The sequence below is a fragment of the Urocampus carinirostris genome, chromosome 12 (assembly GCF_059441175.1).
Source record: "Urocampus carinirostris isolate Australia breed hairy pipefish chromosome 12, RoL_Ucar_1.0, whole genome shotgun sequence".
In the NCBI taxonomy this organism is placed as follows: domain Eukaryota; kingdom Metazoa; phylum Chordata; class Actinopteri; order Syngnathiformes; family Syngnathidae; genus Urocampus; species Urocampus carinirostris.
Genome location: NC_142360.1, coordinates 1,044,194 through 1,332,551, shown reverse-complemented (window position 1 = coordinate 1,332,551; position 288,358 = coordinate 1,044,194). Strand labels below are relative to the sequence as shown.

General features: G+C 40.6%; 5 protein-coding genes and 1 pseudogene across 14 annotated transcripts in view; 2 read left to right on the top strand and 4 right to left on the bottom strand.

Moving 5' to 3' along the window:
• Positions 1 to 11,957, bottom strand: part of alkal1 (ALK and LTK ligand 1) — a 29,549-nt gene extending 17,592 nt beyond the window's left edge. The window contains exons 1-2 of the mRNA XM_088349404.1: positions 11,607 to 11,957; positions 11,219 to 11,485 (exon numbers count right to left, since the gene is read on the bottom strand). Of these exons, the coding sequence (XP_088205530.1) occupies positions 11,219 to 11,483 (265 nt within the window). The 5' untranslated portion in view covers positions 11,484 to 11,485; positions 11,607 to 11,957. The remainder of the gene's footprint in view (positions 1 to 11,218; positions 11,486 to 11,606) is intronic.
• A 3,209-nt stretch (positions 11,958 to 15,166) lies between these two features.
• On the top strand, positions 15,167 to 42,607 carry LOC148354610 (dynein regulatory complex subunit 11). 2 transcript variants are annotated; one of them, XM_088349402.1, is made up of 20 exons: positions 15,167 to 15,318; positions 17,000 to 17,066; positions 22,189 to 22,516; positions 22,576 to 22,707; positions 23,550 to 23,729; positions 23,791 to 23,862; positions 25,999 to 26,204; positions 30,539 to 30,623; positions 30,698 to 30,799; positions 35,862 to 35,937; positions 36,012 to 36,118; positions 36,180 to 36,257; positions 36,318 to 36,379; positions 37,618 to 37,700; positions 38,759 to 38,866; positions 39,338 to 39,537; positions 39,605 to 39,691; positions 39,765 to 39,942; positions 41,653 to 41,891; positions 41,965 to 42,607. In XM_088349402.1, the coding sequence occupies exons 2-20, from the start codon at positions 17,056 to 17,058 to the stop codon at positions 42,082 to 42,084; spliced, it is 2,454 nt and encodes an 817-aa protein (XP_088205528.1). In that variant the 5' UTR covers positions 15,167 to 15,318; positions 17,000 to 17,055; the 3' UTR covers positions 42,085 to 42,607. The 2 variants fall into 2 exon arrangements, with proteins under 2 accessions (XP_088205528.1, XP_088205529.1); XM_088349403.1 differs by having other exon boundaries at positions 15,168 to 15,318; positions 22,588 to 22,707.
• Positions 42,608 to 50,800: 8,193 nt separating this feature from the next.
• Positions 50,801 to 132,646, top strand: obscna (obscurin, cytoskeletal calmodulin and titin-interacting RhoGEF a). The gene is made up of 83 exons (XM_088350158.1): positions 50,801 to 50,913; positions 71,047 to 71,156; positions 71,230 to 71,496; positions 71,587 to 71,748; positions 71,841 to 71,945; positions 73,149 to 73,415; positions 73,636 to 73,905; positions 74,005 to 74,271; positions 74,335 to 74,598; positions 75,947 to 76,213; positions 76,296 to 76,565; positions 77,059 to 77,325; positions 77,413 to 77,679; positions 78,897 to 79,169; positions 79,250 to 79,513; positions 79,599 to 79,865; positions 79,941 to 80,207; positions 80,289 to 80,558; positions 80,645 to 80,911; positions 81,070 to 81,345; positions 81,438 to 81,704; positions 81,769 to 82,035; positions 86,945 to 87,211; positions 87,318 to 87,584; positions 88,136 to 88,402; positions 88,476 to 88,742; positions 88,813 to 89,079; positions 89,575 to 89,844; positions 89,927 to 90,205; positions 90,265 to 90,522; positions 90,613 to 90,879; positions 91,234 to 91,500; positions 91,569 to 91,835; positions 91,910 to 92,173; positions 92,372 to 92,638; positions 92,717 to 92,983; positions 93,671 to 93,937; positions 94,037 to 94,303; positions 94,414 to 94,680; positions 94,828 to 95,094; positions 95,185 to 96,474; positions 96,550 to 97,124; positions 97,347 to 98,280; positions 98,342 to 98,414; positions 98,744 to 98,835; positions 98,914 to 99,026; positions 99,162 to 99,362; positions 99,429 to 99,511; positions 102,562 to 102,735; positions 102,798 to 102,957; positions 103,043 to 103,144; positions 104,207 to 104,371; positions 104,452 to 104,610; positions 104,680 to 104,857; positions 104,934 to 105,047; positions 105,165 to 105,332; positions 105,413 to 105,515; positions 106,298 to 106,427; positions 106,495 to 106,591; positions 111,106 to 111,211; positions 111,854 to 111,987; positions 112,059 to 112,171; positions 112,253 to 112,421; positions 112,494 to 112,581; positions 112,658 to 112,858; positions 113,857 to 113,917; positions 113,981 to 114,058; positions 114,130 to 114,302; positions 114,387 to 114,413; positions 114,480 to 114,632; positions 114,932 to 114,977; positions 115,055 to 115,132; positions 115,218 to 116,916; positions 119,092 to 119,208; positions 119,276 to 119,398; positions 120,203 to 120,370; positions 120,434 to 120,539; positions 120,619 to 120,858; positions 123,632 to 123,855; positions 125,368 to 125,382; positions 129,369 to 129,465; positions 129,552 to 129,701; positions 130,655 to 132,646. The coding sequence occupies exons 2-83, from the start codon at positions 71,114 to 71,116 to the stop codon at positions 130,821 to 130,823; spliced, it is 19,389 nt and encodes a 6,462-aa protein (XP_088206284.1). The 5' UTR covers positions 50,801 to 50,913; positions 71,047 to 71,113; the 3' UTR covers positions 130,824 to 132,646.
• On the bottom strand, positions 130,375 to 150,815 carry guk1b (guanylate kinase 1b). 2 transcript variants are annotated; one of them, XM_088348890.1, is made up of 9 exons: positions 150,709 to 150,815; positions 148,211 to 148,325; positions 144,514 to 144,555; positions 144,201 to 144,320; positions 141,826 to 141,922; positions 136,412 to 136,550; positions 134,093 to 134,177; positions 133,934 to 134,019; positions 130,375 to 132,751 (listed from the first exon to the last, which is right to left on the bottom strand). In XM_088348890.1, exons 1-9 carry the CDS (start codon positions 150,808 to 150,810, stop codon positions 132,719 to 132,721), a joined length of 819 nt encoding a protein of 272 aa, XP_088205016.1. In that variant the 5' UTR covers positions 150,811 to 150,815; the 3' UTR covers positions 130,375 to 132,718. The 2 variants fall into 2 exon arrangements, with proteins under 2 accessions (XP_088205016.1, XP_088205017.1); XM_088348891.1 differs by lacking the exon at positions 144,201 to 144,320 and having other exon boundaries at positions 150,709 to 150,814.
• A 5,840-nt stretch (positions 150,816 to 156,655) lies between these two features.
• rnf220b (ring finger protein 220b) lies at positions 156,656 to 264,955 on the bottom strand. 8 transcript variants are annotated; one of them, XM_088349184.1, is made up of 16 exons: positions 264,811 to 264,955; positions 262,311 to 262,901; positions 211,816 to 211,945; positions 193,994 to 194,036; positions 193,823 to 193,915; positions 187,998 to 188,040; positions 181,331 to 181,420; positions 168,551 to 168,594; positions 168,240 to 168,324; positions 165,511 to 165,607; positions 165,377 to 165,436; positions 165,240 to 165,289; positions 165,063 to 165,138; positions 161,611 to 161,719; positions 159,311 to 159,385; positions 156,656 to 159,222 (listed from the first exon to the last, which is right to left on the bottom strand). In XM_088349184.1, the coding sequence occupies exons 2-16, from the start codon at positions 262,879 to 262,881 to the stop codon at positions 159,151 to 159,153; spliced, it is 1,638 nt and encodes a 545-aa protein (XP_088205310.1). In that variant the 5' UTR covers positions 262,882 to 262,901; positions 264,811 to 264,955; the 3' UTR covers positions 156,656 to 159,150. The 8 variants fall into 8 exon arrangements, with proteins under 8 accessions (XP_088205310.1, XP_088205311.1, XP_088205312.1 ...); XM_088349185.1 differs by having other exon boundaries at positions 165,240 to 165,286; XM_088349186.1 differs by having other exon boundaries at positions 181,331 to 181,417.
• Positions 228,489 to 228,634, bottom strand: LOC148354607 (5.8S ribosomal RNA; annotated as a pseudogene).
• Positions 264,956 to 288,358: the final 23,403 nt, after the last annotated feature.

The window sequence follows — 288,358 nt, the reverse complement described above, 5'->3', positions numbered from 1 at the left end:
GATAGCCAGTCCCCCTCCTTTGCGCTTCCCACTGACTTTTGTCTCTCTGTCAGCCCGAACAGCGCAGAAGCCGTTTAGCGCGATGTTAGCGTCCGTGATGCTAGACGTAAGCCACGTTTCCGTAAAGCAAAGCAAGCTGCACTCCCTGTATGCTTTGATGTCTTTCACAAGCACAGCCAGTTCGTCGATCTTATTCGGTAGGGAGTTGACATTCCCCATGATTATGGACGGTACCGTGGGCTTATATCGCCACTTCGCCGCTAGCCGCTTAGCCTTTACCTTAGCACCGGCTCTGCAACCCCGGTAGGGTCGCCTCACCTCGTTAGGTAAAAGGGGGACCGTGCCGGCTCGAGAATTCTTGAGGTCGAGGAGTAGGTTTCTTGAATATACGTATTTTTGCGAGTTGAAACCCATATCCATAGGATAGAAAGTAATCCAAGTGTTGCAAGGCACTGATAAAGTAAGCAAAAATAAATAAATAAATCACAAAAGTAGCAAAAATAACACGGGAGCTGCTGGAGTGGAGGAGGCGATCAAACTCCTAACTAAGCACAGACTCAAAGATGCCTGTTACATTTCTGAAATATCAAACATTGTTCCTGTAGTTGTAAGTGCTCACATAGGCACAATTCTTGTTTCTTACTCAAGCTTTGTTACTCAAACTGAAAGTGCATCTCTACTGAACTTAAACTAGGAACTAGCAGATATTGCGGACAGAGAATTGTCACCTACCAACTGGTCATTCATCTGACAAATAAGACGACTAGGAGGCCTGATAGACTGGCGGACCCTAAGACCATAACGATTAGGTTGAGCACAAATAACCTGAGCTTGAAGGTCTGGGACAGTCAAGTCTAAACAGTCAGTATCAGGGGAGTCTGTGTCCGGATGGTCAGTGTTCAATGGGGTCTCGTCTGGGAGGACAGTGTGTGGTGGGCCCATACCCAAAGGGATCATGTTTTCAGAGCACTGTGATGGGCTTTCCGTATTGTCACTTGAAGTATGGTCAACATCTTGTTCGGGGATGTGCTGACTTCCTCGACTGGATGTATCAACTGTGAGAGAGTCAGACTGGGCATCAGATCTGCTGTCTAGTGAGTTATCCTCCACCTCTGGATGAACTTGCTCTTCACCTGCCTGTATCACCCAGTTTACTGTACGGACATCACTGTCTTCAACCGCGTCAGGTAAATCAGGGCATACATCACTTCCATGCATAGCAGCGTCACACCCTGAGTGTTCAGATTCGCTGGCCAGATCATCCTCACAGGGCAAGAAGCTAACAGAGAGCAGCAAATTCCTGTGAACTACCTTCTCTTTGCCCATCAGGCAATCCTTGACTCTATAGACATTGAGATCAGGCTAGACTGATATGACTTCATACGGGGTCGACTCCCACTTATCTGCAACTTTGCGTTTCCCCGGGACACCTCTGTTGGCGATCAACACCCGGTCTCCCACGACGAGGGGTGATCCTTTGGCCCTACGGTTGTACAGCTTGGCATGGCGAGTCCGTTCTCTGAGAGTATTCCTCTGTACAATCTGAGCAGCTTCATGTAGATCTTTCTTCAGATGGCTTACAAAGTCAGAGTAGCTGACAACAGCATCATTGGTATTAGCATGTTGAAACATGACATCGACAGGGAGACGAGGGATCCTACCAAACACTAGGTAAAACGGTGCAAACCCTGTTGTCTCATGCTCTGTGCAGTTATAGCAGAATGTGAGCTGCTGCAGCATTTGTGGCCACTTTGCTTTGGGCTGAGGGGGAAGGGTTCTGATCATATCTCCCAATGTTCGGTTAAATCGTTCTGCGATACCATTTCCCATGGGGTGGTACGGAGTCGTATGGGATTTCTGCACCCCTGCCATCTCTAGAAGCTCTTTGATCAGTTTGCTCTCAAAATTGGCTCCCTGATCAGAGTGGATACGCCGAGGGAAACCATAGACAAGGAAGAAATCCTGCCACAGACGGCGAGCAACTTGTTTGGCGGTTTGATTCCTGCAAGGGAAGGCGTGCGCCATCTTGGAGAAATGATCAGTTACGACCAGGATTTACAGACTTGTTCTCTTGCTCAGCAGTCCAAAAGTCTATACAGACCAACTCCATAGGCTCAGAGGTGACTATGTTCTTGAGTGGTGCATGGTTGTGTGGTTCCGGTGTTTTCCCTACTACACAACGCTGACAGGATTTTGACTTATTTACATCTTTGAAACATGTTTAATCAGAGCACAAGTGACGTTTCTGAGGGTGTAGCTGATCAGATGACAAATATTATTCAGGAGATAGGACATAAATTGGCTGATAGCATTTTCTCACGTATACAGTCACACAATATAGTAGCTCCTAGCGCTGCTGCCACACAAGATGTAGCAAAAACGTTGAGTAAGCCTGGTCATGTGTCAGATGAATCACAGGTTCAGGTGGTTACACAGAGAAAGCTCAAAGAACCACCATCATTTACTGGGGAAGGCTCAGACTCCATAAAAGTACATGAGTGGGAAGATCTAATGAGGACATATATATATATATATATATATATATATATACAGTGCATCCGGAAAGTATTCAGAGCGCTTCACTTTTTCCACATTTTGTTATGTTACAGCCTCATTCCAAGTTGTATTCATTTAATCTCTTATCTCAAAATTTTACACAAAATACTCCATTATGACAATTTGAAAAAGGTTTTTTTTTTACTTTTTGGGAATTTATTAAAAATAGAAAACTAAGAAATCACATTTACATAAGTATTCACAGCCTTTGCTTAATACTTTGTTGATCCACCTTTGGCAGCAAATACAGCCTCAAGTCTTTTTTAATATGATCCCACAAGTTTGGCACACCTATCTTTAGGCAGTTTTGCCCATTCTTCTTTGCAATAAGTCTCAAGCTCAATCAGTTTGGATGGGAGACGTTTGTGCACAGCCATTTTCAGATCTCTCCAGAGATGTTCGATCGGATTCAAGTCTGGACTCTGGCTGGGCCACTCCAGGACATTCACGGAGTGGTTCTGAAGCTAATCTTTTGAGATCTTGGCTGTGTGCTTTGGGTCGTTGTCCTGCTGAAAAATGAACCTTCGCCCCAGCCTGAGGTCAAGAGCGCTCTGGAGCAGGTTTTCATCCAGGATATCTCTAGATATTGCTGCATTCATTTTTCTTTCTATCCTGACTAGTCTGCCAGTTCCTGCTGCTAAAAAACATCCCCACAGCATGATGCTGCCACCACCATGATTTGCTGTAGGGATGGTATTGGCCTGGTGATGAGCGGTGCCTGGTTTCCTCCAAACATGACGCCTGGCATTCACACCAAAGAGTTCAATCTTTGTCTCAACAGACCAGAGAATTTTGTTTCTCATGGTCTGAGAGTCATTCAGGTGCTTTTTGGAAAATTCCAGATGGGCTTCCATGTTCCTTTTACTAAGGAGTGGCTTTCGTCTGGCCACTCTACCATACAGGCCTGGTTGGTGGATTGCTGCAGAGATGGTTGTCCTTCTGGAAGGCTCTCCTCTCTCCACAGAGGAACGCTGGAGCTCTGACAGAGTGACCATCGGGTTCTTGGTCACCTCCCTGACTAAGGCCCTTCTAACCCGATCGCTCAGTTTGTCTTCCATTTACGAATAATGGAGGCCACTGTGCTCATTGGGACCTTCAAAGCAGCAGAAATTTTTCTGTATCCTTCCCCAGATTTGTGCCTCAAGACAATCCTGTCTCGCAGGTCTACAGACAGTTCTTTTGACTTCATGCTTGGTGTTTGTGCTCTGACATGCACACTCAACTGTGACACCTTATATAGACAGTTGTGTGCCTTTCCAAATCATGTCCAATCAACTGAATTTACTGCAGGTGGACTCCAATTAAGCTGTAGAAAGATTTCAAGGATGATCAGTGGAAAAAAGATGCACCTGAGCTCAATTTTGAGCTTCATGGCAAAGGCTGTGAATATTTATGTAAATGTGATTTCTTAGTTTTCTATTTTTAATAAATTAAAAAAAAGTTAAAAAAAAAAAACGTTTTCACATTGTCATAATGGAGTATTCTGTGTAGAATTTTGAGATAAGAGATTAAACTAATACAATTTGGAATGAGGCTGTAACATAACAAAATGTGGAAAATGTGAAGCGCTGTGAATACTTTCCGGATGCACTGTATATCCAGCAGTGGCAACTGACTTATTATTATGAAATGTGTACATACAATGGGGTTACGAATGTTATCAAAAATAAATATCAATATTTTCAAAATTCAAGAACCTTGTACTATTCATTATAATGTCTGTTCATTTATGATGTGTTTTTACTGCTGTCAATCAGATTTAGTGGGTGGGGCATGGGCTTGATTCCAAAGATTGATTGTTTTTTCTGGAAACTGGTCATGTCTTTCCTGTAGCTCCAAATTATAACATACACAAAATAGTGCTACTCTTAATAGTCACCCAAAAAAGTGACTGGCTTTCAACCAGGAGAAGGTGTCATCAGGTGGTCTCCAACCGTCACTGGGTGTTTCGACCTTGAACCACAACGCCCTCAAGTTGGCGGGCCGGCAGTGATGGCCAGTCACTGCCCATCTTCTCCTGATCCCCAGCTAAATTTCTCCCCCCTAATCCAGAGCCGGTTTACCCCACCAGGGTTGTGTAACATGGGATTCTGTGGTCGAGGGATGCGGCAGATGCGGAGAGGTCTCCTGTCTCCACTTCCTGTGGTTGGATTGACAACTGGAATCATTCTTTGAAAAAAATGGCAGTTGGTAGTTAAAAGAAAGTCATTTTTGTTTTGTTTTTTTGGGTTGTATGGGATGTCAGATTTGTTTTTCTGTTACAGGTTTGGATACTTTGCAAGTTGTTTAAAGACCTGGTTTGTTTGTGTTGCTTTCTGTTTTTTTTGTTTATATAGATACAATCCTTTGTAGAGCTCTCCTGCTTCCATTCCGGCTTCCCTGCATTTAGGTCCATCTCCGCAGACATGCCATCATTTCAATACTTTAATCACACCAAAAAAAAACTATTAAGTACTGACTGTTGGAGTGCATGTGAGCTACTTAAAAATTAACCAAGTCGAAATGATCCACCCGCCACAGAAAAATGTATCACAGCTTTTTGTTTTAATACTTTTATCACATCAAAAACCTATTAAACTAAAGACAATTCAAGTGCATGCAAGCTACTTAAAAATCCCAAGCAAAATTGTCTACCCACCACAAAAAAGTAATTGAGTATGAAATAGAGCTAAGATCTTAGGCGCACCTGAATTCAGCTCGGATCGAGTTGGGCTTAAAATACCTGCGGGCCTAACTCAGGTAGGGTTGGATTTTTTTAGGCTCGATCCTACTACTAGTGTGGAGTGCCAAAGTATCCACATGTCGAGGTCTTAGCTATGCTTCAAGCATCTAGCTAGCAACTAGTTTCATTGTGTTAACACCCCGATAAACCCATTGCGCTTGGTTATGTCAGTACCTCACCTTCATGGCTCCTAGTGAAATAATCTTCAGATAATTTTTGAATCACTAAGACGAAAAAAAAGGTAATGAGTGGGAGACATAATGGAAAAGAGAAGCTAACTGCTAAACTAAATCAATGCTGATGTAAAAATCTGAATATTAAGTAGTCTTTTTCTAAGGAAATTGCTCACATTTGATATCAAACTGATGCTGAAAGATCCAGGGACATTAGCAGTTTATGTAGCACTGTTCCCAGTAGTATTTCTAATTTGAAACTGGCCTTTTTAATTCAACTTCTAAAAATTATTGGAGGTAAAATAGTAATGGGACATTGTGTATTATTTAATACAGCAACATTATTTTGTCAAAATATGATTAAAAAAAAAATACAGTCAATTTAAAGCAGAGGTTTCAAACTCACAGCACAGGGTGTCAGAACCAGAACAGATACAAGACCCAATCGCGTGACGTTCTCACACACGCTCTTTATTTTATGGGAAATGGGGAGTCATGCACGTTGGGAAGCCGGTCTGGCGTGGAAGGACAGGACGCCAGAGACCGACAACGGAAATAAACAGGAGAAACTAGACGGGAACCAAAACTGGAGAAACTAACTAACAGGACAAGAATAGACGGAAAACAAAACTGGAAGCCAAAATTAAACAGTAAAAAAATAAACGGGAACAATACCGGACTGCAGATATCTCAGGAAAAACAGGACAGGACCCACGTCTTGTGGAGCAGACGGTGACGTCACTTTACAGCTCTCCCCGATCCGCGCTTGTGTGAGCGTTCGCTGGGTCCATTTTGTGGTCAGCCCGTACTGTCAGAACCAGAACAGGTACAGGACGCCAGAGACCGACGAGATCGATAACGAAAATAAACAGTAGAAACTAGACGGGAACCTAAACTGGAGAAACTAACCAACAGGACAAGAATAGACTGAAAACAAAACTGGAACCCGAAATTAAACAGTACAAAAATAAACGGGAACAATACCAGACTGCAGATATCACAGGAAAAAAAGGACAGAACACACGTCTTGTAGGGAAGAAGTTTGTTGAGGGGCTGACACTGAAGCAAGAGAGCGCTGAGCTTTTTTATACAGAGAAAGTCAATCTCTAAACCAGCCGCAGCTGCACCACACGGGCAGGGCCAATTAGGCACCATGGCAACCGTGACACACACACACACACACACACACACTCACTCACTCACTCACACCCTCACTCACTCACTCACTCACTCACTCACTCACTCACTGAGCGAGCCAATTGAGCGCCATGGCAACAATGACGCAGGGGCCCTTGGGGGTATAGTTTGAGGCCCCTGCCTTAATATAAAAGTTTAAGAGACATTATGTATTATTTAACCACTAGGTGTTTCTTTATTCTGTTGGCAACAGACAATGAGTGCTAAAAACCACAAGGAATAATTCGAACTCCAACTTTCAATTATTCAATGCTCATAACATTCACAAGTTTAAGTATCGGATTTGGATCACTAACGATCGATACTACCATGTATTTACTTGGATCAGATCAATATCAAATTTCCCAGTATTGCTTAAACCTTACCTTTTATCCCTGAAACATTATTTTCTTTTTATAAGTTGGATTGTTTTTAAATGAGAGCTCAATGGATTTTTGTTGAACCTGTTCTTGGACAATTAGGAAGTTACTATTTTGAAGTTTCTTAGACCTCATCTACTAAAGCTAGAGACGAGAATCACGGGAGGAAAAACAATAAATCATTTCATTTGACGCACTTTTTGAGATTCCCCTTGACACGCCAGCGAGTCTGCTCCCGACCGAGACAAGGTCCTCTCTCGCATACGGCTCAAAGCACCTCTCTCAGACCAGTGGCTGGATGGAATCTCTCTTTTTGAGGATACAAAATTAAGCATATTAGCAAATGATGCATGAGAAGCTACTGGAGTTCACGCAAGTTTGAAAAACGTAAAGTTGTCTTGCTAAGATGGAAAGTAGAGGGAACCATCTCGAGGGTTTAGAGAAAACCCATCAACTAGTAAGTTACAAGAAGTTTTGTTCCCGAGATGGAAGGCAGAAGGAACCTGTTGCGGAGGTTGTGTTCCAAATTAAACCCATCAAATAGAGAACTTTATTTTTTGAAATGATTTTCAAGTAGACACCTTGGGTTATGCAAAGTTGTGTTGGCAAGATGGAAAGTTGAGGGAATCATCCTTTAGTGCGAGGTTACGTTTTAAAAAGAAAATGAGCTTGAAAATGACTTCATTCAGAACGCTGGGTTAAGTTAAGTTGTATTGCCGTGATGAAAAGGCAACCATTATTTATCATGGGGGGTTACGTTTCGAAGGAGTCCGGACATTTTCCATCCATCCATCCATTATCTGCGCCGCTTAACCTCAGTAGGGTCGCGGGGGTACTGGAGCCCATCCCAGCAATCTTCGGGCAGTGGTTGCCAGCCAGTCGCAGGGCACACAGGGACAGACAATTAGCTCGCTCATTCAAACCTAGGGACAATTTGGACTGGCCAAATAACTTGATATGCATGTTTTTGGAATGTGGGAGGAAACCGGAGTGCCCGGAGGAAACCTACTCTAGCACACGGAGAACATGCAAACCCCACACAGGAGGTTCGATCTCACGACCTCAGAACTGTGCCGCACACGTGCTAACCACTGCGCCACCGTGCTGCCCCCCGCCATTTTCGTCAAGTAGAAAACATTCATTTTTTTGCAATTATATTGCAGTGGACACCTGGGTTACAGTGACTTCGCCTTACGATGGTTTTACTTTAGGGTATGCAATAAGAAGTTTTTCTGTCAGAAACCAGAACAGTATCAGGACCTAATCGCGTGACGTTCTCACACAAGCTGTATTTTACGGGAAATGGGGAGTCATGCATGTTAGGCAGCCGGTCTGGCGAGGAAAGAAGGGAAGCCAGAGACCGAAGAGATAACGAATCAGGATAACGAAAATAAACAGGAGAAACTAGATGGGAACAAAAACTGGAGAAATTAACAAACAGGACACAATCAGACGGAAACAAAACTGGAACCCGAAATTAAACAGGACAAAAATAAACGGGAACAATGCCGGACTTGAAATACCAACAGCCAAAGAGGACAGAGTCAGAACCCACGTCTTGTGGGGCAGAGGTTCGTTTGACGGACTGACAACCAAAGCAAGAGAGCGCTGAGCTTTTTATAGACAGAAATCCAATCCCTCAACGAGCCGCAGCTGGCACCCCACGGGCGGGGCCAATTGGGCACCATGGCAACTGTTACACACACACGGGCGCGGCCAATTGGGCGCCATGGCAACCATGACATTTTCGGCCCATTGTTACGGAATTTTACCTACTATTGCACATGAGAACATATTATTTTGTGGGGGGGGCGCTAGTAGATAAAGGAGAAAGAAAAAAAAAAAGAGAAAGAAATAACGGAAAAATGGGAGGGGAAAAGAGAGAGTGTGGGACAAGGAAAGAGAGAAAGTGAGAAAGAGTGAGAGAGGGAGAGAAAAAAAGAGAGTGAGAAGGAACATGAGAAACAAAAGAGATAAAAAAGAGAAATAGTGAAAGGGTGGAAAAGGAGAAAGAAATAAATCCAAAGATAAATTGAGAGAAGGAGAGAAAAGAGGAGAGAAAGAGAGAAGGGGAAAGCAAGAAAGAGAGAGAAAAGAGAGAGCAAAAGACAATAAAAAGACACACAGAGAGAAAGAGACAAAGAGGAACAAAGACAGAGAAAAAGAGAGACGGAGAGAGTGAGAAAGAGAGATAGTGTGAGAGGCAAAGGGAGGACGAAAGAGAGAGAGAGAGAGAGAGAGAGAGAGAGAGAGAGAGAGAGAGAGAGAGAGAGAGAGAGAGAGAGAGAGACAGAGAGAGACAGAGAGAGATACAGAAAGAAATACAAATACAGCGTCTTTGTGAGAGGCACCTGGCTTTCGCAACATCAAGTGGAAATATTTCAACCTGCAGCTCGTTTTTCTCATGCGCTTCCCTCAGCGTTGTCTCTCGGGCCGGATTCAATCCCATAGCTGGCCGGATCCCGCCCGCGGGCCGCCTTATTGACACCCCTGTTTTAGACCAATACCTACTCTCTTAAAACACAAGGCATGATGCAAATCTATAAAGCAGCGAGACGGTGAAAGGTGAAATCTTGCTTTGTTTTCTGTCCATCTAGCCTTGTTTTTCCGCCTGAGTGGGCTTGATATCCGAGCCACCTCAGCTGGTTTCTCTTTGGGTTACTGATCTTCTTACCCTAATTTAAGGGAAGGGTCCTCCAGTTTCTAGTTTTCTGTATTTAATGTATCCCTCCTCCTACACGCATGACTAGATTGTTATCAGATAGCTACAGAGTTGGTTGATGAGCTTCAACTTTGATTGAGAAATGAGACATACTATACAGGTTCTTGAGGTTCCCTGTTAGTGATGTACCTCAAAGGGAAAGTATGGACACCAAGCACCAGAGACTTATTTCAAGTATTACTTTCTCAGATCTTGTAGTTTTGGTCACAATTGGTGAGAAAATCCAGGTACAAAGAAACATAAAATTACAGATTTTCCGCACTATAGGGCACACCGGATTAAAGGGTGCGCCCCCCAAAATAAGTACTTTTTCATATATTTTTTATATAGAAGGCGCACCAGGTCTATAAGGTCAATGAAGTTGAAATTACAGAAAGGGCTACTGAATTTAGTCGTGTATGACTGTTGCACATATTGTGTACTTACGGTATATATTAGTGCAATTATTGATCAGATGAAAAATGTTGCTGAACACAATCGCAAAACATTGTATGCAACAAGAATCGAACCTGGGTCGCGGTGGTGAGTGCTGGGGATTTTGTAAGGTTTTTTGTTCTATACTCTTCATCAATTATCCATTATCGGTCAAATCATAATACGCTTCAAAGCCAAGGGGCCGAGACACTTGCTCTCAAACAAGAGGCTAAGTCAAGGTCCTAGCCACAGAGCCAAGCAGCGATCAGTGCGAATGCACCGTTCCCGGTGCGTGGAGAGGACAGAGCAAGCTCTTAATCCATCTTCCGATTGCAAAAATCAAACTTACAGCATTGCTGTATTTTGGGGTTTCTTATCATGGCTGTACTATCTGGCAGAGCATAGATAGTACATAAATCCTTATCCACAGTTGTAGACCAATGTTTGTACAGATAACTTATAAAAAGGCACTTGATGTTATATCAGGGCAGCACGGCGGCGCAGTGGAAAGCGCTTGTGCGGCACAGTTCATGTCATGGGAACCTGTCGTGGGTTCAAATCCAGCTCCAGACTTCCTGTGCGGAGTTTGTATGTTCTCCCCGTGCTTGCGTGGGTTTCCTCCGACCACTCCGGTTTCCTCCCACGTTCCAAAAACATGCATTTCAGGTGAATTGACCGGTCTAGGTGTGAATGAGCGAGTGAGTTGTCTGTCCCTGTGTGCCCTGCGATTGGCTGGCAACCAGTTCAGGGTGTCCCCTGCCCACTGCCTGGAGATGGCTGGGATGGGCTCCAGCCCCACCCCCGCGATCCTAATGAGGATAAGCGGTACGGCTAATGAGAGATGAGATGTTATATCATTATCACACTATTTTTACTCACTGTGCCAGAAAGAAATGTTGACGAATGGAGACAATAAAAAGTCATTCTGAAAGATAGGTTAGGTTTTTAACATAAATGAATGAAAAAATATTCCGTGTTATTATCCATATTTGAAAGCTCAAGATTTTATTGACAGCTGTCTCCCCACGCATTAGCTGTGATGATCACATGCTAAAAATAAATCTTATCAGCTTACCTATGAGTTTATTGTTATCCAGTCTGGGAAGGTACAGGGGATTTCCGTGGAACTTCAAGTCTTGAAGGGAAGGAAGGAGACCCCTGCCACAACGATTCGAAATGTCTTTTTCCCATTCCTGGCTGTCTATGATCACCTGCAAGATTAAATCCAAGAGAGTTCTTCTCTCCCTTTGACCGACCTCCTTGCTGTCCATACTTTGGTTGGAGGTGATGAGCAAAAGGAGGAAAGTCAGGAGAATGTGACATTTTCTCCCCACCTGCATGACTTGGAAAAAAGCAGAAAGCATTGAGGTAACTGTGTGATTGCTATGTAATTACAGAACAATTGACTTCAGAAGATTTACAATCAAAACAATAAAATAGAACAAAAGAAGCACTTCACTCACTATTGTCGAGAAGGTTTAAGTCCCGGTCCAGGTCCTGGGCTTGGTGTCAGCGAGTCCTCTTCGTTTCAAGAGCGTCTCCGGAGCAATATTTCCCCGTTATTTGTATGCAGGTTCTTGGGGGGGGGGGGGGTGTCAGGGGGGCAGGAGGGAGGGGGTGTAGGAGTAATAAGATCGATTTGGTGTGGGTGGCAAAGAGAGGATTGACATCTTTGGTGCCGTTTTCATCCCACGGCATTTGCACTGCGAGCCCCTCCTTCCTTCGCTTTGCGCGAATGACAATTTCCAACACTTGTGTGCAATTTTAAAAAAAAGGCATCACTGAATGTTATTGTCCAATAACAACACTACATTTTTATCATAATTTTAATGATTAACAGAATCCAACAAACTGAAAAATAAAAAGTTTCAGTTCTGTTCGTCATCAAAAGTTGGATGCGTAATGAAGTCTGTGTGGGCTTCATGGAACTTGGGATTTTTGATCATCCTACACTTGTGCACAATATTTTCAAGAGCACACACACACACACACACACACACACACACACACACACACACACACACACACACACACACACACACACACATATAAATATAATAAAAATAAATCCAAACAGCTTGCCAACATCATTTTTGCCATTCCATGTATTCCGTTACTCCCCAAACCTGCACAAAATTTAGTAATTTTATTCATATTTAGTTTCTTTTGTCTTTTATCAGCATATTTGATATTGGAGTAATCCAAAAGTAATTGAAAGTAATCCAGTTAAAGTAACCCTACCCACCCCTGTATATATATATATCTCATCTCATCTCATCTCATCAGCCGTACCCCTTATCCTTATTAGGGTCGCGGGGGGGCTGGCGCCCATCCCAGCCACCTCTGGGCAGTGGGCAGGGGACACCCTGAACTGGTTGCCAGCCAATCGCAGGGCACACGGGGACAGACAACTCACTCGCTCAGTCACACCTAGGGACATTTTGGACCGGCCAATTCACCTGAAATGCATGTCTTTAAGGTGTGGGATATATATATATATATATATATATATATATATATATATATATATATATATATATATATATATATATATATATATATATATATATATATATATATATATATATATATATATATATATATATATATATATATATATATATATATATATATATATATATATATATATATATATATATATATATATATATATATATATATATATATATATATGTGTGTGTGTGTGTGTGTGTGTGTGTAACAAGTGTAATAATAACTTGTTTTATTGAAATTCCTGCTGAAATATGTGTATATTTTTTTTGGTGAGTGTCCTGCAATGATGAGTCCAACACTGCCACCTGCTGGCGTAGGGTTTGGTTTTGGCTTCTGACATGTGACCGGGAGGCGGGGTTTGTTGGCAGTCTACAGAGAGAGCTGGCAACGATAAGACACATCTTTTGGTGCTCCTCAAAAAAAGTTAATTTTAAAAATTATAACCACAGCTGACAAATCTGTCAACATGCACAGTAATGTGATTGATGTTTTCAAGCTGTTTGGATTTATTTTTGTTTTGTTTCTGTTGTGCTAAAATGTTAATTCCCCTTAGATCAAAGAGATCAAAGCCAGCAGAGAAGCTAATGTTGTGACTCATTTCATCTGCAGGTAAATTGTTGGTTTTTATACTCATTAGTGTTCTTATTTCTATTTTCTCATATATATAAAAAGGATGATGTTGGTTAAAAAATTCAGACGAAAGAAAAATATGTTGAATTCATTGTAAACTATAAAAAAAACACTATACAATCTCTTGTTAAAAGTATCTTGTTAATATGGATGTAAACATGTATTGTGATATTCTAAAATGTAATATAATGTAAATTGAAAATAAAGCTCTTTGATATGCTTTGGGCAGTCTACAGAGCCAGCTGCCAACGAGATCAAAGAGATCAAAGCCAGCAGACAAGCTATTGTTGTGACTCATTTCATCTGCAGAAACTGTAATAAAAACCTCATCATCCAGTCCAGCGTGAATGTGGATATTTGGTGGGACAGGTACACCGCGGTTATATATATATATATATATATATATATATATATATATATATATACACATCCATTATCTGCACCGCTTATCCTCATTAGGTCGCAGGGGGGCTGGAACCCATCCCAGCTATCTTCGGGCAGTGGGCAGGGAATGGAGTGCGAGGTATTGCACAGAGTGATTCAAGGAAGCATGGTTTTGGGTGCTCTGAGGAGAGTGATGAGCAACAAGAGTATGAGTATGGATGTCAAAAGGGGACTGTATGAGTGTCTGATTGTGCCGACTGTGTTGTCTGGTGCAGAGACTTGGAGCCTGAACACAAATTTGAGAAGGAAATTAAATGTTTTTGAGATGAAGTGTTTGAGGAGTATGTTAGGAGTGACAAGATTGGATGGATTGAGAAATGAAATTGTGAGGGACAGAACTGGAGTAGTAGTGGTACTGAGCAAGCGTGTGAATAAGAGAGTACTCGGTTGGTTTGGACACATGGAGAGGATGGATGAGGAGCGAACGTTGAAGAGGATCTACAGAGCAGAATGGAATGGAAGGAGACCAAGAGAAGGCCGCGATTGAAGTGGATTGATAGTGTTATGAGTGCTCTGCAGGAAAGAGGTCCAAATATAATGGAAGCTAGTGCTCTTGTTGGTGATAGGAATTAGTGGAGAGGTGTTGTGAAAAGATTGTGGGATGTTTGGACGCGTTCTAAGGGATGGGCAGGGCACCCGTATGATGCGGCAGGGGTAAACCAGTGAAAGCTGTCGTACTCTGCTGTTGAAAAGAAGAGTGTGTTGTGTCACCCTGACCCGACTCTGTGACATGGTCGCTTTCTTGTGTCCTGTTTCATCTGGAGGGACGAAAGAATGACCAACTTGGTTGCCGAGGTGCTTAACTTGTTTGGGTGTTTGGGCGTTTCGGTTGGCCATGGTCCAAAAAATTTTGTGCGTGTTTTTTTTCTTTTTTTTTTGCTAGTTTTTCCCTCGTTTATATTTTTTATTTTCTTTTATTTTCTTAATTTTTGTATGTGTTGTCTTGCTGTCGGTCACCCCTCTTGAGGGATATGACTAGGGCATATATATATATATATATATATATATATATATATATATATATATATATATACATATATATATATACATATATATAAAATATTATATTTCGTATATTTGGAGTATTAGTTTCACCAGAGCCTTGTTCTATTGACATATCAATTGTAATCTTTTATTTTTGTTTATTATTAAACACCCGCATACATTGTTTTCATTGCACCGCCGTACACTAGATGACAGTGTTTCACATTTACTCGATTTACTCAACGCCTTTCCGATGCTGTTGTTTTCTGTCACCACGGCAACATCCCTTCGAGGTACGTGTGCAATCGAGGAGAAAAAAACTCTGATGTATTCATTGACGTTTCAAGGATGATTGTAATAAAAATTAATACGCAATATCAAGTTTTAGTAGTAATTACAAACGATATTGACGTGTGGTGACGTAATTTGAATGAAGTAATATTGAGGATGTAAAGAGCATTAAATATACGTCATGGGTTAAAACGTAAACATTAACTCATGCTAGTCTAATTCGTTAAAGAAAGGGGTTGCAAAACTTTTTTTTTTGCGAACGATTAAATACATCAATTACTTTAATATGAATTGTGATGCATGCAGTATAAGGTGAGTTACTCATTATTTATTTGCTTCAAATTCGTTGTCTTTCGTGATCACTTTTAGAACAAAATTGAACGTCTTCTTTTTTGATTGAGCAAAACTACGATTATTTTATAGTTTTTTACTGTCGTTTGACTTATTAAGGAACACTGTAATGTGAAGAAAATGTAGCTCAATAATTTGTGCAATTACGGAATATGTATATGTATATATGCATATAATATTTTTGTATTTGTGAAAAAAAATCATCTTTCCAATAATTTGTGATATATATATATATATATATGTCATGATTGTTAACTCTGGTCACCTGGAGCAATCATGTGGGCGCCTTCTGATTGGCTGACGCTTCGTTCTTTAGCGGGCTGCGCCCAGACTTCTTCGTCAGAGTATTACGATTGTAACTCTGTCTGACTCTCCTGATTGCCCATTTCGTCTAAAAGTCTGTTTACCTGTTTCTGCCTGCCTCCGACCCGACCTGCTTCCGGTAAACTCGACCTGCTTGACTTCCGCCCTCCGATTGGCCACCCGATTCGAAGCCTTCTTTCCAGCTCCGCTGTTGACGGCTGACAGCCATCTCGTCCCCCGCAACCCCTGATCGCTTCTCTAAATAAATAACTGAAACGAATGCTCTGGTCCCCTGCCCACTGCCCGATGATTGCTGGGATGGGCTCCAGCACCCCCGCGACCCTACTCAGGATAAGTGGTGCAGCAAATGATATATATTTTTTTTTTTTTTTTTGAAGTAGTAATTGATTTGTGTTCAGGTTTGAAAGTTAATTGTTTCTTGAGATTTTTTATAATATGTAATTTTTATATATTAGAAAAGGCAAAACTATAATTCTTTTTTTACTTATTGGCATGTATATCATTGTTTTTTTCCTTTTGTTTCATTTCCAAAAATCAGCAGTAATTTAAGTAGTTTTTGACTTTAGATTTTAAATTAATTGATTGTTTATTCATTTGTGTATTTTTTATAATAAGTTTACCAAAAATATTTTTATATAATGATGTACATATTTGTACATTATTTATATTTTTGATGAATTATATCTAAAAAAGCAGCACGGTGGAGCAGTGGTTAGCGCATGTGGTCTGAGGTCATGTGTTCAAATCCAGCTACCAACCTTCCTGTGCGGAGTTTGCATGTTCTCCCCGTGCTTGCGTGGGTTTCCTCCGGGCACTCCGGTTTCCTCCCACATTCCAAAAACATGCATGTCAGGTTAATTGGCCGGTCAAACTTGTCCCTAGGTGTGAATGAGCGTGCGAATAGTCTGTCCCTGTGTTCCCTGCGACTGGCTGGCAACCAGTTCAGGGTGTCCCCTGCCCACTGCCCGAAGATGGCTGGGATGGGCTCCAGCACCCCCGCGACCCTACTGAGGATAAGCGGTGCAGATAATGCATAATGGATGGAAAAATCTAAAATTAAAAATATTTTGTTTGATAATATCTTTGACTTCAAAGGTTTAAACTTTTCATTGTGTATTCCATTTTTGATTTCAACCGTAACTACACCCTTTGACAGCCTACATCTAAATGAAGCCTACGTAATTGTCAAATCCTCAAATATATTGCTATACATTATTCATATACCTTAAAAGGAGTGTAAATTGAATTTCCTCTCCCGGGAACAATTAAATGTTGTTTTTCTCCCTCCGATCACAGTTTTTAATTGTGTTTTTTGCAGCCCCCACCCACTGGAGGCTTGACTAAGAATCATCCAAGCTTGGGTTCTGAAAGAAAATGTCACAAAGGTAAACTTCAATTAAAAATAAGAACAGTGTTGCTTTAAATAATAAATAAGGGTACATAAAACATCCATTTTAAAAAAAATACTCGTAGGCCCTTTGTTGCTTTATGCCCCTATAAGTATATGACTGTCAATATTAACCTCAATCATTTTTTTCAAGTTGTTATTTTGGGCTAAATGTCAAGAACATATTTTAAACCTACAATAAATGTGGCAGCAGAGTCATCAGTTCAATTCTCGTGTGCCTGCAAATTTACGGGTACAGGGTTAGCTAACCTTTTAGAAGCGACATTTTTTTAAACTGATTAGCAAGAAACACCACCAGTTTATGCAAACTGTTTATTACTAGTTTGTTAATTTATTATCAATACGTTATTACCACATTGTACTAAAGTAGGGTGAAAATAGGCTCTGTCATTCACTCATACTTCCCAGTTACAAATCAAATTCCAATGACCCATCAGTGGTGAGCTATTTTCAAAACCGGTCCGCAGGTTATACAGATGTTTGAAATGCAAAATAGTATTACTTTATTATTAGCTCTTGAAATGACACACTGTGGTCTTCGTAATTCACATTATCTCATTACAAGGTGCTAATACTATTCATCTACAGTAGCTCTCGTTCATTGCTTCTAAATTATTTTCTGTCATGCCCTCCCCATAAAGAAGAAAACCTCTCGCGCCCCATCAAGTGAGATTTTCACAGCCCCCCAGTGTAGTGGAGATGCAGTTGATCTATATTCTAGGACAGTTATAAAATTCGAAAAGAGGGCAAATGTGAAATGTGTGCTTGTGGGTGTGATCCATTAACCTTGTTCGACTATTGCAGAGTGCAGGGTGCAGCAAAGAGCATACTCTTTTTTTGTTCGGGTCGGGTCCGTAGAGAGCTGGGCAGCAGCCAAAGGAGGGGTCCTTGGCACGCCGATCCCCGGCTACAGAAACTGCCTTTTGGGACATTGAATGTTACCTCTCTGGCAGGAAAAGACCCCGGATTGATGTGTGAGTTAGAGAAATGCCGACTATATATAGTCGGACTCACCTCCACACACAGCTTGGGCTCTGGTACCAGTCCTCTCGAGACGGATTGGACTCTCTTCCACTCTGGAGTTGCCCGTGGTGAGAGGCGCAGAGCATATTAGTTGCGCCTCATCTCAGCGCCTGTATGTTGGGGTTCACCCCAATATATGAGAGGGTAGCCTCCCTCCAACTTCGAGTGGGGGGACAATCCTGACTCTTGTTTGTGCTTATGCACTAAATAGCAGTTCAAAGTACCCAACCTTCTTAGTTCCTTGGAGCGTGTGCTTTAAAGCTAGGAGACTTCAACGCTCACTTGGGCAATGACAGAGAAACAAACCCCGAACCAAACCGAAGTGGTTTATCGTTATTGAACTTCTGTGCCCGTCATGGTTTGTCCATAAGAAACACCATGTTCAGACATAAGCGTGTCCATATGTGCACTTGGCACCAGAACATCCTAGGCCGTAGTTCGATGATTGACTTAGTAGTCGTTTCATCGGACCTGCGGCCGCATGTTTTGGACACTCATTTGAAGAGAGGGGCCGAGCTGTCAACTGATCACCACCTGGTAGTGAGTTGGCTCCGATGGTGGGGGAAGATGCCGGTCTGACCCTGCAGGCCCAGGCGTATTGTGAGGGTTTGTCGGGAATGGCTAGCACAATCCTCTGTCAGAAGGAGTTTCAATTCACACCTCCGGCACTACTTTGCTCATGTCCCGAGGGTGGCGGGGGACATTGAGTCCGAGTGGACCATGTTCCGTGCCTCCATCGTCAAGGCGGCTGATCGAAGCCATGGCCGCAAGGTAGTCGGTGCCTGACGTGGCAGCAACTCCGGCTGTGAGGGATGCAGTCAAGCTATAGAAGTAGTCTTATCTGGCCCTCCTGGCCGTTGGGACTCTGGAAGCAGCTGGCAAGTATCGGCTGGCCAAGCAGAATGCAGCTTTTGCGATTGCCAGGGCAAAAACTCGGACATGGGAGGAGTAAGGCGACTTTTTGCTTCGAGAAAATTCTGGTCCACCATTCAGCGTCTTAGCGGGGGAAGCAGTGTGCCATCAACACTGTGTATAGTGGCGATGGGGCGCTGCTGACCTAGACCCAGGACGTTGTGAATCGGTGGGCAGAGTACTTCGAAGACCTCTTCAATCCCACCGACACGTCTTCCTCTTAGGAAGCAGAAGTAGGGGAGTCGGAGGTGGGCTCTCATATCGCTGCGGTTTAAGTCAGTGATGTGGTCAAAAAGCTCCTCGGTGGCAAGGCCCCAGGGGTTGATAAAATCCGCCCGGAGTTTATTAAGACTCTGGATGTTGTGGGCGTGTCATGGTTGACACGTCTCTGCAACATCGCATGGACATCGTTGACAGTGCCTTTGGATTGGCAGACTGGGGTGGTGGTTCCCTTTTTCAAGAAGGGGGGCCGGAGAGTCTGTTCAAACTACAGGGAAATAACACTTCTCAGCCTCCCTGGTAGGGTCTATTCAGGGGTACTGGAGAGGAGGGTACGCCAGGAAGTCAAATCTCAGATTCAAAAGGATCAGTGTGGTTTTCGTTCCGGCCATGGAACAGTGTTCCAGCTCTACACACTCTGCAGGGTTCTTGAGAGTGCATGGGAGTTTGCCTATCCGTTGTACATGTGTTTTGTGGACTTGGAGAATGCATTCGACCTTGTTCCTTGTGCGTTCCCTGTATGCCCGTTCTGGTCAGAGTCTGGTCCGCATTGCCGGCATTAAGTTTGATTAATTTCCAGTGGGAGTTCGACTCCGCCAGGGCTGCCCTTTGTCACTAATTCTGTTCATAACTTTTATGGACAGAATTTCTAGGCGCAACCTTGGCAGGGAAGGTGTCGGGTTTGGGGGCCTCAGCATTGCATCTCTGCTATTTGCAGATGATGTGGGGCTGTTGGCTTCCTCAGGCTCTGATCTTCATCTCTCACTGGAGCGATTCGCAGCTGAGTGTTAAGCGGCCAGGATGACGATCAGCACCTATACTGTAAGTCCGAGACCACGGTACTCAACCGGAAAAGCGTGGCATGCTCCTTCCGGGTTGGGGATTAGATTTTGCCTCAAGTGGAGGATGGATAGATAGATAGATAGATAGATAGATAGATAGATACTTTATTCATCCCCGGAGGGAAATTCACATTTCCAGCAGCATCCCTGAGCTGAGAACAGTACAATAATAAAGCAAAAATAATACAATATACAAATACCCAGTGTGACGTACAAATGCCCACTGTAGCGTGTTATGTAGAATATCTAAATAGTGCTACACAGAATACATATTGCAATAAAATTCGGTAATATGCAATGTAGGTGGTGTGTTTTAATGTGGGCTTTTACTCTGCCGGGTAGAGTTAAAGAGCCTCATGGCATGAGGAATCCAAAGTGCTACAAGTATTGCAAGGCAGCCACTGAAGATGTAAGCAAAAAAACAAAAACAATAAATCACAAAAGTAGCGAAAATGACACAGGAGCTGCTGGAATGGCTGCCATTCGTGACGGCGCCAGAAGCAGAATTAACACATCAACCTTCCTTCTTGTCATCATCTTTCCGATCTCCTCTTTCTTTCACTCAGACACTTTACTTCCATTGAGATTATAAATGAGATTATTGATAAATGAGCCGTAATCATACTTAATCAGAGTGACGGATGATGAGAATTATGCCGATTTTGTGCTTAAAACATGTTTAAGATGCCCTCGACAGTCTTCTACATTTATTATAATATTTTGAATAATGTCGTTGATTCACATCCTGGAAAATGTTTTTAATAAATGAGCCGAGATAACACAGTCAAATGAAAAAGTTTGGGCACCCTGTAGGCGCCTTGCATGGCTGACTCCCTATTGGTATGTGAGTGAATGGGTAAGTGTGAAGCACATTGTAAAGCGCTTTGGGAGGTCTTCATTGACTTGAAAAGCACTATATAAATGCAAACCATGTACCATTTTCCTTTCTTACATTAATGATTGTTCAGATCAGTAATTTCAGTGCAATCTATCAAATAGCAGACAAACGCGGCAATATCTGACAAGTGAAATAAAGTTGACATATTAATAAAGGTTATTTAAAGGGACAGTTTGTATTTTTTTACCACTACATGTCACTGTATTGTGTAGTCACTACACAACTACACAACTGAAAATCAGTTCTACTCCTGGAAGATTGCAAAACACAAAGAGACAAAACACACCATTTACTTCTCTTTTTTTTGCCTAGCCTACGGGGATGAATAAAGTATCTATCCATCTATCTATCTATCGATCGATACTGACCCTGTCTGTCATGGTGATGAGGGAGCTGAGTCAAAGGGGAGGTGTTCCGGGCATGTCCTACCGGCGGTTGCCGGGGATGACCCAGGACACACTGGAAAGCCTTTGTCTCTAGGCTGGCCTGGGAACACCTCAGTATCCGGTAAGATGAGCTCGAAGAAGTGGCTGGGGATAGAGAGGTCTGGGCTTCCTTTTTAAGGCTGCTGCCCCCGCGGAAGATAATGGATGGATTGATGAATAGGCGCATTCAACCACTGAGTGATTTACATGTTCAAGTTATAGGCTAATTTTAAAAATAATTGTAGAAGAATTGCTCATGTATTTAAAGACACTAACACTCGATCGATACTGACCCTGTCTGTCATGGTGATGAGGGAGCTGAGTCAAAGGGGAGGTGTTCCGGGCATGTCCTACCGGCGGTTGCCGGGGATGACCCAGGACACACTGGAAAGCCTTTGTCTCTAGGCTGGCCTGGGAACACCTCAGTATCCGGTAAGATGAGCTCGAAGAAGTGGCTGGGGATAGAGAGGTCTGGGCTTCCTTTTTAAGGCTGCTGCCCCCGCGGAAGATAATGGATGGATTGATGAATAGGCGCATTCAACCACTGAGTGATTTACATGTTCAAGTTATAGGCTAATTTTAAAAATAATTGTAGAAGAATTGCTCATGTATTTAAAGACACTAACACACCAATGTCAAAATGACCAATCATTGGTGAGCTGTTTTTATAACCTGTGGGATACTCAGGTGTTCTTTGGAAGCTCGCGAGCCCCACGTTGGTGACCGGTGACTTAATATCTCCAACGTATCATCTCAATAGTGATCTATATTCCACTCTAGAACCCACAATGAGCTTTGGGCAGAAGCCCAGGTGGAGTTGAGTCGTCTCCTGGTGGAGGAAATTCCTGCCCAGCCCCCCGAGCCGGAAAAAGACCGCGTGGTGTTCTTTCAGAGGCTGGCCATGCTCTATGTGCGCTACCTGCAGATCTTCCGGCAACTGGAGAAGGTTTACGACCAGGTAGTCCACCCCCAAAAGAGACGTCTTATACTGCACACCCTGGAGAGCGTGATGGGCCGAGTCCTGGAGCTAAAAAACGAGATGGTGGAGAAGGAGCTGTGCGAGTACCACTACATGGACGACGCCTTGCACGACCTGAAGCTCACGCCGGTGAGTTTTCGGTTCCTGAAAGTTGGACCCAACATAACCTGGTTCATCTGATTGTAAAGATCTCTCACCAGGCTGACCTTGAGATTCCCATCCCTCACTATTTCTTGAGTGAGCGCAGCAAGGACAATCAGGAACGGAGAGAGATGGTCGCCAATATCCTTCAAACCAACGAGGGGACTGGAACACAAAAGGTCAGTAGAATTGACATTGAACCCTTGCTTGCATTGTGCTCTCCATTTTATGCATATATGTACATATATGTGTACATATATATACAGTGCATCCGGAAAGTATTCACAGCGCTTCACTTTTTGCACATTTTGTTATGTTTTAGCAGCAGGAACTGGCAGACTAGTCAGGATAGAAGGAAAATGAATGCAGCAATATATAGAGATATTCTGGATGAAAACCTGCTCCAGAGCGCTCTTGACCTCAGGTTCATTTTTCAGCAGGACAACGACCCAAAGCACACAGCCAAGATCTCAAAAAATTGGCTTCAGAACCACTCCGTGAATGTCCTGGAGTGGCCCAGCCAGAGTCCAGACTTGAATCCGATCGAACATCTCTGAAAGATCTGAAAATGGCTGTGCACAAACGTCTCCCATCCAACCTGATTGAGCTTGAGACTTATTGCAAAGAAGAATGGGCAAAACTGCCTAAAAATAGGTGTACTAAACTTGTGGGATCATATTCAAAAAGACTTGAGGCTGTATTTGCTGCCAAAGGTGGATCAACAAAGTATTAAGCAAAGGCTGTGAATACTTATGTAAATGTGATTTCTTAGTTTTCTATTTTTAATAAATTCCAAAAAGTAAAAAAAAAACTTTTTCAAATTGTCATAATGGAGTATTTTGTGTAGAATTTTGAGATAAGAGATTAAATGAATACAACTTGGAATGAGGCTGTAACATAACAAAATGTGGAAAAAGTGAAGCGCTGTGAATACTTTACGGATGCACTGTATATATATATATATATATATATATATATATATATATATATATATATATACATACAATTCCATTTCCACTAGCGTGCGGTCAAGCCCATGAGTCAAGACGAGGCCATCCGAATCATCCAAGTGGCGGAGAGGGCACGTCAAGGTCGTTTGAGGGCAACTTTGAATGAAGCCAGCAAACGACTGAGCAAGATTTCCATCGTAGAGGCACCCAAACCGGCGGACATGGACCGAGCCGCGATCCGAATCCAGAAGGTTCTTTCCAGGAATTGTTTGATTTTCCAGATTCTTTGTTGATCAATTGGTCGATTCTCAGGTTTGGAGGGGCCACATGGAAAGAAAGAAGGCAAAAGCTGCTCGCATTGAAGATATGTTATTCCTGGGAATGGTGAGGACGATTGTGCTTCTGATTTAATCCAGATAATAACACTTTTTTCACATTTTTCTAATAAAAGAAAAATTGGGCGAGCGGGTCTTAAATTCGAATTATAGAACTATACGACAAATGAAATGAAATGATCTGCATTTATATAGCGCTTTTCAAGTCAATGACTTCCCATAGTGCTTCACATTTCCCAATAGCAGCCTTGCAGCCATGTAAGACGCTAACCTGCTTATTGGGGGTTTGTGGGGTTCAGTGTCTTACCCAAGGACACTTCAACATGTAACACGGACAAGCCGGGATTCCAACTGGGATACCTTGATCCCAAGACGAGCGCTCTACCTCCTGAGCTACTGCCGCCACAACAGATTTAGGGGTTCAAATAAGAACGATATGAAACATTTAAACCACGTATAAACCACATATAAACGGTGTGTATTGTATAGCAACCCTAAGTGGTGTAAAAATAAATCATTCACTGAAATAAGACACCAATGTTTTAAATAATAAGCAAAAGCACATGCACTAGCTCAGGGTTCGGGAACCTATGGCCCGCAAGCAAAATATGGCTCTTTTCATGAGTATTCTGAACATGCAACTTTCTTCTATAGCTTTACGCTGAGTTAGGTGCATGCATAGGCAACACACAGTTGGTGACATTATTGGTTCTTAATGTGTCTACTTAATGTGGAAGCTAATTGATCTAGGTATATTTACTGTTGAGACCCTTTATGATGAAAACCCATACAACAAACCATAAACACCAAAAACTACAGACAAACACACAGAGTAATTTGATTGGGTAAGCGGTAGGGTTAGGCGGAGCTATGCACACAGCGCCTTCTACACCGAAGGTAAATACGCCAGTATCCTCGTTTGTAGTATTTTGTGACATTTTTACAATAAAAACTTTTTTTTGAGACAATATTTTATCTAAAAAAAAAATTAAGGTAAAAATGAGCCTCAACAATCTTGAGTAACTGCAGGAGGGAGACAATTTTCAAGTGGTATATATGTTGATATGGGTCACGAGCTCCGGCCCTATTCTTATTTCATAAATTTTAACAAATCAACTAAAATCACACAGCGAAAATTCAATTTTTTCTGGAGGGCAGATTTGGCAGTTTTGTTACATTTTGTTATAGCTCTCTCCCTCCCTCCCCAAAAAAACCCCAAATAGCTCCTTTCTAAGGTTCTTTGGGTCAAAAAGATTACTAAACCCTACATATAGATTATTTGAGGTTTAGAAATTTGCGTTTAGAGCAGGGGTCAGCAACCTTTTCGGTACGGAGTACCACTTTCAAATTTCCTTGTAAATCAGTGTGCCACACCAAGATTAATGACTCGCACAACATTTTTTTAAATATTCAACAGAGCTGTCATTTTACACCAGTCCAAATTTACAACATGGATAGACATTTTAATTGTATAACTCAGTGTTTTTCAACCCTTTTTGAACCAAGGTACACTTTTATTTATAAAAAAGTTTCGTGGCACACCGTACGCCGAAAATGTTTGAAAATGCAGTTATGTCAAATATTTCACTGTACTACCTCATAAACAGATAATTAGTATATAAAAAGAAGAAAATATTACTTAATATAAAAAGGAATGATGTGCTTTATGTTATTATTTTTTTACAGTACAATCTTAAACCGCTTTGTTAAAATAATTAAGTTATTAAATGTAATGTACTCAAGAGCAGATAATTAGTATATACAAAGTATATAAAAATCTACTGCCACCTACTGATATGAATGACTATTACAGTTCCTCGTCTGAAGAGTGCAAAAATAGTGAATAATGGTCTAAATTTTGGGAAAGATAAAATTCCAGCTGCACACTGGTATAACTGACCTATTTATCTTCCACTATTCTTGTTCATCAATTAACTAAAATATGAATGTGAACAACATGTATTACATAATTTATAATAATAAAAATAATAATAATTTGTTATGAACATTATATGAAATAATATATTATGTATAATAATATAAATAATAAATAATCAAAATAATCAATTTCTTTCTCTATCCAATCGTGAAACTGTGATATAAACTCACAAACAGTGCACTAGAATGAAATTCCAGATTAAATTCAGTTTAAATGGCTCAAATTCTGTCACCGATGGTGTGCCAGACCCCACACCCTAAATACCAGGTCCCGTGCGAGTCCGTCATCGCCGCCCGCGCCAACGAAGTGGCCGTCCGAAAAAGACAGAAAGAACACGAGGATGACTATCAGAAATCGGTATTGGAAATCGCAAACCAGCTCCTGGAAGTGGAGGGCCAAGATATCGCCAACAACATAAAGGAACAAATCCGACAGTGGTTTCTCGAATGTCGGTGAGTCGGACTCTAATGTTTTTTTTATTTTTATAAAATAACATTTTATATATCACTTTATGTATATTCTATTATTACATTACTTACAGTGGCTTGCAAAACTATTTGCCCTCCTTGAACTTTGTGACCTTTTGCCACATTTCAGACTTAAAATATCAAGATATAAAACTGTAATTTCTTGTGAATCATCAACAAGAAGTGGGACACAATCATGAAGTGGAACACACTTTTTTGGATACTTTAAACTTTTTTAGCAAATAAAACATTAAAAAGTGGGCGTGCAAAATCATTCAGGTCCTCTACTTTCAGTGCAGCAAACTCTCTCCAGAAGTTCAGGGAGGATCTCTGAATGATTCGATGTTGATCTAAATGACTAACAATGATAAATGCAATCCACCTGTGTACCGTTTTCATTTAAAACCATCATTAAAGATGAGATTCAGGATAATGTCGGCATTGTGTCATGTGTTTCGTGTAATATATTACATCCTTGGCCTGAGCCATACTGGTTCTTCTGAGAGGACTGGAAAGTCCAGGGATTGAGGCTTAGGTGGAAAAATCTGTGGAACCCAAAATGCCATTTACATTTAAAACCATCTTTAAAGAGGAGATCAAGACTAATGATAGCATCGTTAATGAAGAAATGTTACGTATTAGTGAATATGTGTCTGTCAGTTGGCAAAAAAAGCAAATATTAAACTAAATAGAAAGAGGAAGTTAAAAACAAAATTAAGCTAAAAAAAAATTGAGAGCAACCTGATAAAAATATTGAAATAAATGCAATGCATTCAGTATTTATGATTTAGCTTTTGGCAAGAGCAGCAGCGACACACCAATTATCTTGGCAAACATAAAAAATATGAAGCAACCTTACCTTCTGGTGGGACAATCCGGTGGCACCATCCTGTAGCTGTCGGCAATAGCGGCAAACAAGAGGCCAGCTATTACAGGTATTCCATCAGTGTACAGAGGTGCACCTGGAAGACATAATGAACACATTTTAACAAACAGTGGCTTGCGAAACTATTTGGCCCCCTTGAACTTTGTGACCTTTTGCCACATTTCAGACTTCAAACATAAAAACATAATACTGTAATTTCTTGTAAAGTTTCAATAATAAGTGAGACACAATCACGAGTTCAGTGAGGATCTCTGAATGATTCAATGTTTATCGAAATGACTAACAATGATAAATGGAATCCACCTGTGTGTAATCAAGTCTCTGTATAAATGCACCTGCACTGTGATAGTCTCAGAGGTCTGTTTAAAGCGCAGAGAGCATCATGAAGAATGAGGAGCACACCAGGCAGGTCCGATATACTGTTGTGGAGAAGTGCAAAGCTGGATTTGGATACAAAAAGATTACCCAAGCTTTAAACATCCCAAAGAGCAACGTGCAAGCAATAATATTGAAATGGAAGGAGTATCAGACCACTGCAAATCTACCAAGATCGGGCCGTCACCCTAAACTTTCAGCTCATACAAGAAGAAAACTGATCAGAGATGCAGCCAAGGGGGCCATGATCACTCTGGATGAACTGCAGAGGTCTACAGCTGAGGTGGGAGAATCTGTCCATGGGACATCAATCAGTCGCATACTGTCAAAATCTTGCCTTTATGGAGGAGTGGCAAGAAGAAAGCCATTTCTTAAAGATATCATAAAAAGTGTCATTTAAAGTTTGCCACAAGCCACCTGGGAGACACCAAACATGTGGAAGAAGGTTCTCTGGTCAGATGAGACCAAAATCGAACTTTTTGGCAACAATGCAAGACGTTATGTTTGGCGTAAAAGCAGCACAGTTCATCACCCTCAACACACCATCCCCACAGTCAAACATGGTGGTGGCAGCATCATGGTTTGGGTTTGCTTTTCTTCAGTAGGGACACGGAAGATGGGGCGGCAGTAGCTGAGGAGGTAGAGCGCTCGTCTTGGGATCAAGGGATCCCAGTTCGAATCCCGGCTCGGCCGTGTTACATGTCCTTGGGTAAGACACTGAACCCCTAATATCCCCAATAAGCAGGTTAGCGCCTTACATGGCTGCAAGGCCGCTATTGAGGAGCACATTGTAAAGCGCTTTGGGAAGTCATTGACTTGAAAAGCACTATATAAATGCAGATCATTTCATTTCATTTCATTTCATTACAATTGATGGGAAGATGGATGGAGCCAAATACAGGACCATTCTGGAAGAAAACCTGATGGAATCCGCAAAAGACCTGAGACTTGGACAGAGATTTGTCTTCCAACAAGACAATGATCCAAAACAAAGCAAAAGGGACAATGGACTGGTTTACCAAAAAACATATCAAGTCAAAGTCCAGACCTCAATCCAATTGAGAATCTGTTGAAAGAACTGAAAACTGCTGTTCACAAACGCTTTCCAATCACTGATCTCGAGCTGTTTTGCAAGGAGGAATGGGCAAAAATATCAGTTTCTCGATGTGCAAAACTGATAGAGACATACCCCAAGCGCCTTGCAGCTGTAATCACAGCAAAAGGTGGCGCTACAAAGTATTAACTCAATGGGGCTGAATAATTTTGCACACTCACTCTTTGGTTTTTATTTCTTAAAAAAGTCAAATTTCCAATAAAGTGCGTTCCACTTCATAATACTGTCCAAACTATTGTTAATGCTTCACAAGAAATTACAGTTTTATATCTTTGTTTGAAGTCTGAAATGTGGCAAAAGGTCACAAAGTTCAAGGAGGCCAAATAGTTTCAGTATCTACTGTATATTCTATGATATTTGTATATATTTTGTAAAGTAACAGATCATTTATGATAATAACGATAAAAATAAAACAATACCATGTTTGATAAATTATGTTGAATTTATATTGTTACAATAATACAGATATTACAGTTTTACATTTCTTAAGATATATAGACATTTGTTGACTGAAATAATATATAATAATGCATTAATATAATAATATTTAACAATAAAAAAGAAATAAACTTATACTTTGAAAAGGTTCATAAAATACGGAACTGATTGCAAAAACAGCCCCGCAAGTCAAGTCAAGTCAAGTCATTTTTATTTGTATAGCCCTTAATCACAAGTAGTCACAAAGGGCTTCACAAGTTATTACATATAAGAAGTTTAGGTTATTCGTATGCTATAGAGTAGAAGTGAGTTTTAAGCTTAGACTTAAACATGTCCACTGAGGCAGCAGATCGGATCTCAGGGGGAAGAGCATTCCACAACACCGGTGCCCGGATGGAGAACGCTCTCGAACCAGCGGAACACTTCTTGGCTCTTGGGATCACCAGGAAACCGGCGCTCTCGGAACGAAGGCTTCAGGCCGGGACATAGGGGGAAATCAGATCTGAAAGATATGAGGGGGAAAGTCCATGTATGATTTTGTATAGTGATAGGAGAACCTTAAAATCGCATCTTAGGCTAACAGGGAGCCAATGCAGGTTAGCCACAATTGGGGTGATGTGATCGTACTTTTTTGTCCTAGTTAAAAGCCTCGCTGCAGCATTTTGTACCAGCTGAAGACTCTTGAGTCTGGTCATCGGAAGACCCCGCAAAATAATAACTAAAATAATATGTTTTATGAATTTGTATAAAATAAGATAAAATTTGTTAAATTTTCAAATAAAAATAATGCATTTTATAATTTCATAATAAAGAATGTAGAATAATAAAATCTAATTAATAACTAATTAAAAACAATACCTTTTTTATACTTTTAATAAAATATTATAATAATTAATAATAATTACAATATTTTTATAGAACAATACATAATTTATAATAATAATAATAATAATTTGTTATGAACATATGAAACAATATATTATGTATAATAATATAAATAATAAATAATTAGAATAATCAATTTCTTTCATTTTGTCATAGTCACAACAAAGAATAATAATGTATTTTATAGAATATAATTACTTTATAATGATAAAAATAATTGACAATAAAAATAATAATTAAAACATATAGAATAATATTGAATGTATAATAATAGAATTAAGGACTAATAAATAAGAATACAAAAGCTAAAATATTTTTATAAAATGATGTAGAATTTATAGCACCTCATGTGTGGCCCCTTCACAAGGTTTTTTTTCATTTTCCTCGTGTTGAGGTGTTTTTTCCTTGCCGTCGTGTAGGTTTTAGTTTAGGGGATCGTGTAATAATTGTCTGGTTTGCAACAATCTGTGGTCTGTGGAGCCCTTTGAGACTCTTTGTGATTAAGGACAACACAAATAAACATGACTTGACTAGAAAAAAGCAAATAATATTTTAATGACTTGTTTTGATAAAATATTGAAACACGTGTTGAAATAGATAATAATTTTTTTTGTTTTCCAGAAATCTAACAGGGGTCTTCCCAGACTTCCCGGAACTCGATGAAGGAGGCTCAGCCATCCTTTTTGCCGAAAAGGATTACCAGCAGGTACAATTATGATTTAATCCCTCCTTAAAATTAACAGCACTATTTGGATAGGTGTTTTGTTTGTTCTTTTTTAGTTGATACAAGAAATGGCTGAACTGGAAGATGAAAAAAATAACAAAAAAGGAAAGGAACCACCCAAAAAAGATGCAAAAGATGCAAAAAAGGGGAAGGAACCAGTAAGTTGCCTTCATTCAGCACCAAAAATAAACCTGGTTTCACACAGCCTTTAATTTTTTTCACATCCAAATGTGCCAGAATGAATATTCCAAAAGGTCGCAATTAGATAAAATTAAAAATGGCAAAATATAATTCTTTTGGATTTAGCATCAAAACAAAGACCTGGTTCTCATCTCATCTCATCTCATTAGCCATACCGCTTATCCTCATTAGGGTCGCGGGGGGGGGGCTGGAGCCCATCCCAGCTTGCCAGCCAATCGCAGGGCACACGGGACAGACAACTCACTCGCGCATTCACACCTAGGGACAATTTGGACCGGCCAATTCACCTGAAATGTTTTTGGAATGTGGGAGGAAACCGGAGTGCCCAGAGGAAACCCACGCAAGCACGAAGAGAACATACAAACTCCGCACAGGAAGTCTGGAGCTGGATTTGAACCCACGCAGGAGGTTCCCATGACATGAACTGTGCCGCACAAGCGCTAACCACTGCTCCGCCGTGCTGCCCAGACCTGGTTCTATACAGTCTAAAATTGTGTGCTTGTATCAAAATGTTTCAAAATGGTTATTAAATTCCCATTTTAAATTGTCTCTCTAATGGATAAAACTGAAAATATGAAAGAACAATTGAAATGGGTTCCGCACCAAAAAATAGTCCTGGTTTTCCACGGTTAATAACTCATGTTTTTCCCTTCAAAATGTGCCTATGAGATTTCCATTCCAATTCGTTTCTCACCTAGGTAAAACAGGAAATACAAAAAAAAAGATTTACTTGGATTCTGCACCAAGATGTTGACCAGGGGTCTCAGAACTTTTTCAAGCGTCCAGCTACTTTTTGTCACTAATTAGCGCAAAGGGCACCCAATTGAATATAAGTTAATAAAGAGCAAAATGGTTAGCTAGAAAGGTAAACGAGTAACAAAATAAAAAGGGCTACACAGCAAGCTAAAACAGTTAAAAGCCAACTTAGTAGCCAGATAGAAAGATAAAATAAAAAGCTAAAAACAAGCCCATCTATCTATCTATCTATCTATCTATCTATCTATCTATCTATCTATCTATCTATCTATCTATCTATCTGTCTGTCTGTCTGTCTGTCTGTCTGTCTGTCTGTCTGTCTGTCTGTCTGTCTGTCTGTCTGTCTGTCTGTCTGTCTGTCTGTCTACCCTGGTTATATCCCTCGAGATGAGTGACCGAGAGCAGGACAAACACACACAAAAACAAAGAAAATTTAAAAAGGGTAGCAAAAATCACACACAAAAATTTTAGGACCATGGCCAACCCAAATGCCCAAACACCCAAACAAGTTAAGCACCTCGGCACCCGAGTTGGTCATGCTTTCATCCCTCCAGATGGAACGGGACACATGAAAGCGGCCATGTCACTCGGGTCAGGGTGACACAACACACTCTTCTGTTCAACAGCAGGGCCCAACAGCTTTCACTGGTTTACCCCTGCATCATACAGGTGCCCTGCCCATCCCTTAGAACACCTCTAAACATCCCACTATCATTTTTACGAAACCTCTCCACTCATTCCTATCACCAACAAGAGCTCTAGCTTCCACTATGTTTAGACCTCTTTTCTGAGGTGCACTCAAAACACCATCCAAAGCCTTCCTTTTGGTCTCCTTGCATTTACTTCTGCTCTCTAGATCCTCTTCAACATTCGCTCCTCATCCATCCTCTCTCTGTGTCTAAACCAACTGAGTACTCTCTTATCCACACGCTTGCTCAATTCCACTACTACTCAAGTTCTGTCCCTCATAAATTCATTTCTCAATCTATCAAATCTTGTCACTCCTAACATACTCCTCAAACACTTCATCTCAAAAACATTTAATTTCCTTCTCAAATCTGCGTTCAGGCTCCAAGTCTCTGCACCATACAACACAGTCGGCACAATCACACTCTCATACAGTCCCGTCTTAACATCCATACTCATACTCTTGTTGCTCATCACTCTCCTCAGAGCACCCAAAACCATGCTTCCTTGATTCACTATGTGCAAAACCTCGCACTCCATTCCACCAACTGCAGCCACATCACAAACCAAGTGCCTAAAGCTTTCAACTTCTTCCAGCACCTGTCCATACAACCTTATTTCTAACGCCATGCCCACTCCATCACGTGAACACTTCATCACCTTACTTTTGCCAACATTCACCCATGACTTACACCTATCACACACTCTTCCAAACTCCAATACCAACCATCTCAAATTTTCGCCAGAATAAGCCACAAGCGCTGTGTCATCTACAAACAACAACTGACTTACCTGCCACACTGTTATCCATCATCTCTACACCTCTGCCAAATACTCCTGCATTCACCTCTCTCACCACACCATCCATGTACACATTAAACAGCCTTGGTGACATCACACACCCCTCACACCAGTCAACACAGGGAACCACTCACTTGTCTCACTCCCTACTCTTACACATGCTGTGCTGTTTACATAAAAACTCTTCAATGCTTCCAACAACTTTTCACCCTCTCCATACATTACCATCATCTGCAACAATGCCTCTCTATCAACTCCAAGTCCATGAAAGCCAAATAAACACCCTTACCTTTTGCTAATGTGTAAAACTGGAGTGTCATGCCCAATTTCGTTGTCACAATATGTTAGCCCATTTGTAACAATGACAATAAAGGTATATTCTATTCTATTCTATTCTAAATATTTCTCACACACCTGTCGTACTGCAAACACCTTATCTACATATCCTCTTCCTTTCCTGAAACCACTCTGCTCCTCAATCACCACCTCATCCGTTCTTCCGACTCATTCTTTTAATCAAAACTCTTCCATACAGCTTAGCCGGCACAGACAGCAAAGTGATACCTCTGTAATTGCTACATTCATACTTATTACCTTTACCCTTATACAATGGCACCATACATGCACCACAGCAATCAACAGGAACCACACCACTTAAAAAGCATACATTCAACAAGCGTAGTAACCAGTCGATCATAGCCATGCCACCTTTTTTTAAGCGTTCAGCAGTTCAACCATCCAACCCAGTTGCCTTGCCCCCTTTGATTTCTTTCACTCCCTCTTGCACCTCCCATGTTTCCACAGGCTTCATTTTTAAATCACCCAACACGGGCATTCTCTCCATACCACCGATCGCTTTGACTCTCACTTCTCTCCCATCCTCCACATTTAGCAACTCCTCAAAATACTCTGCCCATCTTGTCCTGACTGCACTACCGCTAACCAGCAATCTACCATCCTTATCTTTCACTTTCTCTTCCTTTCCAGACTCGCTCTTTCTTACTTTTCACTTCTATCCAGAACACTTTTCTCCTTTTCTCAAAGTTCACTCCTATTTTTCGACACCATTCATCATTTGCTTTCCTTTTAGCTGCTTGCACTACCGCTTATACCACCCTTTTCTTCACTTTATACCTTTCATACGCATCACCACTCTTGCGTCCACTCCTCAAAGGCACGTCTCTTCTCTTTCACAGAGAGACCTCATCATTCCACTATTCACTTCCTTTCCTAATACCTCGACCAACTTTTCTCATTCCACACACTTCTTTCGCACTACTCAACATTGCCTCTTTAAACCACTTCCATTTCATTTCCACACTCTCCACTTCTCTTCTACTAAACCGTTCATACTCTTCCCCTATCCTCTCTTTAAACTCTCTTTCCTTTTCTGCCTTATTCAACTCTGACATTTTCACCTCTTCCCTCACACTCTTCTTATAACTACGCCTCCACGATCCATGTATTCTCAGTTTTCCTTCCATATAAAAATGATCAGACATACCACTCATTTCACCTCTGTAAGCATGCACATCCAACAATCTACTTGACATCCCTTTCCTAACCGTATACCTATTCACGCCCCTCTTTTTAAACAATGCATTTGCAGTCACCAACTCATTCTCCACACAAAACTCAATCAATTTGTTCCCACTCTCATTTCTTCCTGGTACTCTATATTTACCAATCACATTTTCAACCGTTCCATCGCCCACTCTAGCACTCAGGTCACCTACTATTACCACTTTCCACCCTTCTTTCGTATTTGCCACACATTTGGACCAATCCTTCCAGAACTCCTCTCTCTCCTCCGCACTTCTTTCTGAACCAGGTCCATATGCACTTATAAACATCCATACTTCTACACCCCACTTTAATAGCACCCACATCAATCTGGAAGATATCTCTTTCCACTCCACCAGTTTTTCCTTTGCTTTCTCACTCACTCACAAGCACAGCCACTCCTTCTCTATCATGCCCACTCGTACTCCAGACGTTCTACCATACAAACCTTCAAGGTGTGATTCACCCTTTCCTTTCATCCTTGTTTCACTCAAGGCTACACATCAACCTTCCTTTCAGTCATCATCCTTCCAATCTCCTCTTCCTTGCACTCAGTCGCTTTACCTCCACATCCTCTCACATTTTGTGACCCTATAACTAGGGTTTCCGAGACCTTTCGGTCTCCCGCTTTCGGGAGTAGCCATAGAGAGGAGAGGATCCCTGGGCCCCTCGCCCCCTCCACTTTAGTCGCCTCTTACGACACGCAGCGGACCACGGTGGGAGAATTCTCACACCTCCCAGGGGGAGCGGGCCCCTCACCACAGGACCATACTTAAATTAAATACAATAAATCAATAAAAAGATGAACAAATATATTTGTTTAATACATCAATATATTGTCATTCTACTTTCTTAATTAATAGCTTAAAATAATTATCAATACTTGAACAGCTTTTTTTTCCATGAAGCCCAAAAACAGAAATGTAATAATTTGAATTTCTAATTGAAAAACTTATCACGTTACTACTATGTTGTTACCATGTTATTTCCAAGTTAATTATTTTAAATAGGGTTAAATAGACTCAGTCAATCACTGAAAATCTAAGTTGCCTGGAAAATCACAATAACCCTATTGTGAGCTATTTTTAGAACAGATCCGCAGGCACCTCAGCTGCCTTTGGGGGCACCCTGGTGCTCGCAGGCACAACGTTGGAAACCCCCGATGTAGACCATGTTTTCACCCTTCTTAAATCTCCCGTTTCTGTTCTTTAGGAAGAAGAGGAAGGCTTGGTGATGTTACCATCAGCTTTTTTAGCAGACTTGGAAATGTGCAACAAAACCTTTGTTGGTAAACCCCATTTTACTTTCTTTTAAAGCCTAATACTTTTTACGTAAAATGATAAAGAATTACAAACCTTTTAGATTACTGGGAAACGCGCACCGAGTCTCAAAATTTTGACCAGCGGCATGAGGTGGAACTGATCAAGGAGGAGAAGAGGGGAGACATTGAATCGGAAATTCGGGTCAAGGTAAACTCCTCGCTTTAAAAATAAACTGTTTCATTTTTACCTCTCGTTTTACCTCCCTCAGGTAGACGAGCAGATGAGACAAGAATTGGCAGACTGGAGGCTGGCGGTGGAAAAAGTGCCAGCGAAGATTTACGCCAAGGTCTGTGGTGAAGACAGAAATCCACGTGTCATCTATGCTTACCATGTTTCTGTTTTGTAGAAAAAAGCAGGCAAGGGCGATAAAAAGAAGAAAAAGGGGGAGAAAGACTTGACAGCGGATAGGTGAGACAAAACATAGCGATACTGTATACACCATGGATCTAAAAAGTCAACACACCCCTGTTTATATCATTTTTGTGAGATGGTTTTTGAAAGAAAATTTTGAGTTAGCTTATGTTGGCGAAAAAAATCCTGCGAGATCAACTACAAATATTCATTTATTAGGCTCATGGGACACCAGAAATGACGAAAATTGAATTTTCGGTTTTGTCTGATAAAAAAAAAATAAAACTGAACCATAGCTTCCAAAAAAAAATGATGTGATGATGTCATATCCATGGTGAGAAGAACCAAGTGAAGCCGGCTTTCACTAGGGGTGGAGTTGGTGCCAGCACGGTTGCCTATTTTTGTTTTGCACAAATTTTGAGAGAACTAAATGGGAGCCCTATCAAGTTGTTGACATCTTCCCAAACATTTTGTGGCCCTTTGATTCCATGTTTTTGTTAACCGCTCGACCAGGGGTATCCGAACTTTTCAGAAAGCTGGTCAGATTTGGTAAGATGAAAATGTGTGAGGGTCAATTACTCAGCCAGGCATTTTTGAACGGTCTTTAATAAATTCACCCTCTGTGAAAGGATTGCCATTACTACTGATATGATGAAAAATAAGCTAGTACACAATGATTACTGTGAAAGATTTATACACGTGTTTGACCATATTATCAAAATTACAAGAAAATATTGGTTCAACATATAAATAAGCTTAATGGGGTGGATTTGTTATTCTTTTCCTCATCAGTAAACCGTAATAAAACATTTGAAAAAAGGTTAATTAAAGAGTGGTACTTACTTTTCTTCAGTTCATACTGGGACACAACATATTTTAGAGATTTTAAACATGTAAAATGCTATAATAACTAAATAAGTGAGGAACATTGTCATTAAGGTATTACAGAATGATGAAAGACCATGAATTTATTTGATTTTTCTAACTTATATTTGTACCAAATGTTAACTCGGAACATAGCCCTTTAGTGTACTGGTACTATAACCAGAGGGGGGTTTTGTATTTAAAATAATATATCCTGCATATACTTTATGTCAGTTGGTCCCATAGTAGAGGGCAGTTAAGCATACAAGAAACTCTTTTAAAATAATAAGTACATGCCCATTCTTATACAAAATATACCATTTTATGTCACATGAACTAGAATGGCACCGTATAACAAGAATGACCCATCATGTAATTTAGAGATCTGTGGACTCTCTATAGCCACTATTAATGTCATTGATGCCTGCCAGGACTCTGGAGTCATTGTGCCAGGAAATGGTGGAACAGGGTTTGTTGAAGCAGGCAAAGAACGTGCAAATGCAGGACTACCTGGGTAAGTCGAAATCTAATATTCCACCCAAATTCTTCTTTAAAATATATGCGCTTTTTATGGTCCTTTAGTATCTTTTTGGACTGCACAAGTATAACTGGGTTGGCGGTACCATAAGACCAATTATATATAACAAAAGGTCCTACAAAATAACCAAACAAGGGCTCACAAGCCACAAAAACATAAAATTAGTTTAAAACAGTACAAACATACAAATTGAATAAAATGGTTTCGATGCCCAGTGTGTATTCTTAAGCGACCCCTAGTAGTGTAAAAATACTTCATTCATGTAGATAAAACACTATTGATTTGGATAATTGTAAAAAAAATGTTATATCTCATAACCGTTCTTTTTCTCACAGTTTCCTTCTCCAGCCACTTATATTATCTACTTGGCTGCATGCTATGGTTTAAGTACAAGCCACAAAACATGACAAGTACAGTTTAAAACAGGACGAAGATACAATTAGCATTGAAAAAAAATTACTTAAATCCCCGGTACATATTAAATAGTGACACTTAGTAATGTAAAATATTTTATTGATTTAAATCAAATGCTCTTGATTTAATTAATAAGTAAATTTATCGTCTCAGAAACATTATCTTTTTAAGCTATATAGTAGTTATACAACACAACTTGAAGGAAACAGACACGTTTGGCCAATATTTTTCGACTGATTCCTTCTCTTGCCACTCATAGGTTATTTATTTGATTAATTTTGTTTTAATAGTTATTTGCATTTTGTTAATATAATATTATTTATCGATTTATTGAAATGTTTTATTTTGAATAATTTAAAGCAACTGATCACTACCACAACAAAAAGCGTCAACTTGGGTACTTGCCTTTGAACAGAAAAAATGTAATATCTATTTTGAAATACATTTGTTCCGGGTCATATGCGTGTACCTAATAATGTGGTCATCGCGTTAAATTTGATTTAACAGCAATGTGCTGCCCTCTTTTGGTGTAAGGGTTAATAACACCACTCTGACCTATTTCTAGCATCCTTCAGGTTTTTCTGCACTGGTTAAATGTTGTCTTACTTTGTTTTTGTAAGGTGATTTCAACTATTTGGGAACAACATTAAGAAAAAACGACATTGAACCCATGCCGTCCTTGTCTGACGTCCGACAACTCATCTCTCTCTACGGAATCGTACCGTTAGGTACATGACTTGCAATTAAGCAGGCAAAACTGGTTCGAAATATGTTTTAAAAAGACGCCAGGTTTCAAACTAAAAGACATACTTTTTCAAATATTATCCAGTGTCCTGTGTGCATATGGACCTGGTTCAGAAAGACGTGCTGAAGAGAGAGAGGAGTTCTGGAAGAATTGGTCCGAATGTGTGGCAAGTGTGAAAGAGGGGTTGAAAGTGGTAATACCTGAATGCTAGAGTGGGCGATGAAATGGTTGAAAATGTGGTTGGTAGATATGGAGTACCAAGAAGAAATGAGAGTGGAAATAAATTGATTGAGTTATGTGTGGAAAATGAGTTGGTGGGGATGGTGCACATTTATGAAGAGGTAGAGAGGAGACATGACCAAACTGTATTGGAAAGTCTTAACATATTCCTATGAAGACGCTCTCGCTCCGTGCATCCCTGTGAGTGATATCAAGCAATGTTTTTTTTTCCCAGGTTCTCATGTGGTCCATGCAAAGGCTCCCCTTACAAAGGCAATTCTACTAGCAGGACCAGCAGGGGTTGGTAAGAAGATGTTGGTCCATGCAGTCTGCCGGGAAACCGGCGCTACACTTTTTGACCTTTCTCCTCTCAACGTCGCTGGCAAGTACCCAGGGAAAAGTGGCCTAGCCATGATGCTACATCTGGTCTTTAAGGTAACACCAAACATGATAACACAAACTATGGACCCAGCTTCCTAGATTATACTGTGGTTTTGTGCAGGTTGCAAGACTCATGCAGCCTTCAGTGATATGGATTGATGGTGCCGAGAAAATGTTCTACAAGAAAGTTCCAAAGGAAGAAAAAGGGGTTTGTAAACAACATCACAGACAAGACATCATTTAGCATGTATTCCCAACTAAAAAAACATACCCATATCCAGTTAGAACCCAAACGCATGAAGAAAGATCTGCCCAAATCCCTCAAACTGATCAAAGAAGATGATCGGGTTCTGATCATAGGAACAAGTCGAGATCCCATCAGCGCCGACATTAAGTCAATGTGTAAAATGTACACCAAAGTCATCCTAATCCCCAGGCCAGATTACGGTTCCAGATACGGTAAGAAGCCATTCAATGGTTGGTATTTTCTATGTTTGCATTAACACTGGACCTGAGTCAATGATTTTAGATGCAACCTAGCTAGAAAGTAATCTAAATTGAGGTGGCTAGCTTACTAACCACAGATTGCTAGATTTTTAAATGGATAAACAAAGAGACAGACAAAGGGATATTCAACCTTTTAGGAACATATCTAAACTGTGGTAACTAGCTTTATAACCACAGTTAGCTAGAGCTCTAACTGGATGGACGGACAAACAGGCAGATGGATGGAAGGAGCTAGCTAGAGAGGTATCTAAATTGAAAAAATTACTTTACCAGCTAAATCCAGCTAGCTTTCTGATTGGACAGAGAGGCGGATATTTAGGCTAGCTACAAAGTTAACTAAATTGAGGTGGCTAGCTTGCTAGCCACAGCTTCCCATGTCGCTGGATGGGTGGACAAATGGAGGGAGATTCTGATGGCTACAAAGCTAGCTAAATTTGGGTAGCTAGCTTGCTACTGTGGCTGTATTCAAATAATTTAATATCGAGGCACATCCAAGCTAATTTTTATTGCATCTAGTTAGCTTGCTACAGCTAGATAGATCTCTAATCTGATGGATTGACGGACGGATGTAGCTTCAGATAGCTCCTAGCAAGGTAAATTGAAGTAACTAGCTTGCTAACCACGGCTAGCTAGATCATTGATTAGATGGAAATTCAGGCTAGCTAGATAGCTATCTAAATTGATGTAGCTAATTTTCTAACCCCAACTATCTAGATTACTAGTAGATGAACGGAAGGAGATCAAAGATAGCTAGAAATATGTTTAAATTTAGGTAGTTAGCCCGATGTGCATAGTGCAGTGGTTAGCACATTTAGCTGAGACGTGAAAGGTCCCTGGTTCGAGACAGGGTGGAAACATATGTTGGCCTGTAGAGGACGGGTGCCACCAGGCTGTACTTGCCAAAGACACACCATAGGAAATGGTACCCCTACAGACCCGTGTGAGGAACAGATCCAACCAGCTAGATCTCTAGATTTGTTGCTGGATGGATGGACAGAGGAAGGGAGATACAAACTAGTAAAAAAGCTAGCTAAACCAAAATAGCTAGCTTGCAAACTACAGCAAGCAAGATCTCTAATTGGATGATTTGAAGGAGTGAGATTTAGGCCATCTACAAAGCTCGTGACATTGAGAAAATGAAGTGATCTAGCTAGTTAAATAATTAACCAGAGCTTGCTAAATTGCTCGATGGATGTATGGGAGAATAAATGGAGTTGCTAAAGAGCTAGCTACCTAAATTGAGTTAGCTAAAAACTGTTTGCAAAAAAAACAGCAAAATTAAAGGTTATTATTGAGGCAGCTAACTTGCCTAAAACCCCAGCTATTAAAAGTCAACTGATTATTGGGGTGGTTGCTTATCGGCACCGATATTTAAGAATTTGACGGCTATCAGTATAGGCATTTTGGTTTATTCGACGGTATGATTATTTATTTTTTATTCATTATTTAGGCTCAGATACAGCTTTAATTTAAGTCATGTTGGTTGTATTGACACTTTTTAATTTTTGGGTAAAAAAAATCAGGGAGCTATTTAAGTTTTTATGTACCTTTGTTTGAGTTTCTGCTAAGCCTATTTTATTTCCTCCACTGTTAACTTTTAGTTTAAGTGAAAGATTAGGTAGGTGGATGAATGAGCGAATTGACCCAAATCTCGATTTCCAGTTCTGTGGAAGAGTATGATCGAAAAACACGGAGGCAAAATCACTTCAGTTCTGGACCTCAGCTCTTTGACCAAAATCTCGGATGGTTTCACACAAGGCGACATAATCCAGGCCATCCAGCAAGTCATGACCAAGAGACGAATGCTCCTCCAACACAAACGACCTTTAACCGCTATTGAGTTTGTGGCCCCACTTGCAAAGTTCACCCCTGTTTTCCAGGACGAGGAAGAAGCATTGAAGGTAACTACAACATCATATTCTCTGCAACTGTTACCATGACAAGATCCTCCATTGTTTTATATTGTGTGTCCAGAAATGGTACACCAAGACTCCCTTGGGGAAGAAACGGGCTAAGGCAGCTGCAGAAAGGGAAGAAGCTCTCCAGGCGCAGCAAGCTAAAGGGAAACCGGCTCCCAAGAAAGGAAAAAAATAATGTATATTGAAAACAAAAACAAAAAAGTGTTGTTTCTTTTTCCTGTATCTTTATAAATGTTAAAAAGTGCTCCATAAAGAAGAACGAGACTGTCAGTATTGCTGACCATTGCGTCCATAGAAGGGGGCAAACCTGGGGGGAATGGCTGGAGATTGCCCACCTGTAACCAATTGACCCTGCAAATCGTAACATGGACTTCTGTTGAAGAGAGAAAAACCTGTGATAAAAGGGCAAGAAAGTAAAAAAAACTTTGACTTGAAATTAATTTAAACAAACTTTTGACACAAAATAATTTCTCTAAATAACAGAAAATTATTGAATACATCATTATATATAATACATATTCATTTTTCTTAAATAAAGGGTCATCCTTATGAAATGTTAATTTGTACTTATTAGTGTTATCTTTTATCATACATATTCTTTAATATTTTTTTTTCAAACATATACTTTTCATGATTATGTATTGTAGTTTAATCGACATGATTTTTTAAAATAAAGAAAATTATACTTTTGTATGCAATTTGCGAAGAAAGAATGAAAGAATGACTGCGGCCATTAAAGTTAGTAGGTGGCGCCTGTGCTTTGGGAAGGCAATGACTGCCAAAATACAACATATTAAAAACACCATTTTGATTAAAATAATATTTTATAAATAATGAAATTATTAAAAACGGCATACATCATTATTACAAAATATGTATCTAATATCTTTCGAAAGCTATTGATTATTTGTGTTGTTGTTTTTATTCAGGGCAGCACGACGGCACAGTGGTTAGCGCGTGTGCGGCACAGTTCTCAGGTCATGAGATTGAACCTTCCTGTGTGGAGTTTGCATGATTTCCCCGTGCTTGTGAGTTTTCTCCAGGCACTCCAGTTTCCTCCCACATTCCAAAGACTTGCATGTCAGGTTAATTGGCCGATCTAAATTGTCCCTACGTTTGAATGAGTGGGTGAGTTGTCTGTCTCTGTGTGTCCTGCGACTGGCTGTCAACCAGTTCAGCTCTGGGTAGTGGGCAACTGCGCACACACGCAGCTTAGAGGGAACATTGCGCTGGATAGATTTTTTTTGCGCTGAGAATGTGCAGGCAGTGCGCGATTGCGCACGCGCGCAGCTTAGAGGGAACATTGCTCTCAACATATCCTTATATTGCCTTTGTTAATTTTACATATATATATATATATATATATATATATATATATATATATATAGGGCAGCACGGCGGCGCAATGGTTGGCGCGTGTGCGGCACAGTTCTGAGGTCGTGGGAACCTGCTGCGTGCGTTCAAATCCAGCTCCCGGCCTTACTGTGCGGAGTTTGTATGTTCTCCCCGTGCTTGCGTGGGTTTCCTCCGGGCACTCCAGTTTCCTCCCACATTCCAAAGACATGCATTTCAGGTGAATTGGCCGGTCCAAATTGTCCCTAGGTGTGACTGAGCAAGTGAGATGTCTGTCCCCGTGTGCCCTGCGATTGGCTGGCAACCAGTTCAGGGTGTCCCCTGCCCACTGCCCGAAGACAGCTAGGATGGGCTCCAGCATCCCCGTGACCCTACTGAGGATAAGCGATGCAGAGAATGAATGAATGAATGTTTTTATTCATTGCATTTTGGCCCCCAGTGGCTTACAAACAGCTTGCTCCTTAAAATCGATTGCTTTTCCTCGACATTGGTTATGTCTGTTATGTAGCCCTGCCTCCTGTTCATTGATTGATGGCAGTAGTTTCTCTAAAAAGGCAATTCTGAAATAAAGATGCCATTGGGCAAAAATTCTAATACAAAAACGTTTTCTTATGTATTTATTTTTTGTTGACTTAATTTTGGAACTAATGGGCTTTGATAGTTCTAGAAAGATAAAAAGAAATAAAAAAGGAATACACAATTTCACAATTTTTGGATACCTTATACGCCTGGGTTGTTGTGGCACAACCGAGGATGCAACTCCGGACAGCTTTTTTCCACTGCTGACGGTTCCTGGCCTGAGTTTGGATCATGGCAAAGTTGGCAGCAGTCCATTCAATAATGTTGTCTGCCCAGTTTTCTGTCTTCCTCTTATCCTACCCCCTTGTACTGTACGCGAATGATATTTGCCAGTCCTGATCATCTTATGGAATGACCATACTACTGAATTTTGCGTCCCCCTACAGTGGACATTCGGTTTGTCACATGGGCGATTTAGCTAATGCCTAGAAGGTTCCTATAGCATCACATCTACATGGCCTGGATTTTCTTTTCCAGTTTTGCTGTGAGAGTCCATGTCTCACAAGCATAGAGTAAGATTGAAGCAACCAATGCTTGCTTGAGTCTGATCTTTGATTTCACGGCTATGTTTTTTTCCCTCCAGATGGGTTTAAGTGAATGAAATGAAATGAAATGATCTGCATTTATATAGCGCTTTTCAAGTCAATGACTTCCCAAAGCGCTTTACAATGTGCTCCACATTTCCCAATAGCGGCCTTGTATTGCAGCCATGTAAGACGCTAACCTGCTTATTGGGGGTATTAGGGGTTCAGTGTCTTACCCAAGGACACTTCGACATGTAACACAGACGAGCCGGGATTCGAACTGGGATCCCTTGATACCAAGACGAGCGCCCTACCCCCTGAGCTACTGCCGCCCCAAGTCTGGCAAGTATGGCAAGTATGGCTGTTGTTAGAGCTATCCTGGACATGATTTGACAGCTCCAATGTATTTAGATTTGGTGAGTAGTTCTGCTTTCTCTGTGATTGATGGTGATGTTTGTGGTGAACCATGGATATATTTGGTCTTTACTTTTGGTTTTTTTCTGTGCTGATTTCCATCCGATACTGGGTTGTTGCTTTGTTCAGGGGATTTACCAGATTTCTGCATTCCTGTTTTTTTCCTGCCAATCTGGCAATATCATCAGTGAAACGTAGGTTAGTAACTTCGTGTCTCCCAATGCTGACTGTACCTTTGTGTTGGTCCAGAGCTTTGGTCAAGTCGTCTCTAGGAAGATGCAGAATAGAGATGGAGAGTGTCTAGCCTTGTCTCACACAAGAGTGATTTGAAACCATGCTACCGCACTTTTGACATTAGTCTACAGCTGTTTAATGGTCTGAACAATTTTCTGGCCCATGTTGTACTTCTGCCCTGTGGCCCATACTCTGTCAAACGCCTTCTTGAAAAAAAACAAAAACGTGATAGAGGTTTCTCTGGCGTTGTTGAAACTTCTTGCACAGGATGCGCAGATTAAAAATCTGTTCTGTGGTGCTCCTTCTCTCACTGAAACCTGCCTGTTCTTTGACCAGGATGTTTTAACCCTGTGGTTTCAGTCTGTTTAGGAACTTTAGCACAACTTTACTGTTGCATGACTGATGAGAGTAATGGTTTTATATTTGTAACATTGTTGGAGGGGTCCTTTCTTTGTTAGCATTAACCAAATTACTGCTCAATAAATTTGAATGCAGTTCATTTTTCTGTCACAAAAGGGCAGCACAACGCTTGCTTATAAATACAGTACTTGCTCTTGCCAATACACAACTTCAAGTCGAATACTGTGCATTCAAATGGATTATATTTTAAAAAACGTTTTTATAAATGCTTAGGTTTTAGCTAATTTTTAGAATGTAGCTCCTGCTGTAATTGGTCACCAGAGACTGTTGACAAGGCTCAAGTCAAGGACATCTAATGTTATTCCTTCGGGTGATGCAGCTGGGATATGGCATAGAAGTATGTTATTACACACACCTACATGAAGTCACTTTCGGATCTGACTTGGTTGTGTCTTCTCTGTCTCTTCGGAATGTGTGCGAGCTTGTTAGGGTGAAATAAAAAAATTTCTTTATTGTGTTTTAGTTTGTGTTTAGTTCTAAAGCCTCTCAACCAATGTTCCCTCTAATTTTACACAGGTCTGAACGTTCACAAAAAGTCGAGAGCAATGCTTGAAACAACTGTGAGCAACAGCAATCCCAAGTGTGGCAAATAAGTCATTATCAAACATGTGCAAAACTTGACATCAAGTTACATTTTGCTGAGTTTCGGCAATGCAAAATAAAATTTCACTTTTGAATGAATTGACTAATGTATTATTGCAAAGGTTGTACGGCCTACAAACGTCATTTGTTTTTACAACAATTCTTTCACAAGATTTCCATTTCTTTTTTTTCCTGGTATCTTTTGTCGCATAATACTAACATTTTTGGAGGCTTATTTAGTCGGTTTCACGATACAGAACTGTATTTATTCACATTTTTTAGTGGAAGTACAATGTTGGCAACAAGATTGACTTGGTATGATTGGGAATTATTTGAATGCAACACAAACCTTTTCTTCTTTTTCCCTGTTTCTTTTTTTAAATTATTTCCTTTAAAAAAATCTCATTGTGTTTATTTTTCCTAGCTGTTACTTTTTTATTTTTGTTCTCTACTTACTTTTTTCCTTAGTTTCTTTCTTTTCTTTTTTTCTGGCTTTTTTCTGAATTTTTCCTTCTCTTTCCTCTTCCTTTTGTTTCCTTTTTTCTCAGCTTTTCACTACTTTTTCTTTTTCTTTTTTGTTCTATCCCCCTCCCTTTAAGTCATTTTGTGCACAATTTTACATAATATTTGGTCATGTAGGGATTAAAGAAGCAAAAACAACCCGAAGAGCCGTTTGGGACCCAAATGAGCCGGTTCTTTTTAGTGAGCCGAGCCAAAGAAGCCGGTTCTCGAAAAACTCTACTGACTTTACTCAATTTCGTTCTCCTCAACCCGTGTATTTTTACCTTCATGCACTGTAACTTTGACTTAATTTGCTTCTTAATTAGCAATTTCGAGCCCTGATTTTTGTGAGCTTGGCTATATTTTCTTGTGCGCGGAAAAGCTCTGGGTAGTGGGCAACTGCGCACACACGCAGCTTAGAGGGAACATTGCGCTGGATAGATTTTTTTTGCGCTGAGAATGTGCAGGCAGTGCGCGATTGCGCACGCGCGCAGCTTAGAGGGAACATTGCTCTCAACATATCCTTATATTGCCTTTGTTAATTTTACATATATATAATAATAATAATAATAATTTCCTTGTATTGTCATTCTGTGTAACAATGTACACAGAACGAAATGTCGATTGCACCTGACCCGATGCAGCCGCAGCCAAGAGAGGGCGCCGCCGACCACTTTTTAAGTCTTAGGAATGACTCGGCCGGGGCGCGAACCCGAACCTCCCAGTCTCAAAGCGGGCATATATATATATATATATATATATATATATATATATATAGGGCAGCACGGCGGCGCAATGGTTGGCGCGTGTGCGGCACAGTTCTGAGGTCGTGGGAACCTGCTGCGTGCGTTCAAATCCAGCTCCCGGCCTTACTGTGCGGAGTTTGTATGTTCTCCCCGTGCTTGCGTGGGTTTCCTCAGGGCACTCCAGTTTCCTCCCACATTCCAAAGACATGCATTTCAGGTGAATTGGCCGGTCCAAATTGTCCCTAGGTGTGACTGAGCAAGTGAGATGTCTGTCCCCGTGTGCCCTGCGATTGGCTGGCAACCAGTTCAGGGTGTCCCCTGCCCACTGCCCGATGATTGCTGGGATGGGCTCCAGCACCCCGCGACCCTACTGATGATAAGCGGTGCAGCTAATGAAATATATATATATATATTATATATATATATATATATATGTATATATGTGTGTGTGTGTGTGTGTATATGTGTGTGTGAAGCTTGGCTTCTCTAACCAGTTAATCGTGTCTCTTCGCCTCTCCCTAATGTGCAAGCTTATTTGGGTGAAAAATAAATATTTTAGATTGCCCTCGGTTATTATTTTTATTTTTTTGAAAATTGGGCACGATAAATGAAAAGCTTGATTTATATTATTCAAAGAGTTGGTTGGTCTACTTTCTTTCTCTCCGTAATGTGCGCTTATCAGGGTGAACATTTTTGTGGAGGGGAATGCCTGTCACAGACCAGAAATGGACACAGGGCCCAATAGCGCTCGTTTTCTCAGTTTTTATTAATAAATAGGGAGAGCAGGGCTTGCTTCCACGATCCGATGGCTGACGGACAAGAAGAGCGGCGATGCGGAAGTGGCACTTCCGTGTCTGGCGAGGAGGATAGGAGACAGGCAGGAATTGCAAGTCATTGGCCGGGACTGGAGAGCAAAGGTGGTGTCAAGTTCGGAAACGAGGTCGATAACAGGAGGCAGGCAGGTAACGGGGCAAAACAGGTCAGGTAACAGGCAGGCAGAACGGGGAGAACCTTTTAGCCATTTTATACAAAAACATGCAACTGGCAATGTTAAGTGGAGCGTTTTTCTTGTGGCCTAAATGCTTAAACATTTTGTTACCCCCATTATGTCAGGGCAATATTAACCCAACTGAGGTCTTGTAATAGTGCCTATCAGAGATCATATACCGCCAATATTATTAACAATAAAACATATCAGGTACGATAAACCACATTTTCAGCACCCAGGTGGTATTTTTTTTATTTTGTATTTTTTATCCCAGGTGTAAACCAAAAATCTCCAACCATTAGGGATAAAAAGCGTAATTTTGTAGTAAATGTTGTAGTTAAGAGACATCAACACATCACTCGAGAGTGCAATCACAATGCCTTAAGCAGCGCGTCTGTGACTTCTACTTTAAGAAAATAACATTCAAATGAGTGTTTTCTCAATGTTCTCTGGGTGATAGCTTGTAAAGGTGAAAAATTACGTGTTTTGGATTGGTTTAGTTTTAATGTCACTCAACACATCTCATATTGCCTGGGTAATTCTACAATCAGCCTTGATACAAGTGAAATCTGGGCTTTCTATAAAAAATGGTCTTCTTTATGTCTCACTAATATAAAGGAAGACCAGACCGTTTTTTAGGGATCCATTCCACCCTAGCTGACCTCAACTCGGACTGTGTGGAGATTACTACGTCGATAGAGTTTCACTGGATTAAGAAGCGCTCAGGACCACATGGACCTGTCAATCAAACCCAGCGATCACAATGCCATGTTTGTGTTCCGTCTGCTGGTCCAAACTAGGAAACTGATATTTATATCTGCTGTAAATAAAAGTTTCTAATTTGATGTCTGTACGGGGCTATTATTGTTAGCTTGAACATCAATGTGTCCATTGTTTGGATGGAATGGACAGTAATATCTGTAAAGTGTTTTTGGTTCATGATGAGTTAATGAAATATGAACTCCTTAATCTTAATCCTTTGACGACCTTTCAACTGTGACTGGAGGGGGCGGGGGATCTCGAGGGGTTGCAGGAACTTTATGCGTTCAAAGATTTTAATAAGGACAATGATATATTGCTTTATCGCAAACAAAACAGATCGTTATAAATTGGCGATGTTTTATAGAAACTGATGGCATAAACATGGGGTCAAGATTACCTTAGCTCCTTGACCAAAACCTCAAATTGCTAGGTTTTATGGACTGTAGTTTTAGTTTTAAGCACAAGGGAGACATGTTCGACCCAAATTTTATGGAGTAAGTTTGCTAGAGAGTCAGATAGATAAAGGACCCTGGTTTTATGGAGTATAAATTCGCTCAAGACTAAGAAAAAGAAGGATGAAGGCATCCAGATTTGCCTTAGGTTTTATGTAATGTTGCTTTCCTAGAGAATAGCAAGATGGATGAGGAGACCCATGATTGATCCAGGTTAAATGGACTTTATTGTTGTCAGAGAGTAGGGAGACCTATGTTTTAAAGGCTAAGAGTCCTTGAGAATAGGAAGTGAAGGCTAGGAAAAACTAGGTTTGATCAAGCTTTTATGGATTGTAAGTTTGCTAGAGGGGTTAGGAGGATAAAAATGAGGTCTGAACTATTTACAGTAGGTTTAATGAACTGTTTTTTTAAGGGTTAGGAATAGAAGGATTAGAGGATCCAGGTTTTATGGACTGGAAGCCTGCTTAGAGAGTGAGGAAAAGAAGGACTAGGGGACCCAGGTTTGACCAAGGTCTGACCCAGGTCTGACCCAGGTCTGACCCAGGTTTGACCCAGGTTCGACCTAGGTTTTGAGGACTGTAACATTGCCAAAGAATAAGGATGAGATGGATGAAGGGACACAGGTTTGACCCAGGTTCGATCTAGGTTTTGAGGACTGAACTGTAGCTAGAAAGTAGGGAGACAGAGGATGATGTGATCCAGGTTTTACAGACGGTATTGTCGCTAGAGAGTAAGGAGACAATGGTTGGGTATAAACACTAGTCGTCAAAACAAAGGCATTGATTTTATGAAATGAAAAGAAAATGATCTGCATTTTTATAGTGCTTTTCAAGTCAATGAAGACTTCCCAAAGCGCTTTACAATGTGCTTCACATTTACCAATAGCGTCCGTGCAGCCATGTAAGGCGCAAACCCTGTTTATTGGGGGCATTAGGGGTTCAGTGTCTTACCCAAGGACACTTCGACATGTAACACGGAGGAGCCGGGATTCGAACTGCGATATCTTGATCCCAGATGAGCGCTCTACCTCCTGAGCTACTGCCGCCCCCTAGGTGTGGAGAACCCAAGTCCAGAAAGAAACACCCATAAAAACCAAATTTTCAAAACGCTAATATTAAAACAAAAAATATTACTCCGTTTCGATTATATTGACCTCATTCCTATCCCACTTCATGCAATCGAAGCTATCTTTACCCTGCTATTTGGAGGTCAGTATGTGGGGAGGGATGTGTCAGCTGCTCACCGAATTGCTCCATCACAACAGCGAGAAGAAAAAACAAAACTATTGGAGCTTGTCTCCTTCTGGGACAACTGATTGTGAATGTATGCACACTGACTTATAATCTGTTTTGTTGCTTTTTTGTGGTTATAATCTGTCTCAAGAAAATATATTTTTGTTTTCCGGCCAGTATGAGGATGGATTTCTCTTGGAATACATCTCAGTTGAAGGTGCGTACATAAATGTCGGTGATTTATTTCTTGGTATGTGTCTTGAGACCTGATTCCAAACCATAAGGGAGGAAGAACTATATTTTTGATAGCTGAGATTATATGTATATGTATATATATATATATATATATATATATATATATATATATATATATATATATATACATTATCTGCACCGCTTATGAGGATAAGGGTCGCGGGGTGCTGGAGCCCATCCCAGCCATCCTCGGGCAGTGGGCAAAGGAAACACCCTGAACTGGTTGCCCGCTATTTGCATTCACATACCCACAAAACATATATATATATCTCATCTCATTAGCCGTACCGCTTATCCTCATTAGGGTCGCGGGGGGGCTGGAGCCCATCCCAGTTATCTTCGGGCAGTGGGCAGGGGACACCCTGAACTGGTTGCCAGCCAATCGCAGGGCACACAGGGACAGACAACTCATTCGCTCATTCACACCTAGGGACAATTTGGACCGTCCAATTCACCTGAAATGCATGTTTTTGGAACATGGGAGGAAACCGGAGTGTCCGGAGGAAACCCACGCAAGCACGGGGAGAACATACAAACTCCGCACAGAAAGTCTGGAGCTGGATTTGAACCCACGACAGGTTCCCATGACATGAACTGTGCCGCACAAGCGCTAACCACTGCGCCGCCGCCGTGCTGCCCTATATTCAGATTCAGATTCAGATCTACTTTATTGTCATTCTAGTACACGTGTATACAGAACGAAATGTCGATGGATCTGACTCCCACAGTTTCCCTCAGTGTCCTTCAGTGTACAGATATAAATAAAGCTGTATTGTGTTATTTACCATAGTGCCGATAGTGCAAGAAGAGACGCTAACCAGATGTGCAAGATGGGCAGTCAGGTTAACAAGTCAGGTACACAGTACCATTATATTGTAAACAATAACACTGTAAGTAATAACACTGTAAGTAACAATAGTGCAGAGATCAAATGTGCAAGGAGTGGCAAGCTATAAAAAAACTGCCACTAGTGCAAAAGTCAAATTAGCAGCCGTTTAGATTTAAGTTAACTATATGTTAGATTGACCATTTAACAGTCTAATGGCCAGGGGGACTAGACTATTGCGGAGCCTGGTGGTCCTGCACCGCACACTGCAGTACCTCTTCCCAGAGGCTAGCAGAGTGAATAGTCCATGATGGGGGTGAGAGGGGTCCCCGGTAATGTTCTTAGCATGGGATAAGCAGCGCTTCTGGCCAATGTCCTGAATGGAGGGAAGTGTAGTCCCGATTTTTCTCCGCTGTCCTCGTTACCCTCCTCACACTACCCCAGTCGGTAGCGCTGCAGCCTCCACACCACACAGAGATACAGCTGGTCAGGATACTCTCTATATATATTATATATTATATATATATATAAATTATAAATTAGAATTAGACGTGGCCCTTCAAAAAAACATGTCGTAAAAGATTCTATTCTGATAGCGTGAGACAGCAATGTCCTCCAGACCAGGTAGAAACTAGCTGATGATTTTCTGGGCTGTGTTGATGACTTAATGTAAAGTTACCCGGTCTGCTGCTGTGCTCTCAGAATACCACACCATGATGGAGTCTATCCCAGCTGTCTTTGGGCAGTGGGAATGGGACACCTTGAACTGATGGCCAGACAGTTGCAGATACTGATCCAATATCTGTAAATAAATTCTGTTCTTAACTCTTTTTTGTGTCTACGTTCATGAGATTAGCTCTTCCGGCCACGCCAAAACCGGAAAAAGTTATATTCATTTGGCCACGTGTTCTGTTTCAGCCTCCAGTTCTGAATTAAAAGGCATTTGTTGTGTTGGAGACAGCATCACAGCTGAGTCTATATCGGTGGTGATGATCTAAGTCAAGAGAGGTGACAGAGATTAAAGTGCTATTCATTACTGTGGAGCATGCCACGCGACATTTGACACTGGCTTTTGTACGGTCATCTTGCATTTTATAACATCTATGTGCCAATATCACCAAAAGGTGGCAGTGTAACTTCCTCAAATCAACCACTCCAAAAAGTAAAGACATGAATTGCATTTAGTTTTGTTTATCTCAAACGTGCAAACAAACATCAACATTCGCTAGATCTGGTCTGCAGCACACTAGTATTGGCAGTGGGGGTCCTTATTTTTTTCCAGGGTGAATTATCAGTGTTTCAGGTTTCATATGACAATGTTTAATGGTTTGGTTGTATAGTGTTCCCTCGCCATTTCACAGTTGGACTTTAACGTCCTCAGTGCATTGCAGCCTTTTTTTTTTTCAAATACTAAAGTCTGCAGATTTTTGCGAACATTACGGAATTTCCTGTCACTCTATCACATATGTGTCAAACTCTGAAGTCTGATTTGCCGGCAGAACCTGATCATGAAAGCAAAATCAAGTTCGCCGCGGAAGCCTCTATCTCACCATCGTTTTTTTTCGTTGCAAACAAAGCGAGCGGTTTGATGTAGTGAAAGGAAGTCCGTCTCTTTTAAGAGAACCGGCTTTTTCGGCTAAACTCATTAAAGAGAGCCGGCTCTCATAAGGCTTACTTGCTTTGATGCATTATATTACGAATTATTATGTTGTATAAAGAAGTTTAAAAAAAGGAAGTACAAAATGAGAAATGAAAAAAGACAGGTTTGTGGTTATCCCTTTAATCATTATGTTACCAACAATAATTTAATGCACAAAATGAATTCATAATTTGAATAAGAAAATGTATTATTCTACTGAATTATATTTATATGTATTTTTTCCTTCTACAGTGAAAGTCCAAGCTACTTAATTTTTGAACTTTTTTTAGAATAAACCTCATTCATGTCGAGCAACTCAGGATCTCACAACAAAATGTTAATTAACAATATATATGATATAACGAAACACATGTACAATATAACATGTTAAACTACATAAATAAACACGTTTGGAAAAAAAATATGGTGTAAGATTATTTTTGTATTTTGTATTTTGTAAGGGAAAATACGACAGTTTGTAATGGCATGGAGCAGTAGAGGTTGACAGGTATGTTTGGTATGCGTGGACAACGGGAAGTGACTCTGGACTGGCAGACTGGGTTGGTGGTTCCCCTCTTTCAGGAGGGGGATCGGAAAGTGTGTTCCAACAACAGGGGAATCACACTTCTGAACCTCCCTGGTAAGGTCTATTCAGGGGTACTGGAGAGAAGGGTCCGCCAGGAGGTCGAATCTTGGATTCAAGAGAAATTGTGTGGTTTTTGTCCCGGCCGTGCAGCCCTGGACCAGCTCTATACCCTCTGCAGGGTCCTTGAGGGTGCGTGGGAGTTTACCTATTCGGTCTACATGTGTTTTGTGGACTTGGAGAAAGCATTCAATCGTGTTCTTCGGGAGGCCCTGGGAGGTGCTTCTGGAGTATGGAGTACCGCGCAGTCTTATCTGGGCTGTGCGACCTGTGCATGTCCGGTGCCAGAGTCGGGTCCGCATTGCCAGCAGTAAGTCGGATTCATTCCCGGCGAGGGTTGGACTCTGCCAGGGCTGCCCTTTGTCACCGATTCTGTTCTTAACTTTTATGGTGGTGTTGGCTTCCTCAGGCTGTGATATTCAGCTCTCACTGGAGCGATTCGCAGCCAAGTGTGATTCGCAGCCAAGTGTGAAGCGGCCGGGATGAGGATAAGCACCTCTAAATCCGAGACCATGGTACTCAAAAAAAAGGGTGGCATGCCCCCTCCGGGTTGGGGATGAGATCTTGCCCCAAGTGGAGGAGTTCAAGTATCGTAGGGTCTTGTTCACGAGTGAGGTAGGATGGAATAGTGAAGAGGGAGCTGAGCCGAAATGCAAAGCTCTCGATCTACCTGTCGATCTACGTTCCTACCCTCACCTATGGTCATGAACTGTGGGTTATGACTGAAAGAGCACGACCCCGGATACAAGTGGCTGAAATCAGTTTTCAGCCGCAGGGTGTCCAGGTTCTCCCTTAGAGATAAGGTGAGAAGCTCAGTCATCCGGGAGGGACTCTGTGTAGAGCTACTGCTCCTCCGCATTCAGAGGAGCGAGTTGAAGTGGCTCGGGCAATTGATGAGGAAGGCTCCTGAACGCCTCCCTCGTTAGGTGTTCCGGGCATGTCCCTCCGCCAGGAGGCCCCGGGGGCGACCCAGGACACGCTGGAGAGACTATGTCTCTAGGCTGGCCTGGGAACGGCTCAGGATCCCGTCGCATGAGCTGGAGGAGGTGGCTGGGGAGAGGGACGTCTGGGCTTCCCTTTTACCAGACCCATATATATACATATATATATATGAAATGATCTGCATTTATATAGCGCTTTTCAAGTCAATGACTTCCCAAAGCGCTTTACAATGTGCTCCACATTTCCCCAATAGCGGCTTTGCAGTCATGTAAGGCGCTAACCTGCTTATTGTGGGTATTAAGGGTTCAGTGTCTTACCCAGGGACACTTCGACATGTAACATGGACGAGCCGGGATTCGAATTGGGATCCCATGATCCCAAAACGATCGTTCTACCTCCTGAGCTACTGCCGGCCCAATATATATATATATATATATATATATATACCTAGATTTATACATATACACATATAAGTATATAATATGATAAATGGTTATAGAATTGATTAAACGCGAAAATTGTGGAAATACTGTCGTACAATATGGCTCCTTCAATAAGTGGGTGATTCTGCTGATATCATAAAGTGTCGTGGTTTGTGTTAAAGTTAGTCATTATTAAGACTATTTCGTGGCTATATTTACACAAATAAAATACAAATATATATTTTTAAACACTAACCGTGATACAAAGAGCAGAATTTTTTGGTTTGAACAAATTTATTGACACTAAAAACAGAAAACAATCATGACAATCTCAACAGCAATTAAGCACATTCACAATATTATATTCCAATATTACGTTTTTAACAGCAAACACAAAGTGAGGTTTGAACAAACCTTCTCGAAAATCAAACATATTCACAATTTCATTATATAACATCTTTGTTAGTGTCAATAGATCCGTCCAGGCCAAAGTCGATTGTCCTCGGTCTGAACAAATCCACCGACACCAACAGCAGCAAAACACAGCCATCAAGCATATTCACATTTTTTTTATATTTAACAATATGACGTGACGATATGACGTTTTAACATTTTTTCCTGACATTTTCAACATCAATTAAACAATTTCAGAGTTATTTTCTTTTAATAGTAGTTAACCAGCGTGTAAAAGGCAATACTATTGTGCAAGGGCATAGCTCTGCCATCCCACCCTCCCAAGCAGCATTCTTCCAGTCCTCTGTGTGGGTCCTTTCCATTCTGCGTGGGTCCTCTCCCTTCTGGGTTCCACAACCCAGGCCGTTGCTGCCGGGACTCCCACAGTGTAGCTCCGGCTCCCCCCTCCGGGTGGGTACAGACGAGTCTTCTTTATGGCTGCGTCCTAGGCCCGCCGCTCGCAGATTGTATGGTATCTGCAGCCATTTGGAGCACAGCCACGGGGGGGATCTGCCTGCACCTCCATACCAGCAGGTTTCTGGAGGTCCAGATGGCGTCCTTGATGGCGGCGAGAGTGAGCCAGTCCCTGGCAAAGTCGTTCCGATGCCTCCTCGACCGACTCACCTCGTAAAGCACGTACTGTGCATCAGGGACCTCTCCTGCTGGCAAGTCCGGGAACTTTCCTAGTTGTTCGGCCATTGTCCACAAGACCTTGGCAGCGCTGCACTCACAAAAAAGGTGCCTCACCGACTCCTGGGCGCCACAGCCAGGTCGAGGGCACGTCGAAGTCGCTGACATTCCTCGGCGGTGCATTACAGCTCCGACTGGGAGAACTTCATGAGCCACCATCCATGACAAGTCTCGTAGTCTGTTTGGGAGGGCAGGATGATTGACGTTGCTCCAAACCGTTGTGGATTCGCCAAACGCAAGCCCCCGCACAGGGCTTACTGTAGCTCGCTCTTGCACAATAGCAATAAGGGCCCTGTGGTTTTGTAAAGTGTGACATTCTTGTGTTTCCAAATCAAACTTCTTCAAAAAATCCCGGATAAAGAGATGTGTTGGTGGCAAGTTAAACGAAACTGGAATCAAACGATTGTCTGGTACAAGCTTTAGCTTCCGCAAATATGAGCCCATCCAAAAACGGGTCATTGCTTGACTTTTCGGGTTGTTGGGTGGGCCCACAGCGTTTTGGAAGTGGAGAGAGACATATTTGCTTCCCAGGAAAAGCTGGAGGTCAGGCACTCCTTTCCCCCCTTTTTCCTTTTTCTTTTTCATTGTATCTCTTTTTATCCTTTCCCACTTTGAGCCCCAGACAAAGCGAAAGATGGCTCGGTCCATTTGTAACAGCACGTTTCTTTTAGGCATAAAAATTAAACTGATTGACAAAAGCATTGGGAGGATGATCGCTTTGATGATTAGGACCTTCCCCTCTATTGTCAGTTTTCTTAGTGACCAAAAAACAAGTTTTTGCTTAACTTTCCTTGTCACGTCATCCCAGTTGGTCTCGCCTCCTCCATCCGCATTGAATTTTATCCCTAGGATTTTCTGGTCTGTCTTTAACACCGTCAGCGGGAGTCCTGCCTTTTCTGTCTCTTTCCACATTCCATAAAACTTCACTTGTGATTTTTCTCTATTTAGCCTTGACCCAGACGCCCTCCCAAACAGGTCAGTCAAGTCAAGGGCTCTTTCAACAGATGCGCGGTCAGTACACAAAATATTAAAATCATCCATGTACAAAACACACTTGGTAATTTGTCCCCCACTTCCTGGGATATTGATGCCTTCGACAAATCTATCTTTTCTTAACATTTGTGCCAAAGGTTCAATGCAAAGAACATAGAGAAGGGGAGACATAGGGCAACCTTGACGTACACCGCAGTTGATCTCGATTGCTTCCGATAAATTCCCGTTAATCATGAATTTGCTGTAGATGTCTCGGTATAGCAGTCCTACCCAATTGATGTATTTTTGGGGAAAACCACATTTTTGCAATACCCTGAAGAGGTATTGGTGCGAGACTCGATCAAAGGCTTTTTCAAAGTCTAGGTTTAGGACCGCTAGTCGCATGTTTCTGTCTCTTGCATAACAAATGGTGTCACGGATCAGCATGAGACTGTCGCTGATCTTCCTTCCCACAATGGCACAGGTTTGGTCTGGATCAACCAAGTCTCCCAAGACAACAGACATTCGTGTTGCTAGAAGCTTGCTGAAAATTTTACAGTCCACGTTTAAAAGCGTTATGGGTCGCCAGTTTTTTAAGTCAATTTTGTCTCCTTTTTTGTGCAATAGAGTAACTATCCCGATTCTGAAACTGTCTGGCATATGGTCTCGACTGGAAAATTCGTTAAAAACAGTTAACAGATCTGGTGCTAAAATATCCCAAAAAGTCCGGTAAAATTCGAGGTTGAGTCCGTCCTCCCCGGGTGATTTGCCTTTTTTCATAGTCTTTATGCAATCATTCAGTTGGTCTTGGGTAAAGTCCGATGTTAAAAAGGGGTCTTGACGCACTGATCTTGAAATATGATCTAATACATGCCCCATTTCATTCTCATATGTTTCTTTCTTTTCAAATAATTTTTTGTAGTAGTCTTCGACCAATCTGGTTATTTCACTACATTCCTTTGTTATTTGCCCGTTTTCGTTTTGAAGTTTAAAAATCCCCTCATTTTTGCCCATAATGTTTTTAAAAAAGTAGCGTGTACATTTTTCCCCTTCTTCTATTTCTCTTTCTCTGCTTCTTATTATGATGCCTTTGCTCTTTATTTCCGCCAAAGCGTTTAGTTCTTGTTTGATCTCTTTGAATTAATCATTAAAGTCCATCCCCTTTTCTGTTAGGATGAAATAGCGTTGGAGTCTTCTTTGTAGTCCCGACATGCGTTTCATCTCTTTGAGTTTCTTGTTTTTCCCTGCATTTTTAAAAAAGGTCTGTGTTCGTTTCTTTGTCATTTCCCACCATTGTGCTCGTGAATCATACGAGTCTTGAAGGGTCTGCCAGTCTTTGTACAGCTCCCTGTATTGTGCGGCTAGAGCCTCATCCTCCAGCAGGGAGCAGTTTAACTTCCACAAACCCTTCCCAACAGTCATACCTGAAGGAAATGAGAAAGAGCAGGACAGTAGCAAGTGATCCGAAAAAAAAACTGGAATTAATCTTGCATCACTCTGTGCTAAACCCCTCGTAAATATGTAGTCTATTCGAGAGGCTCTGGCATTGTCACTACTGAACCAGGTGAAGCCCTCCTCTCCTGGATGTATGGATTTGAAACAGTCCACCAGTTTAAATGTCCGGCACATGTCTTGTAATAAAGTTGATGTTTTATCTACTTTAAACTCCTCATCATTCCTCTTTCTATCCTTCCTACTTAGGATGCAATTAAAATCTCCTCCCACGATTAGTGGTTGATGGCCTAGCATATGCGACTGGATGTCCTCTAAAAGTTCGTACCTGAGTTGTCTGTCGGCATGGCCGTATATGTTAATGAGGTTAAAATCATTCCCTATATAAGAAAGTCTTGCTAAGATTGCGCGTCCGTCTCTTATCACAGTACTCCCCTTTATGATGAGTTGAGGGTTGTTTATTAAAATGGCTACCCCATCGTTACGGTTTTCATTCGAGCCACTCCATAATGACGGATATGGCCAAATCTCTTCCCACTGTTTATAATTTTTTAGAAAGGGGATGCAGCATTCCTGTAGTAAAAACACATCCGTTCTGATAGTTTTTAAGAACGATAAAACACTGTGAGCCTTAACCTTTGATCTCACACTTCTCACATTGATAGTAGAGAATGTAATGTTCATAATTGTTGTTAAAGTATTTAAACTAGTTAGACAAAACCGGGGGATCTGAGTCCATTCTTTGGTGATCATCGAGATTGTCACCTGTGTCAGACACATCACTTAAGAGTAGTACCTCATTTTGAGACTCACCGTGGAAAACTCTGGGACCCTCTGACTCTCTGTCTGTGGTTCCAGGTCTTCCCCTTTTTTCTGGGTTAGGGGGTGAGCCAGAGGACCTATCAAAGGGTCTCTTACTTCCTTGCCCACTAAGGGTCAGATTTTTTCCTTCCCCGACTTCCTCCGTCTCAACTTCATACAGTTCCCTTGTGGGCTTATTCACCGGCAATCGGCTTTCTTCTAAATCTCTTATCTTTGTTTCTGGTTTTTTCACCACTCCCAATTTTGTCTTACTTTTACTCCTCTTTCCAGTGCCCGTATGGGTTTTTGGAGAGTCATTCGCCTTTTCGATTTGTTTGACTTCTCCAAATCCCGGCAATGGCGTAGCAAACAAATTTGCTAATTTGAACTCTCTTCCAGGCCCTTCCTGATTAATATGTGTTTTCGGAGTGGCAGTTGCTTTTTCTATTCGTTTGTCATGTCCAAATTCAGGTATTTTATGAGAAATCGAATCAGAATTTCCAGGTTCTTCCTGTTTCAATTTTGATTCTCTGGTCTCTGCTCCAGGGGTTTTGGTAGGTACATCTGTTTTTTCAATTTGTCTTGTCCAATTTCTTTGTGCATTTCTTGATCAATTTCATTGGGTATTTCCATAACTTTATTCATTTCCTGTTCATCTTCATTGGGTATTTCTATAACTTCATTAATTTCTTGTTCATTTTCATTTTGTATTTCCATGACTTTATTAATTTCATTGTCTTTGTTATCTTTATTCACTTCATTGTCTTTGTGACATTTATTCATTTCATTATCTATGTTGTCTGACATCATTTCATTGTCTTTGTTGTCTTTGTTAACTGCCTTCCTAGCTTTCAATTTGTTAGCAAACGAATTCGGGCAGTTTCTAAAGAGGTGATTCGTTTCTCCACAGAGATTGCATTTTCTGCTATTGCTACATTCCTCAAAGGAATGTCCAATTGTTCTGCACTTTCCACAAAAAATTCGATCACATACCTCAGCCAGATGCCCATGCTCACCACATTTGCGACAGAGTTTTCGGTTGCCCTTGATAGTGGATAAAGCCACGGTTTTCCCCCAGGAATATAGTCGACGGAATTTGTTTCATTCCCTGAAAGCCCTGAGGATCTTGCCGTAGTTGGACTGGTACCCTCCAGGCACCATTCCAATAGCCTTTCTCACACCTCACCTTCATAGCCTGGCCTTTTACTGAGTAGTATCTACTCAACCAATAACAGACGTCATCAGCACTGATCATTTCACTAAACATTCTAACAACGACAATCTTGTTAGTATTATCAGTCAGCTTCTCCACTGTAAATCCTGAAAACTGGGACCTCACTCCCTCAAAGCGAAAACTCTTGATAAAGAGCTGCCGTTTCAAAACTCACATCAAAGCCTTTGCCAGAAGTCATTTTTATGACAGCATGTACCTCCTCCTTTTTAAACTTCAGAATCTTTTCAACAAACTTGTTAATAAAATCCGTCCTTGACATTCCCTCCGAAATTGCCACAACATCTTTAAGCAAGAATCTCACGCAGTTACGTCTCCGCCCGCCGGTATAATGCCCGGCCATGGCAGGACTCGGCTGCTTTACTTCTAACTATGTTAAAATGGTTAGAATTGTAAAATTAATAATTAACAATACTCTTAAAACTGACGCCAATGACAGTATAAACGCATAGAACGAGTAGTGCTAACGTCCTCCATGATGGTTGTAAGAGAAGGGAAAGAGATCCGCCCACAACGTGGGCGTGATTTATTATACGTCAGGAAAAAACAGCACAAATGAGCACTTCACAATAAAAGAATATAAGATTGATAAACGTACAAGAGATATTAGACTGATTATTGAAACGTTGTTTTATGTGTGTGTGTGTGTGAGAAAGATTATTTTTGTATTTAGGAATATAAAAACAAGTTATTACCATAATAGAAAATTCTGAGATTTAACATCCAAAACGGCCACCTTGACATTTTCCACCCTGTTGTTAATTTCGAAGAACCTTCGGGAAGAGAACATCAGATTGGTAATTTCACGGAGACGCAAAAAACCTTCAAAAAAGGAAAAACTTCCTCTCCTCCAAGGAATGTCTTTTTCTGGGAAAACAGAGGATAAAACAAAAACAGACAAAAAACATACGAACAAATAATGGACAACTAAAACGAACAAAAAGTAGCCTTAATTTTAGTGTGGTTAATTTAAAAAAAAAAATGAAGACATATCTCTAGTTAAGCAATTGTTAACTATAAGGTCATTGATGGAGACCGCGAGTTAAACCAAACAGAATGAGAAGAACCCCAAAATTATTTTCGAAACTGTAGCATCACTAGTTAGGCACGAGGTTAGAATACGATTGCATTGTGGTAATTTAGCAAAAATTATATGCATAAACGAACCTTGAAAACCCCTTTTCATTGTGAAAAATACTGAATTTTATATCCTAGCAAATATAATTGGCATCAATAAAATATATAGAGGTCTTACAATAGAAATAAAAACCGACTCAAAAGCATTATTAGACTGTCACCTGTTACCAAGATTGATTTATCATTAAGTTTGAGACCTATATGATCTGATTCACGTGAAAAGACCTTTTTCTTCTCTTCTATTATCTCAAATGTCAAAAGTTTTTTACATAGCATTTGAACAATTTATTTGTTAAACAGAGAATAAACACAAATTGTCAATCAAAGGATCAATCAATTAATAAGTGTTATTTTTGATTAACCCTGTGACAATGTTTATAATTGTGGGGTCCGGTGTGTAAGTTTGTGAGACTTGTGGAATATCTGGCTATTATCAATGAAATAGTGTAATGTGTGAGAACTGATACCAATGTAACAAAGCAGTACGCAAAGTCCAAAGTTTTCAACAAAATAGCAGAAATTGAACCAAAACTCCTTTCTTCCCACTGTTTTTGGAGTCTTATTTTGGTACTTTTATGACCACCAGTTTTCTAGATATTGTGGAGTCCAATACCTATTCTTTCGGGAGAATAGATTAGGACATTATTGGCGGCTTTGATGCTGTTTTTCATGAGCATGGCCACCGTTCGCACCCCACGCCTCCTGGCACAGCGTGATGGTGTTGGAAATTCATGTGGCGGCGATGCTTGTAGATGAGGTGAGGCCATCCATTTGTCCACATTGGACCACACCTCTTTTCAGATCTGGCAAACTAGCTTCTTCCCTGAGATGACAAAAGCCTCCTGCCTCGAGGCGGACGTGTGTAGGAGATACAGTTGATGGCAAGAGTGCTGGCACACTCCCCAGAGTCCTGACCACTGCCCTTGTGAAGAAAAGTTAAGTTTGAAACTCCCTGGGCTGACAGAACTACGTCATCTGGTCAGCAGGGGTCACTATCTCCTGTGTGGATGAGAGAAGCATAAATGAACACCGTAGAAATGGATATTTAGGGAAAGCTATAGATGGAAAAAAGGATAGTTAGAAGTAGAGGTAAGATTTATGGCCCGAGCCCGAACCCGAACCCGAACCCGAGGCAATATCGGGCCGGGTCGGGCCCTGAAATGTCAGTCATACGGTCGGGCCGGGTCGGGTTCGGTCCTGCTTTTTTTTTTTTTTTTTTTTTTTTTTTTTTTTTTTTTATTATTAATTAATAATGTGTTAAATGTTCATTAAAAATGTATACTTAAACTATGTATGGATACTAGACCAAGGAATACTTGTTATAAAATAAATAATTTGGATAAAACGGAGAAGGAGCTGTAATTGCTTTTAACGGAGCCAGAGCTCTGTGCTCTGTGCACGTGACGTGACGTCAATGCTGTCCTCTTAATAATCTTCCCCTCCGCAAATTCGCGTGATTTTGGCCTGGTATCCCCAATATGGAGTCGGACCAACAAGAAGTTAAGGATAACTGAACTGACGACGAAAACGCACTCTGGTAAGAGTCAAATGTGGAGCACTTTCAAATTGGTAGTAGAAAATGATACAGAGACTTGCGTTGGCTTCGCTGAGTGTCAATGTGGCAATTTGCTCGTATACGATAGCAAAAAGCCTGGGACCTCGACGCTGTTCAGACATTTAAAAAGCTGTCCTGGCAAAAGTAATGTACGTCAGACATCTATTGCTCGCTTTATTGTTTTAATAAGCGTTTTATATAGAATACGATCGGGGAGGGGGGGGGGGGGGGGATTTGCATAGGAGTCGGCACAACACGTCAACATCCCCTCTCAATGTAAGTGCTGCGCTAAAATCTTAAGGACGTACTACTACTGCTGCTGTGAAATATGGCCCAATGATCAAGTCGTCAAAATGACGGACGCCTTTAAATGTTTTCGCTACCTCAAAAAAAAAACGTCAATGACAGATTGTCGCTTAATGTAACATGTGCAGTGCAGACACAGAAATATAAAAGATGTAAATGTTTAAACAGTTTTATTTAACTTAGGCCTAGATGTTGTAACAAAAGGCAGAGTTTAATTTGTTATCATAAATCACCCCTCCTTATAAATAAAATATGTAATTTCGGGCCCCCTCGGGCCGGGCCAGCAAATCCAGTTAATTAGTCGGGCCGGGTCCGGGTCGGGTTTAATACCCCTCGGGCCTGCGTCGGGTTCGGGTGCTTTTTTTGGGCCCGATCTTACCTCTAGTTAGAAGGACTTAATTTTTCTTTATTTTTTACAGTTTATGCTAACCATATTTAATTCTATTCCCGCCTGTTGAGACACTTCTTGTGGCTCAATTTAACTTAAAAAAACAACTAATTCATTTATTGATTCGTATATTTTCTTAAGTTATGTTTATATTTATTATAAGTGAAAGCAAAAACCCCACTATAAGTTGCCATATCCATTTTGAGCATTATATCCCAAAACTCCACCTCGAAGATAAACAATTTATTTTTTAAATTGGTAGTTCTAAATCTTAAATTTTGCTTTTTCACTAATTCAAGTCACTGAATCAGTTTAACCATTATTCTTGTCAATATCATTCACCCTGATTTTAGTGATTGAGTGTTTTTTTTTTTGTGGATTGATCATATTCGAAAAAAATTATGTATGCACTTTTTATTAGCATTTTCTTTTGATTTTCAATGTGTTGTCTTGCTGTTGGCCATCCCCCTCAAGGCAGATGACTTGGGTAGATTGTTAAATTATCAATTTAGCCCAATAAAACACGTTTTTATTGTTATGATTCACTCTTTGTTTTGCCTTTTGTAAAAATTATAACCTATGTATTATCTTTTCAGTAAGTAAATTTGTTCAAAATAACAGTATTTTGCAAAGAAAGCAGGTAATTCACGCTCAAAGTGAATGATTTTGCCAAAAATGAAAAATACCATCCAAAAATGTTTTCAATGTGGGCGATAAACTAATGGTGAATGGTTATTCTAATTGATTATTGTTAATCAATTTGACAAACATTTTAATTTTGTTATATTATAACATTTCTTTTGTGTAATATTTTCCTATCCGTCCAAATTTTGTAATTTGAATTTCAAAAACCAGTTATTGTCACAATCACCCGGATCGGGAACACCTGTGTTCAGGATTTGGCGCCAACAGCCAGGACAGCTGATTGGCGCACCCTGTACATTTAAATCCCCAGCTTTCGGTAACACTTTTATCCGATTGTACTCATGCTACCTGTTGCCTTCAGCTCAGTAAGCCCGTACCTCTGACTCTTTGCCTGCTCCCTGTTCTCTTCTGATTGATCTCCGTTGCCGACCCGTTTCTGTAAATCTGCCCTGCCCGTCTGACTCCTGAACTCTTTTCCGAACACTACGATTACGCCTGTGCGCGACCATTCCCGCCAAGCCTTCACCCGCCTGTCAAGTTCCGTCAATCCGCCAACCAACGGATCGAAGAATCCCACCTTGTCATTTCCCTCCTTTCAATAAAACCAAGAAACGAGCACAATTGATCACAGTCTTCCTTTCGTCCTGTCTGACAGTTATATGGAGAGCTTATTCAGAAGACAATTTTTCATCAATTGCGGACAAAACTAGGTTTTAACTTTTATTTTACTGAATGTCTCTAAATAGTAAACTTCAGTTTACTATTGATGAATACAAGTGAAATAAGATAGCATTTATAATTTTGCAAGAAATGTATCAATCTTCCTCGCGTACATATACACTTTGTATTAACAAGACTCTATATAACTTCAAGCAGACGTATTCTTGAATGTTGTTGTGTTTTAGTCTTTGATTTGCGTATTCCACATTGCATTCACCACTTGAATGTTGCTTTTGGCTCATCAAAAATACTTTTTCAAAATGTGTCCATGTCAAACACAAAATGACTTTATTGTCTTTTTTGTCAGTTCCACTCAAAACAAGTCCAGGAATCTCCTGTTAGCTGTCTGAAAAGCAGCTGGGGTGTGCTCCATCACCCCCGTGATCTCGTTGTTGATGAGCGCAGCTGGGATGTGCTCCATCACCCCCTTGGCCTTGCTGTTGATAAGCGGCGCACACAATGGATGAATAATGTCTTTGTTAATTTCTCAACTGAGTTCCCCTCACAGCAAAAAGCATTTTGTCCGTGCCCTCTTTTTGACAGGTTTATATGTCCTTTGGAAAGTGCATTGACTTTCAAAAAAAAAAAAGTCTTGAGGAATTCAGTGGCACTTAGAGTCTCATCAATTCTATCGTGCTTACGTACTGGGATGCCTTGGTAAATTGGCCGGATTATTCAATGTCTTAAATTTTTCTCAAAATTTAAGTACTAGTAGACATTATCTAAGTTTAATCAATTTCTATCCATTAATTTCCCGTGCAGTTACATTTTTAAATTATCATGACATGTCTCGAAATCAATGAATCTGTTATTTTTAATTCCTATGATCCTTTCCAGGATTGATCAATTTGTTTCTCATTGTCTTCTAAAAAATGCTTTTCCATGGACACTGTTTCCTTTAAACTTAACCAAATCATAAGTCGGTATTTGTTACACATTTATTAATCATTTGTCAATCGTAACACTCATTCTAAAAAATTCAGTGTGGAATCAATTGTCCTCCCAGAGGATCCAGTCCTTTAGGCTAAAATTCGTCAAAATTCCAAACCCTCACACTATCTAGTCATCAAAAGAAAAAAACTAAAAAAATGCCATATCGAACTCAATGTCAACAACTTTCTAATAGTATTTTCCTCTCTCTGTAATCATAATCAATGTTTTGTTATTGATTCAATATAAAGCAATGCATACTTGTCACTTATGAATTATTTTGTTGACTCGTATTTATACTATATTATTATCATGGAGTGAGGCAAGGCTGTGTGCTGGCTCCAGTTCTCTTCAACATCTTCCTTGTCTGTTACAACACTGCTACGTAGAAGGATGGAGAAGAGGCTGGAGTTACCATCAACTTCAGGGTTGATGGTAACCTGTTTAACATCAGGAGGCTACAGGCAACTACCAAGCCTACTTCAGAGACCATCATTGAGCTACAGTATGCTGATGACTGTGCCCTGGTTGCCCATACACCAGAGGCTCTGCAAAACATTCTCTCGGCAGCTATAACTGCATACACCAGAATGGGACTGACGATCCACACCCAGAAGACAGAGGTACTCTGTCAGTCCAGTGCTGACCTCTTACCAAACCCAATAATCCTCACAGCAGCAGGGCAACACCTGCTCATGGTGCCCACCTTCAAATATCTGGGGAGCATAGTGTCTGACACCTGCTCATTGGATGATGAGATCCAGAGCCGTCTCAAGCAAGCATCAGCATCTTTCGGTCGACTAAGGAGAAGGGTCTTTCAAAACAACAACCTTAGACTCCACACCAAAATGCTGGTCTACAGAGCTGTATGCATCACTACATTACTGTATGGATGTGAGGCATGGACTATCTACAGCCGCCATCTGAAGAGCCTGGAGACCTTCCATGTAAGATGTCTTCAGAAGAACCTTGGCATCAGATGGAGGGACAGCGTGCCGCACACAGAGGTGTTGGAGAGGGCAGGCAGCTGCAGCATGGAATCCATTATGGCCCAACGCCAACTCTGGTGGCTGGGGCATGTTGTTCGAATGCCCAGCCACAGACTGCCACGCCGTATCCTCTATGGTCAGTTACATCTAGGCCAACGCAGTGCTGGTGGGCAGAAGAAGCGGTTCAAAGACCAAATGAAGAACATCCTGAAGAGATGTTGGATAAACACCTCCTCACTGGAGGAACTTGCTTCCTGCCGAGACCTCTAGCGCTCCCACTGCTCACAGGGAGTGGATTACATGGAGGAACAGCGCATGCAACACCGTGCAGCAAAGCGTGCAAAGAGAGATGCTCGCCAGGCCACCCCTGCTCCCCCCAGCACCCCCTTCACATGCTCTGTCTGTAACCGCATCTGTGGATCCAGGATCGGACTGTTCAAACATCAGCAGACTCACAATTAAAAGAAGATGGTCGTCATCGAATCGATGGACAACCCCAAGCAAGAATTTGTTCTAAGCTATAGTCTTTGTTCTATGCAATAGTCTTTGTTCTATGCAATAGTCTTTGTTCTATGCAATAGTCTTTATTCTAAGCAATAGTCTTTATTCTGAGCAATAGTCTTTATTTTATGCAACCCTTCGAGATCCCTTGTGATTAAGGCTATACAAATTAACATGATCTGGCCAGACTATTAATACTCATTTTTTTTCTTTTCTTTAAAAAAAAACATTTCATTCAGTGACTGAAATAGCTTCAGCTACGTTATAAATAATTTCTAGTCTCGAATTTTCTTTTCTGTGTTAATTTGTCGTCATTTTCAAACTTCTTTCAAAATTTTGATTATTTTATTGAGAGTAATCTATTGTTGAATATGAGAAAAAACTAAGGAAATAATCTTTATACGCATTACGCCTCTTTTGAATTTGTCCATTTACAAACGAACGAGAAGATGGACACTAAAATTATGGACGGTTTCCAGTCGTCTTCTTTGCTTTACTCGTCCTTGCTTTATTAGGAGCAAAACTACACAACTTAAAAGTTATTACCCTTTTGCTATTCGCATATTCAACGAGAAATGATTTGTTTTGTTAGCTAAGTATTCTTTCTTTTTAAACTATTCTGTATAATTATCTTGTATTATACACGAATTATTTTCATTTAAATAACTCTCCTTTTACATTTCTTCCTTTTCTAATTTGTATTCTCCTTGCTCTACTTTCTTTTCCCGTTTTTACTTCCATCTACTAACTCTCATCTTTTTGTATATGTAACTTCCATACCTGCTTTGCCAACAATTCATTCTCAACCCAACATTTTTTCCTTCTGCACCCTCTAACACTGGCAATTTAGCTTACCAGTTTAATGGGAAATTGACGTATAACCATCTCACTTAATTTTAGCTTTTTTTCTTCAAACCAATGAAATCTAATATTTTAGCTTCACCTATTTAATGTAAAAATGATGTGTATTGATCTACAACTTGTCATTTTACTCATTTGTGTTCCACTCAATGAATTTTTCCTCCATATTAATTGAAAAGAAAGTATTTATTCGCTCTTTTTCAATAATTTTGTATAAAAATGCTTTTATCTCAAATAATGTATTCCAAATCGCTCAATTTGATTTTTCCTCCTCTTAACAGTCCTTCATTTTCCAGTTTTGAACTGAAAACCTGAATATTTTATCTTTTTTTGTTATTGTATCTTTGGTAAGTGTTATTCTGGCATTAACTTAATTTAACGCATCTAAAATAACTCAAACATAATTTTTCTAAACTTTTCCCTCCTGAATTTATCGTTTTCCAATTGAAAAAACAAAAAAATTTGGACCGAAAAAAATATTTTTTGCGAACCCCATAGGCCCGCGGGCATTATGTTGCGTACCTTTCGCGTGAAACGCCGATTTTCCCAAAAGCGAACGTTTTCAATTCCTCACGAGATGTGCTATCGGTTCCACCCAATACAATATATTTTAAACGGTCTTACTCTTAAAAAAAAACCCTTTTTCTCGATTCAAAGAGCACTGAATTTGCGTCTCTTTTTTTCCTCCGATATTTTCAAAATACAAAAGACAACATAAAACATTGGAATTTAAGCGTGATAGGAAAGGATGACAACATAGATGACAGACAGAGGGCCCACAAAAATTAGTTTAATTTAATTTCAGTGCACATTGAAGCCATGCGTTTTGGTTGTTTTTTTTTACACAATTTTCCTCAGGAGAAACGCCGCGAAACCACGGACCTTAACTTTTAATTTAATTAAAGAGGGCGCCGTCGCCCTTTGTCATATTTCTCCACGGCATTTTAACTGAACAGGAACGTGCATTTTTTGGGCTTGTGAGCAGACTCTTGTAAGTTATTACGCACCTACATAACGTTTGATTTACCCGTCTCATACATCCGAACCGTTTCAAACTAAAGATATGGTTTGAATAACAGAATGCGCCCTAATTCAACTGGCATTCTCTTAGATTGTAGAGTATCTTTCATTTCTCTTTGTACCTAGGAATTTAGTTGCATTACATGCTGTCTAGCGCGCTCCTAAGCTTCACAACGACCCAAACCCGGATTATTTCATTACAAAATGACTTCTTAAAATTATTCAAAATATATATTTTAATAAATGCATTTTACTTGAGCAAATACAGCACTCTGGTCCGAATGTAGCCTGCCTTTAGTCGACTCCAAAGCATTATTAGGATGCTAGTCTCGGTTGCTAACCATGTGCTCTTACATGTGCTAACAAATTCTTCATCCCAATCCTTGTGCATCGAATAAAAACGCAGTACAACCGGAAGCTTCGGCACCATTTGTTAAAGTTAGTCATTATTAAGACTATTTTGTGGCTATATTTACACAAATAAAATACATATGTATATTGTTAAACACTAACCGTGATACCAAGAGCAGAATTACTCACTTCCTCCATGATGGTTGTAAGAGAAGGGAAAGAGACCCCGCCCACAACGTGGGCGTGATTTATTATACGTCAGGGAAAAACAGCGCACATGAACACTTCACAATAAAAGAATATAAGATTGATAAACGTACAAGAGATATAATTAGACTGATTATTGAAACGTTGTTTTATGTGTGTGTGTGTGTGTGTGTGTGTGTGTGTGTGTGTGTGAGAAAGATTGTTTATGTATTTAGGAATATAAAAACAAGTTATTTCCATAATAGAAAATTCTGAGAGATTTAACATCCAAAACGGCCACCTTGACATTTTGATTACAGAATTTACTTAGCGGATTATTAAACTTGACCCCCAAATAATCTGGCCAAACTCACTTTGATACTGTTTCTTGGCAAATAACAAAAACAAAAATAACAATCACACTGTGTTTTGCAGTAATGAAACGTAGTTTTTGCTCAAACGTGTTACCAGTCCTGGACTGAAAGAAGACATTTAGAGAATTATGGTAGACAACAACATACCTGGAGGAATAGTATTAGCCAAAAGTAAGTACCTTATTTATTTTATTTGCTCGTATTTTGGACATTGATGAACAAACCTTTAATGTTCTTGGTTCAGAGAACCGTCTGCAGGTGGTGAAAGGCTTAAATGATGTGGAAGTGTTGGAGTGCGAGAGCTGCTCATTTGAAGTCACACTTAACCTGTCTTATATTGATGGAGTGTGGACCAAGAATGGTATGCGACTAAAGTCCAAGCCCAACTGTTGCATTAGTGCACATGGAAAGACGCATTCTCTTATATTGAAACGAGTGGCGCTAGCAGATGTAGGCCTGATTTCGTTCCAGGCCAATGGCATTCATACATCTGGCAGACTCTCTGTAAAAGGTAGGCCAGAGTATTCCATGGAGATCTTTTGAAGTCCATGTGCTTGAGACCAAAAAGGTCATAAAAATCGTTTTTGGGATTTCCTACCAGCCAGGGACCTCCACATTGTTCAGGAACTACATGATGTGGATTCTATTGAACGTCAATCTGTCAGCTTCTCATGTGAAGTCAACCAATTGGACGTGGACGGGCGATGGTACAGAGACGACTGCAGGATCCGATCTGGAGACAACATAAAGATCCGGCATCAAGGTATAATCAGCCCATTCTTACTTCTAATGTGAGAACATACTTCATGAGATTCTTGCAGAATGGTATTACTTCTTTTCTGACACTATTTTCAGGAAAAACCCACACTTTGTCTTTTAAGTCGGTCAGGCCGGAACATGCAGGAGAAATCCGTTTCACTGCGGAACGTGTCTCATCTTACGCAACTCTTACCGTAAAAGGTTAGACTCTTGGCAGCCCAAGCTTTTACCATAAGATCGGTGGAATGGAATTTTGTACACAAAAAGATAGGTTAACATTTATTTTTTAGGTGCAGTAAATCCCTGTGACACGACATGTATCCATTCTGAGGTGGGGAAAGAAAAGTGAAATGATGTGTAGCGGACAATGGAAAGCTAAGCTAATTAGTTAGTGCCTTTCTAATCCTTGGTAGCCCCGATAAAAGCATTTGGAAACATTTGCAAAACAGTGTATAGTAAGTACTACGTATGGGTAATATATGTTTGCATACTTGAATAATAATATTAATAAATATACATACGAATAACCTACTCCTCTTGTCGGTTGAAAATAGTTTGTGTAATATAGTGTAACAATCTGTGAAGCCCTTTGAGACTCTTCGTGATTTAGGGCTATACAAATAAAAATGACTTGACTTGACTTGACTTGACATGTAAAGGAAAAAGGAAAAATCTGATTCACATTTTGTGTGACGTGACTTGTGCTTGTTCAGTGGAATATCTGGTGGATACTGTGGGCCGGGTGTAGGGTGGTTTGGGGGTGGGGGCCTTGGGTGTAATGGCAGATTTAAAAAATAAACGAATTTCATACTTCCCTTTAAAAGGATTGTCATCCAGTTAAAATAATGCATTGCATTAATCGCCTCCTTTTTATAAGAGTCCAGATCAACGATTGGTTGCTTAGTAAGAGTAACAATTTGTGGGCCTTCTTCATATTTCTTGATATTAGCAAGATTCCTTTTTTGTTGTTATTTTTTTTTTTTTCTTCTCTCTTCAGCTTCACTGCTAGTTTTGGGATCCATAGCGAATAAATGCAGTACAAAAATTACAATACTGCCCTACCAACTCACAAAGTCTTTAAAAAGAACATTATAAAGTTGTTATGTGAGGTATTTTGGCCAATACCTTATCTGGATTTAATGATGTCCTAGTGCAAACCACCAGACCAGCATTTTCTATGACACTGACAAATATCAGATAGGGACGTTATAGACGTAACTTGCTATAAGCACAAAAAACCCAAAGTTTGAATTTTATACGCTCTGATGTCATACAGTATTAAAAATGCCAAAAGAGGGGACAAAACATGTTATTACAGACTGTAGAGGGAAAACTTCATAAGGCAAGGTTACTGTATCCTGGGAGTCTACTGTTCTGGACGAAGCTTGTTCTTCTAATCGTCAGAGCTGCCAGTCCAGATAGTGCGCCCTCTAAGGGTCAAGATCGCCATGTATCACCATAGAGGTCTGCTGGAGTGCCAAGTTTCTCGAGCCAATGCACAAGTCAAGTGGTACAAGAACAACAAGGAGCTCGTATCCAGCAAAAAGTATCAACTCGTCAGCCAAGACGTTTACAGGCAGCTCACCATCGACGACATCTGCTCTTCCGACGAAGACACCTACACCTGTGACACGGGAGATGACAAAACCTGTTGTCAGCTTTTAGTTGAGGGTGAGATATGTGCAGGAACTGCAGACACAAAAGTGTCTTCAAGGTTACAGTGGAATGAAAACATATCTGAAACCTGTCTGTAGAAATGTGAGAAATTCTAAAAGGTTCAGATATGTTTTACTTACCACTGTACGTAAACAGTATGTAGAAGTAATGAAACCGTTGGAAGTAAGTTGGCGTTTGTGTCAATGTTTTCTTCATATTATGACTGTCCATGCAGAGCAGGCTATGAGCATCGCTCAGGGAATGAGCCCAGTGGAAGTGACAGAACCAGAGTTGGCACTTTTCCAAGTGGAGACCAGCCTAAAGTCTGTAAGGCCACCTAGATGGACTCTGAAGGGGAAGGTGTTGGAACCAAGTGAGGATGTAGATATCTACAGAGAGGGTAACCTCCATAGTCTCTGCCTCACCTCCACCGACAGCTCCATGTCGGGGCCAGTAGTTTTTGTCGCTGGGAAAAGCCGTTCTTCTGCTGAGCTTACGGTAAAAGGTTGGTACATTTTCCCTCCCCCAAGGACAACCTCCGTGTGATCATTGGAAGAGTGAAAGTATCACTTTCAGCTAGTAAACTGTCTCTCTCTCCCTGTAGAGCGCCCCTTCCAAGTCGTCCGCAATTTGGAGGATGTAGAAGCAAATGAAAACAGCTCTGTCACTCTGAGCTGCGAATTTGCCCCCTCCCCAAGGGTAGTGAGATGGTTTAAAGGTCGTACAGCTCTGAAGACTTCAAACAAGTATAGCATGAGGAAAAATAGGAGACATGCAGAGCTGACAATCCACGGTTTGGTCGGGATGGATGCAGGGCAGTATCGTTGTGTTGCAGGGGGTTCACAGAGCACAGCGCATGTTAAGGTCGAAGGTATGTGGGTTACGTATGATACGTGTAAGTGCTAGTATTGGATTCATTCTTTTTTCGTCACAGTGCGAAAGCTGAAACTGGTCAAACATCTCGAACCAGAGGAACTCGAAGAGGAAAGGGATGCCACTTTTGCTTGTGAGCTCAACTATGTGGTTGCCAACGTGGAGTGGCTCCTCAACAATGTCCGCCTCTATTGCAATGCTCAGAACAGGATCCAACACATGGGGACCATGCACATACTTGTCCTTAAGAAATTGAGACCCCAACACAGCCAAGTCACTTTTAAAGCTGGTCTGCTTTCAGAGACAACAACTTTAAACGTCAAAGGTCAGATAAAATAAAATATTTTTTCTGTTATTATTACAATTTGGGTGTTCTGAAATAAGGATAGGGCAGCACAGCAGCGTAGTGGTCAGCATGTGTGCGGCACAGTTCTGAGGTCAAGAGATCGAACCTTCCTGTGTGGAGTTTGCATGTTCTCCCCGTGCTTGCATGGGTTTCCTCCGGGCACTCCGGTTTTCTCCCACATTCCAAAAACATGCATGTCAGGTTAATTGGCTGGTCCAAATTGTCCCTCGTTATGAATGAGCGAGTGAGTTGTCTGCCTCTGTATGCCCTGCAACTGACTGGCAACCAGTTCAGGGTGTCCCCTGCCCACTGCCAGAAGATAGCCGGAATGGGCTCCAGCAACCCCGCGACCCTACTGAGGATAAACGCTTTAGATACTAGATGGAGAGATGGAAAATAAAGATGGTATTTGAATAACAAAATCCAGGAACACAGTTTGAAACAAACAAAAACAAACCAGTGGATTGAAAGCAACTATCTAATTGTCCAAACCAGAAAAGAGAAACAAAATAATAAACCTGATGTAATGGTGTGTAGGTGGGCACTTTACACCCAAGTTTGGCACACTCTACAGGCAAAAGGGTGTGCCTGATCCTGATATTACACCCCTCAAGGGTATGGTTCCGGACGGCCCAAAAAAGAAAATAAATTACAGTCCCAAGCCTGAAGGCGGAAGGTAGCATGGAGGCTGTGGGTACAGTCATTACCCGCCAGAACTGGGGATGTGGGTGGCAGTAGGAAATTCACCACTGAAACAAGGGACGTGGGTGACCGAGGAACCTTTGCCGCCGGAACCACGGACGTTGATGGAAGGGAGACCTTTGCAGGCGGCACAGGGAACATAAGCTGCCAAGGGACTATCTGCGCCTGAGGAGAGAAGAGAGGTCCACCTGAACGGTAAACAGAAGTGGCTAAGGAACCTTCGCCACCAGAACAGGAATCTGCATGGACCCATAGCAGAGTTGTGGAAGCTTCCCACAAGGTCTTTTGATGGTCTGCTCATTCTGTTATGATTTGGGTGTGGACTCACGATGCAGGGAGGTAGGAAATGAGGCAGGCATGCCCAAATGAGTTTTATATTAAAAAAAAATCAGGAAAAAAGTAAGGAACAAAACCAAACCAGTGGTCTAAAACAATTAACAAAATGTCCAGAAACAAATCTGACCCAAACAATCTCTGCCTGTAGAGCCAGTCAATTTAAAAAGTTTGAATCATGAGGCCCAGGTGTAGAGGCCCAGGACAAACCGTGTGCCAGATCCCTGCTGATATGTGTTTTTTCATAGATATACTTACATAAATTCTAAGCTACAGATTCTGTTGTCTTTAGAGCGGCCTGCAGTCTTCCTAAGACCTCTGGAGGATGTAGTTGGGGAAGAACAAGGGGAGGTGTGCCTCCAGTGTGAAATTTCCAAAGAGTCTGCAATGCCAGTATGGATGAAAAATGGCATTGTCCTTAGATCTGATGAAAAGCATGAGTTGTGCCACTATGGGAGGTCCTTGGCTCTGATTATTCATTGCTTGAGAAAACAGGATTCTGGACAGTACACCTGTGATCTGGGCACCAGCCAGACCAAGGCTAAAGTTATTGTTCATGGTGGGTTGAAAAGCAGTGCAAAAAACCCAAACAAACAAAAAAAAAAAACATGACTACACATGCATATCTGCTCTATTCACAGATTTACATATCACACTCACCCAGCGCTTGAAGACAATGTCTATACTAGAGGGGGAAAGCTGCAATTTTGAATGTCAACTCTCCCACAATGTCAGCGAGGAACCTTTTTGGACCATCAACAGTCAAGCAATTGTCAGCAACAATCACTTTACAGTCATCAACAACGGTCGTAAATACAAATTGAGGATTAAAGATGCTGTTTTGTCTGACACTGGTGAGGTTATCTTCACGATTAAAGACTTGAGCTGCAGGACTATGCTTTTTGTCAGCGGTAAACAGCCATTTATAAATTACAGTTGACCCCGGGATACGACTTATATCTGCTCTGAGGTTCCCATGGTTGTTTTTGCCTTTCCCTTTGGCATCACTAAGTATTGTATTGCTAACTCACAAGAGATTATGCTGCACAAGAGATTCTGAACTGAATGAAGAAAAAGGCATTGTGGGAGATACTTCAGCCAATAGGATCATTTTCATGATGCCATGGCACAAATCAAAAGAAGACCAGCATTTTATATGACATCAACTAATAGCAAAAGGGCATTTTAAAGACTTAACTCTAAATTGTATACGTTTTTGGACACGGAAAATTAGTTGTTGATGCCTACTGTATAGTGGGGAAAATGCTGTAAAGAGGGCCCATAAAAAAACATATTCCACACCATTAAGTAAAAATGTCATAAGTCATAGTTGCCGTATCCCGTGGGTGTGTTATATTTATTTAAAATAAGTTTGTACCCTAAGGTATTGAATTTACTTTTCAGAGAGGCCAGTACACATTTTTAGAGACTTGGTAAACATTAAGACTGTGCCCGGAGAGGATGCAGAGCTGAGTTGCGAGATCACCAAACCGGAGGTCACAATCAAATGGCTAAAAGATGGCCATTTAATCAGGCCGGGTCACAAGTATGAAATGAGCTTGGACAACTACCTATCAAGACTGATAGTCAAGAATACCACCATAAGAGATTCAGGAGAGTACTGCTGTCAGGCTGATGGGGTTGCCTCTTGTGCCAAGCTAGAGGTCCGAGGTAAGACAATGGGGGAAAAAATGTTCCGGGTAATCTCATTCAGTCAAGATTACTGATATGGCAACTCCAATTGCGTTCACTTTTCAGAACTGCAGCACTCGTTTGCCAAGGAATTAAAAGACACTAAAGCAGAGGAAAAAGGTAAAGTGACCCTGGAGTGTGAAACGAGACTTCCGGCCAAGTGTGTCACCTGGCTGAAGGGCATGATGGAACTGAGATCCAGTCGAAAATATGTCATGAGGCAAAAAGGTGTGGTGCTGTCACTGACTATCACTTATCTGGAGAAGCAGGACACGGATATCTACACATGCGACGTTGGAACCATGCAAAGCCGCGCACAGCTGTCTGTTCACGGTGAGGGGGTGGGGGGTAATGGACACTTATTACCTATATTTTTAAGGCTCAGAACATAGCTTTTTTTCCCTAAAAATACCGGAGTAATATAGCCCAAAAATACTTAACTTCGACTGAGAGACTAAAAATATGGTCATTCAATATTTTTCTGGGTGCGTTCATGACTTTTTGTGAGTTTCTCCTCTCAGTTGTGGTTCTCGCAGTATACCACATTATTTTGCGCCTTCCCTACAAGTTTTTGTCGCTTTGAACCACTATGTAACAGAGCCCATTGAGACTAACCTGGACAATTGAGAACAAGTATGGTCTTTGAAAATGAACCACATTAATGCTAGCAAAAAACAATTGACAACTTAGTGCAAAATGGAGAACTAAAGCGGAACAAATGACCACAAGCAATTAAGCCAATTGTTAAGTGTTAGTGTTAGTGTCAGATGCTTAAAATAAGGACAGAAGACACCAGGAAGGTATTTTGAGCTTGTATAGGGAAGAGGACCTTTCAAACAGTCAAGATGTACATATATCTAGCCTGTTCTAAAGGCCTCCCCTGAGTCCTTCCTTTTTGTAAGAATTTCCCAGGTTACATAAAGTGGATTAACCATAAAGGGATGCTGTGAATTTCCCTTCGGGGATGAATAAAGTATCTATCTATCTATCTATCTAAAAGGTGTGGGAATCAAGGACCAGCAACATGATTGGCTTCATGGGTGGAGACCAACGAAAATGATGCTAGTATTGATAGTGATGCAAAGAGAGATCACAAATAGAACAACCATGGTATTATAAGCATTCTTTATAGAAAGCATTTAGTTATGATCAAAACAGAACCGGTGTAAAACTTTTTTTGACAAAGGTATAATAGAAAATAAAAAGGGAAATTATTAATTCAGTTTTTGGCATGGAACATTTGCATATTCAAGAGACTGAGGGCAACAACTGTTGATTTTCGTCAATTACAACAATTTAAACTTTTGCTCTTTTTTGGGTGCCTAAAAAGATTATTTAAACATTTGTATTGGAATTATTTAGGTCACTGGATTTTTTTTCCTTCATAGAGGATGTATTTGGGGCTGAGAGACGGACAAGAGATGCTTGATGTTGCTTTACTTGATCTATTCGGAGCCCAACTAGTCGCAAACCATTTCAATGGTGAAATGTTTAGATTTTGGTAACAATACAGTACTAAGATTTATAATCGATTTATTTTTCTTTGTCAGGCCAGAAAGTGGTGATCCTGGATGAACTAGAGGACATTGAATGCCTTGAAGGTGACACAGTCACATTCAAGTGTCAGCTCTGTCCCTGTGATTACACAGGTGTGAAATGGTACCTGGATGAGACTCTGCTTTACAATAATCAGCTCAATGAGATCCAGATACTGGCGGGAGGTTATCACACACTGACTTTTAGACAACTAGCCCGCAAAGACACTGGTACCATTTCCTTTTCAGCCGGGGACAAACGATCATATGCTTCTTTGTTGGTCAAAGGTGAGGCTTTATCTTTGTTTGGTTCTTATTATCTAAATTCGTTTTTTTTTTTTGTAGCTTTGACACGTTATCTTTTTCAGAGAGACGTCCAACTATCTGTAAAGCACTCGAGGATTGTGAGGCTATTGAAGGAGGGGGTCTAGTTTTGTACTGTGTGACCTCAAAGCCATGCCACATCTTATGGTACAAAGATTGCTGCTTGATGTGGAACTCGTCAAGGTACTTTGCAAGTCGTTCGGGGTGTGAGGCTCGGCTAACGATTCGAGAGGTTTGCCAAAGTGACGCTGGGGTGTATGAGTGCAGTGCTGGATCTGTAACTACAAGGGCTGTTGTCACAGTAAAGGGTATCGTTTTGTCCATTAAAATAAAAAATGATAACAAATGTGCTTTATGAATGTTCCTGATGTTATTACTCTAACCTCTTGATAGCTATCCCAGCTGAGTTTACAAAAGCTCTGGAGAATGTGGAGTCCAGAGAAGGGGAAACTGCTACCTTGACCTGTGAGTACTCTGTGCCAGGAGTCCAGTTTCATTGGATAAAAGGTGTTGAAAGTCTCAGGCCTGGAGAAAAGTACGTGATGAAACAGAAAAAGACAGTTTATTCGCTGGTAATCCAGGCTCTGAAGCCTGAGGACTCAGGGGAGTACAGCTGTCAGTGCAGAAACCACCGAACAACTGCAAAGCTCAAAGTACAAGGTTAACTAATCTCCCTGATCTTGGTCTTCTTCAACTTCCTTTTCGGTTTTGGTCATCCATTATTTTTTCTTCCAGCAATTCCTATTACATTCATAAAACAACTGAAGAACATGCATGCAGAGGAAGGGAGCAATATTATCCTGCACTGTGAACTCTCTAAATCTGGAGAACGGATAGAATGGATGAAAGGCCAAGAAACACTAAAAAATTGTGTGAAATACCAAATGAGAAGATGGGAGACAACTCTGGAGCTTTTGATTTGGAAAACCGTTCCTGAAGATAGTGGGATATACAAGTGTTTGTGTGTTGATCAAGTTACATCAGCCAATGTCAAAATCAAAGGTAGCCAAGTTATATCGCTAAAAAATATCAAATTCTTGAAAAAAAAAATTTTGTGTGGTAAATAATCGGACCCTTCCTCAGCTTTGCCGGTGACCTTTAAGCAGAAACTGCGCAATGTAACCTTTGAGGAGGGCAGCACTGCAGTATTACGCTGTGAGCTCTCCAAAGCTTCTCTTTTTGTCCAGTGGAGAAAGAGGGGGGATAAGCTAATCAAGCATGGTGAAAGATATCACATCCGCCAAAGAGACACGCTTATTGAATTAAAGATTTTAGATGTGACACCAGAAGATAGTGACATCTACACATGCATTTGTGGGAGCATAGAAACGACTGCAACCCTCACAGTGAATGGTACAGAATTTACCCAGTATTAACATTCATTTTTCAAAATACAACATTTCTGATGTTAAAAAAACACATGTTCTTATGGTTTTTAGCGCTCCCTATAACATTCAAGCAAAAGTTGCAAAACCTTCTTGTGAAGGAAGGACACAACATCATGCTGTCTTGTGAAATCTCCAAGCCTGGATTTGCTGTGGAGTGGACACGAGCTGGTGAGCTGTTAGAAGATGGAGAAAAGTGCCAGATGAAGCAGAAAGGCTCGGTTCTGGAGTTGATTATTAGAGATGCTCTGCCAGAGGACAGCGGAATCTACGCCTGTATCTGCAGAGACCAGAAAACAAAGGCCACTGTTAAAGTAATTGGTATGCTATCAGAGTTGTTGGTGTGTCAGGTATTGAGATCTTGAGACTAAAATGGTCTAATCAGGGATTTCAATCCACGGCAGCTCATACATATTATCTACATATACTCTCTTGGTTGTATGCCACAAACCTGAACATTTTTTTCCTTTTATGGAAAGCTGTTCCCGCCACGTTTAAACGAAGTTTGAAAAGCCAAGAGGCCGAAGAGGGCAGCAGTGTGATGTTGCATTGTGAAGTGTCCAAAACAGATGCCTGGGTAGAGTGGCAGAAAGATGGAAAAATAATCTCCGGGGAGATGCCATGGAGGAAGTACCAGCTAAAGCTTGAAGGGAAGATGGCTAAAATGACTATCCTTAACATTCAAGTGGAGGATGCAGGGAGGTACAGCTGTGTTATAGGGGATGCAAAAACCACAGCCGAGCTCAAAGTGAATCGTAAGTAAGATGAAAATGTCAGTAGACCAAAAAGAATGTTCTGATACTCAATGCTTATCTGCATGAAAATCTGCATGTGCTCTACCAAACAGCGCTTCTTGTCACATTCAAACATGGACTCCAGAACTTGGACGTGAAGGAAGGCAGCAGTGGGCTTTTCTGCTGTGAGATTTCGAAGCCTGGAGCTCCAGTAGAGTGGAGGAAAGGTCGCATGGTTTTGAGTAATGGCGTTAAGTACGAGATGACGCAAGAAGGTCCATACGCAAAGATGATTATTAACAATGTGCAAGATAGTGATGCCGGCAAATACATTTGCAAGACCAGGGACAGTCAATCAACAGCAGAGTTGTTGGTCCAGAGTAAGTTGAACCAACCTGTTAAAACAGTTTTTGTTTGGCAGTAAATACTTATATTATTTTTTAGGTTTACCACCACATTTCATGGTGATGCTGTCCAACAAGGATGTGACCGAAGGCAACAGCGTGTTTCTCCATTGTGAGCTTAACAAACACGCCAATTTGGTGGAGTGGAGGAGAGGAGGGATGGTGTTGAGGCAAGGAGAAAAGTACCATATCAGGAAAAAAGATTTTCTGCTGGAGATGACTATTACTGACGTCACTCTCGAAGATGCTGGTGAATACACTTGTATCTGCGGTGAAGAAAGTACTACAGCTTGGATTACAGTGAATGGTCAGTAACCAGCAGTTGTAATTGAATAATATCTTAAAGATTTTACAAATTGATTTAGACTAAATCAAACAATTACCAAATAGTGAGAGGAATTGAGTAGCAGAGGTCAGGTGACAAATATTTCTAGAACTAGGGGGAACAAAGTTAATAAAGTGTATTTTTCTCATTTTACTCGAGAGAGGGAGGTTTTGAAGTCACAGGGAAGCCAAATAAAATAAATACAGCAACCAAAAGAGGGCACCACATCAGTTTAGTTTTTTATGCGCAAAACAGATGGTAAAACTGTCTGGTAGATCAATATATATATGGGTCACTACACTTTTTTACGTTAATGCTTTATTCATCTAACAGTAGAATTAATAACTGATTGTCTTGCTGTTTGTCACACCCAATCTAGAGCATATGTGTCAAACTCAGTGTGATTATAATTGCCCGCGGGATCATCCCAAATGTGCATTAGAGCTAGCCCGCTGTATATACTGTGCTGCTGATACTACAATATCCACAATGCTTTGCTAGTATTTTGGCCTGTTTGTCTTGTGTGCGGCACTGGCGTGCCTGTAATAAAAGAGTAAAACATAAGAAGAGACACTATGAAACGAAACATTATGAAAAGTACAGGGAACAGGACCAAAAGCAGAAGCTGCAAAAGGGGGATGAGATGAAAAGTCTGGTTTGCAGGCAGACCTTGTTCACGAACGCAAAATCAAAAAGTGAAGCTGCTGTTAAAGGCCAGCTTTTTTGTGGCAGCAGAGATCGCAAAATCAGTCTGAGGGAGAGTTTGTCAAAGTGCATGGTCAAAGTTTGCGACATCGTGTGCCCAGATAACAGGCAAGAATTTTGAAACGTGAGCTTGAGCAGAAATACCATGGGCCTAAAATATGGAGAACAAAGGGAAGGACACAACAGAGCTGAAAGATGAAAAGTTTCTGTGTGAGCTGGCTTTTTTCTCCGACATTGTAAACCATCTCAATGTGCTTAACGTGCAGCTTCAGGGACGGAGCTACGTCATCACAGACATTTAAGCAGCTGTGAGGGCCTTTAAAACTAAGTTGCCTCTGTGGAAGACTCAGATGCTGCATGGAAACTTTGGTTATTTTCCATGGTGCCAAACAATGGCAGCGCAAATTTCTCCTGCCATACTACCTAGCGCACAGTTCACAGAAAAAATAAACGCTCAGCGCCAAGTTTTCCCGACTTCGAAGCTCAGGAAGGATTTGAATTGCTCAGTAAACCGTTTGCAATCGATATGGAAAGCGCACCAACCAGCCTCCAAACGGAGCTAATTGAACTCTAATGCAACATGCTCCAATCAAAATATGACTCTAATTGTGCTCCGCAGTTTCTATGTTTCCTCCCCGAAACAATGCCTCAATTACGCATCCAAGCTGGTCAGATGCTCTCAATGTTTGGCAGCACATATCTATGTGAGCAACTGTTCTCTATGATGAAGGTGAACAAAACCCCTCACAGAAGTCGACTCACTGATGAGCACCTTTACTTCGTCCTGAGGCTTTCCTCAGCTCAGAGCCTGACTCCAGACTTTGACGAACTTGCATCTAAGAAAAGATGCCAGGTATCTGGCTTAGACCAATGTGCAGAGTAAATCAGAACGTAGCAAACTGAGTTTGAATATATCTATTTCCTATGCACTTTCTCTGCTGCAAGGCATGGTCTGTCGATATTTGAAATGTTGGATTTTTATCTAATGACATTATTTTTGGTTCGGTTGTTGTTGGGTTTGAAAAAGATTTACTTGAAAAAGGAATTTGAAAGGATAAGGAGAGAGACATACTACCGTATTTTCCGCACTAAAAGGCGCACCGGATTATAGGGCGCACCCCGAAAAAATAGTTTTTGGTCCTATATTTGACATACATAAGGCGCACCGGATTATAAGGCGCTACAATGGGAACGTCGACAAAACAGTCAGATAGTTCAGTCAAACTTATTACCCCCTTAACATTCCGAAAGCTTGCAAAGAAGCAAATACGTGTCGTAGACACGTGCGGATGCGGTGTCCGTAAGATGTCACTCAAATGCATCGTTCCAAATATCATTCGGAAGCTTAAAGTCTTGGGATTCAAGAAATGCCAACCATTCCTTAGTTTCTATTTTCTTTTTCGCTCGCAACTTTACGGTGCATATGACAATAAACACTTGGAATTGAGTTTAATTTAAAAATAGACACTCCATTCCATCCATTATCTGCACCGCTTATCACAGAAACATCGAGTTCAGTCTGAAACAAGATACTGGGAAAATATATAGCCGGAGAAGCTCACCGAAGTCGTTGTGTTCAATAATAATGTGCAACCATGGTCCTCTTATATCCGTGAGTGTAGTAAATCCAGGAGAGTAAAATATTTACAAATACAGAATGGTAAAACATGTTTCCTCTATGCCGTAGACAACCACACTTGCTATTCACATTCATCTTTTTCGGCCTATTGCAGGCTTTGTTTTGCCCCTTAGCCTATGCGAGCCTGTAAATGATACAAAGGATCCGCCCCCTTTACCTCCGAATAACTTTAGCCAATAGTGATCGATTCAAATGATTGACACCTTGGTTAGCCAATGAAACGCCGGTATATAAATGCCAGCATACACTGCGGACTACTCGCGTTCGGGGGGAAATCTAGTCGCGGCTGCTTGGATTAGTTGCAAGACTTTGCGACTTACTATTGATCCATAAATAAGGCGCACTGTATTATAAGGCGCATGGTCAGCTTTTTAAAAAAATAAAGGCTTTTAGGTGCGCCTTATAGTGCGGAAAATACGGTACTTTATTTATTTAAATAAGAAATGAATACCACCATGTAGTTTATTTCAAATTTAGTTTTTGTAATATCAAGCATTGGCTGGTTCTAAATTCTGTGTTTAAGCAAAACTAAAGTTTGTGTCCGTATGAAAAGGTTAAACATTACATATCAGTTGCAGTTAATCCTTAAATAAATATTGACTTTGCCCCGTGACTTTACTTATTTGATTAATTTTGGCCCACAGTGAATTTGAGTTTGACACCCCTGATCTAAAGTCAATCAACATATTGAGTAAAGACTGTATTGTAAAAGTTATAAGGTTAAATGAAAATGGATACATTTTATCAAGAAAGAAAATTGTAATTGTTTGAACAGTGGTTGGAGTATGTGTAATTAGTTTTCCTACCAAACAGCATATTGTGTTTTTCCAAAGCTAAAAATTTACTGAAATAGTTGAGATGACACGGGAAAATCAGTTCCAAGGTCATTGACATTCTAGTCACAAAGAAACCCCCCAAAAAACTTTTGGGGGAGGCAGGATTCAAAGAGAAATTCATCAATGAGATGAAAGTTTTCATTCTACATCAGCGTTGACAACCCATGACACGCGTGCCAGCAGTGGTACACGAGGGGTTAACCAGTGGCACGCGAGCGCACGGCAAAATAATAAAAATAATGATTATTTTAAAAAATGCACATTTTTACCTAAATTTTAGCCATTTTCAGTTGCGCTTCAGTAGAGCCCCTAAATAACACGGCGTGCAAGTGCTCCGTGTGTCTGCGTGGCGCCTCGCAGAGGAGAGATCCGTGTTTAAACCCAACCACAGAAACACCGGCGTGTGATGAATGAATCATGACAGCTCCTCCAGTGAAAAACAAATCGTCCTTCTCACCCAGCGTAGACGGATGACTGGGGCTTTTTCTTTTTTTTTATGACCGTATTTGTGCATTATGCCTCGAGAGGGTTGTACCTCGCACGTCAAGTGCTAATCGTCATTACGAGACGAAACATGAACACGAATTCAAGGACGAGTCTGACAAGGCGGAGACGTTAAAACGCGCTGTGTCCAGGTACTGCAAACAAACACAGACCCTGAAAACATTTTCACTGCTAAAAACACAAGTTATCAAATTGCTCACTGCATAGCAAAGCACGGAAAGTCATTTACTCGTGGCGAATATATTAAAGAAGCGCACGTGTGTGTGTGTGTGTGTGTGTGTGTGTGTGTGTGTGTGTGTGTGTGTGTGTGTGTGTGTGTGTGTGTGTGTGTGTGTGTGTGTGTGTGTGTGTGTGTGTGTGCGGGCGGGCGGGCGTGGGTGCTGCTCTACAGTGGTTATTTCTGTTGCACACACTTTCAAGTAGTCTTCTGCCTTGCTGCTGTGATTTCAAGTTTTGATATTTTCTGCAATAATATTTCATCAATGATTGGTATGGTAGCTTGTTTTTTGATTGTAATTCATTGTAGATGAAGAATGGTTGATTCTTGTTGTAAAAAGTCGAAGTCATGGATGTCTACAGGCCTTTCTACATGTTGCTCACATTCATTTTTTTAGTTTATTGACGAACAAGAATAGTGGAAGATAAATTGGTCAGTTATGCGATTTCAATGTATATTCATCCATCCATCCATCCATACATCCATTATCCGAACCCCTTATCTAGTAGGGTCGCGGGGGTGCTGGAGCCCATCCCAGCTATCTTCCGGCAGTGGACACCCTGAACTGTTGCCAGCCAGTCGCAGGGCACACAGAGACAGACAACTCACTCGCTCATTCAGGCCAACTAACCTGACATGCATGTTTTTAGAATGTGGGAGGAAACCGGAGAGCCTGGAGGAAACCCACGCAAGCACGGGGAGAGCATACAAACTCCACACAGGAAGGTTCAATCTCATGACCTCAGAATTGTGCCGCGGACGCACTAACCACTCAGCTGCCGTGCTTTCCTCAATGTATTTTCATGTTGTATATTTGGACAGCTCTCTTAGTTATAAAAAAAATTGTGCGAGTCATTATTCTGGCACACTGATAAACATGGAAATTTGAGAGTGGCACTCCAAACCAAAAATGTTGCAGACCCCCGTTCTACATTAACGATTGTTACTAATCAATTGAACCCCTCCCATATACCCCCCCCCCCCAAATAGAACGACCAGTCAAATTCGTCCAGGAACTCAGTAATATTGAAGTGCAAGAAGGCACCGAGGTACCACTTCGCTGCCAGCTTTCCAAAGCTGGAATGGTCGTTCTCTGGTTGAAGGGAGACGTGATGTTAGCCAGTGATGAGAAGTATCAGCTCAAGGAGAGAGGTTCCACACTTGAGCTGCTCATCAGAAAGAGTCAGCCTGAAGACAGCGGTGTTTACAGCTGCGTTTGTGAAGGCGTTAAAAGTACTGCTATGATTATGATCACCGGTGAGACATTTTATTGGGAAAAAAAATGTATTTCATGCTATTGCAGACCATTTGATCTTCCTGAACCGCACAAGTGAACAATTATCACAGTAATTTCTCCAAACAGAAATTCCCGTAATCTTCAAACAAAAGTTGAAGAACCAAGAAACCGTGGAAGAGAGCAGCGTTACGCTCCACTGCGAGCTTTCCAAACCAAGAGTTCCAGTTGTGTGGAGGAAGTATGAGCAGCTCTTAACGGATGGAGCTAAATATCAAATGAAACAAGAAGGACGGGTGTGTGAGATGCTGGTGAGAGAGCTAATGCTAAATGATACAGGCGAATACAGCTGCTCTGTTGGTACAGCAATTACTTCAGCTGATATCAACGTCAGAGGTAGGCCCCTGTTAAGTCGATGAATGTTTAGCGCGGAACGTGTTACTGGCGTAAAATCTCATCAGGTTTCCAACAAAAAGCACACATACCGGTAGTCTAGTTTTAGTCCATGGCTTTTTTACAGTTTGACACATGTGTGTCTTTGCCAAAATTGCCAAAAGGAATAGAAGTTGTGGATAGCAGCCACCTCTTTATTAAAGAAAAAAGGGGGGGGAAAAGCCCTTTGGTATGTCTGGGCGTGTCCTGTAACATCCTAAGCCATTCCTGGAGTGTGGCATTTCATCCCCTTCTAATTTTGTGAAGTTCACTTTGTCCAATTAGGACCAAATTTCGTTAGTTACACCTAAACACATTAAAATGTTTTACACAGTAAGCATTGTGTAATTGAAAGAATGACAGTAATGCAAAAATACAACTATAGTACAATTGTAGTCATCAGGACTTGGATTTAAGAGGTTACCTTTCATACTCTATATTTTGTACCTAAGTTTTTGGCGAGTGTCTGAAAGCCTTAACAATGCGTTTGGTTTCAATGTGGGTTTTTTTGCCAGCCCTTCCTGTTACATTTAAGCAAGAACTTCAGGATTTGGAGATAAAGGAAGGTGATATTGCCATGTTCTGCTGCGAGTTGACCAAATCTGGAGCACTAGTGGACTGGAGGAAAGGAAGAGTTGTCCTGAAGCCTGGTTACAAATACGAAATGAAACAGGAGGGACATTTTGCCAAACTTTTTGTCAACAACATAGAAGAGAATGACGCCGGGAAGTATACTTGCAAAACGAAAGACTGCCAGTCTACTGCTGATCTCAAAGTGAAAGGTGAATGATCTCAGGTTAACTAAAATACTCTCGACTATCCTTTCACAATGTTAACCATGGCTTGTAATTTCAGCACCTCCCATCACCTTCAAAACCAAATTGAAGAACCTACAAGTGGAGGAAGAGAACAGTATTACGTTGACATGTGAATTATCCAAGCCTGGGCTTTCTGTTGAGTGGAGGAAAGGACAAGAACTGCTAAGGAATAATTTCAAGTATTGTTTAAAAAATCGAAACAGTATTCAAGAGCTGACCATAAAAAACACCCAACTGGAGGACAGTGGATACTACAGCTGTATCTATGGTGACACCAAGACCGTAGCCAACATCACAGTCACAAGTAAGACTAAAAAGCTTAATCTGAGTGTGTGTGGTGAAATACGACTAATGTTCTCATTGCACTTCCACAGCTATTCCCTTCACCTTTAAAACGGGTTTAAAGAACCAAGAAGCAGCTGAAGGAGGCAGCGTAAGCCTGAAGTGTGAACTGTCCAGGGAAGGTATAGCTGTACAATGGTGGAAAGGAGAGGACCAGATTCATCCTGGTGGGAGGTATCAGATGACTCTCAAGGACAAGATAGCTGAGATGAGCATCAGGAACGTCCTACCAGAGGACGTTGGGGAGTACAGTTGTGTCTTTGGGGAGCAGAAGACAATGGCTGAAGTCAACGTGAAAGGTATTTAATTTTCTTTATGTTTCTGGCTGCTTCATGAAATTATTTTATTGTTCCCAGGGCAAAATTTAGACATAGATAATTTCTCTTTACCATCATCAACATAGAATAGAATAAAATAGACTTCACTACATTAGACTGGAATAGAATAAGGGAGTCCTAAGTAATGTTGTCTGTGGCTTTGTTAACTACACCCTGTAAGATTCTCCTGTCTACTGTTGTGCACCCACTCGACTACACACATTTTTGGTGTTTGTTATGAGTTAACTTTCAAAACAACTTCTCCTTGCATGCTGCCTTATTCCCGTCAACTTAACAATCGGAGGTGTAGACGGTGAAAAACATAAGGTGAAAAGGATCACAAAAGTATTGGCAATCAGAATGATTGTACAAAATCAAGAGGATCAAGTAGTACAGCACATGTCTGTCAAACACAAATGTTTACATGGTGTGTTAAGTCCTCTCGATAACCATAGTACTTAATCCTCCTTATCCTAGCCGCAGCGTCAGTATTCTTTGAGAAGGAACTGGAAAGCCTAGCAGTGATGGAAGGCAAATCAGTGCTGTTCTCATGTGAAGTTTCCAGTTCCAACGTTCCAGTTACTTGGAAGAAGGACAACACTGTCATTGAACAAAAAGAACGAGTAATTATTACAAAAAAAGGAAATACGCATATGCTTGAGATCAAGCAACTGAACCTGGATGATGCTGGTGAATACTGTTGCATCACCAGGGGCAAGAAGACCACTGCCAAGTTGATTGTGAGGGGTATGTCTCAAGGCAGAAATCTTTGTCCATGCTGTAAGAATTTCCCACACCATGTATACAAGGTTGTCTTTTTCCCCTACAGAGCAAGTGAGAATTGTTACAGAACTTAAAGACTTGACGGTGACCACGGGTGAAGATGCCATGTTTGTGTGCGAGCTCAGCCATGCCAATGTGAATGAGGGTGTGTGGTGGCTGGGCTCCAGTCCACTGCAGAAGAATGATATGAATCAAATGACATGCCAGGGTCGAACACACAGACTTGTCCTCACCATGACGACACCCGAGGAGACTGGGACTGTAGCATTTGTGGTTGGGGATGAAAGGACATCAGCAAGTCTTCTTGTGGTGACAAAGCCCAAAGGTTGGACACAGTTATCAATCAATCAATTTGCTCAACTACAGAGATGTCTTACTTTTCAGTTGTATTTGAGGAGAAGCCTCGAGATGTTCTGATCATGGAAGGAGAATGTGCTACTTTCTCTTGCACAACGTCTAAATACACCACGCCTGTTACCTGGTGGCGCAACCATATCCCACTTCAAAATGGCGATAAATTTACAATACGAAAAGAGGGAAAAGTCAACATACTGCTTATCCATGATGTGGAGCCACTGGATGCTGGAGTCTACTCTTGTGATACAGGGGATACACAGGCCAGTGCCAAGCTTACAGTGACAGGTACTAACATGGGAAGCGAGCATTATGTAATTATAAATACGAAAATACAACGTAAATGTGTGTTCACAACTGTTATTTCTCTTTCTACAGACCTCCCACCATTTTTTCAGGAAGAGTTGCAAAGTGTTGAAGCTGAGGAGGGAAGCTCTGCCTTCCTGTATTGTGAGCTTTCCAAACTTGGACTGCCGGTTCAATGGGAAAAGAATGGTCTCCCAATTAGGTCTGGCAGGAAGTATGAAATAAAGCAAGATGGATGCTTCCTTCAACTTCACATCAAGGAGCTCAAACTTGAGGACAGTGGCAGCTATGTGTGTCAAGCTGGAAATGCAAAAACTACTGCAACAATTACAGTCAAAGGTAAAGTCAAGTTTAAATACCATCAAATAGTTATATCGGAAAAATGCTTCACTGAATTTATGCTAAGGCTTTGTGCTGGCAGCAGTAAATTCTTAGGGTTCTTTACAATTTCTCAATTATGATTGCTTGCTGAAAAACACAGTCAACATTGCACGACACTTCCAGAATGTTCAATCACGTTCCTTAGGAAGCTTGAGTAGCAGGCGGATAGAGAGAAAACTGAACTTTGCAGGATGTACCTGGAAAGGATGTTTTCCTATACTGTATAACTTTTCTCGACTCATCTATCACCATTTGAGAAGAAGAAATATCAAAACTGCTCTTACAGTTTTTTTTGTGTTTGTTTTTATCAAGAGCTACCATCGTTTTTCAAGAAAGATTTGCGAAATGTGCAGATGGAAGAGGGAGGCTCAGTATGTTTAAGTTGCGAGCTGTCCAAACCTGGCACGCCAGTGCAATGGAAGAAGAACAGACTGCATCTGAAGGCCAATAAGAAATATGAAATGAAGCAGGACGGCTGCCTACTTCAGCTTAGCATAATAGACCTTAAACCCGAAGACAGCGGCAGCTACTCATGCCATGTAGGAAATGTAGAATCGACTGCAACTTTAACAGTGAAAGGTAAAGACCGTTATGGGGAATATAAATTTCTGAGTGTTTCTCTCACTGTTGAATTCATTTTTTCACAGAATTTCCACCTTTTTTTAAACAAAATTTAAAAAATGTAAAGGCTGAGGAGGGTGGTATTGCCTCCTTATACTGTGAGGTATCGAAACCTGATATTGCGATACAATGGAAGAAGAACAGGTTGCCATTAAGAGACGGCAGCAAGTATACGATGAGCCAGGATGGTGGTCTTCTCCGGCTTCACATTAAGGATCTTAAACCAGAGGATAGTGGGAGTTACATGTGTCAAGCAGGAAGTACAAAAACCACTGCATATTTGTCTCTAAAAGGTACTGTTTTCAAACCAATATTATGCTCAATGATGTGGTTCATTTTATTGACGTGCTTTGATAAATTCCCACAGAGATTCCTCAGTTCTTTGTTACCAAGCTACAAAATGTTGTAGTTGAGGAGAGAGGTTTTATGTCCCTATCCTGTGAGTTCTCCAAACCTGGCCTTACAGTGCAATGGATGAAAAACAGGGTGCCTCTTAGGGGCAACAAGTATGAGATGAAACAAGATGGCTGCCTCTGTCAGCTCACAATCAGTGACCTAAAACCTGAGGATAGTGGTAGTTATGCCTGTCAAGTGGGAAACTTAGAAACCAGTGCCATCGTTTCTGTTAAAGGTATTTCCATTTGACTATCATTATTTTAATATACAGTACAGAGCGTACAGTGTTGTCATTAGCCTTCTTCGCATTTTTTACTGTATTTTCACTCATCACCATACTCCTACATGACACATCTAATCTTGTTGCGAACAATGTTCACTACATTGAAATCAATGACAATAAAGACAATTCTGTTTTAATGTATTTCTCTAGAACTTCCCGTTGTGTTTAAAGTGGACTTGCAAAACATGGAGGTAGAGGAAGGAGAAACAGCAGAAATGTCTTGTGAGCTGTCTAAACCAGGAGTGCCAGTGCAATGGAAAAAGGATAAGTTACCTCTAAGAGATAATAAGAAGTATGTAATCAAACAAGATGGCTGCTTCTTTCAGCTTAACATTGTGGACATCAAACCTGAAGATAGTGGAACCTACACATGTCAAGCAGGAAAAACAGAAAGTACTGCAACTCTGTCAGTAAAAGGTATTGTTCTTATATCTTACTGTTCGATTTTGTACTTTGTGGTCTATTTTACTGAAACGCTATGATGAATTTCCTCAGAGCTGCCGCCATTCTTTGTTACAAAGTTACAAAATGTTGAAGTGAAGGAGCAAAGTTTTATCTCTCTTTCCTGTGAGTTGTCCAAACCTGGCCTTACAGTGCAATGGAAGAAAAACAGGGTGCCCCTTAGGGGCAACAGGAAGTATGAGATGATACAAGACGGCTGCCTTTGTCAGCTCAAAATCAGAAGCTTCAAACAAGAAGATAGTGGTCATTACGCATGTGAGGCAGGGAACATAGAAACCACTGCAAACGTTTGTGTTAAAGGTATGTCCACTCATCTAGGATTGTTTTTATATACGGTACACAGTGTTGTTCAACAACAACATCTGGAGGGACGAAAGCATGACCAGGTTGGGTGCCGAGGTGCTTAACTTGCTTGGGTGCATGGTCCAAAAATGTTTGTGTGTGTTTTTTGCAACTATTTCCCTTTTTTATTTTCTTTGTTTTTGTATGTGTTTGTCTTGCTGTCGGTCACCCCTCTCGAGGGATATGACCGGGGGAGATGGATAGATGGACAGACACAGTGTTGGCCTTAATATTTTTAGCATTTATTCACTGTATTCTCACTCATCACCAATAGAGACTGGGTAGAGAGAGTCCACTCTTTCAAACTCCTCCAATGACTTCTCCTGGTCTGCCAACACCAGGGCTGTAGTAGGGAAGGCCAGGCAGCAGCCACATGTCCTGTGAGTTCTCCGGAAAAACAGTCTGAAACCGAATCTGCTGGTGTCCTTATACAAAAACACAGTGGATAGCATTCTGGCATACGTCAGCAGCCAGGAGAACCATACAGAGTCATCAACACAGCCCAGAAAATTATTGGCTGATTTCTACCCAGTCTAGATGACATTTCCAGCTTGCGCAGCATGCCATGTCTAAACTTGTTGTAAACAACGTACACTACGTTGTAATCAATAATAACGACAATTCTATCCCCTAATCGTTCTCCAGAACTTCAAGTCACATTTAAAGCTGACTTGCAAAATGTGGAGGTAGAGGAAGGCGATGAAGCAGCAATGTCTTGTGAGCTGTCTGAAGGCGGAGTGCCAGTGATATGGAAAAAGGATAAGTTACCTCTAAGAGATAATAGAAAGTACGTAATCAAACAAGATGTCTGTCTCCTTCGGCTTAACATTGTGGACCTCAAACCTGAAGATAGCGGAATCTACACATGTCAAGCGGGTAATTCTGAGAGTTCTGCGACCCTAACTGTAAGAGGTATTGAATTGTTATAATTTTTCTACGCTGTAAAATGAAATAATTTTCCAACTGGATTATAAACAATTAAGGTGGTTTGTTCAATACATTCCCCAACAGAGATACCACTATACTTCAAAAAACAGTTAAATAATGTGGAGATGGAGGAGAATGCGTCACTCTCATTACACTGCGAGTTGTCCAAGACTGGAGTACAAGCAGAATGGAAGAAGAACAGTGTGCCTCTGAAAGCCAACAAGAAGTTTGTGATGAAGCAGGATGGAGCCCTCCTGCAACTCAACATCAAAGACCTAAAGCTGGAGGATAGTGGTAGCTACATGTGCCAGGCAGGCTTTGCAGAAACCATTGCAAAAGTATGCGTAAAAGGTACTCAAGAAGCAAATGAGAGACATTGCTTCTATCATCTTCCACTTCCTTACAGTCTAAAACACTGAGATCTGTAAATGTTTTACACTATTTCTTAAATCCATCACCAGAGTCCCCAGTTTGTTTCAAAGCTGACTTGCAAAATATGGAAGCAGAAGAAGGAAATACGATTGTTCTGTCTTGTGAGCTGTCGAAACCTGGAGTGGCAGTGCAATGGAAAATGAACAGACTCACTCTGAGGGACAGCAGGAAGTATGAGATGAAACAAGATGGCTGCCTTATTCAGCTCACCATCAAGGACCTCAAACCTGAGGACAAGGGAAACTACTCATGTCATGCAGAAAGCGCAGAGACTATTGCTGCTGTATCTGTTAAAGGTATTAGTGCATTTTCTAAACTATAAGGCCCATTGAATTATAAGGTGCACTGATTTCAAATGTCAAATATTAAACGATTACATAAAATTTCAATGCATAGGTGTTTAAAAATTATATATGATTGCTTGATTTATTTCTGTATTCTAGAACGACCCTACTTTTTCTTGCAAGAACTACGAAACATGATAACAGAAGCAGGGGCTATAGCCGTCTTGTGCTGCGAATTGTCCACATTTGTATCGTCCATACAATGGAAAAAAGATGGACTACCTTTAACAGAAAACAAGAAGTATGCAATAAAACAGGATGACTGTTCTCTCCAACTTCACATCAATGATCTAAATCCTGAAGACAGTGGATGTTACTCATGTCAAGCAAAAGGTGCAGTGACTACTGCAATGGTGTCTGTAAAAGGTGGGCACATCCGCTGCATATATGTAATATGAGCGTACATACACAAAGTATACTAATATATTTTCTCCCTTAAAACAATTTAACCTCTAGCACCACATACTACCTTATCGAAGGAAGAACATCCCCTAACACTGCCACAAAGGATCACTTCCAAATGTGATAATGTTAAAGTACCCAATGCAAAGCCAATACCTTTAGGGCCCAAAAAGAGGACAATACGAGAAGCTTCAATAAATTCATTAGAACAAGACGAAGAAGGCATGATGAACATAAAACACCCCATTCAGTCTATGCAAACAGAAATTAAAAACCAAGATGTGATCCAGACAGAAAAACATAAAGACACAGACCTTAATAGCACTTGGGATCCCAAACAAAAGGTAGATAGTTTGGAACAAGTTGTTGTGTCATACAAAATACAAACAAATGTTCCAGAACCTAAGAAAGGGACAGCACAAAAAGTAACAGTCGATGCATTAGAACAAGACGAGGAGCCCATATTAAACATAAAACAGCTCGTTGGGCCTTTGCAAACAGAAAGTAGAAAAAAAACAGAAATCCAGACTGAAAACACTAAAGACAATAAATGTACTCAAGTACTCAATAAAAGTAACCAAGATGAGTATAGAATGGATAAAGATGTGGAGGTTTACAAGGTACCAACAATCCCCCCAGAGCCAAAAAAGAATTCAACGCGAAAAACATCAATCCATGCAATAGAAAAAGACGAGGAGCTCATATTAAACATAAAACAGCCTATTCGTATGGAACAAGATGTGGAGGTTTATACGGTACCAAAAATAGCCCCAGAGCTAAAGAATAGGACAACTCGAAAAGAATCAGTCACTGCATTCGAACAAGACGAAAAACCCATATCGAACTTAAGACTGCCCATTCAGTCTTTGCAAACAGAAACTAAAATCCAAAAGAAGATTCAAACTGAAAAAAATGTAGATAGAGTCTTTGATAAAGCTCAAGATTCAAACCAGAAAGAGCATCATATGGAAGATGTCGAGGTTTATAAGATACCAACAATCCCACCAGAGCCTAAGAGGAGGACAACTCAGAAAGCGTCAATCGCTGAAGTAGAACAAGACGAGGAGCTCATGTTAAACATAAAACAGCCTATTTGGTCTTTGCAAACAGAAACTAGAAACAAAAAAGCAATCCAAACTGAAACAACTACAGAGACAGTCTTCGATTGTACTCAGGATTTGAAGCAAAAAAGTTTAGAACAAAACATGGAGGTTTTAAAAAGACCAAAAATGTTAAATGGAAAGGAGCATTTGAATGCCGAAGTTGAGAAGGAAAATATTCAACCACTAAACGGACATGTAAAGGTAGACGTAAGTCAACCTGTCCAAACTCCTAGAAAAAAAGGTGTTGAAGAAAGAAACCAGCTATCTAAATCTCTGGAAAAATATCTAGAGCAAAATGAAGAACTGTGTGAAGGAGTCAGAAACGTTGAAAAAATAATTGACCACCCAGACACTTCATTCAAGAGAGTTAAAGAGGACAACATGGCTAAAAAACATGTAACATCCACTGCAAAGACAACATTTGAGCAAGAGGCAAAAATAAATTTAAAGACAGACAAAGTAAAGAAGTCAGGGGAGGATATAAAACCATCCGTGCGATCAAAAGAAAGAAATTCAGCAGAAGCAGAGCCTACTGAATGTGTCAGAAGAGAGTCTGAAAATCTCATTGTAGAACCACCGACTGCAACAGCCGATGATTCAAGGAAAGGAAATACTCAGGGAAACACAGTGATACCAGTACCATCAGTAAATCAACTGCACAGCATGTTTGTTAACATAAAAGAACTGCCTCAACATTTCAAAATGGAACTAATACCCCCAAGACCACCAGCAAGGTCAAGGAGCAAAACAATGACGGGAATGGAAGAACGGCCATTAAGAGACACAGAGACAAATAAAAATGAACTGGTTACAACACCAATAGAAAACAAAGTAAAACGCACAGCAAAATCCTTCAAAGACGAGGAAACTGAAATTAAGGAAAACCTATCCATAAGCAAAGATTGCAAACTAAAGCTCAAAACAAAATATTTTGAAGAGGAACCAAGAATCGAAGCAAACCAGGCCATAACCAAAGATGACGAACTAAAGCCCAGGGTAAAATCTTTCAAAGATCAAGAACCAAGAACCGAGGGACAGCGCACGATACCCAAAGATAATAAACTAAACACCAAAGCAAAATCTTCTGAGGACGAGAAACCAATAATTAAGGACAAGTCTGTACCAGCAGATTCTGGTCATGCAGATAAGTTTATAGTCCCCAAAAAGCTTATTAAGCATTCAGTAAAACCTCTGAAAAAAGAACCTGTAGCGGACAAATATGATAATGCCGGATTGATAGGAAGGAAGACTGGAGAACAAGAAGAGCAAATGATGGAAGAAGTGCCTTTACTCTACATCTCCGAAGATGAAACCTTCTCAGAGGCTTTAACAGAGATCCCAGCCAACAAAACCACAATCCAACATGGTGGCTTTTTTGAAGAAATGTTAAACCAGGCTCACATTCTGTCAAATGATCTGGTTCTTCAGACCCTAGTCCAGGACCTTTCCTCTGAGACTTACCTTAGTGCTGAAGAGGAACCACAAATGCAAGCGGTCCAGAGCAAGACTCGCTTCAAAGATAAACGGCCAGTCTTCAAAGAGGTCTTCAAGAACCAGTGTGCAAATGCTAATAGTACCATCAGTCTGACGTGTACTGTAGAAGGACAGTACAACAGTTTGCGGTGGCTCAAGAACGGTCAAACAATCATTAGTGATACACGTCATTGTATCGAGGATACAGAGGCTGGACTATGTTCACTTGTTATCACTGAACTGACCCTTGATGACAGTGGTATCTATACATGTGAGGTGGTCAATGAATTTGGCGTTAGGTCCTATAATGGAACCATAACTGTCGTTCAGCCTCAACAGACCACCCCCAGGCACGTCCACCCCCCTCTCGCTGTAATTACACGACTCCAGTTGGCTCCCTCAAGCCCTGAGGACAAAACACAGAGTCAATATCAGACAGCCACAGGAACCAATGCCGATAACTATGTGGAGGATGTAGACGTCTCGTTGTGGGAGGCCTATAACCTGACACAGCAGAGCACTCAGAGGAGCCTAAAAAAAAAGAGACCATTGTCTCTCATTGCGACCAGCTCCAGTGAGTAATAATAACTAAACACAATTTAAGTTATGTCTCATTGTATTCATTTTTTTGACAGTGTCAAGTCCATCAGATTATGACACTGCACCAGATGTGATGGAGCCTGTAGAAATTAAGATTTCCCCACCAAGGTAAATGAACTATGGATTTATTCGAGCGCCATAATCATGTCACGAGTCATGGGTAGACCCAATAATTAGACAAGTCGCAGCAGAAGCAGGTGTGCTAAAAAAAGGGATGGGGCGGGGATGGCCAAGGAAGCTTTGCTGCCGGAACATGGGACTGAAGCAGCCATGGTACCTTAGCCTTTGAACCTGGTGACAGCAGCGGCCAAGGGACCATCGCCGCCGAAACCGGGACAGAAGCAGCCAAGGGGCCGCCTAAACAGTGACCTTCATCAAAATGTTGTGCCAGACCCTAAAAAATGGCGACTTATTTTTTTTAATGTGTATTACTACAGGAAACTTCCAGAGGCAACAGATCATATGCATTTAAAGGACTCAGATTACACCTTACCTGATCCCTGCCTTAAAAACCTTTTACAAGTCAAAGGTCAGCAAAAAGAGTAGACCTATCTCGTTCCAGTTATCTAACAAATACCTCACTACCTTTGTGTAATGCAATTCATAGGAACCCAAGAACGCCTCATGAGGACCCCATCTCCTAAGCACCAAAGAGCCCACACACCTTTAGGTAGCACTGTTTCTGTGTCAGAATCTGAAGGGGAAGAGGACCAACGTGAGGTTTGGGCTTTTTATGAAATAGGCTGTAAATCCCACAGAAATTTCATTTGAAAAACTGTGAAGGAGCAAAAGAATTAGTAAGCTGAATTCCCCTTTTCGCACATTTAAGGGTCAAATGCCTTTAATCCCTTTTAGACATTTGAAATGTACGTGGCCGGAGCAGACTGCAACCCTCACATTGGAACCAAAGACAGTTTTTTACTGAAAGAGGGTCAGTTTGTCGAGGTTTTAGACTCTGTCCATCCAGACAAGTGGCTCACAAGAACCAAACCCACCAAAACCAACCCTGCTCGACAGGGATGGGTGTGCCCAGCCTACCTGGAGAAAAAGGGAAAGGTAAGCTACTAATACCTTCTAAAACTTTTGTAAGGTTATGGAAGTTTTTTAAATCATTTTTAACAGGAGGCCTTCACACAATTGTGGCCCCCTCAAAACAATCTTGATGGAATAGGTTCCACGGGAGAAGAGTACAGGAGAGCCCTGAGGTCTGTTCACTTTCCTTTTTCACTATATTTTGTGTGTTGTCACCCAACGCAAAATCTATTGCATCATGGTCATTAGCACTTGTGAGGCATCTTCTCAAGGTTTCTTATTTTCCTCATGTTAAGATTTTTTAATTCAAGATGTTGGTTTAAGATCAGGGGATGGCGTAATTGTAACCTGTGCTGTCCTGTAGGACACTTTGTGATTAAGGGCTATACAAATCAATGTGACATGACTTAACCGCGGACCGTTAGAAATAGATAATAGTTTCCCGTTCCATATTGATTAGACTTTCCCGTCCTCTTCTATTTATTGGTTGTGCGGACAATAAATGGATGAATATAACTGTTGCATCCATTGTCTATGGACTATAACATTTTTGCCAGTGTCCCTGAGAAATCAACCAATACACATGATATTTTTTAAGTGAGTAAGCGGGTATTTGCGCCGTGTCATTCGTCTGTACTACAGGTCCCACGGTGCTTTGTGGCATAAAAATATCTCTAAAGAGGGAAACTGTGTTTGCACACAAGTAAACTGATTCATCTTGTAATGCAATAATAGATACTGTATATGTGGTTTCTACTTAGCGAGAGCTAGATCCTGACCCCAGATTTAAATATCTTGGAGCAGTCATATCAGAAGAGGGGTCAGAACCAGAAATCATGGCCAAAAACCTCAAACCACAGCTGCACTTGCAGACTTAAACCCATCTGGAGGGACAAGTACATAACAGTGAAATTAAAGACCAGACTCAAGCAAGCACTGGTTGATTTCATTTCCCTCTACGCTTGCAAGACATAGATAGATAGATAGATACTTTATTCATCCCCGAAGGGAAATTCACTTTTCCAGCAGCATCCCTAAGCTGAGAACAATCGAAAATAACTGAGAACAATCGAAAATAACACGGGAGCTGCTGGAGTGGCTGCCATGCAGCAAAACTGGGAATCAAAATCCAGGCCATGGAGATCAGATGCGATGCTACAGGAAACTTTGGGGTATCAGCTACTGCGGGGGTCGGGAACCTATGACTCGCGAGCCGGATGATAACATCTGGCTCCCAGATTTGGGTTTGAAAGAAATTATCGTTTGTTTAAATCCGTCCATCGATTTTCTACTGCTCATGTCTTGTGCATAGTTGCAGTTGCTCGAGCGATTGTCTATCATTTTAATTGGATGATAATACCCTACGTTGGCCGTGACTGCTGTGGTCACAGGTACACGCCCCCTTTTGCGTCCCATGGCACTTGGTTATTAGCTCAAAGCTAATCCTTCGACGGAGAAGATGGCTAAACGAAAAAAAAGATGATGACTGTTGTACATTTCAGGATGAATAGATGCCTTTCTGGAGAGGTATGCCTAATTTGCAATGACAAAATAGCATCGATGAAACGCTCGAATGTAAAGCGGCACTTCGACACACGCCATGCCGCCTTCGCACGGTCTGCTTTTGCACAGCAATGTGCGCTGGTTGTCAAGCGGGAAGGTGCTCAACCGTTTTGCGCCTTGCCTCAACGAAATACGGACTTTCCTTGAAATGAATGGCAACGAGCATCCTGAGCTAGCGAAAACTGAGTGGCTCTTCAAGTTGTATTATCTTGTGGATACTACCGAACATTTGAACAAGCTCAACGTTAAAATGCAAGGCGTTGGAAATACAGTGTTATCCCTTCAACACGCTGTGTTTGCTTTTGAAAACAAGCTGGATCTCTTCATCAAGGATCTTGAAACAGGTCGCTTACTACATTTTGAAAAACAGAGTTTACAGAGGCATGTACAACAAGTGAGCCCACTCAAAACTTTTATCTCCACCAGCTAGCTGGCTTCACATCCGGTCTCCTCCAGTGTTCAAAGTCCGCTTTGAAAGATTTCGTGCGCACTCTGGTCTTTTTAAGATCACCACCCATCCAAACGAGTGTTCACTGAACACAGCCGACCTGAGTTGCATTCCTGATGTCTCCCTGGTAGATTTTGAAGCAGAAGTGGCTGACATGAAGGCCTCAGAGATGTGGATGAACAAGTTCAAATCACTGAATGAAGAGTTGGAAAGAATTGCACGACAGAAAGCGGAGTTGGCGAGCAAGCACATGTGGACAGAAATGAACAAACTTCAAACCTGAAGACGAACTGATTCTCAAAACTTGGAACGCGCTTCCAGTCACATACCACACACTGAGGCGTGTGAGTATTGGTGTAGTGACAATGTTTGGATCGACGTATTCACGTGAGCAGTCATTTTCACATCTCAAAAACATCAAGTCCAACTTATGATCACCTTTAACGGATGAAAGCCTCAATGTCTGCATAAAGCTTAAACTCACCAAGTATTAACCAGACTACAAAACCATCAGCAAATCCATGAAGCACCAGAAGTCGCATTAATGGTGAGTATTATAACAACATTATTTAAAATAATAAATTAAGACGCTTGTTATGCTCACATTTAATTTAATTCAGTCTTAAGATATATTATATGGCTCTCACTGAAACAAATTTCCAAAAATTGTGCTTTTATGGCTCTCTGAGTCAAAAAGGTTCCCGACCCCTGAGCTACTTAGCCAATGTGACAAACGAAAGAGTGCACAACACCAACAGAGGGCACAATGGACCCTAGAAAGAACTGTGCGTAGATGGAAAATTCAGTGGTATGCGCACCTCACAAGATCATAAGGAGCAGCCAAGATAATTCTTCAGGCCACTGTCCAAGGGGGCAAGAGAGGAAGATGATAAAAAGAACTGGGCCGACAACATTAAGGAATAGACTGATGCCAACTTTGCCAAGACCCAAGAACAGTCCAGTCCAATTCATCTCATACTTGTTCGCCCTACGAGACATATTGTTCTTCTTCCAATCCAGTCAACAGTGGAGAAGGCTGCCCAGAGTTGCGTCTTTATTGGTGCCCCCAACGATAATGCGTTTAGGGAATCTGTGAACCATGAATTAGCAGAAATTCACTTAATAGCAGGGGTTATGAAATAGATTAACTATGAAAATCAAGGGGAATATTGTCTTTTAAAAATGTTTTTTCTTCAAACTCGTGTCTTCTAGTCAACTAATCCAAGGTCTGATTGATGGTGAGGCGGAATTTGTGAAGGAGATGAAGATGTTTATATCTCATCCTCTAAACCACTTGGACTCCAGTCGCTATGTCCCTGACAACATAATCAACCAGAAAGACATCATTTTCAGGAACATAAAGGACATTGTTCTTCTACATGAGAAGTAAATACACATTAATATTCTTAACATTTTGGTTGGGATTTTGACCGATTTTGTGTTTTCAGGTCTATTCTCCCTGGTTTGAGGGAGTGTACTACAGACGACGATGTCGCCATGCATTTGATCAGTCACTTTGAGGACCTTGAAAAGTATGTTTACTACATGCTTGGACAACAACAAGCAGAGGCCTGCATTGCTGAAAAAGCCACCCAACAATACCTCAAAGTACACCGCATAAACAGGATTTATCTCAGAGCATTTGTGATAATAGACTATATAATTTCTGATGGAATTTCTTGCTATGTAATAGGAGTTACCAGGATCTGCTAGACCAGAAGCTCTAGTCATAGACACCCTGACGTTCATCCAAAGACCAATTGAACGGATTCAGACATATCAAGCATTGTTGAAGGTCAAAGATAAACACAGTGAACCTTTGTTTATCGCTGGGATTACGTTCCAAAAAGAATTTAGGATTCGAAAAGTAAAAACCTTTTTTTTTGAATGGCCCAAAAATAGCCTTTTTCAGTGATGGTTAAAAAATTTCTCTGCTTTCAGAATCTTCCTCTGGTCATTAGCACTTGTGAGGCATCTTCTCAAGGTTTCTTATTTTCCTCATGTTAAGATTTTTTAATTCAAGATGTTGGTTTAAGATCAGGGGATGGCGTAATTGTAACCTGTGCTGATATTTTATGAAAATGATGGGTTTTAGAAAAGGAAAATTGCAGTAGAATTTGCACAAAGGTAATGTTAATTTGCCAAGCTGTTTTACTTGCATGTACAGTAAACCACAGGGATACAGAGCCTCTGCCTTCTTTGCATTTTTACATTATTTTACATCAGCAACAACTTATTTCAATATGCGGTGTCATGCTTGCGCAGAGTCACGTCTCCAAGTCAGCAATTGATCGACTTCATATAAAAAGCAACTGTTATTGGTTTACGTCATGGTATTATTGAAATTTCAATATGCTATTGGATGAATTACTTCCCACAATTCCTTTCTTTGTCTTCACTTACCTCAGAATCTTGTTTGCTTCGTAAAGATTGCGAATCAGTGATACAATACTTTATTTTTTGTACTGTAGTAGTACTTAGTATATACTGTTCAGTTATCTTTAATATTTTTACCTGGGGTATCTGAGATATGCAACGTATTACCACCGGTTTCTATACAGCAATTTCACTTTGCAATTCCCACCTCAAAAGAGATTCATGTTGTATCCCGGTGATCTATAGTATGCATTAAACTGTAAGGTTATTGATGCACAGCTAGATAAGAAGCGGAGAGATTGTTTAGCCAATTAGAATGTAAAACACAATGCAAGATGCAAATCAGTAAAGTAACGAGACTGTAATAAGTGAACCGCGTTATAGCAAGGGTTCACTATATTGATTCTTAATTGTTTGCAAACATTCCAGTTAATAATGCACAGACTGTAAACTTGGTTTTAAAAACTATTTTTTTCTCCAGGAGTTAATTAAAAACAAGGCAAAAAGCGGCCAGAACTGTTGTCTGTTGGAAAATGCCTTCTCCCACATCTCATGTCTACCCTGGAGGTCTGATAACTTGCACCAGGTCTCCCTCATTGAGAACTACCCCGCTCCTTTGACTGCCCTGGGGGAGCCTGTGCGGTTGGTCAGTGCAGGATTCAACCCCATCCAGCAATGTAATCTCTAGGAACTATATTAAAACGATGACTTTTTTTCCTCTCCAAGGGAACCTTCACAGTCTGGGATGAAGCTCCAGAAACTAAAAAGACCTCTAGAGGGCACCAGAGACAAGTTTTTCTTTTCAAGGAATGCCTTGTCCTATGCAAACTGAAAAGAGATACCAGTAAGAATTGTGATTCGTATGCCTTCAAGAATAAAATAAAGGTAAATCAAGTCCTCATTAGTGGCTTAACCTAAAGATCCATGTTGACTTTTTGATTGTATTGATATCAGTTGAATGATGTTGAGCTAAAAGAAACAATCGGAGGTGATGAAAAGTCTTTGGAGCTATGGCATGAGCACAGGGGCTCAGTTCGTAGATATACGCTGCAGGGCCGTACACCACTGGTCAAAGTGTCATGGCTCAACGACTTGAAAGACCTACAACAACAAGCTATTCTGCCGAAAAAGGGTAGGCCTTACGCTTACAGCAGATCTATTCACAGATTTTGAATAAATGAGTTGTTGTTCTCCTTATTTTTCTCAAGACCCTCCTGCGTTTGAATTGCTTCTGTCGAATTGCACTGCAAATATCGGAGGGACCATCAAACTGAGCTGTAAAGTTGCAGGACTGCCTCAGCCAGTGATCACTTGGCTCAAAGGTATTTTATTTTTACAGGACTCACACTGAAGTGGCATGGTGGACCTGCGACCCTTGTGTGGATAAAAGGTTAGAAAATGCAAAGGAGTTAAAAAAAAATGGTATAATGTCTTCATAGATGGTCTAGCCTTGGAAGATGACCCTCGGCACATCATCACAGCAGATAGCTCAGGCATGTGCATTCTGATCTTGGACAGTTTGAAAGCAGAAGATTCTGGACAATACGTGTGCTATGCCCACAGCAGCACCGGGAGTGCTGGCACTCTGGCTACTGTTACAGTACAGGGTAAGTCTTTTGAAAGATTAAAGCAGAACATTATTCCCAACCACACAGATTTACTTTTTACCAATATTATCGTCCTGTAGCTCCACCCAGATTCATCAGTCGGCTGGAAAGTACTTGTTTGATTGACCGAGAGGACCTTAACTTTACTTGTTCCATTCTTACTACTCCTTTGCCCAGAATCAGGTCCGTATGCAATTTGCCAGCATTTGGGATTCTCTAGTGCAGTGTTCTCATTTGCCCGCGTCCCTGCGTCCTAGACGCATCATTTTTGCTGGGGACGCATAGTCTCAAATCAACGTGCGTCCCTGGGACGCAACTTTTTTGACACAAAATTGTCATTATTACTCGATTACATTTTTTTTAAACAAAGATTTACCGCACTCCAAACTTTTCGTCAGGCAGATCCGGCAGATGTTGTTTTGGTCTCGCGGTTCGAGTTTTCGTCTACACGCCGATCTCGAGTTGTGTAGTGAAATGTTCGTCTCTTTTTAGAGAACCGGCTTTTTCGGCTCAACTCATTCAAGATAATGCTTTTGATGCATTATATTACAAATGATGATGTTGTATAAAGAAGTTAAGAAAAAAAAGAAGTATAAAAGGAGAAAATGGAAAAAAAAGACAGGTTTGTGGTTATCGCTTTAATCAGTATATTACCCACAATAATTTGATGCAGAAAATGAATTAATAATTTGATGATTAAAACTGAATGAATATATAGATTTTATTGTATTATTTGTCACCGATTTACAATTTCAACCTCTATAACACTCAATTTTGGGGACCCATAGATTTTTGAGCATGCGAGTCCTCGGGACCCATCACTTTTCAGAGGTAAAATGAACACTGCTAGTGTATCAAAAAGCCAGACATTGGTCATGTTTGGTGGCAGAAGTAGCGGTATAACTAAAAAAATATCTTGCATTGAACTCCAATAAGATAAATGATCTCATTGTTTGCTTCTGTAGGTGGATAAAAGACGGCAAAGAGTTGACCGACAAGCAAAAATATTCCGTCACGAATGATCCTCGAAGCGGAATATTGTCTCTAACTGTCATCAGTGCTACAGAAGCAGACATTGGACTCTACGAGTGTGAGGTATGATAGAATGTGTCGAATGCTTTTAGTTGTCACTCGAGACTCAAATATATTGCCCCTACTACAGCTTTCCAATGAGTTTGGTTGTGTCAAGTGCAAAGCTGGACTGTGCCCATCCTACGTGGCCCCGAACGAGTCTGAGAGTGATGACTTACCTCCAAAAGGTAAGATGGTTCGATTGCTTTTGAAATTTCTTCAACACAGATAAAATAATTAGATCTTTCACCACAGTCCATGTCAGTTCCCATGTGTTAAACAAGACAGTCCATAGAGGCACATCAACCATATAATCTTATTCACCACATTTCGACAAATTCTTTTTTTTTGCTCTTATCCATTTCGATTGGTGGGTAGTGTGGACAAAAATGTTACTCAAGAAAAAGTACTGTTACTTCAGAATAATAATACACAAGTAGAAGTAAAAAGTAGTCATCCAAATAATTACTTGAGTAAACGTGAAAAAGTACTTGGCAAAATAAACTACTCAATTACTGATCAGCAGTAGCAACGTCTTATTAAATAATTTTTAAACAACTATTCAATCAGATAATCAAATTATCAAAATCCATCTATTCAACATTAAAAAACATTTAATATAAAATCTAAAAATAAAGGTAAATTCAAGTATCTTAATAAACAATAACATTTCAATAGTCTAAATTAAGGACAAGTAGCACATTTAAGGTCCGACAGATGTCGAGCGAAGTGTCCGCCATTCTTCGGCTGGTCTGGCAGCAACAACAGTTGCTTTAGCGCCAGCAACATTGGCTTGACGCGCTCCTGGAGGTGCAAGCCTGCTGCACTTATCGTCCCCTCCCTCCGGGAATTATCTTCCTGCTGTGCTGCCGCACAGCCCGCCCGTCCTGTCCACGAACGCGTCCGCCATCTGAGCCGCGAGTGGGCACTCCGGAGAAGTTTTGTGGCGATCCTGCCCAAGTTCGTGCCTTCCTAGTAAACTGTCGGCTCATTTTTGACTTACAATTCAGCAACATCGCATCAGAAGCGGCCAAAGTGGCCTTCACCATTAATCACTTGTCCGGGAGGGCTCGACTCTGGGGAATGGCAGAATTGGAACGGAGATCGGCAGCATGTTCCTCGTTCAATCCCCTGGCCCAGGAGATCCTCAAGGTGTTCGACACGGGACCCTCATCAGCCAACGCGTCGAGATCGCTGATAAACATACGCCGATTTTTCGATCGACTGTCCGAGGTTCCCATCTGCTTGCCTGTCCGCCTGTCAGACTCGTCCATCCGCTTGGCTGCCATGCCCGTTTGTCCGCCTGCCATGCCCATTTTTCGGCCTGGCATGCCCGTCTACTTGCCTGATTTGCTTGTCAACCTGCCAGTCTGTCGGACCTTAGCACTGGAACTTTGAGGCGTTAGTGGACGCCTACCTCCACAGCTTGGCAGACTATATTAAGGACGAGTTGGTGTCCCACGCTCCGCCAAACAGTCTCGACGAGGCCATCGCGTTCACGGCTCGGATTGATCGTCGGGTCCAGGAACAACACCGTGTGAGGTGTCGCCAGAGTCATCCACTTTTCTGCTCGCCTGAAAGGATGGAAACCACTTCTGATTCCCAGCATCCACCCGCAATCCTACTAGACCCACCGGAGGCTATGGAAGTGGATCGCACGTCGCTGTCCGTAGAGGAGCGTCAGCGGCTATTATCCGAGGGTCTCTGTCTGTCCTGTGGCGGGCAAGGACACAGGGTATCATCTTGCCCGTCAAAAGGGGGAGCCCACCGGACCGTTGGAGTCGTCCAGTTGAGTTCCGTCTAAGCCCCGATCTCCCAGACCAGAAGGCCAATGCTCCAGGTCCAGCTTCGGAGTCCCGGGTCAACCCAGTCCCTGTGCGCCCTTGTGGGCTTGGGCACGGAGGTCAACATCCTGGACATGGCTTTAGCCCGGAGAATGGGGTTTAAACCTGTTCCCCTTCCAACCCCAGTTCCTGCCCAAGCCCTGGACGGTCATCTATTAGGCACCGTAACGCAAATTACAGAGCCGGTGGAAATTAGACTGTCCGGGAACCACTGAGAGCGGTTTCCACCTGCTCCCTTCCCCCGGTCAACCGCTCGTTCTGGGACACCTGTGGCTGGTTAAGCACAACCCTCGCTTTGACTGGCGGACGGGGGCGTTTCTGGAGTGGGGGACTGAATGCCATGGGACCTGCCTACACACAGCAGGTCCGCTCCAGGCCTCCTCCCGCAACGCCTGATCTGTCCGAGGTTCCCATCTGCTTGCCTGTCCGCCTGTCAGACTCGTCCATCCGCTTGCCTGCCATGCCCGTTTGTCCGCCTGCCATGCCCGTCTACTTGCCTGATTTGCTTGTCAACCTGCCAGTCTGTCGGCCTACTATGCCCGCCTGTCAGACTCGTCCGTCCGCTTGCCTGCCATGCCTGTTTGTCCGCCTGCCATGCCCATTTTTCGGCCTGGCATGCCCGTCTACTTGCCTGATTTGCTTGTCAACCTGCCAGTCTGTCGGCCTACTATGTCCGTCTGCTTGCCTGTCAGACTCGTCCACCCGCTGGCCTGCCATGCCCGTCTGTCCGCCGGTCATGCTCGTCTGTACGCCTGCCATGCCTGTTTGACGGGCTGCCCTGCTGGTCTGCTTGCCTGATTCACCCTTTCGCCTGTCTGGCTCATCCGTCCGCCTGCCTGTCCGGCTCGTCTGTCTGCCTGCCCGACTCATCGTCCGTCTGCCTGCCCAACTCGTCCGTCTGGTCACCTGGACTGTCTGTCCGCCCGCCCGGTTCGCCCGCCTGCCTGCCCACCGGTTTCGACGTCTGTCTGCCCGCCTGTCTCGATGTCCATCTGCCTGCACGCCCGGATCGCCCGTCAGCTTGTCTCGGCGCCTGTCTGTCCTGATGCCTGCCTGCCCTTCTGCCTGCTCGCCTGTCTCGTCGCCCGTCTGCGACATCCGGCTGCGACATCCGGCTGCGACACCTGCCGGTCCGCCCAGTCTCCTCCGGATCCTGCTTCCGCCACTCCCCCTGATGCTGACAATGGATTACTTTTGTTTTTTGGTGTTCCTACGTGCTGGAATACTTTTGTTTTTGGTGTTGGTACTTTTTTTGTCCGTCTTTTTGGGACTTCTGGAGCCAACCATTTTCTGAACCCGTTTACGTTTTTGCTCCTCCGCCCCGGCCATCGATTTTTTTTCCTCGCTCTCGACTTTGCCTGCGCTCGACATGGGAGTGCCACTTCCGCGTTCCCAGTAATCTGCTACCCGTGACCGACGATCCCTGGATCGTGGGTGCAAGTCCTTTTCTCCTTCTTAATAAAAACTGAGTAAAACGAACGCAATTGGGTCCCGTCTCCATTCCTTGTTCGTGACAGAACGATCTGACCAGCAAAGGGACCCAACGAACGCTCTCACAAGCCCCGATTAAAGCAAGACGGAGACTCCCTCCGCCATGCAGCGGTCACGTCGGACTGAGAGGCGAGGCGAGTAAAACGAACGCAATTCCGTCTCCGTTCCTGGTTTGTTACACAAGTCCAGGAGTTTGCACCCTAAAATGTTGAAAGAGCCATATTGGACCCAAAAGATAAAAAAACTATTTTTTTCAGGAACAGAAAAAAATAAAAGCCTTATAATGAATGCAACACATGCTGTATGTATCTAAATTAACCTATCAAAATCATTAAGTTGGTTGCAGGACATCCTGTGGAGAATTATGTGAATACTCTGTTGTATGATACCACCTCAAGTTTATTAATGAATTACGAAATGCTTGATTGTTTTGATAAAATTAAAGAAATGCAATTGAAAAATCAATTTTTGAGGATTGCAAAAAAAATAACAAAAGTGCATAACGTGACCAACAAAAAGAGTGCAATAATACTTAGCATGCATTTATAAAAATAACAACCTTTTGAAATAAAATCACATTAGTAAATGTTAAGTTTGATTTTTGTGGAGTTTTTCTCTTTTTACCTTTGGGCTCCCTGGCCGATCACCCACAAGATCGCTGCCCTTTTAAAGAGGGCAGGGAATGGCCTGCACAGTGGCTCTCACCGGGAGAAAAAATGTAAGCAGTGGACTCTGAGAAATCCGCACTTGCGTGGAAGGGATTAAAGTAACTTAGTAACGGCTTCAATTCTAATGGTTCCACGCGGTAAGAAATTACAGGGTCAACTGAGGAGACATTTGATCAGATATCTTCTACGTCAACCTATTGACCAGTTTTGAGATTTTTTGGGGCTCCAGCCAGATGATTATCCCGAACACATTTTTAATTGTATACCTAATGATGTGGCTTGGCGTGTTTGTTAGTATGTACAGTGACTCAATTAACTACATTTTTGTATATAACCCTTCCATTCTCTAAAACCTTCATGTTTCCGATCTTCCCTATACTAGTCTCAAAGCAGAGGGTTCATCATCTGTCCTCCCCCATGTAAGTCATCATTGTCATGATCACATGTAACCTCTCAGTGTTCTCGGATGCATGCCCAGCTAACTCCTCCCCAACACAACCTGGAGAGGCCTGATGCTCTCACACATGTTCACATCTTTATTTACTTGGTGATTACTTTTCTGTACTTTCACTAAAGCCTGAAGGCAACAGGTAAGATAGATACCATTTCTTTTTCTCTATGATCCCAGGTCATGACTGTTTCCTCGTGTTTCTGTTGAATCATTACACCCTTTTAATATTCTATGATGCATGTTTCTAGATGCAGATTCCGAAGGTTGGTCTTCCGCCTTTGTGAAGAAATGGCTACAAACAGATTTCAGACCTTCATCCATTGCGACGGGGTTTAGCCCGCCTATTCATGAGCAGTGAGTATTTGATTAAAGTCATAGGTCTTTTCTGGATTTAACGTTGGGATATTGAAAGCCAACCATTAGTCCACCAAGTTAGGGGAATTTGTTACCTTTTGACAGTCACATCCAATTGCTTTTTGTTCTGCTTGCTGCTGTCAAAAAACATCAGCTTGCCCACCCAGATAGAGCTTTTATCAACGCAGGGGACCTAAATCAGACTGAACCCCCCCATAATTTATTTGATACGTGCACTGTTCAACCAGGCGTAATAAAACATGTGACCATGTGTAGAGCAACATCAAACATACAGAAAGAGCTAAACCCATTCCCCCACTTGGCTGGATACAACCATCATGGTCTGTCTGTCAACCTCAAATACACCCCCTCTAGAAGAAAACAAAGACTGTGTGTAGAAACAATTCAAACACGTTCTAAGGGAGCTTTCCCTCAGATACTGCTCTGACTTGCTGGAATGTGTTTGAAAATCACGACTTACAGGAGTACACTGTCACTGTGCCTTGCTTACATAAAATAAATATGGACTATCGAAAAATCTGGGTGTTTCCAAAACCTGTGTTAGGTCTTATCTCATTATAAATATATATATATATATATATATATATATATATATATAAATCCTCTTCTCTTTTATTCAAGGGAGGAGTGTAAAGTTCTACAAGTTCCTGTATCAGTCTCCATGAATCAGCCAGCATGGCAACAGCCTACGTGTTACTTAGAGGAAGAAGAGGAAGAAATCTATAGCTCAGAACAAATGCAGGAAATTACAGATGGTGCGTCTGTCATTGGTGTAATATTTACCAAGACCTTGTTTCAAATCATAATCTCATCACATCCTGTTCAGTCCCTCCCTTCATCCAAGTACCACCCGAAGATGTGTGTGTTGAACTAGGTCAGACGACTACTTTTACCGTCATTATTACTGGAAGGCCTATACCGCAGATACAGTGGTACAAGGTAAAAACGTTTTCAGTTGTTTGATTTTTTTTGTTAGATACCCATAGATTGTGATCATTTTAATCAACGTTGTTACTTGAGGATGGAGAAGAACTTACAGCTAGTGACAATGTGGAGATAGTTCAGCATGCCGCCCGATGCTCATTGACCATAGTGTGCCCGGAAAGTGAAGACAGCGGCATCTACACCTGCTTCTCATTCAATGTTGCTGGTCGTGTGTCGTGCCAGGCTCAGCTTATAGTAGAGGAAGGTAAGGCAATGAATAGATCTTGAGGTTCTGAAAGTAGAACAAAAACCTACCTGTCAACCTGATTTGTTGAAGGTCCACTGGGGTCTCAAGAGAGAGAGGTGGAGGTGGGAAAGAGAAGAAAGCTGTTCACGGTCTATGACGCCCGTGATGAAATTGGAAGGTGAGGCCCTGTTTCATGTCCATATTGTCCTACCTACCCGGTGTTTTAAGATCCAATGGAATATCTTCATACCCAGGGGAGCTTTTGGGGTGGTGAAGCGCGTGATCCACAGAGGGACTGGTGAAGTTTTTGCCGCCAAGTTCTTGCCCCTCCGGAGTAGCATCCGAACCCGTGCCTTCCAGGAGAGGGACTTGCTGTCTCGTCTGGCTCACCCCAGGGTGGCTTGTCTATTGGACTCCTTTTGCACCCGGCGCACTCTGGTGCTCATTACAGAAATGTATCCCTTGTCAAATAGTATAGGACTTTTCAGACAATGAAATACAACTCAAAGCACAATATGAAACATTCAATGTACAATAAGAAAATGGTCTCCAGACAGTTAACACATTTAAAAACTAGTAACAGCACCTTAAAAATCATACTTGAACTGCACATGGAGCCGATGCAGTGATTTTTAAACTGGTGTAATGTGATCCCACCGTTAGTACATGAGCAGTTGAGTCCGGAAGGATGGCCGGAGAGCAGGGAATTACAATGATGTAAAGGAGGGGATAAAAGCATGCATCAGCTCCTCTTTTTAACTGACAGAGAAGCAGAATGTATTCTCCAAAATATATTATCCAAATGCTTGCAACATAATTTTTGGGTGAGTTCAGAGCTAAGGGAATCACAATGATCCAAATTAAAGGAGATAACGGATGCATCATACCCTCATTTTTCCTAGGAGAGAAATTGGTGAACTCTGGCTTTAATATTCAAATGACAAACATCCATCATCCATCCATTATCTGCACTGCTTGTACTCAGTAGGGTCGCGGGGGTGTTGGAGCCCATCCCAGCTATCTTTAGGCAGTGGGCAGGGGACACCCTGAAATGGTTGCAAGCTAGTTGCAGGGCACACGGAGACATACGGCTGACTCTTTGTCATATCTAGGGACAATTTGGAGCGACCAATTAACCTGACATGCATGTTTTTGGGATGTGGGAGGAAACCAGAGTGCCCAGTGATTACGGGAGAACATGGAAACTGGCTGCAGTATCTGGACCCGAACCTTGGACCTCTGCACTGTGGGGCTGCGCGCTAACCACCCAGCTGCCTGCCTAAATGACAAACAATATTTTTTGATGAATGGAATAAAACTAAACCCAGTAAAAAAGAGAACACGAGTTCTTAACACATTGTGAGGGTCTAAATTGTGTAGTTTTGGAATAACTTTCAACAGTATGTGTCTGATGTAACAACTCTTTTGTGAACTTCTTTAACCGACTCACCAGATGTTGTTCTCACAGCATTGTAGACCATTTGCTACTCAGAGGATTAGTTTCAGAAAAGGAGGTAAGAGAGTCAATTTCTCATCCACTGTTAACATTGACTAAGCAAGTGAATGCTTTTTTTAAGGTTCAGTCATACATCCAGCAAATTCTGGAAGGAATTGGACATATTCACAGCATGAATATTTTGCACCTCGACATCAAAGTGAGATATTGACAGTATTGAGTTTTGTTTTTGCATTTCATAAATAATGACATTTTCTGTATAACCCACAGCCAGATAATATTCTGATGGTGTATCCACCCAGAGATGAAGTTAAGATTTGTGACTTTGGCTTCAGCCAGGAAGTAGACACATCCAGACATCAGTACAGCATGTTTGGTACTCCAGAATTTGTTGCACCTGAAGTTGTTCACCAGGAACCAGTCAGTGTGGGCACAGATATTTGGTGAGGTCATATTTTAAATCATATTTTTAAAAGTATTAATCCTTGAAATGGGACCTAACAGAAATATTGTTCTTTATCCAACAGGTCAGTGGGTGTGATGACGTATTTATGGTATGTTTATCTTCAGGCAGCATTCCAGCATAGAATTATTCCTAATCCATGTTTTTCCTGTGGAAGTCTGGTATGCCGTTGCCCTTTCGTTGGTGAAACTGATCGCGATACGTTGCTGAGAGTGGGCGAAGGGACGCTAAATTGGGATGCCCCTGATGTCATATGTCGGAGTCCTGAGGCCAGGGCCTTTCTTATCAGTCTTCTTCAACCAGACCCTGGGTAAAATCTGGATTTTTAAAAAATATTTTTTTCTGAAACAAAAGATACATGATTAGTCCAAAATTTCAGTATTTTTTTAGTTTAGCCTCAGAATAATCTAATATAATAATATCATCATATAGTTATTGTAAAACTAATTCGTAAGTACTGCTAACTATGATTGGACTCTACCATGTGAAAAATAATAAAACAGAGTTAAATTATAATTTCCACTCACAAATTTTGTTAAAACAGCTGTTCGATTCATCTCAACAAAATCCCTAATCCCATGGTTAATTCATTTCCTTCACTTCGTTTAGAAAGCGTCCGTCTGCCTTCGAGTGCTTGAGCCATGAATGGTTCCAGGTGAGGTTTCATTTCTTTGGGGCAAAAAGATCTTCTAAACACAATCATGAAAGACTATTAAAATTTCACTGGATCAGGATGAAACTGCTGGAGAAGACACAGATGAAATCAACACAAAGGGTTTAAAGTCTTTCATCTCCAAAAGAAAATGGCAGGTGAGTTGATTGGTCCTCAAACTCTTGTGAAAATTATGATCCTGCAATTCGTCATTTCAGCTGTGTCTTTGCTTCTTCACCACAGCGCTCCTTGACTTGTGTCGGTTCAGTGCTCACATTGAGGCAAATTCCAGAGCTCCTGAATGCTCCTCTCAGAGATACGGCTGTGACAGTTCCCCGTGAACACCAGCAAAACAGCAGCACATCTATGAGCAGTGGTTCGTCATCAGAGTACGATGAGGCTGATTCTTGGGACTTCTTCCAGCACTGCAGCCCAACTGAAGAAGAGGATGAAGAAACCGAGGATGACTTCGACCCTGTGACCGAGAGAGGGAGGATCCCAGAACCTTTTGCGCAACTTCATCAAGGTCAATACAAGGAGGAAGAAATTATTTTTCGGGAGAAGGATAAAGACGATGAGGAACTGTTCAGTCGGAGGAGCGTGAGTCGGCAATCCCTTGCATCATCAGATTTTTCGTACGTTCAAACGCCTCAGAATGAAAGAAAATTCAACAAGGGAAGTAGTCAGTCGCTTAGCCTTTCAGATGGTGATGAAGGTTCAGGGAGCGATGCGGGTCGAATTCCTAGAGGAAGCTTGATCAGAAGCACTTTCTACAGTTCATCTCATCAACTGTCACCCATGTCTGCACGACGCATGACGTTAAGGGATAAATTTCAGGCCAAAAAGCTGGAAAGGGGTCGCAAGCCTCTCCGGAGGAGCTTGTCAGGGCGCCTTAATGAACCTCTCATAGAATATGTGGAGGATGATACGGAGAACAACCGAAGCCAGAGACAGGGGTCCACTCAACCCTCAATTCATAAATCAACTTCCTTTGACCGCAATGCCACGCGCGCAAATGTTCCACCAAACAGGAGGAGCAGGTCTCTTGATGATTCTTCTCGGCGATCTCACAGCTTGCCGAAACCCTTCAAGCCAGGCGACAAAGAGTGTACGCAAAGTTTAAAGGAGGATTTCACAGATGAGGAAGTTGGAGGAAAAACATTGCTGGCTATTCCAAGACCCCAGAAACCCACAAGGAGAAGGGGGTCCACTGCTCTTGTACAGGGTACTGCTACATTAGGTGGTGGATCTTCACCAATAGGGCTTCTTGTGGGTGACAGAAGGAGCCATAGGAAAGATCAACTGCAATTAGAGGGTAATGCCTATGCCAGCTCCCAGGGTTCCTTGGCCGAGTCATTTAATCTGGAACATTATTGCTCCGATTCGTCTAGTAGACTCAGTTCATATGACGAGTTCAGGGGGAGGAACAGATCAGAAGACAGCGAAGGCTACGATGACCTGAGAATGGTTCCCACGTCATCATACTCAAGCACATTTAAAGAACTCAAACCCCAAGGCAACGCTCCTCTAGTTCCACCACGCAACCGAACACACTCCAACCCTAACTTAAGTTCCTTGCAGATGTCAGCAACTCCTAGTCCAAGTTCCAGTCTCTCCTCTCTCCAGGCTCCTGAAAGACCTCCGAGGGCCAAGGATAAGAAAAGCTACGCCCTTCATAGACATGCATCTGCGCCCGCTCTTGAACTTCAACCACTTGTAGGGAAATCTCCAAAGCTGGGATTTATGAATATTTTCCGTAGAAAGTCCTGGGGTAGCCATTCCTACTCGCAGTTTGACAGCTCCAAGTTAGGACCAACACTGGGGGAGATAATGAAGCCCGATACACCAACAATGTCCATCAGAAAGAAAATAAGAGCTTCAGCTTCGAGTTTGAGCAAGCTGTTTTCAAGGTCTACCAGTAAAGAGGATCTGAGTAAAGCAGGTACGCAATATTGTTTGACAGATGCTTGACTTAAGGAAAGCAGTGCTAAAAAATGTATTTTAAAATGTTTATCTATTCAGAATTTGTATTTCTGCATTATGAATTATATAATAGAATTGTCGAATTTTTTTGAAGAAGCAACTTAGTGTAGGTTTTTTACAACAGGGTAAGATGTAGCACACAGGCATAAACATGCAAGAACATATTTAAAGGGACGTTGTGTGATATTGAGTGCCTCCTAGTGGTACAAAAAACTTTCACTCAGTAATACAAAACAAAACATTGATTTGAATGCTAGGCAAAAATATTTGAACTATCATACAAAAGTTCATTTTTATAAAAAAAATCATAGGTCGAGAAATTTGTACTTTTTTTTTTTTTTACATAGTGGAATCCATACCCAAGGTCGCCGCTAGCTGCTACACAATTAACCGAAATGTCATTGAAATCTTGATGTGAAGTAGTGCGAATGTGTAATCGTAAGACACTGCATTTTTTTCAAGGATTTATAGTTTGTTGTATGATTGATGGAGTGTTAGGCCAACTAGAACGGCGCTATATAATAGCGCAAACGTGCTAGTGTTTTCGCTTGCCCTCTTTTTCGTCCTCTCGCTATATGGGTTAATTGGTTTCTTGGTTAATTACCATGTTTAAATATAGTTAATTGGATGATAAACAAGGTTTTGTTTGGCTGCTGCGCTCCTACATTCTTGCTTGGGTTGGAAGGGGAGAAGTTGAATCATGTATTCCCCATTGCGTTATCTCTTAATCTACAGTGAAATTTCACCAATGGGTGTACCAAGCCTGTTTTGGGTGTTGGATGTTCAAGCAGCCCCAAATTTAACCCAACCACCCCCATATTTAATCCGAGCACCCCTCAAAATTATAACATTTTTCAAACTCTATAGCCTTCATAAAAACAAGGATAAGCTTAAATATGGCAAAAAATGGTAGATTAAAAAAAAATAAATGTGAACAACGCAGCGTAGGAAATACTCCACTGCCCTGAAAAAGTTCTGTCCATTTAACTCCAAGCACTGCTCTGGAGCTAGGGTGGAACTGGGCAAATCAGATTTTCCACAATAAAACTTTTGGTTTAAAACATTCCACTGTTCTTAAAAATATGTTTGAATTTGCTACACAAAGTGAGATCAATAAAACCATTAATAATTAAGTTGAAACTACAAATAAATTAATGTGGGAAATTATAAGTGAATTCATAAATTGCCTGTTTTTTTTTTTTTTACATTAAAGGGACATTGTGTATTATTTGAAAAATAAATGTTGCTGTATTGTGTAGAGCATCAAAAAAAAGTGCAAGAAAGAATACAAACTATGGAGACCAAAATGCACTATTTTAACTCCCAAATTCTTGCCCAGCCTTTTTTGAGGTATTTAGTTACCTTTAGCAGCAAGAAGGCTCACAATTAGCTCATGTTATTTAAAATAAATGCAAATTTCTTGAGCAACGAGTTTTTTTTTTAAAAAAAGCACGTTTATATCATGTTATTTTCTAAATCAATATTAATCTTTTTAATCGATGATTTTTTTTCTACCAATAGGAGGCGCTAAATAATACAACTGTCCCTTTAATTTTTTATATTACAGTGGGGGCCTTAAACGATCACCCCACAAGCCGCACTTGGCCCCTGGGATGCATGTAAGAGACCCCTGTCCTAGAATGTCAACCTACTGAGGTCTCACAAAATTCTATGGGAAACACTCCTCACTATGATTAAGTACTTACAAAAAATGGCACAGAAAATTGCACTTTTCTTTTAAAATCAAAAATTGCATCGAAATTGAAATACTGGTCTGAAAAATCACAATTAGGTTTTTTTCCAAAATTATGCAGCCATGTTTGTCTCTCGCCTTGCTGCGGCACTGATTTTTCTTCACATTAGACAACAGTGCTATCTCGTGGTCACATATTACACCCTAGGGCTTTAAAGAAAAAATAAAATAAAAGAATATTAGAATAAATTGGAAATATCTACAAGGTGGTGCTTGTTGAATGGCCTAAGTGGTGGGTGCATCAGAAAAAGTGCTCGTAAAGTCTTCAAGACTGGGCAGAGACCAGCTGATTATTTTCTGGGCTAAGTTGATAACTCTCACACTGATGCTGTGTTCCAAAACGCTCCCCAACAATTTAATTGTGTTTTGTTCTTACACCAGGGCCAATTCTAAAAGGCTCAGCCCAGAACGAAAAGGAGCATGGGCTTGAGAGTCCAAAAAAGAGGACGTACGAGCGCTTGCCTACTTTTAAGATACCGCCATTCAGAAGAGAAAAAGGTATCAGATTAATCTTTATAATACTGTCCATTCTTCACAATAACTTTGCTATGCTTCATTAAATCAGATTTGCTAGTTCGTCCAAACAAAATAGATGTCCTTCAGTTGGATGGAGGTGGAGTACTGCTAGTGTGGAGGCCCATTCCATCAAGTTACCCAGTTACCTACTGTGTACAGTACTGTACGGATGGTAAGGTCCTAGCTAAGATAGAGCTGCAATATCATTGTGTCAAACTAATGACTGATAAAATGTCCAAACCAGACCCCCCAAAAACAAACCTAATGTCACCTGATGGCAAAGACAATGGTCCGACAACCTTTGCTGTCTGAGCCAGTCAATTTGGTATCATGATGCCCAGTTGAAGATTAGGTACGGATGTGTGCTCTTTAGCAACTCCCTCAAGGTTGGCGCCCTCTAAGGGGGAAATGCTGTGGCACATCCTGACGTTACCTGGAACGCTCGATGTGACATAGCACAAAACCCCAAATGGGATGCAGGTGGCCGAGAGACCTTTCCTGGTGGAACATGCGAAGTGGGAGGTTGAGCGACCCTCTGCTATCAGAACAGAAGACAGAAACTGCCTAGGGACTTTTGGTGCTGAAACAGGAAACACACGCAGTCCAGATACAGAACAATAGTGTGAAAGCTTACCGCTGGGTCTTTTGACAGTCAAGTCAATATGTTATGATTTGGGTGTGGACCCAATATGCAGTGCAGCAAGAACTGAGGCTAGCATGTTTAAATAAAGATGGTATTTACTTAAAACCTAGGAACAAAGTAAGAAAGATACAAAATCTAAAAACAATGGTAACAAAAGAACTTAAACCATAAACAATAAACAAGGGTAAGGGCAATTTTAAGACCTGGATTCATGCATGAGGTCCAGGAAACTAAATAGATGCAGGTGTGCGTTCTTTAGTCACCGTTTCGAGGTGGGTGCCCTCTACGGGAGGAAATGATGTTCCAGATCCTGAAAACTACATTGCTCCACAGGTGGGGAGTGGATCGTCCTGTCAGAAGATGTAAGTGACAGCAGTTACGTGGCAAAAGATCTACCCAAGGGAGCTTCTTATGTTTTCAGAGTGGGCTGCATCTCTAAGACTGGAGCAGGACCTTTCAGTGATGCATCCGCCCCGATTGTCGTGGCAACACACCCCGAAGGTGAGGGCAGCCCTCAAAAGCGGGCCTCCAAAGAGCCTTAAACAATATGTTTTTGGTACACAGATACCAACATTCCTCTCATCCAGACTGAGTTCCTCAGTACAAAGCAGACTGATTCAGAAAGTCAGGTGACACAGAAGAATTTTAAATTCCTCTCTGAGATCAACAGGTTGGGCTTTTATGAACCTTTCAAAAACTTGCATTTCTGGTGCTATAAGGCTCATTTCTCGCTGGCACTTTCGCCTCAGGGGTCGTTTTAGCGTGGTCAACTTATGTAGAGACGCAGAGACCAGCCAAGTGTTTGCCGCCAAGATCACACCGTACAGAGCGGAGCAAAGACAGTTGGTCCTTAGGGAATATCAGCTGCTGAGGAGACTACATCATGCCCATCTGGTCAAACTGCATACTGCTTACATCACTTCCTGTTACCTGGTTCTGGTGGAGGAGCTCTGTCCTGGAAGGGAGTTACTCTACAGTCTAGCAGCGAGGTGAGAGATGCTCGAAATTGCTCCAGCAGGGGGCACAAACTCAAGCCGCAGCTTAAGTCTTCGTGAGGTTGGGCGGCATTTTGGTTTTCCACAAAAAGAGCTCCAAAAAAAAAGCATTCTTCTGTTTTTAAATACATATTTTTAACATATTTTCTAAAAACAAAAAACAAATGAATTTGTATTTTATCAATAAGGTCAAGCATTCTATCCTCAACATGTTTGACAAACCTGGCTCAAAGACAAGGTGCATTCACTGCCCTATATGCTTCAGTTCAAAAGCAGTGACAGTCTCATTCCTTATGCCGGTGGGCCCCAATTCCGCATTTCACTTTCAATAAAATGTTTTGTGAGACTTAATTTGTTAAAAACTCAGTCTGGGTATGCTGTGCCATGGGCCAAATCAGGAGGCTAGCAAAATAAATTGCAGAGCGGATGTACAATCGATCTCAAACATTTACATGTGAAATCGTCCAGATCTTGGGCCCTACCCAACTGATTAGTCTGCTATCGAGCTGACTATTTGTATCACCTAAACTGAAGAAAAGAAACCTCTTAAATCCTGACAAGGAAATATAAATATGCTTGCCTGACTTTAGCATAAGAACACCTTGCACAGTTTAACAGATAGCAAATCAAACCTTGATGTGAGTCAATTTTTGCTAGCGTCACGTTTTTCTTTACAATCCAGATGACTGTAAAATTAAACACATGACAACACAGTTAAAGATAGACCACATTCAAATTATAACATAAAAAATTGGCAAGGAGGACGTTTTCAGATTATTTTCTTCTAAATCTTCATTTTGCACATTTTTTTCCCTTTTTGTAGCAATAGAATTATATGCGAAGAGGGAGAACATATTGTGATGTAGAAGTTGTATCTTCAGGCAATATGAAATTTGGTGTTTAAAATGTAGTCAGTCTGTATATACCGGTATTTGGGGTTTAGTGACGACGGAGGACACAGAGTGTATACAGTAAATGAGGACAACAGAGGGTTAATTTTTTTCTTATTCTTCTTCTCACCTTATCCCTGACTAATCAGGGGTCGGCTTGCATACAGATTCTAATGACTGTGCACAGTAAACAATGCAATGATAGTTATGAAATGAAATGATCTGCATTTATATAGCGCTTTTCAAGTCAATGACTTCCCAAAGCGCTTTACAATGTGCTCCACATTTCCCAATAGCGGCCTTGCAGCCATGTAAGGGGCCGGTCACACAGTCGATTACGGCTGAATCACGGCTAAAATTTTGCGGGTTTTTTTTGCCCGTGGTTGACCGCGATGGAAAATGCGCAAAATTGGCCAACCCGCTGTTCATTGGTGGTATGCCCGCAAAACAGACGCCGGTGACTGTTCCGCTTCCTCATCGCGTCATTTTCTCGTGTGGACCACGGGTATAAAAGCTCCCGAGCCGGTGTTGTGCCCAAATCCGACTCCAAAGGCAAACGAGGTAAAAGTGGTTGTAGTAGCGAGGGGATGTAAATCTCGGCAGGGATGCATTTCTCGGCATAACACCGGGCTGTAGAAATCATAACCGCTCAAGACAAGGTCCCGTGAAGATCAAGATTTCTAGCTATGGCACCGAAGAAGCCAATATGTTATTATTGTAATAGTTTTTCATTTTTATTTTATTATCTTGTAATGAAATGAAAAGAAATGTCAAGAAAAAAAAATGGATTAAGACGAGGTCACTACGGTGACGGGGATCCATGTTCACCCCCTTGACGTCTCGAGCACAACTGACGTGTGCTCGGCAAATCTCGCTGTATATACGCGGAGAAAGGCGTTTGACCGTCACACGCGTAACACGCTAATTTCACGTAATAACACCGCGATACAGGCGCAGAACATGCTATTTCCATGCTCCACCCACAATTACCCGCTGAACTTTCCCGTCCTACCCATGTGTAACCACGCCCTGGCCGCGGCCAGAGCACGTCGTTCCGCGTCATTACCTCGTGTGCCGCCCGCGGTTAACACGTGCTCAAAGTTTTGAGCAGCTCAAAACTTTTTCGCGCAGCCAACCGCGTGTGAATTTCCGACCGCGAGTAAAGCACTGCTGTATCTCGTCTATATGGCAGTCTCTAAGCGTCGATCAGTGCTCAACAGCGTCTGCTTCACGGCCAGAAATTTCTGACCGTGGTTCAGCCTCGATACGCCCGTGAAAGGCTGTGTGCCCGCGCTTTAAAGAATTGAGCAGCGCAAAATGTTTTTGCGCTGCCACCCGCGCGCGAATTTCCGACCGCGTGTTAAGCACTGCTGCATCTCGTCTGTATGGTGATCTCAAAGCGTCCAATAGCGTCCGCCTCACAGGCAGAAATTTCTGGCCGTGATTCAGCCGCAAACGGCTGTGTGACCGGCCCCTAAGGCGCTGACCTGCTTATTAGGGGTATTAGGGGTTCAGTGTCTTACCCAAGGACACTTCGACATGTAACACGGACGAGCCGGTATTCGAACTGGGATCCCTTGATCCCAAGACGAGCGCTCTACCTCCTGAGCTACTGCCGCCCCATAGTTCTACCCAACAGATGTGTCGCAACACCTGACAGTGGGAATCATTATGTGACCAAATCCCCTAATGCAGAGCACAAAGCAGGGAGGCAATGACCACCAATGCTTTATGTCTTGGGAATGACTTAGACGAAGCTTGAACCTTGAACCAGTCTTGGGAAGGGCGCACTACCCCAAGGCCACCAACCTGGTCGAGGGTTAAATGATTTAAAAACTGAAAAGAAAAATTTTCTTTCATTTTTCAATCTTTGATAGAGATGCATACTTGGAGGCAAACGTGGCCGAGCTGCTGGCCCAGATACTGAGCGCGGTGGACTACCTCCACGGCCGGCGTGTTGTCCACCTGGACCTGAAGTCGGACAACATCCTGGTGGACGATGGCAACCGCCTGAAGATTGTGGACTTCGGTACAGCTTTGTCCTTTACACCTGGCCAGGCCCTGCACACCGAGCACATGCACGGTCTTTCAGAGAATAAAGGTGAGGAAGAAATAGCTAAATGACTTCCGATGTGTAGTCAAAATGTATTACCGTATTTTCCGCACTATAAGGCGCACCTAAAAGCCTTTATTTTTTTCAAAAGCTGACCATGCGCCTTATAATACAGTGCGCCTTATATATGGATCAAAGTCGCAAAGTCTTGCAACTAAGGCAAGCAGCCGCCGACTAAATTTTACCCCGAAGGCGAAGTAGTCCGCGGTGTATGCTGGGATTTATATACCGCCGTTTCATTTCCGAACAAATGTGTCAATCATCATTTGAATCAGTCACTATGGGCTAAAGTTATTCGGGGGTAAAGGTGGCGGATACTTTTTATCAATTGCAGGCTCGCATAGGCTAAAGGGGCGAAACAAAGCCTGCAATTGGCCGAAAAAGATGAACGTGAATAACACGTTGGGTTGCACTACGGCATAGAGAAAACATTTTTTACTATTCTATATTTGTAAATATTTTACTCCTCTGGATTTACTACACTCACGGTTGTAAGAAGACCATGGTTACGTATCATTATTGAACGTGATGGCTGCAAGAGAACTTAGGTGAGCTATGTGGCTTTATATTTTCCCGGTATCTTGTTTTAAAACGATCTTGATGTTTCTGTGATGAGTCTATTTTTAAACTAAATTCAATTCAAAGTGTTTATTGTCATATGCACAGTAAAGTACCCCGTTTCCCTGCACAATAAAATTCTTACTTTGCTGTCCCAACAGTTGCCAGCAAAAAATAAAATGGAAACCAAGAAATGTTTGGCATTTCTTGAATCCCAAGACTTTAACCTTCCGGATGATATTTGGAACGATGCATTTGAGTGATTGGTGACATCGTACAGACACTTTTTCCGTACATGTCTGAGACACGTATTTGCTTCTTTGCAAGCTTTCGGAATGTTAAGGGGGTAATAAGTTTGACTGAACTATCTGACTGTTTTGTCGACGTTCCCATTGTAGCGCCTTATAATCCTGTGCGCCGTATTTAGGAAAATATAGGACCAAAAACTATTTTTTGGGGGTGCGCCTTATAGTGCGGAAAATACGGTTATCTTTTGAATGTCTATTTGAAATTGAAAAGTTAAATTTCTTTAAGGCCCGTAGTCGATTCATTTTTAGTACCGTATTTTCCGCACTATAAGGTGCACCGGGTTATAGGGCGCACCCCGAAAAAATAGTTTTTGGTCCTATTTTTGACATACATAAGACGCACCGGATACGTGTCGAGAACACGTGTGGATGCGGTATCCGTACGATGTCACTCAAATGTATCGTTCCATCATTCGGAAGCTTAAGGTCTTGGGATTCAAGAAATGCCAACCATTCCTTAGTTTCTATTTTCTTTTTCGCTCGCAACTTTACTGTGCATATGACAATAAACACTTGGAATTGAGTTTAATTTAAAAATAGACACTCCATTCCATCCATTATCTGTACCGCTTATCACAGAAACATCGAGTTCAGTCTGAAACAAGATACAGGGACAATATAAAACCCAGAGTAGCTCACCGAAGTCGTTGTGTTCATAATAATGTGCAGCCAATGTCCTCTTATATCCGTGAGGGTAGTAAATCCAGGAGAATAAAATATTTACAAATACAGAATAGAAAAAAATGCTTTCTCTATGCCGTCAGCCACGTGCTATACACATTCATCTTTTTCGGCCAATTGCAGGCTTTGTTTTGCGTTTAAGCCAATGCCAGCCTGTAAATAATAAAAAGGATCCGCCCCTTGACCTCCGAATAACTTTAGCCAATAGTGATCGATTCAAATGATGATTGACACATTGGTTAGCCAATGAAACGCCGGTAAATAAATCCCAGCATACACCGCTTACTACTTGGCGTTCGGGGGAAAATCTAGTCGGCGGCTGCAAGTTAGTTGGAAAACTTTGCAATTTAATATTGATCCATAAATAAGGCGCACTGTATTATAAGGCGCATGGTCAGCTTTTGAAAAAAAAAAGGCTTTTAGGTGCGCCTTATAGTGCGGAAAATACGGTATATAAGATATCTCGTCCTGGTTTAGATGTGCATTAGACGTCTATAGACATCACGTCTCAGTTTAGACATCTTTTATATGTCTTTTAGACGCTTACTCTTTATTTAGACGTCCTTTTGATATCTATTAAACATCAAGTCAATTCAGAACAGATTAGTAAAGGGGAGGAGGAAACTGACTTTAAATGTGTATTCTAAATTTAGACATCTAATGGAGATCTATTAATTTAAATATGAACTTCTTTCAGTCGTATAGTCCAAAATTAAACATCGTTTAGATGTCTAGTCTCAATTTAGATGTCTTTTAGATGTCTACCCAAATAGCAAAATCTACCTGGTCCAGAACTGGGCCAGCTGTGCAAAAAAGTTCGGTCCGGATCAGTACAATACATCCGCATCAGTTCACTGGTGTCCAATGGCTGCTCGGTCCACCTACTGTAACTTCCTGCAGTGGTGACTTTTTTTCTTTTCTTTAAATAATGCCGTGTTTGGCCTGCAAGGTCCACCCCATAGCAACCCCAAACTGTCGAACTGTCAGACTGACAGTCCGGGCCATAACTGGTTCATGTGTGCTGATCGGGCATGAGTGCTATGCGATCTGGCGACTTGTGAACGGATCCGGCACAGTGTCAGCTGCTATCTGAGTAGTTGACATCCAGTCCAAATTAAGACACCTAAAATATTTTACTTTTAGACCTGTGGTCGACCAATTTTAGCCTAGATGTGTAAGTGACCTTGGAAGGTTATTGTTGAGTTTAAAAAGATAAACCCCCGCTGACCATAGAATTCAGGCAGAGGCAGAAAAAAAAGGGTTTTTACTAGAGAGATCCGCTAGCTAGCTTGACCGGATCCTTCACATCTACTTCTGGTTTCAGTAGCGCATTCATTGAAGAGTCACGCATGCGCAGTACATACAATGGAGTCACGCATGCGCATTACATTACATACAATGGAAAAAGACTGAAATGCGTGGATTTTTGAGTGTGTGTGTGAATGATTACTCGTGTATTAAAGTAGAAAAACGGAATAATTTCATAGCAAGTTAATTCGTAACATAGGAGTCCGAGAAATACACAATTACAAAAGTAGCTTACTTTACATTTATGAAAGGTTTAGTATAAATTAGACTTCTTTTAGATTTCTATAAGCTGTTTAAACTTTCACTTTTAGACCTGTGCAATGTTCCCTCTAAGCTGCGCGCGTGCACAATCGCGCACTGCCCGCACATTTTCAGCGCACAAGAAAATCTAGCCAGCTCACAAAAATCAGGGCTCGAAAATGTTTATTAAGAAGCAAATTAAGTCAAAGTTACATTCCATGAAGGTACAAATTCTCTGGTTCCCCTGACGGTGTTTTCTAAATGCGGTATTTTGAAGTCAATTTCGAAGTCGAACGAAGTTGAGTAAAGTCAGTAGAGTATTTCGAGAACCGGCTTCTTCAGCTCGGCTCACTAAAGAGAACCGGCTCTTTCTGGTCCCAAACGGGTCTTCAGGTTGTTTTTGCTTCTTTAATCCCTACACGACCAAATATTATGTCAAATTGTGCACAAAATTACTTAAAGGAAGGGGGGGAATAGAACAAAAAAGAAAAAAATACCAAAATGAAAAAGTAGTGATTAGCTAAGAAAAAAAGAAACAAAAAGAAGAGAAAAAAGGAATATTTTCAGAAAAAAAGAAAAGAAAGAAACGGGAAAAAAAGTAACAGCTAGGAAAAAATAAACACAATGAGTTTTTTTTTAAAGGAATTAAAAAAAATAGAAAAAAAGGGGGGGTTTTGGGCAGCACGGCGGCGCAGTGGTTAGCGCATGTGCGGCACAGTTCATGTCATGGGAACCTCCTGCGTGGGTTCAAATCCAGCTCCAGTTTGTATGTTCTCCCCGTGCTTGCGTGGGTTTCCTCCGGGCACTCCGGTTTCCTCCCACATTCCAAAAAAACCATGCATTTCAGGTGAATTGGCCGGTCCAAATTGTCCCTAGGTGTGAATGAGCGAATGAGTTGTCTGTCCCTTTGTGCCCTGCGATTGGCTGGCAACCAGTCCAGGGTGTCCCCTGCCCACTGCCCGATGATTGCTGGGATGGGCTCCAGCATCCCCGCGACCCTACTGAGGATAAGCGGTGCAGCTGATGAGATGAGATGATGAGAAAAAAAGGGGGGGAAGAAAAAGTTTTTGTTGCATTCAAATAATTTCCAATTATACAAAGTCAATCTTGTTGCGAACATTGTACTTCCACTAAAAAAAATGTGATTAAATACAGTTCTGTATCGTGCAACCGACTAAATAGGCCCCCCAAAATTTTAGTATTATTCTATGAAAAATACCAGGAAAAAAAAAAAATGAAAATCTTGTGAAAGAATTGTTGTAAAAAAATGACGTTTGTAGGCCGTACAACCTTTGCAATAATTATTTATTCAAAAGTGAAAACATTTTTTGCATTGCCGGAAACTCAGCAAAATGCAACCTGATGTCAAGTTTTGGACATGTTTGATTATGACTCAATTGCCACACTTGGGATTGCCGTTGCTCATTATTGTTTCAAGCGTTGCTCACGGACTTTGTGTGAACCCTCAGACCCGTGGAAAATTAGAGGGAACATGGGACCTGTGGTAGATTTTAGCCTTGACGTCTGAGTGACTTTTGATGTTTATTAGATCAAATAAGATCTATAAGGTATTAGACGTCTCGTCTTTAGTTAGAAGTCTTTTAGACAATGATTAGACACATAGTCTAAACTGAGACATGTTTTAGATGTCTCTCAGACATCTAGTCTCAATATAGACTGCTGTGAAATGTTTATTAGACATGTACCGTGTATGTGATCGACCAATTTTAGTCTAGACATATGTCACTTTAGACATCTATTTGAAGTCAACTCTAAATTCATGCACCACTTATCCTCAGTAGGGTCACGGGGGTGCTGGAGCCCATCCCAGCTGTCTTCGGGCAGTCGGCAGGGGACACCCTGATTTGGTTGCCAGTCAGTCGCAGGGCACACTGAGACATACAACTCACTCGCTCATTCACACCTAGGAACAATTTGGACCGGCCAATTAACCTGACATGCATTTTTTTGGAATGTGGGAGGTAACTGAAGTGCCCAGAGGAAACCCACGCAGGCACGAGGAGAACATGCAAACTCCACACGGGTAGGCTGGACTTGATCCCTGAACCATGGGGCTGCACACCAACCACTCATCGGCCGTGCCGCCCACTCTAAATTCATACATTTATTAAATGTCTAAATGTAAAAGTCTTACATGTCTATTTCACGTCTTAATTTGGATGTTTAAAAACCTTGACTTTTGGATTGATGGTAAAGTAATATTAGCCGAGACGTCTAAGTGACTTTAGATGTCTAGTTTAAATGTAGACGTCTAGTCTTCATTTACACAGCTTTTAGATGTCTATTAGACATCACATGTAAATTTAGATCTTTAAAAATGTATACGTTTAGACCTGTGGTTGACCATGCATGGGCGTCTTAAGTGACTTCTTCTTTTTTCTTCAGTTTACGTCGTCCTCCCCAAAGCACCAGAAATCCTTGAAGGCCATGGCGTGGGGCCCGAGACTGACGTTTGGGCTGTTGGAGTTCTCTTGTTTATAATGTAAGCTCACACACAATCAAAAAAATTACATATAAAATTGGAAAATCATTCTCTACGTCTTCTTTTGTAATGGTTTTGGCGTTCAGGTTGAGCGCGGAAAGCCCGTTCGATACTGAGATCAGTGGGGAAGAGGACAAAAACATCAAGAAAGGGAAGATCCAGTTCGGACGATGTTACCCCGGATTGTCCGAGGGAGCCTTGACCTTGATGAGGAGCAGCTTGAATAACAAATCATGGTGAGTAGGAGGAACGAGGAAAAAGGCTGATCGTTTTTTTGCTTTGATTCAGATGATGAATTTGATTTCAATGGAGAATTTTAAGTGATAATGTGTAATAGTTCACCACCAGAGATCTGAAGCATGTGCATTTGAAAGAAGGATAGCCCGGAAGGTGTGCATTGAAAGGATGATAGCCCGAAGGATGCCGCCTGGCAAAATTCAGAAGCCTCCTTCCAAGTGCTTGAAATGAGTTTCTAGAGAAGGAAAACGTTAAAAAAAAGGTAAAAACTCGACTTGATAATGCCCGAATCACGGGACTTTTTAAACATCACATGCAGGGTTCATCTGTGAAATGAGTGAAGGAGCAGGAGCAAGTAACAATAACATTAGTTGCGAGTGGTGAGCCATAGCCTACAGCTAAGTGGTTAGTGAAGGAAAGAGTGGGGAAATCACTGAATTTGGCGAAGTTGGCACGAAATTCATCGTCAAATGTGATTTTTTTGTTTTTTTTGGGGGTCAAAATCACACAGTTTAGAAAGTCTGGTCTGATTAAAACCATTTAGAAATTTACAGGATTTGATATGTGTATGATGATAGCATGCAAACAATGACATATCTGAAAACTGCCTTTGTCAAAATCAAGCACATGAAAAAACAATGACTGCCTTAACAAAAAACACCCGAACATGTATAGGTTTCCGTATTTTAATGAGGATAACATGCAAACAATGGAGAAGTGGGGGGATAAGTAAACAAACCCATTGCCGAAGGAGATTCAAAGAGCAATTGAACCCACAGGATACGTCTGGTTGAAGTTACTGCTGCCAATGTGAGTGGGGAGCACAAAGTAACTTATTCCTCCCCTTTCTGTCTTTGATTGTGTGGTTTCCTCATTGAAATATAGACATCTATAAATTTTTGGGTGGTTTTAGTTGAAACAGCATTTTTCCTGAATCCTTATTATTTTCTAGGGCGAGACCCTCCGCGGCGGAGTGTCTCCAGATCCCTTGGTTACGTACTAATCGATCTCGCCACTCCAAGGTTTGTTTCTCCACCGAGAAGCTTAGAGCCTTCTTGGCTCAGAAGGAGGAGAAGCGAGACCAAGTCCGCACCAAGATCCAAGGTCCCTTCTTTAAGTAGCCGACAAATATATTTTGGGCGTTAAAAAAATGCCTTAATTTGTCCTCTGAGGAAATTGTGTCTTAAAAATACACATGTTTAGTTTTTCGCTTTGGTCTTGTTTTAATGTAAATGGATCTGGATAATGTTTAGGATCAAGTGTTTGGACTTGCATGGTACAATTGTGTGAAAAAGTATTTGAAACTTTTAACATCCATCCATTATTTGCACCACTTATCCTCAGTAGAGTCGCGGGGGCAGTGGGCATGGGACACCCTGAACTGGTTGCCAGCCAGTCGCAGGGCACAGAGACAGACAAGTCACTCGCTCATTCACACCTAGGGACAATTTGTACCAGCCAATTAACCTGAAACGCATGTTTTTGGAATGTGGGAGGAAACCAGAGTGCCCGGAGGAAACCCACGCAAGCACTGAGAAAACATGCAAACTCACTCAGAAAGGTTTGATCTCATGACCTCAGAACTGTGCCGCACACGTGCTAACTACTGCGCTGCCATGCTGCACCTTTTGACATATTTTAGCATAAAATTACTATCAAATGTGATCTGATCTTTGACCAAATCACACATCTAACAATTTAACAAACATTTATCCATCCATTATCTGCATGGAGCCCATCCCAGCATGGAGCCCATCCCAGCTATCTCCTGGCAGTGGGCAGGGGACACCCTGAACTGGTTGTCAGCCAGTCGCAGGGCACACAGGGACAGACAACTCACTCACTCATTCACACTTAGGGACAATTTGGACCGGCCAATTCACCTGAAATGCATTTTTTTGGAATGTGGGAGGAAACCCACGCAAGCACGGGGAGAAAATTCAATCTCCGCACAGGAAGTCTGGTAGCTGGATTAGAACCCATGACGTCAGAACTGTGCCGCACACGCGCTAACCACTTCGCTGCCGTGCTGCCCCCAAACATTTATATTTTCAATATTTCAATAAGGATAGCAGGCAGACAGAAAGGGGAGGAATAAGTAACGTAACCCTCTGCTTTTGTCAAAATAACACAGATTAAAAAAAAAAACAATGAATGATTTACCTAAAACCATCCACACATTTATAGGTTCCCATATTTGAATGGGGATACAATGCAAACAATGAAAGAACGGGGAAGAATAAAGAACTGAAACCTCTGCCTTTGTCAAACTTACCTAATAAAAAAAAACACCCATACATTCATGGGTTTCCCTATTTGAGTGAGAATAACAAGCAAACAATGGTAGAAAAGGGGTGAATATGTAGTTGAACCCTGTTAAAACTCACAAACAAAACCAAAAAACTTTGTTTACTTTAGCAAAACGCACTCACATTTGTAGGTTTCCATTTTTCAATGTGATTAGCATGCAAACGATAATAGAAGGGGAAGAATAAGCAAGTGAACCATCTGCCTTTGTCAAAATAATAAAACAAAAAAAACCAGTCTCTGCTTTAACTAAAACCACTCAGTTTTCTTATTTGAAAAAGGACAGTATGCAAATAATGACAAAAAAGGAGGAATAAGTAACTGATTCATTTAAAATCATGCAAATGAAAAAAAACACTATTTGCCTGATCTAAAACCACCAACATATTGATAGGTTTCTTTATTTGAATGAGGATATCATGCAAACAATGACAGAAGGGGGAAGAATAAGTAACTCAACAGTCACATTTCAAATTTTGTGGACCCCCCTGGCAGCAGGAATGATCTCGGGGAAAATAATCATACTTTTCAGGATTTTCAGTTTTCACATGTAAATGAATACAATTAATTTGTCATTATGCAATTTATTGTGTGAACCACCTGCTTGGATGAAATAAATGAAATACTTTGAATCAAACCATAATTGTTGTTTATTACCCTTTTATCAAATGTTTGTATTTTCCTTGGAGATCCTGACGATTTTTTCTTTTTAAGATTTGTTCTCCTGAACCTTTTGGATTTCCTGTTAAGAAAAAGAATTGAGAAATGATTGATATAAGTTGATATCATTATCATTTTACAGTAGATCCCCGGGTTACAGTGTCCCTTGCTTACAATGTGGAATACGTTGTTATTTTGGCACCCTCAATACAGCATTTCCCACGCTATACTATGTATTATAAAGATGCTGATATGCTATTGGCTGAACTCCTTTCCACAATTCCTTTCTCTCCATGACATGAGATTATGATGTTAACAAAGTAAATTTGTTCAGCTATTTGTCCGAAGACTTGCATTGATGCTAAAGGAACAAACAAAAACATTCTAACCATGAAAACAAAGCTTCGTATAATCAAAATATACAAAGAAGGCATACGAATCATTACCCTCGTTAAGGAATACGGTCATAACCAATCGACGATCAGGAGTATTCTAAAAAAAATATCAGAAAAAAAACATTTTTATTTTCAGTGCTCAGTAAAATTAGCATTATGTACTATTCAGAATTTATACATTGTTTTGATATTCGCCATCTCCTTCCTGCACCACCTGCTTGCCCATTGCACCAGCTCAAGTCATGTCACACTAAAGAAGAGGGTTTAGGACCGGATGGAATTCTCTTATCTGAAGACTCCTCTCCAGGTCCTTCTTGCAACTTCAAAATCCACTGATGTCTTCTCTCCTTGTTCTGAGTGTTTAAACTTAACATACACCTCTATAAGATTACTTGCTAGGTTGCATGACTGTAGCCATTCGACAATTGGGACTATTATGAAAAATAAGGATGTGATAAATGAAAGGAAATCTTGAAAGGATGATATGATAATCATCGCAAATTGAGGGCTTAAAAACGGTTTTAATTTAACTATGCCGTCTTTTCCTTTCTCTGCATCCACCCCCTAACTCCACTCGACTAGCTCAAATCTCATCACACCAAAAGTAAACAAAATTCATTTTTCTTAAAGATGTATATTTATTTGTGATGTTATGTAATCGTATTCACATAGAAAACACACAAGTAGTGCTTTATTTTTTTTATAGACTATTTTGTTATTTTAATGTTTTTATCCAAGGTACTGGTTGTCCGGAATGCATTAGCCTATTAGTAGAGGTTTCTATTCACAGCCATACGACAGTGTCACTTTAAGATCCCTACTTCGGGTAATGCCTCATCCCGGGGGTCTACCATTTTATCTGGACTTACTTCGTTGAGGATTTCCTTCAGCTCCTCGTAAGCTCGTTCTAAATCGTCGTTGATGATGACTGAATCGAACATTCCTGGTTCCTTACCTGCCGTGAAACCATTAAGCTCATGATTTGAAATTAAAAAAAAAAAGTGTTATTATTATTATTTTAGACCTACTGAGCTCCATGTCGATGCGAGCTGCCTCCAGACGTTTCTGTAAACTGTCTTCAGTCTCGGTCTGTCTGTCTCTTAGTCGTTTTTCCTAAAGAAATACAGTTGTTTGTTTATTTATTTATTAATTACATTATATATATTTATATATATATTTCGTTATTCGTAATGTGCACAGGTGGTGGTCAGGGTCCTGTGCATCACTCTGTTTAAGAGAAGGATGATTTATTTTATTCTAATGCGATAAATATTGATTTTCTTGTATCAGTATGAAATAAACAATTATATAAAATAATTGTAAAAAATATTATGAGGATAACAATTATTATCATTAAGCAATTTGAGGGATCAAAATTGCGCTATAGTGTAGTATGTCTACATTATTTTGACGTTTTTGCTCGTTGCATCTAAAAACATGTGTAAAAAGTGCTTATATTTAATATAATGAATATAATGCATCATATTATTATAATAAACATGAACATTATCATTAACATTTTTCTCTGCTTTGTTGCCTTGATTAAATGTACATTTTATGTGTCCCTTGTTTTGGTTATTGTTATTTTTCTTTCTATAATCACCAATGATTATTTATATTGTGCATCTTAGCTAAATGTAGTTTTAGTGTCTTTATTACATTTTCTATTTTTTTTCTATTATATTATTATTGTTGGTCATGCATATTTTTAGTGCTTTGGTGCTTTAATTACCGTAAATTTCGGACTATAAGCCGCTACTTTTTTCCCAAATGTTCAGCCCTGCGGCTTATTCAGTGAAGCGGCCAATTTATGTAATTTTTCTAACGGCCACGAGCGGCACTTGAGTACAAAAGGTAAAATTTAGACCGTTGGAATTGTGCGCCGAGGTAGACTGCATCCTCTTAGTTTATGTTCGAATTGTCCGTATGACAGAGGACAAAGGTTTGTTCCGATAATGAGGAAGACGCCATTGATGGCGACAGTTATGAGGAGAAAGACCATGACGGTTCACCATGAATTTCGCAATTGCGGTGCAGCTTATTTTAACAGCTATTCTCTGTGCGTTGCGAGCGTGTTAGGAGTAGCGTGGTGGTACCTTTCACAGGCACGGTTTGGGATGTTATATTATTATTATTAAAGCTTTGAAAACTCTCTTAGTGTACCGTCTTTTTTTGTAAATATGTGTAACCATGTATGATATGTATTTGCAACTGTATATTTTTGTAATGTATTTATTTTAGAGACTTATTGTGATATGTTTTCTTTGAGCGAATAAAAAGTAGGGGCGGAGGAAACGTGGGGTAAAGCTGAGTTAAATCTCTTTGTTGTTGCAGCGGACAATAGTGGATATATATTTTTCCCAACCTTAACTTTGGAAATATACATTTTTTTCGTTGGATTACTTTCAACGGGACCTGGACTTTAAAGGTTTGCATTAAATTCTAACTACCGGTATCATTTTCCGTTCATGTTGCCGATTGTGGAGGATGGATTCTAAACGATATCTGCAGTTACAATCGCGGCACCTAAAGTCAGGTTTGGGATAAACTTGTGACTGCGCAAAATGTGGTGCGTGCGTCTTATAATCGGGTGCGCTCCATAGTCCGGATTTTATGGTAAATGTACATCTGTTTTATTGTACCATTTTTCTCTCTGTATTATAGTTTTATTTATTTTTTTGTCTCTGCTTTTGTTTCTTAAACAAATTAACATTTCATTAGGTTTTTTCCTATTGAATTTTCTTGTTGTAATTATGAATGTTAATAATTAATATTTTTCTCTTTATCTTGTAAATAAATGTACCTTTTATTTGCCTTTGAAAAAAAATCAGTCTACTTGAACATTTGTCTCAGGTTGTGAGAGTTAGATTTAACTGATTAAACTTAGTTTATAAACAGCTGATTGTTGATTTATTATATTGTGTTTTTTGTTGCACTTGAACTGTAGGGAATTTTTTTTTGATTGCTATTATTATTGCTGATTAATTATATTTTTTCTGCTTTTTCAGCTCAAATAAATAGATAGATTGATAAATACTTTATTCATCCCCGCAGGGAAATTCACAGTAAATGTACATTTGACAGTTTTTTTTTAATTTGCTTGTTATCTTTACCATTAATGTTATATTATTATAAACTATTTCTATTTTCTTTATTTTATCATCTTGATTAAATAACCATATTTTCTAAATTGATGCCCCCCCCTTCCCGTTCTGTTAAATACTGGTTTTCAAATATAACATGTTAAAGCAGTTTATAATAACAATATACAGAGCTTTTTAAAATAAAACATTCGTTATTTTCATTATTGCCCTGCAACTAATATATTTCTTTTTTCAAGTATTTACCAGAACGTCCATGGAGGGAGGCTGTATGGAAATGTAAATGGGGTTAAGGTCAGTCTCTTTGATCCTCCTGACGCCTTGGATGTCCACGTCTAGGATGCAGATTAGGTTCTTGGCCTGCACGTCTTCGATTGCGGCTTTACTACAAAACAGTTGCAGGATTTAAGACGGATGCCATCTGGCCTCGCACCTTTAAAAACCTCTTGACCTCCTCAACCCGGTGAACTACTTTCGGACTGTCTTTTTCTTATACAAGGCAACCAGCCTGCTGACGGCCTTACATGTATAACAACTTTCTGATATTTAAAGACAACTGATGTGTAGACTTGTTACTCAATGCGAAATCTATTGCACTTTGGTCATCCTGGAAGGGGGATTACCACTTGTGAGGCCCCTTCTTAAGGTTTCTTATTTTCTTCATGCTGAAATTTGAACTTTTTCCTTGCCCGCATGTTGGTTTAAGATCGGAGGATGGTGTGATTAAAACCTATGCAGTCCTTTGAGACATATTGTGATTAAGGGCTATAAATATACAGTGCATCCGGAAAGTATTCACAGCGCTTCACTTTTTCCACATTTTGTTATGTTACAGGCTCATTCCAAATTGTATTAATTTAATCTCTTATCCCAAAATTCTACACAAAATACTCCATTATGACAATGTGAAAAAGTTTTTTTTTTTTTTACTTTTTTTGAATTTATTAAAAATAGAAAACTAAGAAATCACATTTACATAAGTATTCACAGCCTTAGCCATGAAGCTCAAAATTGAGCTCAGGTGCATCTTTTTTCCACTGATCATCCTTGAGATCTTTCTACAGCTTAATTGGAGTCCACCTGCAGTAAATTCAATTGATTGGACATGATTTGGAAATGCACACACCTGTCTATATAAGGTCCCACAGTTGAGTGTGCATGTCAGAGCACAAACACCAAGCATGAAGTCAAATGAACTTTCTGTAGACCTGCGAGACAGGATTGTCTTGAGGCACAAATCTGGGGAAGGATACAGAAAGATTTCTGCTGCTTTGAAGGTTCCAATGAGCACAGTGGCCTCCATTATTCGTAAATGGAAGACATTTGGAACCACCAGGACTCTTCCTAGAGCTGGCCGGCCTTCTAAACTGAGCGATCGGGGAAGAAGGGCCTTAGTCAGGGAGGTGACCAAGAACCCGATGGTCACTCTGTCAGAGCTCCATCGTTTCTCTGTGGAGAGAGGAGAGCCTTCCAGAAGGACAACCATCTCTGCAGCAATCCACCAATCAGGCCTGTATGGTAGAGTGGCCAGACGAAAGCCACTCCTTAGTAAAAGGAACATGAAAGCCATTTTGGAATTTGCCAAAAAGCACCTGACTCTCAGACCATGAGAAACAAAATTCTCTGGTCTGATGAGACAAAGATTGAACTCTTTGGTGTGAATGCCAGGCGCCATGTTTGGAGGAAACCAGGCACCGCTCATCACCAGGCCAATACCATCCCTACAGTGAAGCATGATGGTGGCAGCATCATGCTGTGGGGATGTTTTTCAGCAGCAGGAACTGGCAGACTAGTCAGGATAGAAGGAAAAATGAATGCAGCAATATATAGAGATATCCTGGATGAAAACCTGCTCCAGAGAGCTCTTGACCTCAGGCTGGGGCGAAGGTTCATTTTTCAGCAGGACAACGACCCAAAGCACACAGCCAAGATCTCAAAAGATTGGCTTCAGAACCACTCCGTGAATGTCCTGGAGTGGCCCAGCCAGAGTCCAGACTTGAATCCGATCGAACATCTCTGGAGAGATCTGAAAATGGCTTTGCACAAACGTCTCCCATCCAACCTGATTGAGCTTGAGACTTATTGCAAAGAAGAATGGGGAAAACTGCCTAAAGACAGGTGTGCTAAACTTGTGGGATCATATTCAAAAAGACTTGAGGCTGTATATGCTGCCAAAGGTGGATCAACAAAGTATTAAGCAGAGGCTGTGAATACTTATGTAAATGTGATTTCTTAGTTTTCTATATTTTATCAATTCAAAAAAAGTACAAAGAAAAAACTTTTTCACATTGTCATAATGGAGTATTTTGTGTAGAATTTTGAGATAAGAGATTAAATTAATACAATTTGGAATGAGGCTGTAACATAACAAAATGTGGAAAAAGTGAAGCGCTGTGAATACTTTCCGGATGCACTGTAAATTCGACTTGGCTTGACTTAACCTACTGTTTATTATAATAGCTTGCTAAGTAGCGTTTTCTTAAACCAAACGACACCCAAAACAGTTGTTTTAGTTATATAAGATTCCTAAGGGTGGATAGGCCAAACCATCTATTGATATTATCGATATTGAGCAGATACTTAGATCAGATGGATTCTTTTGTCTTGTCTCTTGGATCGATACTGTCTTCCCATTTTAACCAGCACATAATAATGTTGGTAGAGGGTGGTAAAAATATACCGTACAAACATTATAACTTTCAAATTTGATATGACTGTGTTTATTTGCACTACTGACTTTATTTTGAGAATATTGTGAATTGAAAGGTATTTTAGTTTACTTGAGGACATTGTTTTACATTATTTATATTTTCTTTACATTGCGGCTTTTAGGAGATTTGACTCTCTTGCCTTTTTCCGGAATCAGTACTTTGGTAAAAATATTTTTTTCGTGTTAAAGATTTGTTTTACATTGTATTGTTTACACAAAGGATCTCCAACCCTTTTCAAGCTGTGAGCTACCCATTGTTACTAATTAGCAGAAAAGGCATCCAGTCTGATATGCACTTCTTAAATAAATGTAAATGTAAATGGCCTTTTAAAGGGCATTTACATAGCACTTTTCAAGTCAATGAAGACCTCCTAAAGCCCTTTACAATGTACTTCACACCCATTTACACACACTCACACACCAATACGATAGCAGCGTCAGCCATGCAAGGCAACTACCTGCTTATCAGGGTCATTAGGGGTTCAGTGTGTTGCCCAAGAACACTTCGACATATAACACTGATGAGCTGGGAATTGAACCTGCGACCTCTTGCTACCAAGATGGGCGCTTTACCTCCTGAGATACTGCCTCTCAGTTAAACCTTTGTTATGTTATTATCAGGTTAATTATTGGAAGCAGGGTTAAATAGATTCAGTAAACCATGAAAAAAATAATTCAACTAAATAAATCACAATGTCCCCGCAACGGTGAGCTATTTTCAGAACAAGTCCGTGGGCACCTCAGCTGTCCACCACATTGGAGACCCTGGCTTACACTATGCACTTTCTAACTTTATTTTCAAAATATTGTGCAATGAAAGGTTCAAAAGTTGACATGGGGACATTGTTATATCTGTATTTCAATTACATTGTTAGTTAAAGTTAGTTAAAAAAACTTAAAAACCATTGCGTATTATGTACAGAATGTTTTGTTTGTTTGCTAGCATTAAATGAGTAACTTCAACGGTTTCCTTAATTAAGTGAAGACATTAAGAGTCTTTCGAGAGTGACTTGGTCAAAGATTTAGGTGTCACGTTTGACCTCAATCTCTCCTTCCAAACACACGTTTAGATTATTACTAGAACAGCTTTTTCCATCTTTGCAACATTGCTAAAATTCGCCCTATGCTGTCCCAGTCTAATCTGGATATGTGTTTGTTACCTCCCTGCTCGATTACTGTGAAGTACTACCCTCCAGTCTCCCGAAGTCCAAAATCAAGAGCATGCAGCTGGTACAAAATGCTGCAGTGAGGCTTTTGATCACATTACCCCGATTTAAGATAACCTGCATTGGCTCCTTATTAGCTTGTTAGCATGGACTTGCTCCATAATATCTTTTAGATTAAATTTCCCCCTATGTTCAGGTCCAGAGCCTTCACTCTGAAAATGCTGGTCTACTAGTGATCCCAGGAGCCAAGGTCCGCAGGTTCGAGAATGTTCTCCATCCGGTGCTGTTGAATGCTCTGCCCACTGAGATTCGGTCTGCAACCTCAGTGGAACTGTTTAAATCTAAATCTATATTTCATGTTGACAATTCGTGTATTATTTGTTATTGCAACATTTGTTGCAGCCTGGTCATCGTGGAGGGGGAATTACCTCATGTACAGTCCTTTCTTAAGTTTTCTTCATTTTCCTTGCCCTCATCCAGGTTTTACATCAGGGGAAGGTGTAATAATAGTCTGTAGTTTGCAACAGTTAGTGGTCTGTTTAGCCCTTTAAGACTTCTTGTGATTAAGCGCTATACAAATAAACTTGATCTGACTTGACTTTAACATATTATTTAAAGAAATTAGAGAGGTGCATTTAACGATATGAGATACCAGTGCCAAAAAACGAGAGTATCGATACTTTTGACAATGGTGATATACATATTCTGTGTAAAAATACACATGAAAATAGATTGAAATAAATGAATAAATAGATAAATAAATAAATATCCATAAAAACACTGATAAATAAAAATGAAAATGAATATATAAATACACAGATAAATACAGTAAATGAAGAAATAAATAGAAATAATAAAGAGAAATAAATAGACCTAAATATAAAAATAAATTTGATAAAAAGAACACACAAACTAATAAATAGGTATTTAAAAAAATGGATGAATAAATGAATTCAAAAATCAATATCATAGATGAAAAATAAATAAACAAAAATTTTGAAAAAATAAATAAATACAAATGACAAATATAAAGGTGTAAGCACAATAGGAATTGTGAAATACAAAGGAATTGCTAAATGAATTCAAGAACAATAGATCAATAAAATAAATATAAATAAACAAATTAACTATAAATGGAGTAATGAGTACTTGAATAAATAAATTAATTAATTAATGAAAAAAAGCAGATGAAATGAATAAGGTAATAAATACAAAAAAATTAAACCAGCTGAATAAAAAGAAATTAATAAATAAATGAACAAAAAATAGATGAATAAAAATAGATGAATAAAAATAAACATATGAATAAAACAAATAAACAAATAAAAACAATAAATTCAAATGAATAAACATGAAATCAAAAATAAATAGGCAGCATGGCGGCGCAGTTCTGAGGTCCTGAGATTGAACCTCCTGTGTGGAGTTTGCATGTTCTCCCAGTGCTTGCATGGGTTTCCTCCGGGCACTCCGGTTTCCTCCCACATTCCAAAAACATGCATGTCAGGTTAATTGGCCGGTCCAAATTATCCCTAGGTGTGAATGAGCGAGCGAATTGTCTGTCTCTGTGTGCCCTGCGACTGGCTGGCAACCAGTTCAGGGTGTCCCCTGCCCACTGCCCGAAGATTGCTGGGAGGGGCTCCAGCACCCCCGACCCTACTGAGGATAAGCGGTGCAGATAATGGATGGATGGATAAAAATAAATGAATAAAGAAAAGAAATAGATTGATATAAATAAATACATAAAAAAATGATAAAGATTGATAAACAGACTAATACATATTTACCTTGTTCCATAAAGGTTGCCAGAGAACTCTGCGTTTTCAATAAAGTGGCCGCGTTGGATGCCTTCTTGCATTTCTTCTCGACTGGTGAAGTGATAATCTGCGTGTATGGATCGGAATTGCAGGATGTTAAAAAAATTAAAAATACAAAATGATGGATACACCGCATTACAGGATGTCCACACCTTTTAACAAATATGTGAAAATCTATCAAGTAACAATCATTAGCAAGATAACAAAGGAAGAAAAAAAGTTTCCTATGATGCTAATGATTGTTTTTTTTATCTTTAAAAGACCACTCACAAGGTAGGACAGGGTAACAGGATTGACTACGAAGGCATTACTGGGGGCTATTTTCAAAAAAGCTTTTTACTCAAAAGTGCACGTAAAATGTCATGAATATTTCTTTCAATTTCAGTTCCGAATAAAACCCTGCAAGGTGATGAAAGTAACCCCCACCCGTCTGCCTTAAAGTGACAGTGTGTAATCTTTCACCACTAAAGATCGTTGTATCCTAGAATGCAGCTGAAAATTTCGAAGTTGACGCACTAGAGAAGCCCGAAGGATATCACCTGGCAAAGTTCTTAAGATGAATTCCATATTTTCTTGGATACAGTTTTGCAAGCTACAGGACATGAAAGCTGACGTTAATACCCGAAAGCCACTACAGAAGATCAAGTGAGCTGGACACAACCGGAGCGGCTGAAAAAAGCAAATAGTAGAGTTGGTCAGAACTGGCGGAATTAGTTAACTTTTGCAGCTCTAAATGATTAGATTTGTTAAGCATTGTGACACTGAACAACAATCAAATAGCAGCTGGCGGCTAATATGAGTGGCTGGCAAAGGAAAAAGTGGAAGATGCCGAAATCAGAACTTAACGATGTTAGCTCGTATGTCCTGCTGTAAAGAATGAAACGAGCTTTATTTACACAGAGCATTTAACAAGAAACATAGCGGCTATTTGCAAGCCATTGTTTGCAGCCAAGCGGTGAAATGAATGGCTAGAGAAGGTAACAGTGTGAAAAAAATGGTAAATGCCTAGATGATGGGAGGGACTCTGCAAGTGACACTGTGACAACACAAAGCAGGAGCTGGCCATAACAATAGAAGCTCGCGGAGAGCCATAGTTTAGTGCCAAGTGGCTAACGTGATTTGTTAGAGAAGGAAACAGGGTAAAAATGTGGAAGATGCTCGAATCATGGGACTTGGAGATATTCAATTGAATGAGCAGCTGCGGAAGGCGAGTGACACTGAGTGACAAGACGAACACGAAGTATCAAATTATAACAATAGCGGCTAGCCATGGCTTTCAGCAGAGTGGCTAATGTGAGTGGCTGGAGAAGGAAACAGTGTAACAAAGTTGAATATATATACCTCACTGAACCTAGCGACATTCGCTTGGATGTTCAGCTACGGAGGGCAAGTGAAACTTTTTTTTTTTTTTTTTAAATATCACCTATGTTTTTCATATTGATGTTTTCTGTGTTTTGGGTATTGTTACCCAATCCAAAATCTATTGCGCTCTGGTCATCGAGGAAGAGGAAATACCACTTGTGAGGCCCCTTCACAAGGTTTTGTATTTTCCTCATGTTGAGATTTGGGGTTTTTCCTTGCCCGCATGTTGGTTTCAGATCAGGGAATGGTGTAATTGTAACCTGTGCAGTCCTTTGTTACATTTTGTGATTAAGGGCTATACAAATCAATCCGATTCGACAAATGAGCTAGCAATAACGATCGCACCTTGTGGCAAGCAATAGCCCAGAGACTAACATAGGTGGTTAGAAAAGAAAACTGTGGAAAAAATAGTCAAAGTTACTTCAATCACGGAACTCAGTTGTGGAATGTAGATTACACTATAGAAGGAAGCAAATTTGATTTACTCAGAACAGCTAAGAACAACCCCGCGACCCTAATGAGGATAAGCGGTACGGCTAATGAGATGAGATGAGATGAGCTAAGAACAACAAGAGTGAATGGCAGTGAGCCATAGCTTGCAGCCAAGTGCCTAACATGACTGGTTATAGAAGGAAACAGTGGGGGAAAAAGTGTACAATGTCTGAATGACAGATCTTGGGTTCAGAGATTTGTGTGCTAAGAAGCTGTTAAGTGCTATAAGCACTACCGGGACAAGCTAGCTTCGAAAAATGCTCATTGGGGCTTCCATAGTTGTATGATGGGCACTAAACAAGGCAGCTTCTTCAAATTGAGTGAAAGCATTACAGATTTATTAAAAAGATCAAATAAAATTATGAGATAGTACACATGTCTGCTTGTTATTTGAATATTTAGCGTTTGATTTTGATAAAATTTAGTATTTTACCACCACTAGGGGTCGCTATGTACTACACACTGGGGCCTTAAGGTACGTAGGTGGTCACCTTCATGTGTGGTTTGGGTTTGGTTTGGACACGAAAATGACGTGTCTAAATCTTTGGAGGAAAAGACGTCTGCTACGGGCAGTAATGTGGCCCCCAGGAGCATAGGGAGTGTGTTGAGGCCTACGAAAAAAGCAGAACAGGCACACAATACTCGACTTTAGCTTGGCCTAGAGCAAGGGAAGGATGGGGGAAGGGAAATGTTTTAGGGGAGTTCACTTAATCCTACATTTTAGGACTAAGTGCTGGGAGGGGGATAGTGGAGGAGGGGTTATGAGGGGGCGCAAACCAGGTGCTAGATACCACCTTTCACTACCTTTGCCATTTTCCTCTCCAAGGCGAGGGTTCCTTGTCGTGTCTGTGCGGGAAGTAGTACAGAATAAATGAAATATATATGTAGATTAGGGTTTAGGATAAAGGGGGGTGGTTAAAGATTAGGTGTAGGGCTAGGGGTTAGGCATAATTAGTGTGTTAAGGGTTTGGATGTTAGGGTTAAAGCGTCAGTGGGTTTAGTGTTTAGGGCATCAGTTGGCAACAACATGAAAGCTTTACTGTATAAGGAAGGCAACACAGGATCTTCTAATATATATATATATATATATATATATATATATATATAGAGGAGGCGGACTAGCTATCTACGTGAACACGAGGTGGTGTAACCCTGGGCACAAAGAATTCCATCCGCTGCAGGGACGTCGAAATTTTGGCCTAGCGTGACGTCATCCACGCTGCTGTTGCTATACTACAACACAGCACCCGAGGCCATCCTGTTAATCTGTTAATAATCAACACAAGGATGCTGCTGGATGTGTGAATTTCCCTTCGGGGATGCATAAAGTATCCATCTATCTATCTATCTATCTATCTATCTATCTATCTATCTATCTATCTATCTATCTATCTATCTATCTATCTATCTATCTATCTATCTATCTATCTATCTATCTATCTATCTATCTATCTATCTATCTATCTATCTATCTATCTATCTATCTATCTATCTATCTATCTATACTAGGGTTAGAGGGTTGGTGGTAAAATGTAAGGGGTTAGGGTAAGGATTTAGGGTTTTGAGTTTGGAAATTGGAAATTAGAGTAAAAAGGTTAGGGATTAAGGTTAGTGTTAGTGTTAGGGTTAGAGTTAAGGTTAGGAGATTGGGATTAGGGCAGGGGTTGGCTACCAGTGGCTCTGGAACCACATGCGGCTCTTTAGCTCTGCTCAGTTGCTCCCTGCATTTTTCCAGAAATGTTTACGAATGTAAAAAAGATAGGGGAGGTGAATACAATGTTTTGTTTTGCTATTTTAATGGTAATGCATTGTAAAACACGAGATACTGGTTGTCGCCTCGAAAGGAGCAAAGTCTTATATTGTGACAAGAAGTGCAGCATCTCAGACTCCTGCCTGGAGAACTTAGTTGTTATGCAAAACTCCGGTGCATCTCTCCTCTGCTTGTTTACCTTTTCTGTCCATGTCCCATGTGTTAGAGCCGAGCTCTGCGTGCCCAATCCCTACCCCAAAGGAGGTAACTCAGCCTCTGGCTATGCCTCTAATTTCAATACTTATGTGAACAGAAGTCCCAATAAACGGAAAAGAAAATAGGCACTTATTTAATAACAAAGCAGCTGCTTTTATCAAGCGATTTCTGATTTGTGTCAATATATTGTTGGGATGACACTAGGGGGCAATGTTCCCTCTAAACTGCGTGTGTGCGCAATTGCGTACTACCAAGAGCTTTTCCGCGCACAAGAAAATCTAGCTAGCTCACAAAAATGAGGGCTCGAAATTTCTAATTAAGAAGTGTAAGTCAAAGGTACAGTGCATGAAGGTAAAAATACAAGGGTTCCCCTGACGTTGTGTTCTAAATGCGCTATTTGGAAGTCGAGGGCGAAGTAGAACGAAGTTAAGTAAAGGCAGTAGAGTTTTTCGAGAACCGACTTCTTCGGCTCAGCTCACTAAAAGGAAGGCTCTTTCGGGTCCTAAAGGGCTCTTTCGGGTTCTAAACGGCCCTTCAGGTTGTTTTTGCTTCTTTCAACCCTATATGACCAAATATTATGTAAAATTATGCACAAAATGACTTAAAGGAAGGGGGAATAGAACAAAAAAGAAAAAAATACCAAAATGAAAAAATGGTGAAAAGCTGAGGAAAAAAAAGAAACAAAAGGAAGAGAAAAAAGAAGGAAAAATTCAGAAAAAAGCCAGAAAAAAAGAAACCAAGGAAAAAAGTAAACAGAGAACAAAAAGAAAAAGTAACAACTAGGAAAAAATAAACACAATGAGATTTTTTTTAAAAGGAATTAAAAAAAATGGAAAATAACAGGGAAAAAGAAGAAAAAGTATGTGTTGCATTCAAATAATTTCCAATCATACCAAGTCAATCTTCCACTAAAAAATGTGATTAAATACAGTGTTGTATCGTGCAACTGACTAAATAAGCCCCCAAAAATGTTAGTTATATGACAAGAGACACCAGGAAAAAAAAATGAAAATCTTGTGAAAAAATTGTTGTAAAACCAAATGACGTTTGTAGGCCGTACAACCTTTGCAATAATAAATTTGTCAATTCATTCAAAAGTGAAAAGGTTTTTTGCATTGCCGGAAACTCGGCAAAATGTAACGTGATGTCAAGTTTTGACATGTTTGATAATGACTCAATTGCCACACTTGGGATTGCCGTTGCTCACTGTTGTTTCAAGTGTTGCTCACCGACTTTGTGTGAACGCTAAGACCCGTGGAAAATTAGAGGGAACATTGCTAGGGGAATATTATTTGTGCTTTATTGCTTAAGCCTAAGGAGGGTTTGGAATCAAAAGAGAGAGAGAAGACGATGCTGCTCTGTTTTACCAGTTTCTGAAACAACGTCTGCCGGGACTTCCGGGGCTTTTACGTCGGGCTTACAACTTACAAAACGTCTCCGCCTGGGTGGCCGACAACTTTTTCAAGCAAAAAAAAAAAATCTTTTTTGGGGGGGGGAAATAAATATATATATATATATATATATATATATATATATATATATATATATATATATATATATATATATATATATATATATATATATATATATATATATATATATATATATTTTTTTTTTTTTTTTCCCCCAAAATCAAATCGTTTGAGTTATTCTGATTTCGAAATCTTCGTTCGATTTGGAAATTTCGGTTCATTTGGCAATTTACATACTCTGCAGCCAATCAGAAGCCTGCATCGAAAGTGCTTCCGGAGCCTCATAAGGTCGTGCATTTGCATATCATTTTTTCCAAGGAAGACGCACAGAGAACACAAGAAAAATTGATAAGTGGTTCGGAATCAAGCCAAAACCTCAGCCCCAGAAGAATGATTCGAAAGAAACTAACAAAATGTATGACGCTACAAAACGTAAACGTACATAAGCATCGTGGAAAGAGGAGTTCACGTGGCTTTTAGCAGACGACGCAACGCAAACATTGCATGAATGAAGATGAGTCAATACAGGTACATACTGATGTCTGATGGAAAACAGCGATGTCATATACATGCAATGAATGTGATAAGTACATTTATGATTAATTAATTTTAAAGTGTTGTTCTGTTATATGTTCTGATTATCAATCCTTAATACTTTGCAATAATGTGTTTTTTTTTCTTCTTTTTTTCCCGATTAGTGTTTCAAGATGGGAAAAATGGGGCAGGCAACTTTATGGTGTCCGGTATATTTTTGTCATGAGCTTCAGACACTGTTTTTTCCTATACTGACATGGCTGGGCAGGCAACTTTTCAGAGTTGTCTGCCCTGGTGTCCGGTAACGTTTTGTCATGAGTTTCAGACACAGGTTTTACCCATGCACTGACATGTTTGACATTGGGATTAGAGTTGTTAAGAGTTAGGGGTAAGAGTTTGGAGGTTAGGTGTTAGGTATTTAGGGATATAAGGTTAGGGGTTTAAGTTAGAGGATTAGAGTGTTGGTGTTAACGGTCATGTTAAATTAAAAATTATGAAATAAAATACATATATTTCTTTCCCCACTTACGCGACACGCTGAATCCGAAGACGCCTTCGTGCTCCTTCATTAGCCTCTTCATCAAAGTGCTCTTGCCTGCCCCGGATGGACCACTCAGCACCACAGGTCTCGGTCCTGACATGTTCTAACGCACACGCATTGTGAGTGCTCGACCTAAACATGCTGCTAAGATCATGGCTGTTTATTTATTTTACTAATTTATCAGAGCCTTTGTATAAATTGTAAGAAATAGTCATCTGTTCTGTGGCAAACACAAATGGTCCCGCAATTGTTAAAACCCATAAAGTAGAACCTTACTTTATTCATTAATTGGATCAAATATTCTATTATACATTGAATTCGAAGACCAACCTCAATTTACAGACTGAAGCATTTGTTCTAAGAATAAAAGTACTGTACTTTATAAACTTTTTTTACTAATAAATTTTGTACTGTCAAATGATGATTTTCAAAATAATCTTGCTTCTGACCAGTATTGCACTATTTATTCAGGACACGATCCACTTTAATTCATGTGGACGTTAGTGGGAAAACAAAAATGTAGTGTAAAAACTGCTTTAAGTCCAACTTTGTCGGCGACAAAAAGCATTTTCCTCTGCCTCTTATAGGTCCAGAGTATTTTGTTGACATGATGTTGGCTTTTAGAGAAGCAAAATTGAAAAATATTTAAGTGTACCTAATGTAGGTTCTTCAAGCTGGTTTACGTACATGTACAATTTACACCACAATGATATTGAAGTACAGGCAGACAGAGGCAGAAAAGGGTTGGGGCGCTTGTTCAGCCATTCAAAATGCAGATCACAATGTAGAAGAAAATCTGTAGCAAAACCGCGAAAAGTAAACCGCGATAAAGCATGGGTTTACTATAATTAGGTCAAAAATATTGGAACGAAAAATAAAACCAGAAAATTAAAATAAAAGTATTAGATAGAAAAAAGACAAATGTCCAAGGATTTTGAAAATACAATTCTTCATGACAAAAATAGCTGTTTGTAAATAGCGAGGGCGTCAAAAAGTCACTCAAGCGGAAGTGGCGTTAAGTAATCCGTGCAAATCTTTTCATCCACGACGGTCTTCTTTATCCTCGAGTGCTCAAAAAGTCACACAGGATTTTATTTTCCTTTATTTTGCGGGAATTTTAATTCATCACACTAATTAACGCTTTACCCGCACCATATCATTATGAATATATGTCAAAACATGGCTAATTGGTGATTTTCGAGGGGCTCTTTAATTACAAGACGACTTAATTTAACATGACAAGTTGATCACCAAGATTAATCGGGTCAGAGCCAGGACAGTTGACCCATTTATAGCTCGGCTGCCCTACAAAGTTCATTCACCTTTTTGAGATCTTTTGTTCGGTTTATATATATATATATATATATATATATATATGTTTAAAAATAATGTATTCAGGTATTGGTTTGACTGCTTACATTTTTCATAGATTTAGGTGTATTCGTGTATTTTTTTTACGTGGTTCTTAATTGAGATTCAAATTAAAATTTAAAAATGGTAGCTTTTCATAATCACAAATACATTTTTTTTGTTATGATACACAAAATAACCAAAGTGGTCCTTTGCAATGAATAAACAAAAACCCAACAGTAACATGAAAAAAAAGTCCCAGTGTCCCTTTGTGCCTCCCTTCCCAATAAAAAAACAATATATTAAAGAATTGTAAACTTCAATGTGTTAATACAAATTATGTGAATATCATTTTTAATATCATGTTTTATCTGTGCATTTTTCTATATTTCCAATTATTTTATCGGGTACTCATTTTATTCATCAAAATATTTATTAAATGCCATGCAAAAGAAAACAGTATATGTTACATCACTTCTTACATGCCTTGCACATTATCAATTTCAGTGCCTATGAAGGTCATGAAATATTAAAGATTATTTCATGAAATAGTCAATGGAAAAACAAATGTAAACTGAAAAATAACATGTACCTATAAATGTATGCGTGTATATTTACTCATAAATACATATTTAAAAATAGGATAGATTGTTTTCCTCATTCATTACCAAGTAATCGAAACAGGAATCGACAGTATATTTGCAGATACAAAAAAAGAAAATCAAAATCAATCCATCATTCAAGTTTTCTCCCCTCTGCTCTGTAGATTAATAAATCATTTAAATTAATGGATTTTCATTGTGTTCATAAAACTTGTACTCTACTTGAGCAATGCGTAAAATATTGCAAAAGAATCAAATATTGTACTTAAACAGTCACACCAAATTATAATTTAGTTTGATGTAAAACAAAATAAAGTATCGTCAATATATATTTTTTTGTAGTGAAAGTTCTTTTTACTTGCTAAATATTGTAAATGCCTGATTATAACAAAATATTCAAAATATTGTGGCTGTCATGACAACAACAAAAACACAATGTAATTACATTGTAATTAAAGCGTAATTACTATGTACACAATAAGCGTTCAATAAAGGTTTTGATTATTTATTTTTTATTTTTTGGTATTTACTCACCGTTGTGCAGCAGTATGATGTGGAGTGGAAAGCTAAGCTGTGTTCGCCGTGGCGTTTACCGAGGGATCGGTTGATCAGCTCACTGTCCAGCTCAATTAGCATAGCGTGTAGCGGCTGAGGGACCAATCACACGCCAGCATTGTTTCGTCCAGTATTTTTGCACTCGGATAACTCAACAGGTAGCCCACGTTGGAGCGCTTTTTATCAGAGAAGTATTTATACAGACTACCAATAGCAACAAAAAATAAATAAGTAAAGTAAAAAGCAACTCTTTGGCGCTCACTAATGCCTCCTTCGACCTTTTTCAAAAATGTTTGATCATGGAAAAAATCATATGGTTTCTGTAGAACATATACATATATCTCATCTCATTAGCTGCACCGCTTATCCTCAGTAGGGTCGTGGGACGTATACATATATATATATATATATATATATATATATATATATATATATATATATATACACACACACACCGTAAATTCCGGACTATAAGGCGCACCTGATTATAAGCCGCACCCACCTCATTTCGGGAGGAAAACCGACTTAGTACATACACAAGCCGCACCAGTATATTAGCCGCATGCGCCCACATTAAATATTGGATGTTTTTTGAATGAACAATTCTGTTGACGGTGGGAGTTTGGATAAGTTTATTGATATATATATTCTATATCAACAGGCCAACATCTACCATTAGTCAATTCATGATATATTTCAAACCCAATAGGCTATGACACTTCCTCCCAGTCAAGGTACTGACCCAGGATCTTAGCCAAAGGGCCAAGAATCTATCAATGCTATTTTTTTTTTGGTTTGAACAAATTTATTGACACCAAAAACAGCAAACAAACAATGTGAGGTTTGAACAACCCTTCTCGACAACCTTAACAGCAATCAAGCATATTCACAATTTCGTTATGTCTGGCAATATGACGATTTAACATTTTTTCTGACATTTTTAACCTTTTTTTATTTTTGAACAAATTTATTTACACTAATAACAGCAAACAAACAATGTGAGGTTTTAACAACCCTTCTCGACAATTCTAACAGCAATCAAGCATATTCACAATTTCGTTATGTCTGGCAATATGACGTTTTAACATTTTTTTCTGACATTTTTAACATCTTTGTTAGTGTCAATAGATCCGTACAGGCCAAAGTCGATTGTTTTTTGGTCGGAACAAATCCACTGACACCAACAGCATCAAACAAACAATGTGAGGTTCGAACAACCTATCTCGACAATCTCAACAGCAATCAAGCATATTCACAATTTTGTTATATGACGTAACAATATGACGTTTTAATATTTTTTTCTGACATTTTCAATATCAATTAAGCAATTCCAGAGTTATTATCGACACTTTTAACATTCACAATTTCCTTATATCATGTAACAATATGAGGTTTGAACAATTTTTATCGACACTTTTAACAGCAGTTAACCAATGTGTAAAGGCCAATACTATTGTGCATAGCTCTGTCTTCTCAAATGGGATTCCAAGCAGCATCCTCCAGTCCTCTGCCCAGGATGGGTCCTCTCCCTTCTTACTACTACCTTCCAAAACCAGGCCGTTGCTGCCGGGACCCCCACAGTGGAGCCCCGGCTCCCCCCTCCGGGTGGGCGCAGACGATTCTTCTTTATGGCTGCGTCCCAGGCTTGCCGCTCGCAGATTGTATGGTATCTGCAGCCATTCGGAGCACAGCCACGGGAGGGATCTGCCTGCACCTCCATACCAGCAGATTTCTGGAGGTCCAGATGGCGTCTTTGATGGCAGCGAAAGTGAGCCAGTCCCTGGCAAAGTCGCTCTGCGACCCTTTTCGACTGACTCACCCGTAAAGCACGTACTGTGCGTCAGGGACCTCCCCTGCTGGCAAGTCCGGGAATTTTCCTAGGTGGCCGGCCATTGACCACAGGTCCTCGGCAGCGCTGCACTCACAAAAAAGGTGCCTCACCGACTCCTGGGCGCCACAGCCAGGTCGAGGGCATGTCGAAATCGCTGACATTCCTCGGTGGTGCATTACGGCTCTGACTGGGAGAACCTCATGAGCCACCATCCATGACAAGTCCTGTAGTCTGTTTGGGAGGGCAGGATGATTCACGTTGCTCCAAACCGTTGTAGGTTCGCCAAACGCAAGCCCCCGCACAGGACTTACTGTTGCTCGGTTTTGCACAATAGCAATAAGGGCCCTGTGGTTTTGTAACGTGTGACTTTCTTGTGTTTCCAAATCAAATTTCTTTAGAAAGTCCCGAATAAAGAGATAGGTTGGTGGCAAGTTAAAGGAAACTGGAATCAAATGATTGTTTGGTACAAGCTTTAGCTTCCGCAAGTACGAGCCCATCCAGAACTGGGTCATCGCTTGACTACTTGGGTTGTTGGGTGGGCCCATAGCGTTTTGGAAGTGGAGGGAGACGTATTTGCTTCCCAGGAAAAGCTGGAGGTCAGGCACTCCTTTCCCCCCCTTTCCCTTTTTCTTTTTCATTGTATCTGTTTTTATCCTTTCCCACTTTGAGCCCCAGATAAAGTGAAAGATGGCTCAGTCCAGTTTTAACAGCACGTTTCTTTTGGGCATAAAAACTAAACTGATTGATAAAAGCAGTGGGAGGATGATCGCTTTGATGGTTAGGACCTTCCCCTCTATTGTCTGTTTTCTTAGTGTCCAAAAAACAAGTCTTTGCTTAACTTTCCTTGTTACATCGTCCCAGTGGTCTCGCCTCCTCCATCCGCATTGAATTTTATCCCTAGAATTTTCTGGTCTGTCTTTAACACCGTCAGTGGGAGTCCTGCCTTTTCTGTCTCTGTCCACGGTCCATAAAACTTCACTTGTGATTTTTCTCCTTTTAGCCTTGACCCAGACGCTCTCCCACACAGGTCAGTCAAGTCAAGGGCTCTTCTAACGGATACGAAGTCAGTACATAAAATATTAAAATCATCCATGTACAAAACACACTTGGTAATTTGTCCCCCACTTCCTGGGATATTGATCCCTTCGACAAATCTATCTTTTCTTAACATTTGTGCCAAAGGTTCAATGCAAAGAACATAGAGAAGAGGAGACATAGGGCAACCTTGACGTACACCGCAGTTGATCTCGATTTCTTCCGATAAATTCCCGTTAATCATGAATTTGCTGTAGATGTTTCAGTATAGCAGTCCCACCCACTTGATGTATTTTTGGGGAAAACCACATTTTTGCAATACCCTGAAAAGGTATTGGTGCGAGACTCGATCAAAGGCTTTCTCAAAGTCTAGGTTTAGGACCGCTAGTCGCATGTTTCTGTCTCTCGCATAACAGATGGTGTCACGGATCAGCATGAGACTATCGCTGATCTTCCTTCCCACGATGGTACAGGTTTGGTCCGGATTAACCAAGTCTCCCAAGACTACAGACATTTGTGCTGCTAAAAGCTTGCTGAAGATTTTACAGTCCACGTTTAAAAGCGTTATGGGTCGCCAGTTTTATAAGTCAGTTTTGTCTCCTTTTTTGTGCCATAGAGTACCGTATTTTCCGCACTATAAGGCGCACCGGGTTATAGGGCGCACCCCGAAAAAATAGTTTTTGGTCCTATATTTGACATACATAAGACGCACCGGATTATGAGGCGTACAATGGGAACGTCGACAAAACAGTCAGATAGTTCAGTCAAACTTGTTACCCCCTTAACATTCCCAAAGCTTGCAAATACGTGTCGAGAACACTTGCGGATGCGGTGTCCGTACGATGTCACTCAAATGCATCGTTCCATCATTCGGAAGGTTAAAGTCTTGGGATTCAAGAAATGCCAACCATTCCTTAATTTCTATTTTCGCTCGCAACTTTACTGTGCATATGACAATAAACACTTGGAATTGAGTTTAATTTAAAAATAGACACTCCATTCCATCCATTATTATTTCCAGGTCCTTCCTGACTCAAATTTGATTCTTTGGCCTCTCCTCCAAGGGTTTTGGGAGGGACATCTGTATTTTCAATTTGTTTATCTTGTCCATTTTCTTTATTCATTTCTTGTTCATTTTCATTTGGTATTTCCATAACTTTATTCATTTCATTGTCTTTGTTATCTTTATTCATTTCATTGTCTTTGTTACACTTATTCATTTCATTATCTATGTTGTCTGAAATTCTTTCATTGTCTTTATTGTCTTTGTTAACTGCCTTCCTAGCTTTCAACTTGTTAGCAAACGATTTCGGGCAGTTCCTATAGAGGTGGTTCGTTTCTCCACAGAGATTGCATTTTCTGCTATTGGTACACTCCTCAAAGGAATGTCCAATTGTCCTGCACTTTCCACAAATAAATCGGTCACATACCTCAGCCAGGTGCCCATGCTCACCACATTTACGACAGAGTTTCGGTTGTCCTTGATAGTGGATAAGGCCACGGTTTCCCCCCAGGACTATCATCGACGGGAGGTGTTTCAGTCCCTGAAAGCCCCGAGTATCTTGCCATTGTTGGATGGGTATCCTCCAGGCACAATTCCAAATGTCTTTCTCATCCCTCACCTTCAAAGCCTGGCCTTTTATCGAGCAGTATCTACTCAACCAATAACAGATGTCATCAGCATTCACCACTTCATTAAACATTTTGACAATGACTATTTTGCTAGCATTATCAGTCAGTTTGTCCACTGTAAATCCAGAAAACTGGGGCCTCACCCCCTCAAAACGATCCCAAAATTCTTGAAAAAGAGTCGCCGTTACAAAACTTACATCAAAGCCCTTTCCAGAAGGCAAGTTTATGACGCAATGTAACTCCTCCGGTTTAAACTTCAGAAGCTTTTCAAAAACTTGTTCATAAAATCCAGCCTTGACATTTCTACATCTTTGAACAAGAATCGTACGCATTTATGTCTCCGCCCGCCGGCAAAATGCCTGCCCATGGCAGGACTCGGCTGCTTTACTTCTAGCTCTGTCAGGTCTAGGCAGCAATCAGTGATAGTTCACAACATCCTTCATTGAAGCACACAGTCCAAAAGTCACGGCCGCCAAAAAAAAATCAATGCTATTGCATCGCTCCTGGAGGTACTGCATTACCGGGCCGGTACGTTGGGTGAACAGAGCAAGCTAGTTATCATTTGATGCAGACCTGCAGAGTCAGGGTACCCGTTGAAAGTAATCCAAGGAAAAAAAGTGTATATTTCCAAAGGTAAGGATGGGAAAAATATATATCCACTATTGTCTCCTGCGTTCACAAACCCTCACCTTTACCCGTCCCCAGTTCCCATCAGCCCGCGTTTGCTCCGCCCCTTCTTATTCGCTCGTGAAAATCAGCATAAGTTTCTCAAATAAATACATTACAAAAATATACAGTTCCAAATACATATTATACATGGTTACACATATTTACAAAGAAAGATGGTACACCGAGAGAGTTTTCAAAGCTTTAATAATAATAATATAACTTTCATCCCAAACCATGCCTTTGAAAGGTACCAACACGCTACTATAAACACGCACGCAATTTATCAAACGTATCTGTTAACGAAGCATACCGTAATTGTTAAATTCACGGCATACCGTCCTCATCTTCCTCTTTATAACTGTTGCCATGAAAGGCTCATATTCCTCTTTATAACTGTCGCTATGAAAGGCGTCTCCTCGCCATCTGAAAGAACCTTTGACATATGGACAGTTTTTGCATAATCTGAGGCGTTGAAGTCTTACTCGTTGGAAAAATTACATAAATTGGCCGCTTCACCGAATAAGCCGCAGGGCTGAACATTTGGGAAAAAAGTAGCGGCATATAGTCCGGATTTTACGGTGTGTATATATATACATATATATATATAAATATATATAATATATATACATATTATTGAGCTTCTTTAAAGCTCAATAATGTATTTAATATAACAAAGTCATAGAAAACCCCCATAGTTTTCTTTTGTTTTCAATATTTGATACAATAAGAAACAAAACATTTAATTTTTTATCATTGAAGTAATATTATTCAGTGTTGGTTCTAGGGTTGGTTTTCAGTTTAATTTGGAAACTTTTTATTTGAGATATTACAATATATTTGTGAGTGAATAATTATATAATTATAATATAATCAAATTAATTTAATTTGAGGTTAGCTCCGGTAGCTACCGGTTGCTCCAGGCATCTACATGTTAGCGTCCGAGATGCTAGACGTGAGCCACGGTTGTGTAAAACACAGCAACTGCACTCCCTGTGGGCTTTGTTTTTCACCAGCACAGCCAGTTCGCCGGTCTTATTTGGTATAGAGTTCACATTTACCATGATTACGGATGGCACCGAAGACTTATAACGCCGCTAGCCGCTAAAAATAAGCCTCGCGCATGCTCAGACGACTGGCCGTGCCAATAGCCTTTTGTCTGAAATGGTACTTCGTCTCCATCTTGCGGTGGAATGTTTTTATGATTTTATTTTTTTTAAGGGGAAAACCGTAGTTTTTGTGATCCAACCCTAACACCGTAGTGGGTTCAAGAAAACCGTACTCATTACGGCAAAACTGTAGTGCTTGGCAGGTATGACAACCTGAAGCACACAGCCAGGAAAACCAAGGAGTGGCTCTGTAAGACTCATATCAAGGTTCTAGCATGGCCCAACCAGTCTCCAGACCTGAACCCAATCGAAGATCTTTGGAGGGAGCTCAAACTCAGTGTTTCTCAGCGATAGCCCAGAAATCTAGAGAAGATCTGTGTGGAGGAGTGGGCCAAGATCCCTCCTGCAGTGTGTGCAAACCTGGTGAAAGACTGCAGGGAACTTTGGACCTCTGTAATAGTAAACAAAGGCTACTGTACCAAATATTAACATTTTCTCAGGCGTTCAAATACTTATTTGCAGCTATATTACACAAATAAATCATTAAAAAATCATGCATTGTGATTTCTAGAAATTTCTCTTTAGTTTATCTCTCTCACAGTGGACATGCATCTACGATAAAAACTTCAGACCCCTCCATGATTTCGAAGTGGGAAAAATAGTAAAATAGCAGGGTGTTTAAATACTATTTTCTTCACTGTATATACAGTTAATTGAAACTAACATTTATTTATTTTTTAGAAAATTGCAGTATCGACGCCTGGTATCTGTACTTGCCTTTTCATAGCTGACTTAAATCTCAAAACTATCCAAGAAGTTTGCGTTATATTTAGTTTTTGACATATTGTACAGTGCCTTGCAAGTGTGACTCCACTTCAGCTCCGCCCGGTTAATCCCGCCGCGACCCACTTCTTAAATTACACGACATGCCAACAACGCCAACACTTTTATTAGAATAACATTTATAGCGTAAAAAAGTCAGGAGATTGTATAGGAAGACAAGTCCCATAAACAACACAAACCGTACAGTAATTAGAGTTGTCCTAGTCCACTTGTGTGCAAACTACGGTCCACACGGCCGTCAGGTTTTTTAATCTGGTCCGCCAAACAAAAATGCTTTACTGAAATCCCTTGTTTATAGCACTCAATGGGGATCAAAAACCCCCTACGATTTGCAAAAATCCACTAAGTAGATCCACCCCGTTTTTAACATGCACTGCTGGCCCCTGCTTGTAGCAATAGTTGACAGGGGATAAAGGATTGTGGCTGCGTGGGTTCTGTTTGTGTGAATAAAGTGCCTTCCGCATAGCCCACTTGCAGCAAAATGTGACTTGCTGCACAAGGCTGTTCATTTTTGACGTAAAGAAGGGAAAAAAACTGAGCTACCAAGGATGACACACATTTCCTCTCTTAGCAATAGTCAATTTGGGATAAGGGATTGTGTCCAAAAAATTGCAGTTTATTTTAGGTGGGCAACCACAGAGCATTTCACCAGCCTGCCGTCCTTAGCTCTCAGCAAGAGTCAACCAGGGATAATGGATTGCGACCATAGTCATCCATTTCATTTTAAGCGAGCCAGAACGGTCGCCTCCCCACAAAAGTGTGCTTTGCCAGTCCTTGCTCGCAGCAAAATGGGATTGGAGAAGAAGAATTGCGGCCGCACAAGTGCAGTTCATTTTAGGCGGAAATGCATTAATTCCAAAAAAGAGCTACCAGGGATGACTAAAAGTGCGCTTTACCAGTCCCCTCTCACAGCAACTCAGAGAATAATGGTTTGCTGCCTTACGAGTGCAATTCCCCTTTTTGATGGATAGAACGGCAAAAAGGGCCGCCAGGCCAATAAAATGCACTCTTGTGGCCCTTGCTCGCAGCAATATGAGATTGGGAACAATGGATTGAGGAATATTTTTCTGAGGCCGCAAAGTACAAAGTGGGAAGAAGCATGGAATTACAGTACCTGTGCTCGGTAAGAAAACTTGACAAAAAGGGTTAAATAAATTGTCAATATTGTCCCCAAAGGTTTTTTTCATCCAAGTTGTATTGTTTTTGTGCACTGACTAAAAAAATGAAATGCAGTTGAGCTCAGGTGAAAATGTGTAGCAGGTGGGAGTCAGGCCAGCTGCTCACAACCTCCGCCCCTTTGAAACATCACAGGAAGACCCTCCGCAGATCGCCGGGCGACGTAATGGTGTTGCATTGAGGGCAGAGCTTTTTTGCTCCCTGGTGATAAAACGAAAGGAATTGATCCATATAAAAATATGTTCATAAATCTATTCACAAATGATGTATTTCTTTTTGAAAAACGTACCAAGGTTCGCAGCCAACACTCCTCACAGTGAACATGCCAGCATTGGATAGAAGTGAGTGGAGTTGAATAAGTGTCCTGCAGTCAAAAAAGCAGGACAAAGCTAATATTATGCTTCATCGGGGGTCTCCAACGTGGAGGACAGCTGAGATGCCCGCAGACCTGTTCGGAAAATGGCTCACCAGTGCTGTGTCATTGTAATTTTCTAGTGAAATATTCCGCGCTAATTGCGCTAATTGGTAACAAAAAGTAGCTCTCAGCTTGAAAAGGTTTGGAGACCCCTGTGCTACAAAACTGGCCACTAAAATGCGGCAAATCCCCATTTTCTACCGCAACAGCCTCATCATACGTACTATAGTCATAGAAGATTAAAACTACACGTATTAGGCCACAAGTGTCAAAATCACGGCCCGCGGGCCACATCCGGCCCGGCATACAATCATAACCGGCCTGTGAAATCCTTTTATATACATCTACTGTAGAGGCCCGGGTCTATGAACAATGTTCCCTTTAAGCTGCTGCTGAAAGAAAATCTAGCCAGCTCACAAAAATCAGGGCTCGAAATTGCTAATTAAGAAGCTAACAGTGCATGAAGGTAAAAATACACGGGTTCCCCTGACGCTGTTTTCTAAATGCGGTATTTTAAATTCAATGTCGAAGTCGAACGAAGTTGAGTAAAGACAGTGGAGTTTTTCGGGAACCAGCTTCTTCGGCTCGGCTCACTAAAGAGAACCGTCTCTTTCGGGTCCCAAACGGCTCTTCAGGTTGTTTTTGCGTCTTGAATCCCTACATGACCAAATATTATGTAAAATTGTGCACAAAATGACTTAAAGGAAGGGGTGGAAATAGAACAAAAAAGAAAAAAATAACAAAATGAAAAAGTATCGAAAAGCTGAGAAAAAAAAAACAAAAGGAAGAGAAAAAAGAAGGAAAAATTCAGAAAAAAAAGCCAGAAAAAAAAGAAAAGAAAGAATGAAAAAGGTAGATAGAGAACAAAAAGAAAAAAGTAACAGCTAGGAACAAATAAACACAATGAGATTTTTTTCAAGGAATTAAAAAAAATAGAAAAAAAACAGGGAAAAAGAAGAAAAAGTTTATGTTGCATTCAAATAATTTCCAATCATACCAAATCAATCTTGTTGCCAACATTGTACTTCCACTAAAAAAATGTGGTTAGATAAAGTTCTGTATCGTGCAACCGACTAAATAAGCCCCCGAAAATGTTAGTATTATGCAACAAAAGATACCAGGAAAAAAAAAATGAAAATCTTGTGAAAGAATTGTTGTAAAAAAAATGACGTTTGTGGGTCATACAACCTTTGCAATAATACATTAGTTAATTCATTCAAAGGTGAAAAATGTTTTTGCATTGCCGGAAACTCAGCAAAATGTAACTTGATGTCAAGTTTTGAACATATTTGATAATTGTCAAGTTGCCACACTTGGGGTTGCTGTTGCTCACTGTTGTTTCAAGCGTTGCTCACAGACTTTGAGGGAACATTTTCTATGAAACCCTGATAACTTTCAAATTATACTCAGATACTAAAAACCACAATGGCCAAGAAAATTATGTTAACTGACATTGCCGGTAAACCCGTGTGTCTTATTTGTGGAGATTTTGTGGCCGTAATTAAGGAATTTTATGTAAAACGGCACTACAAGACAAAACTTCAGAGTTAGCTGAAAAACCTTGAATCCAGAGAAAAGATACAGAAAGTTGAAGATTTAAAGAAGAATATGAAGATGTTTTTCACCAAAGCAAATTCCCAAAGTGAAAAGCACAAATTTTATTTATATTTTCCGTTTTTTCATATTTTCATTTTGACAGGAGATATTTTTATAGAGAGCAACAATTTTTAATTCATTTATTGTTTAAGTTTGTTTATTATGGAATAATATTCCTGACTGTTTTAAATTCATATTTACTCATTTTATTATTTTTTTTAAAGGAAAGTGTATTCAACAAATATTCATCCGGTTCGGCCCACGACCAAAGGTGTGGTTTGAGTTATGGCTCTCTGTATAATTGAGTTTTACACCCCTGTATTAGGCTGTTATTAACATTTAAAAAGCATAAAACATTATTCAATGTATTTAAAATGTAAGGTAGAAACCTGAAATATCAGGTATTTAATTTCAAAGATTTATACTGAAGATATTGAAGTAACCACAATTAAAGAGGGGCATAATTGTTACAAATTTAAATACTACACGCGAAAATATAGAGTTAAGCTATGTTTAAAGGGCAGATAGGATATAGTAATGATAAAAAAAGAACAAAAAGTTTCCCAAAATTTCCTCACCGTGCAGATGAGGCATTTGGATCGATCTCCTTTCCACAACTGTTTCTCCAAATCGCGTATTCGAGCTTTGAGCGCATGTCGCGAAGTCTGCCACAATTCTTCTGAGAGCCTTCAAGCACACACAAAAAAATAAAAATAATTTAAAAATTAAATTACAATTAAAAAAAACAACAACTGTTATTTGAACTAATTTAGGGGGCTTTGTTTTGGAGTGACCTTTTAATGTCATGTTCTATGTAATATATGTCTCATTTCATTAGCTGCACCGCTTATCCTCAGTAGGGTCGCGGGGGTGCTGGAGCTCATCCCAGCAATCATCAGGCAGTGGGCTGTGGACACCCTGAACTGGTTGCCAGCCAATCGCAGGGCACACGGGGACAGACAACTCACTCGCTCATTCGCACCTAGGGACAATTTGGACCGGTCAATTCACCTGAAATGCATGTTTTTGGAATGTGGGAGGAAACCGGAGTGCCCGGAGGAAACCCACGCAAGCACGGGGAGTGTGGAGCTGGATTTGAACCCACGCAGGAGGTTCCCAAGACATGAACTGTGCCGCACATGCGCTAACCACTGCGCCGCTGTAATATTTATTTTTGCATATATTTCTACAATTTCAAATTTTTTTTTACATTTCTGAATAGTTTTTTGTTTTTATTTTTCAAATATTCTTTTCAGTTTTTTTTTGAATAATTCTGGGTTTTTTTAAGATTGTTTTCCATGTTTTTCAGAATATATTTTTCAGTTTTATAAAGAAAACAATCAACATTTTACAGGGAGTGCAGAATTATTAGGCAAGTTGTATTTTTGAGGATTAATTTTATTATTGAACAACAACCATGTTCTTAATGAACCCAAAAGTCTCATTAATATCAAAGCTGAATATTTTGGAAGTTGGAGTGGGGCTTTTTTAGTTTTAGCTATTTTAGGAGGATATCTGTGTGTGCAGGTGACTATTACTGTGCATAATTATTAGGCAACTTAACAAAAAAACAAATGTATACCCGTTTCAATTATTTATTTTCATCAGGGAAACCAATATAACAGCTCAACATTCACAAATATACATTTCTGACATTCAAAAACAAAACAAAAACAAATCAGTGACCAATATAGCCACCTTTCTTTGCAAGGACACTCAAAAGCCTGCCATCCATGGATTCTGTCAGTGCTTTGATCTGTTCACGATCAACATTGCGTGCAGCAGCAACCACAGCCCCCCAGACACTGTTCAGAGAGGTGTACTGTTTTCCCTCCTTGTAAATCTCACATTTGATGAGGGACCACAGGTTCTCTATGGGGTTCAGATCAGGTGAACAAGGAGGCCATGTCATTAGTTTTTTTTCTTTTAGACCCTTTCTTGCCAGCCACGCTGTGGAGTACTTGGATGCGTGTGATGGAGCGTTGTCCTGCATGAAAATCATGTTTTTCTTGAAGGATGCGGACTTCTTCCTGTACCACAGCTTGAAGAAGGTGTCTTCCAGAAACTGGCAGTAGGACTGGGAGTTGAGCTTGAGTCCATCCTCAACCCGAAAAGGCCCCACAAGCTCATCTTTGAAGATACCAGCCCATACCAGTACCCCACCTCCACCTTGCTGGCGTCTGAGGCGGACTGGAGCTCTCTGCCTTTTACCGATCCAGCCACGGGCCCATCCATCTGGCCCATCAAGACTCACTCTCATTTCATCAGTCCATAAAACCTTAGAAAAATCCGTCTTGAGATTTTTCTTGGCCCAGTCTTGACGTTTCAGCTTGTGTGTCTTGTTTAGTGGTGGTCGTTTTTCAGCCTTTCTTACCTTGGTCATGTCTCTGAGTATTGCACACCTTGTGCTTTTGGGCACTCCAGTGATGTTGCAGCTCTGAAATATGGCAAAACTGGTGGCAAGTGGCATCTTGGCAGCTGTACGCTTGACTTTTCTCAGTTCACGGGCAGTTATTTTGCGCCTTGGTTTTTGTACACGCTTCTTGCGACCCTGTTGACTATTTTGAATGTAACGCTTGATTGTTCGATGATCACGCTTCAGAAGCTTGGCAATTTTAAGAGTGCTGCATCCCTCTGCAAGATATCTCACTAATTTTGACTTTTCAGAGCCTGTCAAGTCCCTCTTCTGACCCATTTTGCCAAAGGAAAGGAAGTTGCCTAATAATTATGCACACCTGATATAGGGTGTTAATGTCATTAGACCACACCCCTTCTCATTACAGAGATGCACATCATCTGATATGCTTAATTGGTAGTAGGCTTTCGAGCCTATACAGCTTGGAGTAAGACAACATGCATAAAGAGGATGATGTGGTCAAAATACTCATTTGCCTAATAATTCTGCACTCCCTGTATTATGATAATTATTATTATTGTTATTTTTTGAATATTTTTCCTCAGTTCTTCTGGATATTTTTTGGTGATTTAGGAATATATTCCCCGGTTTTTCGGTTTTATTTTAGATTATTTCTTTGTGTTTTTAAAAATATTTTCTCCTGTTTTTGGGAGAGAAATATTTTGTACTTTTCTCAAATATTTTTTTCAGTTTTGGGGAATTTTTTTTTCTCCATTTTTTCTGACTACATTTTGGAGGCTTTTCGGATTGGGTTTATTTCTTTTTATCAGAATAATCTTTTTCTGTTTTTAGGGAGAAAATGTTTTTTCTCATTTTCTTAAATATTTGTTTTCTAGTTTTTAATAGGAATGTTTTCCGGATATTTTCGGTTATATATATTTTTTTAGTTTATTTTGAAATATATTCATCTTGTTTAGTTTTTGGGGCGTTTTTTCCCCCTAGTTTATTTCAGAATTTTAATTTTCCTCTTCATAGCATATTATTTTAGTTTTCATAATAACATTTTTCCGTTTCAAGTCTATTTTTAAAATTTCTTTTAGAAACATTTTTACTCTGTTTCTTTCAACAAATGTTTTTTTCTGCTTTTTGCAATCCATTTTCGTGTAGTTTTCCAGAATATTTCTTATTTATGTTTTATCAAAAGAAAAAGCTGTTATTTTGAAATATTTGTAATTAAATAAATGTTCTTTCTAATTTTCAACATATTATTTAGATGTTTTTCGGAATATTTTTGGAGTAGTTTTCCATGATTTTGTTTTTCTATTTTTCTATAAAAATGAATTTTTTTTTCTGTAAGATTTCTTCCCCCTCTTTTCGGTAATACATGTTTGTTGTACTTTACCAGAAGATATACATTTTTTCTGGTTTCCGATTTTTTTCCCCCGAGTGTTTCAAAATGTTTTTACTGTTTTTCAAAAAGTTTTTTTCTTCTTTTTTCAGTATTCCTGAAGGATTCCCCCCCCCCTTTTTCAGAAGTCACTGCACAGATCGCCTGAAACCATTTCAAATGGATCAATTTTATACGTGCAAAAAGGTGGTCCATAAAACGACAAAACATTAAACATATTTGAAAATATTGGGAAAAATATTCATCAAAATTCAAATTTCGCTTACATGTCTAATTCATCATTTTTGGAGGGAGCGAATGTGCTCCGATCTGCTTTATCTCCACTGCTGGTGGATGGACACTCTAAATGATTACACACAAAGATAAATAAGATAGAATAAAATGTTACAGTCAACTAGTAACTTTTAATTGCAAGAATTAATTGACGCTCACGCTCACTCTACCTTTATTCGAACATCTGGAAATTTGAGAGTCAACCGACGTTCCGGTACTGCTGCACAAAAACGATAAATCCGAAACTCACATTAACACCAATAATTGAAATAAACATTGAAATAAAAAACAAAAACAAAAATCATACTGAGCCGTAATCTCCTTGTTGTTTTCACCCGAGCATGTGATCACATCCGTCTCTGTGTATCTAAATGCAAAAACTCAGGAAAATAAATGCTAATAAAGACAAAAAGATTGAAGTATGAAAACTGTCAGGGATACTGTGCTCGGCCGTAATCTAAAGTGTCTTCGCCATCCACGTCCAGATCACCGTCACTTTCACGACCTTCTTTGAATGTGCTGCCCACCAACATTGAACCTTGCCGGAGAAAAAAACGCACGTTTTCGACTTAAAGCTTCAGCGTGTATTATATAGTGACCCTTAGCGGTGTAAAGATACTTCATTAATTTAAACAAAATATCATTTATTTAAATTATAAGCAAAACACGTCTTGTAAACATCATTTTAGGTTTAGAAGTTGTTAATAATATGTCCCAACTTGAAGAAGCTGATATATTTGGCGACCAGCTTGCTACTACGGAGGCCGAATGACCATTTTGCCAAGCTAACTTGTCCGGGTGGTGCTTTTAGCATGTAATGTCTCACACAGCTGAACCCAAGTCCTGTGTTTCAAGCATCTTGGTGTTTTTGTTTCACTCTTGGCCGCTAGCCTCTATAGTTCTTTTTTGGCAGCTTTTGCTTCATCCTTCAATGTCACTCATCTTCCACAGCTGGTCTGCAAGCGAGGTTTGGTGAGTTCCGACATTCAGTCATCTTCCACATTTTTTCCCAATTTCTCCTTCTCCAGCCACTCATGTTAGCTACTTGGCTGTGGACTACGGATCGACAGTAGTTGCTATTGTTAACGGCTTTGTTTAAATAAAGCCTGAGTACCATAATTCAGTGTCTCGACGCTTGTCAAATTCAATCTTTCACTGGCTTTTTTGGTAGCTTCTCCCACTAGCTGTTAAAGTTACCCACTTCCACCAGCCACTCATACTAGCCACTTTTATATAGGATAGCGATTGCTTTTGTTATCGCTGCTTGTTCGTCCTTGTAAATTGCCTTCCACAGCAAGCAAACACCGCTAAGCTCTGTGATTTAGGCATCTTATGCTTTTTCTCCGTTTTTCTCCAATGTTTTCCTTCACTAGCCATTCATGTTAGCCACTTGGCTGCAGGCAATGGCTTGCCACTAGCCACTCTGTTCACTGTTAGCTTCTTTGCGGAGCTGGTTATGCAAGTCAACGTCACTGGGTTCTACGTTTCAGGCATCTTTCACTTTTTCACCACTGTTTCATGTTAGCCACTTGGCTGCAGGCTATGGCTTGCCACTAGCTGCTATGGTTTTTGTTAACTTCCTTCCGCAGCTTGTCATGCCAGTCAATATACCTGAGTTCTGTGATTCAGGTATTTTCCACTTTTTTCTCCAGTGTTTCCTCCATTAGCCACACGTGTTGGCCACTTGGCTGCAGGCTATAGCTTGCCAGTAGCTGCTCTGGCTTTTGTAATTTCCTTCCACCACTGGTCATGCAAGCTAACATCACTGTGTTCCTTGATTCAGGTACCTTCCACTTTTTTCTCCAGTGTTTCCTCCACTAGCCACTCATGTTAGCCACTTCGCTGCTGGGTATAGCTTGCCATTAGCCGCTATGGTTGTTGTTAGTTTCCTTCCATAGCTTGTCATGCAAGTCAAAATAGCTGGGTTGTGAGATTCAGGTATTTTCCACTTTTTTTCTCCAGTGTTTCCTCTATTAGCCACTCGCAATGGCTTTTGTTAGTTTCATTCCACAGCTGGTCATGCAATCCAGTATCACTGAGTTCCGTGATTCAAGTATTTTCCACATTTTCTCTATTGTTTCCACTACTAGCCACTCATGTTAGCTACTCGGCTGCAGGCTATAGCTTGCCACTAGCAGTTATAGTTATTGTTAGTTTCTCTCTACAGCTTGTCATAATAGCCAACATCGCTGAGTTCCTTGATTCAAGTGTTTTCCATATTTTTCTCCACTCTCTCCTTAACTAGCCAAACATGTTAGCTACTTCACTGCATGGTATGGCTTGCTGCTATCTACCATTGTTATTTAGCCGCTCGTGCTTCGTCACTCGCCTTCCACAGTTTGTCTTGAAAGTGAACAAGGCCGAGTTCTGAGATTCCTGTATATTTGGCTTCCTTTTCCACCGTTTCCTTCTCAATCCAGTAATGTTAGACACTTGGTTGCAAGCTATAGCTCTACGCTAAGCTCAGTGATTCAGATACCTTCCACTTGTTTCCACTGTTTCCTTCTCTAGTCACTTATGTTAGCCACTTTGTTGCAGGCTATGGTTCATCGCCAGCCACTGCGCCGTGTAAATTTTGCTTGCTCTTGTAATTTTTTTTGTGGTATTTTTAGTAGCTCCTCCCGCTGGTCGCTTAAGTTACCCACTTACACGAGCTCTGGCCAACTTCAACTTTTGGCTCTTATTTAGCTGCTCTCGGCTGGTCTTTTGTTGTCGCTAGTGGGAATTAACTCTAACTCTAACTTTCATGTTGTGTCACTTTCTCAAGCAAGAAAATACCAAAGTAGGCTTATGGATTTCTTCTTTGGGCCTTTGTAGTCTGTCTTCTTTCACTGCACACACTGTTAAGCTGTTCTAAGCTGCAACAACGTCTAGTGGTGTATGATTATGAACAGTCTCCTTTAGAAATTGGGGGCACTAAAGGACGAACTTGGATGATTATGACTTGATTACTTTTGTAAATCAAGATATTTTCAGATGTCAACGTTATTAAACAGAAAAGTCACTTTCTTTTATCTAGCGTAAGTATGTCCTGAAACAGGTTTGCATGTCAGTGCTCATCTTTGCACGTGCTCCCTCCATAACGTGGACAGAAAAGTTCACTGCTTTTTGGCGTTATCGTGTAAATCACAATGTCGCTCACACACACACACACACACACACACACAAACCTTTGAAGCCTCCCACCAGCGACATCATCTGCATCTCTCTCCTTTCGTTCCAGTCTTCCTCTGTTGGTGTGCTGTCTGAAGGGACCTCCACAACAAAAACACACACAAGAAAAAGAACAATATGTTTACATACACACACTAGCCCTCGGCTAGTTCATTTTCGCATGACATCACAGTGATCATGAACGCAACATTCTCGTATCTCAATTTGGATTCACTGATATTTTGATATCTTTGATGACAACAAAAATGTCAAAACAAATGTTTGCATCGGTATTTTGAGATAACAAAAAGAAGAAGATGAAGTATACCTGATGCTCATCTGGTTTTCTCCGCTTCATTTTGCTGACTCTGACTAAGGACAAAATTTTTTTTCTGTTAATAATTAAAATATATACATCCTAAATCTATTACATACAAGTTATAATTTATATTTCACTCACAGTACTTATTGTTATTTCTGTATTTGCCAACACAGAAAAAGAAGCAATAACAATAGCAGAAGGCCATAGCCTGCAGCAAATTGGATGATATAATGCCTGAATGACAGTGGCCAACCACAATCACATTTTATAAACCAAAAATCCACAATCTATTGTTTTAAAATAAATGCTAAAAATTAAGATCCTGCCTACTTCACACATTTTGGGGATTTGTGTCTTATATTAACCTAAATTTCCAGCCCATCATTTCAATATTATCTATCTACCTTGGTCAATTTCAAAATTAAAACACAAAATAATAATCCTGTTTATAAATTACAAATTTTGAGGATAAGATTTTTTGAAACCACAATTTCTCCATTATCAGGTCAAAATAAAAGCACAAAATAAAGATCCTACCACTAATTCAGAAATGCCCGGGATTCTTTTTTTTACCAAATTTACCAAATAATGGTTTCAAAATGGGCGTTACGGCGGCACAGTGGTTAGTGCGTGTGTGGCACAGTTCTGAGGTTGTGAGATCGAACCTCCTGAGTGGAGTTTGCATGTTCTCCCCGTGTTTGCGTGGGTTTCCTCCGGGCACTCCGGTTTTCTCCCACAAACCAAAAACATGCATGTCAGGTTAATTTGCCGGTCCAAATTGTCCCTAGGTGTGAATGAGCGAGCGAATTGTCTGTCCCTGCGACTGGCTGGCAACCAGTTCCAGGGTGTCCCCTGCCCACTGCCCGAAGACAGCTGAAATGGGCTTCAGCACCCCTGCGACCCTACTGAGGATTAGCGGTGCAGATAATGGATGGATGGTTGAGTTTCAAAATGAAAGCATTTATTTATGATCCTGCCTCTAAACAATTTCCGAGATTTTTCTAAATTACAAATTCTTGCCCATCATTATAGAGTAATAGCTGAAATCATGATTTTTCCTCCAATTCAAAAATTGTTGGAATTAGTTTTTATTTTGAATCACAATTTCCAACTCATAATAAAAAAATATCCACAAATAAAATGAACATTTTTGGTTGTTATGTCCATTTTTCAGCCATGTCATCCAGTCGAGCCTTCCAAAATAAATGCTGAAAATAAAGATGCTGCAACCAATTCACACATTTTTAGGGTTAGATTTCATTAACCTGAATTTTCAGCCAATCATTTCAAAATATAAGCACAAAATAAGGATCTTGTCACAAATTTGAGGATAATTTCTTTTTTAATAGACATAATAAAAAGATAAGCAAAAATAAATAAACTATCAAGCTGGGCAAAAAAATAATATGTAAAATGGTGACGTTGAGTCTTTGTAGTATGTATTCTAATTTGTGTTTTTTGCACTTGTTTTCTGTTGCATTACACCATACAGTGAAACCCAGTGGTCAAACAATACACAATAGAAGTAGGATGGGGTCTAACAAATCCAGTTTAAACCCAACCTGGCCTGGAAGTCACAAAACAACCAACATGGCATCACATTAAACTGGATTTCAATTCAATTTTGTCCTTGCAGATGCAGTGCTGCTCATTAATAAATGAGGCAATAGCTCTATCTAGAGGTGGTTAACAATGCTGCAATTACATTCAATCACGCCACAGTAAAGATCATAACAAAAAAAAAAAAAAGTCAGTGAGGGAGAAACCCAGCCCAGCCCAAAACCAAACTTGATTGACATTCTAGACCTGAACCGAAATTTGGGTCGTTTCAGGCCGGGTTTGGGCTACAGGCCTCGGACCTTACCTTTTATGCACAATGTCCCTTTAAAAACTCCATCATGTCAAAATAAAATCATTAAATAAAGAACCTCCCTGTGACTCACAAATTTGCAGGATTATACAAGTTAACACAGTGAAACAACAATGGTCCCGTCCCGTGGTGACCCCACACTGCATCCAGAATACATGCAAGGGACATGAGTTTTTCTTTGCTTTCATTTCTGCCTTGCGGGGGAGTGGCACATACACGCACGCCAGGGTCAGTGGCCGCGCCCCCCAACGCCACTGTGACAACAAATATAATGAGTGTTAAAGAGATGATGACCAGCTCATCAAAAGGAAAGAAGAACGGTAAAGTGAGAGGTTGATTAATCAACTAGTGGGGGGAGGGATTTTTTAAGGGTTATTGTTCTATCTTCTTTATTCATTATTCATTATCCATTATCGGTCGGTTCATAATACGCTACAAAGCCTAGGAGCCGGGACTCTTACTCTCGACCAAAAGGCCAAGCTAAGGTCCTAGCCTTAAAGCCTTGCTGCAATCATTGCGAATGCACCGTTCCCGGAGGTACTTGGTCTGCCGTGATTCTAACGAATACGGCATTTATTTAGAACCACAGTTGAGGGGTTTTGGGGTTTTTAAGGGTTATTGTTCTATCTTCGTTATTCATTATCCATTATCCGTTATCGGTCAGTTCATAATACGCTACAAAGCCTAGGAGCCGGGACACTTACTCTCGGCCAAAAGGCCAAGCTAAGGTCCTAGCCCTAAAGCCTTGCTGCGATCATTGCGAATGCACCGTTCCCGAAGGTACTGCAATACCGGGCCGGTGCGTGGAGTGGACACAGCAAGCTCTTATTCCATCAGCATAAAGTACTCAGTTCCACAACCACAGCCGGCCAATTCATTATCCATTATCCGTTATCGGTCAGTTCATAATACGCTGCAAAGCCTAGGAGCCGGGACTCATACTCTCAGCCAAAAGGCCAAGCTAAGGTCCTAGCCTTAAAGCCTTGCTGCGATCATTGCGAATGCACCAGCGGGCAACTTTATGGCTGGGCAGGCCAACTTTTTTTTGGTTTGAACAAATTTATTGACACTAATAACAGAAAACAATCATGACAATCTCAACAGCAATTAAGCACATTCACAATATTATATTTCAATATGACGTTTTTAACAGCAAACACAATGTGAGGTTTGAACAACCCTTCTCGAAAATCTTAATAGCAATCAAGCATATTCACAATTTCATTATATAACATCTTTGTTAGTGTCAATAGATCCGTCCAGGCCAAAGTCGATTGTCTTTGGTCTGAACAAATCCACCGACACCAACACGACAATCTCAACAGCCATCAAGCATATTCACAATTTTGTTATATCTGACAATATGACGTGACGATATGACGTTTTAACATTTTTTCCTGACATTTTCAACATCAATTAAACAATTTCAGAGTTATTATCTTTTAACAGTAGTTAACCAACGTGTAAAGGGCAATACTATTGTGCAAGGGCATAGCTCTTACATCCCACCCTCCCAAGCAGCATCCTTCCAGTCCTCTGTGTGGGTCCTCTCCCTTCTCACCTCTACTTTCCACAACCCAGGCCGTTGCTGCCGGGACTCCCACAGTGTAGCTCCGGTTCCCCCCTCCGGGCGGGTGCAGACGATTCTTCTTTATGGCTGCGTCCTAGGCCCGCCGCTCGCAGATTGTATGGTATCTGCAGCCATTTGGAGCACAGCCACGGGGGGGATCTGCCTGCACCTCCATACCAGCAGGTTTCTGGAGGTCCAGATGGCGTCCTTGATGGCGGCGAGAGTGAGCCAGTCCCTGGCAAAGTCGTTCCGAGACCTCCTCGACCGACTCACCCCGGAAAGCACGTACTGTGCATCAGGGACCTCCCTTGCTGGAAAGTCTGGGAACTTTCCTAGTTGGTCGGCCATTGTCCACAAGTCCTCGGCAGCGTTGCATTCACAAAAAAGGTGCCTCACCGACTCCTGGGCGCCACAGCCAGGTCGAGGGCATGTCGAAGTCGCTGACATTCCTCGGTGGTGCATTACGGCTCTGACTGGGAGAACCTCATGAGCCACCATCCATGACAAGTCTCGTAGTCTGTTTGGGAGGGCAGGATGATTCACGGTGCTCCAAACCGTTGTAGGTTCGCCAAACGCAAGCCCCCGCACAGGACTTACTGTCGCTCGCTCTTGCACAATAGCAATAAGGGCCCTGTGGTTCTGCAAAGTGTGACACTCCTGTGTTTCCAAATCAAACTTCTTTAAAAAATCCCAAATAAAGAGATGTGTTGGTGGCAAGTTAAATGAAACTGGAATCAAACGATTGTTTGGTTCAAGCTTTAGCTTCCGCAAATATGAGCCCATCCAAAACCGGGTCATCGCTTGACTTTTCGGGTTGTTGGGTGGGCCCACAGCGCTTTGGAAGTGGAGGGAGACATATTTGCTTCCCAGGAAAAGCTGGAGGTCAGGCACTCCTTTCCCCCCTTTTTCCTTTTTCTTTTTCATTGTATCTCTTTTTATCCTTTCCCACTTTGAGCCCCAGACAAAGCCAAAGATGGCTCGGTCCAGTTGTAACAGCATGCTTCTTTTGGGCATAAAAAATAAACTGATTGACAAAAGCAGTGGGAGGATGATCGCTTTGATGATTAGGACCTTCCCCTCTATTGTCAGTTTTCTTAGTGACCAAAAAACAAGTCTTTGCTTAACTTTCCTTGTCACGTCATCCCAGTTGGTCTCGCCTCCTCCATCCGCATTGAATTTTATCCCTAGAATTTTCTGGTCTGTCTTTAACACTTTCAGTGGGAGTCCTGCCTTTTCTGTCTCTTTCCACGTTCCATAAAACTTCACTTGTGATTTTTCTCTATTTAGCCTTTACCCAGACGCCCTCCCAAACAGGTCAGTCAAGTCAAGGGCTCTTCCAACAGATGTGCGGTCAGTACATAAAATATTAAAATCATCCATGTACAAAACACACTTGGTAATTTGTCCCCCACTTCCTGGGATATTGATCCCTTCGACAAATCTATCTTTTCTTAACATTTGTGCCAAAGGTTCAATGCAAAGAACATAGAGAAGGGGAGACATAGGGCAACCTTGACGTACACCGCAGTTGATCTCGTTTGCTTCCGATAAATTCCCGTTAATCATGAATTTGCTGTAGATGTCTCGGTATAGCAGTCCCACCCACTTGATGTATTTTTGGGGAAACCCACATTTTTGCAATACCCTGAAGAGGTATTGGTGCGAGACTCGATCAAAGGCTTTTTCAAAGTCTAGGTTTAGGACCGCTAGTCGCATGTTTCTGTCTCTCGCATAACAAATGGTGTCACGGATCAGCATGAGACTGTCGCTGATCTTCCTTCCCACGATGGCACAGGTTTGGTCCGGATCAACCAAGTCTCCCAAGACTACAGACATTCGTGTTGCTAGAAGCTTGCTGAAAATTTTACAGTCCAGTTTAAAAGCGTTATGGGTCGCCAGTTTTTTAAGTCAATTTTGTCTCCTTTTTTGTGCAATAGAGTAACTATCCCTATTCTGAAACTGTCTGGCATGTTGTCTCGACTGGAAAATTCGTTAAAAACAGTAATCAGATCTGGTGCTAAAATATCCCAAAAAGTCCGGTAAAATTCGAGGTTGAGCCCGTCCTCCCCGGGTGATTTGCCTTTTTTCATAGTCTTTATGCAATCATTCAGTTGGTCTTGGGTAAAGTCCGATGTTAAAAAGGGGTCTTGACGCACTGATCTTGAAATATGATCTAATACCTGCCTCATTTCATTCTCATGTGTTTCTTTCTTTTCAAATAATTTTTTGTAGTAGTCTTCGACTAATTTGGTTATTTCACTACTTTCCTTTGTTATTTGCCCGTTTTCGTTTTGAAGTTTAAAAAGCCCCTCATTTTTGCTCATAATTTTTTTTAAAAAGTAGCGTGTACATTTTTCCCCTTCTTCTACTTCTCTTTCTCTGCTTCTTATTATGATGCCTTTGTTCTTTATTTCCACCAAAGCGTTTAGTTCTTGTTTGGTCTCTTTGATTTCATCGTTAAAGTCCATCCCCTTTTCTGTTTGGATGAAATAGCGTTGGAGTCTTCTTTGTAATCCCGACATGCGTTTCATCTCTTTAAGTTTCTTGTTTTTCCCTGCATTTTTAAAAAAGGTCTGTGTTCGTTTCTTTGTCATTTCCCACCATTGTGCTCGTGAATCATACGAGTCTTGAAGGGTCTGCCAGTCTTTGTACATCTCCCTGTATTGTGCGGCTAGAGCCTCATCCTCCAGCAGGGAGCAGTTTAACTTCCACAGACCCTTCCCAACAGTCATACCTGAAGGAAATGAGAGAGAGCAGGACAGTAGCAAGTGATCCGAAAAAAAAAACGGGAATTAATCTTGCATCGCTCTGTGCTAAACCCCTTGTAAGTATGTAGTCTATTCGAGAGGCTCTGGCATTGTCACTACTGAACCAGGTGAAGCCTTCCTCTCCTGGATGTATGGATTTGAAACAGTCCTCCAGTTTAAATGTCCGGCACATGTCTTCAGATTCAGATTCAGATTCAGATTCAGATCTACTTTATTGTCATTCTAGTACACGTGTATACAGAACGAAATGTCGATGCATCTGACCCCCACAGTTTCCTTGAATGTACAGATATAAATAAAGTTGTATTGTAATTGGCTACGTATAGTATTTTACCATAGTGCCGATAGTGCAAGAAGAGTAGCTAACCAGATGTGCAAAATGGGCAGTCAGGTTAACAAGTCAGGTACACAGTAACATTAACACTGTAACAATAACGCTGTAATTACCATAGTGCAGAGAGCAATGTGCAATGAGTGGCAAGCTATAAAAAACTGCCAGTAGTGCAAAAAGTCAGATTAGCAGCCGTTTAGATTTAAGTTAACTATATGTTAGATTGACCATTTAACAGTCTAATGGCCAGGGGGACTAGACTATTGCGGAGCCTGGTGGTCCTGCACCGCACCCTGCAGAACCTCTTCCCAGAGGCTAGCAGAGTGAACAGTCCATGATGGGGGTGAGAGGGGTCCCCGGTAATGTTCTTAGCATGGGATAGGCAGCGCTTCTGGCCAATGTCCTGAATGGAGGGAAGTGTAGTCCCGATTATTTTCTCTGCTGTCCTCGTTACCCTCCTCACACTACCCCAGTCGGTAGCGCTGCAGCCTCCACACCACACAGAGATACAGCTGGTCAGGATACTCTCTATGGTGCCCCTGTAGAATGTGATGAGGGAGGGTGGGGGCAGGTGGGCTCTCCTCATCCTCCGCAGGAAGTACAGGCGCTGCTGTGCCCTCTTAACCAGTGATGCAGTGTTCACGGACCAGGTGAGTTTGTTTGTAATGTGCACCCCTAGGAACTTGATACTGCTGACAACCTCCACAGCCTTGTTGTTGATGCAAAGTGGGGCATTGTTGGGCTGGTTTTTCCTAAAGTCGACAATGATCTCTTTAGTTTTGTCAACATTCAGGACCAGGCTGTTGTCCCTGCACCAGCCCACCAACTGCTCCACCTCCTCTCTGTAGGCTAGGTCGTTGTCATCCCTGATGAGGCCCACCACTGTTGTGTCGTCAGCATACTTCACGATGTGGTTTGTGGCGGACCTAGGGACGCAGTCGTGTGTCATCAAGGTGAACAGCAAGGGGCTTAGGACGCAGCCTTGGGGGGAGCCCGTGCTGAGGTAGATGACATCTGAACTGTTCTGACCTATCCGCACTGATTGGGGTCTGTCACAGAGGAAGTCCAGCAGCCAGTTCCGCAGGGGGGTGTTGAAACCCAGGAGTCTCATTTTGTCTACCAGATGTTGTGGGATGATGGTGTTGAATGCTGAACTGAAGTCCAGGAACAGCATCCGCACATGGGTGTTCTTCTCCTCTAGATGTGTCAGGCTCAGGTGAAGCGCAGAGGAGATGGCATCCCTGGTGGAGCGGTTTGTCCTGTAGGCAAACTGAAAGGGGTCGAATGAGGAGGGGAGACTGGAGGTGATGTGCTCTTTAACCAGTCTCTCAAAGCACTTCATTATGATAGGAGTCAGTGCAACGGGCCGGTAATCGTTGAATGATAAGATCTGGGGTTTCTTTGGCACTGGGATGATGTTGGCAAATTTGAAGCATGATGGTACTTTGGCTTGGTCTAGCGAGGTGTTGAAAATGTCTGTTAGTACACAAGCCAGCTGATCGGCGCACTCCCTAAGTACCCGCCCCGGAATGTTGTCCGGGCCTGGAGCCTTCCTTGTGTTGACCCTTCTCAGGGTCTTCCTCACGTCAGATGAGTCCAGGTGGAGTGCTCTTTCGTCCTGATTTGGAACCGCTTTCGCTGCAGTGGTGCCGTTTTGTGCCTCGAACCTTCCAAAGAATTTGTTGAGGTCATTCAGAAAGTCCATGCTAGTGTCCTGCACTGGGGCGGTGGTTGGCTTGTATTTGGTAATGGCCTGAATGCCTTTCCACATATCCCTGGTGTTGGTTTTGTTGAGGAAACGTTCCTGGATTTTTTGACTGTACGTTCGCTTTGCTAGTCTGATAGCACGGTTCAGGTTAGCCCTCGCTGATCTCAGCGCCTCCATGTCACCAGATTTAAAGACAAGGTTCCGTACTTTTAGTTGTTTGCGTATCTCAGCAGTCATCCAGGGCTTCTGATTGGCACGGGTGCATATAGTTTTGGTATTGCTGACGTCTTCTGCACATTTACTGATATAGGCTGACACAGAAATGGCGTACTCATCTATATTTATTTTGTTGTTGTAAGTGGCAGCCGATTTAAACATGTCCCAATCAGTGCAATCAAAGCAGTCCTGTAGTGCCTCCATTGCCCCCTCAGACCACACCCTCACCTGCTTCACTGTAGGTTTTTCTCTGGTCAGCAGGGGCTTGTATGCTGGAATTAGCATAACAGAAAGGTGATCTGATGAGCCAAGGTGGGGGCGGGGGGCTGCTTTATATGCACCTTTGATGTTTGTGTAGGCCAGGTCTAATGTGTTCCTACCTCTTGTAGCAAAATTTACATGCTGATGGAAATGCGGGAGAACTGTTTTCATATTGGCCTGGTTAAAGTCCCCCGCCGCAATAAAAATGCACTCGGTGTAAGCATGCTGCAGTTCACTCACAGTTCGGTAGAGAACGTCCATTGCCTCCTTCGTATTAGCGCTGGGGGGCACGTACACGGCAGTAATGATGGTCGCGCTAAACTCCCTCGGTAGGTAGAAGGGTCTGCAGATCACCGTCAAAAGTTCAATGTCTCGTGAGCAGTGATTCGAGATTATCTTCGCATTTCTACACCAGTTGTTGTTTGTATAAATGCATAGACCGCCTCCCTTTCTTTTGCCGGTGAGCTCGCCGCTTCTATCGGCGCGGAAAGCAGTTAGCCCCACAATGCTAACAGCGTCATTCGGGATAGATGAGTTTAGCCATGTCTCCGTCAGAATTAAAGCACAACAGTTCGTCAACTCGCGGTTCGATGAGAATTCCAATTGTAAATGGTCCAGTTTGTTGTCCAGGGAGCGGACGTTGGATAGGAAAATGGATGGTAGAGGCGTTTTGAAGGGTTTAGCCTTCATCCGAGCCGTTAGCCCGGCCCGACAACCTCGTTTCCTTCCCCGGTCACAGCGCTTCCGCTTGCCACTTTTACTCGCTGCTTTGTAGGCCGCAGTGTTCTGTTGACGTAGCACTCCGAGGCTAAGTAAACACTCCAGAGTGATCGTCGAAATTTGCGCTGGATTTCTGGATGTTCGCATATCCAGCAAAAAACTGCGATCGTATATTAATCTACAGTTAGAGTTGTCTTTGTTCGCCCTCATAAACTGAGTCGAAGATTGGGGTTTTTGACTAGAATGTGAGAAACTGTCGGGAGCAGATCCAGCCGCAGCCATAGAGGGCGCCGCCATATTGGAATCAATGTAATAAATCTTGTAATAAAGTTAATGTTTTATCTACTTTAAACTCCGCATCAGTCCTCTTTCTATCCTTCCTACTTAGGATGCAATTAAAATCTCCTCCCACGATTAGTGGTTGATGGCCTAGCATATACGACTGGATGTCCTCTAAGAGTTCGTACCGGAGTTGTCTGTTGGCATGGCCATATATGTTAATGAGGTTAAAATCATTCCCTATATAAGAAAGTCTTGCTAAAATTGCGCGTCCGTCTCTCATCACAGTACTCCCCTTTATGATGAGTTGAGGGTTGTTTATTAAAATGGCTACCCCATCGTTACGGTTTTCATTCGAGCCACTCCATAATGACGGATATGGCCAAATCTCTTCCCACTGTTTATAATTTTTTAGAAAGGGGATGCAGCATTCTTGTAGTAAAAACACATCCGTTCTGAAAGTTTTTAAGAACGATAAAACACTGTGAGCCTTAACCTTTGATCTCACACTTCTCACATTGATAGTAGAGAATGTAATGTTCATAATTGTTGTTAAAGAATTTAAACTACTTAGACAAAACCGGGGGATCCGAGTCCATTCTTTGGTGATCATCGAGAGTGTCACCTGTGTCAGACACATCACTTAAGAGCAGTACCTCATTTGGAGACTCACCGGGGAAAACTCTGGAATCCTCTGACTCTCTGTCTGTGGTTCCAGGTCTTCCCCTTTTTTCTGGGTTAGGGGGTGAGTCAGAGGACCTATCGAGGGGTCTCTTACTTCCCTGCCCACAAAGGGTCAGATTCTTTCCCTCCCCGACTTCCTCCGGCTCAACTTCATACAGTTCCCTTGTGGGCTTTTTCATCGGCAATCAGCTATCTTCTAAATCTCTTCTCTTTGTTTCCGGTGTTTTCACCACCCCCAATTTTGTCTTACTTTTACCCCTCTTTCCAGTGCCCTCATGGGTTTTTGGAGAGTCGTTCGCCTTTTCGACTTGTTTGTCTTCTCCAAATCCCGGCAGTGGCGTAGCAAACAAATTTGCTAATTCGAACTCTCTTCCAGGCCCTTCCTGATTAATATGTGTTTTTGGAGTGGCAGTTGCCTTTTCTATTTGTTTGTCTTGTCCAAATTCAGGTATTTTATGGGAAATCGAATTAGAATTTCCAGGTCCTTCCTGATTCAAATTTGATTCTCTGGTCTCTCCTCCAGGGGTTTTGGTAGGGACATCTGTGTTTTCAATTTGTTTGTATTGTCCATTTTCTTTGTGCAAAGCCTAGGAGCCGGGACTCTTACTCTCAGCCAAAAGGCCAAGCTAAGGTCCTAACCCTAAAGCCTTGCTGCGATCATTGCGAATGCACCGTTCCCGGAGGTACTGCAATACCGGGCCGATGCGTGGAGTGGACAGAGCAAGCTCTTTAAAGCCTTAATCAGTCACTAAACAACACACACACACAAGGCCATCAATGTGTATTTAGAAGCTCATTAAAAGGCTATTAAAGGCTAACAGAACCCAAGGCGTTGGTGGTTTGATCGGTCAGCGAGATGCCCAAAGAGGATCATGGGAATTATTATGTTCATTTATTTCAGATGTCTATTTCTGAAATGTCAAGTTTAATTCATGTAATTGAGTAAAATAAGGAAAATAAAAATAAAAAATTACAATGATCACATCACTTCACATAGGGGATTAGTTCAGGTGGTAGAGCGCTCGTCTTGGGATCAACAGATCGCATGTTCGATTCCCAATTCCTCCGTGTTATATGTCGAAGTGTCCTTGGGCAAGACACTGAATCCCTAATGCCCCCAATAAGCAGGTCGGCGCCTTGCATGGTTGCCTGGCCGCTATTGGTGTGTGACTGTGTGTGGGTAAGTGTGAAGCACATTGTAAAGCCCTTTGGGAGGTCTTCATTGACTTGAAAAGCGCTATATAAATGCAAACCATTTACCATTTACAAAGAAAGGAGCAAAACAGGAAAAAAGAGAGAGGAATAAAAGAAAATAGCGAGGCAAAAAAAGTAAAAAAAAGAAAAGGAAAGTCAAGTCATTTTAATTTGTATAGGCTTTAATCACAAGAAGGGCTATAAGCCCCACCATCACACCATCCGCTGATCTGAGACCTATATGAGGGCAAGGAAAAACTCAAAAGCTCAGGATGAGGAAAATGAAGCCTTGAGAAGAGGAGCAACACATTCCCAGGCTTTTTAGTACTTTTTAATACTTTTTAATATATTTTCATACTTTACAGTATTTTTTTAACATTGCAGTTTTACACTTTTACAGAGTTTTTTCATCCTTTTCGATACTGTCAGAACTAGAACAGAAACAGGACCCAATTGCGTGACGTTCTCACACAAGCCTTTCATTTTTACGGGAAATGGGGAGTCATGCACGTTAGGAAGCCGGTCTGGCGTGGAAAAACAGGAAGCCAGAGACCGATGAGACAGATTCCAATTGCCCGAGTTGCTATTGGACAGATGGGGTCGATACCGGACAGGAAGGGACAGACTGGATTGACAACAAATCAGGATATCGATAATTAACAGGAGAAACTAGACGGGAACGCAAACTGGAGAAAATAATCAACAGGACCAAAATAGACGGAAACAAAACTGGAACCCGAAATTAAACGGGACAAAAATAAACGGGAACAATAACGGATAATACCGGACACACTCCCCCTTCAGACTTTCATATTAAGAAAGTTAATTGTACTTTCCAAACCCAAAGAAAACATTGAGAAAAAAAAGTTTATTTGAGCACGTCTTAGAAATTCACATACTTAAAGATACTAACAGAGGCTGTGATCATGTCTTAAAGTCAGGAGATGGCGGCAGAGAGTAACAAAGTTCCGAATTCTATACAGCCCCTTAGAAGTACGGTAGTAAATTCGTCATGTGAAAAATTATAATAAGTTAAAAGAAATTGCTGTATTTACAGTATCTCGTTTAAGAAATAAGTCCGAGCTAGAACTAACATTATAAGAAGATTGGGTTGACTTTATTTCGGACGCTATTTTATTTTGAAAAAATATTTTGATAGTAATTTTCACCGGCGTGGTTTCTTACCAGCTTGCGTGCAGTCTAGGTGAGTTCCGGCACTGTGGGGGTGCGTAGGGGTCGATTTGAGGTAACATCTGCACCAGCAGAGGTCATCTACTGTTAACAAAGCCGCAGGTCAAAGACCAAAGGTTGATAACTCCTCTGCTCGTGTGGGCAGTAGGCCGTTTGGAGGGAGCGGTCTTTTTTTTTTTTTTCAATCATGTTGCAACAAACATCACTTCACAAAATTAACAAATCAGCTGAAAAGAAAACAAGGGATGACCGGTAAAAGCCAAACCCTTGTAAGGTGTCCTTCTCCAAAATAACTGTGAACGCTTCTTCTATTAACGATTTAAACAAAGGATCACATCTTACATTACTATAACAATCACTTGAAAGTCTATCATTTTGACTTAATATTTGAGAGATTCTGAAGTTTTTCCCCACACTTCTCCTTCTCACAACAAGGTTGTGAAAGAAGGGAAAATTCTAGAGAAGGGGTCGGCAACCTATGGCACGCGTGCCAGCCGTGGCACACGAGGGGTTAACCAGTGGCACGCGAGCGAACGGCAAAATAATAATGATTTTTTTTTCAAAAGCGCATTTACCTGAAATTTAGACATTTTCAGTTGCGCACAGTGTTATTTAGAAGCTTTACTTGAAAAGCGCTACATAAATGCAGACCATTTACGTTAGCGCTCCTCCGTGTGTCAGCGCGACGCCTCGCAAAGGAGAGCTCCGTGTCTTAACCCAGCCAACGAAACACGCGCGCGACAAATGAACGAATCACGACAGCTCCTCTAGCGAAGAAATCTCGCTCTTTCCAGCCAGTGTGGAGAAATGACTGGGGCTCTGTGCAATACATGACCGCGCTGTTTGCGCATTATGCATCGAGAGCGTTGTACCTCGCGCATCAAGTGTTGAACATCATTACGAGACGAAACATGAATTCAAGGCGGAGACATTAAAACGCACTGTGTCCAGTTAGCAAACAAACACAGGCCCTAAAAACCTTTGTCGCTGCTAAAAACACCACCACATAAGCTATCTAACAAATTGCTAACTGAATAGCAAAGCACGGAAAACCATTGACTGATGGCGAATATTTTAAAGAAGCGTGTGTGTGCACGCGTGCCTTCTGCCTTGCTGCTGTTATTTCAAGTTTTGATATTTTCTGCAATAAGATTTCATTGATGAATGGCATAGTAGCTGACCATATTACTTGTTTTTTGATTGTAGTTTATAGTTCATGAAGAATGGGATATTCTGGTTAATTCTTGTTGAAGTCAAAATGGCTACAGGCATTTCCACATGTTGTTCACATTCATATTTTAGTTAATTGATGAAATAGAATAGTGGAAGATAAATTGGTCAGTTATACCAGTGTTTTTCAACCAGCGTGCCGGGGCACACTAGTGTGCCGTGAGACCTTGTCTAGTGTGCCGCTGGAATTTTATCTTGCCACAAAATCAGGCCATTATTCAGTATTTTTGCACTCCAGGAACTGAAAAAGCCATCCATATCAGTAGGTGGCAGTAGATTTTCATATACAGTGGAACCTCGGTTCTTGACCATAATCCGTTCCAGAACCCTGTTCGAAAACCGATTTGGTCGATCACGGAAAATCGTTTTTCCCATTAAAAGTAATGTAAAATCGTTTTGATCCGTTCCAACACCCTACATGTTTTCCAAGAACGTAAACATGAAGCTAACCCAGGCTAATCGTACGTTCGCGTTAACATGAACGTGTAAAAATTTAAAAATCAGGTCGTTTACACGTCATTTTGCACCCGGGTCTCCACAACAAGTCTATGTTCTTGCACATGTCGACTGCACTACGTTTACTGCTCACCTTGCACAATGTCTGACCATTTCCTTTTTCTGCACTATGATGTCTATGTTTGCACCAATGCATATGCTGACTATTTTTTTGCACTATGATGACTTTGCACCAAATGCAATATTGCACAACCCTTACGATACCAACCGTATCACGATAACACTGTATGTAACATCCCACATGCCGACATTTCTTGTGTAAATACCATGTAAATTATAACTATAGCCTTATCCCCCTTGTTTTATAACCCCATCTTCTCTGTTCCTTTATCTTCTTGGCTCATACCTCACTGTGAATGTGTAAAACTGGAGTGTCATGCCCAATTTCGTTGTCACAATATGTTAACCCATTTTGTAACAATGACAATAAAGGTATATTCTATTCTATTTTATTCTATTCATTCAAGTGGTGAGCGGTTAAGGATAAAGAAAAGATTTATGAATAGGATTTCTTACCTTTGTGGTTGTCTGCAGAAGCCATGCTCTATTCCCTCAAAAGAAGGGAAACTCGCACATCTTCTTCATATTTTGCTATTATTTCTTTCTTAAAGGCAATAGTTGTACGCACTACTCTTCTTTTTTCACCTGTAGCAACTTTGCTGCTTGCACCGACCTTCTTCCGAGGCATAATTAGGGGTTAAAACACTCCGTTCACCGATATTAATAACGAAAGCAAAAAGGAGTGCGCGCTCACATGACAACAGTTCTTCACGAGGGGTGGGGGCAATCTACACCCGTACGCCGCTCAGCATCGCCCCGAGCGTACCGGCGTTCGAACTCCGATTTTTTTGAACGAAAAGCGAAGCAAGAATTTCTCGAAATTTTTGGTCGAGAACCGATTTGTTCGAACTGAGAGGCGTTTGAAAACCGAGGTTCCACTGTAAAATCCTTCATTTAGGGCAGAATTTAATCCTTAACCCGGTCAGAGCTTTTTATGTACTAATTATCTGCTCTTGAGGTAGCACAGTACATTTAATAACTTAATTTGCACTGTAAAAAATAAAAACATAAAGCACACCATTCTTTTTTATTTTAAGTGTTATTTTCTTCTTTTTAGATAGTAATTTCCCGGTTCCGGTTTCCAACATGGCGGCGCGTGTTTACGTTGCGGCTAGTTGCTATCCGGCTATCCTACTATTTACCACTGTCCTCCTGCTTTCCTTTTTGGATACATGCGTGGCCAATAAGACCTACAGCCGGGAGGAGCTCATTTGACTGGGTGGGCATCTACATTTCGACTTTTCGGGCACTTTCTATACCACCCATGACATCCCGAATGAGCTCCAAAGGGACTCGGGTTCGCCCTGCTTTGCCGCTCCACCGAAGAAAAAGAAAAGACGAAGACGGCGCAAAGACAGAAAACAGAAGCGGGGATGTCGTGCAGGGAAGCGTGTAAAGTTGAAGGAGCAACGACATGAAGATCTGTCTAATCCAACCATCATTTCTTCGTCGATTCTGCGAGTCAACCGACGCCTGAAGCCCAACGCACACGAACGGCGACATCTTTTGACGATCTCCACAAAGACTACAGCTAAGTTAAATGATTCAAAGCTAAAATTTGGTCTTTTGAATGTTAGATCGCTTGCTCCTAAAGCTTTACTTGTAAATAATATTATTCGCGATTATAAACTTAACTGTATCGGTCTTTGTGAAACTTGGTTACGCACGGATGAGTATTTAGCGCTAAATTATGCTTCTCCCCCAGACTACGAGAGTAGCCATATAGCACGCACGTTGAAAAAGGGTGGCGGTGTCGCGCTCATTTCTGAAAAAAACGCTAAAATTTACTCCTCGTACCTCTAATAATCACAAGTCGTTCGAGGCTCTTGTTATGAGGTCCTCTCCATTGTCAATTTATGTGATAACTATCTATCGCGCACCAGGACCATACACAACTTTCTTAGACGAATTTGCTGAACTTTTGTCTGAACTAGTAACCTATGCAGACAAAATTATAATTATGGGGGACTTTAACATTCATATGAACTCCCCACTCAGTTCACTCACTGTTGCGTTTCAGTCTATAATTGATGCATTTGGTTTTAATCAACTGGTTGATTTGCCAACCCATAAAGATGGAAACGCGCTCGACTTGGTTCTGACTCGAGGAGTTTCAACCTCAAACATGACGGTGCTATCGTGTACTACAGTTATCTCGGATCATTATTTAGTTACATTTGAGGTGCTAGCTAAATGTAGTACCAAAAAAACTGAAGGATTCACTGGACGCAATATAAGCACGGGCACAGTTTCTGAGCTCTCCGATATTCTTCCAGGAGCAGTTGCGTCCTTTCCTTCCTACATCGGCTCTATCGAACCACTCCTAAATAAATTCAATGCTACCCTGGCTAGTGCCCTGGATTCAGTAGCGCCCATTCGGCTTAAATCACGACCTAAAAGACGCACACCTTGGTTTAATGATGAAACTAAATCCCTTAAACGAGAATGCAGGAAATCTGAAAGAAAATGGCGCGCTACCAAGCTTGAAGTTTTCCATCAAATCTGGTGTGATAGTTTGTTGAAGTATAAAGCGGCCCTGGCCTCTGCAAAATCAGCCTACCTTTCGAAGGTGATTGCGTCACAAAAGAACAATTCCAAGGTCCTTTTCGACACTGTAGCATCGCTTACAAGGCAACAGACTATCCCAGATAGCTCCACTCATTCTGCCCACGACATAATGGTCTTCTTTAATAAGATCCAAAGCATACAGGAAGAAATTGCTAAAGACAGTATTAATTCAACACATGCTAAAGCACTCAAATTTATAGATGCACGTCATGGTGGCTGTCCAGGGAGTTTTAGTGAACTGTCACGCGATTATCTTAAACAGATGGTGAATACGGCCAAACCGACGACTTGCCAGTTCCACCCGCTTCCAGGTTCACTTATTAAAGGTCTCTTTGACGTTCTTGCACCTTCAGTTCTAAATATTTTAAACATATCACTCTCCTCAGGTGTAGTTCCAGCGGCTTTTAAGTCCGCCATCATTAAATCCACACTGAAACGACCCAACCTTGATCCAGAAAACTTATGTAATTATAGACCTGTGTCAAACCTACCGTTTCTTTCTAAAATACTTGAAAAAGTAGTGGCACAGCAGCTGAATGATTTCATGTCCGAGAACAATCTCTTTGAATCAATGCAATCAGGATTCAGGGCTAACCACTCTACTGAGACAGCTCTGATGAAGGTAACCAATGATCTCCTACGGGCAATGGACTCTGGCGCATCATCACTTTTGCTGCTGCTGGACCTTAGTGCTGCATTTGACACAGTGGACCATAATAACTTGCTAGAACGGTTGGAAAAATTGATTGGTCTCTCAGGAAACGTCCTCTATGGTTCAGATCCTACCTCTCAGATAGGACACACTGCGTTAAATATGGCGAATTGACATCTGAGCCATTTAGTGTTACTTGTGGTGTTCCGCAGGGTTCAGTGCTTGGCCCCCTTCTCTTCAGCATTTATATGCTTCCACTAGGTGATATTATTCGCAAGTATGATAACACTTTCCATTGCTACGCAGATGACACTCAACTCTATCTCCCGATGGAGGAATCTGCCACACTAAACTGTGGAAATTTGGAGGCCTGCCTCACTGAGTTAAAAGAGTGGATGTCACTCAATTTCCTGCGTCTTAACTCTGAAAAGACTGAAATGTTAGTTATTGGTCCATCTAAGTCCCGTGACTTATTCTCTAAAACTGCTGTGAACATTGACAATTGCCACATCACACAGAGCGATTCACTTAAAAATGTAGGTGTCATTTTGGACCCCAATCTGTTCTTTCAAACACATGTGAAGAAAATGACTAGAACCGCTTTCTTCCATCTCCGTAACATTGCTAAAATTCGTCCTATACTTTCTCAGTCGGATGCGGAAATCATAATTCATGCGTTTGTTACCTCCCGTCTCGATTACTGTAATGCACTACTTTCCGGTCTTCCGATGACCAGACTCAAGAGTCTTCAGCTGGTACAAAATGCCGCAGCGAGGCTTTTAACAAGGACAAAAAAGTACGATCACATCACCCCAATTTTGGCTAACCTGCATTGGCTCCCTGTTAGCCTAAGATGCGATTTTAAGGTTCTCCTATTACTATACAAAATCATACATGGACTTTCCCCCTCATATCTTTCAGATCTGATTTCCCCCTATGTCCCGGCCCGAAGCCTTCGTTCCGAGAGCGCCGGTCTCCTGGTGATCCCAAGAGCCAAGAAGTGTTCCGCTGGTTCGAGAGCGTTCTCCACCCGGGCACCGGTGTTGTGGAATGCTCTTCCCCCTGAGATCCGATCTGCAACCTCAGTGGAAATGTTTAAATCTAAGCTTAAAACTCACTTCTACTCTATAGCATACGGATAACCTAAACTTCTTATATGTAATAACTTGTGAAGCCCTTTGAGACTATTTGTGATTAAGGGCTATAGAAATAAAAATGACTTGACTTGACTTAATTATCTGCTTATGAGGTAGCACAGTAAAATATTTCACTTAACTTCATTTTCCAACATTTTCGACGGACGGTGTGCCATGGAACTTTTTTATAAATAACAGTGTACCTTGGTTCAAAAAGGGTTAAAAAACTGAGTTATACGATTAAAGTGTCTGTCCATGTTGTATATTTGGACTGGTGTAAAATGTCAGCTCTCTTGGATATTAAAAAAATGTTGTGCGAGTCATTAATCTTGGTGTGGTACACTAATTTACAAGGACATTTGAAAGTGGCTCTCCACACAAAAGGTTGCTGACCCCTGTTCTAGAGTAAGTGTGAGAAACATCCTTTCTCATGAAACTCCGGAAGAAGAGTCATGTGATACTTTTTCATAAAAATATATAAAATAAAGCATTGACATACCGTTTAGTCGTGTGTGTCTGTTGGCCCGCACTCGCAGAAACGTCTGTTTTAAAATAAACAAAAACAAAGACTAATTATTTCTAAAAATTACTAAAAAATATAATATTTTCTGTGACTTTTATACAATTCCCAAAATATTTTGTAGGTGTGAAGGTTGTCAGCAGTATCAAGTTCCTAGGGGTGCACATTACAAACAAACTCACCTGGTCCGTGAACACTGCATCACTGGTTAAGAGGGCACAGCAGCGCCTGTACTTCCTGCGGAGGATGAGGAGAGCCCACCTGCCCCGACCTTCCCTCATCGCATTCTACAGGGGCACCATAGAGAGTATCCTGACCAGCTGTATCTCTGTGTGGTGTGGAGGCTGCAGCGCTACCGACTGGGGTAGTGTGAGGAGGGTAACGAGGACAGCAGAGAAAATAATCGGGACTACACTTCCCTCCATTCAGGACATTGGCCAGAAGCGCTGCCTATCCCATGCTAAGAACATTATCGGGGACCCCTCTCACCCCCATCATGGACTGTTCACTCTGCTAGCCTCTGGGAAGAGGTACTGCAGTGTGCGGTGCAGGACCACCAGGTTCCGCAGTAGTCTAGTCCCCCTGGCCATTAGACTGTTAAATGGTCAATCTAACATATAGTTAACCTAAATCTAAACGGCTGCTAATCTGACTTTTTGCACTACTGGCAGTTCTTTATAGCTTGCCACTCCTTGCACATTTGCTCTCTGCACTATTGTACTTACAGCGTTATTGTTACAGTGCTAATGTTACTGTTTACCTGACTTGTTAACCTGACTGCCCATTTTGCACATCTGGTTAGCTACTCCTCTTGCACTATCGGCACTATGGTAAAATACTATACGTAGCCATAATACAATACAACTTTTACTTATATCTGTACATTCAAGGAAACTGTGCGGGTCAGATGTATCGACATTTCGTTCTGTATACACGTGTACTAGAATGACAATAAAGTAGATCTGAATCTGAATCTGAAATTAAATAGAAACTAAACACCCAGGATACAGCGCCCACGCCTGTTGATGTCTTCACTTTACAAGTTCGAATAAGATGATTTTTTTTAGCCTTTCTTTTCTTACCCACTATAGAATAGAATAGAATATACCTTTATTGTCATTCTTACAAAATGGGTTGAACATATTTTGACAACGAAATTGGGCATGGCACTCCAGGTTCACATATTTACAGTGAGGATAAAATAAAAAAAAGAAGATAAAGGAACAGAGAAGATAAGGTTATAAAACAAGGAGGTTTATAGTTATAATTTACACAAGAAATATGGGCATGTAGGATGTTACATACGGTTTGGTATCGTATTGTGCAATATGCTTTAGGTGCAAATATACCTAACATAGTGCAAAAAATAGACAACATTGTGCAATGTGAGCAGTCAACATTGTGCAAAGAAACATAGGCATGAATACCATTTTACGTCTGTATGAGGTAGTGTGTTTGCAAGAGTTTCAGTTTTTTGTGTGGTGTGTGTTAAGGGTGGTAATGGCTTTGGGGAAGAAACTGTCTCTGAGTCTGTTTGTTTTTGTTTAGTGTGACCTGTAGCGCTTGCCAGAAGGCAGCAGGTCAAAGAGGTGGTGGCCGGGGTGAGAAAAGTCCTTGATGTAGTTTTATGCTCTGCTGAGGTAGCGAGAGCAGGCAATGTCCTCTAGACTGGGACGAGAGCAACCAACGATTCTCTGGGCTGTGTTGATGACCCTCTGGAGCGTTTTCCTGTCTGCTGCTGTGCACCCAGCATACCACACTGTAATGCAGTATGTTAGAATGCTCTCCACTGTGGCTTTGTAAAAGGACACCTGCAGCTGCTGCTTTAGATGATTTTTCCTGAGCACTCTCAGGAAATGTAGTCGCTATACTTCACAAACAAAAATTGATTTCACAAGCCAACTACTTACTTCTGTTTCTAAGATACCTGTCTGCTATTGATCGACATTGTATAAAAAGCTGCTATCCTCCTGGTAGCAGCAACATGAAAATGTGATTGTCTGGACTACCTCCCACAATGCCGTTCTCTTCATTTGGTTTAGAATCTCATATGCTTTGTAAACACTTTGCAAGTTGGCGATACATTACCATGTTTTTCATATTATATTTGAAAAATATAATATGAATAGTGATGCTATTGTTAAAAGAAAAAGGATTCAAAGCTTGCAATGATCAAGAAATTCTAATCGCCGTGCTTGCTGAGTTGCATTACTGTAATCAATCGACGATCAGAACTATTATTAAGTGTAGGGAACCATTTAAAACTACTACGTTTCTAGAAGAAATTTTAAAGAGTTTTAAATTCAATCTGCCATCTCCTCCTTCGGTGCATCCACCCACTTCTCCATTGTAACAGTCACATCGAACAAAAGTAAATACGTTTTTTTGTGTTTACATGGATATTTTTTCATAAAGTTACTCAATCGTATGCACGTATTACATATAAGTAGAACTGACTATTTGTTCTTTTGTTATTTCAATGATTTTATACTGGGTATTGGGGTTGGTAGCTGATTCGAATAGGTTTCTATCCCCCGCTGTACAGCAATTTATTTGATCAATTCCCACCTCGGAAAAGATTCACGTCTTATCCTGAGGCTCAACCGTATTTATTTTGGACTGTTCCTCCTAGTGTCCATATCCAAGCTGATGTCCATCCATCCATTTTCTTCCACTTATCCCGGGTTGGGTCACTGGGGCAGCAACCTCAGGGAAGCGCAGACCTCCCTATCCCCAGCAACTTTATCCAGCTTGACCGTAAGGATCCAGAGGCGTTCCCAGGCCAGCCGAGAGACATAGTCTCTCCAGTGTGTCCTGGGTCGTCCTAGGGGCTCCTGCGGGTAGGACATGCCCGTAACACCTTGCAGGGAAGGCGTCCAGGAGGCACCCCTTATCAGATGCACAAGTCGGCTTGAATGGGGCCTCTCAATAAGGAGGAGCAGCGGCTCTACACCAATTCACTCCCAGATGACTGAGCTTTTCAGCCCATCTCTAAGGGAGAAAACGGCCACCCTCCAGAGGAAACTCATTTGAGGTGCTTATCTTTGAGATACTTTTCTTCCGGTCATGACCCTGTTCATGATCTGAGGTGAGGGCAGGATCGTGGATTGACTGGTAAATCGAAAGCTTTGACTTTCGGCTCAGCTCCTTCTTCACCACGACAGACCGGTATGACTGCAGACGCTGGACCGATCCATCGATCTCCCATTCCATCCTACCCTTACTCGTGAACAAGACCCCGAAATACTTAAAATCCTTCATCTAGGGCAGAATTTAATCATTAACCCGGTCAGAGCATGCCACCCGTTTCCGTCTGAGAACCATAATCTCAGACTTGGAGGTGATGCTTTTCATCCCGGCCACTTTGCACTTGGCTGTAAAATGCTCAAGTGAGAGCTGAAGATCACAGGTTGAGGAAGCCAACAACACCACATCATCTGCAAAAAGCAGAGATGCAATACTTAGGCTTCCAAACCGGACCCCTTCCCTGCCAAGGCTGCGCCTAGGAATTCTGTCCATAAACGTAATGATTAGAATTAGAGAGGAATGGCAACCCTGGCGGAGTCCAACCCCCGCCCGAAACAAATCGGACTAACTGCCGGCAATGCGGACCAAACTGTCATCGGGAATACAGGGAACACACAGCTCTGATAAGACTGTACAGTACCCAATAGTCCCATAGCACCACCCACAGGGTTCCCAGAGGAACATGATCAAATGCCTCCTCCAATTTCACAGAACACATATTGAGCGGATAGGCAAACCCTCAAGGACCCTGAAGAGGGTGTAGAGCTAGTACACTGTTCCACGACCCGGCCAAAAACCAAACCTTTTCCTCTTGGATCCGAGATTTGATTCTTGACGGACCCTGCCCCTCAGTACCCCCGAATAGACCTTACCAGGGAGGCTGCGAAGTGTGATTTCCTTGTAGTTGGATTACACCATCCGGTCCCCCTTTTTAAAATGGGCGACCGCCTCCAAACTTGCCAGTCCGAAGGTACTGTCTCCGATGTCCATGCAATGTTGCAGAGGCTTGTCAACAATGACATGACCACAACATCCATGAACTCTACGCAGATCTCATCAACTGCCGGGGCATCGCCACCGAGGAGCTTTTTACAACCTCAGTGACTTCAACCCCAGAGATTTGAGAGCCCACCTTCGAGTCCCCCTGGCTCTGCTTCCTCATAGGAAGGCGAGTTAGTGGAATTAAGGAGGTCTTGAAAGGATTCTACCACCGCTTTACAACGTCCCCCCCAAGGTAAGCAGCACCCCATCTTTACTATTAACAGTGTTCATGGCAGACACCGAATAGTGGACCAGAATTTCCTCAAAACCGTTCGGAAGTCTCCTTCCATGGCCCCAAACCCCTCCCACGGCAGAGTTTTTGCCTCTGCAACTGCCAAAACTGCATTCCGCTTGGCTGACCGATACCTGCCAACTGCTTCCAGAGCCCCACAGGCCAGGAGGGCCAGATAAGACTCCATCTTCAACTTGATGGCATCCCTTACCGCCGGTTACCACCAACAGGTCTTGTAGCTACAAGACAAGCCGTCATGGCAGGCACTGACCCCCTTTAGCCACAGCTTAAATCAGCCGCCTCTACGACGCAGGCATGGAACATGGTCCACTTTCACTATAAGTCCCCCGCCTCCCTCGTGACCTAGGGAGGGTTCTGCCGGAGGTGTGAATTGAAACTCTTTTTGACAGGAGATTCTTTTAGACGTTCGCAACAGACTCTCACAACACGAGTCTACCAGGACGGACCGGCATAGTCCCCCTTTCTCCCACCATCGGAACCAAATCACCACCAGGTGGTGATCAGTTGACAGCTAAAACTGGTTTTGTTTATTTCACAGAACAACATTTCTTAGTAGATGTGGATGCATCTTCCTCCAGAATCCATAAAGTTACACGTGGAGATCCCCAAGGTTCAATTCTAGTCAAGTCATGTTTATTTGTATAGCCCTCAACCACAAGGAGTCTCAAACGGCTGCACGGACCACAGATTATTGCAAACCACAGACTATCATTACACCATCCCCTGATCTAAAACCTACATGAGGGCAAGGAAAATTCTAGGCTCAGTACATTTTTAATTTCAATGTCACATTAATACGGTCTTAAAACCGCTGTATTGGCTACTTGAGTGTTTTAGGATCAATTTGAAGGTACTTTTACAAGTTTTTAAATATTTTAATGGTCTTGGGCATTCAGCCACTTTGGTCCTCACTAACGGAACAGTCTGCATATCAGGTCTGCGGGGACCCTTAATATTTTTAGTGGGAGGCTCAAGAGCCACTTTCTTAAAATGGCTTTTAATTGATTATTTTCCTTAGGTTTTGATCTGTTTCAATTCATATCCTTTACTGTATCATACTTTACTTTTTATTTTACATTTCCCTTATTGATCTGCAGGTGTTAATATTTTTATATTTTAGCCTTTCCTCATTTGGGGAGCCCACTCCGGTAGTGGTCAAAAGGCTAAAAATCCTGGGGCAATTCAGTGCCATTCTATTAGTGTGGATAAGCCTCCCTCAGGTCCCCTTCCTCACATGGTTAGTCTGTGCCTTTCCATCATCATGTTTTAGCTCTAATGCAATTTTTTTTTGTTTTTATTGTATTTTAAGGATTATGTGTGTCTGTGTATAAGGTGTTTTGGGTTGTTGGGTATGGACGGGGAATGTGATTTTATTGTCTTGTTGGACGCTTTATGCTTTTATACAGCACCTTCAGTGGCAATGTATTGCCTGAATAGTGCTTTACAAATACATTTTATTTGATTTATAACATTTTAATTTTACCTGATATCTGTCCGATTGGATGTCATCGGGCGTCTGATAGGGGTAATTTGGTGAATTTCCTGCGCGTTTGATGTGCAGAGAGAATGAAAGAGACTAAAAAAAAAACAAGTGAGACAAAGATCCTTTGATTTTATAAAAACAAGGATGATATTATCCAAACTCGTTTATTACCTTTGGCGTCATCACCAGGTGCTTGTGCTGGACCGAAGTCATGCTAGTGGGAAGAAAAACAAAATGGGATCAAGAACAAAAAACCTACAGTATGCTTTTATAGAGATAAACCGGCTCTAAAACCAGATTTAAGCGTAAAAAAAGGGTTCTAGCCATGGCAAGAGAGAGGAAAAGTAAATAACGCAGCACAGGAAATCCTTGGCTGCTTCCTGCCCAGTCTGGATGACATATTAAACCTTATCCCTGCCCTAAACAAAGTCCAACTCAAACTTTGATTTCAAAACCAAGGTTTTACCCTAAAAATGGGTCAACTACGGAAATAGTCAGTAGAACCTTACAGAGAGTCTCATCAGCTGCTCTCATTCAAAATCTTATTCTAACCCCCAAAAAAGTCCAACTAAAACCTTTATTGAAAAATCACATTGTAATCCTAAAGGAAGGCGTCCATACACGGCAGCAAAGAAGAGATCACCACAGCCCAAAAAAATCATCAGCTGTTCTCAACGCATTCTGAAGGACATTTTTCATCTTAACCACAAAGTCTAATCCTGACTCTAAAAAAACAAGCTTTACCCCAAAAAAGTCTAGCTAAGTATCTAAGGACTGTTGCCTTAGATCCCCAAACTTACAGAGAGTTATTAACACAGCCTAGAAAATCATGGGGTGTTCACTACCCAGTCTGGATGACATTTTCAATGTTATCCTGGTCCCAAAGAAGTCTAACATAAATCTTAACTGAAAAAACAGTAATACCATAAATTCTGAACTATAAGCCGCTACTTTTTCCCCAAACTTTCAACCCTGCGGCTTATTCAGTGATATTATTTATGTAATTTTTCTAACGGCCTGTAAAGTTGGCCGTTTTGGATGTACATCTCTCAGAATTCAGTCTAATGAAAATAAGTCGTTTTTATATTCCTAAATATAAAAACAATCTTTCTCACACTCACACATAAAGTAACGTTTCAATAATGAGTGTAATTACATGTTTTGTGCGTTTATCAATCTTATATTCTTTTATTGTGAAGTCGTGCTCATGTGTGTCCTGTTTTCACTGACGTATAATAAACCACGCCCACCGTTTTGGGCTTCCCTTTTTCAACCAACATGAAGCCTCGTGAGTACTTTGCAGCTGCTATCACGATGTAGTTTTTAACAATATATGTATTTTATCTGTGTAAATACAGCCACCAAAGAGTCTTAATAATGACTATCTTTGACAATTGGTGCCGAGACTTCCGGGTGTACAACGTTTTTTGCCGATGCAAAAGGATTCGGATGAAAAAATTGGTAGCACATGGGAGCACATGGTTAGCGACCGAGGTTAGCATCCTAATGCTTTGGAGTCAACTAAAAGCGGGCTACATTCGGACCAGACTGGTGTACTTGCTCAGGTAAAATACATTTATTAAAATATAAATTTGGAATAATTTTAAGATGAAGCCATTTTTACAATAAGATAAATTAAGCTTTTCCACAGAGGGCATGAAATAGTGTCGACAATAGCATCCAAGAAAATAAGTATCTTAATACGAAATTAGTTTGGGAAAAACTCAAACTAGATTAGTTTGTGACGAATCCAGATAGACTTTGTGAGAACGGAGCATCTAAGAAGATACAATTTATTTTAACACTCAAACCAAATTAGTTTGTGACGGTTCGGGTGCAAAAAAGGGCATCCAAGACAATACGAATATTGCGTTTCACACGAATGGTGCGCAACATAATGGGCCTATGGAATTCCCCAAAATATTTTTTTCCGGTCCAAATTTTTTTTTTGTTTTTCAATTGTAAAACGATAAATTCAGGAGTGAAAAGTTTAGAAAAATTATGTCTGAGTTATTTTAGATGCGTTAAATTAAGTTAATGCCATAGTAACACCAAGAAAAGATAAAATAATAACAAAAAATATAAAAATATTCCGATTTACAGTTCAAAATTGGAAAATTAAGGACTGTAAAGAGGAGGAAAAATCCAATTGAGCGAATTGGAATAGATTAATTTGAGATAAATGTATTTTTATACAAAATTATTGTAAAAGAGCAAATAAATACTTTCTTTTCGATGAATATGGAGGAAAAATTCATTGAGTGTAATACAAATAAGTAAAATGACTCGTTGTAGATCAATACACGTCATTTTCACATTAAATAGGTGAAACTAAAATAGTAGATTTAATTGGTTTGAAAAAAAAAAACCACCTAAATTTAAGTGAGATGGTTATACGTCAATTTCCCATTAATCTGTTATGTTGAGAATGAATTGTTGGCAAAGCAGGTAGGGAAGTTACAAATACAAAAAGATGAGAGTTAGTAGAAGAAAGTAAATCAGTAAGGAGAAGAAAAAGAAGCATACAAGGAAGAAATAAAGGGAAACGTTTATTAAATAAAAATAATTCGTTGAAAATTGGCTAAGTACGAAAAACAACACATTATATAGTGTTTTTGGAGTTCCTCATGGTCTTGAAAAGCACTATATGAATGCAGACCATTTATAATAGAATATAATATACCTTAACTGACATAGTTAAAAAATGGGTTAACATATTGTGACTGACAATGAAATTTGGCATGACACTCCATCTTCAAAGTGAGGTAAAGGAACAGAGAAGATGAGGTTACAGTTATAATTAATATAATATTTACACAAAAATATTTGCATGTAAGATGTTATATACAGTTAAGGTTTTTGTAATATGCATTTGGTGAAAAATAGTCATCGTCGTGCAAAAAAGTTGTCAGCATTGTGCAAAACATATAACAGTATTTTTATAGATAAGCTATAAAAATAAAAGAGAATTATTAAAAGGATGAATATCTAATTGAAGGCAAACAAACATAGACATAACATATTGTTTTGCTTTAGAATTAGAAGATACATACCACACAATACATAAAAATTGTATTATATAAAAAGATGCTGAGCACCGTTGGTAACAAATTAATCAAATACATTACAAAAATATCAACATTGACACCCTCTGCTCCATTATTGACCGTTCCCCGCCCCAAACGCTCTTTCAAGCCCGGATGACCTCACCGCTCACTACAATGCCTGCCTCACAAATATTCTAAATTATCTTGCCCCCCTGAAGACCAGGACTGCCTCATTCTCCACATCTGCCCCCTGGTTTACACCCGCTCTTAGGTCAATGAAATCAAAGCACCGCCAACTCGAGCAACTCTATAAGAAAACCGGCCTCACCATCCATAAGGACATGTACATTACCCATACTGCTAAATACAAGGACCAAATTGCACAAACCAAATCCAGCTACTACTCCTGCCTCATCCTTTCCAACGAGGTAAATTCAAGAACTCTCTTCTCTGTCATGAACAAAATCCTCCAGCCACCAAATTCTCTCCCCCTCCACCTGTACTCCACAACAACCTGCAACTCCATAATGGAGTACTTCAATCACAAAATCCTTAAGATTCATCACCAACTCCATCAAAACCTGTCTGCTCCCTCCCCTTCTGAATTTCCTTCTCCTTGTCACTTCTTCTCCAGTTTTGCTCCACCCACAACTTCTGAATTATCCAACCTCATACTCAAATCCAAGCCCACCACTTGCCAGCTCGATCCCCTCCCTTCATCCCTTGTTAAATCCTGCCTCCCTTCCCTGCTTCCTCTCATATCTGCCATTATCCACTCCTCACTCTCTTCTGGTATTGTCCCATCACTTTTCAAAACCGCTGCTGTTACCCCTACACTGAAAAAACATGGTGCTGACCCCAACAACTTTGACAACCTCCGCCCCATCTCCAACCTTCCATTTATTTCGAAAATCCTTGAAAAAACTGTTGCTGCTCAACTCCACTCCCACCTGTCCCTCCACTCTCTCTATGAACCCTTTCAGTCTGGTTTCCGCCCCCGCCACAGCACAGAGACTGCCCTAATCCGTATTGTAAATGATCTCCTCATAGCATCTGACTCCGGTTTAGTCTCCATCCTCATCCTCCTAGACTTGAGCGCCGCCTTCGACACAATCTCTCACCCTATCCTCCTCAATAGACTCTCCTCCATTGGTCTCACCCATACTCCCCTCAGTTGGTTCCATTCCTACCTCACTGGCCGCACTCAGTTTGTCCAGCTGAAATCCTTCACCTCAAAGCCCTCCCTAGTCACCACAGGTGTACCCCAGGGATCTGTCTTAGGTCCTCTTCTCTTCATCATCTACCTTTTGCCTCTTGGTCATATCCTCTGCAAATTTAATATCCACTTTCACTGCTTTGCTGATGACACCCAACTCTACCTCTCCTGCAAACCAAACTCCATACTCCCACCTCCCTCCCTCACCTCTTGCCTTTCCGAACTCAAAACATGGTTCACAACAAACTTTCTTAAATTAAATTCCAATAAAACTGAATTCTTCCTTCTTGGCACCAAATCCACTTTATCCAAAGTAAACAATTTCTCTCTCAACATCGACAGCTCCTTAGTGTCCCCCTCCCCCCAGGTCAAGAGTCTGGGTGTCATCCTGGACAGCATGCTTACCTTCCACTCACATATCAACACCATCACCCGCACTGCTTCTTCCACCTCCGCAATATTACCAGACTCCGCCCTTCCCTCACCCCCCGCACCACTGCTATTCTCGTCCACAGTCTTGTCACATCCCGCCTTGACTACTGCAATGCGCTCCTCTTCGGCCTTCCTCAAAAGTCCCTCCAAAAAATTCAGCTGGTTCAAAACGCCTCTGCTCGCATCATCACAAAAACATCTTCCCAGCAGCACAACACCCCCGTTCTCCAACAGCTACACTGGCTTCCTGTTCAACATCGCATCAGCTACAAACTGATCCTATATACATATATGGCCATTCACAACATGGCCCCTCCTTACCTGTCCGACCTTCTCCAGGTGCACGTCCCCACTCGCTCCCTTAGATCCTCGTCCTCCCTCCGACTGTCAGTGCCCCCTGCCCACCTGAGCACCATGGGAGCCAGAGCCTTCAGTCGCGCTGCTCCAAAGCTTTGGAACAATCTTCCTCCGGACCTCCAAAACTGCACACCTCTCTCCACTTTTAAGTCCCATCTAAAAACACACCTGTTCAGGACTGCCTACAACACATAGCTTCTCCGTTTCCTATGTTTTTATGATTTTATGTCTTGTTTTTATTTATTACTTTGCTTACAACTTTTATTAAATTGTACTTTTTTATTGTCTGTACAGTGTCCTTGGGTGGCCTGAAAGGCGCTTTTAAATAAAATGCATTATTATTATGATTATTATTACATTTTTCCACAATTGGGTCAGAATTAAACCTTATGGGGTTTAATCCAGCCATTCATTTGCAGTTCACCAAAAAAGAACAAGAAATGAGATGGCAAAGTATTACAATAATATAAATTCTACTACAAAAATACTATAGTAATACTATACAAACACTACACTATTTCGTTGCCACAATAAGAAATATTATAGACTACAGAAATATTACTAGGGAACTATCGTCAAAATACTACAAAGGAGGAAAGGTAAAGTTTGATTTTACAGAAAAGTGTTGCACTAACTGTGTTTTATAAGTTTTAGAAATTTGGTTCTTTTCTCATTTGGACCCAACAACCCCCCATGGCCCACCGAGGAGGAAATGGGAGATGGAACGATGAGGAAAGGTAGCACTAATAACGATGATGAAGATATTACATGGGATGAACAACGGTGAGTAATTTACCAATTTTGATTATATTAAAGGAGTATGTCAACACTAAGGGCGTTACAGGTGAGAACCAGAAAATGTATTGTGTTCATATGCGACCGGTATGAACCATTAACATGATAGGTATATCGCATCTCATCAGCTGCACCGCTTGTCCTCAGTGGGGTAGCGGGAGTGCTGGAGTCCATCCCAGCGATCATCGAACAGTGGATAGGGCACACCCTGAACTGGTTGCAAGCCAATTGCAGGGCATACAAAGATAAACATTTTACTCACGGACTTCCGGTGGCGCAATGAGGTAGACGGCAGCAAGGAAAGTAGCTCTGACAAAAATCACTAAAGAGTAATGTAATACTTGGAGAAAGACAGAAAAGGTATAAATTGTGACTCATATTAAAGACAAATTATTCAACAAAACATGGTCAAGAAGGGGAAACTTGTCGAGGAAAAGGGCGCTAAGGAGAAAAAGATCGAGGGAGCAGAAGGAATGGCATCGGTCGACGAGGGACGTGACTCGGCCATCCTCCACGAAATCCGTAAATTACGGCAAGAACACACTGAAGCAGCAAGGGATAGCAAGATTGCGATGACAAGACTGGAAAAGAGCATCGAAGAACTTCTGGAGCGCACTGTGTTGCTGGAGCGGAGGGTGGAAAGCATGGAGGAGCTACATGCTAACACGGAAGAGCGAACGTCAAAACTAGAGCAATTAACAGTCTCCTTGCTCCAACAAACCACCAAACTAGCAACAAAGTGTGAGGACTTGGAGTCGAGATCACGACGGAACAACATTAGGATACATGGGATTCCCGAGGGTGCCGAGAGAAAAGACACAATCGGCTTCATAACAAACTTTATTAAATCGAACATTCCGACAACCGAGCATATGGATGTGCGCATTGAGAGGGCACACCGCTCACTGGGGAACACGTTTCAAGGTAAAGCACTGCCACGGGCAATTATCGTACGTTTCACCGACTATGTAGTGAAAGAATCCGTCATGAAAGAAGCATGGAAGCAGAAGACAACGTACGAAGGCAAGACCGTTTACTTCAACCAAGATTACACCACAGAAATCCAAAAAAAGAGGAAACAAGTAAGGGACGTTATCAAAAAGTTAAAGGAAAAGAACGTAAAGGCACAATCACCATATCCCGCCCAGCTGAAGATGTTTTTGGACTCAGGAATAAGAACATTCTCTACACTGATGGAGGCAGCAACATTGCTAAAAGAAATGGGGATCGAAGTGGAAGAGGACAACACGGAGACACTGCAAAAGATGTTGTCAAAGAACATTTGGACCACAGTGACCGGAATCGAGAGGAAGACAAGGGAACACCCCCATCATAGAAGGTGACTTACAAGCTCCTATGGAGCAAAACGAAGCCATATTCGGATTTGGGGAGAAAGAGTAAGGACCATATATGCCCTTTCTATTATAAATTCAATAAGTTAGAAGTAAGTTAAATACCAAGTAAAATTGTTATCTTTGAATTAAAACAATGTATGTATATATATTGGCATAGAGCTACTTTAAAATATTTAGTTAGTTATAACTATGGACGACGGTACAAAAGTTGTTCACGCACTGAGTGCATATTTCCAGGAGGGTAGCCACAACTCTCCAATTGGACTCTTGGAAGACATGGGTTTTTGTTTTTTGGGTGTGTTTTTTTTCATTTTGGTGGGAAATTATGTGTGCTTGTCAATATGTTTGTTAGTAATTTGGTTTGTTTTGTCAATGGAGGTGTTAGTAATTAATGTAGTGTTTCTGTATGCTTCAAAAATCAGTGAGACTCAATACAAAGCATGAGCAATCTAAATATTGTTTCATATAATGTACATGGGCTAAACCACCCCATCAAGAGAAAAAAGATATTGAATCAACTCAAGACATTGCAGAGCTCAATAGCCTTATTACAAGAGACACATTTGACCGAAATTGAACATAAGAAGCTAAAAAGAGAATGGGTGAACCAGGTGTTCTACGCATCCTATGGTAAAAGGAGGGGAGTAGCAATTTTACTTGGAAAAGGGGTGGCGTTTAAAGTCGAAAAAGAAGTGAAGGACAATCTGGGGCGATATATAATGATTATAGGGTCAATGGCCGGTTGGGAAATATCAATAATGAATGTTTATGCACCAGTTGAGGAAAAGGGGACTTTTTTTCAAGTATTAGCTAAAGTAATAACCAACTGTGCGAAGGGAATGTTACTTATAGGAGGTGACTTTAACACTGTACAGAATTGCAAAGTGGACAAGTATCCTTCAGTACACGGAACAAATACAAAGACGTCGAGGATGTTAAATAACATAACTAAAGAATTGGGATTGATAGATCCATGGAGAGAGAAGAATCCCCAAACTAAAGACTATACTTTCTATTCAAACCCGCATGGCAGCTACTCGAGAATTGATTACTTTTACATTTCAAGACAACATATGCATACAGTAGTAGAGTGTGGTATAGAGAATATTACTATAAGTGACCATTCTCCAATTACTTTGAAATTAAGTTTAGACAATGAACCCCATTTTAGGTATTGGAGGATGAATGTATCTCTCCTCTCAGATAAAAACGTAGTACAGGAAATAAAACGGTGTATAAAAGAATATTTCCAAATCAATGACAACAATGAGGTTTCTCCAACAATATTATGGGAAGGAGGGAAAGCTGTAATAAGGGGGAAATTAATAGAAATATCGTCCCGGCTGAAACGAATACGCTTAAAGAATCAGAAGGAATTGGAGGATAAGATTAAGGAACTAGAAGAAGAACATAAAAAAACACCAAATGAATCCAGATTACAGGTATTAAAAACAACCAGAAGCAAATTAGATGAACTTTTGACAAATAAAGCAGAAGGGGCTCTGCGCTTTGTGAACCAGAGATACTATGAAATGGGCAATAGAGCCAGTCGACTGCTAGCCTTCCAACTTAAAAAGGCCCAAACAGATAGAATTATATCACAAATAAAACATCCTATCTCTAAACAAAGTTTAGTAAAACCCAAAGGTATAGCAGAAGCATTTGCAGATTATTATAAAGAATTATACAAGGACTCAGAAAATGACTTAGATAACTACACGGCACAAAACTTTTTAGGAAAACTACATTTACCAACACTAACAGGGGGGGATACATTAGAAATTATTCGCCCCATTACAAAACAGGAAATACAAGATACAATAAATAACTTAAAAATAAATAAATCACCAGGAACGGATGGATTCCCGGGGGTGTTCTACAAAAGCTTTAAGGAAGAATTAACACCAGTACTGCAGAAAGTATTTAACTATGCTCTAACAAAAGGAGATCCCGCCAAATCATGGTCGGAAGCCATCATAACAGTCCTGCACAAAGAAGGAAAAGACCCAATATTGTGTGAAAGCTATAGACCAGTTAGTTTACTTTGTAATGATCTAAAAATTCTTACAAGCATACTGGCAAAAAGAATGCAGAAATTTAAAGCGAAATTAATTAGAAATGATCAAACAGGGTTTATTCCGGGAAGGCAGGGTGCAAACAATATTAGGAGGATACTAAACATAATTACGAGCACAAAATCTAAGACCCAACCCTCGATGTTACTGAGCTTGGATGCACAAAAAGCTTTCGATAGGGTGAAATGGAGCTTCTTACATCAATCACTTATAGCTTTTGGCTTCCCTCCAATATTTGTTGAATGGGTGAAAATTATCTATAAAAATCCGAAATCTCGTCTTCGAGTAAATGGTCACTGTTCAGATTTCTTTGAAATCAAAAGAGGAGTCCGGCAAGGGGATTGCTTAAGCCCACTCTTGTTTGCAATAAGCATAGAACCACTCGCAGAATCAATTAGACAAAATGAGCAAATAAGGGGGATATTGGATGAAGGAGGAACAGAACATAAAATATCATTGTTTGCAGACGACCTGTTGGTAATGCTGAAGGAACCTTCGTTATCAATACCACCACTGTTGGAGAGCCTTAAAATATATGGAAAAGTAGCTGGGTATTCAAATAATGAGAGCAAATCAATAGCAATGATGATATCGGGAAAATGTCCAACAGATGTGATTGAAAGGTTTGATTTTAAATGGACAAATAAAGGGTTTAAATATTTGGGGGTGACCATTACACCACATTCCACACAGCTGTTTGATGCAAATTATGGAATGTTGATAAAAGAAATAAGGAAAGATTTGGAAAAATGGGAAATTTTGCCCTTAAGTCTTATCGGCAGGATAGAAACAATCAGAATGAACATATTACCAAGACTATTATTTCTGTTTCAATCCCTTCCAATTCTGATCCCGGCATCCACATTTAAAATGTTAAATAAGTTAATAGCAAAATTCCTTTGGCAAAACAAGAAACCTAGAATAAAATACAAAACCCTGTTAGCTCCTAAAGAAAAGGGGGGCCTAGACCTACCCAATATTAAATATTACTATTGGGCAGCTCAAATTAAAGCACTCATCTTGTGGATTACTACAGACAAAGATGCGATATGGGTGGACATGGAGCAACGATCTTGTCCAAATATGCTGGTGGAATCGTTACCATACATATCAGTCACGAGGTGGAAGAAATTAAAAATCCAGAATGAATGGATTAAGGGAACTATTAAAACTTGGTCAACAATACAAAAAAAATTAAAAATATCAAGATCTGTGAATAGGGCTACCAAAATAGCGAAAAATCCAGACTTTAAACCTGGGGGTATGGAGGTAGGGTTTCAAAAATGGGCCCAAAAAGGACTGATGTTGATTACCCAAGTATTGGAAGCACAGGCAATGAAATCATTCGAACAACTCCAACAAGAGTTTGACCTACCCAGAAATGATTTTTACAAATATTTGCAACTAAGGCATTACCTCCAGAAACACGAGGAATGGGGGAAAATATGTAAGGAGCCAACTAAGGTAGAGGAATTATTAATATCGTATACAAAAGGACAATCAATAAAGGGGGTTATATCAAAACTATATAAAGCCCTGAGAATGGATCTCAGTAATGAGGACATGGCAGTTAAGGAAAAATGGGAACAAGAAACTAATGTAGCGATAAAAGACAACGAATGGGAAAAAACATTGAAAGAGGGACACAAAATAACCAACAGCCCGACATGGAGGGAGTTTGAATGGAAAGTAAAAATGCGATTCTTCTATACACCCTCTATCACTTCAAAATATAAAAATACCTCAAATCTATGCTGGCGTAACTGTGGGGGGGTCGGTGACTTTACGCATATTTTCTGGAATTGCCCTGTAATATTAAATTTTTGGAGAAGTATCCAGAGAGAAATAAAATTAATCACGGGCTGGGAGTTGCGGTTGGACCCAAAGGCTTACGTAATAGGAATTTTGCCAGAAGAATTACTATCTGGTCAACAGAAATATATACTAAGGGTAATGCTTCTGGTAGCAAAGAAAATGATCACAGTGTCCTGGCTGAAACCACAACCTCCTGACATAAAACAATGGAGAGACAAATTAAAGCAAATGTACATTATGGAAAAAATCACTGCAAAACTTCAACTGAAACTTGACCAATTTGAGAAAAGATGGAAGCCTATCACACAAATTTTACTTGATGTCTAAACACCTCCCCCTATTTATTATGTGCGTTGTTTTTTTTTTTTTTTTTTTTTTTTTTTTTTTTTTAAAGTCAATGCACTCTCCGAAGGGCGTATCAACCTGTCAAAAAGAGGTCATGGACAAAATGTTATTTGCTGTGATGGGGAACTCAGTTGAGAAATTAACAAAGACATTATTCATCCATTGTCTGCGCCGCTTATCAACAGCAAGGCCAAGGGGGTGATGGAGAACATTCCAGCTGCGCTCATCAACAACGAGATCACGGGGTGATGGAGCACATCCCAGCTGCTTTCCAGACAGCTAACAGGAGATTCCTAGACTTGTTGTCAGTGGAACTGACAAAAAAGACAATAAAGTCATTTCGTGTTTGACATGGACACATTTTGAAAAAGTACTTTTGATGGGCCAAAAGCAACATTCAAATGGTGAATGTAATGTGGAATAAGCAAATCAAAGACTGAAACACAACAACATTCAATAATACGTCTGTTTGAAGTTATATAGTCTTGTTAAAACAAAGTGTATATGTACGCGAGGAAGATTGATAAATTTATCTTGCAAAATTATAAATGCTATCTTATTTCACTTTTATTCATAAATAGTGAACTTAAGTTTTAACTCAGGGGGGAAGTTTTGAGATATTCATTAAAATAAGAGTTAAAACCTAGTTTTGTCCGCAATTGATGAAAAATTGTCCTCTGAATAAGCTCTCCATATAACTGTTTTTTGAAATTCAAATTACGAAATTTGGACAGATAGAAAAATATTACACAAAAGAAATGTTATAATATAACAAAATTAAAATCAAATTGATTAACAATCAATTAGAATAACCATTCACTATTAGATTATCGCCCACATTGAAAACATTTTTGGATGGTACTTTTCATTTTTGGCAAAAACATTCACTTTGAGCGTGAATTACCTGCTTTCTTTGCAAAATACTGTTATTTTGAACAAATTTACTTACTGAAAAGATAATACATAGGTTAATATTTTTACAAAGAGTAAATCATAACAATAAAAACGTTTTTTTTTTTGGTTAAGTTGATGATTTAATAATCTACCCTGGTCATCTGCCTCGAGGGGGATGGCCAACAGCAAGATAACACATTGAAAATCAAAAGAAAATGCTAATAAAAAGTGCATACAGAATTTTTTCGAATATGATCAATCCACAAAAGAGAAAACACTCAATCACTCAAATCAGGGTGAATGATTCTGACAAGAATAATGGTTAAACTGATACAGTGACTGGATTTAGTGAAAAATCAAAATTTGAGATTTAGAACTAACAATTAAAAAAAAAAATCGTTTATCTTCGAGTTGGAGTTTTGGGATATAATGCTCAAAATGGATATGGCAACTTATAGTGGGGTTTTTGCTTTGACTTATAATAAATATAAACATAACTTAAGAAAATATACGAATCTATAAATGAATTAGTTGTTTTTTAAGTTAAATTGAGCCACAAGAAGTGTCTCAACAGGGGGGAATAAAATATGGTTAGCATAAACTATTAAAAAATATTTTTTAAGTCCCTCTAACAATCCTTTTTTTCCATCTATAGCTTTCCCTAAATATCTATTTCCACGGTACTTATTTATGCTTCTCTCATCCACACAGGAGATAGTGACCCCTGCTGACCAGATGACGTAGTTCTGTCAGCCCAGGGAGCTTCAAACTTAACTTTTCTTCACAAGGGCAGCAGTCAGGACTCTCTGGGGAGTGTGCCAGCACTCTTGCTATCAGCTGTGTCTCGAACACATGTCCGCCTCGAGGCAAGAGGCCGTTGTCATCTCAGGGAAGAAGTTAGCTCGCCAGATCCGAAAAGAGGTGTGGTCCAATGTGGACAAATGGTTGGTCTCACCTCATCTACAAGCATCGCCGCCACATGAATTTCCAACATCATCACGCCCGTGCCAGGAATGTCCTAATCTATTCTCCCGAAAGAATAGGTATCGGACTCCACAATGATATCTAAAAACCTGGTGGTCATAAAAGTACCAATTTCTGCTATTGTTTTGTTGAAATCAAGACTTTAAACACTGCCTTTTTACATTGGTATCAGCTCTCACACATCACACAATTTCATTGATAATAGCCAGATATTCCACAAGTCTCACATACTTACACATCGGACTCCACAACTATAAACATAGTTACTGTGTTAATCAAAATTAACACTGATTAGTTGTTTGATTCTTTGATTGAAATTTTTGTTTATTCTCTGTTTAACAAATACTTGCTAGGTCAAAAAACTTTTGACAATTAAGATAACTAGAGAAAAAAAGGTTTTTTTCACATGAATCAGATCATGTAATGAACGTAGTATTATGACAAGGTATTTACAAGAAAATACATCTTATTACTCAAAGGTTTTTCTGATGCGTTTCAACACTAGGTCTCAAACTTAATAAAGGAGCAATCATGGTAACAGGCGATATTTTAATGTTTTTGATTTTAGTTTTTATTCCTATGGTAAGACATCCACAGATTTTATCGATGCCGGTTGTCATATTTGCTAGAATTTAAAATTCAATATTTTTCTTAATGAAAAATGTTTGTTTATGCATACAATTTTTTGATAAATTGGCACCATGCAATCGTATTCTAGCCTCTTGCCTAACTAGTGATGCTACAGTTTCGAAAAGGATTTTGGGGTTCTTTTTATTCTGTTTATTTTAACTCTCGCGGTCTCCATCAATGACCTTATAGTTAACGATTGCTTAACTAGAGATATGTCTTCATTTTTGATAAAAATGAACCACACTAAAAATAAGGCTACTTTTTGTTCGTTTTAGTTGTCCAAATTTTTGTTCGTATGTTTTTGTCTGTTTTTTGTTTTATCCTCTGTTTTTCCAGAAAAAGACATTCCTTGGAGGAGAGGAAGTTTGTTCATGCAATAGTCTTTGTTTTATGCAATTCTTCGAAATTCCCAACAGGAGGGAATGTAAAGGTGGCCGTTTTGGATGTACATCTCTCAGAATTCAGTCTAATGAAAATAACTCATTTTTATATTCCTAAATATAAAAACAATCTTTCTCACACACACACATAAAGTAACGTTTCAATAATGAGTGTAATTACATCTTTTGTGCATTCATCAATCTTATATTCTTTTATTATGAAGTCGTGCTCATGTGTGTCCTGTTTTCACTGAAGGTATAATAAACCACGCACACCGTTTTGGTCTTCCCTTTTTCAACCAACTTGAAGCCTCGTGAGTACTTTGCAGCTGCTATCACGATGTAGTTTTTAACAATATATGTATTTTATCTGTAAATACAGCCACCAAAGAGTCTTAATAATGACTATCTTTGACACGGCCGCCAGCGGCGCTCGAGTACAAAAAGTAAGATTTAGACCGCTGGAATATATGCGCCGAGGAAGACTGCAACTTCTTAGCTTCTGCACAAATTAAATTAGCGTAGACATATCCTCATCATGCAAATTGCAAAAAGAAAGGCACAAGACGCAGCTTTCAAGGTAAATGCATTCGAGCAGTCCGATCAAGATGAAAACAGCTACTGCACGTAAACTTTACTTTGCGAGCGTGTTGCTAGCGTGTTTTCGAATCAGGGAGCGTGGGACTACGTCTATATGACAAAGTCTCTTTCCCATACTGAAGGAAGACGACTTTGATGACGTCAGTTATAAGGAGGAAGATGAGGACAATTTACCGTGGTTTCTATATGTACGGTATGTTTTTTTTTTTTTTTAACAGGCCCGTTTACTGTGTCGCGAGCGTGTTCCTAGTAGCGTTTTGCTACCCTTCACAGGCACGGTTTGGGATGAAAGCTTTGAAAACTAGCGGTGTACCGTCTTTCTTTGTGAATATGTGTAGCCATGTATAATTAGTTGTGATTGCTTCAGCAAGGCACGACTACATTGCCAAGTGCTGTAAGCACAGGGCAAGCAAGCACAACTAATATAATCTCCCGTTTTATTATTATATCTATCTTCTGACACAAAAGTTTGATAGGTGACTCCTCCCAGAGCTTTTGGAGTACCCCATCGATTCATATACCAAAAATTCCGGCCCAATCAGGACTCTTGTGCGACAATATGGATAAGCCATACAAGTCCATCCGGAATAAATGGATTTGAGAATCTCCCATCCGGAATACATGGGCCCACACAAATCAATGGGTAGCCATGAAAACCAGGGCTTTCCTGAGGGTAGTCATCGTAATCAGGGACTGTCCAGGGTGGCTTGAGGGGGGCCCGACCCACATTACCTTTAACCATAGGTAAATGGTGAATTCCAAAGAGTGGATGCTGGCAAGAGGATGCTAACAGCTATGTGCGCCGCTAGCAAAAAGTTTGGCTGGCATAGCCAGCCCAAATATTAGCGCAAGCTAGCTGTAAACACTGACGGCAATGCTAACTCCTTGATGCTTAACATTTTTGGTAATGGCTATATTCTAACAACTTCATAGTTACAAATTATGCTAATGGTCTCATGTTAATGAGTTACGCTAATGGATACATGCTAAAAAGTGATGCTAACAGCTAAACGCTAACTTCTTCATGCTAAAAAAATTTGGTAATGGCACCATTTTAACGACTTCATACTTACAAATTATGCTAATGGCCTCATGTTAATGAGTTATGCTAACAGATGCATGCTAAAAAGTGATGCTAACGGCTAAATGCTAACTTCTTCATGCTAAAAATTTTTGGTAATGGCAATATTTTAATATTTTAACGATTTCATGTTTACAAAATATGTTAATGGCCTCATGTTGATGGGTTGTGCTAATGGATAAATGCTAAAAAACTGATGCTAACCGTTAAATGCTAACTTCTTCCTGCTAAAAGATTTTGGTAATGGCAATATTTTAACGACTTCATATTTACAAATTATGCTAATGGACTCATGTTGATGAGTTGTGCTAAAAAGTAATGCTAACGGTTAAATGCTAACTTCTTCATGCTGAAAAATTATCTTCGGGGTTACCGATATCCGTCACCACGATGACAAAACTGACGATTTAAAAACCCAGAATTTCCCATTCATTTTGAATGGGACCATCTCAAATCATCTTTCCAATATCGGGGGGGTGTGGGGGGGTCGGAGTCTCGCTGGTTCGAGAGCGTTCTCAAGTAAAAATGTACAAATACATTTTAAACTTTCAAACTTTATGTTTGATCCCCGCATCATCTTCCAGATCAATCACAACTCTTACAATTGCAACTGTATATTTTTGTAATGTATTTATTTTAGAGACTTATTCTGATATGTTTTGCACGAGCAAATGAGAAAGAAGGGGCGGGGCAAACGCGGGCTGACGGGAAGTGGAGTAAAGGTGAGACGTGTTTGTGGACGCGGCCGACAATAGTGGATATACATTTTTCCCACCCTTACCTTTGGAAATATACACTTTTTTCCTTGGATTACTTTCAACGGGCACCCAGACTGCAGGTCTGCATCAAACCTTAAGTACCGGTATCATTTTCCGTTCATTTTGCCGGCTGTGATTTCTGAACTGTCGGGTATGGGTTAATTTTGTGTTTGTGTTGCATTTTCTCAATGTGGGCGCATGCGGCTAATATTCAGATGCGGCTTGTGTATGTACGAAATCGGTTTTCCTCCCGAAATTTGGTGGGTGCGGCTTATAATCAGGTGCGCTCTATAGTTCGGAATTTTTGGTAAATGGGAATACCAACATTCAGACCACCCAAATGTCTTGTTAAGGATTATTGGTCCCCACAGTGATGTTATTTGTTTTTAAATGTTCTTAAGAAGGTCTCAAAGATGAGTGAAAATACACAAATACACACGCATAGTGTGTAAATCAAATCTTAACGATTACAAAAAGGGTTTAATCCTGAAAGGAGGTGTATACCAACTTTAATACCACACAAATATCCTAATAAGGACTATTGTTCCCCACAATGATGATAAAAAATTTTGAAAATTGTCCTAAAAAGTCTAAAATACAAGTACACACACTCATACAGAGTTAACTGACACTAAAAATACTTTCTAACTCTAAAAAAGGCATCAAAACACATTAGGACCGGCAAATGTCCTAATAAAGAGGTCACCACAATTTTTGCACGAATCCTGAAAACAGTCCTATAATGTCTCAAATGGGAGTACACACACACATATAGTGTCTAACACAAACCCAGACTCTAAAAACTACGTTCGAACTTGAAACAATGTGTCTAAACACATTAGGACCGTCCAAATGTCATAATGAGGACGGTTCTCACAATAATGCTAAAAATGGTCCTCGAATACAAGTATACACACACATAGCCAACGTCTCTGAGGGCCAGCTTCAAATTGACACCATTAATGTCCACCGAGTGATATTTAAGCAGATTTAGACGGTAATGTCTTTATTGGAGAGGTCCTTCATAGAGTCTAAATGTGTGTCTTTTTGTCCCTACATTTGCACACAAAACATGTCCGCCTCTAAGCATTTATTAGAGGACATTATTGGCCCGCCGTAGGATTTGTCGCCTGGAGGCTGAAGACAGCGATATGAAAAATGTAATTCCAAGGCGATACTTATATCAGATCATAGAGATCCCGAAAGATTTTGTGGTCCGATTTTGGTACCTGATTTGAATCTGGCTGAGTTCTGCCAACTCCTGTTCCATGTGTTCTTGCAGTTTCCCAGGTCGTAGTACACACTGACACACCGGACACACCGGATTCTGGGCATCAAAGAGCACCTTCACTCTGCCTCCTACAGATATTAAAAAAAATAACACAATTTGGGTCAAGCATGGACAGTTCAACCCTTTTTCACAATAAATGAGATTTCATTTATCATCATGCCAATCATCAGCATTATCAATCATGTCATTTAGTTGGAAATATCAACAATTTTGCTCATTTTACAGTTCAAAGGACAGTTTGGAACTTCCCACAACATTCCCCTTGCGTAGGAAAATAATTTACCCATTTCCCAGTTTAAGGGTCCATTTAGAATCTCTTAGATTAGGAGAAAAATCAGCCAAAATATCCAGTTCAAGTGTCTATCTGGAAACTCTTACAGCAATATTCCCCATTGCATTAGGGAAAAATTCTGCCTGGTATCAGGTTCAAGTGCCGATTTGAAACTTCCTAAAATATTCCCCCTTGAATTAGATTTATTTTTGCCCAATTTGCAGTTCAAGTATACATTTGAAACCTGTTGCATTAGTAAATCATTCTACCCATTTTACAGTTAAAGTTTTCATTTAGAACCTCCCACAATATTCCCCCCTTGCCTCAGGAAAAAATATAAATTTTCCAGTTCATGTTTCTGTTTATTATCTTTCCACAATATTCCCCCCTTGCATTAGGAAAAAAATCAGCCAATTTTCATTTTCAAGTTTCCATTTGGAACTTTTTCAGGCAGTATTCTCCCCTTGCATTGGGGCAAAATTAAGCCCATTAGAAAATACAAAATCAGAAAATAAATCTGCCCATTATTCAGTTCAAGTGTCCATTTAGAACCCCTTTTCACAATATTTCCCCTTTGCATTAGTAAAGAAATCTGCCCATTTTCCAGTTTCCATTTGGAATCTCTTTCCATAATATTCCCCCTTGCATTTGAAAAAATTAACCAATTTTTGTGTTCAAGTTTCCATTTGGATTCCTTTCCACAATATTTGTGAAGTTCCAGGATGCCTGGGAACTAATTAGGCATACCTGGCACACATTAAATTCCTGCATATAGCGACAACACAGACAAGTCCTAAGAGTTGGATCATTAAAGATTCTGCCCGTTCCGTGCTGCCTCTTCAAACCCTTGACGTCTGCTTTGATTCGGGAAAAAAACGTACGGTTTGATGTTTTCGCGTTCCGCTGGTTCGAGAGCGTTCTCCATCTGGGCCGGTGCTGTGGAATGCTCTTACTCCTGAGATCCGATCTGCAACCTCAGTGGAAATGTTTAAATCTAAGCTTAATCTCACTTCTACGCTATAGCATATGAATAACCTATACTTTTCGTGGGCAATATCTCGGTATTATTTGTGATTGCATCATACTTTGCTGTCTGGTCATCCTGGGAGGGGGATACCACATGTGCGGTCCCTTCTCAAGGTTTCTTCATTTTCCTCATGTTGAGGTTTTTTGAGTTTTTCCTTGCCCTCATGTTGGTTCCAGATCAGGAGATGGTGTAATAATAGTCTGAAAAATCTGTGTAATAACCTGTGAAGCCCTTTGAGACTCTTTGTGATTAAGGGCTATACAAATAAAAATGACTTGACTTGACTATTCTTCTCTGTGCATTGTAGCACTCATTTCGATTTGCACTACACAATATAGCGATGTATAGTGGTCAAATATTACATGGTATCCCTTCAAGCTCTAATGTTGCCTAAACATGAAGCTATAACAATGGCTAAAGATGGAAATATAATTGTGGCTGAATATGAACAATGATTTTAATAGTACAACAATCTATAGCCTGAACTTTTACATTGACAAAGTAAAACAAGTACACGGCAGTGTGTGAACGCTATCACCATGTGGACATCATAGGCCATTAATGGGAAAATTATCCAGGAGGCCATTGGGCCCCAGTGATGGATTAGGGCCATAAGCAGCCAGCTGGGATCCCAAAAAGCTCAACGATATCAAGATTTTTGCTAGTAGATGAGCTGCTTTACTCCTAAAAGACATCCATCACTCAGCGCTAGTGAACAAGAACTTACCTCGTTTGGCATCCAGAAAGGGAAAAACTATCGTTATCCTTTTGCAACTACAGTAAAGACCCGACTTGAACGACTTGAATCCATTCTGAGATGAGGGTCGAAGAGTAAATTTGCTGTATGGTGGGAAATGAAGACATATCCTAATTAGCTACCGTGTTCCAAAAAAACATTAAAAGTGTATTGCTGTTAATGGGGGAAGAACCACCTCCCGTTTTTAACATGTGCTGCTTTCGCTTGCAGCAATATTCGACTGGGGATAATGGATCACAATGTGGTCTCTTGGACCTGCTTCAGGCAAAAGTCCACCAATATAATGGATTGGAGCTGCACAGGTTCTATTCATTTTGAATGGAAATAACAGGGGAAAAAGAGCTGCCAGGTTTGATACAAATTTGCTGTCTCAGCCCCACTCTCAGCAATAGTCGGCTCAGGATAATAGATTGCGGCCAAACCAGTGTAGTTAATTTTAAGCAGTTTGCAATGGCACGCTTCAGTGGCTCCAACACAAAAAAAAGCGCTTTACTAACTTATATATATAACTTATATTCGACCGTGTTCCTTGGGAGGCCCTGTGGGGGGGTGCTTCGGGAGTATGGGGTACCGCACAGTCTTATCCGGGCTGTGCGGTCCCTGTATGCCCGGTGCCAGAGTCTGGTCCGCATTGCCGGCAGTAAGTCGGATTCGTTCCCGGTGAGGGTTGGACTCCGCCAGGGCTGCCCTTTGTCACCAATTATGTTCATAACTTTTATGGACAGAATTTCTAGGCACAGCCTTGGTGGGGATGGAGTCCGGTTTGGGGGCCTCATCATTGCGTCACTGCTTTTTGCTGATGACGTGGTGCTGTTGGCTTCTTCAGGCCGTGATCTTCAGCTCTCGCTGGAGTGATTCGCAGCCAAGTGTGAAGCACCCGGGATGAGGATCAGCACCTCTAAATTCGAGACCATGGTACTCAGTCGAAAAAGGGTGGCATGCTCCCTCCGGGTTGGGGATGAGATCTTGCCCCAAGGGGAGGAGTTCAAGTATTTTGGGGTCTCGTTCACGATTGAGGGTAGGATGGAACAGGAGATCGACAGAAGGGCCGGTGCAGCGTCTGCCGTCATTCGAACCCTGTACCGGTCCGTCGTGGTGAACTGAGCCGAAAGGCAAAGCTCTCGATCTACCAGTCGTTCTACGTTCCTACCCTCACCTATGGTCATGAACTTTGGGTCATGACCGAAAGAACATGATCAGGTGGCCGAAATGAGTTTCCTCCGCAGGGTGTCTGGGTTTTCCCTTAGAGATAAGGTGAGAAGCTCAGTCATCCGGGATGGACTCTGTGTAGAGCCACTGCTCCTCCGCATTGAGAGGATCCAGTTGAGGTGGCTCGGGCATCTGATAAGGATGCCTCCTGGACGCCTCCCTCAGCCTTTTTCATGGCCTAATTCGAGCACTTTTCAAGAACTTTCATTCAAGGCCAACTTGTCAATTTTTCCAGGCATGTCCCACCGGGCATCTGTTATTTTATGGTGTCTTTGTTTTATACGTTCAGATTTCAATTTTTTTTTTATTAAATTGTCTATATTTTCTGCATGTATTTTTGTATTTGTTTAACTATTTTTTTTTTATTTTATGTTTATTTATCTAATTTTGAAGTTTTATGTATTTACCTATTTGTAGACATTTTATGTTCGCTTTTTATCTGTATATATTTTGTGAAACTATTACTTTATCCATTAAAATTTTATTTATTTTATTGAATTTCTGTATGAATTTGTAGTGTATTTGTTTATTTATTAATTTGATTATCTCTTAATGGAGAATTCATGTATTAAGAAGTGATTTATAATTATTAAGGGGTTTACAGTTATCCCTCGGTTATCGCGGTTAATGGGGACCAAAACCACCCCCGGGGTAAGTGAAAATCCGCGAAGTAGCAACGTCCCTTCAAAAATGCTTAAAAAAAGAAGTTATTTTTTGTAATTTTTTAAAAAATCATTTTATTTTATTTTATTTTTTTTTTAGACCTGCGAAGCTCTGAACCCGCAAACGCGGAACCACGAAGTAGAGACGCCCCTTCAAAAATGCTTAAAAAAATAAATAAAAATAATATATATATATATATATATATATATATATATATATATATATATATATATATATATATATATATATATATATATATATATATATATATTTTTTTTTATTATTATTATTATTATTATTATTATTATTATTATTTTGAATTATTATTATTATTTTTTAGACCCGCAAAGCTCTGAACCCGTGAACATGGAACCGCGAAGTAGCGAGGTCCCACTGTATAAGTATTTTTTATATTTCCGTAGGGCAGTGGTTAGCTGATTCGCCTAGGGTCCCCGGTTCAAGACCGGGTGGAAACATACTGAATGTAGGCCTGGAGAGGGTCAGGCATCACCAGAAAACAAAGACACACCACAGAAAATAATGTCTCTCCATGATATTTTTTGGGCTGACAGTTGTTGGACTGGTAAATGCTTAATATGTACACACAGTTTTTGTCCTGGTAGGAAAACGATACCCAATAATTAGTCACCTTCTAAAATATTTAATAAGCCGACACCACTTTTTAGAAAGGCTTCAAGCATTTATGTATAATGATTCTCTTATGTAGTAGTAGCAATACTTTGCCTCCTCTCCATCACTTAGTCATGTGTGCCAGGAATGGGAGAGCTTAAGATCAGTTGCAAGGCACACATGTGTACAGGCACCTGAACTTTAGTCAGTACATACATTCAAAGGAAGAAATCCAGAGCCAATCAAAAAAAAAAGGTTTTTCTTTGTTGTTGTTGTTGACTAGAAAGTAGAAAAATAGCTAAATTTGGACTCATTCTGATAATATCGATTGCTTCTAAGCAGAGTGCATTCAATCTTTCAATCTTAGATACTGCTGATTTTTGTTTTACTTATTTTAATTTATATCTTTTGCATGTTTTTCAGAGGATCTGTGTATAAATTGGTGAAAATAGACTGTAAATAGTAAATTGTTATGAATTTGTTCAATCCTTTATAGCACTGAAAAGTTAGTATTTTCAATATATATTTTATTGTTTGGCATTAATCTATAATCTATTCAGTGTGTAAAAAGCTAAATTTGTTTTGTATTTTACAATTTTTTTTTTACATTTATGAATATTTTACTTTATATTTCATGCGTCTTGCGACGATCGCCTGCAAAACGTATGAAATTACTGTAGAGCAAATAAGCCCAGCACAAGAATGACTACCACATTTTGCTTTTTTCCATGTTTTTTTCCCTTCTTTCTTTTACACAAACAAAAACTGAACCGTTACAGTTGCCCAGTTCTAATAACTCAGAATGTTGGAATGGATGGAACGACTGCGTCCCCTTTTGGACAGTTGCCTGACGCACCAATTCACCATGTATCACAATGGAATCTGAAAACATAAAGTTTTGAATGTAATTAAAACATTCAAGGCTATGTATTGATAAAATAATGTTTTCACCGTACGTAACTATGTCGATTGGAGGGACATTCTCAAGAACAGAACATGACGCTAATTTTCCACTTCTTTGGCTTTCTAACAAGTTTGGCAATTTCAAACACCGTCACCCGATACTGGGGGGTATCAGAAATCTGAGACCACGCCCAAAGAGGGATGATCTGGTCAAGCGCCACTTGTCCATATGAAAAGTTTTGACTGAGCAATAGTCGCTCTTTCTTTTCTCTTGCCTGCCTGGCTTGTTCGTCTCGCACGACGGCCGCTTGGCGAGGATGTGCGGGCCTGCACTGCGGCCTAGAGTTCAGCACGTGGGCTATACGCTGTGACCATTTGGAGCATGAGACCAAATCACTCCACAACGACAAGTAAGAGGACGGCTTCAGATTTAACTAGTTCTTGTGAATGAGTGTATTTTCTGTACAAGAGAATTTCCCCAAACCGACTAGCATTATAGCCAGAAACTTTCTTTTTGTGCTAGTAACTTCCAGAATTTTAGCGGACTAAAACCATAATCTCCGGAGCTTCCCCTCTCCTTTTTTTTCTAGAATTGATTCTCTGTCTTAATAAATTGTGTGTGCTGTTTCAGTTGACCTGGTTCATTGAATCAATTTTCTCAAGATTAGTAATTAATATCAGAACTCAAAAAACTCAAAGTAAAAACGTAAACGTAAAAAAGTTAATTAGGAATTTCTAGCATCCTTTAGAGGAAAAAAAGGTTCATGGTGGAGCACAAGCAACACCTAGAGGCAAATTTATAAACTGATTTCAGTAAAGAATAATTTGTTTCCATCCTAAAGATTTTCCAAATCAAAGCTGGAAAAACCATACATAACTAATTCCTAAATATTTTGGTGCATAATGTTTTTATAATATTAATAATAAATAACTAAAAAAAAAAAAAAATCTGAGGACCTGTCTCAGTTAACCGAGCCAAAAGAGACTGTTTTGCTAAATAGATCTGTCCTCTCGGGTGCAGTAGGGCGTGTAACGCTTCACATGTTAACGCCATAATGACAAGTGACTAGAGCAGACGTGTTAGTGTCATTTTCACGCACTTGTCACGTCCAGAACAAAGGGTTGACCCAATCATGTACAATTTTATTGAAAGAAAGAGGAAGGGCAGCGATCCGATGCTCGCTGGATGCGGGAAGCAAGTCGCTCTCAGACCCGCACAGTGATCTGAACACGGAAGTGGATCTTCCTAACAAGCGATGGTGGTGTCAGGGATGGAAAAACTGGTCGGTAGCCGGGACTGGGAGAGCAAGGCGTGGTCGGGGTCGGAAACGAGTCGTAAGCCAGGATGGGAGAGCAGACGTGGTCGGGATCAAAACAGGTCATAGCCGGAGACAAACGAGAGCAAAAACGGGACAGGCGGGAGTCAGGGTTGAAAAAGGCTTTCCTTGTATAAACAGAGGTCCGCAGACGGACTGACAAAAGGGGATTGACAGGACTGGGTTTAAATAGGGACAGGGAGCCAATCAGAGCCCGCAGCAGTTGGCGCCAAATGAGCGGGCACAGGTGATTCACATCGGTAATCATGACAGCACTTTGTTTTTTATTTTTCTTCATTTATTGCATGTTCTAGAGAATCAGCATTTTCAAGTACTTCAACCAAAATTCAGGCATTTTCCTGACCTTGAAAACACAACAATAAAAGTCAAGCACTTTTTTAAGGATTTCATGCACCAATATGAACCCCGTTAATAGAGAAAATATTGTACTTTCAACTTTTTAATAACTCTTAAAACGACGCACCCCACCTTTAAGATTGTCTCAATTTTAACCGCCAATCAAATCAAGTTCAGGGACTACCAAACTGGAGAGCAACATCTGTCCCTAGTGTCGCCTCCACTGCCTCAATTTTTGAAGTGGGAGACAAAGAGGTTTAGTGTTTGTTTGTCCCCCATAAGTGACAGTAGCCGGTTTACCAGCACACCCTTTTTTAGACCCTCTCAACCCCCTTTGGCTGTCACTTTTAGTCAGCCTCACAGTGTCCTCAGCCTGGGGGGTCTCAGACACACAAGGGCGAGGCAGTAAAAGCCGCTGACAGGGCTTGTAAACTGTTCTCTTGCCATGGCAACCGTCCGGGATGGATTGTTGGCGCGTTGTCCTTTAGACCTGCCCAGTTTGAAGGGCTCATCGTCTCGATGGTGTCACCGATTATTTCCTTTTTCTTTCCTGGAAGAGTCTGCCCCTCCTTTCTTGGCTGTCTTGGATCCTGTCTGTCCTTTGTTGGTTCACCACAAGTGTCACACCCATAAACTTGGAGTGAATCACAATGAACAGATTTAGAGGAGTTAGACATGAGCAAAAACAAAGTGAGAGTTTTCTTGGAGTGATTTGCAGAAAACACAGTTAACTGTGTTTTAAGGGCCAAATGCGTATCATATAGCAAACCCTAGTGGCGTAAAAATACTTCATTAATTTCAACAAAACACAATCGATTCAAATAATAGGCAAAAACACATCTTTGTTAAAAATACTTTTTAAATGATATTACATAACTTCAAAAGCTGTTTAGCTGTCATCTCCTTACTGCAGAAGCCCACATGACCATTTTACAAAAGCGAGCTCGTACCAATTGTGCCTTCAGCACTTAACTGCTACATTCCATGTCACCTAGTCCCGTGATTTTGGCAAATGATTCTGTTTTAATAAAATTATACTTATTATTTTACTAGAAAAAAAATGCTAAAAGTATGTTTATTGTAATTTTATTTATAATTCTTTATTTATAATTCTTTATTTCTTATTTGTATTTTAGGCTACAGTATCTGTCTTGACAATAATAATGTAAATAAATAAGTGTAATGAGTAATTTATAGAAATAAAAGATCTACACAATATGTATCTACAATATATATATATATATATATATATATATATATATATATATATATATATATATATCATCTCATCTCATTAGCTACACCGCTTATCCTCAGTAGGGTCGCGGGGGTGCTGGAGCCCATCCCAGCAATCATCGGGCAGTGGTATATATATATATATATATATATATATATATATATATATATATATATATATATATATCCATCCATCCATTATCTGCACTGCCTATCCTCAGTAGCTCAGTAGGGTCGCGGGGGTGCTGGATCGCATCCCAGCTATTTTCGGGCAGTGAGCAGGGTTACCCCTGAACTAGTTGCCAGCCAGTCGCAGGGCACACAAGGACAGTCAATTCCCTTGCTCATTCAGACCTAGGGACAATTTGGATCGGACAATATATATATATATTCAGACCTAGGGACAATTTGGATCGGACAATATATATATATATATATATATATATATATATATATATATATATATATATATATATATATATGTATATATATGTATATATATGTATATATATGTATAGTTGGAGGTTTAAAATTGATGGAAGTGACGTTCAAATTCTTTGCTTCAAGATTCTTCTTTTTGTGTCTAGTCCTCAGGCCTGCAGCAACAATATAAAAAAGAAAAAAATCCTGATAGCATCAGGCCCCCTCCCCCCAGGGCCCTGGTAATGGCTGATGCCAGGGCCCATATGACAGCTGCCACTTCAGCCGGCGCAGATGGAGCGGAGATGCCTAACGCGACCTTTAGTGAATGCCACATCACATCAGACTGGGATGTCTCCCTTGACATTATGCTAAGGCATGAAAAGAATGTTGGCCGAGATTTTGATTTACGTTATGTCGACCAGGCACGAAAGCTGTCTTGGTTTCTCACTAGAGTATTCCTTCTATTTTTCCTGGTTATTCAGTTCCATAAGCACCTGTTTTAAGTTATCATACCTTGTACTCGACCATAATCTGTTAGCGATCGTTGGATTTGTTTCCCAGACAAAGTAGGGTTGCAACGATTAGTCGACATTGTCGACGAAAATCGATTATAGAAATAGCTGACAATAAATTCAATAGTAGATTATAATAGATTTTTCCAACAGAGTGATGCATTTTAGATGATTACAGTCTGAGAGTCGCTTATGCTCAATATTGCTTCTGTCTCGAGAGGTTACATACAGAAATGACAGCGTCAACATCAAGTACAAAAACTTGATAAGGCCTTGTTCCGACAAATAAAAATACTACATGCAAAGTTTTTAAAGCACACTGAGAGATATCAGATTTACACACAACTTGTGCAAGGCAGCTTGGCAGCAAAGTCGCTAGCTAGAGATGCGTTCAGGGACATTTAGTAAACTTGAATTATTATCTTCTTTCTGTATACATCCATCCATCCATTATCTGCACCGCTTATCCTCAGTAGGGTCGCGGGGGTGCCGGGGCCCATCCCAGCCATCTCCAGGCAGTGGGCAGGGGACACCCTGAACTGGTTGCCAGCCAGTCACAGGGCACACAGGGACAGACAATTTGCTCGAGGGACAATTTTGACCGGCCAATTAACCTGACATGCATGTTTTTGGAATGTGGGAGGAAACCGGAGTGCCCGGAGGAAACCCATGCAAGCACGGGGAGAACATGCACACTCTACACAGGAAGGTTGGTAGCTGGATTTGAACCCATGACCTCAGAACTGTGCCGCACACGCGCTAACCACCGGTCCGCCGTGCTGCCCTTTTTGTATTTTGTAGTTAATCATTGTTACAAACAAACCTAATATTTGATCACTGTGTTGTTAAGTTGTGAAAAATAATTTACTTAGCATAGTAAATATGAATACTTTAAATGGGTTAGGAATTCCCACTTCAAACAAGTAAAAAAATTGTTGAAAATTTAAAAAAGTGAACAAACGTGGGTTTAAAACAATGTTGGGTTTTTAATGCCCTTGTAATGTGTACTAAAACAGACTATATCTTGTTTGCCATGTGAAAGGGAAAGGCTTTGCTTAATAACCTATACTAGTATACTATACTATTAACCCTCCCAAACCTGGGCACAAATTTGCTATTCTCAGCCCCCCGCTCTCAGCTATAATCATAAGGGCTAATGTATTTCGGCCGAAACAGTGGAGGTAATTGTAGGATGGCCACATGTGCGCACTTTGACGGACTGAAAAAGAATGCACTCAACCAGTCCCTGATTTCAGAAACAGTCGACCGGAGATAACTGATGACGGCCAACACTGTCGATTTAATTTTAGACAAGCCAGGACGGGGCACGCCTTCCGACAAAAGTTCTTTCTACTGGTCCACGCTTTCAGCAATATGGGATCAGTGATAATGGATCGATGACGCATTGGTCAATTTAAGGCGGGAAAAAGAACGGAAAAAAGATGTCACACTTGACACAATTTGCTAAGTTGACCCACCCATTAGTCAATCGGGGATAATGGATCTTGGCCCAAAATGTTTAGCTTGTTTTAGGCAGGCCAGAAGGGCAAACTTTAGCGGCCAGGACAGGAAAAATAGCACTCCCAGCCCCTGCTTTCAGCAACATTTGACTGTAGATAACAGATCGTGGCCCAAATCATTTCGTTTGAGCCGGACCAGAACATCAAACCCCTAAACAAAAGTGCCTCCTGGCAGACCCCGCTCGATAAAATATGTGACTGGGGATAATGGATCACAGCAGAGACGTGTGAAGTTCATTTAATTCATTTTATTTTATTATTTTATCTTTTTTAGATTTGTTTTGATAGACAAAATCATTTCAACGTAACAGACAGTTGTACATGGTTTTGTTTTTTTCCCAACTGCAAAGAATCATAAAAATTTCAATATTCGCAATGATACAATTTACTCAATATTCAAGAAGTTTCAACCCTCCTAAACAAATAATCCTCTGAAATACCAAAACTTAAAAGGACAAAATCAAACACAAACTAAAACATAAACAAAATAATTATAATAAATAAATAATGATAAAAAAAAAAATCAAAACCAAACAAAAAGGAATATATATATATATATATATATATATATATATATATATATATATATATATATATATATATATATATATATATATATATATATATATATATATATATATATATATATATAATATTAAATTGCTACTTAATAATCCTCTGAAATACCAAAACTTAAAAAGACAAAATCAAACACAAACAAAAACATAAACAAAATAATTATAATAAATAAATAATGATAAAATAATCAAAACCAAACAAAAAGGAAAATATATATATATATACATATATATATATATATATATATATATATATATATATATATATATATATATATATATATATATATATATATATATATATATATATATATATATATATATATTAAATTATATATATATATATATATATATATATATATATATATATATATATATATATATATATATATATATATATAAAACATTAAATTGCTACTTAACATTAAAACATCATAACAATACTGCTTGTGTCTTGTTCAGCAAGTCAAACTTTAAGCTATCCAGCCTTAGACCGATATATGAAGGTGTAGGGTGGGGGTGGGGGGCGCCTGACGACATTCAAAGTTAGAAGTCACCACACCCTGACATGCAGGTCTATCATACTATGCTGTCAGTTGGGGGCATTCCAAAATAGTGGAGAAAGGGTGCCCGATGAGAATAAAATTTACGGTCACATCTTCTGCGATGAAATTTGATTTTCTCTAATTTGCGCAAATAGAGTATATCGTGTAGACATGTTTTAAAGGAAGGTGGTTCTGGGAACTTCCACAAAAGGTTAATCCTTCGACGGGCAATGAAAGAGGGGAAGGCTAAAACGTTATCCTGAGTAACAGTTGTCGGTAGGTTGTCAGGGGACCTACCACAGATGGTTATGAGCGGAGATGGATTGATATGTTTTCCTAAAATATCAGAAAAGCACCCAAAAATGATCCCCAATATTCAGTTAGTTTAGGACATGACTAAAACATATGAGTTAGGTGACAAGGACTTTGACAGCACCTGCCGTAACGTTTATCAATTGAATTGGAAAACCAATTATGGAGTCTATGTTTGCTGTAGGGCAGCACGGCGGCGCAGTGGTTAGCGCATGTGCGGCACAGTACATGTCTTGGGAACCTCCTGCGTGGGTTCAAATCCAGCTCCAGACTTCCTGTGCGGAGTTTGTATGTTCTCCCCGTGCTTGCGTGGGTTTCCTCCGGGCACTCCGGTTTCCTCCCACATTCCAAAAACATGCATTTCAGGTGAATTGGCCGGTCCAAATTGTCCCTAGGTGCGAATGAGCGAGTGAGTTGTCTGTCCCTGTGTGCCCTGCGATTGGCTGGCAACCAGTTCAGGGTGTCCCCTGCCCACTGCCCGATGATTGCTGGGATGGGCTCCAGCACCCCCGCGACCCTACTGAGGATAAGCGGTGCAGCTAATGAGATGAGATGAGATGAGAGATGTTTGCTGTAATGGAGTCTGTGGAGCACCGTAAGTTGAATAAGAGCCAGCCTTGCACAGCTGCTAGAGGGATTAACGGCTGCAAGGGCCTTTTTCCAAAACTCTTGGGATAGGTTTTCTTGTAATTTGTGCTCCCATTCAGTTTTTATCTTCATTAAGGTGGTTCTGTGTTTTCGCAGAAAATTATATAGAGAGTGGGGACTGGTTTATTAGGTGCATATGTTGCCACAAGGGCCATGTCAATCACTGAGGGATTTGGGCTCTGTGAGAAGGATAATGTATGAGTTCTACCAAGTCATATAGCTGAAAGAGCCGGAAAAAATCAGAACCATGTAACCCGAATGCTGTGCATAATTGATCAAAATTTGCGAATACATTCTCAAAATATAAATCCCAGTGACAGCACATGCCTCGTTGCCAATGTTCCCTCTAAACTGCGCGCGTGCACAATCGCGTACTGCCCGCACAATCGCGCACTGCTCGCACATTCTCAGCGCACAAGAAAATCTATCCAGCGCATAAACAACATCAACATAATGGATTAATTAATATCTAATATGAGACTTAATCTAATCTAATTAATTCGCCCAATAATATAGTTTTTTTGTTTGTCACTCAGTGAGTGACAGGTGTCTAGCCAATGATACGATACAGTTCACTTACGGTACAAAGCCAATCATGGCATTGACAATGCTTGCGTGTGGGCCCCGCCTATATGTGCTGTGCAGGTTAGGGCCCGGTCACACAGCCGTTTGCGTCTGTATCGCGGGCAAAATTTTGCGATTTTTTTTTTGCCCATGGTTGCCCGCGATGGAAAATGCGCAAAATTGGCCAACCCGCTGTTCATCGGTGGTATGCCCGCAAAACAGACGCCGGCGACTGTTCCGCTCCCTCATCGCGTCATTTCCGCATCATTTCCGCGTGTGGACCACGGGTATAAAAGCTGCCGAGCCGGTGTTATGCCGAGAAATGCATCCTTGCCGAAATTTGCATCCCCTCGCTACTACAACCACTTTTACCTCGTTTTATCTCACTTTTAGGGAATTTAATGGCGAACATATAACCAAAACCACTTCGTCTTGCATTTATTGGGAATGTAATACAACTTAAACCATTCCGTCTTTGTATTTGATTTGAATGTAATCGAACGGTAATGCACGCCGTATACAAATCACTTTTGAGCAGGTAACATGTTTATTTTGCCTTTTTCTATTCAAATTGCTCGTATTGAAACTGTTATGCACTCTACCATAAAGCTTATTTCTGCATAATAAGCTTTACGGTAGAGTGCATAACAGTTCTCAAAAGTGATTTATATACGGTGTGCATTACCGTTCGATTACGTTCACAACAAAAACAAAGACGGAATGGTTTATGTTGTATTACATTCCCAACAAATGCAAGACGAAGTGGATTTGGTTATATGTTCGCCATTACATTCCCTAAAAGTGATATAAAAGTGAGATAAAACGAGGTAAAAGTGGTTGTAGTAGCGAGGGGATGCAAATCTCGGCAGGGATGCATTTCTCAGCATAACACCGGGCTGTAGAAATCATAACCGCTCAAGACACAGTCCCGTGAAGATCAAGATTTCAAGCTATGGCACCGAAGAAGCCAATATGTTATTATTGTGATAGTTTTTCATTTTTATTTTATTATCTTGTTATGAAATGAAAAGAAATGTCAAGAAATAAAAATGGATTAAGACGAGGTCACTACGGTGACGGGGATCCATGTTCACCCCTTGACGTCTCGAGCACAACTCACGTGTGCTAGGCAAATCGCGCTGTATACACGTGGAGAAAGGCGTTTGACCATCACACGCGTAACACGCTAATTTCACGTAATAACACCGCGATACAGGCGCAGAACATGCTATGACCGTGCTCCACCCACGATTACCCGCTGAAATTTCGCATCCTACCCACGTGTAACCACACCCTGGCCGCGGCCATAGCACGTTGTTCCGCGTCATTTCCGCGTCATTGCCTCGTGTGTACCACGTGTGCCGCCCGCGGTTAACACGTGGTCTAAAGTTTTGAGCAGCGCAAAACTTTTTCGCGCGGCCAACCGCGTGTGAATTTCCGACCGCGTGTAAAGCACTGCTGTATCTCGTCTGTATGGCGATCTCAAAGCGTCCAACAGCGTCTGCTTCACAGGCAGAAATTTCTGTCCGTGATTCAGCCTCGATACGCCCGTGAAAGGCTGTGTGACCGGGCCCTAAAAGTTTTGAGCAGCGCAAAACTTTTTCGCGCTGCCAACCGCGTGTGAATTTCCGACCGCGTGTAAAGCACTGCTGTATCTCGTCTGTATGGCTATCTCAAAGCGTCCAACAGCGTCTGCTTCACAGGCAGAAATTTCTGGCCGTGATTCAGCCTCGATACAGACGCAAATGGCTGTGTGACCGGGCCCTTAGCTAGCAGGTTAATAGATGCTAATACAAACCCCGCATCATGGCGAAACAAACAGGTAGCGACACATCCACTCACCAAGCCACAGTAAAAAAAAAAATGCAGTTCTTTTAAGCTGGAATGGTTGACGGAGTATGTGAAAATTGAAGAAAAAGTGGTGAAATTGGGTGAGATTTTTTCTTTTTCAAGTGAGAAAGGTCTACTCTGCAAAACATGCAGCGATGCCAAAGTAGCAAGTGAGTTTTCAGAGGGAAAAATGTGGATTGAATGGAAGCTGGACTATCTCAAGCGTCACGTTGAGCATAAAAGTCATTTAAAAGCTGTCGAAACTGTACGAAGACTCAAGATGGGACAGGGGATTAGTACATTATTGCGGGAGAGCGCAAAAGACCAAGAGAAAATGAACGAGCTGTCACACAAAACAAAATCGGACCCTGAACAAGTTAAAGATCTCATTGACAATATTTTACTTGCCATCCAAATGAATGCATCAATGCTGTCAGTTCAACAAATCCACGATCATATGGCAAAGTATGTGAGTATACCAGAAAGCTGGCGAAGCAAAAACTATGCCTTTGAATTTGTGAACTCAATCAATGAGACTATGTGCAGTATTAAAAACGCACCCTGGCATACCCTGATAGTAGATGAGAGCACAGACATATCAGTACACAGAATGCTAGTCATATATATTAAATACAGGGAGGAAAACGATATTAACTGCAAAACTGTGTTTGGTGGCATCATCCAGCTGACAGCATGCACTGCTCAGGATATTGTGCAAGGAATAACTCAGTTTTACTCCAAACATGGACTGGACATGCAGAAAATGGTGATGCTGACCTCTGATGGTGCCTCAGTAATGCTAGGAAAACACAACGTAGTTGCAACTTTGTTAAAGCGCCAAATACCACACCTAATTGAACAACATTGTGTGGCCCACAGAGAAGACTTGGGCATTGATGATGCCTGAAGAAATGTGCCTTCGATGCGAAATGTTGAAACTCTTCTTAGAACTGTCTACAGTAAGACCTCGGTTATCGCGGTTAATGGGGACCAAAACCACCCGTGATAAGTGAAAATCCGCGAAGTAGCGACGCACCTTTTTTTTTTTTTAATTTTTTTTTTTTTTTAGACCCGGTTAATGGGGAACAAAACCACCCGCAAAAAGTGAAACTCTGCGAAGTAGCGACGCCCTTCAAAAAAGAAAAAAAACAAAAAAAAAACTTTTTTTAATTATTATTTTTTAGACCCGGTTAATGGGGACCAAAACCACCCGCTAAAAGTGAAACTCTGCGAAGTTTTCAAAAAAAAAAAAAATCTCATCTCCTCTCATTATCTGCTCCGCTTATCCTTATTAGGGTCGCGAGGGGGCTGGAGCCCATCCCAGCCATCTCCGGGCAGTGGGCAGGGGACACCCTTAACTAGTTGCCAGCCAATCGCAGCTGCAAATCACATTAGTTCTCGCAGCTTGCTGCGTTCTTCATCGACGCACGAGCCGAGTGATCCACTGCTAAGAGTCGTACAGCTGGGCGATTTTACGTCCGCCCGGGATGATCGGAGACAAATTCACGACAAGGGTTTTACTTGCGCGCACCACGGGTGCCGTTCGGTTGCTCCCGCAAGAGCTTCTAACCCGCGGCGCGGGTACTTTCGGGCGCGATACGCACGACACCGACACAGTTACGGGGGTCCCGCGCACATCCGCCACCTGTCGTCGCGCCGCGCTACTTGGGTCGTCGGACGAGCGGGCTCCCCCCAGTTACGGGGGTAGCCCTATCACGCCCGCCGCCTTTTCTCGCGTCGCGAAGTGTGACGCCGCGTCCGCCGAACTCGCTCTGTTGCACGGCCTGGGAGTGACCTCCGCCGACTGCCCCAGTGGAGCGACCGTGTCAGAGAGGCAATGGGGACCTCATCAGCTGATGGCAGAAATACTGGTGAGATTACTCTTTTGTGTGATCACATGGATGCTCTTTTTCCAGAGGATGAATTAAAGAAGTGGTCTTTTTTTTAAGTGGACCAAATTACTCTTTTAAAAATAAAGCGTGCATATCTGATGTTGCTCACAGTAGTCCTCAGTTTGCGCAGGGAGCTTGTGTGTATGCCCAGATACATGAAAAATTAAAGGGAACATTGCTCGTTGCTCTAATGTTTTAAACCATCCATCTATCATAGCTGGAATGAAAAGGTAATTATTGCAGACGGGCTTAGCCTTCGGCAGTGACAACCAACCAAAGTGTTGTCTGATTTGAGACCATATTTTTAATGTAGGCACAACGACTGTATTAGTGATAAACTTGTAAGAAGGGACCAGAACATTACCACATGCCAACGCTGTGAGATATGTAGAGCAAGAGTCAGCCTCCAACCGAACCCAGCCACAGTCAGTTTGCGATGCGGCGAACCAGAGAGTTATTTTATGTGTATTCGGGCCCTATATTAACCGAGGAAATTGGGAAGGCCCAGCCCGCCCACTGACCTGTTTTGTTGCAATAAAGTTTTGCTTGCTCTGGCTCTTTTGCCAGCCCAAACAAATGTTGAAACCATCCTCACAATAGATGCAAAAAAGGATCTCGGAAGAAATACTGGGAAACATTGGAATAGATATAAGTACCTGGGTAACACGGTCCTTTTTATGGTCTGTACCCTACCTGCCAGGGAAAGCGGTAAGGAGTTCCATCTTTGTAGTTCCGACTTAACTGCAGATGTTAGAGTTACAAAGTTTTCATCATGAAGGGTGCGTGCAGAGCATGTAATGACCACACCCAGGTAACTCATACATACTATCGAGAGCAATTTTGAAAGGTATTTGATTACGCGACATCTCTTTGGCTACCTGATTAATTGGGAAAAAAAAATCACTTTTAGAAATGTTTAGCTTGTATCCAGAAATGTCACTAAATGATACTTATACATTGAAAATATTTGGGATGCTGGTGAGGGGATCACAAATATAAAGGAGCAGATTATCGGCATACAAAGAGAGGCGATGTTCTACCCCCGCCCATTTTATGACTTTGAATCCTCCCATTGACTTTAAAGCCACCGACAGGGGTTCAAAGCGCCAGGGCCTATACTCTCTAGGTTTAGGTCAAAACATAACCCTAAAATTACTGAAGAGTAATCTGATATTGTGATGGGACAATATTGAGATGAAACAACAGAGAAATTAAGTGCTTTATCGACCAAGAAGTAATCTATTCGAGAAAACTATCGGTGGGAATGCGGAAAGCAGCAGTACTGTCTAGCTGAGGGATTTAAGAACCTCCATGGGTCAACATAACCATATTGTTCCATAAAGTCCATAAGGGTCAGCGCTATTTTCAAAGTAGATACAGAACGAGCACGAGCTCTGTCTATGATGGATTTAAAACACAATTCATGTCACCTGCCATTTTCAAAAAAATGACAGTTTAGGTTTGAAATGGTATATAGAAATGTTCTAAAAAAAATGATCATACCAATTCGGGGCGTGGACTAAAACTAGTACCACTGGTTTCTGATATAGTATGCCCACCGCAATAGCAAAATGCCCCTCAGGGTCTAATATTGTTTTAATGATAGTCAGGTGAACATTTTTCCTCATCAATATGGATACCCTTCTCGCTTTAGGGTTAAATGTAGAATAGATAATTTGCCCAATCCATTACCTACTGAGTTTTCTATGGTCAGAGTTTTTTAGGTGCGTCTCCTGAAGGAACATTATATCGACGTTAAGGTTCTTAATATACGTCTGGATCTTATTCCGTTTCACTGCCGTGTTTAGGCCACGTGTTTAAGGTGACAAATATCATCTCACGTCCCTTAAATCAGCCTGTAATTGGACACGGCTGCACCAGTTCCGGGCTGGTTTTAAAACATGAGCGGCAAATTACATTCAAAAAGTAATTAGCTTTTAGACAACATGCAGAATTTTCATTCAACTTAAAAGATGTTAAATCCTAAAATAAAGGAACAAAAAAAATGAAATAGATGAATACATAGTTCAAAAAATAAATAAGACCATAGGCACGTAATACAAATAACTAACATATATATGTACTTCACTATGGAATGGAATGGAATGAAATAATCTGCATTTACATAGCGTTTTTCAAGTCAAGACTTCCCAAAACGCTTTACTAAAGCGTTTTGGGAAGTGTGCTTCACATTTCCCAATAGCGGCCGTGCAGCCATGTAAGGCGCTAACCTGCTTATTGGGGGCATTAGGGGTTCAGTGTCTTACCCAAGGACACTTTGACATGTAACACGGAGGAGCCAGGATTCAAACTACCTTCTACCTTCTAATTCATTATCTCTAGTCTCTAGTCCCGCAACTCTCAAAAAGAGGAAGAAGGAAGGAGAAAAAAAGGAAAAGAAAAAAAGAATAAACCATGAATTTAATAATTCTTCATTTCCAAGGTAAGTCCGTCACTGTGCAAATAATTGTAACCTTTATAGATGTCAACACAAAGTGGGTATCTAATAATAATAAATCAAATGAAATGAAATTATCCGCATTTATATAGCGCTTTTCAAGTCTTCCCAAAGCGCTTTAAAATGTGCTTCACATTTACCCATTCACACACACTCACACACCAATAGCGGCCGTGCAGCCATTCAAGGCGCCAACCTGCTTATTGGGGGCATTAGGGGTTCATCTTACCCAAGGACACTTTGACACGGAGGAACTGTGATTCGAATATGCGATCTCTTGATCCCAAAACGAACGCTCTACCTCCTGAGCTGAGAACCTCCTCCTGGAACCCTCCTCCAGCATTATATGCAGACGAGTGGGGAACAGTAGAGTCGGTTTCAAATCGAGTTTTTATAACTTTGCCATGACCTCTCTGTATTTGACACGTTCCAAAGCCACTTGCGGTGCAAAATCCTCGTAGATTTGGAAAGGAGATCAACGATGTTGCAACGTGCCTGACGTGTGATCAAATCCTTCGTTTGATAGCAGTACAAGCCAATTATTACAGGACTCGGCGTGATCCTTGTTTCAATTTGGCAATGGGTGCTCTGTGTACCCGGTCTAACTCCGGTGGGGATAGATCGCCAAACACCTCTACAAGGAAGTCTGAGAAAAATGCTGTAATATTTGGGTCCTCGACAGATTCTGGAAGGCCGATGATCCGCATGTTGTTCTGGCGACTCCTACCCTCCAAAATTGTGATTTTCGCAAGTAGCCTAGCACAGCTGTCCGGTAGGAGCTCATATTTCTCTTCAAGGTCTTTGATCTGTTGTAGGCTCTGGGCTGATCCATCTTCGAGAGACACAATACGTTGCCCGTGATCTACTACTGTTGACTGCATGCTGTCAAGTTTGGCTTCCAACACGGCAAACATGGTTTTAAAGTCGGCAACATAGCTAGCTCTGTGGTCCTCTAAAAGGCCCGCTGTGCTAGTCACACATGTATTGCATGCAGTTGGGACCCCGGCTTTGGCGTCACGCCGAGTTCTGGAAGATCCCGACATCATACCCGCAAAAACAAAAATGAATACAAAAATAAAGTTGTTGGCTACAAAAATGTCTTTCTCATAGGTTGACGGGGAAAAAAACGATCGCCGTTTAATTACATGGACATTGAGTTGCAAGGTTCGCAATCTCCACTCCGCTCTCATGCTCGCGCAATCCATAAGTCTTTTGCCTGAAGTTCATTTTAGGTTAAAAAAAAAGCCACCGGGCCTGACAAATAACTTTGTCGGGGCAATTTATGATCAGGGATAATGGATCATGGCTGAACGAGTGCCAATTTAGCCAGAAATAACAGCAAAAAACCTGAAGGCCCAACAAAAATGCGCTTTGTCGGTCCCCGCTCTTATCAATATGCTATTGGGAATAATTCTATCTATCTATCTATCTACCTTGGTCATAACCCTTAAGAGGGGTGACTGACGGCAAGAAAAAACACATACGATAACAAAAGAAAAAAAACTAAAAAAGGGAAAATGGCAAAAAACACACACAAACATTTTTGGACCATGGCCAACCCAATTGCCCAAACACCCAAACAAGTTAGGCACCTCGGCACCTAAGTTGGACATGCTTCCGTCCCTCCAGATGAAACGAGACACAAGAAAGCAGCCATGTCACTCGGGTCAGGGTGACACAACACACTCTTTTGTTCAACAGCAGGGCCCGGCAGCTTTCATTGGTTTACCCTTGCCGCATCATACAGGTGCCCTGCCCATCCCTTAAAACGCGTCAAAACATCCCACTATTCTTTTACAACACCTCTCCACTCATTCCTATCACCAACAAGAGCTCTAGCTTCCACTAAATTTAGACCTCTTTCCTGCAGTGCACTCATAACACCATCCATCCATGTCAATCTCGGCCTTCCTCTTGGTCTCTTTCCATTTACTTCTGCTCAGTAGATCCTCTTCAACATTCACTCCTCATCCATCCTCTCCATGTGTCCAAACCAGCCGAGTACTCTCTTATCCACACGCTTGCTCAGTTCCACTAACAATGCAGTTCTGTCTCTCACAATTTCATGTCTCAATCTACCCAATCTTGTCACTCCTAACATACTCCTCAAACACTTAATCTCAAAAACATTTAATTTCCTTCTCAAATCTGCGTTCAGGCTCCAAGTCTCTGCACCATACAACACAGTCGGCACAATCACACTCTCATACAGTCCCCTCTTAACATCCATACTCATACTCTAGTTGCTCATGACTCTCCTCAGAGCACCCAAAACCTTGCTTCCTTGATTCACTCTGTGCAATACCTCACACTCCATTCCACCTACTGCAGCCACATCACTACCCAGGTACCTAAATCTTTCAACTTTTTCCAGCACCTGTGCATGCAACCTTATTTCTAACGCAATGCCCACTCCATCACGTGAACACTTCATCACCTAACTCTTCTCAACATTTAACATACTCTTCCAAACTCCATTACCAACCTTCTCAATGTTTCCTCAGAAGCTGCCACAAGCGCCGTGTCATCTGCAAACAACAACTGACTTACCTGCCACACCGTTCCACTGTTATCGATCATCTCTACACCTCTCCCAAATACTCTTGCATTCACCTCTCTCACCACGCTATCCAAGTACATATTAAACAGCCATGGTGACATCACACACCTCTGCCTCACACCATTCAACACAGGTAACCACTCACTTGTCTCACCCCCTACTCTTACACATGCTCTGCTCTTCACATTAAAACTCTTCAATGCTTCCAACGACTTTCCACCCACTCCATACATTACCATCACTTGCCACAACGCCTCTCTAGCAACTCTGTCATACGCCTTTTCCAAGTTCATGAAAGCCAAATAATCATCCTCCTTGCCTTTTGCAAAATATTTCTCACACACCTGTCGTACTGCAAACACCTGATCCACACATCCTCTTCCTTTCCTGAAACCACTCTGCTCCTCCATCACCACCTCATCCGTTCTTCCTCTCACTCTCTTAATCAAGACTCTTCCATACAGCTTACTCGGCAGAGACAACAAACTGATACCTCTCAAATTGCTACATTCATACTTATCACCTTTTCCCCTATACAATGGCACCACATATGCACTACACCAAACAACAGGAACCACACCACTTAAAAAGCATTCATTCAACAAGCGTACTAACCAGTCAACCATAGCTGTGCCACCTTTTTTTAAGCATTTAGCTGTACAACCATCCAACCCAGGTGCCTTCCCCCCTTTCATTTCTTTCACTGCCTCTTGCACCTCCCATGTTTCCACAGACTTCACATTTAAATCACCCAACACGGGCATTCTCTCCATACCATAGATAGCCTCAACTCTCACTTCTCTCCCATCCCCCACATTTAGCAACTCCTTAAAATACTCTGCCCATCTCGTGTTGACTGCACTGCCGCTTACCAGTAATCTACCATTCCTATCTTTCACTTTCTCTTCCTTTCCGGACTCGCTCTTTCTTACTCTTTTCACTTGTTTCCAGAACACTTTTCTCCTTTTCTCAAAGTTCACTCCTATCTTTCGACACCATTCATCATTTGCTTTGCTTTTCGCTGCTTCCACTGCCGCTTTTACCAACCATTTCGTCACGTTATACCTTTCATACGCATCACCACTCTTATCTTGCAGCCACTCCTCAAAGGCACGTCTCGTTTCTGTCACAGCCTCTGATACCTCATCATTCCACCATTCACTTCCTTTCCTAATACCTTGACCAACTTTTCTCATTCCACACACTTCTTTTGCACTCCTCAACATTGCCTCTTTAAACCACTTCCATTCCATTTCCACACTCTCTACTAATCCGTTCATACTCTGCACTACATAATCCATCAGTGTTCTGTCCACCATCTCACCACCATCGACTCTGACAAAGGTATACTTATTCACGTCCCTCGTTTTAAACAATGTAATTCCAATCACCAACTCATTTTCCACACATAACTCAATCAATTTCTTCCCACTCTCATTTCTTCCTGGTACTCCATATCTAACAATCACATTTTCAACCATTCCATCACCCACTCTAGCATTCAGGTCACCTATTATTACCACTTTCCACCCTTCTTTCGCACTTGCCACACAGTCGGACAAACCCTTCCAGAACTCCTCTCTCTCCTCAGCACTTCTTTCTGAACCAGGTCCATATGCACTAATACAAATCCATACTTCTACACCCCACTTTAACCTCACCACATCAATCTGGAAGATATCTCTTTCCACTCCACCCGTTTTTCCTTTGCTTTCTCACAAGCACAGCCACTCCTTCTCTAGCATGTCCACCCATAACTCCAGACTTTCTACCATACATACCTCCAAGCTGTAATTCACTCTCTCCTTTCATCTCTGTTTCACCAAGGCAAACACATCAACCTTCCTTTTAGTCATCATCCTTCCGATCTCCTCTTTCCCCACTCAGTCGCTTTACTTCCACATCCTCTCACATTTAGTGACCCTAAAGCTAGGGTTTGCGAGACCTTTCGGTCCCCCACGCCCCTTTCTTTGCCTTGCCTTTTCCACTTTAGTTGCCTCTTACGACACGCAGAGGATCACGGTGGAAGAATTCTCTTACTTCTCACGATGAAAGGGCCCCTCACGACAGGGCAACAACACCACAGGATAAAAACCAGTGCATGTTTCCACCTGGTTTAATAGATTGTGGAATATTTTTCAAGCCGTGTTGCCATGAGGGCTCTTAAAGTGATGCAGAAATTCTGCAATGTACAGATGATGCAAAAATTAAACCAAGTAATGGCAAGGGAATTCAGTCTGAGCGGCACCAATTATCAAACAATTCCGTAAAGCACATCAGAAAAGCCTCTATAAAGCGCTAACAAGCACACACGTTATATAAACATAGACTTATAAAACCCACACCACACCTGTTCCACGCCAACTAGACGGCCCGCTTCCAATTTAAAAGCATTGTGCCGGATATTACTCAGGACTTTTGGCCATCTGTGAGGTAGCGCCCAGCTCAGCACGGAACAGAGGGGGAGAGAACGTATTCAGGTCGTCGTTAGTTTTTATTAGGGAAAAAAGGGCCAATTGAGAAGTTTGCTATTTAATGAGCAATATAAAAGGGTCTGTAGTAACACATCTGTTAACAGCTTGGTTGTTTTTCAGCTTTGAAACGGGACGATGTAATTAACTTCGATATAAGTTCGCAGTAGCTTGATTTAGATCAGACTTCATATTGTTGGAAAAATATGGATAATCCATGCAATGGGGTGTAGTTACAACCGTAATAGAAGGGGCCAAGCATGAGATTTTAGAAATATAGTAGGCCCTGATGTTATGACGTGTAAATGGTCTTTGTTGGCATTAGACAATAGTACTGTACAACGTAATTGGAGGGCTTCTCCCTTTAGTGCAACAACCGACATGGAGAGAGGCCGGCTAGCTTTACGCGAGTATTTGGTATTCTCGAATTGAACCAGGTCACTATTTGAGCTGGTTCCCAGGAGTTGTAGCTCCAGGTCATCCATTTCATGGGCATTTGTTTTGATGTTGGTGAGATAGGATCGAGAGCTTGTGATCTTTTCCCGTTAAAATGTTTTGTTTGGCCCCTTGTTACGCCATTTTCCCCACAGTACGACATCAACAACAAATTATTTTGTGTACACAAAAATTGTGTTGTAGTGCATAAGTTTCAGAACTAAGTTGTTTGTCTACTCTAGGTCAACTTTACTTAAAAAATATTAACAGAAAAGTTAGAATGAAGTAAAAAAAATTTGTTTCCAATTTTTGCTCGTTTTAAGAATACATTCTGTTACACTTCCTGAAAACAGTATAAAAATATAGTAAACAACAGTGTAAAAAAAAAAAAAATTGGACAATTATCAACCAAAATGAATAACCTGTGAAACATAAGTCACGCTTAAAAAAAAAACAGAAAAACGTTTTCATATTTGTTCCACACGCAGGTACGGTTTTACCATATTTTTTAAAAAATAGGCTGAAAACCAAAATTAAAGGACAATTATCAAGCAAAATAAATAAGTAGGATAACATTATAATACAAACTAAAAAAAAACTGCTGCCTGCAATCAATTTCCAAACATTTTCAACAAAGTGTGTCCCGAGATTTATTTTAATCAAAAAAGTGTCCCATCCTTGCAAGTGTTAAATTTAAAATACATTTTCCGTGTAATCTGCCATATCTTCCCCCCTCCATCCACCAGATACTACGCTCTACCAGCTCAAACCAAGTCACACCGAGGTGAATAACATTTTTTTTTCCTTGACGAAAAAAATTATTTCACTGAAAATAAAATTCCTCTCCTTCAAAGTCTTCTGTACTGTAAATTTTAGTAAACAGGACGTGGTTTTGATCTGATTATTCCCTGCCTGAAAACATTCTGTGTGTTCCATTGACAAGTTCCAACAAAAGGAAAGAAAATCTAATCTAGCGCCAGGCTTGACCTCACTCACCTCTCTCCTGTCCAATCTAATTCCGGCATCCGTCCGAAATATCTATACGATTGGATTTCACATGTTAAAGACACTAGCAATGACAGATCAATGCTTCATTAGATAGCGAATGATCTTTCAACGACTTATAAGATCCGTATCAACCTTTTGTAGAGCATCAACTGGCCTTTGTACTGGTTGTTTTTTTTAGTCTTTTCCAGGGATCCAATGAGAGGAGAGTCTGGAATCCTGGATGGGATAGACAGGAATCCAAAAGCTCAAATGGACTTATTCTGAACCATCTCAGACACCAATCCCTTCGCCTCTTCTAACATATAGATCAATGGACATAACCTCTCCAACCACGGCTCAATCAGCACACAACCTGGAATTTATCTCCGCCCTCTTCTATCTTTTCCACTAGCTGCCGCGAATGTTCAATCAGGTTTAGAGGTGGCATATCAATCTCATCGTTGACGGAGAGCAGACTGGACTTTGTGCCCCTTCCTGGGACAAGAGGGTGAAGGATCGAACCCTGCCTCCTCACTGTTCCGGACAATCAATCTGGGCCTCATTGAGATGCGTAGCTCAATGATGAGTGAGAGAGCCAGGGGCCGTCCTTGGACATTTGCTGGAATATAAAGCTACTTACAGTGCATCCGGAAAGTATTCACAGCGCTTCACTTTTTCCACATTTTGTTATACTACAGCCTCATTCCAATTTAATCTCTGTATTAATTTAATCTTTTATCTCAAAATTCTACACAAAATACTCCATTATGACAATGTAAAAAAGTTTTTTTTTTTCCTTTTTTTGAATTTTTTAAAAATAGAAAACTAAATGTGGAAAAAGTGAAGCGCTGTGAATACTTTCCGGATGCACTGTAAGTGCTCACTCGCAGCAAATCTACACAGCGAATCCAAGAAACGTTCGTAATTGCCCCAGGTTTAAAAACATTCAAATAACAACCAGGAGACCATGACTCTAAACGGTTACAATTTGTGGGAATCAATAGCTAACAAAAACACATTTGCCAATATTTCGGACTCCAACATTCGTACAGATTGATGAATAAGCCTATCACGATTTACATGTTTCATTCTGCTTAATTTAAGCAATAGACTGAATTTGAACACTTAGACAACATTTCTTTACCAAACTAATGATTTTCTAGATAGCTTTGTAACAATACGCTTTGTACAGTATTTCCAGAATTTTCACAGTTTATCAGTTCCATAATCACCCCTTGTTTCTGCAAAGTAAGAACCATATAAAATTGTAACAATGAATCAGTTTACTTGTCCACATTAGCTTATCTACGATATTTTGATATCGTAGATATATATATATATATTATATATATATATATATATATATATATATGTGATCACACACAAACACACACAGTGGCTTGCGAAAGTATTTGGCCCCCTCCAACTTTGTGACCTTTTGCCACTTTTCAGACTTCAAACATAAAGATATAAAACTGTAATTTCATGCGAAGAATCAACAATAAGTGTGACACAATTGACGTGGAACACACTTTATTGGATTTTTTAAACTTTTTTAACAAATAAAAAACGAAAAATTGGGTGTGCAAAATTATTCAGCTCCATTGAGTTAATACTTTGTAGTGCCACCCTTGGCTGCAATTACAGCTGCAAGTCGCTTGGGGTACGTCTCAGTAATATTAGTTTTGCACATCGAGAAACTGATATTTCTGCCCATTCCTCCCTGCAAAACAGCTCGAGCTCAGTGAGGTTGGATGGAAAGCGTTTGTGAACAGCAGTTTTCAGTTCTTTCCACAGATTCTCCATTGGATTGAGGGCTGGACTTTGACTTGGCCATTCTAACACGTTGATATGTTTTTTGGTGAACCATTCCATTGGAGCTTTTGCATTTTTTTTTGGATCATTGTGTTGTGGGAAGACAAATCTCCAACCCTGTCTCAGGTATTTTGCGGACTCCCTCAGGTTTTTCTTCTAGAATGGTCCTGTATCTGGCTCCATCCATCTTCCCATCAATTTTAACCATCTTCCCTATCCTTGCGGAAGAAAAGCAAGCCCAAACCATGACACTGCCCCCACCATGTTTGACTGTGGGGATGGTGTGTTGAGGGTAATGAGCTGTGCTGCTTTTACGCCAAACATAACGTCTCGCATTGTTGCCAAAAAGTTCAATTTTGGTCTCATCTGACCAGAGCACCTTCTTCCACATGTTTGGTGTGTCTCCCAGGTGGCTTGTGGCAAACTTTAAACAACACCTTTTATGGATATCTTTACGAACTGGCTTCCTTCTTGCCATTCTTCCGTAAAGGCCTGATTTGTGCAGTATACGACTAGTTATTGTCCTACGGACAGATTCTCCGACCTAGCAGTAGACTTCTGCAGTTCATCCAGAGTGATCATGGTCCTCTTTGCTGCATCTCTGATCAGCTTTCTCCTTGTATGAGATAAAAGTTTAGGGGGACGGCCCGATCTTGGTAGATTTGCAGTGGTCTGATACGCCTTCCATTTCAATATTATTGCTTGCACAGTGCTCCTTTGGATGTAGCACGAACCTGCCTGGTGTGTTCCTCGTTCTTCATGGTGCTCTCTGGGCTTTAAACAGACCTCTGAGACTATCACAGTACAGGTGAATTCATACAGAGACTTGATTACACACAGGTGGATTCCATTTATCATTGTTGGTCATTTAGATCAACATTGAATCATTCAGAGATCCTCACTGAACTTCCGGACAGAGTTTGCTGCAGTGAAAGTAAAGGGGCTGAATAATTTTTCACACCCACTTTTTTGTTTGTTATCTTTTTAAAAAGTTTAAAATATCCAATAAAGTGTGTTCCACTTCATGATTGTGTCCCACTTATTGTTGATGCTTCACAAGAAATTACAGTTTTATATCTTTATGTTTGAAGTCTGAAAAGTGGCAAAAGGTCACAAAGGGCCATATAGTTTTGCAAGCCACTGTATATATGCATATATAAGTATATATATATATATATATATATATATATATATATATATATATATATATATATGTATATATATATATGTATATATATATATGTATATATATATATATATATATATATATATATATTTATATATATATATATATATATATATATATATATATATATATATATATATATATATATATATATAAAATAGCAGGGTGTTCAAATACCTATTTTCTTCACTGTATATATACAGTGGATGCAACAGTTTTATTTATCTATACAAAGTGTAAATCTATGCTTCAGGCAAGCCACATGTGAGCAAATTGTCAGTAGAAAGGATGCAAACGGCGCAGACATTTGGAGCAAAACCTTTATTTTATAGGAAAAAAAACAAAAATGCAAAATTATATTTAGTCTTGAGAGCAGGAGTCAAGGGAGCAAATTTGTTTATTTTTTTGCTTAAAATAAACAGCACTTGTGCGGCCACGATTCATTATCCCCCTTCGCCAATACCTGGCAGACCTTATGTTAAAAAATGTATTTTGGGCCTACTTTTGCATAAAGAGTTATGGTCCCCTTTAATTGCGATAAACAAGGGATTACAGTATTTAATACATAAAAATAGGTTTCTTTATTGTAAAAAGTTCATCAGATTTTTTTGAAAACAAAAAAAATACTATTTTGCTTAAAGGAAATTAAGCTTTTATGCTAGAGAAGTAATTACCAAATCATCACTGTAAACATTATGAATCAATTTTATTGATACATATCCATTTTCTACATTCCACTTTTATTTTATCACTGCACTGTGTGGCATATAGACAACTACACAGATTTTGTTTGCTTTGCCTGAAGTAAACTTTTTGACCCAACAAATTTAAAACATGCTTTTTTTTTTCTGACCACACCGATTGTCTTCTTGTGTGTTTTGAACGCTCCGGGAGAAAGAATTACAATATTAATGGTCGCTGGTGTTTGATGTGTTCCCCTCCTGTCGAGATGCTAGTTTGTTCTCTTAAAGTTCTGTTGAGTGAAAAATGATTTCATCCTGGCAGGAGGGGGAACTCTTCACTTCTTTTCTCCCTCCTTCCCTTCATCCTTTCCATTGAAGGAAGGATGGAATTTTACTTTTCATTGTTTGGGTTTTGAGACTGCTGTTTTATGGTCAAGCAACTATTTGGTCAGCGCTCTGTGGCACTTTTGATAGAAGAAATAGGTCTAAAAAGTTATAAAACTACACCAGAACTGTGAAATTTGTGCAGGTATTGCAAAAAAAAAAAAAAAACCCCAAAAAATAGAAATAATCAAGAATAAATAAGTGGGGATGCACTTTTTCACAACGTTTTTTCAAACTGATACTTAGAACCAATGAAATCATGCTTCTGGGGATCAAACCAAATACAAATATATACTACAATATATTTACTGTATGATATGAAGAAAAATTCAAACTAAGCTGCTTGTGTACTGGTTGGACGATCGTAGAGCACTTTTTTTTCCGGTTCTGGCTATTCCATTATCCCTAATTGCATATTGTTGCAATCTGGAACCGGCAAAGCAAATTTTTGTCTGACCTGGCACCTCTTTTTTGCTGTTATGTCATTCATTATCCCAAATTTACTTTGTGCTTTGTACTTGGCGGCATCAGGGCATCGCGGGTTCAAGAATATTCCGCCATCTTTTATTACCGGAGAACTTTGGCATTAGGGAGTTGGTGTCTTGCCAAAGGACACTTTAAAATATAACAGAGAGGAGTCAGGAATTGAACCTGCGACCTCTTGATCCCAAGAAAAGCGCTTTAGCTACTGCCGCCTGTCAAATTATAATTATAAAAATAATCTTGCTGCCTATATTGCACTGTGGAGTGGAAATTATTTAAGGACACTATGTTTTTACTTACATAATACTTTGTTGCCATCATGTCGACATTATGGAAATCCTAATTTATCTTCCTTTAGCGCAGTGGTTCTCAAATAGTGAGGCGGGCCCTCCTAGGGGGGGACAAACAGCTCTATCCAAGGGGCATGCGCGGGGAACTTTTTTCATTAACTTTACCAGATTAGAGTCCAATTGCATCTCCACAACACTTGGGGGAAGTGGCGTTCTCATTGGCAGAGTATTTTGTTTACATTTAGCTTCCACACAGTCCAACATTAAGTGTGACGTATAGACACGAAGTGCAGCAGGCCCTCACGTGACCCAATAAAAAGAATATTCACCACGAATGCGGCGATCAGCAAAAAGAGACAGGGTAAAGACCCAAACAAAAGTCTCCTTACGTAGCACTTCACTGCGACCAGTTTGCTTTTTATGCTAAAAATGTTGGCAGGGGACAGCCAGAAGCCAAATACATTAAGCTGTCACTTAAAGACATTAAAATCCAATCACGCTGATAAGACTCTTGAGGGTTTTTTTGCGAAAATGTGCAGAAAGGTGTAGATTTGGCATAACTGGAGGCGATATGCTAGCATCAATATCGAGCAATCTTTGTTTTGTCACGACTAATTTTATGTCTCATCTCATCTCATTAGCCGTACCGCTTATCCTCATTAGGGTCGCGGGGGGGCTGGAGCCCATCCCAGCCATCTCCGGGCAGTGGGCTGGGGACACCCTCAACTGGTTGCCAGACAGTCGCAGGGCACACAGGGACAGACAACTCATTCGCTCATTCACACCTAGGGACAATTTGGATCGGCCAATTCACCTGAAATGCATGTTTTTGGAACGTGGGAGGAAACCGGAGTGCCCGAAGGAAACCCACGCAAGCACGGGGAGAACATACAAACTCTGCACAGGAAGTCTGGAGCTGGATTTGAACCCACGACAGGTTCCCATGACATGAACTGTGCCGCACAAGCGCTAACCACTGCGCCGCCGTGCTGCCCCTAATATTATGTGATAACTTTAAAAAAAACAACCATCTTGGGGAATTTTTTCTGGGGGGGGCGTGAGAATAACTGAGAAGCATCGCTTTTGCGGGTCAAGTATTCCATCTGGGTTTTCTGCCTTTTAGGCCCAGCTTCAGTCAGTCAAAGCATTTTGTTGACATGACAGCTTTTGGAGAAACATGAAATTGTAAAAGATTTGCGCTTGTGTACATAATAAAAAGTTTAGACCACAAAGTACATAACACAATGGAAGACACAGGCGGAAAAGGGGATGAAAATCCGTAGCAAAACACGATACAGCAAGGGATTACTGTGAATATTTTAACCTTTTTTGAAGCCTGACTGGCCATATGTATGTAGCCTGGGGGCCATAGTTTGCCCACCCCAAGTCTAGACGTTTTTAAAGTAGTCCAGGGACTTTTTTTCTGTTGCAATGACAGTCAGCACCTGTTAGACTTTCCGAAGTCATAAAACATCTTTTCGTCGCCACATTTGTAAAGGGCTCAGTGGAGGGAGCCAACTGGGCGAGGCTCAGTAATGAGCCAAAGCCCCCCGCGGGTCTTAAAAGCAACACCCTGTTTTTTTTCCCCTTCTTCCTCTTGCCGCTTTACTTTCTTTCCACCTGATCCACCTGCATTGGAACTGCTTCTCATCTCACATCATCTATTTGTGAGTGTAACATTGGAAAAGGGGGGACAGAGGGGGTTCCTGGAGATCGAATTGGGGGGCTTGTCATCCCCTTGAGGACAACAAATCAGCAGCGGGAAGGGAAGGCAAACGTGGAGGTTGAACACATGCTACTGTGTTTGTGTCACCGACCATCCTCATTACGGCATGTCGCTTGAGTCTTTTTTTGGGTGGGTGTATGAGCTTGACAAAAGCCAAGTGTGTCACAATTTGCCTTCCCCTGCCCAGCATTCAAGACAAAACATTCAAATTGATTTTATTTGGACTTATATCTTCTTCATAGAGGTATGTGTAAGGTTTGTACACCTTTTGTCACGGCCATATCCAACCACTCGACGAGGACTTTCGAAGCCAATTTTTCAAATTCTTCAGTAACAATAAAAGAAGAAATAAGTAATAGTGACTTGAAGCGATGCGTAGCCTGCACCCAGGTGGCTAACGTAATGGCTAGAGAAAAAAACAGTGGGTAAAAAGGTAAACGATGCCTGAATCATGGTAGTCTTTATGTTGGCTTGCAATACAAGTAAATGGCAAACACAGAGCAGCTAACAAAATAGATAGTGGCCAGCAATAGCCAATGGCCAAGGGGCTAACATGAGTGGCTAGAGAAGAAAACAAGGTGGGACCAAAAATGTCTGAATCGTGGTACTCGGCGAGTGACACTGAAGGACGAACACGGAGCAGCTAACAAGTAACAATATGGGCTAGCCATAGCCAGCAGCCAAGTGGCTATTATGAGTGGCTGGAGTAGGAAATAGTGAAAAAAAGGTATGTTATGTCTAAATGATGGGACTCACCTGTGGAAGTTTAGTGTCAATTTTTATTTGCAGATTTGTTTGTTCTAAAAAGTAAATATTTAATAATATTGGAAGTAATGGAAGCTAGAGCTCTTGTTGGTGATAGAAAGGAGTGGAGAGGTGTTGTGAAAGGATAGTGGGATTGTGGATGCGTTCTTAAGGAAGGGCTGGGCACCTGTATGATGCGGCAGGGGTAAACCAGTGAAAGCTGTCGGGCCCTGCTGTTGAACAAAAGAGTGTGTTGTGTCAGCCTGACCCGAGTGATTTCATCTGAAGGGACGAAAGCATGACCAACTTAGGTGCCGAGGTGCCTAACTTGTTTGGGTGTTTGGGCAATTGGGTTGGCCATAGTCCAAAAAATTTGTGTGTTTTTTTTTGCTTTTTTTCCCCCTTTTATTTTCTTTGTTATTGTATGTGTTTGTCTTGCTGTCGGTCACCCCTCTTGAGGGATATGACCACGGTAGATAGATAGATAGAAAAATTAAACACATCCTTGTTATCATAAAGATGAGAACAGGTAGTTAACATTTTATGTGTCTTTTAATGCTTATTACAATGCTGATGAGCAAACAAGTATCCGGATTGTTGGTCCTTTTCTGTGGAAATACTTCAGACTGACCACTCCTTTTACAAAACACAAAGGAACTGAGCTCATGAAAACGATTATACACACCGACGCTCACATTTCTCGCCATTAGAATGGAGATTACGCTTATTGTCCTCGTAGACCACACAGACATGCTTGGCAGTCCTGCTGTGAGTCGGGTCACGGCGGTGAGTCCATTTCACATATCTCATTGTCTCGGCTGTGACTATTAGCCAAATTGCTCATAAATCTGTGAATCATTATAGGTGGTGCTCTGTGGATTGCTCTGCTGTAAATTGGGCTAATACAAAGGAAGAGAGGAGAGGAAAGAACAATGATCCCTTGGTTATCGCTGTTAATGGGGAACAGAAACCCCTGTGTAGAGTATCCGACGTTTGGTCAGAACTCAGTTTTGCAGTGTACAAAAATGATCAAACAATGTCAAAACATGTGAAGTAAATATCTGTACTGTGTTTTAAATTATCTGACTAATAGAACTGGAATGTGAGGTTGGGAAGGGGTGGGCTATAGCTTCATTTGAGCATCAAAGGTTGCTGTCACAACTCCACCAAAAGGGGTCCGCCCCTCCTGGGAGAACGGAAAGCAGAGCTAGGCAGTCTGAATTTGGCCAGCAACAAGGGAAGAGAGCATATCCGAACATGAAGAATTGGATCAAAATTCTGACCGGTCTTGACCAAGTCTCAGCTCAACATGCCAGAGAACCTTGCCAAGTCAGCAGCCAAGCTTGATTAAGCTAGCGGCCAAACCTGTCATGATTACTCATTTACATCTGACTCCAGTCCTCAGGGCCTGGTATCGATCCCGTCTGTCTCGTCCTGTCTGATATCTTGCAACGGTCGCCGGTATCCGGTATCGATTCCGCCTGTCTCATCCTGTCTGATATCCTGCGCCAGTCTCCAGCATCCGGTATCGATCCCGTCTGTCTCATCCTGTCTGATATCTGACTCCAGTTTCCAGTATCTGGTATTGTTCCTGTCTGTCCCGTTCTGTTCGGTATCGATCCCGTCCGTCTGGCATCTGCTCATGTATCTGATATTGATCCTGGCTGTCCCGTCCTGTCCGGTATCGACCCCGTCTGTCCGTTATCTGCTGGTGTATCTGGTATTGATCCTGTCCGTCCCATCCTATCCGATATAGATCCCGTCTGTCCAGTATCTGCTTGTGTATCTGGTATCGATCTTGTCGGTCTCTGGCTTCCTGTTTTTCCATGCCGGACTTCTGTCTTACTTCTTCCGCCCAGCGATCGCCGAAACACTGGCGTTTGTGTTCACGCGCACCACTGCCCCATTCCTGTAAAATAATGCTTGTGTGAAACATACGCCTCTGGGTCCTCCTCCTGTTCTGGTTCTGACTAAACTAGTGGGATAAAGCCAGCGACCTCGGAGAATCTCAAGCCACCAGGAGTCAACCTCGCCCTACAACACTTTGCATCCTGTGGTCCTCGTCCCAACTGGCTCTCGAGCCTACCAGGATTCCTCATCGCTCATCGAAGCAGAACTTCGCAGAACATTTCGTTGGTGCTACGTATTGGTATTGGTGTGACGTAAAAGAGGGGACTCTATCAAAATACCATAACATAATCTGTCATGTTCCAGCACAGAAATTTTGCTGGAACAACAGTTGAAGGGCGGTGATGTCACTGAACAATCGCCAAACCGCGCCCTCTGTCCGGTGCAACTGCTGCAGACCGTAGGAAGTTTCCAGCTCCCCCCAATCCGCGCTTGTGTGAGCGTTTGCTGGGTCCATTTTGTGGTCGGAGCATTCTGTCAGGTACCAGCACAGAAAACAGGACCCACTCGCGTAAGGTTACTCACAGTTTATTGGGGAGAAGAGAAAGGAGCGCACACTTAATCCGGAGACCGTTGGTCGCGGTAGATTGCTCGGAACGCAGGAGTGGTCAAAATCAAACAGATCGTGGCGAGAGCAAAACAGGAGCAAATACACGGGAAAAACGAAGATTCTCAGGGCTTGACGTGTCAAAACAGAGTATCGTAGACGCTCCGACAAAAGGCGACTCACAGGACAGCGTTTAAGTAGTGGCAGGGAACAATATGTCAACGAGCTTCAGCTGGTGTCCATGGGCGGGGCCAATTGGGCGCCATGGCAACCGTGACAGAAGCTGGCGCCACACGGCGGGGACCAATCGGGCGCCATGGCAACCGTGACAGTAATCATCCAGCCAATGTTGTTGTCCATCCAAATAGTGTCAGTTTAAGTTCTCAACTTCTAGTTTTGTTTTGTTTAATTTTCTTATTATTGTTTTGTGTTCTATTCAAGCTTCTTCAGTAGATGATTAGTAAAAGAAAAGTCAATAAATCCAAGAGTGTGCGTGTCTTGATTAAAGTATATTGAACTATCAAAACGGTAAAAAGAATTCCACTAAATGTGTGTAGCCACGGGCAGCACGGCGGCGCAGTGGTTAGCGCTTGTGCGGCACAGTTCATGTCATGGGAACCTGTCGTGGGTTCAAATCCAGCTCCGGACTTACTGTGCGGAGTTTGTATGTTCTCCCCATGCTTGCGTGGGTTTTCTCCGGGCACTCCGGTTACCTCCCACATTCCAAAAACATGCATTTCAGGTCAATTGGCCGGTCCAAATTGTCCCTAGGTGTGAATGAGCGAATGAGTTGTCTGTCCCTGTGTGCCCTGCGATTGGCTGGCAACCAGTTGAGGGTGTCCCCTGCCCAGTGCCCGGAGATGGCTGGGATGGGCTCCAGCCCCCCGCGACCCTAATGAGGATAAGCGGTACGGCTAATGAGATGAGATGAGGTGTGTAGCCACCCTTCAGAATAACTGAATTCCTGAAATAATGATCGAAAAACGTATGTGGTGCTCCAAAAAGGCGAGTCAAGTTTTGAAAAGAATAAACTTGGCTCTTTAATTCAATTGGTCAAATTGTTTGTTAGAATAATTTATTAACCACCCATATTCGCTACACCTGCGTAAAGTGACAATCTGCAAATTAGGAGTTTCCCACGAGTTGTAGTTCTAGGTCTTCTGTTTCATGGGTAATGGAACTGGATTTTGTAAGATACAGGCACAGCAGGGGTGGCTCAATGGGTTGTTAGCCTAGCCGTAGCAGTAGGCCAGATCTGCTGTGTTGCTCTTGCCTTCTCTCCCTGGAGTACAAGCTGGTGAACACCATTTCTTTGCGCTCTTCTGAGTCAATTTAATTGATGAAATTGTTTTCAATGTAACGAGCCGCTAAAGCTACTAGCTGTTCCCATGCTTCTAGTTTGGTTGGGTGAACACAGCACCTACCACGCTCTTTGACACAGCATACACCAGCCTGTCACAGTCTCACCTATCCAACACACGAACCCTTTTCAACCTGCCCCTGTGATAGCAGATTCATCCAGGCAGACACATTAGCGTCCTTCAAGAGGTTTTAATAACCCAAACATGGGTCCATCACACCATGCCAGGTGCCGCTTTTACACAGGTACCCGCAGGATTCAACACCGTTTTGGACAGTATCAGTATACAGTATACAGTTATCTAATGAGGCGGCGGCTTATCTCAAAAGCTTGGAAACTTCTTGGGTTGGTGGACGACACTGTTCTGAAGAAGGTGTGACGATAGAGACGGATGAGGGCCGGTTTGTGGTTTTGTGCCCAATAACATCCAAGCGTTTTTCTCAGAGTATGCTGGCGCCTTAAAAGAGCTTTCAACTCACCTGTTGAGGGTTGCGTCTGAAAAATGGTTATTGTCACCTGTGTTGTATGAGCAAAGTTTCTGTCTGTTTAGACAATTCTTAAAGAACTCGGGCACGAAAGCAAGGTAAAAGTAAGACATTTAAAGGTTTTAAATGTTTGGAAGTTAGGGTTTTTCAGGTTTTTTTAGTAAACCTTACAAGATTATCTCTAACATTAGTAATGTCTTTTTCAGTGTTGTTTCATCTGGATATTAAAGTGACTCTGTAATAATTCACCATTAGAGATTGTAGTTTAGAATGGAGTTGAAGCATGTATATTAAAAAACACACACTTTGGAAGTCTGAAAGATACCACTTGGCAAAATTCGGAAGCTTACTTCCATATTTTATTTGAACAGTATCAGCCAGCAACAGGATATGGAAAACCAGCTCGGTAGCCTAGATGGTAGGGCGCCCGCTCCGAGACTGGGAGGTCGCTGGTTCAAGCCTCGGCCGAGTCATTCCTAAGACTTACAACATTGGTACCCATTGCTCGACATTAAGGGTTGGAATTGGGGTTTGGTCACCTAATGACTCCCAACACAGCAGTTGGGTCTAAAAACCCGGCGCCGATCGAAGGCGACGCGTCACGTTGATAGCTTCGCGTGACAAAATGATTTCCGGTAGATATCATGTTGATGGTTGATACTGGCTGAATAATAATAAAATAAAAAATGTAAGCATGTAATAATCCCCATGAGTGACAAAAAAGACTATGCAAGCAGGATATACCTGGAGCGGATTAAAAGAGCCAATAGCTGGAGAAGGTCAGAGCTGTTGGAGGTGACTAATTTTGTAGTGGGAGAAGCTATAAAAAAGGCCAGTAAAAGATTGAATTTGTCATTGTCAAATTCATTTGAGCTGAAACAAAACAGTGATTGATTTATTGCACTGAGGGCTGTGCCTGTGATAGAATGTGACAGAATATTTCAGCATGAGTGCAGGTGGATGACATGGGAATGAGTGACAAGCCACCAGTGAACTCTTTCTCTTTCTGCACTTCTTTATTTGGCCCGACTGACTGCACAAATATCAGGTGGGCGGATTGATAAATTTGTCTTTTTATTGTCCTTAGTACTTGTTTCACTGTGTTAAAATAGACACAGATAGACCTCAACTATTTAGATTGAGCACATATGTAAAAAAGCATTTTCCAAAGATTGGGATGATTTTCCCCCGCAGGCAAAAATGGGGGGTGATAATAATTTCATTTGTGATCTAAGTATGTCATGGTTGCCATGGCGCCCGATTGGCCCCCGCCCATGTCTGTCACGGTTGCCATGGTGCCCAATTGGCCCTGCCCGTGTGGTGCCAGCTGCGGCCCGTTGAGAGATTGACTTTCTGTTTACATAAAGCTCAGCGCTCTCTTCAGGGTCAGCCCATCAAACGAACTTCTGCCCCACAAGACGTGGGTTCTGACTTGGTCCTGTTTTTCTGTGATATCTCCAGTCCGGTATTGTTACCATTTATTGTTATCCTGTTTAATTTTGGGTTCGACTTTAGTTTCCGTCTGTTTTTGTCCTGTTTATTATTTTCTCCAGTTTTCGTTCCCGTCTAGTTTTTCCTGTTAATTTTCGATATCCTAATCTGTTATCTATCCTGTCTGTCCCTTCCTGTCCGGTATCGACCCCATCTGTCCGATATCAACTCGGGCAATTGGAATCGGTCCCTTCGGTCTCTGGCTTCCGGTCTTTCCACGCCAGACCGGCTACCTAACGTGCGATTGGGTCCTGATCCATGTTCTGGTTCTGACAAAATATGTATATCTATTTATCTGTTTGTCTGTTTATGGGTTTGTTCATCTATCCACCCAAGAACAGGGGGTAAGAGTTTAGATATGACCACCATCTTTCACGGGCAGTCATGTCAGTTTCCCTAGATGTGAAAAATACCCCAAAAAGCTGACTCAGCACTTTAGTTTTGTTGACCCAGCATTTCATCACAGACAGACATTACACTCTTCTAAACAGAAATTCGATGAATATAACAGCATCTTTTACAGATCGTCAGGTAGGTTACCCATATATAGAAAAATTCCCCCCAAAAAGCTGACTTGGCATTTTTGTTTTTTTTCTGACTCAGCAGCTTTCCCACAAAGACATTCTACTCTACCAGCCCAGGAAAGGTTTGGTCAGGATCACAATTTTTCACAAGCAATCAGTTTGGTCACTCTAGAGCAGGGGTCAGCAACCTTTTTGGTGTGGAGTTCCACTTTCAAATATCCTTGTAAATCAGTGTGCCACGCCAAAATCAATGACTCGCACTTTTTTTAATATCCAACAGAGCTGTAATTTTACACCAGTCCAAATATACAACATGGATACACATTTTAATCGTATCACTCAGTGTTTTTCAACCCTTTTTGAACCAAGGTACACTTTTATTTATAAAAAAGTTCCGTAGCACACTGTACGTCGAAAATGTTTGAAAATTAAGTTATGTCAAATATTTCACTGTACTACCTCATAAGCAGATAATTAGTATATAAAAAGAAAAAAATAATACTTAAAAAAGAATGATATGCTTTATGTTTTTATTTTCTACAGTGCAATCTTAAACCGCTTCGTTAAACAAGTCAAGTCATATTTATTATTATATAGCCCTTAATCACAAAAATGTCTCAAAGGACTGCACAGGATTACAATTACAAAATTACACAATTACCTGATCTTAAACCAGCATGCGGGCAAGGAACAACTCAAAAACCTCAGTGTGAGGAGAAAAGAGAAACCTTGAGAAAGGACCTCACATGTGGTAATCCCCCTTCCAGGATTGACCAGGGTGAATTACAATTAGCATTACTAAACAAATTAAGTTATTAAATATATTGTGCTACCTCAAGAGCAAATAAGTAGTACATAAAAAGTATATAAAAAAGTACTGCCACCAACTTATATGGATGACTATTACAGTTCCTCGTCTGAAGAGTGCAAAAATATTGAATAATGGCCTGATTTTTTGGGAAAGATATAATTGGGCAAATTCCAGCGGCACCGAGACAAGGTCTCACGGCACACTAGTGTGCCCCAGCACACTGGTTGGAAAACACTGGTATAACTGACCAATTTATGATCCACTATTCTTGTTCATCAATCAACTAAAAAATGAATGTGAATAACAAGTGGGAACGCCTTTAGCCATCCATGACTTCAACTTTTTGCCACAAGAATTAACCAGAATCAACCATTCTTCATTCAAATGAACTACAATCAAAAAACAAGTGCTATGGACAGCTATCATACCATTCATCAATGATATCTTGTTGAAGAAAATATCAAAATAACAGCAGCAAAGCAGAAGGCACGCACCCACACGCATACACACGAATACACACGCTTCTTAAAAATATTAGCCATCAGTAAATGGTTTTCTGTGTTTTGCTATGCAGTGAGTAATGTGATAGTTTGCTTTACTGTTGGTGTTTTTAGCGGTGACAAAGGTTTTCAGGGTCTGTGTTTGTTTGCCGTACCTGGACACGGTGCGTTTTAATTTCTCCGCCTTTTCGGACTCATCCCTGAATTCATGTTTATGTTTCGTCTCGTAATGATGTTTAACACTTGCTGTGCGAGGTACAACGCTCTCGAGGCATAATGCACAAAACAGTATGGTAACTTTCTGCACAAAGCCTCGTTCGTCTGTCCATGCTGTGGCTGCAAAGAACGAGATGTTTTCGCTCGAAGAGCCGTGATGATTCGTTCATTTATCGCGAGCGTGTGTTTCGTTGGCTGCGTTAAAACACGGAGCTCTCCTCTGCGAGGCACAGCGCAGACATGCACTCACACATGAAACAGAAAAGGAGGGGCGCAACTGTAAACACGGCGCACAACTGAAAATGTCTAAACTTCAGGTAAAAATGCGCTTAAAAAACATTATTATTTGTATTATTTTGCCGTGCGCTTGCGTGCCACTGGTTAACCCCTCGCGTGCCAAATACCCCAAAAAATTCGACTCAGCACTTTTGGTCTTGCTGACTGGGCAGTTTTTCCAGAAAGACATTCCCCTCTTCCAGGTCAGAAGAATATTTAATTTCAATACGGTATTTTACAGGCAAGTCAGATAGGTTACCCCGGATGTGAAAACTGCCCTAAAAAAGCTACTGTAGATTTTTTGTTTTGGTGACTCCGCAGCTTTCCGAGAAAGACATTCTCCTCTCTCAGACCAGAAGAAGCTTGGCCAGATCACAATCTTTTACAAGTAATCAGGTAAGTCATTCTTGAGGTGAATGACCCTGCCAAATGCCAACCAAAAACGGTTTCACGTCACACAAGCGGGTGATGCAATAATGGTGCAGAGCCATTTTCGCCATTCTCTCTCATTTAGGAGAGAATTCACCTAAATGGTGCTCCGGAGCATGAGGTACTCCGCAAATAGCACATTAGACCATCCATCCATCCATCTATTATCTGCACCCCTTATCCTCAGTAGGGTCGCGGGGATGCTAGGGCCCATCCCAGCTATCTTCGGGCAGTAGGCAGGGGACACCCTGAACTGGTTGCCAGCCAGTCGCAGGGCACACGGAGACAGACCAGTTCTGAATATAGGGAATGGATCATTGTAATTTTGTAAATCGCATTATGTTTTAGTGGCCTGAGTCTATTTTAATTCCAATAAATTACCACCTCCTGATAACATGGTAACGACATTGTAATAACAGGATAAGTAGTCATTTTAGAAATGGTATCCTTTCACGCTAATCTGTAACAAAAAAGTAGCTTTAAGATTCATAAAAGTTGATGACCCCTTTGTTTAGGACATAATAATTATGTAGTTAACTTTATATATTCTCTTTAGAACTCCAGAACTGCCATTTTTTAAAATAATTGTCTTTCAGAATGGATAAAGATATATTTCAAATTTGAAAAGTAAAAAATAAAATAAAATAAAAATTGAAAAAATCCTTGCGGCATTTAAGATTGCCATTTTTATAAAACTGAAACAACTGAAAACAACAAAAGGGTTCACCTCACCACATTGTTAAACTCGCCCAACCTTAAATAAGCATTTGGTGAGCGTTGCCAACGATGCAGAAGCGAGCGCATCTTGGGAATAATAAAGCAGATACTAAATGTATATGCATGAGAATTGAGTGCCTGCTATTGATCCCCTTGCCAGCGGGATGCAAACACCGTGTCTTTCAACAGGAAGCACTACTCAATACAGATTGTACCTTGTTATCACATACCACAGGGCCAGCATTCATGACGAGTCAATCTGCAAAATGAACTAATACACACACACACACACACACACACACACACACACACATATATATATATATATATTATGATTTTAGCGGTTAATCTTTTCCATAACCACTCGTATTAGATTAAAAAAAAAAAAACAGATGCAATGAACGTCAAACCCAGAAATGGCGAGGAAATGCAGTATCACATTAATATGAATTATTCTACTTTTTTCCCATTTTTAACCATTGACTGCTATCGATGAGATTGGTATCAACTCAATCACTCCAATTGACGTCTACATCAATGACAGGCAGTCAATGAGTTTTGCATTCAAAAATGTTAAAATTCCAGCCAAGGATGAAGTGACGAGGCCTGAGCACATAAAACGCGAAAAATATCCAAAACAACACCAAGGAAGAAAGTTCAGAAAAATAACATTTGGCACACAGAAACAACCCAAAAAAGCAGTTATATGTATTTACCCATTAAACCCATTCGTAAAAAAATATGTGATGCACCTAGAATGCGTCTCACGAAATGGCGAGGGAATACTATAAAGCTTAGGTCAATAGTGACTTTGAAGTAATTTTATAGAATTTTCGGCATTGCTTGGTGTTTATAGGCCTGTCAGGATTAGAGGTAAGATCTTGGGCCGGGTGCGGGCTTAATCATTAAGTCTGGCCTGTCAGGCTTCTCTCTCTCGCCTGTTAATTTATTTTATTTGATTATTTTCCCATTCGGGGAGGATCTACACAGCATGAACTTACTTTTACTCAAGTAATTATCTAGACAACTGCTTACCAAGTTGAACTCCAAATCACTAAATCAAAAGAATATTTCCTCCTCGGAGTTGGGGTAAAAGACACATGGCTTCCACCTCCCTCACATCAGACATCATTTTTATTTATGCAAATAGATTACAAGCTTTACAAACTTTCTTTCTGCTTTTCGTCCTGTTTACTTTGGCAGTAAATTAAGGTTTCGGGTTTATATCGGGCTCGTTTATCCAATCAAGTTAATTCGTCGGGTTTGGGTGGTTTCGGGTTTATAAAGCCGCGACTCGGGCCGGCTCGGGCTAATTTTTTTTTGGCCCAATCTTACCTCTAGTCATGATTAAAGTGTTTCTCTGGTCAGGCAAATGTTTTATCCTCTGGAAAAAATCAAGAGCCTACAATGGTATTCAATGCACAACACTGATTTAGTAATTGTTTGCTTCCTGGTTAACCGTGTAGGTGAAGCCTCAAACATCTGGCACGGACCGATACCGCCACACACAATTCATCAGACCTGACCACCAACTAGCAGTTTACCTGCTTTTGTTCCCGGTAAAAAGTCGCACGGGATCCAGGTTCGGGTGGCATCTCCCAGAGAAAAATAAGCGGGACTCTCTCTCGGCTGCAAGAATTTGTCCTTTGAAAGGAGACCAGACTGTTTGAACAGCTGCGGGTGCACGCCGAGCGTCCCCGACCTTAACTGATGAAACCGAGGAGACTTTGAAAGGGGAAAACCCAAAAGAGGAAAATCGATAAAGGAGGATGCCATCGTGATGCATTGGCCAGATGAGGGATTCCTTCTCGCCAGAGGTGGATGCTAATCACAGAAATACGACATCTTTACTCTACAGTAGACCCCCGGGATATGACATGATTCCAGTCTGAGGTGGGGATCGCAAAGTGAAATTGCAATACAGCGGGGGATAGAAACCAATGCTAATGGCTAAACCTGTTGAATGTAAATGATCGGATGTCCTCCCACTTGAAGCCATAGCATCTGACAGTCTGAAACTCTGGGGCTGCTTTTTTATTTCAGAGCCTGGACGACTTCCTCTGATGAATCGAAACAGAAATTTTTGTCTCTGGGTATTAGTCTAATATGTTTTAGCAGTCTCAGGCCTGGATTCGATACAATATTTTTGGTAATCCAGCCAGTAGCCGCATTAGGTTATTGAAACGCTTTGGCAGTTTAATGCTCAATAATTTAGCTGTTAATTCCCATTTGACGGACCTGAACTACCATTACTAATACTATTGTGGGTGTGTCCACAAGCGTAATGTTAGTGTAAACATTTATACCATATAAACTAAACCATGTCCAAAAGGAAGAAATCAATTTTAAAAAAAATATATATATATATGTATATATGTATATGTATGTATATATATATATATATATATCTATGTATGTATATATATATATATATATATATATATATATATATATATATATATATATGTGTAGCTAATGATATGAGATAATGAGATATATATATATATATATATATATATATATATATATATATATATATATATATATATATACATATATATACACATATACATCTATATATATATGTATATATGTATATGTATATATGTCGCAGAACGGCGGCGCAGTGGTTAGCGCATGTGCGGCACAGTTCATGTCTTGGGAACCTCCTGCGTGGGTTCAAATCCAGACTTCCTGTGCGGAGTTTGTATGTTCTCCCCGTGCTTGCGTGGGTTTCCTCCGGGCACTCCGGTTTTCTCCCACATTCCAAAAATTGGCCGGTCCAAATTGTCCCTACGTGTGAATGAGCGAGTGAGTTGTGTGCCCTGCGATTGGCTGGCAACCAGTTCAGGGTGTCCCCTGCCCATTGCTCGATGATTGCTGGGATGGGCTCCAGTACCCCCGCGACCCTATATATATATATATATATATATATATATATATTTATATATATATATATATATATATATATATATATATATATATATATACTGGACTGTCTCAGAAAATTAGAATATTGTGATAAAGTTCTTTATTTTCTGTAATACAATTAAAAAAACAAAAATGTCATACATTCTGGATTCATTACACATCAACTGAACTATTTCAAGCCTTTTATTATTTGAATATTGCTGATTTTGGCTTACAGCTGAAAAAAACTCAAAAATCCTATCTCAAAATATTAGAATACTTCCTCAGACCAAGTAAAAAAAATAATTTTATAACAGCAAAACTAAATCAAACATTTGAAAATGTCCATTGATGCACTCAGTACTTGGTTGGGAATCCTTTTGCACGGATTACTGCATCAATCCGGCGTGGCATGGAGGCAATCAGCCTGTGGCATTGCTGAGGTGTTATTGATGCCCAGGATGCTTCGATAGCGGCCTTCAGCTCATTTGCATTTGTAGGTCTGGTGTCTTTCATCTTCTTCTTAACTATACCCCACAAATTCTCGATGGGGTTCAGGTCAGGGGAATTAGCAGGCCAATCAAGGACAGTGATGCCATGGTCAGTGCACCAGTTACTGGTGGTTTTGGCACTGTGGGCAGGTGCCAGATCATGCTGGAAAATGAAATACTCATCTCCATCGAGCTTTTCAACAGATGGAAGCATGTAGTGCTCTAAAATCTCTTGGTACACAGTTGCATTTACTCTGGACTTGATGAAACACAGTGGACCAACACCAGCAGCTGACATGACTCCCCAAACCATTGCTGACTGTGGGAACTTCACACTGGATTTCAAGCAACTTGGATTTTGCTCTTCTCCAGCCTTTCTCCAGACTCTGGCGCCTTGACTTCCAAATGAAATTGCAAAACTTGCTTTCGTCTGAAAAGAGGACTTTGGACCACTCTGCAACTGTCCAGTGCTTCTTCTCCATAGCCCAAGTCAGACGCTTCTTCCGTTGTCTTGAGTTCAGAAGTGGCTTGACCATGGGAATACGGCTATTGTAGCCCATTTCCCGGACACGTCTGTGAACTGTGGCTTTTGATACCTGGACTCCAGCTTCAGCCCACTGTCTTTGAAGCTCCCTCAAATTCTGGAAGCGGCTCTTCTTCACAATTTTGTTAAGGCTGCGGTCATGTCTCTTGGTTGTGCAGCGTTTCCGGCCACATTTTTCCCTTCCAACAGACTTTTTGTGGATATGCTTTGAAACTGCACTCTGTGAACAGCCTGCTCTTTGAGAAATTTCTTTTTGTGTCTTACCCTCCTGATGGAGGGTATCAATGATGGTCCTCTGGACAGCAGTCAGATCAGCAGTGATTTAGTTTACTGAACCAAGCTGAGTGTTTTTAAGGCTCAGGAAACCCTCGCAAGGTGTTTCGAGTTAATTAGATGATTCAGGTGATTAGTTGAATAGCCTACTTGTATACTTTTTTATGATATTCTAATATTTTGAGATAGGATTTTTGAGTTTTTTTAAGCTGTAAGCCAAATTCAGCAATATTCAAATAATAAAAGGCTTGAAATAGTTCAGTTGATGTGTAATGAATCCAGAATGTATGACATTTTTGTTTTTTTAATTGCATTACAGAAAATAAAGAACTTTATCACAATATTCTAATTTTCTGAGACAGTCCAGTATATATATCAATTTAAGCCTATTATACACTTTTTTAGTTAAAGTCAAAACACCTCACCTTTTAATTGTATTTCTTTTATCATCTTCTTTTGTTTTTGTTTCTTTTGTTATGTATGGGAATGACACTTGCATATATATTTTGTTCATGTCGCTGTCTGGTGCTTGACTCAACCCTCACTTGAATAGTGTGTGAGAAATAAAAAGTTCTCAAAATATTTTTAATGATAAAATTAAAATAAATACATTTGAAAAAATTAAATAATATTATTAATAATAATAACAACAATAATAATAATAAGAATAATAACAATAATAATAATAATAAAATAAAAATTATCCTGTGAATTTTAAAGAAAAGTTTGACTGTCTCGGTTGTTCTCTGTCGAGATTTGTCTCCAACCTGCACGCTTTTTCCTCTCTCTCTCAACAGCAGAAATTTCCCGGCTTAAAACCAAAGGTCCTGAAGTGACTGTCTGCTACTCAGTCAAGAGGAACAAGCTGGTGTCAAACCTTCTCCAAGTGCTGGCAGCTCAATTGCATTAAAGCTCTTAAGTTTGCCCTCTAATTGGATCAAGTCTGAAAAGAAGATCCCCGATTTGGTCCATCCCCAAACTCATTTTTTTTTCCTGTCCAAATGAGATTCCTGAAAACCAGACGGCAAACACTGTCACTCTCGTCCTTATTAAAATTCCATATTGAGATGTTTTTTCCTGCTGCTCCGCCTCCCCGGGCCTGTCACTCAAGTTTCCCGACTAAAAGACATGCAAAACTTTTCTTTTCTTGTCCTTTTGTGTGGGATAAAGGTTACCTTTCCTTGTATGCCCCCCCCTACAGTTTTTTTTATTGTCATTACCTTTGATAGTGGCCCCTCTGATTTGAAGAACCTTCGGATGCTCTCTATCTTCTGTCTTTTAAAGTGTCAGGCCCTCCTGGTGGCAAGGTTTGAATTTCCTATCATGCCTTGCATCACCCTCCTCCCCCAAGTTCTTAACTTGGTTGGGGAACTATCCCCAGGAGTAATGAGAAGCATCTCCCTTCTTCCCCTTTGTCCGACTGACACCTCTCCCACTCATTTTTCAACAAATCAGACGTCTGGTGTGGGCGGCAATACTTGCGCAGAGGTTTTTTGTGTGTGAGTTTTTTTCTCTTTGCTCTCACTCGCAGATTCTCCCTCTTTTGTTCTCTTCATCCTCCTCCATCCCTGGCCTGGCTCATTATCTCTGACGGGATATTCCATATCCGATGTCGTTTGATGTGTTTCGCTTAAGGAAAGTCGGACTAGCGAGAGGGCTAATAGTCGTATGTGGCTAATGATCTTGGAGCTAAACAAGTGCAAGTGTTTGCATGATATGTGTCAAAGACAAACACAATGGGAGCAAACGGAGAAATTTAAACCAGACAAGTCACAGTTAAAAGCCCGATAATGAGGGATTTTGACACTACGCTATAACATTCAATGTGTTTCATATTCCAAAACTCCCCAAGACAAATTTGTTGACAACATTTTGAAAAGCTGGTTTGTTTACATTTTTGATTATTTATTTTTGGGTGGATAAAAAACATCTACACCAATTAAAATGTATTGCTTGTTTTGTTTTGTATGATAAGTCCAAATTTAATGGATAAGGGGGTAGAAAAAGAGTATCTTACATATTTGCAGGTGTATAGCGTTCATTTCTATGCATGTATTTTTATTATCAAGTTAATTGACAAACACTTATAATTTTTTAACTGTTTTATATCATAGAATATTTTGTTTTGTGCACTATTGACTATCTGTCCTAACTTCATTATTTGTTTGAATAGGAAGTTTTGGGTTTTTCTTGCCCACATGTTGATTTAAGATCAGGCGATGTTGTAATTGTAATCCTGTGCAGTCCTTTGAGATATCTTGTGATTAAGGGCTATACAAATAAATGTGACTTGACTTGACTTGAAATTAAGAAATCTGAAAAAAAAAAATCGACCAATTCATCGATTATGGAATTCATTGTTAGTTGCAGCCCTAATAATATTTAATTGGCTGACACTTCTTCATGATGCTCTATGCGCTTTAAAAAGACCTCTTAGACTATTACAGTGCAGGTGCATCTATACATAGACTTGATTACACACAGGTGGATTCCATTTATCATCGTTCATTATTTAGATCAACAATTAATCATTCAGAAATCCTCACTGAACTTCTGGACAGAGTTTGCTGCACTGAAAGTAAAGGGGCTGAATAATTTTGCACACCCACTTTTTCGTTTTTTATTTGTTAAAAAAAGCTTAGAATATCCAATAAAGCGTGTTCTACTTTATGATTGTGTCCCACTTATTGTTGATGCTTCACAAGAAATTACAGTTTTATATCTTTATTTTTGAAGTCTGAAATGTTGCAAAAGGTCACAAAGTTCAAGGGGGCCAAATAGTTTCGCAAGCCACTGTATTTACTCAGTATTAAAGGTCTTTGTCATTTAACTTCACCATTTTGTGATTTTCTTTTTCAAATCGCTGAATTTTTAAATGAATATTATTGATACAATTTCTATGTAACTTATCGCTGTGCAGAGCAACTGCAAAGGCAGAGTGAGGCATGGAATTCCCCTGCCTCATGACAGAGGTTGATAGAGAGACCAAGATTCTGATTTGGCACACACCTCAGCATCAACCAATAGAAGTAATTATAGTACAGAATCAGCAAGCTAAGAGCAAGTCAAGCCATCCAGTCATTTTTTTTCCTTGCATGGAGTTTTTTATAATTGTGGATCTATTGATATTTTTATTCAAAGTGAGCAGCTCATACACTTTCTTAAGACAATTAAACTATTTTTAAAGTTGACGGGAGAATTTTAGGACTGTCCGTCATATCGATGGGTTGAAAATTGTGCCATAAACCTCAGCAGTACCATCACATGATTTTTTTTTTTTGTTCAGTATCCACATTATATTCTCGTCTACATTTTTATAAACACATGCATGTTTAAAAAAGTCAACGACTGAAGCCCAGCCCGACCCGGAATGTAATGATTGACATTTAAGGCCTGACCCGGCCCGATATTGGGGTTGAGTCAGGCTCGGACTTGGGCTTGGGCCTAACATCTTACCTCTAGTGAGCCTTGGTGCAAAAAAAAACATGAGAAAACATTAAAATAGAGTATGAATAGTTTTGTGAGTGCAGACTGACCGCGCTCCCTGCGCTCCTCTGGACATGATGATGCCTCGCCATCCGAAAGCAGACCAGCCCAGGAGAAAGGCTTCCTGGCAGCATCTTCGCCGCTTTTCACAGAACCTCCAGAAGAGCCAAAGTCAAACTTGTTCCCCTCCACTTCTGAAAAGCAACCTTTCACGCTTTTGGGCGGCATGAAGGCTGAGTGATAACCGCCGAGCTTCCTTTCCTCTGGCAGTGACGAGAAGGGACGAAAGGTGCCATGGTGGAGCATCCTCAGGGCAGGGCAGTCCAGGTTGGGCAGCGTGAACTGGGGGTGCAGGTGGAGCAGGGAAGATGGGAAGTCTCGGCCGGGGTAGGGCCCCTGCCGCTGGTACACGGAGGCGAAGGTGTAGGAGGCGGAAGGGAAAGGGAGGTAGAGGTCTTTCTCCACAGAAGTGGGGACCCCGAAAGGCCGGGGGGTCTGGCAGGGTATGGAGGCGTCCCTGCCAGACTCGGCGGTGGAGGCCAGGACCATAAGGGCAGGGGATGCTAGGGGGGATGGCATGTAGGAGGAGCTGTCCATCTTGAAGGGGTGGTGGAGGTCCATTCGCCTCCTCGTCAGCAGTGCTGAGAAATGAACAAGAGGAGAGGGTTTTTTTATTGTTTTTTGGAGCAAAATTGTTTTTGTTGTTGTTCTTGTTGTTTTTTGGGGGTGGGATTTTATTGTTTAAAGTTTTTTTTGAAGGAAGGTGGAAACCAACCTTTTTCTTTTGTTATTTTCTCTGAAGGAAGATAGAAGATTTTTAATATAATTTTTTCAGGGGTTTAAATTTCTTATATTATATTTACCATTTTAAATGTTAGTTATTATGAATACTTCACTGTCATGTGAAAATAGACCTACATCGACATAATCTTTTTTTCAGAAATATTTAAAAACACCCTTGACTGAATTACTTACAAATGAACTTTTGGATTTAAAAAAATAATAATTTTGAAGGATGTTTTTGTTTTGTTTTATGTTTTATGTTTTTTTTTTAATCTATTTATTTTGAAGGAAGATTGAAAAACTTTTTTGTATTTTTAACTCTAAAGGAAGATAGTGTTTTTTTCTTTATAATTCAGGTTTTCTTTAAGTCAAATGAGGTCATGTTGATTTGTAAAGAGAGCCCTTAATTACAAGAAGTCTGAAAGGGTTGCAATGTAATGCCTCTCTTGTAAAATATGAACCATTTTCATTGTTAGTTTATATGAATATGACAAAAACATGTTAAAAAACGTATAATTATCAGGGAGATAAAACAACACAACCCTTAAGAGTAAATGACTTTTTCTTGTTTCCAAATATAATGGGAAAATGTTTTTAAAGTGATTCAGGTTTTCTTCAAGTGTTTTCATTTATTATAAAAATGTAACCGTTTTCATGTTAGTTAAACTTCACGGGGATGTGGAAAAAAAAAGATTTCTTCAGAGATTTACAGTTCTTGTCAAATTTACTGTTGTGAAAATAGATGTACATCGAACGCATCTTTTTCGGAACTATAGAATAAACACCTATGAAAAAATAATTTGTAAGAAAAAACAAAACAAAAATCATAGATAATTCCACCTCAAATTATTTTTCTCTTTCAATTTTACTTTTTATTGTTTCACATGTTTGACCACCCCGGCATTTCCTGAAATATTTATGTAAGGAGTAAGAGATGCAATTCAATTAAATACATTGTTTTAATATAATATGAATGCAAAATATCAAAAACATCTTGAAATGATTATATTCAACGAAGCCCATGATTGTTTTGAAAAAAAAGAAAATAGTGGATTTTTAATGATATTATTTTATCGTGTAATAAAAGTAGGCTACAGTAGATTTACAAAGTTTGAGTAAATTCACACTCAAACGTAAACAAATTAAATGGAAACAGGTGATATATTTAGTACCATTAAATTGTAATAATTACTTTTAGATCAATCTTTATCATTCTCTACAATTTGAAGGACGTGGAAACATTTTACATAACAAACATCAAGTTAATAAAACAATTACATGTGTATTAGATGCTCAAAGTCCTCACATTAAGCATTGTATCACATATTTTTTTTGTTATTAATCTTTAAAGACATGTCAGAGCGAACTTGTTTTAACATCTGAACGTAACTATTTTTTAGCGCAGTGTTTTTCAACCTTTTTTGAGCCAGGGCGCGTTTTTTTACATAGGAAAAATTTTCGGCACACTACAAACCAAAAATGCTATAAAATGACACTGAACAGTATGTTTTATTGCAATATAATGTATAATACCCCCACTTTTTACAACACAGACACTTGACAATGACATAATATTTGCAGAAAATGATTCATAAATGTTTTATAAAAAAATTTTTTTTTAAAGTGACATTGGATAATTTCTAACTGGCACACCTGACGATCTCTCACGGCACACTAGTGTGCCCCGGCACACTGGTTGAAAAACACTGCTTTAGCGTCTGCATTTAACAAACGCAATGAAAGCGATTAAAAGTTAAGAACACTCACTCCGCCGAAAAAAACTCTTGGCACTCTCTCAACTTCCAACACTTTCCAAAGGAGGTGTCCTCCACGCTTGTTTCTGTCTACTACGAAATGCTGCCACGGGACTTCACTGCTGTCCGTGGATGAGCCAGTGGGCTGGCTGCGTCTCTGCCCGTGTCTCCCTCCTTAATGCGTGTGACAACTACTCCTCGAATCTCTGCTTCTTTGGCGGCGCCCTCTTACCACCACTCCCCCGCCCCCCTGCCCTCTCTCATCGGACACTTTCAATTTTGCGTCTCTTGCTAAAGATGTAGAAAAACGACGACTGCTGATGCTAAAATTCAACAAACAGGTAGATAACTATAAATTGTTGTTTTTTAACAACACATTCTATCTCTAGTAACTTTTATATGTTTAAAAGTACACTAGACTTCCCGAATACCCGTGTCCCCGACGAGCTTACAGTGAGGAATAAGATGATTTTTTTCGGCAATTTTTTTTTTACAACACTGTACAATCAATCACAAATTATTACGCATGTCCAACAACTTATGAATTTGAAACCTTGCCTCTCTGCTCTTGGTCGTTGTCATTTAAGATGGTGGTCAAGTCACATGGTCACATTTATTTATATAGCCCTTAAGCACAAAATGTCTCAAAGGACTGCACAGGTTACAATTACACTATCCCTTGATCTTAAACCAACATGGGGACAAGGACAAATTCAAAAACATGAGGAAAATAAGAAACCTTGATAAGGAGCCTCACGAGTGGTAATCCCCCTTTCAGGATGACCACGGTGCAATAGATTTTTCATTGGGTAACAATCCACAAAACACAGTAGACATCAATAAGAAATACATAGGAAATATGTTAAAATTTGTCAAGAAAGTGCATGTCAGCAACGACACCTTGAGCCTGTAAAATTGTCCCAAAACATCCATGACAACGAGACCCCTTGAGCTTATGAAATTGTCAGCTGTTGGTTTGCATAACGGCATCATGAAAATGCTTTATGCTATTGGCTGAACTACCTCCCATAATTGTTTCAGTGTAGGTTTAATAACAGTGGACTTAAAAGCCGCTGGAACTACACCTGAGGAGAGTGATATGTGTAAAATATTTAGAACTGAAGGTCAAAGGACCCCAAAAAGACCTTTAATCAGCGAACCCGGAAGCGGGTCAAACAGGCAAGGAGTCGGTTTGGCTGTATTCACCACCTGTTTATGATTATCAAGTGACAGATCACTAAATTGGGAAAAAAAATCTCTGGACAGCCTCCGTGTTCGCGCATCTATAATTTTCATACCTTTAATCTGTGACATATTTCCATGGTCTCTAGAAATCTCTTCCAGTATGCGTTGAATCTTCTTATTAAAGAAGACCATAAAGTCATGGGCTGAATGGGTAGAACTATCTGGGATAATGTGTTGCCTCGTTAGCGATGCTACAGTGTCGAAAAGGATTTTGCGGTTATTCTTTTGTGCCGCAATCAACAGCGAAAAATAGGCTGATTTTGCAGATTCAAGTAATGCTTTATACTTTAACAAGTTGTCAAACCAGGTTTGACGGAAAACCTCAAGCTTGCTAGCGCGCCATTTTCTTTCAGATTTCTGTGCATTCTTGTTTAAGCGATCTAGTTTAATCAGTAAACCAAGGGGTGCGTCTTTTAGGTTGTGACTTAAGCCGTATGAGCGCTACTGAATCCAGGACACTAGCCAGGGTAGCATTAAACTCATTCATGAGTGAGTCAATAGAGCCGTCATGAAAAGGAAACGACGCAACTTCTCCCGAAAGAAGATCAGAGAGCTCATAAACTCTGCCAGTGCTTATATTGCATTTGCTAAATCCTTCCGTTTTTTTCATACAACATTTAGCCAGCACCTCAAATCTAACTAAATAATGATCAGAAATAACGGCAGTACATGGTGACACCGTCATGTTTGAGTTTCAAACTCCTCGAGTCAGAACCAAGCCTGTTTAGCCTGTTTCAATCTTTATGAGTCGGCAAATAAACCACTTGATTAAAACCAAATGTATCAATTAGAGACCAAAACACAACAGTAAGTGGACTGAGTAAGGAGTTCATATGAATGTTAAAGTCCCCCATAATTATTATTTTGTCTGCATAGATTACTAGGTCAGACAACAGTTCAGAGAATTAATCTAAGAAAACTGAGTATGGTCCTGGTGCACAATAAATGGTTACTACATAAATTGACATTAAAGAGGACCGCATAACAAGCGCCTCGAACGCCTTATAATTATTAGAGGTACGTTTGAGTACTTTTTCAGAAATTAGCGCAACTCCGCCAAGCTTCTTCAAAGTGCGTGCTACATGACAGCTCACGTAGTCTTGAGGAGAAGTCCCAACCAAGTTTCAGACAGACAAATCAGGTTAAGTTTGTAATCACGAATAATATTATCAACAAGTAGAGCTTTCGGGGCAAGCGATCTAATATTTAAAATACCAAATTTTAGCTTTGCTGAATCATTTAACGTCGCTGAAGTCTTTGTAGAAATTGTGACAAGATGTGGCCGTTCGGGCGTGTTGAGTCTCAGGTGTTGGTTGACAGGCAAGATCGATGAAGAAATATTGGTGGAATTAGGCACAATTCCATCATCTTCGTGTCCTTCTCTGCCGTTTCGCCAATGTAGCTCCCTTAGCTTAGCACACTTGCCCGAGCGACAGCCAGGCAAGTGTGCTGTTTACGATCCCTACGCCGTCTCCGCCAGTTCGTAAGAGGGTTGGCCACCCACAGAGATCCCGCAACTCTTATATTTCTTGCGGGATATCAAAGGTGGTATAAAAAGTGCTCAAAAAGTCAAAATTTAGACGCAGACCCAAATGTATAAGTTCCTCCTGACTATAGGTATTATTGGCCACTGTAAGGTTTTAATATTTATTAAACTGAATTCTGACTCCGCAGAAACCTCTCGTGTCTTGTCCAAACCCTTACAGTTGTAGCATGCCCAAAAGTCGGAGAAGTTATTGAGCCAAGTATAGTCCACATATTACTTTATTAGTTAAACACATTGGATCTTTCTTCCTTGCCAATTACAATTGTGTGTAGAAAGACAAGGGGGTTTGTGTCCAGAAAATAAAGCAAAAAAGACAAGAGAACGGTAATAAATCGAAAATTAGCTAAAGAGCTGTGAGCTGCTGCGTCCGTGCGCGCCGCCATCATCTTTACCAACCATCTTTACCATCTTTTCACCGACTCTACAAATTTTTGAGGGAAGCCAAAAGCTATAAGTGTTTGATGTAAAAAGTCCCATTTCACCCTATCAAAACCTTTTTGGGCATCCAAGCTCAGTAACATCGAGGGTTGGGCTTTATATTTTGTGCTCGAAATTATGTTTAATATCCTCCTAATATTGTTTGCACCCTGTCTTTCCCGGAATAAACCCTGTTTGATCTGTTTTAATTAATCCCGCTATAAATTTCTGCATTCTTTTTTCCATTATGCTTTTAAGAATTTTTAAATCGTTACACAGTAAACTAACTGGTCTATAGCTTACACACAGAATTTGATCTTTTCCTTCTTTATGCAGGACTGTTATGATGGCTTCTGAATACGATTTGGGGGATCTTTTGTTATCGCATAGTTAAATTCTTTATGTAGTAATGGTTTTAATTCTTCTTTAAAGCTTTTGTAGAACACCTCTAGGAATCCATCTGTTCCTGGTTATATATTTATTTTTAAGGTTTTCATTGTATCCTGTATTTCCTGTTGTGTAATGGGGCAAATAATTAATAATTTATAATGTATCCCCTCCTGATAGAGTTAGTAAATGTAGTTTTCCCGAAAAGTTTCGTGCTGTGCAGTTATCCAAATCATTTTCTGAATTATGGTATAAATCTTTATAGTAATCTGCAAACGCTTCTGCAATACCTTTGGGTTTTGCTAAACATTGTTTAGAAATAGGATGTTATATTCGTGAAATAATTGGTTTGGGCTTTTCTAAGTTGTAAGGCTAGTAACCGACTAGCCCTATTGCCAATTTCATAATATCTCAGATTCACAAAACGCAAAGCCCCTTCTGCCTTATTTGTTAAAAGTTCATCTAATTTGCCTCTGGTTGTTTTTGATACCTCCAATCTGGATTCATTTGGCGTTCTTTTATGTTCTGCTCATAGTTTCTTAATCTTATCCTCCAATTATTTTTGATTGTTATTTTTAATGAAATATTATCAATAATAATAAAACATTACGCACCAAATTATTGAGTAATTAGTAATTTCATATGTATTGTAGGGGGTCCCTGCAGATTCAGATTCAGATATACTTTATTTTCGTTCTTGTACACGTGTACACAGAACGAAATGTCAATACATCTGACCCGCACAGTTTCCTTGAATGTACAGATATAAATAAAATGTTTTATTGAGTTGGAGTATTGAAGTACTAATAATATACTAAATAATTATAGCTATGTATAGTATTATACAGTAGCGCAAAGAGTGCAAGAGGAGCAGCTAACCAGATGTGCAAAAATGGGCAGTCAGGTAAACAAGTCACTATACAATGACAATGACACTGGAGTACGATAGTGCAGAGGAGAACAGATGTGCAAAGGAGTGGCTAGGTATAAGAGAACTGCCAGTAGTGCAAAAAACAAAACAAAACAAACAGATGTACAGATTAGCAGCTGTGTAGGCTTACTATGTGTGTGATTGAACATTTAACAGTCTAATCGCCAGGGGGACAAAGCTGTTGCAGAACCTGGTGGTCCTGCACCACACAGTGCAGTACCTCTTCCCAGAGGCTAAGCAGAGTAAACAGTCCATGATGGCGGTGAGAGGGGTCCCTAATGATGTTCTTGGCTCGGAATAGGCAGCGCTTCTGGCCAATGTCCTGAATGGAGGGGAGAGAAGTCCCGATGATTTTCTCTGCTGTCCTCATCACCCTCCTCACACTACCCCAGTGTGAGGCACTGTAGCCTCCACACCACACAGAGATACAGCTAGTCAGGATGCTCTCTATGGTGCCCCTGTAGAATGTGATAAGGGTGGGTGGGGGCAGGTGGGCTCTCCTCATCCTCCGCAGGAAGTACAGGCGCTGCTGTGCCCTCTTCACCAGTGATGCAGTGTTCACGGACCAGGTGAGTTTGTCTGTGATGTGGTGCTGCTGACAACCTCCACAGCCTTGTTGTTGATGAGAAGTGGGGGCATGGTTGGGCTGTTTTTTTCTGAAGTCGATAATGATCTCTTTAGTTTTGTCGACATTCAGGACCAGGCTGTTGACTCTGCACCAGCCCACCAACTGCCCCACCTCCTCTCTGTAGGCCAGGTCGTTCTCGTCCCTGATGAGGCCCACCACTGTTGTGTCGTCCGCTGGGTCTTGTTGACGTAGCACTGCTAGGCTAAGTAAACACTCCAGAGTGGTCGTAGCAACGAGCACTTGATTTCCGGATGATCGCATATCTAGCAAAAATCTGCAATCGTATATTAATCTGCAGTTTGAGTTGACTATGTTCGCTGTCAAAAACTGAGTCGAAGACTGGGTTTTATGACCAAAATGTAAAAAACTGTAGCGAGCCGATGTAGCCGCAGCCGAACAGGGTGCCGCAATTAATATATTCACAAATCTACAACAAAACAATTTTGGGAATTTTTACACACTGAACAGATGCAAAGTCGAACAACAGCACACAAGCTCTGAAAATGCAAAATAACAAAAAAAAATTAAATTAACTCTTCAGTGCTATAAATAAATGATTAAATGCAAAAAAGTAACTAAAACTAATAACTTGGCTCATTTTTCTGCTTTTTACAGTAATTTCTTTCTTTTTTCTTTCAATTATTACCCTTACAGCTATAGAGGCCTGTCCTTGTTTGTAAACAAGTGTGACGTAGCCAAGCTGCGCATGCATTGTTGAAGCAGAATGGCAGAATTCATGTCAGTTTATACCAGTCCATTGACACAAAAAAATCATAATCATAGATAGTAACAGCTCAAAAAAGCATGAAGTGATATTGATTGTGAACTTTACAGCCATTGTTCTGATGCTCATCCGTGACCAGAATCTTCTGTGATAAAAACCTTAATGGCAATGCTCATCTCCACCTTTTATTTCGACTGACCTGCCGTCTTATAAACTGGATATAGATGAACACGCAAAGGAAGGAAAAAGCAGTTCCTCTTCAGGTTTTCTCCCTTTTGAATACCGTATTTTCCGCACCATGAGGCGCACCTAAAAGTCTTAATCTTTTTCAAAAGCTGACCATGCGCCTTATAATACAGTGCGCCTTATATATGGATCAATATTAAGTCACAAAGTCTTGCAAGCAGCCGCCGACTAGATTTTCCCACGAACGCGAAGTAGTCTGCGGTGTATGCTGGGATTTATTTACCGGCGTTTCACTGGCTAACCAATGTGTCAATCATCATTTGAATCGATCACTATTGGCTGAAGTTATTCGGAGGTAAAGGGGGCGGATCCTTTTTATCATTTACAGGCTCGCATAGGCTAAAGGGACAAAACAAACCCTGCAATTGGCCGAAAAAGATGTGTCAATCAGCAGTTGAAATGATCACTATTGGCTAAAGTTATTCGGAGGTAAAGGGGGCAGATCCTTTTTATCATTTACAGGCTGGCATAGGCTAAAGGGGCAAAACAAAGCCTGCTATTGGCCGAAAAAGATGTGTCAATCATCAGTTGAATCGATCACTATTGGCTAAAGTTATTCGGAGGTAAAGGGGGCGGATCCTTTTGATCATTTACAGGCTTGCATAGGCTAAAGGGACAAAACAAAGCCTGCAATTGGCCGAAAAATATTAATGTGAATAGCATGTTGGGTAGAACTACGGCATAGAGTAAACAGTATTTTACTATTCTGTACTGTATTTGTAAATATTTTACTCTCCTGGATTTACTACACTCACGGATATAAGAGGACCATGGTTGCACATTATTATTGAACACAACGACTTCGGTGAGCTACTCCGGCTATAAATTTTCCCAGTATCTTGTTTCAGACTGATCTCGATGTTTCTGTGATATCTATTTTTAAATTAAACTCAATTCCAAGTGTTTATTGTCATATGCACAGTAAAGTTGCGAGCGAAAAAGAAAATAGAAACTAAGGAGTGGTTGGCATTTCTTGAATCCCAAGACATTAATCTTCCGAATGATATTTGGAACGATGCATTTGAGTGACATCGTACAGACACTGTTTCCATACGTGTCTGAGACACGTATTTGCTTCTTTGCAAGCTTTCGGAATGTTAAGGGGGTAATAAGTTTGACTGAACTGTCTGACTGTTTTGTCGACGTTCCCATTGTAGCGCCTTATAATCCGGTGCGCCTTATGTATGGAAAATATAGGACCAAAAACTATTTTTTGGGGGTGCGCCCTATAACCTGGTGCGCCCTATAACCCGGTGCGCCTTATAGTGCGGAAAATACGGTACAACTGGTACGCCACAAGGCCTGCTCCAGTCACGTAACACCAAAAGTAAAATACAATTTCATTTTTGTTTTAGATTTATATCAACTTATACAGTTATTTTAACCTACAGTTGTATATTACACATACACTACCTTACAAAACCTGGTGTCACTTAGGAATGTCCTTTATTTTGAAGAAAAGTCACAGGGTTTTTTTTTTCAACAAAGATAATATTGAAATATGTTAAAAGTGGAACTACACCCCATATTGTTAAGTTGGTAAATGTAGCTGCAAATGTGTTTTTTTAATGCAATAACTACATACATCTATAGAGGCTGGCAACCGGTATAGGGTGTCCCCTGCCCACTGCATGAAGATAGCTGGGATGGGCTCCAGCACCCCCTCGACCCTAATGAGGATAAGCGGTGCAGTTAATGGATCTATAGAGGCCCATTTCTTGCTACGAGCACGCCAGTGATCTAATAATACATTGGGTTTGTCAGTTGTGTTAGAAGGCTAATGAATGATTATAAAACTCTTGCTCAACTATGTTAGCGCAACTAAAAACAGTGACTTGGTTAGAAAAACTTAAAACCCACCTTCCTTTGACCTAATTGACTATCTGGACCATCTCATTTGTTGGTGTGATTAAACTTTCTTAAAATAACTTAAATGTGGAACTCGACAGTCTATTCTTATTCTAAAAACTTAAAGCTATTCCATGTAAAAAATTGCCTAGAAAGTGAAGATCTCCTTCAAGGGTGTGTACTACTCCTTTCAGAGTACAGCACAAACAGGCTGTAACCAAAACAAAAGGTGGCAAAATGACAAGTACATTAAAGTCTAAAATATTAGAAATTGATGCCTTATAGTTCCTCAATTAGCAGCTTAGTAAAATATTACCTACAAAACACCAGTGTTAACCTCTAGAGTAAAAAGGCGACTCCAAGATGCTGGCCTTCAAAGCTGGGTGGCAAAAAAAAGCCATATCTGGAACCAGCAAACAAAAAGAAGAGATGGGTAAAATAACACAGGCATCGGACAACTCATTTTGTAAATAAAAATTGGACTTTTTATGGAGAACACAAAATTGTCTGGGTGACGCCAAACTTTAGAAGGGTATTGTAACTAGTAGTTATTATATACTATGTTTTTATTTTAATGTCTTAATCTGGAGTACTGGGGTTTTGGAATGTATTAACAAATTACCACAGGAATCTGTCCCCCGCTATACAGCAGTTTCACTTTTGAACGGATTCATGTCAAATCTTAGGAGTTCGCTTTGGAGATGTAAAAAAAAGCTAACAAAAAAACAAAATGCTTGAGGGGTTCTAGCAATATCCATAAATCTTGTGTCAGGCACCGAGCGCAGGTGCTATGCGGTGTTAGCCAGAAAAAAACGGAGCCCCCACCCTCAAACGATGAAAGACAATGCTCTCCCATGCCACTATTTGTCAAGCATAATAATCTTTCAATGAAGGCTGGCTTAACATCTCCTTCGTCTGCATCCCGTAAATCGTCAGAAATCATTGCAAATCCCTCCTAATTTGTTTTTATCTGTATTGGTATCGCTTAAAGAGTTTTTGAAATCATGTAATTGAAATAATTCTTTATTCCCCCCGAGCCCGTCCAGAGGCTTTACAGCGCTAATATAATGTGACACGCAATTTCCGTCGCGCAGACCATTGCTTCCCCTCAGGTCATTGTCTTTAATGAACACACTTTTGTTTGTGCGTGTTTGTGAGTGTTTAGTGGTTGGTATCAAAATAGGAAATGAGTGAATGTAGAATAAATCCATCCTTGTATCCCAAAACCAAGATTATTTGTACATATAATCCCTGTTATTTTAGTCTTTATTATTTAGGGATGCATGATAGTGACCGAACCGATGGCTTCACAGTTATCGGCCCGATAGAAAAATACGACCAGATAATAAGTCACCTGATGCCACCATATAATATTTAATCATCCGACCATACAGTACTGTTCAAAAAAATAGCAGTGCAATGCGACTAACCAGAAAATTGCAGGTTTTAGTATAGTTTTTATTGTTACAAGCCAAACAAGTTACAGGTAGGTGCAGTAGATTTTCAGAAAACAAACAAGACCCAGCATTCATAATAGGCACATTCTGCAAGCTGTCCAATTTGGCAAATCAAGTCAAGTCATGACAAATTTATTTATATAGCCCTTAATCACAAAAGTGTCTCAAAGGACTGCACAGGATTACAATGACACAATTACCTGATTTTAAACCAACATGCGGGCAAGGAACAACTCAAAACCTCCGCGTGTGGAAAAAGAGAAACCTTTAGAAGGGAGCTCACAAGTGGAATCCCCCTTTCAGGATGACCAGGGTGAATTACATTTAGAATTACAGTACACAAACATAGTAAACACTAGGTAACATGTTGAAAATTTGTCCGGAAAGTGCTAACCAGCTCGGTAGCCTTCACCTAGATGGTAGGGCGCCCGCTCCGAGACTGGGAAGTCGCTGGTTCAAGCCTCGGCCGAGTCATACCTAAGACTTACAACATTGGTACCCATTGCCTCCCTGCTTGGCGCTCGGCATTAAGGGTTGGAATTGGGGGGTTTGGTCACCTGATGACTCCCAACACAGCAGTTGGGTCTAAAAACCCGGCGCCGATCGAAGGCGACGAGTCACGTCGATAGCTTCGCGTGACAAAATGATTTCCGGTAGATACCATGTTGATGGTTGATACTGGCTGAATAAATAATAAATGGACAGCGACAGCAGCGACGCCCCCAGCCTGTAAACGAGTCCAGAAATTCTATGACGGCCACAGCTTCCCATCTCCATGCAGGCGTTCACATGCTTCAGGTCAAACGCTGGTCCGCTGACTCATCTCAAATCGTCCTTCTCCTTCGTATCACCACCAGGCAGGCAGTCGGAAAAAGACAGGACATTAAATAATATGAGGTGGGCATCAATCATAAGCTTTGGAATAGAAGTGTGTCTTAAGCCTTGATTTAAAAACTTCCATTGAGGTTGCAGATCTTATCTCTGGAGGCAGGGCATTCCCGGATGGAGAACGCTCTCAAGCCTGCAGACTTCTTGGCTCTCGGAGTCACAAGTAGTCCGGCATTTTCCAAGCGCAGACTCCGTGCAGGATCATAGGGGGAAATGAAATCAGAGAGATAGGAGGGTGCAAGTCCATGCAAACATGTATATGTTAATAAGAGAACCTTAAAGTCACATCTTAAGTGGACTGGGAGCCAGTGCAAGTTGGCCAATACAGGAGTACCGTATTTTCCGCACTATAAGGCGCACCGGGTTATAGGGCGCACCCCCAAAAAAATAGTTTTTGGTCCTATATTTTCCATACATAAGGCGCACCGGATGATAAGGCACTACAATGGGAACGTCGACAAAACAGTCAGATAGTTCAGTCAAACTTATTACCCCCTTAACATTCCGAAAGCTTGCAAAGAGGCAAATACGTGTCTCAGACATGTACAGAAACAGTGTCTGTACGATGTCACCAATCACTCAAATGCATCGTTCCAAATATCATTCGGAAGGTTAAAGTATTGAGATTCAAGAAATGCCAAACATTTCTTAGTTTCCATTTTATTTTTTGCTGGCAACTGTGTGGACAGCAAAGTAAGAATTTTATTGTGCAGGGAAACGGGGTTCTTTACTGTGCATATGACAATAAACACTTTGAATTGAATTTAGTTTAAAAATAGACTCATCACAGAAACATCAAGATCGTTCTAAAACAAGATACCGGGAAAATATAAAGCCGCATAGCTCACCTAAGTTCTCTTGCAGCCATCACGTTCAATAATGATACGTAACCAAGGTCTTCTTACAACTGTTGTGGCAAATACACTTGCAAATGTAGAATGGATTTGCATACATGTGGAAATTTAGAAAGACTTGCTTACGTTTGTGGGAAAAGGTCGGGTAGACATCCTTGAAGATACTCTTGGCAGACATTAAGTTTCCTTGAAGATAGCGTGCAAGGGACGGGACGCTCTGTACTTGATACGTGATACAGGACCGCCTTTTGGGGTGTACTCAATCGAAGCCTAATCGTCACTACCAGCTTTAAATACATTGTCATGTTCCTAGCTCTGTGAGATCTTTGTTGACGCATCAATAAAGTGACAATCTCCCTCCGTAACGAGGCTGGCTCTCTGTCTATTTCTTTTATCCACTTATGAGAAGACTTTCTCTCGATTATCGGACCTCCAATTTCTACAACATTTGGCGCCCAACGTGGATTTGGCACTAATTAAGTAAAAAAGAAAAGGGAAAAGACTTCTCAGTGGAACGGTCTCGAATGAGCGGTTGAGGTAAGGAAGATTTTTTTTTTTTCTCTCCTTACTTCGGTTTGCTTGCGAGATTCGTGGGTGGACAGGAGCCTGTGGCGTCGGAGCTAAATTATGAAAATTCGTGCACGTGGGATTTTCCGTCTATAGTCAGGCCCAAGTTCGGACGGATGAGATATATAGACTGAGTTGTGATTTTTATGTCCGACGGGATTCTGAGCTCAGAGAGTCCTGTCTGTTTTGGGACATAGGCTGCTTGAAAAAGGGAAAAGGCTAATTTAACCTGGATAAGAGGTTGCAGCGGCGTCGGTATTTGTATATTTATGATTGTCTTGAAATCTGTGTAAAGCTGTGATAAGACGTCGTCATTTGCTAAAGTGACAGTTCGAGAGTAGACGATCTATGTATGGTTAATACGGGGCATGTTTTATGTGTTTCCCTAGTCGATTGATGATTTGGGAGGGAAATGTAACCTTGCACTTAAGAAAAAGTGTGGTGCATGGAACCTCGCCATTTTCTACAATCTGAAAGGTTATACCGACGTTAGAAAAATGAGCAGTAATCAGATGTTGTATTATTAAGATATATTCGCATAGAAACAAGCGATACAAAGAATGTGTGAGAATTTCAGTCTGGGAGATGTCTCATTCGGAAATGTTGGTGTGTGTGCCAGCTGGCGTTAATTGTGCGTGTGTCTCTCTGTCTGTGGATGTGTGTTCTGTTCGGTTCGGTTTCTCCCCCGCCCGCCTGAGTGAATGTGCGCGGGTGATTTATACTTAACTGTTTAAGGGCTAGGAGAGCCTGTGTTTCTTTTTGTCTTTTTTGTTTTTTGTGTTGTTTGGCGTTGGGAGAGGAGTTAAGGAAGCATGGATGAATGATGGAGTGACTGCTTATTCTACATTTTACGGTCTTGTATGTGCGTTAAAGTGTCTTGCTTTTTGTGGGTTGTTCTCGCACACAAAGCTCACCCCCACCACTCTCCGTCTTTCCCCCGTCTTTCGCTCTGTGTGAGTTGAGCTCAACCGTGTGTATTCCCGCCCCACCCCCGTCTTTCCCCCGTCTTTCGCTCCTTTGCTGTATGGAAAAAAAAAAAAAGTGGAGGGATTACTTAATTCGTCAAGTGCTCCGTTTGCGTGTGGCCTTTTGATTTGTGGGATCTTGTTCCGATAAACGTGATAAGTATAGTTTGGGTAAATTGAGGAAACAATTTGGCAAGCATTTTCAAAAGACAATGAGGGGCAGATTACTCGATCTTGAGGAAGACCATGACAAATTTAAGAATTTAATTGCTTAGGTGATCTCTTCATGGTCATTTAACCTAGACTAAACATCCGAGTTTGTAAACATAACCGATTTAACAGGATTCAGAAGTCAGACGCACTGTTGAAAAGGGCTGAAAACAAGCAAAGAACAAACAAAGACGTTCACTCATCCGTTGTCTGCGCCGCTTGTCTACAGCAGGGTTGTGGGGACACTGGAGCACATCCAGGCTGTCCTCAAACAGTGAGCAGGTGGCAATCTGAACTGATTGCAGCCAGTTTCGAGGAGAAAGAGGTAGACAACTGGGCGCCAAGGTCAGTGTGGCACTGATAAAGCTCATGGCACATTCCTGCAGCGGATTGCGAGTGGAACGTCACGATGGACTGAGCCAGACGGCCAAGGCCGTCGACGAGGCGGTGATAACGAACAACACGAGTCTGCATTGAATCACGCTAGAATCTTGTTGATTGACGTAGTGTTTACAAATCTGAGGAATATTGATACGTTTGGATTGTGAATTATTTTATTTTTAACACAGAAATACTGCTAAAATTGTATTTTGAATCTGCTTTCCAGGAAAACGGTGATGTGTCTCCAGATGCAGGAGCATCAGGAGGATTATTAAGGAGAATAGGTAACAGGGGAATACCTTTGACTTTATATCAGATACAGGCCACGGTAGACGGAGAGAATAATAATAATAGGAGTAATAGGAATAATAGGAGCAGTGCCATCAAAAGATCTAGGTGCGGGAACAGTAATTAGGTTTTTGATTAGAGAAGTTATTCCGCGATTTGGCATACCGTCAGAAATAAGCTCGGATAACATTTGTTCAAAAGGTCGTGAAGGGCATCTTACAAAAACTACACATTAAACAACGGTTCGGTGAGGTTTATCAACAAAGTCAAGGGATGGTGGAAAAGAGTAAATGGAATATTAAAATCAAAGATAAACAAGATCTTTGTGAGTACTAGGCTCAACTGAGGGGATGCGCTACAGTTAGCGCTGATGAGTTATCGCATGCAAACTCATTGGATCACGCATTTAACACCGCATGAAATGCTAACAGGCAGACCAGCGCCGCATCTGGGAGGTCCCTATAAGGGGCCGCCACTTGAGCAACTACAAACTGAACTGAGAGACTGTATGAGACAATTGACGGCTGTCATCTACCGGCTGGTTAAGAGACAAGAGTCCAAGGTCGAACAACCATTTTAAAAGACGTCCCAGGGGATCTCGTCTACATCAAGGTTACGACGAAAGAGGAACCATCCGAGGCGTGAGGGACCGTACACCGTCGTGAGGGCAACGCTGGCCGCAGTCCAGGTCGAGGGCAGCTCAACATGGTACCATCTGAACCGCGGTACCACGGCTCACGCTGCCACCGTCAACGAGACCAAGCAAGATCAACAGGGCAGTAACGTTAAATTAGGAAAACAAGATGTGGGTGACAAAGCTGTGTGTGATAATAAATTGTCTGATATGATTGTTACTAGGAGCAGAGCTCGAGAAATCGCAGCGGCGAATGGAAATTGCGGGTCCGAAAGTGCAACCGGAGATCCAAAGAGCGATGCTGCAGTTGCAGACCATGACGCATCCTAGAGACAGCGGCCCGGTTAAGTGTGACACTACTGTATAACATGCCAAAACGGTTGAGGATTTGGGAAGTACAAGTACATTTTACCTCATGAAGGGCTCACTGGCCCTGAGGTATGGAAGCTCGAAAGTACCAAAATCAAAAATATTACAGGAAAAAAGAAAAAATGTGAGATATGACGAAAATGTGTAAAATGTAATTTTTAGAATATGGTTTCGTAAGAAACATGCACTCGGAAACTTTTAAAGGGACAGTGTGTATACATTGACCCCAAGATGTCTTTGCACTGTGGAGTGCAACCGAAGTAAAAGTGCTGAACAGGATAAATAGGAGAGTCACAGTGCCCACATAAGCACTATTTTTCACTGCCTCTAGGTGATGCTCATGTTATGTTATGGAAAAAAAACACCAGCAGTCCCTGTTTTGGATGTAAATTGCTAAAAATACTTTATAAGAAAGCTAATTAAACGATTTAGGTTCACTATCAAGACATTTCTAATAAAAACTCGCAGGAAAAAACCTTAACCGAGAACGAACGTTTTATCCAGAAGCTGTAGCAAAGAAACTCAAACGTTGTGATTGGGTAAGTGTTAGGAACTATAAACAGGACATGCGCACTTTTACTCCATTGCCCAGCGCCTGTGCTAAAAGTTAATACGTAAGTATCTTCAGTTGTAGGAATTTTTGACATTTTCACAAAATAACTTGGCTTGCATCAGGTTTTGAATCAATAATTTGAGACAAAATGACAGACAAAATGAGCCTCAGCACTCATAAGTGACGGCGGGAGAGAGTCGAATTTTAAGTCACTCAACACTCAAAACGTCACACAGTGAAAATTAAAAGAGAAAGAGAAAAGAGAGGAAAGGAAAAAATGAAGTTAGAGCACAAGAAGAGCAAGAGAAGTTAAAAAGAGAGAGAGAGAGAAAGAGACAAAATAACAAAGAAAGAGAAAAAGAGAGACACAGAGAGTGAAAGAGACAGAGACAGAGTGGGAGAAAAGGGGTGGAAAAGAGAGAGAGAAAGCGAAAGAAATACAGAACAATGTCTTTGTTCAAGGCACCTGGGTTTCATATTTCAACCTGCAGCCTCTTTGACACCTGTGCCCTAGAGGTATACTAAACAATATCACAAAACTAACGATTCAATATAGTACTTTGAAACAAAGACATAGTACACTACATCAATTAAAAATAAATAACTACAGAACTAAATACCAAGTTAAGTGCAAGAAGGGCATTTATGAGCTGGCTCTCTTCAATAAATTGAGAAAAAAGCAGTTTTGTCCAATGAAAAAGACTGACTTAACCAATTACCAACAGCAATGACGTAATCTCGAAGCGACGAGATCTCATTAGCTAAGATCGGCGTGCAGAAGAATAAAAACTCGTACAGCAGAACCAAAGTAACGATGATGTAATGCGTTGAATCTTTGTTATAGAGGAATTAAATGATAATGACAATTTAAAGGAAAAGTTTGCGTCCCCAGCATGGATGATGCATCTGGGACACAGGAACATGGTGAAATGAAAACACTGAGTGTATAATACAAGATAATTATACAGAATAGTTTAAAAAGAAAGAATGTTTAAATAACAAAACTAATCATCTCTCGTTGAATATGCGAATGGCAAAAGGGTAAGAATTTTTAAGACGTGTAGTTATGCTCCTAATAAAGCAAGGGCGAGTAAAACAAAGAAGACGACTGGAGACCGTCCATAATTTCAGTGTCCATCTTTTCATTGGTTGTAAATGGACAAATTCAAAAGAGGCGTAATACGTAAAAGGATTGTTTCCTAAAGTTTTCTCATATTCAATAATAGATTACTAGTGGTATGAATGATTTCGAATTATCAAAAATTGAAAGAAGTTTGAAAATGACGACATATTATCACAGGGAAGAAAATTGGAGACTAGAAATCATTAATAACGTAGCTGAAGCTATTTAAGTCACTGAATGAAATATTTCTTTTAGAAATAAAAGAAAAAGAAAAACAAAGGGAACTAAGACAATTGCGTAAAAACGAAGATTGTTGCGCGGAATAAAAGATTATGATAATAATATAAAATAAATACGAGTCAAAAAGATAATTCATGAGTGACAAGTAGGTATTGCTTTATATCGAATCAACAATAAGAGATTATGATTACAGAGGGATGAAAAGACAATTAGAAATTTTTGACATTGAGTTCGAGTTGGCAGTTTTTTTAGGACAATTGGTTCCACACTGAATTTTTTAGAATGAGTGTTACGTTCGACAAATGATTAATAAATGTGAAACAATAGCTGACTTATGGTTTGGTTAAGCTAAAATGAAACAATGTCTATGGAAAAGAGCATTTTTGTTTTAGAAGACAATGAGAAAAAGATTGATCAATCCTGGAAAGGATTAAAGGAATTCAAAATAACGGATTAGTGGATTTAGAGACAACCATACAAGACGATTTTGGTGATTTAGAAATATAACTGCATGGGAAATGAATGGAAATTAATTAAACTAAGATAATTAATGTCTACTAGTACTTAAATTTAGAGAAAAATTTAGAAATTGAATAAACTGGCTAATTTATTAAAACATCTCAGTACGTAAGCACGATGAGACTTAACGAGACTCTAAGTGCCCCTGAATTACACAAAAAAGTTAACCTAGTATATTGTTTTGCTTTAATTCCGAAAGGAAAGGGAAAAGAAACACTAAGACAAACATACAACATAAGTTATTTAAATAAGGATAATTTGCTGAAAATTGGGTATGAAAAACTTGAGACAAAAATATGAAAAACAACACATTAGGTGGTGTTTTTGGAGTTCCCCAGGGTCTTGAAAAGCACTATATAAATCCAGACCATTTATGATGGAATGGAATATACCTTTACGGACATAGTTACAAAACGGGTTCACATATTGTAACTGACAATTAAATTTGGCATGACACTCCGTCTTCAGAGTTAGGTAAAGGTTCGGAAAAGATAAGGTTATAGTTATAATTAATACAATATTTACACAAGAATGTGCATTTAAAATGTTACATACAGTTGAGGTTTGTGTAAATATGCATTTGGTGAAAAATAGTCATTGTAGTGCAAAAAAAAGTTGTCAGCATTGTGCAGAACATATAACAGTATTTTTATAGATAAGCTATGAAAATAAAAGGAAATTATTAAAAGGATCAATATCTAATTGAAGGCAAATAAACATAGACATAACATGTTGTTTTGCTTTAGAATAAGAAGATACGTACCACGCAATACATAAAATTTTATTATAGAAAAAGATGCTGAGCACAGGGGTGAACGAATTAATCAGATAGATAGATAGATAGATACTTTACTCATCCCCTGAGGGAAATTCACATTTCCAGCAGCATCCCTGAGCTGAGAACAATACAATAATAAAGCCAAAAGAATACAATATACAAATACCCAGTGTGACGTGCAAATGCCCACTTTAGCATGTTATATAGAGTAACTAAATAGTGCTACACAGAATACATATTGCAGTAAGATTCGGTAATGTCCAATGTAGGTGGTGTTGTTTAATGTACGTATTTTTGCGAGTTGAAACCCATATCCATAGGATAGAAAGTAATCCAAGTGTTGCAAGGCACTGATAAAGTAAGCAAAACTAAATAAACAAATAAATAAATCACAAAAGTAGCGAAAATAACACGGGAGCTGCTGGAGTGGCTGCCATTCGTGACGGCGCCGGAAGTAACATTATCAAATACATTTTTCCACAATTGGGTCAGAATTAAACCTCTAGGGTTTAATCCAGCCATTCATGTGCAGTAAACCAAAGGAGAACAAGAAATGGGATGGTGAAATATTACAATAATGTAAATCCTACTACAGAAAATCTATGAAATTACTAGAAAACGGAATATAGAGCTTGAAAACGGGACATAGTATATGGTACGGCTATAATTCTAAAAAGACCAACTACAGAAATTCTGCAAGAATACTGCTACAAAACTACAACAGCATTAATACTAGCGCTACTGAAGAAATCCTGCAAAAATATAGCCTCAGGTGTACTACAACCTACTTCGAAAATATTACAGAATCTTATTTAATCTTATTTTGTAAATATTATAAGATACTACTGCAGGGATGGTTGAGTTAAGTGCAGAGCGGACCAGAACTCAATCGCTTAACGACCGGTTACTTCTATTCAGCAAAATTGTCCAACGCTCAGGGAATAAACAAAACAGCAACTGGCTTACAGGCAAACAGGAACTCAAACTAGGAATACTCATAAAACAGGCTTTTACTCAGAACAGGCAAGCCCTTAAGAAGGACACACGCAAATTAGACGGTCGTCACGGCGACCATGCTGGACATGACAGAAATACTACATACGTGCACAACTACAATAACACAGTTGTACCTCTACTTCTAAGTTTAATTGGTTCTAGCAGTAAATATGGAATGATGAAACTATTGTAAATCGAAACACATTATCAATTTGAATCAATTGGATTGAAACGGGATTACTCCGTTCCGAAAGCAAACGAACCTTGTTGAATCAACTGCAATTGCCCTGAAGGTATGCTGGTGTTCAGTAGGGGTTCATACATATACACAAAATAGATAAACATGAAATAAATATAATGAAATATAACATCATAACTGTAAATGAGAAAAACTGGGTGTGTCCCCAGGCTCGTGACGCCAAAAGTTTGCCCACCCTTGACTTAGAACCATTGTTTTTGGGACGATGGACTGGTGGTTAATTGCGCTTTTAATGACGGATTTCTTTTTAGGTTCTTTTTAAGAAGCAGAATGTTGGGAAAAAAATTTTGAGCTGATTGTAGGCGATGATGAAATAGGTCGATAAATTCTCTATAGAGCGTGACGTCTTGTTTGGTTTCATGTTATAGTCATCATAGTTCCATTCCACTCCATTTAGTTATTAGTATCGATACGACGACACACACACACGCACACTGCTGTCGTCTTAATAAAACTGAATCGTCTCTGCACCGCACAACACAGTGGCCACGATCACACTCTCAGTCCACTCTTGGCGCCCATACTCAGTCATCCCTCTCCTCAGAGCGCCCTAAACCTTGCTTCCTTGATTGAGTAGAAGGACGTGTATGAATAGTGCAATTGCGATAGAAGACAAGTTTTGAATTAATGAAATTCCGAGTATTATGGGATGAGTCAAACGAAAGAGAGACATAGATTGTGAACTTAGGTTTTAACTCAGGGGGGAAGTTGAGACATTCCGTAAAAATAAGTTAAAACCTAGTTTTTTCCGAAATTGATGAAAAATTGTCTTCTGAATAAGCTCTCCATATAACTGTTTTTTGAGATTCAAATTACGAAATTTGGACGGATAGAAAAATATTACACAGAAGAAATGTTGTAATATTACAAAATTTGCAATGTTTGTCAAATTGATTAACAAAAATCAATTAAAAAGCAAAATTTGAAATTTAGAACTGACGATTTAAAAAATAAATTGTTTATCTTCTAGTTAGAATTTTGGGATAGAATGCTCAAAATGGATAGGGCATCTTATAGTAGGGATTTTGATTTTCACTTAAAATAAATATAAAAACGTGCAACCAGTCGGAGTGCCGATGGACTACCGAAAACCGAATGTGTTGACGACAGTACAGACTAAAGTGACGGATAATATGCTAAACCTTAATGTGACGATACAGGCGAGAAGGGTACCGACACACCAAAGTCCAGAAAAACCTACACCCACGGCGACAGCACTGAAGAGTGAGGTTACAACGCCGACAGCCAAAAATGAGTGCACGGCCAGTACGTAAAATTCGGGAAATTGTGTAGAAGAGGAAAACCATAACCCTAACTCGGTAGTTGTGTAGGCACATGGCCTCAATGTGCACTGACTTAATTTGACTAATTAACTTAAATTTTTGTGGGCCCTCTGTCTTGTCATATGTTTTATGTTTGTTCAATGTTGTAAGTGTTTGTATTCTTTCCTGTATTCTTATCTTTCTTGTCTATATGGTTGTCCAGCGTTTAATCGGCCCACGTAACTGAAAGGATTAACAGAAAAATATCGAGGGAAAAGGAAAAAGGGAACAATACAGTACTCATTGAGACGAGAAAAACGTTTTTAAAGAGGAAGACGGTTTAAAATGTATTGTTTTAGATAGAACCGATAGGACGTCTCGTTAGGAATCGAAAACGTTCGTTTTTTTTTAGAAATCGTTTTGACGCTAAGGGTGTGCAACATAACGTCCGAGAGCCTATGGAGTTCCCAGAAAAATAAATGTTTTTTCAGTTGGAATACGATGAATTTAGAAGTGAAAAGTCTAGAAAAGTTTGTTTGGTTATTTTAGGTGCTTTAGATTAAGTTAATGCCAGAATAACACCAAGAAAGGATAGGATAATAACAAAAAGAAAAAAGTTAACCTATTCCGGTTTTCAGTTCAAAATTGGAAAATTAAGGAATGTGAAGACGAGGAAAAATCCAATTGAGTGTATTGGAATGGAGTAATTTGGGAATGAAAAGCATTGTTGTACGAGAATAGTATATAAACGTGAGTAAATACTTTCTTTTCATTGAATATGGAGGAAATATTCATTGGGTCGAATAAAAATGAGTAAGATGAATCATTGTGGATCAATGCACGTCATTTTCACATTGAATAGGTGAGGCTAAGATAGTAGATTGAATTGGTTTGGAAAAAAAAAATAATGAATAAATAAATAAATAAATAAATAAGTGAGATGGTTATATGTCAATTTCCCATTAAACTAGTGGGCTAAAAAGCATGTGTTAGAGGGCGTAGGAGAAGGGAAAGTTAAGTAGAAAATGGATTGTTGGCAGAGCAAGTAAGGAAGTTACAAATACAGAAAGATAAAAGTTAGTAAAAGAAGGTAAAAAGGGGAAAAGATAGTGGGCATTGAGGAAGAGAGAAGAGGGGGACATGCAAGTGACAAAAGGAAGGAATGTAAAGGGGAAAAGGTAATTGAATGAAATATTTTTGTTGACAATTGGCCGCAGTAAAGAGAACATATGTTCCGGGTGGACGTGTATATCTAGATACCATCAGACAACCGAGAGGAATTCCAGAGGAATTTAAAGCTAGGAATGAAATTAAGTCTGGATTAGAATCGATATGTATCTGGATAACTCCGAATAAGAACGCAGAATGGATTAATTACATTTATTACAACCAGCAACGTTTTATTAATTACATTAACGAGGCCTTTAGTGCAATAGGAGAACAATTACATGAGACAGCTAGGATGGCCTGGCAGAATCGTCAGGCCCTCGATTTTCTCTTAGCCAGTAAAGGAGGCGTGTGTCATATGATAAAAGAGGAATGCTGTACTTATATACCTTTATACACAGCCGAAGCAGGAGGCTTCACAAAAGCAATGTCGAAGATTCGTGAGTTGAGCAATGAAGTGACAGTAAATACTGAAAAGAACAGTATCTCTTTTGATTGGTTCTCGACTACATTTGGGTACTGGGGTAGTCTGTTAGCGAAGGGAAATTATTGTGCTAACTGTCGTAATAATTATGTGTTTGTTGTGTTTCTGTGCCATACCTATTCTTAAAAGAGGAATGCTTAAGACTTTTGGAGAACAAATGACAGTAGTGGCAATACTAGGGTGGCAGAAGCTCAATGAGCACAGTTAGTGATTAAATATCCAAGCCTATTCCTTAGTGAGGAAGAACAGATGACTCAACTAAATTCAACGCCTTGAATTTTATCTGGCAACATTAACGGTCAGTCTACATTACATTAAATAATGGAGCATCTGCGGAAAGAGACACAAATGATGATCTGCACTAATAACAATATCAATTAGCACTATTGTTAAACACGCAACACACTATATAGCACTAGGAATAACAGCAACAAATATATTGGTTTCTGATTGTGATTCTTTTGTTGGTATGTCACACTGCCGGGGAGCAAGCTGCTGTCTGGGATGGTCAGGATGCATCGTCGCTTCCGGGTTTTGGGCTGCATGGAAACTGAGCGTGATGCCTGCTGGGATGGACACTCACTCCAACATCTGACTTCACGACACCCGTTGACGAATACGACAGTGCATGGTCTTCAAATTGTTCACGGGGGTCAGGCCAAAGGCCAAGGTGTACACTGTATCACTATCCTGTCATGCACTCATCTTGAAATGTATCGACGACTGTTACCAAAATTTGTTATCAATTATCAGTTCAATTATTCATTTACCTTTATCACGTGCCGATCAACCGTCGACGGTCCACGTGTATAATCCAGTATGTACGGATAAAGATAAATGAAGGGGGGGTTAGTGCATGGGTCAGATGTTTGGAGTGTTGGGGATTTTTGTAAATGAAACATGAACAATGAAAGTTAGAATGATCACAGCAGGCTGACCGCCAGAATTGTATTTTATTTTCGATTCGCGTAAACTCTGTCCGTGTATTGATATCTATGATTTGTAATACTTTGCCACTACTCTGTATTGATTTTCAATTTTAATTTCCATTCAAAATGGGAGTATAAACTCCCAAAAGGGGGGATAAGGTAACAGAAGGAAAAAAAAAAAAAAAAAAGGGGGGATATGTTGTGGCAAATACACTTGCAAATGTAGAATGGATTTGCATACATGTGGAAATTTAGAAAGACTTGCTTACGTTTGTGGGAAAAGGTCGGGTAGACATCCTTGAAGATACTCTTGGCAGACATTAAGTTTCCTTGAAGATAGCGTGCAAGGGACGGGACGCTCTGTACTTGATACGTGATACAGGACCGCCTTTTGGGGTGTACTCAATCGAAGCCTAATCGTCACTACCAGCTTTAAATACATTGTCATGTTCCTAGCTCTGTGAGATCTTTGTTGACGCATCAATAAAGTGACAATCTCCCTCCGTAACGAGGCTGGCTCTCTGTCTATTTCTTTTATCCACTTATGAGAAGACTTTCTCTCGATTATCGGACCTCCAATTTCTACAACACAACCATGAGTGTAGTAAATCCAGGAGAGTAAAATATTTACAAATACAGAATAGTAAAAAAATGTTTTCTCTATGC

What these genes read in the sequence shown, in the direction of transcription:
- LOC148354610 (XM_088349402.1), top strand. An exon ending in GTGCAACAAAACCTTTGTTG is followed by an intron (nt 35,938 to 36,011) that starts GTAAACCCCATT and finishes CAAACCTTTTAG; the next exon opens with ATTACTGGGAAACGCGCACC. An exon ending in AGATTACGGTTCCAGATACG is followed by an intron (nt 39,943 to 41,652) that starts GTAAGAAGCCAT and finishes CTCGATTTCCAG; the next exon opens with TTCTGTGGAAGAGTATGATC.
- obscna (XM_088350158.1), top strand. Translation starts at nt 71,114, where the DNA reads ATGGTAGACAACAACATACCTGGAGGAATAGTATTAGCCAAAA. An exon ending in ACCTGGAGAAAAAGGGAAAG is followed by an intron (nt 99,363 to 99,428) that starts GTAAGCTACTAA and finishes CATTTTTAACAG; the next exon opens with GAGGCCTTCACACAATTGTG. An exon ending in GGAGTTCTCTTGTTTATAAT is followed by an intron (nt 129,466 to 129,551) that starts GTAAGCTCACAC and finishes TTTGGCGTTCAG; the next exon opens with GTTGAGCGCGGAAAGCCCGT.
- guk1b (XM_088348890.1), bottom strand. Translation starts at nt 150,810, where the DNA reads ATGCTAATTGAGCTGGACAGTGAGCTGATCAACCGATCCCTCGGTAAA. An exon ending in CTTCGGATTCAGCGTGTCGC is followed by an intron (nt 144,556 to 148,210) that starts GTAAGTGGGGAA and finishes CTTCCCGCACAG; the next exon opens with ACACGACAAGGAACCCTCGC. An exon ending in AACCCAAACCACACATGAAG is followed by an intron (nt 141,923 to 144,200) that starts GTGACCACCTAC and finishes CCATACACGCAG; the next exon opens with ATTATCACTTCACCAGTCGA.
- rnf220b (XM_088349184.1), bottom strand. Translation starts at nt 262,881, where the DNA reads ATGGACCTCCACCACCCCTTCAAGATGGACAGCTCCTCCTACATGCCA. An exon ending in CAGACACACACGACTAAACG is followed by an intron (nt 181,421 to 187,997) that starts GTATGTCAATGC and finishes CTTTGTTAACAG; the next exon opens with TAGATGACCTCTGCTGGTGC. An exon ending in AAAAATGATGAATTAGACAT is followed by an intron (nt 161,720 to 165,062) that starts GTAAGCGAAATT and finishes GTGTGCTTGAAG; the next exon opens with GCTCTCAGAAGAATTGTGGC.